The sequence below is a fragment of the Thamnophis elegans genome, chromosome 5, assembly GCF_009769535.1.
Source record: "Thamnophis elegans isolate rThaEle1 chromosome 5, rThaEle1.pri, whole genome shotgun sequence".
Classification (NCBI taxonomy): Eukaryota; Metazoa; Chordata; class Lepidosauria; order Squamata; family Colubridae; genus Thamnophis; species Thamnophis elegans.
Window position 1 is genome coordinate 53,188,250 of NC_045545.1, and position 288,358 is coordinate 53,476,607.

A 288,358-nucleotide genomic window follows, 5' to 3' on the forward strand; every position below is an offset into this window, starting at 1 on the left:
TTTCCTTGCAGATAGTTCTGAAGATTGTAAAATGAGTGAAACTTGATGAAATTATGTAAATTAAAGCCAAATGGTTTAACTGGGAATGATTAGGCTTACTCAATGAATAGTTAAAGGGTTCCTGCCTGTATCCTTCTTGCCTTGGGGTGAGACTGATATTTGTTGAAGACATGTCCATACCACAAAACTTCCACATCCAGTACAGCCATCAATGCTAACTGAAGCTAGATAATGGATCAACCTTCCATATAATTGAGGATTCAATCCTTCAGGGAGCAAAAGCCCAAGGGAATAAGTGATTGAATGGTTTGCAATTGGCCTGCTGCAACTTGGCACTGCTGCAGTACACCTCCTGCCTCTCCCCCCAATTTTCTGACTGAGACCCTATGCCTCTCTGACCTGAGAGACTAGAACCTCATTAGCAACACAACATATTTTAAATTACCCTGCTCACTTCAATTTTATATTTGTCCTTTGAGAAAATCAGAGTACACTGTTATATTTATGACATTTTTTCTTAAAAAGTTTTATCAAGGGGGAAAATAAATCAATAGGCTATGATATCTTACCTGTAAAAAAATTCCAGGTGGACATTCGATAGCAGAAAATAATTCATATTTTATTTTAGTAGATAGCTGAGTTTTAGATTAACAATATGACCTTTTGAGAATGTTGTTTCTTGGTTTCCTGTTCTAACTAGACATGCAAAATAAAATGTGATGAATAAAAAAACTGATGAACAGGTAGCTGTTAAATAATAAATTTTGGCTGATCATCAGTGAATGTTGCTGTTGGTGGGGAAACAATCATATTTCAGTGTCAGCAATGAATAAAGCAGTTGTCTTAAAACTTTCAAGCAAAGTATCAGACTAAAAGAAAATTGAATAGACACCTCTGAAGTTAAATTACAAAATAATACCAACACCATGTTGTACAATGATAAGAAAGCAGGAACAATGAGCTGGAAATAGTTTCCCCATTGTAAATAGTCTTGAAAAATATTTTCATTATCTTTGCAATTTTGTTGCAGGAAATAAATTAGGATACCCATATTTTCTGGGGGCATTCATAAAACTGTTGTGTGGTTTCTGTAAATCCGGCTTTTATTATGAAAATAGTTGGATTTATTGGGGAAAAAAAAGCCTTCAATCACCGAAAATGAACCTCAAAGAAATGAAATAGTTAACTACATTTCTGCTAGCAATAATCAGAGCTCTAAACTTCTTTCAGTTCCATGGAGGAAAATCCTTCCATTCTGTCACATATAACTTCAGCTGAGGTATGATTCAGCTCCCTCCTTAAATGTTATTCCAGTGTAAAATTTGCAACTGGAAAGACACATAAGAACAATATAAGCCCCAACTAAACAATCTTTTTTTAAAAAAATATTTAGGCCCCTTGGTATTCTTTTTGACATATCTATATTGGTGGTGCAGTAGATGCCACCCAAAATATCTGGAAGGTAGGAACAGATGACCTATTCATTTTCAGTCCACTATGAATGCAATTGAGTTCATTCAGTCCTTACAAATCTTACAGGATCTTTGTGTCACCCCTGGCATTTTTTAAAACTAATAATACAATACTAAGTACAGTTTGAATACTTGATATCTATATTGTTCTTTTCCATTTTTAAAATGCAGAAAAAGCAATGCTAACTATTCTCTATCTCTATTTTTTTACCCATCAATCATTTTCTATACTTACTTTGTCCATTAACCAAATATTTGTTCAATATAGTAGCTGCAGTAATGGGAGAAGACCAAGCCAGAAAAATGCTATATGTTCATATAAATGCAAAATAATCTGCCTTGTTAGGCTAACTTTGCTTGTAGTCAGTTTGTGGTTATATACTGTGTAAATTCCTCCCAAATAACCAAGTGTGCACTATAGATCAATATATAATGCAAATATAGTCACCGTGATATACTAATTTGCTGATTTGTATTAATTCTTAATGAAATAGGTTCCAACATAACATTATAATTGCTAGGCTTGCACCCAGGGGTGGACTGCTGGGGGGTTCGCGGGGATTCTGGAGAACCTCTAGCTAAGATTCTGTGCAGTTCGGAGAATCCCCAAATACCTCTCCTGGCTGGCTCTACCCACCATGCCCCTCCCTCCCAGGAGTCCCCATGTGGCCTGTTGTGGATGTAGGTAAGTGCAGGGCATGCACAAAGGGTAAAAAAATGGGCCTACCGGAAGTTCAGGAGGGCCTCCAGAGCCTGGGGAGGCCATTTCCGTCTGCCTGGAGGCTCAAGGAAAGCCTCCAAAGCCCAGGGAGGGCAAAAACGCCCTCCTGCCATGGTGCATGAGGCTGACTAGGCCATGCCCACCCAGCAACTGGGCAGAGGATCCCTTGCTAAAAATGTTGAAGCCCATCCCTGCTTGCGCCACATGCTTAATCATAGCCAAATAAGCCACATTGTGGCTTTATGCAATGTGTGAACCTATCCAGAGGTGACCTGCACTTACCTTAACAACTGGTTTGCTGGTTGTGAGCGCGAGCGTGCATGCTTTGTTCACACGGGCCTCTTTGGGGAAGAAACAGAGCTTCAAACATGCAGTTAATCAACTCAGGCAGCTCCGGTGAGTACAGCACTCAGCTGGGCAGCGTGGGCAGGGGGACGAGCCAGAAAGTTACTTATAAATGGATAGGATAGCCGATGGGAGGGGGGCAGCCCAGTCAGTGATCACAACTACCGGTTCACCCAAACCAGTTTGACCAGGCAGCAGCCCACCACTGAACCTATCATAGGTTCCTTCCTTCTCTCAAAACATACAGATATGTACATACACTTTAGGGAGCAGATGTGATTCCTCTCCTTTCACATTATAATTTTTAGAAAGGTTGTCTCAACTTGAAAGCTTCAAGCTGAGAGATGGTGGTCAGCCCAAGAACATCCAGTGAACTTTATGGCTGAGAGAAGAATTAGGTTAAGTCAGGTTAAATTCCAGGTACTGCAGCAAATGGTTTCCTCATTAGATGCTCATATGGACAATCGATTAAGTGTAGGAGCAGAACTAATAAAGCCTGTCAGCCATTAGCCACTCAGCCACCATATTTGTGTTCAGGTGAAATGGCACTTGGGTCTGTTTATCTGACAACAAGAATCAAAACAAATTTGTGATTTATCCTAACTTCTATTAACTGGAACAAAGCTTTGGGGTATTTAAGCTGAGAGTTACAATGGCATAAACTCCTCTTCCCCAGAAGGCTTTGTTTTATAGGGTAAACTTCATAAAATAGGAACTCATAGGGGCAGAGACCATTCTCTCTTACAGAAATAGAAACTCTCTTAGTTCTCTTCTCAGCTGGCATGTCTGACTTTACTTAAACATGAACTAATTTGAATTAATTGGCAATCAATTAACCCCCTTTTAAAAATAAAATAAAATAAAACTATGAGAAATATTTGGCTACTGCACTTGGGACTTGCAGAGTCTGAAATCTAATAACTTGAACTAAAGAGATAACTTTCTCATTTGGCTGGAATAGAGACGGCATATTTCAATGGACACAAGGGAAAGAAATAACATCCAATTAACACGAAACATTTGCAATCACAGTGCAACTGGCACAGTGACTAAAATAAGCCCAACTATAGTACCATTGTGATGATGTACTATTGGTAGCTGGGGTCTACTATGGACTCATCCTATTCATATTCCATCTGATGCTATATTTAAGATTGGCTCTCCTCTTAATGCGATACTATTATGCAGCAAAGAAATTGACTTGTCCTATCTTCTAAGAAAAATGTTCAGACTTTAGTATCTGCTCTGGTACACTGTGGTGCTCACTATTTTTTTTAAGGTGGGGAAGACATGCATTTTATAGCACTATTGTACTACTAAGTTTACATGATCACTATTTGTTGAAGATTTGGAAAGAGGATGGGGATTAATTTCACTTCTATTTATAAAATAGCAGAGTTGACAGAAAGAATGCCTCCCAATCTAATCTGATATTATGTCACTAGTTAGGTTCGCCAAACATGGCAAGCTATGGTTTAATAGTGTATTGAATAAATTACTGCAGCTAAGTTCAATCACATGAGATACACTAAGAACCAGTACAATGTTTGAATCCTATTTATTTATTTGTCAAATTTATTACCATTGACACAATATCAATATTGCCAAACAGATTTATTTTAAGAGATGCCTGCAAATATATCATGGTTATTATATAGATAAAGCAATCAGACTTGAAAGCTGATCCTAATTATTAACAACCTGCTGAATCTAACAGTATCCAACCAGCACAGGCTAGGATACAGAATGACCAGGGATAGTTTAGGAGGAAGTATTTTAAATGATGTATTTAGCTGTTTTTTTTTTTCTGGAAATATTTCAAAATATAAAAAGCATTTTCAAATAAATATAATAAATATATAATATAATATAAATGAAACAAGCTAGTAGCTTGTCAAGATAGTAGTGCAATGGTATATAGGTTCCCTGCAGAGGGGAAAAAAGCACTTATTGAGCAAAAAGATTGTTTTAGAAAGAGTTAATTGTAACTCTCACCACTTCTTTGCTTTATATTCCCATTTTTCTTAAAGTGTTGACTTTTGGACACTGTTGCATGTATGAATATCATTAGCCCCACACTCTCTTTACTTGAATTAGATAAATTGTCTTCCTTTCTAAAAATATGTGTCTAGGATTACAGCTGCAGAACATAATCTTAAACATAAACACAAAGAAGTGAGCCATACTGAATTACATTAAATTCTTTTTCTGGTGAGTATGCTGAATGCTTCATCTTATCCTATGTAGAAATTACATTCTGGTCAGAATTCATTGGCCTGATTCAATACCATGAGTTAAATATAAGTGAAATATTAAATACAAATAAAATATATGTAAATTCCCCAGAATCACCTCGGTGAGATGGGTGATATAGAAATCCCACTGTGCCATTGTTGTTACTTTGTTATGCCATTGTTTGGTATTCAGTCTGCAGTCTTCTTGCAGCAGGTAACTAAGTGGTCCACCAATTCTTCAGCTTCCGTTATTATTATGCTTGGTTGTACAGTTAGCCAGATGCTTAGATTGGATTAGCATTTTATCCAGCTATCAAGTCCTTCCCAAGGACATGAGATAGACAGATGTTGTTGTTTGATGGTGTTAAAGGTATCATTCCGTGATGTAAGCTATTGCAAGTAACATTGTCTTTTGCAATTGATTGGTGATGGTTTTGTCAATGCTGATGGTTTTTCAATGGTGCTCCAGATGTTTTAGAATTGCACCCAAGATGCCTTTTATTAGTAGAACTATCTTTGCTTTCTTTTCAGAGGGGAGGGACAATCCTGTTTTACATTGTATATAATGTAAAATGTCCTGGGAGATTTTCATACTGAAAAGTGGATATACTGAATTTTAAAATCCACTTTCTTGGGCTTTTGTTGCTAATATAGCTTGATTTGGTATGTTTTATTTTATTTTCATGGGTAACACTTTGCATCCTTCATGAAACTATATAATATATATAATATATATATATATACACATACTCACATACATACATACATCATATATACACATACATATATACACACACATACACACACACAACACACCACATACACATGTATGTATATATGTGTGTGTATGTATGTGTGTGTATGGTGTGTGTATGTATGTATGTATTATGTATGTATGTATGTATGTATATATGTTGAATTTGTGCTGATAAATAAATAAAGGGAGACTAGTATAGATCTATTACCAGCTATTTAGCTCTCATCAGCTAGCCCATCTAGCCATACTCTTACTGGGATTTGAACCTGTGCTGTATTACACAGGTTTGGGAGACTTTGGACATTATTCTTCTCCGCCTCCTGGATTATGCAATTGCTCGGACTGCGCAGACCCATAATTTTTATACACCCTGTAATTTTATTAATAATTTTTTATATACAAAAATTGTATATTTAAACGTGTGGGGAGAGTATGGTGTGACTGGGATTGATTGAATGTTCCCACTTTTATTGTAATATTGTTGTTCTATTTTAACTTGTATTGTGGGGATTGATTGGTTGTATGCATGGGTATGTTAGGTGGGCTGGAAGTTTAGCCAGATCCTCCTACACTGAGTGCTTTGGCAGAAGTGTAGGGGGACCCGGGCTTGGTCCCAGCCCTTGGATGTGTGGGTCGAAGGGCCCTGCCGATAAATTCCGGTGGCTTGGGGAGAGGGTGGTGGGACCACAGATGCAGGATGGGCTGGAACATTGGGGTCATAATGGGGAGGGGCAGATATGGCGGGAACTTCAGGGCTAGCCATTACCGGGGAAGGAGGGTTCCCTATATCAGAGGTATCCCTCCTTCCGGCCCTGTGAGTTCCACTCCAAGGCCAGATGGCGTGAGTAGTCAGGACCCTGGTCTCAGGTTGCTGAGGCTAAATGCCAGGTCTGTGGTTCACAAGGCTCCCCTCATCCAGGACTTAATTATAGACGAGGGGGCAGACCTGGCATGTATTACTGAAACCTGGCTGGGCCCGGAGGGAGGCGTCCCCCTCACAGAGATGTGCCCAGAGGGTTTTCAGTGCTTCATCAACCGTGACCCCAGATAAGGGGCGGGGGAGTGGCCATTGTTATCCGACAGTCCTTAGCTCCTCGTAGGATCCCTGCTCCGGAGCTTGTCGGGTGTGAGTCCTTGCGGGTGAAGATGGACCTTGCGGGTCAAGTGGGCTTGTTAACGTACCTGCCTACCAACAGCATGGCAACAGCCCTCCCCTTGCTCCTCGAGTCAATAGCCGAGCTGGGCGGTTGAGTTCCCCAGACCTATGGTACTGGGGACTTCAATTTGCCTTCGCTCGGCGAACGCTCTGATGGAGCACAGGAGTTCATGGCTTCCATGACAGCCATGGGCTTGACCCAAGTAATCCAGGGGTCCGACTCACTCAGCGGGCCACACACTCGACCTCAGTATTTCTCTCGGAGCAGTGGAGTTGTGATCTTGGTCTGAGGGTAGTGAGATCTTGCCCCTGTCATGGTCGGACCACTTCCTATTGAGGCTTGACTTTTGGAGACCAATCCCCCGCTGTAGGGAGGAGGAACCGATTAGGTGGTTCCACCCCAGGCATCTTATGGATCCCCCAGGGTTTCCAGACGGCGCTTGGCGTTATGCCTGATACTCCTCGCCCACAGTTCGGTGGAGACCTTAGTCACTACTTGGAACTCGTAGCATCTGAGGCTCTCCACCGAATTGCGCCTTTACGGCCGATCCGCAGCAGTGGATCCAGGAGGGCTCCTTGGTTTACCGAGGACCTCCGGGAGATGAAGCGCCAAAAGAGACGCCTAGAGCGCCGCTGGAGGACCAGTAAATCCGAGTCAGACTGAGCACTCTTAAAAGCCTGCATCGGAGCATATCTATTGGCATTACGGACAGCAAAGAACAACCACATTGCTGCTCTGATTGCGTCCGCTGAGTCCCGCCCTGCCGCCTTGTTTAGGGTGACCCGCTCCTCTTAAACATGAGGGTTGCGGGGAACCCTTTACAAGGTAGAGCAGAGGAATATGGTCCAGTTCCTCGCGGACAAAGGTTGCTCAGCTTCGGATGGACCTGGACCCCAATTGCACAGAGCCACCCGAGGTACCGGGGGAAGGTCTTGAACGACACCTCTGGACTGATTTTCAACCTGTTGCTCCTGATGAAGTGAAAGGCCATGTGAGCGGTGAGTGCCTCCACATTGTACTGGACCTGTGCCCCTCCTGGCTGGTCGCGAACAAGCAGGAGGTGACGCAGGGCTGGATCCAGGCTTCACAGGGCAGCCCAATGTGCCTACATGGGCTGCCATTGAGAGTAGTCTCGGCGACTTCAGCTAGTCCAGAATGCGGTCCGCCCGAGCGATTGTGGGTGCACCTCGTTTCACCCACATAACACCTATCCTCCGCGAGCTGCACTGGCTACATGTTGATCTCCGATACGCTTCAAGGTGCCAGTTGTCACCTATAAAGCCCTTCATGGTATAGATCTGGGTACTTGAGATACTCGCCTACTGCCAATACCTCCACTCGACCAATTAATCCCACAGGTTAGGCCTCCTCCGAGTTCCATCCAGCCAGTCAATGTCGACTGGCAACTACGCGGAGGAGAGCCTTCTCTGTGGCAGCTCCGACCCTATGGAACGAACTCCCCGTGGAGTTCGTACCCTCACCACCCTCCAGACCTTCCGCATAGCCCTTAAAACCTGCTGTCCCCGACAGCCTGGGGCTAAAGACCTTCCTGTACCCGAATTGTATGACTGTTTGTGCTTTTAATGATGTATTGTCCTATATGTAACTCGGTTGTCTCCCCCTCCCCTTGAATTGTGAGCCACCCTGAGTCCCCTGTGGGAAAGGGGTGGCATACAAATATTAATAAATACAAAAATACAAATAAATAGAATACAGGCGATGGTGAATGCCTCTCTTCGGAGGGCTTCTTTCCACCGCATTGAAGGCAGCGGTGGTGAGACCCCTCCGAAGAAGCCATCACTGGACCCAGCCAGTTGAACAACTATCGTCCAGTCTCCACCTCCCCTTCATTGGGAAGGTTGTTGAGAAAGTGGTGGCCTCACAATTCCGGCGGTCCTTGGATGAAGCGATTATCTAGACTCCTTTCAGTCTGGTTTCAGGCCTGGCTACAGCACGGAAACCGCTTTGGTCACACTGACCGATGATCTCTGGAGAGCCAGGGATGGAGGTCATTCCTCCATCCTAGTGCTCCTTGACCTCTCAGCGGCCTTCGATACCATCGACCATGGTATCCTTCTGCGACGACTGCGAGAGGGTGGGGGTGGGAGGCACCGTTTTTCGGTGGTTCTCCTCCTACCTCTCGGACAGGTCGCAGTCGGTGTTAGTTGGGGAGGAGAGGTCGACCCCTAGGCCCCTGAAATACGGGGTTCCTCAGGGTTCGGGTCCTGTCTTCCCTGCTATTTAATATCTACATGAAGCCACTGGGTGAGATCATTCGACGGCACGGGATAAAACACCATCAATATGCGGACGATACACAGTTGTATCTGTCCGCCCCGTGCCAACTCAGTGAAGCGGTTGACAGATGTGCCAGTGCCTGAGGCTGTTAGGGTCTGGATGGGGTTAACAAGCTTGTACTCAATCCAGACAAGACCGAGTGGCTGTTGTGTTTTCCTCCCAAAAACTTGGTCAATATTCCATCACTCAGGCTGGGGGGTGAAAATCTACGCCCCTCAGACAGGGCTCGCAACCAGGGCTCCTGGATCCACAGCTGACTTTAGAACCCCATTGTCGGCTGTGACCAGGGGAGCATTTGCCCAGGTTCGCCTGGTGCACCAGTTGCTCCCTACTGGACCGGGAGGCACTCGCAACAGTCACTCATGCCCTCGTGACCTCAAGACTGGACTACTGCAATGCGCTCTACATGGGGCAGCCCTTGAAGAGTATTCGGAGACTTCACTCGTCCAGAACGCAGCTGCGCGAGCAATTGTGGGTGCACCTCGGTACGCCCACGTAACACCTATCCTCCGCGAGCTGCACTGGTTACCGATCAGTCTCCGGATACGCTTCAAGGTGCTAGTCGTAACTTATAAAGCCCTTCATGGTATTGATCTGGGTACTTGAGAGACCGCCTGCTGCCAATACCTCCCACAGACCCATAGATCTCACAGGGTTGGCCTCCTCCGGGTGCCATCTACCAGCCAATGCCACCTGGCTATTACCTGGGGGAGGGCCTTCTCTGTGGCAGCCTCCGGCCCTCTGGAATGAACTCCCCGCAGGGATTCGGACCCTCACCTCTCTCCAGGCCTTCCGAAAAGCCGTAAAAACCTGGCTTTGCCGGCAGGCCTGGGGGTGATGAGTTCTCTCCCCTCTCGACATGTATGGTTGTGCGGACTGTTTCTACTTTTATTGTTGTATTTTGTCTTTTATGTTCCCCCTTTTTTCCCCTTTGAATTGTTCGCCGCCCTGAGTCTTCCCGGAGAAGGGCAGCATACAATAATAAAATACCAATACCAATATCAATTACATATTAGGCAGTTGTGTCAAATCCCAGTAAGGGTATGGTTAGCTGATTGAGAGCTAAATACCTTGAAATAGATCTATACTAGTCTCCCTTTATTAATTTATCAGCAGAAATGCAACACAAATGAACAAAGAGAACAGTAAAATAATGGCTTTCGTCTGGATTGTCTCTTGGGATGAGGCGATAGACAGAGAAAGGAAGCAGTATCCTTCCTCCCATAGTTGGGCATACCAGTGGATGTATATATCCCTCCCTCCCTCCCCCCTCTGCTCTCTTTTCCCCCTCGCTCCCTCCCTCTCTTATTTATCAGGCAGATTGTATTATAAAATATAATGTATAAGCATGACAGTGAATATTGCAGTATTGCCAAATTTGCAGAATCTTTTTGGCTGAATGGCACAAGAATGATGGGCCATGAAGTGCTTTGGTGAGCAATTAATTAGCTACAGATGCATTTGAATGAAATATATCATCCTCTACTTTAGCACAGAATATAGAGGTCATACATCCCATAATGCAGGATTCTTATTAAAATCAAGCCTACAAACCATTTGCATATTCATGTAGAACAAGATTCTGTCATATATTCCAATTCTTGGCTGGTTTTCAGAAGTCCCAATGTATCTGGCTGTATTTAGCCCAAATTGCTATGCCGTAGCTGGATGTCCAATAGATATTACACTGACAAGTTAGTTGGCATTCAGTGTCTAACAAATGCCTTTTTCAATCTAAATAAATTCTACACTGAAATGCAATTTAGCGTGATACCATGAGTTCATTAGGAACCCTAGCTGAATCCAAAAGGTACTGCAGAGAGTGATAGGTACACCAGCAAGCAGATAGTAAGGCAAAGTTAAAAAGGGGGAAAATCATCATATTATGGAGATGAAGATTAAGTGACAATATTTCCTCCCGCCAACTGAAAGAATGAGCAGGCAAGCTTAACAAACTGTGACAAAATGGAGTGCACCGACACCAGCAGTCAATTTCCTTAAATAAAACTTTTATTGGAAATGATATTTGAAAACAAGCAAGGTACAATAGGAATTAATGGCAATTCTCCCCAGCCAGGCTTTGCCCAGAGTTTTCTGGTGAAAGGAGATCTTACCAGGTAGGTTTCTAAAAGCAAAATCTTGTTATGTAAAACAGATAAACCTAGGAGAGGGGAGTAAAAGGAGTGAGAAGGAAGTATTAGTGTTCATTAATCCAAATTAAAATCAGAAGTGAGATGACAATTACAATTTTTGACTGGCTAATTGTTTCCCTCAGAAGCTGACTGTTCTGTGGATTTGGAAAATTAATTGTTCACAATCCTAGATAGATTGGTTTTGAATCCTGCTGAGAAAATTAAACTTCTTTGAGGTAAGAGTCTGCGACTGTGATCCATACATTATAAGCTGGCACAACATAAAATGAAAATTCATAACAAGAATCTGCAAGGAAATAAATATATCTTTTTTTTTAAATTACACTGGAAGCAAACTCCTGAAGTTCCATAAATATTAACACAGATCAGTAGCCTCTTCGCACACAAAATCATGCAGTGCAAAAACAAACCACAATTCTATCTCTTCTGCTAAGACTACAATATTGTTAATCATTTCAAATTAATGTGTCCATCTTTTCTATCTCACTAAAAAGCATCATGTGAAAATTTTGCTAGATCTGTGGAGGTTAATACTAATGGATCCATCTGGTGATAACCAGGTCATATGGAAGATTATGATTTATAATATAAAAGGTATCAATAATAAAAAGTATGAATAGATAAATCATGTGAAAGAACAAAAATAATTTGTGTCCCTCTAAAGCTAAGACGGGAAAAGAATATTAAATAAATGAGGATGGCCTGATATTAGGACATTGAATTGATGAATACATGCAAGAAAAATGAAGTTCTAGGTTTAATTGTGAATAAAAAACTAAAATTAAAATCAGAGTGTATGCATTGATGTAATGTGTACATTTTAAATTAGCAATCCTTATGTTGCTGATAGTTGTGAACATTAACAATGTAAAAAATAGATATGGATGTAGGAAACAAAAGGACAATAACATGAATGAATCCAATCCAGTGAAGAAAAAAAGAAACAGTTAATTGATATTAATTGTTGTGTGGAACAAGACAATAGAGTACATAGAAAGTGCTGAGCCTTTCAGAGACTAAAAGTGAATATGAATTGTGACTAATGAGAGTTCACTGAGGGGAAAAAACTCTTTCAAAGATATGGTTTAAACCTCAATCTAGTCATACATAGACATGGAAAAGACATTAATATAATCTTAAAAGGATGACCAGGGAGTAAGAGAAAGATATGTGATGTCTCTTTGGTTGTTTAAAGTATTTATGGCTATGTAAATAATGCTTTCAATGATGTCAGAGATATATTGCTGAGGGCATAAAGGTACATATACTTTTGTATTCAGTAAATGCCATAAAGATTGTCTAAGAGGATAAAGTATATGCATCAAGCATTCAGTTGATTACATGATTTAACAGATCAAGGTAGTACAATTTGGCAGGGAAAGTGGAATGAAGAATTGCAACTTATTCATAAACAACAAAATGACTGGAACAAAATTTATTCAACTTAAAATGTTTACTAAGATAGAGAAATGGGTGGAGAAATTAAGATGCACAAATGTTGCTGGAGAAATAATGGATAATATGTGGTCTGCTGTGAGGAATGGTTGTTTGCCAAAAGAAGAGGAAATGGTTTATGTTTATTGCTTCTGCCCAATTTATTATGTGGAACTGAAAGATGGCTATGTCAGGTGAAACATAAAAGTAAATTGAATGCAGTGGGAATGAGGTAAAAATGTGTGTGGTAATAAAAGAAGAGATAAGGTCAGGAATGAATGGGTGTTGAATGAATGAGGATTGAATACAAAAATGACTAGCACAGAAATTATGTTGAGTTAGCTTGGTCCTATAGAGAGAATGAATCAAATCAAATTACCATATGAAAGAAAAATGAATGCAGAGAGGAAGGTGAAGATCAAGAAATTCATGATTGATAGGATTAAGGATATCCTCAAAAAGAAAGAATGAGAAGATTAAAGAACAAAGGATAGCCTAGGAATCAAGATATGTATATGGTAGAAGCAAGAATGGATTGCAAATATAGAAAGATATGGTGAATTATAGTGAACAATATCAATGTAAACTACTTTTAGCTATGCTTTTTATTCGTTTTCTTATCTCAGATCTTTTCATTTCTTTGATATATGCTTTTAAAAAATTCTTTATTGTACTCTGCATTATTACTTATTATAAAAGGAATAGCATGATGGGTAAGTTTACATATATGTCCTGCATTTTCATCTGTGCATTTAGGACTATAAGAAATAAATTTATTTGGCGATATAGAATGCTAATTAAATCCACTTATTTTTAGTTAGGTATTTCTATTTTACTTTTATTAGGTTGGTTTCATTCCATCCCTCCCCTCATTTTTTTTACACTGAATGAAATGAATGATATTCATTTAGTTATTTTATGATAAATGTGCTTTTAAATTGTGCATATAACTTTTAAATAAATAGATACAAGTTAATTTTATCAGATTATTAATTTCAAAAACAATTATCTGCAATAGTGTTGATTTTGCTAATTGAAGCAATGATAAAATACTATAATTTAATTGCTTTATAAACAATTTGCTATTTCATATGCTTGCTGTCCCAAAGAATCTAGAACAGATACACCAAATGGCTTATTTATAGAATGATTTCTAAATTCAGAACTTAACTTTACTATTAAAGATACTTGGTCAACCTCATATATATTAATTAGGTCAGTATTTTCAGGCTAAATTATGTGGCAGAAAAGTTTTCGGAATTTACCATTGGTCCTTTCTATGGACTTCCCACCTCATATTTAAATTTCATCTATGAAAATAGGATAATGCGCAACAAAAATAGGTCTGTTTCCATAATTAGTCAAAGACCCCCCCCTCCCCTTCCAAAAAACCCTAGAACTACAAAAATAAATTTTCACATGGAAAGTTGGAGGCTGCATGAAAATTGCTCTGGGTCAGGCATGTTAAGAAGTAGTCAGGTTATAGCTTCAGAGATCCATAGAAGAAATGGATTATCTGGTCCCTTTTAGTTGGATTTTAAATTCAGAATAAAATGGAGTCATTAAAAGTATTGATAAGCTCTAGAAGCGCTGGGATGGGAGCACTGCAACATTTTGGCCCTTCTTGATCTCTCACCAGCTTTTTATATTCTCATATTATTCTAGACAGATGGGATGGAACCTACTAGGAAAATGTACAATCTGACTTTTTTTGGGCTTGCAGCTAATGGCACTGCAACTCTTCAAAGCAACCACATCTTTTTCTGGGATGACAACTATATGACTTCCACTACAGATGTTGCTGCATTATGAATCAGTGTTATATTCCTGTAAGCTCCAAAGTATCTTCTCCATTCCCCCCCCCCCCTTAAATATTACACTTCTTTGCAATTTTTCAGTAAACCTTCCCTGTGTTTCTTCTCTTTAGGAATAATTACTCATTCAAGACTGGATTAATTGTCTCACTAAGAATGCTATGAAGAAGAGTACAACCAATTCAAGTCATTTGCTGTGGTATAATTGTCTGCAGTTTCTGTGCAAAACACATGCACTTTTCCTTTCCCTCTTTCCTGAAATTTTACCAAAATTTTATCAAAAGTTAGAATGGGCAACCTTACAATGCTACCTTACAATGCTGTTACTTTTACAAACAAGTGGAAGAGAGTTATAATAATATTGCAAAGGATTAAAGAGAACAGAAAGAGAAAATATTGCATGGCATATGCATATATTTGTTTTTCTTGCAATAAAAATAGCAGTTTTTCCTGAGAGATGTAGTCTTCTAATTTATGATTTACAGGCTTTTAGAATTTGATTCATTATAATATCTCCTGATTCCTGAAAGTAGGAGAATTTAAGAAACTCCCTTTTAATCTTGGATTATATTTCAAAAACATTCAGGACTCTAAAACTATTTTGTCACCACTAGTCTTAGAAACAGAGTAGCTATGTTGAAGAGTCTTTTAAACATTTGAATACAAGCATCTGGAAACAAAATTATACATATAGCATATCTCTCAAATATGGATCCTCACATACAGTAATTTTGTTATTTGGCTTCAAGAGATCAGTAAATATTGATCACATGAAATACAGAATACTTGGTGGAGAAAAGGTTTGCACAGGCATCAGAAACTAATAACAAAATTGTTGGCTTGCTGTTTGAATGTAGCAATTAACTCTGACTGATTTTGAATCTTAATAGCTGCTAGCATCAATGCAGCAGGAAGAAATGGGAATGTTATTTTTTCCTCATCATGCCAATGAAATGAACAATTCAGAAGATCCATTGGTACTATAGGTAAAGTAGCCATTGTGTTGTTTTAAATCTAGTATCAAACATTGAACTTTCAAAAACCTCTTTGGTTTAGTACGAAATCTAACAGGTAAGAACATCAATGTACTGTATTTATGATGTGATTTGCTAATACAGTAGAAATCAGTAAAGTTCAGGTATTGCATGAATCATTTTGCACACATACTGAGAGCAGGGGGAGGGGGAGAGAGGGAGGGAGGGAGGGAGAGAGAGAGAGGAGAGAGGAGAGAGAGAGAGAGACAGAATTTTTTTTATAACATTAAAGTATTAAACATTTCACATACTTTATCTTTACAATCCTGTCTGTATTATCACCAGTGGTGAGATTCAAATAATTTAACAACTGGTTCTGTGCCCTAATGATTTCTGCCAACAACCAGTTAACCAAATTGCTCAGAAAGTTAACAACTGGTTCTCCCAAAGTGGTGCGAACTGGTGGAATCCCAACACTGATTATCTCTGTGTTTTATGTATCTCTTCACAGATTGGGTGGTAGTCAAACAATAAATATTTATTAGCTGCTCACTCAATTATGAGTGTAATATCCCCCAAAACTAGTAAATTAAGAGGTTTAGGCTCATACCAAGTAAAAACAAACAGAAAAAGGGCAAATGAATTTGAGGAAAAATGGCAAAATTGGACCAAATAACATTCAAACTGTAATTCTAAAAAAAACATTTGTCCATTTACCTACCAATGTCTCATTGGATGGTGGTGACCTAACTTTAAAATATTTGTCTCCAGATTTCAAATTCCATGAACGAGAGTAAGATATCCTAATGGGAAATCTTTGGGTAAATATAGGTGATAACAAATAAAGGAAAATTAAAGAAGGAAAAAATAAACATTTTTCTATCATATTTTATGAAAATACTTGGTTGATATTAACAATTTCATGTTTGTCTCTTTATCAGCAGCCACACAGTTCCATAATGTAATCTATCAATTTTTCAATTCCATTTCATTAAACATTTTGGAAGTAACATACAGGATGTCGAGCCAATTATGTGATTCTTGCCATCAAAAAGTCTTAAGCATCGAAAACAAGAGATGAGGAAAACAAAAATATAATCTGATGCTTGAAGCCACAATTAATATATGTGATTTTTTTTGCCAAATATTTTAAATATTTCCTGCTGCTCTAATGTTAAAAAAAACCACAATCTAAATATGGTGGTTTTATTTAATATAGACAGGGCTAACTCAGCTATGCAATGTAGTGATTAAGCATGCTTAAATAAAGAAAACATAGAAACATTTGCCTTAAATACAATTTAAAAATAAACTTTTAAACCCTATACCCTCAAGTTATGCTTTATCTAGCACTTATTTACAATTACAATAATGAGTTTTCCCATGAGTGACGTGGAAATGTTATCTGAAAATTGATTAAGCATCTTTGAAGAAAACGAATTAAAAAGGCATCCACAGTTTTCTGGGCTAAAACCAGAAAAGCAAGCAGAATTGAGTTTGTTTCTATAACAACACTTATTGTGCTATCTTCCTGTTAGATATCTAACACAGAATATGAATCTGTGAACCTCATTTCTTGTTCTCAGCCTGAATAAGTGTATGTGTCTATGTGTGTCTATATATAAAATAAACTATATCAGGGGAATGCTGCAGTCTTCAATGAATTCCTTCTAATAAATCTGAATCCTGAGAAAATGTAAGCACCTTGAATTCTTACCATTTAGCAATGAGATTAAGATATTTGTTAATAACATATGGATATTACTTCTGTTTTCTTTTAACTTAATATGTCTGCTGTAAGGAATCCAATTGTATCTTCCAAGCAATATATTGTTTGAGGAATGAGGAAGGACATATCTGAAGTATCCCCATTATTGGCAAATATATTTTTATTTGATTAATCATCCTTCATTTTAAAAGTTGCTTGTTTGCCATTGACTTACTACATATAATCTATAATTCCTGAAAAATGTATGAGTTCAGCTTTATATCAGCATTCAGGTTATAAAGAGAAAAGTAGAATGGATTTTTAATAGGAAACAGATTGTGACATATGGGAGAACAGATAGTACATTAAGAACCATGTTGCCTAATCCAACATTTTGAATACAATGCCAGCTTAAATTTTAGAATTGTGAATTTACTGTCCAGATCAGACCCATATTTTAAAATGCTGCACAGGTGGCCATAATAAATAAGGAAAGGGTGACCAGTCTTTGAAATGTAATAGTAGAAGAAAGAAAGTGAGGTGTTACACCTATATTTTTTTCAGAAATATGAACTGATTTTTTTTAGTTAAACAAAAGCTGCTTTGTGTCCCATTAAGGTTTCTGTGAATGCAATAAAGGAATTTAGGAGAGAAAACAAATTTACCGCTGCCACCATTACAACCAAGAAGGCAAGATACTATATAAAAACAGAAGGCAAACTCCATTCTCTTCTAACATTGAAGTTGTTGCCTAGTTTGATAAATGAAACCTCTGCACGCAAACACAAGCTCAGAGAAACCTAGGATTCCAAAGGAATTTCATAGATTTAAGCAAGCCCTAGATTTCTTATTTGTTTGCCCTGGTGCAGTATTTCAGGCATCTGAAGGCAAGCTTGACAGTAAAAGCAGATCCTTGTCACTTAATAGATTCTGATGTCGCAGGCAATATCATAAAGCCTTTCAATTGTATGCAAATATGCCTTGCCCACTCAGTTTGTAGATTCCCCAGTGAAGGTAGAAACTACAGGTGGTAGGATTTTAAAATCTGGGCCGATCTGCAAATGTGCATGCCCTACTCATCACTGTAAGCATCAAGAATCCCTACAACTGTATTTGGCTTGGATCTTTTGATTTCCCTATATTTTAATGAAAGTATTAGTTGCAAACTCACAATCCATATATTTAGTGATAACGCATTACACTTTATTTTCAGGAATATGAAATTCACTGCCTACAGATTCTGGAGTCCCCTTTCTCCCACCTCTAAACTCAGCAGGGCACTTCCCCTGTCTCGTGGAGAACACACAGAATCTGAGAAACAGCAGATGGTGTCCCTATGCCTTCTAGCAATTTTATCTGCACCATCTCTAAAAGCCTGATCCCAAAGACTGCCTTTATGTTCCACTTTCACTTCCAGCAGGAAAAATTTGGGAGGAATGAAACTGCTGAAATTTGTAAGAGAAGAAGAAAGGCTAGGAAATGAGAAGTAACATGAAAATATCATGCTGATTACAGATAACATATATAACAGATATCATATATGTCTGAGAATAAGGCATTTACAAATCCTTTATGAAGTAAGGACTGTAGAAAGATATCCAAGATTTAACTCTTTGTTGTGTTCATTCAACTCTTCTTTGGACTGGGGAAATGACTAGGCTCTTTATTGAGTAAACTGTTCTCTTTATCTCATTTAATCAAGTTCCAGATTTCCTGTTTGTTCAGCTAAGTTCCTAATAGAATTATTGCAGACATCTGAAGGCAAACTTGACAGCTTCATGCTGCAGGAAATAAATCAACTATAATTCCTTGTACCTTTTTCTTTTTGATTTTGTTGCCCAAACTGTGATGCAATGTATCTCACTTTGTCCGTACAAGAAAGGAGGTAAAAAACATAGAGAGGTGTTTCTGAAAATGCCTATCTCCCTTTACATCTAGAAAAATGTATATTTGAGAGTATGTAGAGTATAGATAGATAAGTGAAGGTATGCAGCTTGAAACATTTTAGGGAAATTAATGTAAAACATGGTACTGTGACTTTTTATTCTCTAATTTATCTTCAACACCTTTGGGATCCTTATTTTATTTGAATAAACATATATTTGTGCTCAAGAGATAAACTAGTGTAAAAAAATTGTTCAAGGTCTACTGAACCCCTAGTTCAAAAAATAACAAACTGCCTTATGCAGCAGCATAAGCAATGGATCATTCTGACTCAATCCTAATTCTTGAGCATTGTGCAGAAAAATTTGGGCTCTTCCATTATGTAATATGCAAAAAACAAATACCCCCCAATCTTTATAACCTTTTTCCTCATCAGAAATTGATCATTAGATCATTATGGGAGTATATGTTTCACTTTGGCTGATATAGAATGCTAGGCAGAATCAGACATGATTCATGCTTGGAAGGGGGATCAACCTGGGAAGTCTATTTGTTGTAGATTAGACAGGGTTTTTTTCCCCCAAAAAAATTCTGGAAGGCAATTTCACTTCAGAATACTGCATAGATCTGTCCATGTCAAAAGTATGGAATTGAATCAGTTTAAAGACATATTTTATTTGAAGTTACATTATATATAGTCTCATTTATAAACATGCTAGAACTTTTTTTCTTTTTAAGAAAAGATGGACCATCAAAATAGAAAGGAATTTATGGAAAAGCCAGATAATGAATAATGAATTATAATGAATAATGAATAAATGGAATGTGCCAACTTCCATAAAAATAAATCCAGAGGTTTTCAAGTTAAATGGTCTTTTGATTTTAGCAATTACATGCCCAGATCACTTCGGCAATGTTCCCAGTAATACTTCTTTGCACAACTTCACCCATCCACTTGACTTCAACTCCCTTGGGCCATTGTCTAATATACTAAATGTAAGTAGTGTGTATCAAAAGGGCCAAAATAGCAAAAAGAATGGGACTCAACACTGCTTGCAACAACAGGATGGATTCACACAATGATTCATTGCTTATAATGTGTGGCTTTAAGTTATGAATGATTGGCAGGATTGAAAAATACACAAGACTAAAAAAAATTTGTAGCACAACTGAAATGTATTGTCTTCAACAAAATAAAATGTTGGATGTATTGTGCAAGGAAGGAGGTAAGGGGAGTAATGAGAGAAGGGGAAAAAAGGAATTTTAAAATGTATACTGCAGCACTTAGCATACCAAGCTCATAGTTATATGTTAGAGGTGGAGTTCTATGCAGGATTTTGAATTAGGTATGTCCATCCTACCTCTCATGAGTTAAAGCCATTTCAACTCACTTTTTGGACTGCAAATTCATAGTACTAATTCATAGTACTAATATTTATTAGTAATTAAATTATAAACCCTAATAAAACATTTTCAAATATCTCTTCTGAGAGGACTGATAACTGAAAATGACATTTCCAGATCTGAAAAACAGCTGTCTCAATGAGAAAGTGTCTCTAAGAGTAAATTCAGCAACAAATCAAGAACAAGAGTGAAAATCTTCCCTCAGCCCCTTGTTTTTACAGCGGATGTATGTCCAACCAAAACAAATGTGTTTAAAAAATTACACATAGTTGTCAACTTATAACGACTATTGAGATTGGAACTCATGTCACTAGATAAGGCAGTTGTTAAGTGAGTCATATTCAATTTTATGAGCTTTTTTTCCTGCAGTCATTAAATGAATCATTTGCTTAAAGGTAACATCAAACTATTTCTGAAAATGTTGCCTGGAAAATTGCATGGACTCGTCTGTGTAATCACCAAGAGCCAAGACTTACTTGAAATTTCTATAAATAAGTAAATCAATAAATACAAATATAAGAATGCCTGCCACATTTTTTAAATAATAAGCACATTTTTATATAAAGCTGTAAATAATAGGCATTTTTATGATGGATTCATTCTTTTAAAATTTCTGGAATTTTGTCACTTCAGACATAAGGAAACAAAATTCAGCAGGAAAAGATTCTGCAGAATAAATTTTGAGAAGTGTAATTTCTTGTGATGCACAGAAAAGATTTGCCTTCATACTGTTTTGAGTAGACCCAAAGCCTGAGCAAGGGAACAGAGTTTAGTGTGGCGCTATCCATGGTGCCAATCCAAATGCTGAGCAAAAAAAAAAAAAAAAAAAGAATTAGAAACTATTCTAGATCATGCTTCAATATATTTATGTTATGGTAATTAATTGACCAGTATAATGGATTCCAGTCCAGTTTAGGAATTCAGCAAATAAGGAGCAGCAGGAAACATATAACATTTATTCCCAACATCCACATTTTCATAGTCTCATCTACAGAATTTGAAAGTTTAGCAAAAATTAAGCTTCTAAGGTAGCAAAACATTCTTGTAAAGTTGCTTTTTTTTTAACGTTCCATCCCAGGGGTGTCAAACTGGTGGCCCACGAGCTGGATGCATCATGCCCAGATCACATCCACCCCAGCTCCATGAAGGGGAAAAGCACCGCAAAATGTCACATGATGGCGATGTGATGCGTGAGTTTGACACCCATGTTCTATCTATATGTACAACCATTATTTCACAAGAACATAAGAATCTAACATGTGCAATGATGTGCCCATAATAATTTGGTAATGAATGAATATAAATTCATTCATATATATACACACACACTTTTGAACACATTACTTTAAATATACTTAGAGGCTAGGGTGATGACAGCGGCATCAACAAGCACAATACACTATTCAGTCAAAATGATTGAATAAAGTTCAACATTCTCCTTTTAAGAGCCAACCTGCTGAATTCCAATAATCTTAGAGGAATTCATGGCTCATTCTGAGAAAGGCTGGAATCAGTAAATTTATGACAGGTACAGGAATGGGAACAATAAGTTTGGCCATTGCAATTGTCTTCCTACATATTTTAACATGAGGCCCAAATATGTTTTACCTCATAACAATTCCCATTGTTTTGTGGAGAAGTTCCCAAAGCAATTCTCAATGGAAAGAATGCTAAAGACTCCAAAATTAAACATTTCTGTGGTTGCTCACTGGAGAGAGATTGGTAAGTGTTCATACGGAAGAGCTACAAAGATAAAGCCTGGTATTAGTGTTATGTTTCCCAGAACTCAACATGTTATAGATGGCCATAGAAAAAAGATAATAGCAAGAAAATATCCCTCAGTAATTAAAAAAAAATCATCCTAAAATGGTAATACTCATCTGTGCCTATGTGTCAATTTCGTCACCTCTATTTTATGCCAAAGCATAGTATCTCTTTACTGGTGTGATGAAAAGATCAAACAATATTATTCTGGAAGACCAAATCCAATATTTGGTAAAACTGGAAGTATTATATATATATTATACATATTTGTGAGAGGGTATGTTTCTTTTCTTCTTTTCTCTCTCTCTTTTTTGCTTTATTTTTGATTATATGGATGTGCACACATGAACATGTGTGAGTATATTGTGATTTTTTTCTTTTATACTCATATATTATACCAATGATATTAAATAAAAGGGTTATTGAGCACAGCAGGACTTCCAAGAAAACATATGTGGGATATAATATGATTTATATCCCATTTTTGTGCTCACATGATATAAAGCATCACAATCTAGAGCAGGGGTGTCAAACTCAAGGCCCAGGGCTAGATCCAGCTTGCAGGGTACTTAGATCTGGCTCATGGGACCACCTGGAAACAGCAGAGGAACAGCTCACAGTGCCTCTGCCAGTGAAAATGGAGCTTGGAAGAGCCACAGGCAGCATTTGGGAGCCCGTATTTGCTGTGTGCTTCGGCCACCACAGGCACCCCCAATCCAAGTGATATCAAGCTGGCCATGCCCATCCTGGCCATCTCCTCCACTCCCTCCCCACAAGGTCAAACACAACTCTGATGCGGCCCTCAATGAAATTGAGTTTGACACACGTGATCTAAATGTTTACTGGTTTAGATTTTTTTCATGAAATTTAGTAAATTTACTAAATTTAATAAAATTTAATAAAAAAAACTTAAAAGAATAATACATAAACTAACTCCCAAATCAGGTTACAAAATGAGATACCCTTGAATTAATTATTCACATGGATTATTTCAGGATGAGTTACCATACTTCTGGTCAAGAATTCTAGGGCAACATTGGAAGTAAAATTAAAATAGCAGTTGTTGAAGCTTTGCTCTTAGCAACACATATTTATTTCGTGAAGTCTACCAAGTATACAAAATCAAAATCCATATACTCTGTACCTTTTCAGTAGTGAACTCAAGCCTAGCTTGATTATTTATCTTGATAGAACATATAGTAGCATATATGAATAATCAATACATTCTCATCTGCTAGAATGAATATGGATGAGAAATCCCAACATATTGGTTTTCTCCAATGATGTTTTTACACAGATTGATCATTTCTTCTTTTAACCAGCAAAGGTTATCATTTGGATGATGAAGAAAAAGACTGCTCTCATTTAACCTTATAATTTATTCTCCTCTCTGCAGTCCACTTCCAGGTTTCTAAAAGTTCAGCAGTCCCCTAGAGTGATATTTAAGGGTAGGTAATTGGAACTAATAAAAATCATGTAATTTCACTGATACCCTTTATTGGATCAGAGTCCTTCTTTACTGAAAATAAAGTATTTTATTAAATATAAATTAAAGACGCTTCATTGATTGTAACTAATATTTTTTGCTAAGCAGGGAATACATTCCATTTTACTAAAAAAAATCACATGCAAAGATATTTACCATGTTAGAATGCTGATCTATGGAATTTCATAGATCTAACCATGTTACATCTAAAAAATACATTCAAAGGGGATTTACATTTACAATAGTGCCAAAAAGAAAAAAACAAGTCCCACTCCTCAGAAAGGCTGATTACTCTGGGGTAGATTTTTTTAATTAAAAAAAGGTTTTACAGGAGAAAGGAAAAAGAAGCTAAGCTTTAAAAAAAACACTGAACAGTTTGAATAAGGAACTTGGCCTGTATAATTTGTATTATCTAAAAATCTCCATTTGCTATCAAATAATGAATCCCATTACAAGAGTTATAATACCATAAATATTAACTTTATTAACTCTAACATAAACATAATAATAGAGTAACAGAGTTGGAAGTGACCTTAAAAAGATAAAGATAAAGGGCTAGTCACATAAGGGCTAGTCATTCCTGACTCTAGGGGGTGGTGGTCATCCCCCTTTCAAAGCCAAAGAGCCAGCACTGTCCGAAGACGTCACTGTAATCATGTGGCTGGCATGACTAAACACCTTAGTTATAGGAACACCAAGCAGTGACGTGCTGTGAGGTTTATGGCTGGTGAGGCAGTCCTCTCCCCCGACACCCCACTGTCTAAAGCACTTTCTTTCTTTTGCCTGCCTGAGCTCTGACAGGCAGGCGAAAAAAAGTGGCAGCCCGCCAGCTCACTTTCTTTTGCTCACCTCTGTGTCCGCAGTTGCCGTGGCAGGCAAAAGAAAGCGGCAGCCTGCCAGCCTGCCTGAGCTGCCTGCCTCTGTGTCTGCGGCAGCCATGGACACAGAGGTGGGCAAAAGAAAGCAGCAGCCCATCAGCAGAGGTGGGTAAAAGACCTGCCTCTGCTGGCGGGCTGCCGCAGACACAGAGAAAGAAAGCTGGCGGGCTGCCCTCCCTGCCTCTCTTACCTCCTTCCCTCTCTTCACTCAAACTAACTCTCTCCCAAATCTCAAACACACACACACACACACACACACACACACACACACACAGTTGCACCAGGAGGATTAATTTTGAATTCCTCCCCCTCCCTCTGACCCACATACCTTTTCCAGCTATTTCACAGAGGATTTCAACTCTGCTCTTGCCTGCCATCATGAAAATGTAAAAATGTAAAAGGAAAAAGGCAAGAGCTGCTGAGGTCAGGCTGGGTTAGTTGCTGCCAGAGTCCCCATGGATGACTCTGCTTAACTGTTTAAAAAAGCTTCTAAAAACACCCTCTACAGGAGGAGGCAAGAGAACCACGTGCCTCATCTACATAAGGAATTTTTCGGCTTTTAACCCTTGCTTAACTCTGCTCAAGTGATCATAAAGTCAGAGTAGATGAGGCACGTGGTTGTCCTGCCTCCTCCTGTAGAGGGCACATTTTTAGAGGCTTTTTTAAACAGTTAAGCACTAAGCAGAGTCATCCACTGTGACTCTGGCAGCAACTAGCTCAGCCTTTTTCCTTTACATTTTTTTCTTTTCATGATGACAGTGGTGAGGCTCTGCCTTCCCTGCCTCCCCTGACTGCACGTCACTGACACCAAGGGTTGTTCCTATTTTATTATTTGAATTTTTACATACTTTCAAACTGCTAGGTTAGCAGAAGCAACGGGAGCTCACTCCATTATATAGCGCTAGGGATTTGAACCATCAAACTGCCAAACTTTCTGTTTGACAAGCTCAGCATCTTAGCCACTGAGCCACTGCCTCCCACATCACCTTGGAGATCTTATATTCCAATTTCTTGCTCAGGAAATCCTATACCATTTCAGAAAATTGTTGTCCAAATAATTTCTCCAGTGATGGAACGCCTGCAACTTCTGGAGGCAAGTTCTTCCACTGATTAATTGTTCTAACTGTCATGAAATTTCACCTTGGTTCTAGGTTACTTCTATCCTTGATTAGTTTTCATCCATTGCTTCTTGTCCTGCCTTCAAGTGCTTTGGAGAATAGATTGATTCCCTCTTCTTTGTGGCCGCCCCTGAAATATTGGAACACTGCTATCAAGGAGGAAGAAAGAACTCCTGGAGGTTTCAGAGTGGATTAAAGTGGGGAGGAATGTGCTGACATATTGTTTACTTAAAAAAAAACATTTTAATTTTTAAAAGTCATGAAATGCAATCAGATTGCAAAGTTTCAACCTTCAGGATAATTCCTTATTGAAAGAATATTTGCAATGCAAGCTGAGAATCAAAATGCTCAATTATCCCTTCCTCCACCCTACAAAAGATAAATATAGACTGGATGAAAGAAAATGTCCTTGGGATAGTGAGAAGCATCCTCACAATTTTATCTTCTAGCTAATAAGCCACCTTTCCGCATTAAGTGAGTGGGAACCACTTCCTTCCCCCCACAAAAGACATTTGGCAAGAGTAGCTGTGATACACTATCAACATCCCAAATAGTTCCTATATTTTATTCATTAGATTTATGTGCCATCCATCTCATCCATATCTCAAAAATATGCTATAGGGATCTGTAACACTGCTGTCTAGAAAAGCTCTTTGTGTGTTTCTGTTTTAACCTCTGTTGCGTGTGGCTAATCTATTCAGATATGCCCCCCCCCCCCTATTTTTAAGGTTGCTACCAAATTTCCCTGCTACAGGTTTGTAACACAACTCAGCTGTTGGGCTCTGTAGATTCACTATGTACTGTATATTTGTTTCCAGAAATTCATCCTGCATTTATTATGGCAATGCTGGGGCCAATAACACGACAGACAGGGCAGCATTTATGTGAACTACAACATTCTAACACAAATCAGAAGCAAGGTGTCTGCTGTCAGTGATTCCTCTTGTGAACTCTTTCAGGTGTTACTGGTTTACAACTTCAAGCATTCTTCATGATTGGCCATACTAGCGGTGTGCTTTAGCAACATCTGGAGTGCTGCATGTTGTAATAGCTGCTTCCTTTCCCCCTCTGCCTTGACAGAAGTTACAAATTGATATGTACTTCATAAGAGTTCGTTTGCATCTGCAAACTGTACTATATGGAATTTATAAAGCTGTGCCTATTTAACTTTGATGAAGAATCAGTCTTCTTTCCACTTTTTTTAAAAAAGTGTTTCTATCTTCAGCTCACTCTTTTTGGCCTTTTTTGTTTCTAGAATAGGACAATTTTGCCATGGACTGTTCACAGCAAGAGCAGATTCAGTGATAAGTACCATAGCACAAAAATATTGTTTTTTGCTAAGTAGGAGCAAAACGTCTAAGAACTTTAAGCAAAAGCAATTAGATTTCCTCCAATCTTTCAAACTCTGCTGTTTTGTAACAGGAGCAACTTTGAGATTCACACACTCGTTCTTTTTCCACCGAAAAACTTCATGGTCTCTTCTGTTATTTAATATAGCAAATTAGTCACTCAAATAAACCAAAGACTTGAATCAAGTTTAACTCATGATGACTACTAGGACAAATCCTGATAGTTTTCTTGACAAGAGTATAGAAGGGCCTTTGCCTTCTTCCTGGATGATCTTTGAATTTCCCAGAGTTAAACAGGCTTGAATCATTTTAAGTTGAGGCCATTTTATTTGTAAGATCAACCAAATTTTAATAGATGTGATCATCTGCTACAATTATTCAAACCCTGAAACAGCAAACAAATGTTGTACTTGGAGTCATGTTGAATATGAATTCTAGAAGTTGTAATCCCAACATATCTATATGGCAGCTATCTGGGGGTAATAGAGATAATGCTCTGAATCCTTTTTTTTTTCCAGATTTGTAGTTCACAATTAAATATTTCTTTGAGTCTAATCAGGGGCTGTCAGCATTTTTACACTTCCCTTTGGGACATACTGCTATATATGGTGTCTTATTATTCCTATGGGACTTGTAAAAGAGAGAAAAGCTAGTGGTTTGTCACTTTCTACAAGAAAATATTCTCTTCTAATGTTCAGTAAATATATGTAAATCCACAAGGAAAATTTCTGCTGTGACTACATTATAACCTTACACTTGTTCCAATATTGCGATAGTTAAAAAGTCTGAAAAACTCTGTGATACAGATGTGATGGAATCTGTAGCCCGATTTCTATCTTACCAGGACCTTGCCCCAGACTTATTTGGCTTTCTTCTAGGAAAAAAAAGTTCATTTAAAAGTTCAAAAAATTAATTTATCTTTTTGTTTTTGCTCTCTTTGTCCCAAAGAGGACTTAAGTAGGGTTCTTTTTTGAGCGGGAACCATTTTTCACAGAATAAAATCTGCAAGTGGCTCTTGCTTAATTTACTTTCAGTTTTAAAATGTATCTCCAAACTTTTATCCAGAAAGAAAACAGTTGTTGTTGCAAAGTCATGACTGAACCATCGCGACCCCATGGACAATGTTCCTCCAGGCCTTCCTGTCCTCTACTATCCCCCGGAATCCATTTAAGCTCACGCCTACTGCTTCGGTGACCCCATCCACCCACCTTATTGTCAGGCCAGCAATTATATTCCTTTTAGAATTTTGGCCTGCCACACTTTCTCTTATTTCATTGTTCTGTTTCTTTAGTATAGTTGATGGAGGGGGGAATAGACAGGAGTGAGATTGTGGAATGTATTGTTTTCATTCTTTACTAGAAGCCAAGGTCATCCTTTGTCTCTGCACCAGTACACCTGAACGGAAGCAGCTGGGTGTGGATGCCAGCATAGAAGAAGAAGATTGGACCATGTGATGGATTATGGGTGTGGGGACAAGATCATGAACTTTTAACTAGGTGGAATTCTGATGTCATTTCCAATATTCGGATTAACACAGATGTGCTAAGATGTCTCCTTTATTAAATTGGAATGTTAAGGATCGTTTTGCCTTTGATTCTGATTTAATTCTACATGAAACTTGGAACGCTGACATTATCCCAATACTCTCTTCAAAATAAATCACCAGCACCCCTCCCTCACGGAGGGGGGAGGGCTGGTGAGGTTTGCTGTTTTCCCAACACAAGCCACTAGGTCAGCGTAAAATATCAGCGAACAATTAGGAGCCAGCCTTTTGAGATAAGAAGCTGAGATGAGATGCAACTCTTCAAATCTTCAAAGACAAAGGAGTTTTCTCTTTTAAAATTTATTGCCGCTGGCAAGAAGTCCAGCCTAGGGGGGATGGAAAGAAGAGGAATGAAAGAGCTTATTCTCAACACGGAGAAAGGATGGCCAGATGATCTGATGGAGATCCCAGCCACCCTCCAACCTCTGGAAGAGGATCCCCAATTTAAGGTGACAAAGAGTCCTACAAAGGGGGAGGCCTCGGAGGAGGAAAAAAGCAAACACCCTCTGGAAGAGGATCCCCAACTTAAGGTGACGAAGAGTCCTACCAAGGGGGAGGCCTCGGAGGAGGAAAATGCTGAAGATGACCCAATGGTGAATGCACCCATCCACCCCTTCTCCCTCCAAGTCAACCTCCAAGTGCCTAAGATAGGGTTGGAGGGGGAAGTTGAAGCAGTTGTGAGCACCAGTTGCGCTCGATGCTTAATCAGCACGTTGATTGTCAAGCAACTAGACATAAGCAGAAGACCTCTAGCCTGTCCCATTCGGGTTGAGTAGGTAGATGGAACGCTAATTGGAGGAGTCCAAACCACGCTAGTAACTGACCTGGTGAAGTTACAAGTGGGCCGCCACTGCTAGCTTCTCAGATTCATTGTTGCTCCAGAGATGCCGGAAAAAATAATCTTGGGGCTTGCATGGCTTGACAAGTGGAAGCCTACGATAAAGTGGGAAGACGGTGGTAGGAAATTGATGATAGCAATAGCAATAGCAGTTAGACTTATATACCGCTTCATAGGGCTTTCAGCCTTCTCTAAGCGGTTTACAGAGTCAGCATATCGCCCCCACAGTCTGGGTCCTCATTTCACCCACCTCGGAAGGATGGAAGGCTGAGTCAACCTTGAGCTGGTGAGATTAGAACCGCTGAACTGCAGTTACAGTCAGCCTGAGTACTGTACCCTAACCACTGCACCACCTCGGCTCTTGTGGATTGTGGATGAGCCAATATCACCAGTGGAGGAAAAGGGCCAGCCAGGGATGATTGAACCCAAGAGCCCAGAACCTGCAGCAGAGACAAAAACCCTAGATGTCCAACAAGAACCCAAAAACTTGTTGGGGGATGTTTTGTCAAGAAAACCGCAGCATGACAGTAATGGAAGCCAGGATAAGCAGATGACAGCTATGAAATTAGCACTCCCAACAGACCAGTCTGGACTGCTACAATGAGTGGCCAGCCCTAACAGACCATGGGAAGAGGTCACAATGGACTTCATCGTGCAACTCCCAGACAGCAGTGGAAACAGAGTAATCTGGACAGTTATGGACTTGGTTTCCAAGCAGGCACACTTCATCGCTTGCTCAGAGTTGCCGTCCACAAAGGAACTAGCGAAAATGTTTGTGAAACACATTTATCGCCTGAACGGATTGCTCATTTCAGACCACAGAGTCCAGTTCACAGCCAAGTTCTGGAGCCAGGTCCTGAGATCCATTGGGTTCACACAAGAACTGAGCTCAGAGGTTCATCCCAGCATGAACTGCGAAGCAGAGAGAGCCACTGCGATAGTGGAACAATACATCCGGTGTTTTGTGGACTATCAGCAAGACAGCTGGTCAGACTTGCTACCCTTCGCTGAAGTGGCGTACAACAATGCGGTTCACAGCAGCACTGGATTTACTCCTTTCCAGATTACCAGTGGCATGGAATTTGTTCCTATGTCTGAGCTGCCTAGAGAACCTCCCTCCTCCATGTCTTTGAATGAATGGATGGACATGCTAAAGAAAGGATGGGAGAATACGAATAAGGCTCTAGCAGATGCAGCAGAAGCCTATCAGAAGCAAGCTGAGAAACACCGCTCACTCCAGAACCCCTTTCATGTGGGGGACAAAGTTTTTATGTCTACCAATTACTTAAGATTAGGAATGCCTAGCAAGGAATTTGGTCCAAAATTTCTAGGTCCATTCCCAATAGTGAAGATAGTTAGCCCAGTTACAGTTCAGCTCAGTCTACCCAGAATTTCATTGTAGCTTGTTGAAACCAGTAAATGGGTCTAGTATAAGAGCATCCAACCAAGTTTTCTCTCCTCCTATAATGATAGAAGAGAAAGCACCATCTAACCAGATAGAAGGGGAAACACAATCTGAGGTGGAAAATATTGTAGACTCTAGGTTGAATAGGGGTCGCAGTGGTTAAATGCAGCACTGCAGGCTACTGCTAGATCAGCAGGTCAGCGGTTCAAATCTCACTGGCTCAGGGTTGACTCAGCCTTCCATCCTTCCGAGGTGGGTAAAATGAGGACCCTGATTGTTGGGGGCAATATGCTGACTCTCTGTAAACCGCTTAGAGAGGCCTGAAAGGCCTATGAAGCGGTATATAAGTCTACTGCTATTGCTATTGCTTACAGTATTTAGTGCAATGGAAGGGTTACCCTTTGTCTGAAGCCACTTGGGTGAAAAGTTGGAACTTAAAAGTGGAAAAGTTAGTAGAACAATTCCACGAGAAGTTTCCTGATAAGCCAAAGGGTCTCCTGGGGGGGAGGAAGTAGGTGGTTAATTTTTATATGTTAACTTTTATGTTATTCTCTTTTCAGGAAATGCTTTTCTTCTGAGGAGAGGCCTGTCAGGCCTGCAATTATATTCCTTTTAGAATTTTGGCTTGCCACACTTTCTCTTATTTCATTGTTCTGTTTCTTTAGTATAGTTGATGGGATGGGGGAATAGACAGGAGTGAGATTGTGGAAAGTATTGTTTTCATTTTTTACTAGAAGCCAAGGTCATCCTTTGTCTTCGCACCAGTACACCTGAACGGAAGCAGCTGGGTGTGGATGACAGCGTGGAAGAAGAAGATTGGACCATGTGATGGATTGTGGGTGTGGGGACAAGATCATGAACTTTTAACTAGGTGGAATTCTGATGTCATTTCCAGTATTGGGATTAACACAGATGTGCTAAGATGTCTGCTTTATTAAATTGGAACTTTAAGGATCGTTTTGCCTTTGATTCTGATTTAATTCTACATGATACTTGGAACGCTGACACTTATTCTCTGTCGTCCCCTTCTTCTTTTGCCCTCAATCTTTTCCAGCATTAGGCTCTTCTCCAGTGACTCCTTCCTTTTCATTAGGTGGCCAAAGTATTTAAGTTTCATCTTCAGGATTTGGCCTTCTAAAGAGCAGTCAGGATTGGTCTCCTCTAGGACTGACAGGTTTGATTGTCTTTCAGTCCAAGGGACTGCAGGAGTCTTCTCCAGCATCATAATTCAAAGGCCTCAATTCTTTGGCACTCAGCCTTTCTACTAATCCCCTTCATGGATTACTGCCTTGTCATGGTGAAGGGGCTTGTGTATCTCAATGAAAGCTATGAGCTATGCCATGCAGGGCCACCCAAGACAGACAGGTCATAGCAGAGAGATCTGACAAAACATGATCCACTGGATAAGGAAATGGCAACCCACTCCAGTATCTTTGCCATGAAAACCCCAAAGACAGTACCAAAAGAAAACAGTACATAATTCAAAAAGCTTGTCTGCATAAAAATCAATAGTGATTCTGCATATTGATCTGAAACATCTATGCCCTTGTTTGCCTTGGCCTAAGCTCTGTCTTAGGGATGTGACTTCTTATGGTCTTGCTTGTTACTGTTGTCTTTCACAAACTGCGGCTGTCCTGTAAAATTGGCTCAAGATCAAAGAGATATATCTCGTGACGTCATCCTGTCTATCTTGGCCTACTGCTTCAGAAAGATAAGCAACAATTTAACACCAGATGCTTTGAATAGTAAATTCTGGTCTATTTACAATGGAAAAGGGGTGAGAGAAGAGGTGTCTTCCCAGAAAAGGAAAATTTTAGCACTCACAAAGGGAGGGCAAATTCCCTAGCAATGCAACTGGGGTGAGATACTTTGTTCCTTTCATAGTCTTGCTTAATTAGTGCATCTAACATTAAAGGGATTGGGGGGGGGGTGATGGAGGGGGAGAAGCAAATCTCCAGCTGCCAAAAAGCTGTAAATTACAACAAATGCCAATAAGTCATTAGGAAGCACAAGAAAAATGTGGAGTTGCCATAGCAACTGACATTTACAGCTTTCAGGCAATATTCCGGGGGCTGAGTTCTCTCATTCCTCAGGTGTGTGCAGGAGATAGAAAGAGAAGACAGCTCCCAATTATATGCCATGTGTACTCTGGGATGGAAGAAAAGAGCAGGGAGCATTAATGGTGCACGCTAGAATATATCAGACAGGAAAGAGAACTCATAGCCTTAATGGAGGAACAAAAATAAGCAGATGGCAATTTGTTTTTCCTGGAAAGGCACAAATGAAGGGAAAAAACTTTTCTGTATTCAAATAATTTACAGAAGGATGTCCAACCTTGGCAACTTTAATACTTGTGGACTTTAACTCCCAGAATTCCCCAGCCAGACATGCATATACATACAGATTTGTAGATATTTAACGTGTCTACTTTAAGCATAGGATAATATTTCTCTCAGCTTCAAAGTTGTTTCACTGAAAATGAAACAAACAAACAAAAACCCAAAGGAAGGGTAAAAGAAAATACTTGTTTTTGGACAAGTTGAATTGCATAGTTTATTGCCTTTCCCTCTCATTCATAAGAAAGATTTTGGTCTTTGTTTAACTTTAATAACTGCTGTAGATAGGTTGGAATTGCAAGTGGTTAACTAAGACATCAATTTCATTTGAAATTTATAACATCACAGAAACGGCACTGTAACACATGCTTGGCCAACCTAACAGCATTCAGATAGATTGGATCACAACTCAACTTACAACCATTTGAGCATCCAACAGCGCTGAAAAACTGACAACTGGTACTCGCACTTACAACCATCACAGTATCCCCATGGCACATGACAAAATTTAGGTGTTTGGCTATTGGCAAGTATTTATGGTTGCAGTGTCCCTATAATGTGATTGGACATTACGACCGGCTTGAGATATGAAAAGTTAATGTGGGAAATTGGATTCATTTAACAAACTATGGTTCACTTAATATAATTGGTTTGGCAACTGTGGCTGTAAAATCGGAGGCGGACTCACTTGACAACTGCCTTGCTTAACAACAGAAATTCTGGTCCCAATCATGGGTGTAAATCTAGAACTACCAGTATCAAAATTACCAGCCATGCTAGCTAAAACCTCTAGGAATTCCAGACCCCACCCATTGGGAAAACACCAAGCAGCAAAGGCAAATAAAGAACATTGCCTTATACAGTATGTTACATTAAATAATGCACTGATGATGCTTAATTAATCACTCTTCGATTAGCAATAACTTTCCAGTATCTTAGAAATAAAGCAGAAAATATATTCCTTTTCTGCTTTATTTCATCCATAGTTCTGTGCTGAAAAAGTGTTTTTTTACTGTTAAAGCCAAATGAATCAAGGATTATGCCTTCCCAAGAATTCAAATCTTTGGTGTATATCTGATTTTTATGATATTTGGCTGTTTTATGATCATATTTCTGTTCATGTCACTAAGGATGTTGCTATAAAATTAGAAGCAACTCCAATATACAACATTCTGGGGAGTCCTTGGAGTTCTCTGAGTTTCCTTGCAAATGTTTCATTACCCAACTATACAACATTCTGCCACAAGGTAACGAAAAAGAACATTCTGAAATTACATCTAATATTAAAGCAAAATAGACTGAGACTAGCCAGCAGAAGTTTCTAATGACACTCTAAAGGGGGTAAATGGTTTGGACAAAACCTACTTTTTCTACCGAAAAGAAGAATGTGTTCTTGCTCTCCACATTTTTATTTTCTATATTGGCACAGTTATTTCTATCTGATACTCTATACAAAGTGAAATTCTCTGCTGCAAAGCAATGTGTAATACAGATCCCACTCAATGCATGATAACATACCCCAAGCTTTTGAAGAGTTCTAGTCAGAATTGGCTTTATTATTACCAATAATTAGAAAAGAGACTCTTTCCACTTTTATAAGGCTCTTTAGAAAGCTCATTCATACCTTATATTGAGACCTGTGTGACTGGAGTCTGCTGAAATTAGTGGCTGAATTGTAAATTCAGCATTACAATTTAAATGGTAAAGTTTGATATATTTTAAGCAGCATTTGCCAGAGTTTGGGCCAGCTGGGTGACTTTGGGACAGTCACTCATTCTCAGCCCAACTCACCTCACAGGACTGTTATTGAGGGGGAAATAGGTGGAGAAAGGAATATTAGGCATGTTCACTGCAAATAATCTGTAACAGAAGTCTGGGGCCATTTTTGCTTATTGTATCTGGAAGCAATTTCAAAATGCTGAAGATTTATATACCTATTGCAGGAAATGGAATCTGGATCAGAAAACTAAAGATTTAGACAGATAAGCTTTATTCTTGTCTGAATTGGGAAACAAATAAGGCAAGGATCAATGGAGATATTGGGCTTTTAACTATAAGAAATTGGAAGAATTTGGACCATGTATTTTAGATTTGGACTTGTTAAAATGGCTCATAATGTTGTACAAAGATGCATATAGTGCTCTAGATCTGAATTACATTGTCTCACCTAAGTCAGATTGTCACACTATAAGATTCCATACAACGCCATGCAAGGACTGACAACAAGAAGCCACCCCGTCCCAAATTTCTCTCTCTCTCTCTCTCTCTCTGTCTCTCTCTCTCTGTCTGCCTCTCTCTCTCTCACACTCACTCTCTCTCTCTCTCTCTGTATCACACACACACACACACACAACACACAACACACACTACTAGCAGCCAGAGTGAATTATGAAGTTCCTTCCTTCAACTGAAAGAGATGGAATTGCCCTTCATGGGTGAGGAGTTCTATTTATTCTCAGCATTCACTTCCACTTTATTTTAAATTAAACTGTCTTGACTCTCACTAGTTGGAATCTGATGATGAAGGAGGAGCCAGGGGAATGAGCACAAGACCTACCTAGATGGCCCCCTCCCTTGGCCAAGTCAACTTAAAAATTAGCACTCAGGCTGATTTCTATTCAAGCAAACATAAAAATTGGAAAACAGTAAAATAAAGTTTGCAAGTTGAGGCTCAGATTTCTTAATGAAAAATATTTCTATATTTTTAAATAAATCACACATCTCTGTAAATTCTTTATTTATGAACAAATGGCATTTCCTAGAAGAACTTTTTAAGAACTTAAATAACGCTGACCTGGGTTAGAAAGTGAAAAAGATCAATCTTTGTTAATTCCAGCTAATTATAGGGTTTGAATAAATTATTTAAGAAACCACATGAAAAATAAATCTTATGTAGTAGGCAAATTTTATCAGAAATTCAGTGTGTGTATTCAACCTCGTTCAGAATAGTATTTTATTCATTCTTTAAGTATAATGTATGCATGAATGTGAGTACTGAGATCAAGTTCTCAGTGAAAGTAACAAGTATGCCTGGGGCGTTGGTAAGAAATATCAGTTTTTATAAACCTTCCTTATCCCAACTTGCCCATCATTATGAGTAATTCATTTTGGATATAATTGCCCAAGTACTTACTTACATTTTTTAGTTTCAGCTTTGGACTAAACTCATTACTGGTTTGTTCATTTGATTCTGATCCTTCAAATTCATGCTTGCTCTTTTGAGCTTTGGGCCTTGCTATTTTCAGCTCCTGCTTCTGGCCTACTTGAATCGACAGTTTGTTCTCCCTCTACCTAATCATCCCTTCATTATCATAATCACCTTTGCCCAGAATTGAAGAATAGATATTATACTATTTCAAGATACTAGTATTATGATAGAACTGTAAGCCTTCCTTCATTATCACAGAATATATGAATATGCATGACGATAAGAAGACATTGTAGGGGACACAGGAATCTAAAATACCTTGTATTTCTGAAATTCAACAATCCTAGTATAAACCATTTTAAAGAGGTATATGACTAGATGGATAAAATAAGTACACATACAGTATGTTCACAATTATTGCTTTATATGAGAAAGTATGGGAAAGCATTGACAGATTGAAAAAAAAGTGTCATATTTGGGCCCAGTCTTTTTTTTAAAGAGTCAGTTAGTACCTGGACCAGGAAAACATCAGGGGAGATATGATCCCTGGGTCCTAAAAGATGACACTGATGAAGGAAACCATAGGTCATTTAAGTTTAGGTTAGGTTAGGTTTATTGGTTTTGTATGCCGCCCACTCCTGAAGGACTCCGGGCGGCTCACAATAAACAGGGGAGGGAATAAATAAGACAATACAAACAATTTTAAAATCCACAACAGTCACAATTAAGACGGGGCTGGGTGCTTTAACAGCCCCCAGCCTGCCGGAACAGCCAGGACTTAGTAGCTTTACGGAAGGCTGGGAGGGTAGTAAGGGTCCGGATCTCCACGGGGAGCTCGTTCCAGAGGGCCGGAGCAGCAACAGAGAAGGCTCTCCCCCGGGGGGTGCCAGCCGGCATTGGCTGGCAAATGGAACCCAGAGAAGGCCAAGCCTGTGCGATCGAATTGGTCTTTGGGAGGTAATTGGCAGGAGGCGGTCTCTCAGGTACCCAGGTCCGATGCCATGTAGGGCTTTATAAGTAATAACTAGCACCTTGAAGTGAGTCCGGAGACCAATGGGCAGCCAGTGCAGCTTGCGGAGGATAGGTGTAATGTGGGTGTACCTAGGTGCACCCACAATCGCTCGCGCGGCTGCATTCTGGACTAGCTGAAGTCTTCGAACACTTTTCAAGGGCAGCCCCATGTAAAGCGCATTACAGTAGTCCAGTCTTGAGGTCATGAGGGGGTGAGTGACTATCTGAAGTGCCTCCCGGTCCAGTTAGGGTCGCAATTGGTGCACCAGGCGAACCTGGGCAAAGACCACCCTGGTCACAGCCATAACTGGTGATCTAAAGTCAGCTGTGGATCCAGGAGGACTCCCAAATTGCGAACCCTCTCTGAGGGGCGTATAATTTCACCCCCCCAGACTGAGAGATGGAATCATTAGCCAATCTTTGGGAGGGAACATCAATAGCCATTCGGTCTTGTCGGGATTGAGTGCAAGCTTGTTCGTTCCCATCCAGACCCTGACAGCCTGACAGCTTCCAGGCACTGGCCCATCACTTCTACTGCTTCATAGAACTTCATAGGTGATAATCAACACCTTGAATCATATCTGGAGATAGACTGACAGCCACTGCAGTTCACAAAACTGGACAGTCACCCATAGCCCTTGACTGATATGTCTACCACATAGGTTGAGATAGAGATAGGTGATGTAGATTCTCTCTCTCTCTCTCTCTCTCTCTCTCACACACACACACACACACGCACACACACACACACACACAAACACACAAACACACCAATTTAGAAGAGAACAACTAACACAGAATAAAGAAAACAAAGAAAAAAGAAGGAAAGAAGGGAAACAAAATCTCTGCAATTTCATCACCTTCATCAACCATTCCACCACTAAAGGTAATAGAAAACCTTTTGACTTCTGAGCATTTAAAAGTCTTGCTGTAGTTGCCATATATTGAAAACAACATTTCATGACTATTTTCTAGTTGCCTGCCCATTACTCCCAAAAGAAAAGTCTTTGGTTTTATTAACTTTAATCTTTATAATCTTTTCAATTAATGTATGTATTTTTCCATTTTTAAAGCTGTTTAATACATCTACCAAATATGATAGAATGTCTATTCATGTTGCTGTCATTCATTGATTTTTCAATCCTCTTTGACAGCCATTCAAGCAAACGATTATCACTATGCTTTTTATTAATGACTTCCACAGTTGAATTCTGAACAGCTTATGACCAATTTAAAAAAATATTATTTCATTGCACTAATGAGATAACGTGGCTTTCACCCTACAGTGTCTCTACAGGTAGTCCTTGAGTTCTGAATGTAATGGAACCTGCCCATTACATGCATTACCCAAGGATTGTGGTAGTGAATCTCACAGCTTGAATGGGAATCACTCCCTCCTTTTGCCCACACATTCGCTAATTGAATATGTAGTTTGTTAAGTGCACATGAGGTATTTCAGGGTGGGGAAGGCTATGGGGGGAGCTGGTGATGGAACAATCCACCTGCTTAAAATCACCCAAGGCCTCCCCAACTCACTGAAATACTTCATGCTCCCCACAATTGCTTTCCCCTCCACCCAACCTGCCATGCCAGATCATATACCATGTGAAGATCTAGCAAGCTGCCTCCTCTCTAGCCTTTCAGCTGCGCCCCCCTCTCTGCAGCTCCCTTTTGCTGTGCTCAGGCCTTGCTTGGCAGTTTTCCAGCCAAAATGGAGCATCAGAGGAGTAGGCCCATCCATTTTGGCCTGCAAAATGCTGAGAGAGACCCATGCAGGATGAATGTTGCAGAGCCTCTGCAGTTGTTCATAAGGGCGAACAACTGCTGTGGTGCTGCAAGATTTGTAGTTTTGGGAATAGTTCATAAACACTAAGTGGCACTGATCACATAACTTCGAAAATTCGTTAAGGGAATGCTCATAACCCAGGGATTACCTAGAGTTTCATGTTATACCACATTTTCTTCTTTTATAAAAAATATTTTCCTACCAAAATTTAGAACAATTATTAAAAATACAAATGAAATCTTTGATTGTGATACACATGGATATACACATTTGGGTATGCATATATATATAGAGTCACAGGGCTTTCTATTGCTTTCAGCCCCATTTATGAGTTATTTCTATTGCCCCTGTTCTAAACACTGAACACTTCCATCATTCATTTTTGAGAAACACTTCAAAAAAGCTGTTTATTACTCTAAATTCTTTTGTTTAGAGAGTCTGATTCTCTAAAAGTGTAAGTCCTTATAATATATATCTTTAGAGCCCTCCTCACATCCAAGGGTGCCACTTCTTCTCCAGGGGGTGAGAAGGACCCGGGCAGAAGTTCGGAAGGATTAGTTCCTGGGCTCGGTGGAACCAGGTGCACACCTTGGGGATAAAGGAGGGGTCAAGATGGAGCACCACCCTGTTGTGGTAGAAAATACAGAGGTCCTCCCTTACAGAGAGGGCCTGAAGTTCTGAGATTCTCCTGGCAGAGGTGATTGCCACGAGAAATGCCACCTTTAGGGTCAAGAATCGTAAGGTGGCCATCCATAAAGGCTCGAAGGGAGAACCAGTTAGTGAGTCTAAAACCTTGAACAGGTCTCAGGTTAAAGTCTCCCCTCAAGAAGTGGCACACCATGGAGTGTTGAGTTAAGGGCTTCAGCGTCAGAATCGACGCTATCGCTGCTACCTGCCTCCTGATGGTGTTTGTAGACATCCCCCCTATCCAGTCTATCCTGGAGGAAATCCAGGATCTGAAGTATTGAAGCCCTTGTTGGGGAGATGAGCTGCCTGTACACCAGGTACAAAATGTCCGCCAGGTTGAGCTATATATGCAGTCTGTGGAGGGCCTCCTGGAGGTCTGGATGATCTTAATGATCCTGGACAAAAAAATTTCCTCTCAGAGAGTTCTGCTCAAGCGCCAGGTGGTCAGCTGGAGCCACTGTGGTTCAGGATGCTCCAGTGACCCCCGGCTGAGGGAGATCCTGTCCCGAGGGATTCTCTGGGGTCAGTCGAGCAATAAGGCCATTAGATTGGCGAACCATGGCCTCCTGGGCCAATGGGGGGCAAGAAGAATGACCTGTGCCTGTTCTGCTAGAACCTTCCGAATGACCCTTGGGATGAGGGGAAGAGGGAGGAAGGCATACAGCAGTCCAGGCCAGGGACATCATAGGGCATTGACCCCTTCTGCCCCTGGGGCCAGAAACCTCACGTAAAACCTTGGAAGTTGTATGTTGTCTGGGGTGGCAAATAGGTCCACAACCAGGAGACCCAAATATCCCAAGAGCTCCTGGAAGAGTGAAGGGTGCAGGCACCATTTGGCATGGCCCACCCAGGCCCGACTGAGCCAGTCTGCCTGTATGTTTGCCACCCCTGATACATGTTCTGCCATAACTGATAATAAGTGTCTCTCCACCCAGAGGCACAGTCTTTTGGCTTCCTGCAGAAGGGTTCTGGACCTGGTCCTGCCCCTGACAGTTTACGTGGTCTTTGGTGGCCACGTTGTCCATCAGTATGGGAACATGCTTGCCAGCGACTCTGTTGGAAACGCCAAAGAGCCAGATGCACTGCTCTGAGTTCCAACCAATTGATGCTGTGAGCACACCCAGCATTCAGCAAAGTTGAACTGTCAGACTCGATGTTTCATCTGCCCACTCCAGCTGTAAAGGCTTGCTTGTGCTTCCTATGGTAAAGTCTGTTAATAAGTCTTATCACTGGAACTGAAGACCAGCCTCTATCTAGGGTGGGATTAGGTACTATCTCCACCCTATGAGAAGAGGCATCTCAGGTAAGAACCAACACCCTTTCTCTACTTAGGCATAAATTAGAGTATCTTCTTTCTTAGGGAAGAGGAAAAATTGTTTAGAAGAATTACTTTATTTTTCTATTTTTTCTATATATTTTCCCCTTGTGCATGATCTGTTCAAAACAACAAACAAGTGGTAGATATGATTGAAATTAGAAATCTCTGACTATAGGCTGTTCATCTCAACCACTACTGCAGAGTATGTCATACAGTACATACAGTAAGAAAACTGAGACTTATTGTGATACAGCATGCAATCCAAGTGCTTGCCCTGAATAAGACTTTCAAATATTAGCAACAATTTATACCTGGAGCATAGAAAATATATTTACTGAATATATAAATGTATATTTAATTGTATCTAAGCCTGGAAAATGTACATAAACTTATGCCAGGGCACTGATATGTATTAGTTTTATTTTGTGGAACAAAAACATCAGACAATAAAATCAAATATTTTTTAAGAATATTTGAATTTGAACATCATGATAGATACTGAAGGCTGTCTTAATTCTTTCACAAAAATATTTTATGCTTAATTTTTATATATTTGTTTCAATATTGGCAAATCTGTCTTCATATATTTTTCTCCCGTGGCCTAACTTCTACAAGGAAAAAAAGAAAGAAATGCTGGCTTCAGTTAGCACTGAAATCAATAGAGCCTTTATACTGATTTAGTAGATGAGGATCTGGATCACTGTGCTGCCAAATGGTTTGTTTCTCTCACTCCCTTTCTCTTATTTAACAGGAGGTGACATTGCCCTTTCATCCATCTCCTGTGAGAAATTACAGGCATTACCCTCTGTGTATGCTTTTTGCAGTCATGCAAGTCAATTTAAGTTTCTTCTCACCAACTGGTAGGTTACCTACAGCTGGTTGCAGCTCTAGCCTGTCATTTATTCCTATTTGTTCTCCAGAACAAATTCTCATTTGTTCTCTAGAAATTGATTTACGTTTATATAATTAGCTCTTTTGTAAGCATTTCCTAGAAACGTTGAGAATCACTTGCATTTAGGACTCAACTTAAGTCTATAGCACTCAAAATCTCATACCAAAGTACTGTAGGTTATTTGCTTCCTAATTTGAAGTTCTGTCTCCAAGTTTTGGCTGTAGAGAATTTATACTGTGTTTTGTTGAAGGTACCTATGTATTTTATGTCTTATGGTACATTTCTTCACCATTCTTGTATCAAAGATCATAAGTTGATGATTATCAAATAGCAATGGGCTAACAAGATAGATTGTGGCTACAGTTCAGTTTTCCAATTCCATATTAGGTCCCAGAAGGTTTTGGTGATGCAACATTACTGGGAGGGTTGGAAGTTTACTTTTTTAGCCCTTTTTATTTGGAAGGTTTATGACTTGCAACAGGATGCCTCTGAGCAAGTTGAGGGATTTCAGACTAATTGGGTTCTTTGGTGAAATTTTAAAGCAGGTTGACTCTCAAGGGTCTTATATTCACATTCTCTGGCTCTCTCTCTCATTCCCTCCTTCCACATGTACACATTCTGAAATTTTCAGCTACCCATGAATATCTTGAACATTGATAGATTGAAGACTCAAGTTTCTTGAAGGAAAGTGAGCAGTTTTAATACTGAGGCCAGGTTCTTCAACAGTGGAAGTATTTAAATAAAGCCCAAGTAGTGAATAACACTATTGCGTTATTATACTTCTATGCTCATAGAATTTGTCCATAACTGATTATCAGCCAATTATGCATGCAGTTTCAAGGTACATTAAGAAGGCATCAAGAATGCTATTCATTTGATTAGACATTCCCAAGTGTTTCTATTTGGAAGCCATTCTTCACAATTTCCCAATTCTGATTTCAATGTAAATGAAAACATTATTTCATTCATTACTCATACCATGATTAGAAGAAAAAGTACTTCTGAAGATGTTATTGATGAGACCCTATTTGCATTTCTTGTCCTGAGTGAGACATTGACTACTACTCTGGTGATTGTCTCCATGTTTTTCTTAAAGTGTTTAAGAATACTTCTTCTGATAAAGGTTGGAATCTTCCTTCCTTCCTTCCTTCCTTCCTTCCTTCCTTCCTTCCTTCCTTCCTTCCTTCCATGCATACATACATACATACATACATACATACATACATACATACATTTTACTCTTCATTTTACTTTGTTCTACTTTTGTTTCTTTCAGTTTTGTATTAGTTTCTTAGTTTTTACTTATAATTTTGATTAGTATTTTAATTATAATTTTGACAGAATTCATTTCTTTCTGCAGTTTATATGCTGTTCAGTGCAAAAAAGTTCTGAATAGCTTAACAGTAATGCAACAAAAATAAAATAGAGAAAATTAGAAGAAAATCCAAATCCCTCCCCCAATCCATTTCCTAACTACCCATGGGAAACAGTATTTGCAAAAATAGTTGCATATTTCAGAGAGCAGATCTACCATATCATCAATTCCCCAAGGCTTTTCAGAATAGACAGGACTTGGTAGCCTTCCAGAATGTCAACAAGGTTAGTGTTGCCCTGATCTTGGATGGGCATTATTCCAAAGAAGAGAGACAACTACATAAAAGCATATGCTCATGGTAGTTGATAACAGCAGGCCCTCAGGCATAGGACTCAAAAGGTGCCTCCCTTACTATATCATACTGGACAGGTAAGAACACTGAGTCCAGTATAAATCTGTAGAAATTGCAATGAATCAAAGTAACCTCTCTGCTATCTTGTCTCTTATATTGTGTTTAGTTCTACATCAGTATAATTCTGCACAACTTACTTCCCCTGAACTGAACTGAACTATGCTTAAAAATAAAATAAAATTATTTGCATGCAATTTTTTTTACCTAATACCAATACTATATTATAATACTGATACCCTTAATGCAAAAAAAAAGAGAGACCAATATCAGTAACTTATCTGCAATGAGAAAAGGGAAAAATATGAAATATGTGACATGCTTAAAGTATGAGTTGTAAGGTAAAGTCTGAGGGTCACAGTGAGTGGAGCAATGATATACATATATACATGTATTTTCATTTACCCCCAGGTATGAAAAAGTGTTTTGAGAGATTTTCTTCATTTTTTAAAAAATACATAAAGCATAATTGTATTTACAGTTAGGTAGTCCTCAACTTATGATCACAACTGGGATGAGAAGTTCCATCACTGAATGATGTGGTCATCACATGATCACCCTCAATTTTACTACCTTTTTTATCATGGTAATTAAGCAACTCATCAAGTTGTTGTTAAGCAAATTACACATCCATTAAGTGAATCTGGTTTCTCCCACAGAGGTTGCTTGACAGAAATTGACTGGGAAGATCACAAAGGGTGAACACATAATCCTGGGATGCTGCAACCATCATAAACGCATGTCAGTTGCCAGAAGCCTGAATTGCAATCATGTAACCACAGGTTGCAACTAATCGTAATTATGGGGACTAGTCATAAGTCAATTTTTTTAGCACCAACATAAGTTTGAATGGTTGCTAAATGAATGGCTGTAACTTAAGGACTACCTTGTCATGCAGTACCTCCCAGAGGCTGATAGTATTAATGCCAGTTTTCAACAATAGTGATTGGAAGGAGTTCTGACACTGCAAAACACAAACAGTGGTTTTTCACTTTTAATGTATTAAATATGAAGACCCTTTAGGTAAAGGTTTCCCTCACACACATGTGCTAATTGTTTCTGATTCTAGGGGGCGGTGCTCATCTCCATTTTAAAGCCAAAGAGCTAGTGCTGTCTGAAGATGTCTCTGTGGTCATGTGGCTGGCATAACTAAACGCCAAAGGCGCATGGAACGCTGTTACCTTTCTACCAAAGGTGGCTCATATTTTCCTATTTGCATTCTTACATGCTTTTGAACTGCTAAGTTGGCAGAAGCTGGGACAAGTAACTAGAGCTCACTCTGTTATGCGGTGCTAGGGATTTGAACCGCTGATTGACAAGCTCAATGTCTTAGCCACTGAGCCACCTTTATAATTATCCTTTATAATTATCCTTTATAATGCCACTTATAGGATCCTGGCAGTTCTTTCTCAGGGATGTTCCTCCATTTCCCCCACACTTGTCTCTTTCCAAACTGGCTCAAATTAAAATAGTCCAATGTTTTCCCCATCTAGTCATTCAATCTCTATCTTTAAACAAGAAAGCATATTATTAAGTTTCTCGTGAAAGCTTCAGTGAGGAGAAGGGGCTTGAGAATTTAAAAAAATCACTGTGGCTATTGTTAGGCGGCTAATGGGCAGGGATGAGCAAACAAGGAAAAGGAATGTAGAATGATATGAAGGGAATGTTCAGTGCTGTTCATTTACCTAAAATATAACCACCAGAAAGGAAGAATTCAGTCCAACCAGGCTGGGATATGGGGGGGAAAAAGCTCTTAAATTCCTTTTTTCCAAGTTGCTGTTTGATGGATCTCCAGTATCTTTGCTTTCTTCTCCTCTGTATGATAGAGGGTGGCAACCAGAGAGAGGAAGACAGAACAAGGTTTTTGGCCAAAGCCAGACCTAATTATCATGTATCTTCCAACAGCTAAAGACACGATTTCCTCAGAGATTTACTCCCTGCTCTCATCCATTCTCATTTTCAAGTATTGTAGAGAGTCCAAGGCTAGTCTCGGGGGATTCAACCCACATTCTGAGAGTCTGAATTGAGTTGGAAAGTTATGATACAGAGATACGTATGGGAGAGAAAGTCATATCATTATTAAGAAGGTAAAGGTAACTAGTCATATGTGCTAGTCGTTTCCGACTCTAGTGGGTGTTGCTCATCTCTGTTTCAAAGACAAAGAGCCAACACTGTCCGAAGATGTCTCCATCGTCGTGTGGCCAGCATGACTAAATGCCAAAGGTGCATGAATCGCTGTTAACTTCCCACCAAAGGTGGTACCTATTTTTTCCAGTTGCATTTTTATGTGCTTTCAAACTGCTAGGTTGCCAGAAGCTGGGACAAGTAACGGGAGCTCATTCCATTATGTGGCGCTAGGGATTTGAACTGCTGAGCTGCTGACCTTTCTGATCAACAAGCTCAGCGTCTTAGCCATTGAGCTATCGTGTCCCTTCGTTACTAAGAAATATATCTGCAAATAAATCTAAAGTATATGGAAGAATGGAGTTCTACAGGAATGGAAGGAACATACTATTATTTAGAGTGACTTATTCTTCATTGAGATGTTTTCTAAATGTACCACTCTACAGTATTTCCTTTATAAAAAAAAGCCAAATTGATTTCTAAGGACCTCCCCGCAAACACAATTCTCTGCCCTCCTGCTGTTTTGAATCAGAAGCAAAATAATGGGCACCATTTTTCAAATAGCAGAGGAGGTGTTTTTGCTGGTGCTTCTGCATAATCAGAGACGGAGAGTTTGAGTATGTTAAGATATTGTCTTTAAATATAAACAGGACGTATTAAACTTCCTTTTAGAGAAACACTTTGGGAGAAGAAAATGTAGCACTTTTAATACAGAAAAAGACAAATTGAATCAAATTAGCAATAAGGAAGGGATGCACGCATGTGTGCATGTGTTAAGTAAGACAGGAGTCAATAAAAAAATTAAAATGTCATAAAGATTTCTGGCAAACATTTCTGAAATCTGTTTGTCTTGTTTAAATAGCTTAATGAATAACACAAAATTCTACACATGGGAATATTAAATTGGGTAATCTAGATATAGTTTGCAGTAAAAGTATTTGGGCCAGTTTAGGATTAGGATAGCATCAGAGGGAGAATCTGTTGATCTTGGTAAAACTGTAAGGGAACTACCGTATATACTCGAGTATAAGCCGAGTTTTTCAGCCCACTTTTTGGGCTGAAAAAAGCCGGCTCGGCTTATACTCGAGTCTACAACTGGATCCGGCAGTGCTGTTGCCTGTTGGAGGAGGAGGGGATTCCTTCCTGCGAGACCCCGTCCAGAAAAATGCGGGGAGCGGCATTTGTGGGAACTCCGGCCGCTGCCCACCCGTGGGGAGAGAGGGAAGAGCCCCGAGCGAGCCGCCTCGGTTTGGCAACCAAACCCATCCAGCCTTTTACCTCCCGTCCCCCCGCCCGCCCGCTCGCAGCCCCCTCCCCGGGCTGGCGCCAACTCCTCCCCGTGCCCGGCCTCCAGCCGAGGCAAGTCGGTGTCTCTTTAAGCTAGAGAGAGGAGGGGAGGGAAGGCAGGGACCAGCCGGCTGACAATGGGCCGGAGCGGCTGAGTTGGAGCAAATTCCGCGGCGGAGGCGGCGTCCCAGCTCCAGCGGCTCCGAGGCGAGCGGCTTGGCCCTTCCGCTGGGTGCTCGGAGATGAAGGCGCGCTGGCGCTGAGTTGAGCGGCGAGCTTGCCGAGCGCGCGGCTCCGGGAAGCCCCCCTTCTCCTCCCTGCTGGAAGCCGAGCGAGCCCCGCCGCCCACGGACTCCCGCGGCCGCCCCAGGGCTCCGGGAGGCAGGACCCGGAGGCAGCCCAGCCCTGCCGCTGCCCCGCGCCCTCCACCCGCTGCGTGAGAGGGGACCCCGCTTTCCCCTTGCCGGATGCGTCCCTGGCGGAGCTGAGCCATGCGGCGGAGGCTCCCGCTCTGGTTCCGGAGCTTGCTGTGCCTCTGGCCGGTCCTGGTGGGACCCGCGGCAGGTAAGAGGCGCCGTCGAGCGCCTCGTACAATGATTTATGTATGAGGTTTAAGTGACTGAGACACACTCCTGGCTACGCAGCAATGTTATTTCTGACTTAGTATACTATGAAATCCCCCAAATCCTCCCCACTCCAGGGGTAGGATACTATGAAATCCCCCAAATCCTCCCCACTCCAGGGGTAGGATACTATGAAATCCCCCAAATCCTCCCCACTCCAGGGGTAGGATACTATGAAATCCCCCAAATCCTCCCCACTCCAGCGGTAGGATACTATGAAATCCCCCAAATCCTCCCCACTCCAGGGGAAGGATACTATGAAATCCACATTTCCTCCCCACTCCAGGGGAAGGATACTATGAAATCCCCCAAATCCTCCCCACTCCAGGGGTAGGATACTATGAAATCCCCCAAATCCTCCCCACTCCAGGGGAAGGATACTATGAAATCCCCCAAATCCTCCCCACTCCAGGGGAAGGATACTATGAAATCCCCCAAATCCTCCCCACTCCAGGGGTAGGATACTATGAAATCCCCCAAATCCTCCCCACTCCAGGGGTAGGATACTATGAAATCCCCCAAATCCTCCCCACTCCAGGGGTAGGATACTATGAAATCCCCCAAATCCTCCCCACTCCAGGGGTAGGATACTATGAAATCCACATTCCCTCCCCACTACAGGAGTAGGATACTATGAAATCCACATTTCCTCCCCACTCCAGGGGAAGGATACTATGAAATCCCCCAAATCCTCCCCACTCCAGGGGAAGGATACTATGAAATCCCCCAAATCCTCCCCACTCTAGGGGAAGGATACTATGAAATCCACATTTCCTCCCCACTCCAGGGGAAGGATACTATGAAATCCCCCAAATCCTCCCCACTCCAGGGATAGGATACTATGAAAGCCACATTCCCTCCCCACTACAGGGGTAGGATACTGCAAAATCCCCAATTCCTCCCCACTCCAGGGGAAGGATACTATGAAAGCCACATTCCCTCCCCACTCCAAGGGAGGAAATAAATATTCAAAAACATTATTGGTATCTATTTTTATTTTTGAAATTTACCGGTAGCTGCTGCATTTCCCACCCTAGGCTTATACTCGAGTCAATAACTTTTCCAGCTTTTTGGGGTAAAATTAGGTGCCTCGGCTTATATTCGGGTCGGCTTATACTCGAGTATATACGGTAAATCCAGATTCACTTGCTATTCCTCAGGAGAGCTGAACTCATAGGATCTACATTTCTCCTAAGCAAGCTGATGAGTAATAATGCATTATTTAGCTTTACTTTCACACTGGTTGTTATCAACCCTAGTGTCCTTGACACATGTCAGCTACAAATCCCAGAATTCCCAGTCAATACGTCTATTTTAGTCCATTTCCACATGGAGGACATCAGGCCTGGGGAAAGCTGGTTCTTATGAGATGTTTCCCTAATGTTTTCAGTCCTGTGTGGTTTATTTTCTTACATCTACAAACACAGTTAATACATTTTAAATTAACAAGGCATGCACAAATGCATACTCATGCTTTTTGAAGGAATTAAAGCTTAAATAATCCTTTGTTTTCAGAGCTCTGTTTAAGCAAAAAGGATTTTCTTTAGGAATACAATAGTGAAAAAAGAGTTAAATCTTTCATCCATGATTGCTCTGATCCCATTAATTATGAATCCCCATAATTTGCATTTTTGAGAAACAGATAATGTAAAGTGATTGGACAATTCATAGTTTGGCCTTGAATGAAGTTGCTGAAGCAAAATCAATTTTAAGTTGAAAATACGTGTATTAGGCTAGCTGCATTTACTACCAGTGCAATCCTATGCATTCTTATTCAAAAAAAAGTCCCAATAAGTTCAGTAGAGCTAACTCTCAAATAAATGGCCATAGAACTATAATCAATGCCTAAGCAATAAGTAGCTCTCTTGTTCTTCTCATTTATCACTAGTACCATGTTGATATCTATATACAACAAAAAGTCTATATATGACTTTTGAGCTCCATGCTGCTTTTCCATCTTGCTGTCTTACCCACCAATTCAAGTAATACATTAGACTATTTCCCATTTTAAAGTGTGGCTGAAGATGCCATAAATGAATGCTTATGCAAATTTAAACAAAGTTTTAGTTGAGCAATACTGCTATACAACCTTTTATTGTAACACTATTGATTATGTTGATGGGTGTTTATTTAGATATATATCACAATTATTCTCATTGCTTCAGGTTCATTTCAGACTGCAATATTTTATGTAGAGAATTTCAGTGGAAACTGAAACTTCATTATGGGGGTACTAGCACGATCTTTATAACACATGCCAAATTTCATTGGAGTTGTTATTAAATGACTGGTTGATTTAATTATTAATTCAATGTATAAGTGTTGAATGAAAAGTAAGGTCACCACCTTCATAACTTAAAATAGGGATATTTTAATAAATGAAATAGGAAAGTAATTCTTAAAATTAATTATTTTGTTACCTGTACTTATGGCCATAAAATCATCATTACTTGTGACAAACTTCTACTAATGATGGATAACAGTGGTGGGTTCCAGATCCTGTTCCAACCGGTACATTTGGAACAGGCCCAGCATCACTCACATGAATGCACATGATGCGCATGCACATGCACACACCGCAGTCGTACAGCACACCTGCCTGCGACGCCTTTGCAAGCCTCTGTGATTCTCCAGCTGCTTGGTGGAGCGTCATACAGGTGCATGTGTGGAAGCTCCAAAGTCTTAAAGGACAGATAAGGTGCTCGGGCGAGCAGGTGGGCCCTCCGGAGCGCTGTACCGGAATGGTACCCAGTGCTCCAGGCAGGCTCTGGTACATCCATACCGGGGCATATCGCCTGCAACCCACCACTGATGGATACGCTTCTTAAATCCTTCATGAAAGAACGCTGCACTTTGTTCAGTTAAGTCCTAACAGTCCTCCCCACCTTTTCATTTAGTCAAACAAACACAAAGATATGCACAAAGATATTCCTTCAATTTGGGGATATGGGGAAATCACATGGCACCAAACCTGGAATATATGGTAGATGGAGTAAGATGGTGAAATCCATCTTCACAACTGCCTCTTGGATGGCTAATGAGCTGTGAAACCTAGCATTGTCATATGGCAGCAAAATCTTCTTCTTGTGTTTCCAAACTCTATTTTAAGTATTATTTTGAACCTTTGAGTAATGCAGTGTAGTGCTGTATGTGAACAGTGGCAGTAGGTTCAAGGAAATCTATGTGAATAACATCATCTGCCTCCTTCCCCCTAAAAAAGCTTTAACCATGATTTTTCTGCCAAATCCTGGGTTTTGATTTTCTACAAGTGAACTTTTGTGAAGATATTTCATGGATTGGTGCTTCACTTCTGGATCATAATGATAAGCCTATGTAAAAGAAAAATCTTCATCTTTATTCCTGTAATACACCAATTGCTGGCAAATCTCAATTCTTACATTTTTCATTTTTGCCATCAATATGCAAGGAACTCATCTTGCACAAATTTTCAATATTGAAAAACACCAATAATGTCGCCCAAGCTGTGGAGTGCCGAGTTTGACAACAATTTATTTTTGACTGATTTGTGGATGGTTCTTAATCAGTTCATGAACCTTTCTTATGCAAAAGTCATTCACACAAATCAGTCTTTTGCACTTTACCATCTTTACATAGGTTTTTTTTTTTGGGGGGGGGGTCCAGTGACACATCATGTCAACACAGTCCTCACCATAAACAAAGTACATTCAATGGTGAATTTCAATTGGAAGGACTGCTTTGGCAGTAAAAAAAACTAACCAGAGTGCATTGCTCAAAGCATACTTACAGGCTTCAATTTCATAGTAACTTAACTATTTCTCATAGCTATACTATATGAAACAACAGGTACTACTGAATACGGTGGAGCTTCTAACATATCAGAACTGCCATCTGTTGATGACTTATAACACTGGAGGCATGACTTTTCATTCAGTCCTTGCACACAAAGGGATATTTTGCTAGTAAAATAGTCATCTGCAACTTTAGATAATCCACCCTGGAGTTCTTAGAAATATTGAAAGCATTTATGACTTCCATTACCTTTTATGTTCTACCCTGCTAACTCAATAGTAGCTCTGTAGTGCATTTTTCCCAGGTGTCTTCATTTTTTGCTTGCTAGTTTTTTATCACTACAAGCTGATATACCAACTGCAACCTATTTTGACAGATACAGCTTTGCTGTTGTTATTTATGGCTCTGGTAACCTCTAACATGAATTATTGCAACACACATTATGCACGGGGGGTACCTTCAAAGATAGTTCAGAAACTTCAGCTGATTCAAAATAGAGTAGTCAAGCTGTTCAGTGAGATTGTCCAGAATTGTCCTATCATACTGCTCTGCAATACTTTATCTGTATTATGCTAGCAGTACTTTATCATCTACTTTGGCTTCCAGCTATTATTTATGTATTTTCTAAGTTCCAGATAAAAAGTCCTCCAGAGTAGCTTAAAAGGCAATATAAAACAATCATAAATAAAATGCAATCAGTATTAATATATCTATACTTCTATCTACTTTTATCAAAATGAAGAAAAGGGTTTTGTTCTCGCACTATGAACACCACCTTTTTTGGACATGCACGTAAGATCATAATAAACATACAAAATGGACAAGAGTCCAATCTGGGTCTATCACTGGGACCAGTGGTTTTGTCTTCCGAGCTTTCTGGAACCCATATCTTTAGGGCACTTTTCTCTACAGAATGTGTGGACAGAGCTTGCTTCCCACTGACGTTATGCTGCTTTTATCAGACTGACTGCTCTGATCACCCTTCTTCCACAGACATCTTTAAAGAACTGGAGGGTGGGATTTTAAATAACATTAGCTTCTATTCAGGGCAACTGGGCAATTATCTCATATTTAGGACCAGAAAAAAGTATTCTTTCTACGTAAGACCATGACAAGGCATACACTCATTTCAGCCCAAGAATTGGCACTAGGCTTGTTGCTGCCTTCATCATCTGCCACTGCCAGGATTGTAGCTTCTAGACTTCAGTTCTTGAATTCAGCTTTAGTTTTAGCATTGACTGCCAATTGGTTTGCTTTCAGTTTGCATCCCTCCTCATACTCCCCTCTGCCCTGAAAGCAATTTATCAGCTGAGTGAAAATAGTATGAAAGATAAGGATCTTGGCCAGAAACCAGTTGGAATATTTCATTTGTTTGTTAGAACAGGACATGGGAAGGCCTGAGGCCCATTAGACTGTGGATCAGGAGTGCCCCCTTTCATTTAAAAATCATTTGTCAGCAATTAAGGTTGTTGAAACTTTGTCACTGTTGAATTTTACAAAAGCATAAAGAGTTCTCTGGAGCTAGGAACTATTTCTTTTCTTGCTTTTGAATATTTAGTACTGATTTAACTCAGGTTTGCAGAAAATGAAGAAGGAGGAACAAAACCAATGTGATATAGCCACACATTCTTAATAAAATATAATTTAGGATTTGCCTAGCAACGTTCTTTATCATACCTAATTTTATTATACAACAGAAAAAGTTGATTAATTCTAATACGACTCACTAGAGCATGGTTGGGCCTCATACAGTGAAGAGGAATTATCTTGGGACGCATATAGAATACACAATACAGTTAATATATATAAACAACAAACTTCCTTTATTTTTAATTTTTTTTATCCTGTAAGGACACATTACTAGCTGTCTAAGGCAGCTATGAGTTGGATGCACCTGCACTAAAATTTCTATGAAGTCAGATGATATTCAAATATTTTAATTTCAGAAAGAAATGTTGGCAGAAATACTAAGCAGGGGCCATTAATAATTTAATAATTCACGACAAATACATTTTATGGGTATCTGCCACACTTCTTGTGGCATTTATCTGTGTTTAGAAATCAGCACATCACTAACAAAAAATAAAGAGCACAAGTGAGGATATAATGTTCTCTGGTTTAGGCTAAACATGATAGTAAATTAGTAAAATGATTGATAGTAAATAGATTTAAGAAAAGATAATTTCTTCAAATATTTAGATTCTTCTGTCTAAAATAAGATTTTTATGCATCTCTATTTCATTTTGCATACAGGAATTCCTTGACTTACAACCATTGTTTAATGATCACTTGAAATTACAGTGGCGCTGGTTCTTACTCTTGTAGTGATTGCAGCATCGCTGTAGTCATGTGATCCAAATTCGGATACTTAGCAGCCAGCATATATTTATAATGGTTGCTGCTCTCTATGTGAACACAATTTGTAACCCTTCTAGCCAGCTTTGGACAACGGGGAAAGCTATATTCACAATGACTATATGATTCTGAAGTGATTTGCCATGGCAAAAAATGGTCATGAAATCAACCACATCTCTCTTGACAACCTCCTTGCTTAGCAATGAAAATTCTAGTCCCAATTGTGGTAATAGGTCAAGCACTACCTGTATATACATTAGAAACATGATGAACAAGATTTAGGTTAACTTATTGTAAACCGGAGGAGGAGAAATACATGGTTATCAGAAAGGCTGTAAAGGTCTTGTTTTTAGCTCTCAAAACCTTTCTTTTTGTTTTAGTGGATCCTATTGCTAATGAAATAAGACTGTGCCCATTCTACTTCCTTTCATGAATGTATGTACTGGAAAGGTCACCTCATTCAAATCATTATCAAATTGATATATACCATCAAAAAGCGGTACCATCATGTTTCGTGTAAATATTTTCCAGAAGATATACAGTATCTTTCTATATTAGGCATAAAACAATCCAATTCGTGTCAGGTTTTTGTCACTAATTACTGGAATACACTGGCAACCACAGTTTTATATTCCATCCTCATGATAATGACCTTCAATCATTTCAAGGTAAGATTTATGTATGCTTGTTGCTGTTATTGAAGTACTAAAACCCTCAATAACCTCAGTATATAATGAATCAGTAGGGAATCTGGCATTGTCATTCACAGCAAATTGCAGTGATGCCAAACTGACCTCGTTTGTATCTGACAGAAGTACAAATATCTTGACATTTTCATGAATATGTCATGAGAATGTTGTCAGCAATCATCCACCACCCCAGTGCCCATAGAGTCAGGACAAGGCACCATGACTCTGAAAGCTATATCTGTTGTTATGATTCAACTTAAGAATCTCTACTGATGACATGCTTTTCATATTTCTTGGCTCTGGTACAGCATCAGAAATGTATCTGTTTTCTTCCCATTCATTTGGCTTGATCAAAGTGGACCCACATAAGCCTAACCTTATGCACAGTTCCGGCTTAGATGTCCATTAGCAAGCTTTTATTCTTGATATTGATAGCTGAAACGCTCTTTTATTTATATATTTATTATCCACTCAGTTGATTTTTATCTACATTTTTTCTATGTTTCCTCTATACAGAGTGGCTCATTGAAGCACTGAAATATATCTCAAAGCAGAACATCCACTAATTAACTTTCTTCATGTAATAAGCTTCTATTTCTATCTCAAAGCACAAAAAACCCTAATAGATCAGTCCAGTGGCCTAACTGGCTCAATATCTTGTTTCCTGCAGCAGCTACCCAGGTGGAAAGCCAATAAGTTAGACATCAATACAATAGCACCCTCCTGTTCAAATTCTCCAGAAACAGCTGTTCAAAGAGACATAGTGGCTCTGATACTGGAGGTGATAGATAGCTATCATGATTAGTATCCATTGATCACCTTATCCTCCTCTTTGTCTGCACTAGATCACTGAATGTGAGAACGAGACATTTGGTGCAGGACCTTGAACACACTTCAATCCCTTTGATTATCATTGATATTCTAATTTTATGTTTAAGGACAAACCTCATTATATATGAATATTTGCTTCATATACTTATCTCATAGTATCCAGTTATATTACTAGCTGGATTTAAAAGATGCAATACATTTTTTTTTAAAAAAATCCCGAACATCTGCCATGCATGAACAGAAGTGGCTTTTGCTGCAAATGAGAAGGTCTTACTTGTCCACTGTCATTCCTTTCTGATAATGCAAGGGGATAGAAAAGAACCCCATTAACTCCAATGCCTGAAATGCACTGCAGTGCAATTGGAGCAATTTTCTTGACCATTTATTGCCTTACTAAAAACCACTCATTGGAACAACCTTTCACACAACCTGCAATAAATATATTTATCACAAAATACTCTACCCTATCAACAACCTCCAGACCTGCACATATATTTCATTGCCTATAAACTGATTGATGCCCTGGAACTATATCGGGCTTTTAAACAGTTTCCCCTCTCTTGCTTCTTTGGCCTAGAAGATAAAACAAAAAGAAGATTTAGGAAAAGGTAGAAACCATAATGGCCTGCATCATAGAAAAGTAAAGTGGACAAGATGGGAATGAAAAGGAATATTTTCTGTAGATATCAAAAAATATATCCATTCATTTAAGTGATGGCAATAATGTAATCAGTGATGAAAATATTTATTATTTTATTCTGAACAGATTAAATGAAATGCTTCTCTGGAAATCTAAGTGTCTACTTAGAAGTAGGTTTTATTGAGTTGAATAAAATTTATTCTTAAATAAATCTAGATAGGATTTCATGTTTAAAAATTATCAGTCTGTATGAAATTGTTTTTAATTAGAATGAATAGTCTTCTTATTTTTAAGTAGAGTCAATGGTCTGTAATTGAATTTCTGGTACAGAAGAATGAAACTCTGGATTTCATTTTATTTTTAAAAGGAGAACTGAGTGAAACTTCCATGCAAGAATCAAATCTTGGCTACCCCAATTTCAGCAATACATTTTAATTGGATAATGGATTTTTGGTATTTTTCATTAAACAATTACTGGTTTATAAAATATACAAAAGTATACAAAGTCTTCACATTTCTCTCTTTTTTAGAACAAGGTGCTTTTTAGGAGCACTAAACTATTTTGTACAAATCAAATCTTTATTACAGTCAAGACCAGCGTAGGCTATTTAGTTACACTGGTTCAGGGGTGGGTTCCTGTACCAGTTGGTACCGGTTCCTCGCTCGTGAGCCCGCTGCTCATTCCTCACGCATGTGCAGTTGACTGTAATTTGTTCTGTACATGCATAGAAAAATGCCGGCAATGGCAGAACAGACTGGGGAACCAGTTCGGGGGCGTGGCCAGCTTGGGTAGCTGCCAGTTCTGTGACGCAGGTCGAATCACCACTACCAATCTGGCCGAACCAGGTCGAATCGGGCCGAACCAGGAGCAACCCTCATCTGCATTGGTTGCTTCTGTTCCGAGTGTCAATATTACCCAGCTTCTCATTACCTGTTATAGAAAGGTAATGTGTGGGGTAAGATCCCTTTCATTCTCCAATGTTGGTAAAAACATGTGGGACAAATCCAGGGTAAAAGAAATTATCCCCACATCAGTGTTCTGGCACTTGCCTTAATGAAACTAATCATCTCTCAGTATAGTTATTGCTTGAATGGAATATTGACAGAGACTGTCACACATTTTGCCATGAATGCCACAGAAGATTAGATGAACTGTATAAATATAATGGCTTAATAAGACTGCCACCTCTATTTAGTGCTTTTCCAGAAGAAATAAATTTTTAGCATTTTTCCAATCTTTATTAGTAAACAGTTTGGGGATGCGGGGGCTCAGTGGCTAAGATGCTGAGCTTGTCAATCAGAAGGTTGGCAGTTCAGCTGTTCGAATCCTTAGTGCCACGTAACGGAGTGAGCTCCCATTACTTGTCCCAGCTTCTGCCAATCTAGCAGTTCAAAAGCATGTAAAAATGCAAGTAGAAAAATAGGGACCACCTTTGGTGGGAAGGTAACAGCATTCCATGCACCTTCGGCATTTAGTCATGCTGGCCACATGACCACAGAGATGTCCTCCGGAGGTTTCAGGAAGCTTCCCTAAAGACTCCAGAGGATGAAAAACAGCCCTACAGGCAAACCGGAAGTCAGTTCCTGAACATCCGGTTTGTGTGATGGGTGTTTATTTGCCCTTCCAGAGGGCGAAAAACAGCCAAAAAAGGAGGCTGAAGTCAGCTGGCCAGTGGGCGCATGCATGCTGGAGCTGACAGGGCAATGCCTCGCATGCCCTAACAAAGGGATATTACAGCAGAATAAGAGAAAGTGAATATCAAATTCTGCTTGTCAAACAAACAAGGATATAAGATACTATCAATCATGGCACAAGTGGCTCACTCTTCTTCTAAGAGTCCAAGCGTAACATAGGCACAAGGATTGGATTGCAAAAGCAATTGACTACAGCAAGCTCTTACATGTAGGGAATTAATTAATAAGTTCTAGTGGAAAGGCCTCAGGTATCTGCAAACCAAAAAGTAAACAATTGGCTAGGAACAGACTTGAGCCAACAGAAAATCCTGTATAAGTTTGGTTAAATGTTACAAAATCACAAAGTTCCATTTTACCCAAAAAAGCAACCTTCTAGTGAGAGGATTATTTTTCACTAAACAATATACCCAAGGAATGTTTTACATTATATCAAAGTGTAGAACTGAATTTCAGAATTTCATGAACATTTAACATTTAGTCATCAGTTAAATGAGTTGAAACAGGTGAACCACATAAGGAAAGCTAAAGAAGAGGACTGTGATTTATGCTCAAATAGAATTTGCTAATTTTTAAATATAAATGTAGAAATAATAATGATTATTTATATATTTATTTTACAAGTCTGTAATCCCATTCAATAACTGAAGATTCTGCATATTAAATAATAAAGCAAAAATGTAACAGAACACACAATAAGAAAATATAACTGTAAACACCATATACACACACACACACACACACACACACACACTGTGTTTGTGTGTGTGTGTGTGTGTGTGTGTGTGTTGCATTTGTGCTGATAAGGCAAAATAAAAGATGGCTTTCTGCCTGGATGGCTCCTAGGGTGAGCCGAAAGACAGAAAAGGGAAGCAGTATGCTCCCTCCCATATTTGGGCATACCAGGGGTTGTGACACCACACACACACACACACACACACACATTTGTGAAAGATGAGGGAGGAGACCAAATATAGTCGCAAAAGAAGCTTGTCCCAGAGCACTGAGACTACCATGGGAAAAGTAGAAATAAGAAATAGAACATCTTACCACAGCGACTACGACTATGGCAAGGTACCCTAGGCACCTGCTTATTCAGTCTTCCATCCAATGTCCCAAGGATACTATGGAGGAATATATCATCTCTTAGCCAACATCTCAAATTTCCGGCAGACAGACATATCTCTTGGGTAAAGTAAAAAATTAGGTTAAATTATTGGATTAATGTCATTTATTTTAGTTTCTATATCTGGATTCCAAATTATTTCCAGAGGAAGAGAGAGGCAAACAATTGCATCTTCACAAAAAAAAAAATATTCCAACAGAATAAGAGAAAGTGGTTATCACACATTCTGCTCATAAAATAGGATACAAGAAGATACTATCAATCAGGGCACCAGTGGCTCCCTCTTCTTCACTTAAAAGAGTCCAAGAGAAGCATAGACCTTCACTGTGTTTCCAGACACAAGGTCTAGGTTGCAAAAGGAAGAAACCACCACCAACATCAAAATGGTTGTTTCTCTCTATGGTTGCCTTAGAAAATTATGTTCCCAAATTTGCAATTCAGAAAGATTTTTCAAATCTGAAGTCTATTAATGTTTATGGATGTCTTTCAGGCAATATATAAATAATCATAATACTAGATATGATAGCAGATTTCAGTTGCAATATTACCACATATTTTTGCTGTACTAACCAGTATTTTCTCAGCTGCTGTGTATTTATTTTGTACTGTTTTTTTTAATTATTTTAACCATTTAACAGTTAAATACATGCCCAGAGTCATGCGATTGAGATGAACGGCTATAAAAATTAAATAAATAGATATGACAATTGTTACCTGATCTCCTTAAATGATAGCAGCTGTATTTAGCTAGGAATTTCCTGTCTTCTATTTCCATTAAGTTATATGGGCTGGCACAAAACAACTCTTGGCTGTGATAATTATTCCCACTGAACTCAAAAATATTTATTCAAGATTAAATTCAGTTAAATAAAGTCCATGGAATTTAGGGGCCTTAGTTCAGTGACATTATAGAGGCATCGTTTAATGTCACTCCATTTGCATCCACCTCTGCTCCAGCTACATCACATTTATGGCTTAAAAATAAGATATACGTCTTATAGTAGTACAACTTTGTGGCATATACAGTCAGTTTTGATTAGCCTGGCTTAACCTTCATTAAGTGTTATTGGTGGTACTAAAAATATGAAAGCTAGCTCCTACTGCACAATGAGAATCCTGAGAAAATGATTGTGACAGTTGGGTCCCTTAGTTAATTGAGTTCCAATCATAGATAGCCATATTCCTTTACTTTTACTTCTTAAGTATAATAATTACAGAATATTCCCTAGTTATTCAAGGTTATTGGCTTAGAAGTATAGCTATCTAAAAAAAGAAACACATTGTAACAAATTGCTCTATGTGAAATACTTTTTAAAAAAAAACTCATCAAAGTGTAGAAAAGAACATTTTATCCAAAAGAGAATTATCTTTTAAAGAATAGAATAAAGAACAAAACTTGTTTTAACATAGGATCTACCTATACATGAAACAACAAACTAAAGTATTTTACTTTAGTAATATATATCTCATAATATAAAAATACTTGCATACATAACACACACACACACACACACACACACACACACAAAACAGTGAGCCTAGGTACAGAACATTAAAAATGTGAGGGAGGGAGGGAGGAAGGGAGGGAGGGAGGAAGGAAGGAAGGAAGGAAATCTGAGTTAACAAGAATGTTTCAGCTGGATACAAAACATTAATGGCAATATTTTCACCATCTTACCTCCATGGGTGTGTAGACAGGGCATTACATGAAACTGTAATACTCGCAATCCTTTAATGTTAACAACAACAACAACAACAACAACAACAACAACAACAACAACAAAAGCCAGACCACCACAGGAATTCCAGGAACATTATCTTATTGCCATTTGAAAGGACAGTCTAAGCCCTTTTTTCATGCTTTCTGTTTTCACAGGACTGAGGAGCTGTTTCAACTTTTATCCCTCCTCCTCAAGGCCAGCTAAATTCCTCTACAAAAAGATACATTGCACGTATTATAGAATAGGTCCTACACTATGTCGGCACTGTGACTAGGAAGCCTTAATCCTACCTCTGTTGTACTTGGGCTCAATATAACTGTGTGTATACAATTATAACTTAACACTGTATGCAAAGCATATTCATATAATTACAAAAATAATCATCATTTGCATTAATAGTGTCTTTCTCACATCAAAGTTCAGAGAGATTCCAAGACATTAGAGCTATTTTACATGCGCACACAGATACCCACATGCACACCATACCCATAAGTAAAAATCTTTCTTTAAAATGTATTCTTATAAAAATTAATTCTTATATTATTTCCAACATATTCATCATACCATAGTTTACATGAGCATATGTAAAAAAGGCAAGTGTCATATTTATTGAACTAAGTAGAAGTGAATCTTTCAGAGAAACACAGAGCTCTTCTTGAGGCAAAAAATCAGTTATAATTACACTCATTAAGATGAATCCATCTAATAAAAGTCATCATCCTCTTATTCACAACAGAGTAACATCACAAGCTATATATCCGATAGAGTAGCACAGCACTTGATTCTTGATGAATGTATTTTTTCCCTTTTTCTTTTATGTACACTGACAGCATATGCACCCAAGACAAATTTCTTGTGTGTCCAATCACACTTGGTCAATAAATAATTCTATTCTATTCTATTCTATTCTATGCTATGCTATGCTATATTATCACAGCACAAAAAAGAAAGTATTATTGACACTATTCATGAAATTTCATTCAAGCTTAGATTTATTTTCATTTTCCTGCATTCCCTAAACACCTGGAATGAAACTAAAATCTTACATACTGGACTCTGACATTTACATATCCATCACTACTGTCCAATGTGGACTTTGCTTACATATGTACACATACACATATAGCAGCTGGATATGTTATTTTGAACTATGGCATAATCAAAATACCTAACCATGCGATCAGAAGAACTTTATGTAAATGTATATGAGTAAAAACCATTTTCCTTTTTGGCTGAACTTGTGATTAGAAACAGAGCCAATGTGTACAACCTTCCCTCCCTTCTATATGATTGACTATAAGGTGAGAAGATGGTTAATTAATAGCTGGTGCAATAACAACTGTGTTTCCCTCAGGCTCAATTTTGGAAAGGGTTCACAACACAAATGAGTTAATTTGGGCTCTGTTTCACATCAACCAAATTAAGTTCAGTTAAGTTTGGCTTCCTTCCAGCTGAAGGTTCCATTCTCCTCCTTATAACAGAAGTAGTAAGAATTTATTACAGAGAGGTTTTGCTTTTAAACTTCCACTTGACTGTACCTAAATGCAAGTATTCATGGAAAAGATCATTTCCATGTCTATGGATGATATTATTCTCAGGGATCCTGTCATCTCAACAGGAGTATCAACATCTGTGCAAAAGACTTGTCCTATGGATTCTGACATCAACTGCCAATTATCTGACAGATGACTAGCAGCAATATTTTTCAGAGTCATTTTTAAGGTGGAGTGGACAAACTAAGGTATTTCTATCTTATAAAAGGCAGATGCCCAACCAGTTTTTAAAAGGACTCAATCTCCAAAAGGAAGTTATCCTCAAATTGCAGTGGATTCATGATTTCCAAATTAGAAAAACACATTTCTTACAAAACCAATTTCTAATTTTTACAATATACTTGTCAGTCGTGAATCAAGACATTTTTGGTTCACATTTCACCTTAACTATACATGTTTGTATAGTTAAGTAAGGGTAAGCCGTTCATTCTCTGTCCCTTATAATATATAATATGGAAATTGATCTATCCAAGAAGGCTAAAGCAAGTATTGCTCAAATAATATATGTAAAGTGCTTGTACACTTGGATCCATGTTCAATAAATGCAGGATATTAAAGGCCTGTGGAACAACTTTGTTTATATACATTGTCTAGGGCTGGGAAATCTATCAAAATCACAACATGAATACAATAGATGTCACAGCTACTCTGTAACTATAAGTCTTTGCATTTAATAAAGCATTTGGTTTACTTTTTTCCCTGAAGCTAAATTCCATAAAGTTCAAAAGCTTGTACAATGCTAATAGTAGGAGGCATTGATCAGTAGTCCTTTCTGTATTGTGTCATTCTCCTGGAACTGCACTATGACATGTACTGAAAATATAATAGCATTTTTTTATTTTGCTGCTTTGGATACCCACTCCAATGTATTAATGAATATTTAATGTTCCTATAGCCTCTCTTGCCATAAAACCATCACACCTGCACATCAACCTTTAGCTGAGTTCACATATAGATTTTAAAATGTAAGCTGGTACTACACCCACCTACCTTCATGTGCATTCATTTTGCAACAGGGCAAAAGCACTACTGTTTATGACTTGCTTTTAATAGTCGTAGCAATGTAAGTATGAATGTAAAATATATAAATCTATGCCTCCAGAAGTTGTGGTACTCCAACACTAGAAGTTTTTTTAAAAAAGAGATTGGATAATCATTTGTCTGAAATGGTGTAGGATTTCTTGCCTAAGCAGCGGTTTGGACTAGAAGACCTCCAAGGTCCCTTTCAACTCTGTTATTCTGTTAGGACTATAGTACAGTTCAGAAATAGATCAGCGGACAGGATATAGTTTCCCCAAGGTGAACAGAGAAATGAAGTTAAAAAGAGCACTGCAATATATCACTATAAAGTGGAGCAAGGATTTGTTAAGCATTAGGGTTAGGATGCTTTGGTGACTAGATCACTTTCCAACTGTCAAGCAAAGATAACATTCAGAAAACAGGGGCAGTTAGAGAAAAGAAATTATTTTCTGAAACTAAGTGAATCTAGTCACTGGTTTTTTCTGGTGGTAGAATCCTTGGCCATGATGTCCTTGCTTTTTTCTTCAGAAAAAAAAATAATGGAATTCTCTTCCTTCAGGAGACTAACTGAAGAAATGTATGCTACTTGATGGAGTAAAAACTCAAAGTTTCAGATTGAAGTATTATACCTATTTGCATAGCACAGTGTTATGTATTTGCCATTTTAATGCACAGTCTTCAGTGCCAGATACCAACTAATTAAATGTGGAATGGAAGAGAGTGTTAATGGTTTTAAAGGGAACTCCTTTTATACAACCTTTGTGTTACTGCACACTAAATATAATGTGAATTGAAATATAAATATCTGTAACCCCATACATGCCTATTTTTTCTCTCTCTCTTCCAGTATTGGAACCAATTTCGTTGTATTTAAGTACAATGACAATAAAGATTATATTTAACTATTGCAAGAAACAATCCTATAAAAGGAATATTAATAAACAATGTATTACATTTTGTATTCCTCCCAACGCTCAACTCAGTGGTCAGGTTCTATTTTTTAAATAAATGGTTCGCTCGTGTGCTTGCGTGATGCTTCTGCGCATGTGCAGAAACATCCGGGCGGGTGGGTGGAGCCTCCCCTCACTGCCACTACCGGTTCGCCCAATCCTGGCTGAACAGGGAACAACCCACCTCTTTCTCAACTCATTCCATTGAGTTTTGAATATCCATGTCAACCCCCATAGTGACAGTCTGTCTTGTTTGCTGATACTCGGATCATTTACCATGCTCTGCATGATGTTTGGGGGCTTTCATGCCATTAAAGCCCTAGACCTCTGTCCCATTGCATTTCTAATTGCACATATACTTTGAGAACACTCATTAAAAATGAAATGAAAGTGCAGGTTTCAAGTACACTGTACCGAAGCTTCCGTCTAAGTAGCAATTTCCATTTAAATGCCTGTTCTTGGTCTAGGACCAAGCCCCTCCTTTTTCAAAATATGTAGATATTTTACCTGTGAGTCACAGGCATTTCTTCTGCCAGAACAAGAGTAGATGACATCAAGTCCGAGCTGAGGACAGAGGACAGAAGGTCCTTCAGAGACCTGATGAGCATTTGACAAAACCTGAATAGTGTCTCCCCCCCCCATACTTATATAGGATACGATGTAAGGTTCTGAAAGTCATCATGCCGACAAGTGGATTGAATTATAAAGATTAGGTCCTTATAGGAAACATTTCACAGAAAGGGAAGGAGGAGAAGTCTAATATATACTCTCTCCTCATATTCACTTCTTTCTTTACTAAGGATCTGGGAGTTTCAATATTTCATTGAATTAACCAATTCCGTTGTATTTAAGTACAATGACAATAAAGATTATACTTATACCTATCCTTTAAAGGTACATATTTCCGAAGTGCACACCCACCCAGGGACATGACAAAACAAGTACAAATTGGTTAAGCGTTTATTCATCCCAATAATGCCCACAAATAATGCCCAGACCACACTAGTATTCATACGTGCATATATAAAAATCTGACTTACAGAAGCAATAGAAAGCTAATGTAGAATTTAGGTCAGTTTCCTTCTGTTCTGAACATTATATTGGGAAGCATCCGCTACATACATATTCTCTTTGGTTAAAAAAAAGAGAAGAGGATCATGCCATCCCTTGTGTCACATGGGAGAAAAAACAAAAGAAATTTCCCAGAACGTATAACAGTTGTCTTTAATACTCACATTTCATAGCAAGGCTAACTAAAGGATGAAATAAAGAAAAACAAATCTCTGGAAAGAAAAAGGAGGACAACTGATCTGACTATCATAGCCAGAATACAGATATATTTATGGTTACTAAGGAGGTTTGTTTCATAGCTACCGGGAGAGGTTCGCAAGATCAAACAGTGAAATGAAGGGAAAATCTACAGATTCTGACAGATTTATTATATGTGAAAGCTCCTGTAGGTAAACTCCCTCTCTGTTATGCTGTGTACATGATTACACAGCTTTGCTATGATAGGGTGTAAAGTAGGGCTGATAGAAGCAGGAGAAATGAATGGCAACAGAGCTGTTGGGGATTGCGAGGGGGGGGGATAAGGGGACTTTGTAGGAAGACTAATGAGCTTTTTTCAACATTCTGTACTTGTTCTCACTAGTTCTGCCAACTCTTCAGTCGATTGGACCCACTGCCCACCCTGCTTTCTGCTTTCTGTTGGGCACCTCCACCTTCATGTTCACAACGTGGCTCTCTATGGGGCTGGGATGGTGATAGGCAGCCATCACCAGTGTTTGTTAGCTTCAGAGATTGCTGGTGTGGAAGCTAAATCAAAAGGCAGGTCTTTGGCTTGTTGTCTGCATCAGCTGATGGCCCCTCATTACCAGTACTTTTGTTTCACAATTTACTCCTCTGCCAACATTTCTCAGATTTTTGTTTTCTGCTTCTATTCTTTTATGTTGCCTCTGGATGCCTTGACTTCTAGCACCACTACTCTCCCCCCCCCCCCGTTTTTTAAATGGGGGCTCTCCTGGGTCAAGGATGGAAGTAACAGGCTAGACTACATTGTTCAATGCAATCCTCCCCCCTGCCTTGGATCCAAAAATCTCCTCCAATGTTTAGAGACAAGGGGTTGATCCAAAAAATTGGATGGTACTAAGCAAGCCACAGCCGATGTGCACGAAATTCAAAGGCTGTCCTTGATTTGCCAGGATCTGCCAAAACCCCAGAGGGGCTGCTGGCTCCAAGAGCTATTCCAGGATAAACACCAGCACCCTCTAAGCCAGATCGCCGTCTGAGGAAGCGATTTTGCACCCCGACCTCCCTCCTCGTCACCAGGCTCAGGAGTTTGGCCTTATTGCTGGATGCGAGTGACACACCTGGTTTTACATAGCAGCACAAGAACCGCCGCGAATGTCAGTCTTCCACCTGCATTGATCCCGGAGGTTCACTTGGGAATCTCTGCTGCCAAGCCCGAAACCGCATCCCAACTTTCCCCCAATCTCTCCAATCTCGTGAACGTCGCTGCCGCCAAGACCACCCCAATCAGACCAGCCCTGACGGCTCTCCCCAGTCAGCCGCGCACCATCCCTTCTCTTCCCTTTCGGCCTGACTCGAAGCGAGAGGAAGGCGGCATCCGACACAGCTACCCCCACCCCCATCCCCACCTGAGGGACACAAGCCCGGCTCGTCGCCCCGCATCGGGGATACACCTCGCAAGAGCTCAACTTACCCTTGGACTCTCCTCTCGCCGTCTCAGCACCGCAGCTCTTAGATAGCGACCTGCTGCCGAGCCCTGGAAGCACGCACAGCTGTCTCCGACTGAGCCCCGGAGTTGGCAGCCCGAGCGGAGAGGGCGTCGTTTCGCCAGAACCCGAGGAGGTTTCCGACGACTACCCTGCCGCTGAGGAGACCAGAGCTGAAGAGCGCCCGCCGCCGTCCAGCCCTTCTTTCCGCGCTTCCCTTTCCTGCCAGTTGGAGGCAGCGGCAGGGAGTCGCGTCCCTTTCCCCGCGCGCACAGCTCAGTTTGTGACCACACACACAAACACGAGCGCGCGCCCTCGCGCGCGCAAACGCTTAGGCGGCAGGCGTTCGCTCGCCTCCCTTTTCCCTCTCCGCGGCTGCTCCCCACCGCCACAGCCAAGAGCGCGCTCCCCCTCCCCTCGAGAAGCTCCCCACCCTCCCAATGGAGGCCCGGCTCTGCAATGGGCCACCCACCTGAATCCGCTTCTGCTATCTCGGGCGCTTTAACTCATGAGGCACCGCGGAGCTCAGTGGTAAACAACGGGGTGGCGGAGGGAAGGGGCGGCGGCGTTGAGCGGTGCCTGGCCGAAAGCGATGAAGGAAGCGACGGGGAGCAGCTTGCCTGCCTGTAGAGAGGCTGACACTTCGGGGCATGCAGTCACTGTACCTCGAAGTTGCTAGTCCCGGGATCGGTGATGCTTAGGCAGAAAAGCATCTGGGGACGAAGCATTCAGACCAGCCACGATCTGACTACCACAAGAACCTGGTCTGACCTTAAGTCATTTAGTTGTATTCAATTTGACAAAACGAAACATAGACTCTCCCCGCCCCCCCCCCAGCCGTTTAAAAACAATTTTCTACTGCAGCCAATGCTTTTGTACAAATCTTGGGAAGTGGGAATAAGTTTAGTTGATATTGAATGGAAATACTATCTGCACATCTTTCACACACATACACCCACATCCGTAATAACACTTAGACATATGTACTGTTTCACATCCCTCCTTAAGCAGTTTATAGAGTCAGCATATTGCCCGCAACAATCTGGGTCCTCCTTTTATCGATATTGGAAGGATGGAAGAACCTTCGTTGAGTCAACCATGAGCAGGTGAGAACTGAACTTCTGGCAGTCAGTAGAATTAGTCTGCAATACTGCATTTTAACCACTGCACCACCACGGCTCAACCACAATGGTCAAAAACAGGGCTTTATGGCCCACAGCCCAGATGCATCACAGGCTGGCGACACCCAGGCCCAATTTACCGAAGGGGAAAAAAGTCACAATATGTCATATGACGCTGCCCTGATGATGCAAGTTTGACACCCCTTGTCTAAGACATGGTTGCTCACTCTTTTGGCTTGCCTGAGCCATATTGAGTAAAGAGGAATAGTCTTGGCCCACACATAAAATATATAATATACTTAATGTATATAAATAACAAACTTCTTTTATTTAATTTTTTATATTCTCTTACTAGCTATCCAAGGCTAAGCTGGTCCCGCTTGATCTAAAAAACTTTCTCAATCCAGGTTTGGCAGGATAGTTGGGATTCCAAACAAAATCAACTTTGGCAGAATGATTTATGATCGGGTGAAATAATTTGGAGGTGCTCAGGTTAGGAAAAATTGAAAATACATAGAACATTGAAGGACAGATAGGAGTTACACAGACTCATGTAAAAGGCAAAGCAATCAAACCTTGACCTCATGGGCATGCCTATGTGGGTTTTTCAAGGTCAATAAAATGAGGACCCAGATTGTTGGAGGCAATATGCTGACTCTGTAAATCACTTAGAGAGGACTGTAAAGCACATTGAAGTGATATATAAACCTGATATTGCTATTCTTGCCCACAATAGGGGATAGTTTCCCCCTCAATTCCCATCCTAGTCCAGTTTACATTTTGTAATGTTTTGTTAAGTATTTTCTGGTTCAATCCTATATAACTTTTTAAAATCAACTAAAGGTCAGATAAATGCTGTTAAAAGTTGCATCTGTTTATGTCTGCATGATCTCTACTATTTGAGCTGCCCAGTTTGGCAGAATTCTACTCAGATCTTACCTAAGCTGGCCTGAAAACACTGTCTGGATTTGTAAAAGGATATGATGAGCAAGAAAAGCCTCAGTGTAGAAATATCGTGTGCCAATTATGCAGGCAATTCAGCAATGGGTATCAGACTATGGAGGTGGGTGAGAGAAGAAACTGATGCCAAGGCATTGGTGCATTTTTTTTTATGAAATAAGAGGAATGTGAAATATTTTCATTCATGTAGACTCAGATAGGAGAATCCTCAAAAGCAAGAGAATGTATGTTATCACAACACAGAACTAGTAACACCAGAAAATATGGGTAATTAAATTCCTTAGTTGTATAGAATGTGATATGAGGGATTGTGACTTTACAGTTAGAAAAGTGATACATGTAGGAAATGTAGCAATGCTGGTTGTTAAGTCTCATGTGGAAGGAAGAAATGTGTCTTCTGTTAGTTGAGCATCTAACTTAGCAGTATGTTATCCAGTGTGGGAATAAGCAAAAAAGTGATAGTGAGAGCCAGGGTGGTGTAATGGCTAAAGGAATTTGATGAAGAGTTAGAAGATTCATTTTCTAGTTCAAGGAGCCAAGCTTTGGAGCCTGTTATTCTTTTTTAGTCCAAACTACAACATAGGATTGTTGCTATTAAAAAAAATAATAGGAAAAGAGATGTACACTATCTACAGTACGTAATTAAAAGACAGGATATAAAATAAATAAATACCAGTTTAAAAAAGTCTTGGTCACATAATAGTTCCTATTCTGTTTTGGCAACAAAGCATAATAGGAGTTCTGGTCATATAAGTGTGGGAAGAAGTGTGGGAACTAGTCCTAATCTTATTTTAACATGTTATATTCAAATGGGCTAGATAGCATGGCTTGTGCTGGAAAATGCTATTAAATGCTAGTTTCAAAAGGCAATTGGACTTCCTTTATTTTTCCTTGAAGATGTTTCCCTTGTCATCCATGGCCAGAACCAATTAAGCTTCTGAGATGACAAGGGAAATGTCTTCAAGGGGGGGGGGGGGAAGTCTTGTTGCCTTTTGAAAAACCATCTTTGAGACAGTCATGATCTAGATGACTGAGAATCTCCATAGATATCTAGAAAATGCTACTTTAGAAGTAGAGCAAGAAAGGGAGCAAAGCTGCCTTAATTGTGAACTGGTGGTGGGTAGAAGACCAAATCATTTTTAATTAAGCTTGCCTATGGCTCAGTGTGTTGTTCTCCCTCCATCTAGCCTCACTATATCTGTAAAGAAGATCTGAAACATAATAACAGTACAACAGGTTGATTGGGTAGGATTATGATTACCATGTTTCCCCGAAAATAAGACAGGGTCTTATTTTCTTTCCCCCCCAAAAAATAAGCACTTGGCCTTATTTTGGGGGAGGTCTTATTATTTTTGAGGTACAGGAGGCAGCGAGAATGGTCACCTCATGGCTGCTGCTGTGTTGCAATATTTTTGGGGAGGACTTATTTTGGGGGGGCGGGTTCTTTTAGCACATGCGCTCCAAAGCCCGATTGGGCTTATTATCCAGGAGGCTTTATTTTCAGGGAAACAGAGTACATAAAATGAATACAGCTCAGACATTTGTAACATTGAGGAATTTTGATGGAGGAAATGGAGAATCTCACAGTTACACATTCCTAAACCTTCATAAACAGAATAAATCAAAATACAGTATATTCTATTTATATAGAATATATATTTACTATTTGGCGTAAGCTGTGTTATTTGTAGGTTTCACAAAAATAGAATGTTCTCTGGGTTAACTTATAAAAGAAAACAATAATAATAATAAGCCTTAACTGATAAAACAAAATCCCCAAGCAGTAAAATACAATATTACTTTATCCCTATAGATGACATTGCTGATTCAGAATATCTGCTGCCAGATAACACCCCTGTATATCAGTGTTATATTCTTACTGATTTCATTCAAACTGTATTACTATAATAGCAAGACTTTAGCTATTACTAGGATTGGTTTGGCTGACCCTTCAAGGTCTATAATGAACAAAATATGAAATTGAACAGATCCTAGTATTCTGTGTTTATAGTGAGGATTGTAGGATATAAAGTAGAAAGATATTTGGGATGATTTCCAATAAGTCCACCATTATTAGATGAAGATGTACTGAAGATTTGAGACTCCTCTCCTCCTCTCCTCTCCTCTCCTCCTCTCCTCTCCATTAGTTTATCTAGATAGATAAAACTATCTGCCACCGTCAGGGATGACACAATAAGGATTCAAGTACCATGAATCTGATATTCAACATCACACAGAATCAAACCTCCTGAATCTTAGTTGCACACCATCCCCATCCCTATTTTTACTCCTTAAGCTCTCAAAAGCAGCATGATCATCTTTCTGCTGGGCTAAAAATTCTGAGAACAAGCAGAAAATATCACTAGCCAATCAGTTTCCCTTCTAACTACTTATTAAGACAATGCAAGGATTGAATTTGCTTACTTGAAACATTCCAAACTATCATGGATTTGAAAGTAACAAAAATTTCATCTCTCCTCTCCATAAAAAGAAAAGATTAATCATTACTGCTACTACTATTCTCTTTCTGCATTTTTATTAATATATATGTTTCTGATGGGACACAAATACATTGGCTTAACTCCTGAAAAAAGCTAAAATAAGAAAGGATAGAAACTCATTTCTGACCTGTTGAAGGACTTTATGTGGAATTTAGAATTAGAAGGAAACATTGAGGCTTGCCAGACCTCTGATCCATGCAGAAATCTATGGCAGATGGCTATCTGGCTTCTGCTTTAGCACATCTAGTGAAGGAGAACTTAACTTCTCTCTGGATAATTTGTTCCTCTGTCAATCTGCCTAAACTGTTAGGAAAAGTTTTCTTGATCTTCAACCAGAGTCTTCTTTCCTGTAACTTAAAAGTTTGTTCTGTCCTGCCCTTCAAGATGACAGACAACTGACCACCTGATGAATGATATTTTTTCAAATTGTTAAAGAGTCTTTTTATATTGTTGCTTGGTTTTTTTCCTTCATAGCTAAATATTCCCCAACATTTCCAGTCTTCTTTCTAGAACTTAGTCCACTGATTATTCCCTTGCATTTCTTTCAGCCTGACCCAATTAATATGAAATGGAATCTAACAAAAAGAGAAAATAAAAATATTTCTTTCTATATTATAGATACTATACTTCTGCTGATTCAGCCTAAAATTGTATTCGTCATTTTTAAAGTTATATCATTTGCTGACATATTCCATTTGTAATCAACCATTACCCAACAATGTTTTTCACAAGTGTTACTGCCAAGCTATTTCCCCATTCAATATCCTCAGCTGATTTCTATTTCCTATCTGCATAGCTATGCATCTGTCTTTGTTAAATTTCATTCTGTTTCTCTTACCTATCAAGATGGTTTTGAATGTTATTTTTGTCTCTGGATATTAGTCATCCTCTCTCCTGTTTTGTTATCTGCATATTGAGCCATTCCTCAAATTCTTGGTTTAAATCACTAGTAAAAATATTGAAGAGTATAGAGTCCAGTACTGAATTTGGTAACATCATATTCACACCTTCCTTCAATCTCATGAACATCCATTGTGCACCCACTTAATTGCCATTCCATCCAGTTTAACTGGCTTGTTCTCCATGAGATACTTGACAAACATTTTACTGAATTAAAAATATGTTACAACTAAACATCCATTTATGAACCAAATGGTAGCATTTAACTGGCCAGTCTTGAAAAGTTAATTAAGGTCAGAACTAATTGAGAGGCGACTACCAGGATCTGTAACATAAAGATTACTTTGCAAGTGAACATATGTTGTCTGCATCCCACCAACTAGGAGATGCACACAGTGTACTGATACCCTTGGGATAGTAGCATACACAGGTAAATTAAATTGATTTAAAATTGAATTAAATTAATTTTAATTACATTAAATTTTAATTAGATTAATTTAAAAAAGACATATGATTTGTCTAACAAAATTTATTTTAGCAAATCCATGGTGACTTCCGATGGCTGCAATATATTTTTTCACAATGCTTACAGACTGACTTCACTTTAGGAACTTTTCTAAAATTCTCCCACATAATGATTGGTCTATAATTTTCAGTATCTTCTTTTTTTTCCTCCCCTTTATGCAAGGGACAGCATTCACCTTTCTCCAGTCATTTCACTCTTCATTCTTTCTCCAAAATTTCTGGGAGATAAAACATTATAAAGGCTTGGTAAGACCATCAATAAGATCCTTCATTTCCCCTAAAGGTACAGTTCAACTATTCACTTATTCAGTTTATATTCATCACTTACTTTTGTGGTGAAGTTCTCCCAAAAGAATGAAATGTTTTGGGGAATATTAAAAAGACAGGATAGAATATTTCCCCTAAAGGAGAAATTAAAAAAAAAACCTTAAGGGAAGAAGAAACCAGGCCCAGTTTCCCTGCCCCAAGCAGAAACTGAGGAGGCCAGCTTTTAGTAATGCAGATATGGAAATCCATTCAGAAAGATTGGGTTGGGCAGAAACTCAGATAAGCAACAAGCCAAAGGTTGACAAATTAGCTCAGATAAACACCATGGATTTGCATTTCTCCCTTTGCCTATAGAGCCAGCCATGACCCCTACATGACCACATAGGAATCCAGAAGGTATAAAACCCACCCCTCTAAACTACATTTTGTCAGTTGTCCCAGAATAACATTTGGTGGTGGTTCTGCTTCATCAATAAAGGGAAACTTTCATTCCAATTAGCCTTTAGCCTCCATTTTGTTTCCAGTGCCTTTCTCCTGGCTTGGAACTGGACATGGATTTTTCTTATAATACTTTCTTGAAGATATGGATATATGCTTTTTCCAGCATCAGCTTGGAATTGTTTTTAGCTGTCTTACTAAACTTTTCCACAAATTAGCTTTATAAAGTTAAAAGAAGCTCTTTTATTCACTCATCCACATGATGCATATTGTAATTTATGAACAATTGGAAAGGTGAATATTATTAACCTCAAGATTGTCTGACTCATTTAAAGGATGAAAGTTTAAAGCAACCTGGGTGCTTAGATTGACAATATTCTTGGAGACTTCTTATATTTATATTCTTCTCTGTCATTGTCCCTGCCCTCTGGAACATTCTCCCTTCAGGATTCAGGATGTCCTGAACCCTGTAGGCCTTAGATCATGAAGACCTGGTTATGTGCCCAGGCTGGAGCCTTTAGTATGTAAAGGGCCCTGTTTCTTGGCTATATTGGCATCTATGGCAATAGCGAATAGTTTTACTTGTCAACAATATTTATTTTCTATTATTTTAATTGTTTTATGTTTTATGATGTACGCTACCAAGAGTCATATGGGCAGCTATAGAAATCAAATAAAAAGTAAATAAAAATAAATAAATAAATTCTAGATCTTGTTTTTGACAATGGTAACAGAACCCTTGTGAACCAGTTTTGAAATGACTTTGAGGTTGCATTCTCCCTCTGATTTGGCTGGTTCTGATGCCTTTTTTTGGAGAATTGAGACCTATAGAGCACATCTTATAGATTATTATTCTGCTATCCACCACTGCTGGAGCCATAACATGGTTTGGATTTTTAGTGCATCAGCCATGTCCACTGACTCCTTATTTTGTAATTTCCATGCCACATTTTAAAAAGTAGATGGGAATACATGACTTGATCTTTTAGGCCAATGTTTCTCAACCTTGGTCACCTGAAGATGTGTGGACTTCAACTCCCAGAATTCCCCAGCCAGTTCTGCTGGCTGGAAAATTCTGGGAGTTGAAGTCCACGCATCTTCAGGTGGGCCAAAGTTGAGAAGCACTGTTTTAGGCAATATTGCAAAAAGACCATATGGTATGCCAATGTAAATGGTTGCTTCCAATAAAGTTAGTGATGAAATCTAATAAGGGCTATACAAATTAACTTTAGTTTTAAACATTCATTTTCTCAAATGCTATTATAAATGGAAATGGTACCAATAAAGGAGAATATCTGTAGCTCAGGGTTGAAATGAGGGGTCTTTAGTGTTCTCTCAGCTTGGTTGTTTTCTGCAAATATTTCCTAACCCAGACAAGGTAATATCATCAGTGTTAGTAAGGAGTGGGTTTTGCTCTCAATTGATATTCTTAGTTGCTTGCTCTGTCAGTGTTGGTGGGGGTAGTTCCCCAATCAAGGAACACCCAAACAAGTCAACAGTAAGTAGTCCAGCCAAAGAACTCTAAGACCACACCCACCAAAGCCCTTAGAATATAACTTGAGAGCAAACCCCACTTCTAAATATTTATTTATTATTTTATTTTATTTATCAACAAGTACAAGAAAACAGGTATCAGTATAGACATGGGCACATGAAAAAATGGCACAAATAAATGGATATAAATAAGCAAAACATAGCCATAAACAAATAAGATGAGTACTTATAAATAGGGACAGTAAGACAGGGATGATAGGCACGCTGGTGCACTTATGCACTCCCCCTTAGGGACCTCTTAAGAAATGTGTAAGGTCCATGCTGGATAGTTTAAGGTAAAAGGTATGGGGGTTAGAGGAACTAACAACAGGATCAGGTAGAGTGTTCCAAACATTTACTACTCTATTGCTGAAGTCGTTTTTCCTGCAATCAAGATTAGAGCAGATTACATTTAGTTTGTATCTATTGATAGCCCTGGTGTTATTGCGATTGAAGTAAAAGTAGTCATTAACAGGTAGGACGTTAATCAACTGGCACTGATGATGTTACTTAGTTTGGATAATGAGAGTCTGCAAGAAAATAACCAAGCTCAGAAGCCCTCTCAAACAGAAATAGGTTTTCAAAGCAACAGGACATACAGATAAAATATTATGATCTCTGCCTGGAGATTCACACAAAAGTTTATGCATAGTTGTGGCCCTGTGAAAATACTTTCCTTCATCAAGTACAAGAGAATTTGCAAGAACACTCATAATGATCTCTTTTTTATGTTTTGGAACAATAAACCAATATTATTGTGACATGGTTTATTGATAATTGTAAAAAGATTTGTTATTATGGCTTTGCCTTAAAAACCATGGCTAATCAGAGGCTGAAAATGTTCCTTAATGGTCATTTGATTGTGAGCATTAATTATGTGAAGGTGAGAACTTGATATAAAAATGCTTTAGAAAGAGAAATGAGCTTGGGGAAAACATTATATTCTATTTTTCCCAGCTGGATTAGAGACTTGATTGGGAAAGCAAGATTTTCTTTATTCTTAAATAGTTATTGAAGCAGTGGGGAATCACTGTTTATATTCCTTGCACACATTCATAGAAGCCATACCATTCATGAATGTGCTAGAGCTCGTCCACATGGACTACTTGCTCCAGCATGAGAACAGACATTTTCCAATTCTGGAGACAGGAACATATATTGACATTTTGCTACATTCCTACATTGCTGAGAAGTGTCCACTTGTCTTTTCTTGATCCTATATTAAAAATAATGTTTCCCAATCTCTGCTGCCAAAATCAGTGCTTTATGATTAGTCAGAGTACTTCATTCAATTGTAGACTTCTGCTCCTATTGCCTAGAGTGGACTGTAGTGGGCTTTCCATCTCCTACCTAGTTGCTGACCAATGTCCTCCATAGTCATCATCTTTGGCTGCTGGCCTAAGGTAAAAGTGCAATTATGCTTTCTTTCTTTCTTTCTTTCTTTCTTTCTTTCTTTCTTTCTTTCTTTCTTTCTATCCATCCATCCATCCATCCATCCATCCATCATCCATTCATCCATTCATCCATGTGACCTGGTGCCTGTCAAAAAGCCACTGGAGCACATCAATATGATGTCACCTAAGGATGAGCTGCTGAAAGAATGCCTGATGTAGCAGCAGACATGGGAAGACAATTAAGGAAAGGAATTGCCATTGGAAGACAAGATCTGCATGGAATGTTCCATCAACAGATAGCTGAGGTGGCAAACATAAGGAAAGGGCTGACTGAAAGAACATACAACTCAAGAACAGGAACAAAAACAGATTCTAGAAGCAGGGGTCTAATATACTAGGCAGAACCTGAGGTATAGATCATTTTATTTATTTATTTATTTATTACTTATATCCTGACTTTATTATTTTTACAAATAACTCAATGTGGTGAGCAGAGCCGACACACTTCTCCCTCCTATTTTCTCCACTACATCAATCCTGTGAGGTGAGTAGGGCTGAGAGAGATAGAGTGACTCGCCCAAGGTCATCCAGTTGGCTTTCATGGTTAAGATGGGATTTGAATTCACGGCTTTTGCTTTCTGGACCAAACTGGCTCTTATGCAGAGAGATCTCAGAGACAGTACAACACATAGTAGCAAAGTAATAGATGCAGACAAGAACAGCATACATTGAATGGCACAACCAGATAGCTATCACTTTCAGATGCGTCTCCCAGAAATAAAATCCAGCATTTTTCTACTTTGAAGTTCTCTAATGGGGCTTGCCAAGCTAAGTGGTGGAAGAAGTCATCTCTTGGACTGAGTATAAAGGCTGGGGAAAAGTGACAAGAGTTCGACGCTTTCTCCTTTTAGCTGAACTGACAGTAAGAATAGTGAAATGTCACATATGTTTGTTTGTTTTTTCATTGGTTCACTGGTGGCCTGATAAATGCTCCTTGTGAGCATCTCTCTGCTGCATGAACAGGAATAGATGACCTTTAAGATCCAACTATATGATTTGCTGACTGCTGCTCACTCAGATGGAAACCATATGTCCTCGAAGCCTGGTCCACAGAAAGGAAAACAATTGGGATTTGCTTTGACACAGTAAAGAAAAAGCAGAATTCACCATTTGGGGTCCAGAGTAACTGTTGCCCAGGCAAAATATCAGCTGGCATAATTTCCAGCCAGTATTAGCATAGGAGACAAGCAGCTGAAGACTGCTGTGTGAAATTACCCATACTCTCATAGTGCTGTTGGTTATCCCAGCAGCCAAAGATAAGATATGTGATTTAACCAGGGGCCACATTAGAAAGAAAAGATATTGGAATAAAAACAGAAAAGCTTGGTAACATTTTTTTGTCAAGCTGCTGCAATAGAAAATAATTTAGGGCAGGGCTGCATTGCAAGAGTAAAGTTATGATGGCTTATTCAATAGGTTCATGCAATTTGATACCTCTCGGGCTGAGTAGTTTTGCAACAATGGCACAAGTAATTCTTAGGTCCTTCTACCCATTAGCTAAATAGAATATATCAGCAGACACATTTATCAGAGGAAGAACATCTCAAAACTGAAATCATCTTATGTAGCAGGAAATAGAGCTGAGTCAGGGGTTCTGATGCCAAGAAGTTTTTGTAGATTCTGTTTGAGCAGGGTTGTTTCAGAATGTGGCCATATGTCATAACTGGCTTTTTCAATTAGAAAAATATCTAAATGTCATACCAATATACTGATGGTTATAAGTGGTAGTTATGGTAATATTTGGATCCACTACATTACAACAACAATAACAACAACAATATTTGTAAATTATGGACCTTGGTGCAAGTAATAGAAGTAATAAAATTTAGGATTTTTCAACAGGAGCATAAACATTCAGGAAAAATGGAATTGATCTCACTGAAGGAAGTACATCTTTGGTGGAGTGTCTAACATGGCTAGGAGAGCTTTAAACTAGGACACAGATATGAATTGTAAGAACATTGGAGGGTAATGAATGAGATGAAGTATTTTGGAAATTTCTGGTTAACAAAGAAGCAAAGGAAATATAAATATAAAGGAGAGGGAAGAGTGAACACAGGAAGTCTAACCCTTATTTTAAGTGTCTCTAATGAAAATAAGCAGAGGATTTGAATTTTGTAAAGCATAAAGGCAAATATGATATAATAGATTTATGGAAATGTGATGGGATGAATCCTACCACTGGGACATTGGGCTGGATGGATTCACCTTTGTAAGTACAACAGTCAATAGAAGAGAAATGAGGTTGCAGTGCTGTAATATCAGGAATGAAATTTTGTGCATAGAGGTCACTGCACTGATAATGGCTGTTAAGGAATCTAGGTTAAGATAAAAAGGCTCAGCCAACGGAAGGAAAGTAATAATAAGACCAAGTGATAAATGCCTAGAAATAACAGAAACAGTATAAACATCAGAAGTTTTGTGCAAATATCAATGGCACAATGGAAGACACAGTTGCTAGTCAATTTGAAATTGGGAAAGGTTAATATAAGAACGGGTTTTTTTCCCCACACTACTGTTTGCCATTGCATTGCTTCCGCTATCAACGATATTGACTATCTGAAATAGGTTAGCTGTTCAATGTTGCATATATATATAGTGTCACAACCCCTGGTAAGCCCCAATTATGGGAGGAAGCTAACTGCTTCCATCATCTGTCAATCGGCTCGTCACAAGAGTCCATCACGACAGAAACCCAATATTTTTACTGTTGCCTTTGTTATATTTGTGTTTTTTTATTTGTGCTGATAAATAAATAAAGGAAGACTAGTATAGATCTATTTCAAGCTATTTAGCTCTCATCAGCTAGCCATATCCTTACTGGGATTCTAACCTGTGATGTATTGCATCTTAGGCAAACGACTTAGCCATTATGCCACAGGTCTCCTCCTTATCAGCTGAAGCCAGGGAAGAAGGTATATATTTAGTGTCACAACCCCTGGTAAGCCCCAATTATGGGAGGAAGCTAACTGCTTCCATCATCTGTCAATCGGCTCGTCACAAGAGTCCATCACGACAGAAACCCAATATTTTTTTACTGTTGCCTTTTTGTTACATTTGTTATATTTATGCTGATATATCTTGGGTTATATATATATATATATAACCCAAGATAGTGCAATGGAAATTGGACTGCACATATGTGCCACCCTTACAAAAGACAGGAGGAAAATAGTGAAAACTGAAGAAATTAAGATATCTTATGAAAATAACTTCAAGAGTCTGGATGAGGAAGATCACTAAAAATATCATAGCTTCCTTCAAGCTGGCAAACATCAATCACATTCAAGTCAAGAAGAAAGTTAGTGTGCACATCATGAGAGTGAAAAAGAACTTAAAGTTCAAACTCAATGGAGAAAGTACCATCAAGTCATTAGATACGCAGTTGGAACAGTGGAATGGACTCAAGCAGAACTAGAACACCTGGAAAGGAAGACCATAAAAATAATCTCAATGAATCATGCCCTCTACTTACCAGGGAGCATAGGTGGGTGTGAAATGTTGCAAGAACACCAGACAGATTAAGAAGAAAAAAAGGCATTAGAAGAATATTTAAAGGACAGAGAAGAAGATGCCCTGAAACTATTATGCTACAAAAACTTACTGAATATCAGTAAGAGAAAAAAGCTGGCCTACAAAAGAGACCAAATGACGATTAGAAAAGTGACATAGCAAGGCAAAGTCTCACATAGCCAGTACATAGAAATACTAGCAGACAAGCTAGCAACTAACAAGAACTGCTGCCAATGGCGAAGAGCAAGAAAGATGAAGAGACACAGGCTAATTCTGGCTGCGTACGACCAAGCTTACAAATAAATGCATACAAAATGAGAATTAAGAAGACAGCACCAGAAAGCAACTGCCATCTTTGCAAAGAAACTGAAGAAACAATGGCCCACCTAGTTAGCTGCTGAAAGAAGATTGCACAGATTTACTACAAACAATGGCATGGCAAGATGGCAACAATGGTGCATTGGAATATCTGTAAAAAATACCATAGTAATATTAAAAAATTAAGAAGCTAAAATGGTCTGAGATTCAAGCAGACAAGCACCTGCCGCATAACATTCCAGATTTAACAACTGTTGATAAGCAAGACAAAAAAACCTCTGCATAATAAGAAAGCAATACCTAGAAACAGCAGAAGATGAGAAGGAACACCATTGGCGTTGACAAGATCACCATCAGTCAATTGCAAAAGGCAGTTTTACTTGGAACAACTTATGTCAATGATATTTTTAATACCATCAAACATCTGCCTAGGCCAGGTCCTTGGGAAGTACTTGATAAATGGATAAAAATGCCAAATCAACCTGAACATCTGACTGACTGTGTGATCAGCCATAATAATAATAATAATGTAATCCATCTCTAAGGCCAACTAATTGAAAATTACTCTGGGCAGCATTCAATGGGTTTAAAACAAAGCAATAAATAAAGCAATACAAAACAAAGCAGCACAAAAAAACTAATAACAGCATATTGGAGTATACATAAAATTCAAATAACAATTTGTCAATAATTTTTGAGGACTCCTAGAGATACCAGAGGGTCGGAAAGAGCAAATGTGGTTCCTATTTTGAAATAGGAAAAAATAAATTAAAGAGGTTCCTAGCAACTATTGACCAGTGAGCCTAGCATCAATACTTTGAAAGATGTTGTAGTAGATAATAAAACAGGCCACTTGTAAGGATCTTGAAGAGAATGCAATGATTGCTAAAAGTTATCAGGTTTTGTCAAAAATAGGTCACATGAGACAGATCGTGTCTCCTTTTTTGACAGGATAACTACTCTAGCGAACAAAGGCGAATACTGTGGATATAATTTACACTGATTTCACAGCAAAGTTTTTGACAGGGCTTTACATGACATTCTCACTGACAAGCAGTTAAAGTGTAGTTTGAATAGTACTACTCTACAGTAAGATGGGTCCACACAGGCTAAGCATACTCAGGGCCAGTTGTAATAGCTCTAATATCAAGCCAGAGAGCAGAAATCAGGGGAGTCAAACAGAGACCTGTCTTGGAGTGAATATTATTCAACAGTTTTATTTATGACCTGCATAGCAGGATTTCTGACTTTCTAATCAAACCTACAAAATAACATTGGGAGGATTCATAAATAGCTGTCCAGAGTCACTTTATCAGTGAGATGGGCAGCATATAAATTTAATAAATGAACAAATAAGCAAACAAACAAATGCCCAGAATGGCAGAACAAGATTGTAATCTAACTGGACAGGTTAGAAGACTAGTCTGAAAGGAACAAGATTCTTTCAATAGGGAGAAATGTAAGGTATTACGTATATATAATAAGGAAAGATATAAAGCACACATACAAGATAATGGATTCATGGCTTGGAAGCACTACATCAGAGCTTGACTTGAAGTGATCATTGAAAAAAAAACAGAATTTAAGCAACAGCAGTGTGAGTCAGCTGTTAGAAAGGTTAATGTAGTTTGGGGGTTTATTGTATCAAAACATGAAATCCTATTCTCTTCTACTGTATAGTGGTGTGTACAATTTTGGGTACCATATTTCCAGAAGAATCTGGACAAATTGGAACAGGTTCAAAAGAAGGTGACCAAGACGACACAGGCATTTGAGGACAGCTGAAGGAATTTGAAATGTTCAGAAGGCATTCCAAACTTTCTGGACTAGACTGAGAAGAAACATGGCATTCAAGTACATAAAAGGGTGTCATGGAAGAAATGGTCAGAAGGGTATAATAGAAAAGACTGCTTCAAAAATTAGAACCAGAAACAGTAAATTCAAATTGCAGTCACCTAGAAGTCTAAAGAATTTTTTTATAACAGTAAGAACTATATAACAGAGGAATAGCTCTACCTATGGAGACAGTGGGTTCAACTCTGAAAGTTTTAAGAAGAGAATGGACAGCCACCATTCAAGAATAATTTAAGGGGTCCTCTTGCACATTGTAGAGCACTGGACTATAATGATGCTTGTGCTACTTTCCAATTCCATAATTTTATGATAAATTGATTTTGTTAAGCAAATATTATTTTGGTACTGACCAGACAAAATTTTGACCAGACAAAATTGTGATTTTTATCTGCAGCATTGTTGCAGTTTTGTTGAATTATGTAATGCTGCAGTTTGGTTGTTCCATAAGTTTGTTTTATGGTACATTTTAATAGATTTGCATGCCAATCAGAGAAAAGGGTTTAACTGGTGGTTCAGAAATGTAACAAACAAAATAAACAAGCAAATATAGATCCCTGCCATCAATCCCAAATCAATATATCTGAAATTACTGGCAAATTAATTCAAGTCAGTTTCATCATATGAAATATGATTGGGTAAATTAATCCTCAGAAATAGTGCTTGAAGTAAGCATTAGTAAAATAAGCAATACATTAAAAAATTCTCCTCTGATGGAAATTCTGCTATTTTTACCCTGGTATCACACTGCCAGTGCATCAATTGTTTACATAGTTACATTTTAAATCTTCACTGCTTTTACTCCTATGCAAGTCCCAGTTATTTGTTTGTGTGCAACTAACTGTGTTGAATTTACAATCAATCATTGCTACATGAATATTTAGTCATTACATTTTGTTTTACAATGCAATGCATGATTAAGATTGAATTAACATTATGATACCATCTGGACATTTTAATGCATTTGGGGATATATGCCTATAGTTTTTAACAGGTCTTAAAACTAAAGATATATATATCTATCCCTATATGGGTTGTCATGAGACAGAGTGGTAACATGTAGATATTAATATTGTAAGAATAAATATATCAAAATCAGTTGGAATATTTGTTGCCATGGTGCTAGGAAAAAATATTAGCAAATTCACTAGATAAATGTGTAGCACATTCAAATAAAGTGATGCGAATTCTGACAAGTCTTCTCTATATTTTCAGAATTTTCTTTCACTTTGGAGGAGATGAAAAAATTGTACCTAATTTTGCTTCTGGTGGATTTATCACTAACTCTTGCAACAACAACAACAGCTTCAATTTTTCACATTTTGCTCCGAGTTGTGCTGTTAGCACTTATGTATGTTCCTGAGAAATGTTTTATTAGCTTTTTTAAAAATTTGGCTTCATGCTTTCCTACGATTGCCTTCATTCCTATGTCCTTTTTGTCAGAGGTGGTAAGCTGGCCCTTCCTCTGCTACCTCTCAGCTGATCTTCTTTTGTTTCCCTGAACAGGAGAAAGGAGCTGGAAAGCAGATTAGTGGGTGGGGAGGAAATGGGGATTTTGCAGTATCCTTCCCCTGCCATACCCATAAACCCATATCCAGAAAGCCACACCACATCCACAGAACCAGTAGTAAAAATGTTTGAATCCCACCATGGCTTTCGTCTGTCTATTCTCTCTTATACATTGTATTCTTCAATTGAATGCTTGTTTTCTATGATTCAAGCTGATTCTGTGATACAGAGCTTCTATTTTCCTTTCTGTTGTTCATAGCTGAATTGCTTTGGACTCTTTTCAGGCCAGGATCAAATGTGCTCATAAGTTGCTCATCATACCGAAGCAAACAAGTACTGCAATTCTGTTCTGCTCAACAGTTGTCCAATGTGCTGATGTTAGACCATTTTTTGGGCAGCTGCCTTATTATTCACATCTAGTACTACTTCTCAGTCCCCCCCCCCCAACAAAGCAAAGAGGGATGTAACTCAAATTGTATATAGAAAGAACATAGGTGTAGGTATAAAATGATTGATCGTGATATTAAGTGTTCATGCAGGGGGGAAATATATTTTGTTGTTAGATGGGGAGGCCTACTTCTTTCTTAGCAAAACACTTTCTAAGAGAAGTTGAAGGCTTATATTGGGCATTGTACTGCAAACTGCCTTATATAAAATGACTGTTGCAGATGCTTAAAAGAAAACAATATACTGCAAAATATGGATTGCTATTTTTCAGTCTTTTGAAGTGGTCACTTGAAATCAGCAAACACTTTTGTTCTGGCTTGATTGCTTCCTCTTTCAAACAAGGCCAATAAGAAAAGCCCCCCTTTTTTGTAAGAGGTCTATTTTGCAAGTCCTCTGCCCCACATTTTAACTGAAATCCCAATTGCATTTTTAAAAAATCTGCCCAAAAGATATCATAGCACAGTCACCTTTGCGGATTGATTGATGCCTTCTCTAAAATCAGCTTCTATTGAATTTATTTAGGGCAGAAGGTTATCTTCACCTTGTGGTTATGCTGAACTGTAGTAGATTGTGGCCATTCACTTCATAGTGCCCTAAGCATCAAAAACAGCTTGGCTGCTTGCTGGGTTTCAGGTGACAGACTATTTTAAGCACAGCAAGCTTGGTCATTTTTCAAGCACCCAAAGAAATGGAAGAATAAATAGGGGGAACTATCAGGAACACATCAAGAGTTCTCCTAAATGTAGATCTAATTATTTTAGAAGTTCAAACAATAATGTTTTTCAGCTATTATAAGTCAATTATCAGGCAATTATGGGTTGATTTAAAATAAGGAGCTTTAAAAAAAAGTTTTTCCAATTATTATTTATCAGGAAAGCTTCCAACCCTTTCTCCAAAGATTAGGAGAAAGAATCCATTTGTGCAGTGTGCACTAGAGTTTCCTAATATTCAGCATAAGAACATGTAGTAACTGAGTAAGAACAAACAAGTGTCCATCCTTTTAAAGATATATATGTGAATATATGTATAATATACTGTATAAAGCTATATCTAGCCATAGAACAGTTAGGGTAGTTATAGGAGATAGTACTAAGAGAAAGGAAGGAACAGAGTGAGAACAGCTGGTGGGTGTGGCGGGAGAGGGGTAAAAAGTAATAAGTAAGAAAAACAGTATCAAGGAGAAGCCTGAGTACATGTAGCCCTTAGTGAGTTAGCTCATTTAGTTACAAAGTTGCAATGACACTGGAAAAGTGACTTATGACCATTTTTCACACTTACAACCATTGCAGCATTCCTATGATCGTGTGAACAAAATTCAGACACTTGGCAATTGGCTCATGTTTATGACTGTTGCAGTGTCCTGGGGTCATGTGACCCAGAGGTGATATTCAGCAAGTTCTGAACAGTTTTGGAAAACCGGTAGTGGAAATTTTGAGTGGTTTGGAGAACTGGTAAATTCAACCTCTGTCTGGCCACGCCCGCATTTGTTCTCTGCCTCTCGAGTCCCAGCTGATTGGGAGGGAATGGCGATTTTGCAGTAACCTTCCCCTGCTATGCCTGCCATGCCATGCCCACCAAGCCACGCCCACAGAATCGGTAGTAAAAAAAAATTAATCCCACCACCGATGTGATCCCCTTTTGCAATCTTCTGACAAGCAAAGTCAATGGGGAAGCCAGATTCACTTAACAACCATGTTACTAACTGCAATGATTCACTTAACAGCTATGGCAAGAAAGATTATAAAATGGAGCAAAACTCACTTAACAAATGTCTCGCTTAGCAACAGAAATTTTGGGCTTAATTGTGGTCATAGGTCAAGGACTACCTGAACCTATGTTTTTAAGGGAAAGTCACCAAAACTGTATGTTAAAGAATCAGAATAGTTTATTCATTTGAAATGAAGAAGTTTTTAAGATGAGAAGCAAAAGGTCTTCAAGGAAAAAGCAAGAAAGTTCAGTTGCCTTTTGAAAAAGCACCTTGGGACAGGTAATTCGTTTATTTACTCAAGTGGCCTAGTAGAGAGATAGTTTGGTCTAGTGGCTACGGCACAAAGTTAGAAATCAGAAGGCAGAAAATTTTAGTCCCACCTTGAAAGTCAGCTGGGTGACCTTGGGCCAAGCACTTTTTCTCAGCCAACTTACGTCATAGATTGTTGTTGTGAAAAAATAGGAGGAAGGAGTATTAGGTATGTTCACCACCTTGAATTATTTATTAAAAATAACAAATACATGAAATAACCAAATAAATAAATAATCTGTGCAATCAGTTGATTTCTACTTTTCCCCAAGTCAATAAAGTAAACATTTAAATCGATGTCTGTAGAGTTATCATCACTACCGTATAGGTATTATATACATGGTTGTCTCTATGTACGGTTTCTTTCTGGCATGTATTGCTATGTACTTATTTGAAGGTATGAATGGACATGTATGAAAAATGGAGTGCACAAGATTTAATCAAAACAGGTCATTTAGGCCAAAGTTTGTTCTGATAGATGTCACCTTCTGCAGCATGTGAAAAAAAATTCCAGAATAAAGACTTGTGAGACATAGCAGATTTCATGTGAATTAGGTGGTGTGATATCACTCAGGTGGAAAAATACCAAAAAGCATGAGAAAGGTATCAAGTGGAGAAGGCAAAAACCAAATCACAGGACATAAAAGTCCATGAGAACTATAGAACATCAGAGCCACGACACAGAATTAGATATTGTACTTGGTGATTTTTCTGAAACTCAAACCTAGATTGGCCAGCTAGATTTTGAGTTAGGGAGTTACATGACAGATTCTTCCCTTTTCCAATAATTGCTTCTCCAAATAATAAAAATGGTTGAATGTGTTTATTCTGCAAATGTACTATTTATAAAATGCAATACCAGAATCACTGGAACCCTAAATGTACAACTACACATTCCTAAATTTAAAAAAAGCTGTCAGGATATAATCAGGGTAAAGCTGTTGCACTGGTAGCAAATTCAGGTCTTCTGGAAACCAAAAGGAAGGGATCTAGTCCAGAGGTTGTATTCACTTACCTTCGCTACCGGTGCACAAATGTGAGCACATGAGCGTGCAGCTCACTTTGCTCTCACATGCAACCTCCATGCATGCGCAGGACCTTCCATGCATGCGCAGATCATCAAAAATGGGACGTGATGATAGTGGCCGCCGCTGCTATCAGTTCGCCAGAACCGGATAGAGCTGGCTGAACAGCACCACTGATCTAGTTTCTGAAGGACAAGAGATCTCTGTTCTCATTTATCACTTCTCAATGGACTGGTTCTCATCTACTTTTCTCATTTCTGATATGAAATGAGCTCATTTAAATCATAATTTCAAAAACCCACAGTAGACCTTTTTAAAACTATTATCAGCCAGCATCAAGCATCAGTGAACTACAGATGTATGTATACCACAGAGGAAAGAGCCCTGCTTTTCCTATAGCAAAACACTCCCTCTAGTGGGAATCTTCTGTGGCTAGTAGAGCAGAAACCCTTCTCTTCCCTGCAGAAATGGAATGAGTAAAAATTCCAATCTAAATCCAATCTAAATTCATATGCAGTCTTAACCGCTTGAAGCTCTCATGATTTATTCTATAACAAAGCCCATCATGCCCAGTTGGCAACTCAATATAACCACAGGGCAATATGTCAAGGAAGGATACTTCATAGGAGCTTGCTCTTTATTACAAGTTTTATACTTTTTTGAATCTAAATGTTTGGCAGATCTCTTGAGGAGAAGCCTAGGAAAGCAGGTGACACAACCACAGAAGTCTCATCAGGTGATTCTGCTCCTATTATCATTAATTGCTCTGCGGGGAGGATCTCAGAAACGGTTGGTTGGTTTGATGGATTGTTATGACTGCCCATCTCATATATGTGACTCTGAATGGCTCATGATATTAAAATAATAAAATAGCGCCGGTATATACAAAAATATAAAACCTACAACAGCTAGGACAAAAAGTTACAAAGCTAAACTCAAACGCAATCTAAACAAGTAATGGGCTTGGTCCCACACCTGAAGCCCCATAAGGTAAAGGTAAAGGTTTCCCTGCACATGAGTGCTAATCGTTTCTGGCTCTAGGGGTGGTGCTCATCTCTGTTTCAAAGCCGAAGAGCCAACACTGTCCCGAGATATCTCCGTGGTCATGTGGCCAGCATGACTAAATGCCGAAAGTGCACAGAACGCTGTTACCTTCCCACCAAAGTGGTTCCTATTTTTCTACTTGCATTTTTATGTGCTTTCAAACTGCTAGGTTGGCAGAAGCTGGGAGAAGCAAAGGGAGCTCACTCTGTTACAAGGCAGAGGTGGGTTACCAATTTTTTCACTACTGGTTTGGGCGCCCTCCCTGTGCACTCGTGTGTGCAACACTTTTGGCACATGCACAGAAGCATCTGGGTGGGTGAGCGGAGCCTCCTGCCACCACTACTACCAGTTCGGCTGATCTGGGCCAAACTGGCAGCAACCCACTTCTGCCGCTAGGGATTTGAACCGCAAAACTGTGGACCTTCTGATCAACAAGCTCAGTGTCTTAGCCACTGAGCCACCGAGGCCCCATGCTCAACCACAAAACCATATTTTGGGGCCTTATGGAAGGATGTTCTGATCTCTGGGGGGAAGGCATTCCAGAGGCTCTATTCTGCAGCTGAAAATGCTCTCCTTCTGGGCCTCACCAGCTGACAAACCTTAGCTGATGCTAAACCTTAATCTTAAGGCTAAAATGGTCTTAGTCCAGAGCATGGCCCCCCTGCTGGATTGGATATGATGAGTAGAAACAATTGGGAGAGATGGTCCTGTTAACCCAGTCAAATGTGACAACTAGCATCATGAATTGCACCCAGAAGCGCAATAATATTTATTGCTTAATTGTTCATATTGCTCATAAATTGTCTGCAAAAATGCACTCTTGGTCCAGAAATTCTGTTTAACTGGGCAATAATTTCAATTCCACACCACCTTCAGAAATCTATTAGATCATACACAAGAATCTGGTTCAGTTTTTTTAAAAAAGCATAAAGTTCTCCAACTCTATTTTCTGTACAAATGTTTTAAAAACTAACTGTAAGAGTAAGATTTGTTCACGAAGTTACCTAAAACAAAGCTGCACAAGTTGTGATCCATAACCATATACTGTGGACTCTCTAAAGTTACAGATAGACAAGAAAATCCAGGTGGCTTACTGAATAAACCTGTGGGCTATGATACAAATCTGACATGGCTTAGGTTTGGCACAGTGGATTACAAGATATATTTTTCTGTCTTTATCATTTCCCACTTTTGATATTTTTCTGTTATAAATAAGCAGTAAAGAGGAATCAAGTGTACTCTTCCAGACATAAAGAAGAATTAAGTTTAATATTTGTTCCAATGGTGCACAAAAGATTACCACCTTGCATGGAGGAAAACAAAGACATACTGGCAAAACTCTTGTCTCATTTGATCTTGGGGGAAAGATATTTGTTGGCAAGAAATGTGACCAGCATAAAGAGGTGAGATAAAATGTCCCATGCCATTATGGGTTGTGCTGTGGACATGGCAAATAGTGGAACTAATCACCTTTGCTAATGCAGATATGATTGCATCCTGCATTTAAGTTTACTTTGCCACATCAGTCAAAATAGTCCTTTCAACCTCTTAAATATCAGGGAAGGTCAGTATTTAGAAGGTTAGTTTCTCTGAATCTAATAAACTCTGTTGTTCTATACCAGTAATGCCTAACCATTTTTGGCTCTCGTGCCAAAAGTGGGGGGAGTGCAGGGGGGTCATGCATGGGCATGCCACTCCCATAATGCTATACGCATGACCCCAGAACGCATGCATGCGTGACCAGTGCTCCCCCCACTTTTGGTGCACTTTTTTCACCCTTTCCAGGCTCCAGAGGCTTTCTAGGCACCTGGGGAGGATTAGGTTTAAGGTTAGGGTTAATCCTAACAGCTCCCCATCCTTCGGAGGCCCTATGGAGGCTCCAGGAGCTTCCCTGAAGCCTTCAAAGCATGAAAAACTGGCCCTATGGGCAAACCAGAAGTTCGGGAATGAACTTCTGATTTGCTCATAGGGCTGTTTTTTGCCCTCCAGAGGGCGGAAAATGGCCCTTTGAGCAAACTGGAAGTCCATATCCGAACTTCTGGTTTGCCCATAGGATCGTATTTTCACACTCCAGAGTCTTCAAGGAAGCCTCCAGAGGGTGAAAAACAGACTCAAAAGAAGGCCAAAGTCAGCTGGCCAGCGCGCGCATGTGCACTGGAGCTGATAGGACAACGCCTCGTGTGCCCTAACAAATGGCTCCATGTGCCACCTGTGGCACGCGTGCCATAAGTTTGCCATCACGGTTCTATGCAATACTTCATAGAGGAAAAAGATATGGCTCCTCTTCTTGACAGTGTAGAATAAGAATATATTCCAAAATTGGCCTTACCATTCAGAAAATGCTTAGGTGGAAGTACTGCAATGATGATGAGTAACAGCAGATCTAGAGTGGTAGGACTATAGAAGCAGTGTGGTTTGCATTCAGTTCCTTAAATTAGCCTAATCTCATATCAGAAGTGTGTTTAGCCAGTTCTGACAGGTTCTGGAGAACTGGTAGCGGAAATTTTGAGTAGTTCAGAGAACCGACAAATAGGCTGGCCTTGCCCCTGCTGCCTCACCAGCTGATCTTCCTTTGTTACCCTGAACAGGAGAACGTAGCTGGAAAGCAGGTTAGCAGGGTGGAGAGGGAATGTGGGGAGGGAATGGGGATTTTGCAGTATCCTTCCCCTGCCATACCCACCAAACCATGCCCACAGAACAGGTAGTAAATTTTTTTGAATCCCACCAGTGTCTCAGATGTAGTGGAGGACTCTGTACATGTCACCAGTATTGTAGAAAGATCCAACATTTAAAGTATCTGGCTTATGTAGGTAAAATGAGAAGATGCCATCTCTCTACAAAAGAAGATAGTGTTGCATCAAATTTGAGCAATATCATTTTCAATTTTAGTCCTGAGCCAGAAACAAGTTCCTTCCCCCAATTTGCCTTAAATTTTTATTCAATATAATTCCTGCATCCTGTGATTAATATTAGCTTATCTAGAGGCAAATCTCACTGAAATGAGTGGTGCTTATTACTGAGTATTGTTCCCAAAATTAAATCAATCAAATCTACAAATGAAACTGGACTTGTCTAACTGCAGCCATTAACTTTCTGTGTTCTTGAAGCAGACTCTCAGAGTTACCAGACAATTCAATAAAATATCTATAGTGAAAACAGCATTAAAAAAGTATAACATTAAACAACAAATTTACAACAAAAAATCAGTCTCCTGAACTCTCATAGTCACCCTACCCCCCCAAACAGTTTTACCTTTAAATGTTTCTTGCAGTAACTTTTAAATGGGGTCAATACTAAATTCCACAGGAAGTTTTTTTCACAGTGTAGGTACAACACCTGACAGCCTCAATCCAACTCATACTACAATAGTATGGCACAATCAGTAATGCCTTTTAAGACTCCAGGATTGGGCATGTATATTCTTGCTTCAGAAGGTGGTCCTGGAAGTACCTTGGCACCATTCCATGTAGAACTTAACATATTAAATAAAACCAGCACTTTGAACTGTAGCCAGAAGCATTATGCCAAAGTTTGGCATAATGGTTAAGGTGCTACATTAGAAACCAAGGGATCTTGAATTCTAGTACAGTCTTAGGCATAAAAACCAGCCAAGTGACTTTGACCCTGTCTTTCTCATTCATTTTTCTCAGCCCAATTCACTACTTGGGGCTTATGGGGAAAATAGAACACTATGTACACTGCCTTGAGTGTGCAAAAGCAAACGCAGGAAATCATCATCAATACCGTTACTATCAACAGACTGCCTGCATTCTGGATAATTGAAGCTCCTAAGAGTTCTTTAGTAGAAATCTATCTAAAGAATAGTTGGATATGAGTTACTGGCACACCATCCTCAGAGAAATGAAATAGTAGCAAAAGAATCATTTATTTGAAACAAAAGTTTCTTGGTTCAGATCTATCAATCTGTAGCATCCCTAAAATTCCCAATATTGACATCATCTTTGCAGACAATTCTATGATGTATGATAAGAAACACCAAAACTCAATGCAGATATTTATGTGGTATTACAAGAGTTTAAACTTTTGCTGTCATAGTTAATCTCACAGCATATATAGTCTGGGAGCTATATACACCTTTCAGTCTCAAAAAGAAAACTGTGGCCACTTTTCCAACTGAATAGGTGAATAGTGTGGCTTATTTAGGGCTCCAAACATTGCTCAATCAAGCATGATCTAAACCTCTGAATGATCTAATCCATTACATCAGATTTCAAAGAGCCACTGCCAGCTCAAGTAGCATTGTCCTGTAGTCAACTACATTACCTTGAGGTCATTTAAGGAATGAATTAGTAATTTTCCTATTCTAAAACAGCTTTCTTTCTTGCATCTATTTTCTAGGATAAGATAAATCTGTCATTTCATCTTTTTTTATATTATGAATGCTTTAGGGTTTGCTTTTTTACTTTGCCTGTGGTATGAGATGGGCTCAGCCATAATTCTTGGACACAACTATCATAGCTAGGTATGCAACCTTTCAAATAAAACATCAAAGAGAATCTGGTTTCTTAATCTATAGTGCACTGTTCTTGTATGCAGATTCTGCAACAAGAAGAGGTTATCTTGCACTTACCATATTTTTCTTCCTTGACAGAAAGAGAGAAAAAGAGACAGAGACAGAAAGTGTATCACTGAGATTTTTAAAAGTCTTTAATAACATGTCTGCTAGCTTCTCATTTATAACACAAGAAGCTTATTTTCAATTTGCCTATCAGCTAACTATTAGCCGTTTGGCATCACTTGTGATCCAAGGAAGCACTGCAGGTAGCCACAGTGCAAATAAAAATGATTTTGGTAATATGACTTTGTTGTTGTCAAAAAATCTATTCTTGTTTGAAATCCCTCAAGATTCCCATGTTCTTGCCTCAACCCTTGGGAGATTGCAGATAGTAATACCAATATCTCATAAGATTCAGCACCTGATAAGACATTTTATTTTTTAAAAAAATTATTGACTCTTTTGCCATTGTGCTGATAGGCACTATGTTGTTGACTTGTAGTTAATGGAATGGTTCTCAAAAGTTTTCAATGAAGATATGAAGATTCATATAAAGGAAAGGATAGGAAATCCCATCTCTAGTTCAATGTCTAGCCTGACATTGGTTCTTTTTCAACCTGTCCCTGATATTAAACTATCTTTTTAATACTTTTAATGCGTTTTATACTTTTATATTTATATATTTTACTTCTGTATATGAAAGTAAATATCAAGAGATGGATTAAAATATCATCAAAAGAAATATGCCTGGAAATTTTGTGATTTGAGATTTGGCTAGCCCTCCCTCTACATGTTTTGACCTAAGATTCCCATTATTCCCATATTGAAATGAAGCAAGTTGTACCCAAACAATTTAGAACAGGGGTCACCAAACTTGGCAATTTTAAGACTTGCGGACTTCAACTCCCATAGCTGGCTAGAGTCGAAGACCACAAGCCTTAAAGTTGCCAAGTTTGGGCACCTCTGGTTTAAAAGTATTTAGAGAAGGAAAAGTTGTCAAAGCTGTTCAAAAGTTCAATTATGTTGTTCTGCATTTGTGATCAGTTGTTTCTTTGAATTTGCATCTGTAAAAGAGTCCTATCACTTCATTCTGTATACTTTTTTCCTACATTCTTTTACTTAATTCCTATCTTTCCTTCTTTTTTTCCTGTTCTGATTCCTTCTGCTGGAGGCATTTTTTTCTGAAGATTTTCAATTTCTGCCTATCAGTAGTGATATAATGTATAGCTGCAAGGCCAGTAGACTTATGCCTTTGCCTCAAGCAGCAGCCCCAGGATTGGCCCAACTCCAGGACATTTCAAAATCCTTTGGAAAGAACCAGTGAGTGAGCTTCCCCTTCATCTTGACACAAGACTTGTGTTATTTAACTTACCAAAGCTGTTGGTTCTGTGTCTTTTTCTGGTTTGCCTTCTCCTTTAGGCAAACCTACCACCTACCCCTTCATCTGTTGCTTCTTTAGTTCGTCTAGGATTCTCAAGTTCCTGAAATTTCAAAGGCAGAATCCATCTTGGGCAGATACATTATATTCAGCTTGTTTCCCTGCATCAACAACTGCCTCTTTCCCAGATCACACAAGTAAGCTTGAGGTGGTGACAGCCATCTTCATAGCATCTGGCAGCCTTACTCTCTGTCTCACTGAGCTACAATATCAATTAAACCAGATCTCTTGGTCCGTGGTCAGATTCAGATCCATCTTCAAGTGTTTCCCATGCCGGTTGTGTCATGCCATTGAGCCATCACCATTTCTGTCTCTAGCATTTCTTTAGTAATTAAGAGGAAATTAGGACAAGATAGAAGCATCCGAGTAGCTGGAATAGCTTCTTTTACAAGGCTACATTTGAGATTAAATCTATTCAGCTATGACTGTGGCCAAACAATTTCCAACTCAATTTGAAATTTCAGATCAGATTCTTTTTCTGAAGACAGTAAGACTAATTTCTTGGCCACAGCTAGCATGGGCAAATTATTGATCAATCTAAAGTGCAGTTAAGAAATGAAATATGGGGGGGGGGGGAGGGAAACATCATCCATTCAGGGAGGAAAACAATCTAAAATGATTTTAGATACACATTAGTAAGTTTAGCACTACTTTATCCTTGGAAAGTTCAACTTGTCCATTGTCATAACAGTATGAATATGATTGCAACTGCTGGAGGTTGTTTCTGGAGAAAATACAAAATGCTGGTGATTTCAGTAAAGCTCTAAATTGTTCAGGTCTGTTATGAGAATGGCTGTTCTTACTTCATCTTTACTACATATTACTTTGAGCACAAGAGATTCTCTTTTAATTGTCATTCATTCATCTAGTAATTAGTTGAGATAAGACCTTTTAAGACATACTCCTAATGTCTAGAATGTGTTATTTTCTGAGAGGGAAAATAGTTTTGCTATTCTTTAAGAAGGTCTTAGAGACCACTTTTATTAATTTTTTTCCAGGGTATTTTTAGAGTTTTTAATTGCATGTTTTATATATTTGGTAGCTGTGAACTCTAAATTTTCAATAAGTTAACTAAATCATGTTAAGTTTGTTTTATGATATGATATGAAATCTGCACTGCATTTCAGAATTTATCTTGATGCTTTCTTTTAGTTATTTGTTCTGAGGTATGTCAAAATATCCTGAAGAATAATCATTTCTGTCATTTCTAAAACTAGAATGGCTTTCTGGAATCTAAGCACTATATTTTAATTCAAACTTAGTGAAAGGATAGTTGTCTGATTCAATGTGAAGCAGCTTAAAAATAATGTACCAGTATATAAATCAGATAGAAAAAGATGGACGACTGAATGGTAAAGATGATAGAGTTAGTAGAGGTGGTGAAACCGACTCTTTTAATTAAAGATAATTTATTTAGTTTTATTTCTACTTGGTAACTGCTTCTGGATTTCTGTTCAAAACTGGAAAAAAATATGAAACTTTGATCCTTAGGTTTTGATGATTAGAATGATTTTGTTATTATGGGAATGTCTTGAAATGTGAAATGTAAAGCAAAAGATTGAGGTAGGGTTTTTTATATATTTTGCTGCACTGAAAAAAAAGTCATTTTTTTTTCTCTATGTCTTTGCACTTTTTTCTTTCTTCGTTTTAGTTGTCTATTTTTTTCCTGTATTTTTTAGTTTATTCATTATAATAATATATAAATATTATAAAATAATGTATATTATAAAACAATTATAAAAATAGTAAGTCAGAAAATGTTGCATATATTGATAAACAGATACACAATGCATAATAAACAGATACATATTATGTAATTCATAACTCTGAAGCTTTTCCCCACTACATTTCTGCTTAGTCTATCTGAAAACATGCACTGCTTTTAATTATATCTGCTTAAGTCTCGGGCCAAGGCTTGGATTTAGTTCTTAATATTGACCTGGGAGGATCTAGGCCAGTGGTTCCCAATGTGGGGCCTATGCCCCACAGGGGGGCAATTTGATTTTCAATAGGGGCAATTTGAACTTTGTTTAAACCAAGTTAATTGCCTTTTAGGCTTCCTCCGCGTGAGTAGAGTTCATTTTTTGAGTAAAGTAAGAATTATATGTCATGGGGGGGGGGGCATAAAGATTTTAAAAATGCTTAGGTGGGACATGGCCAAAAAAAGGTTGGGAACCACTCAGGGGTGGGTTTCTTGCCCTGTTCCAACCAGTTCGGTTGGAACGGGGCTGGCGGTGTCCTCGTGCATGCGCGCAGTGCACGCATGCGTACTAGCGCCTGTGCGATGCTCCAGCTGCTCCTGGAGGATCGCGCAGGCGCTGTATGCGTTCTGCGCATGCGTGGAAGCGCAGAACTTGTCAAAACCGGGTAAGAAACGTGGGCGGGTAGGTGGATCCTTCGGCGTTCCCGGAAGTTACTTACTTCCGGGTTTGCCGACCAACCGGTTCACGGGGACCGCCGTGAACCGTCTGAAACCCACCCCTGGAACCACTGCTCTAGAGGTTCTGCTTCACAATGGCCCAGCAAATGAATTTTGCTTGACTTGATCAAATAAACCTACTTAACAGTAATACTCTGGTTAACATGCTATATGAACATGAAATCCAGCCAGCATTGGAACAGGAGATGGTTTTAACCCAAATGGTACTAATGTAATTTTGAATCTATTCTCTTTTGCTAATATTGTCTAGGTCTTTAGTAATTCATGGACTGTCATTTACTGAAGTGTAAAAATCTGTTTTATTGCCTGAAAAATAAGTGGAAAGCTCACATATAAAAAAATCCACAAAAATTAATTTATTCTGTACCTTCTCAATGTCAATGCATTGTTATGGGTGGCAGGTGTATTTCAAAGGGAATATTCTGGTATTCCTTTACAAAAGACGTTCAGCCAGCTGTAATAGCTGCTCACTTGTAGGTTGCTAAAAATTCAAATGGGGGAGATGGGGAGGTGCGAGAGATCCCTTGGAAAACATCTGCTCATGTTATGTCCACTTGAATTAGTACTTATCAGATTTATGCTTTTCTGAGCAATAAACCTCCTGAAGTTATAAAAAGACTTCTGCAGAAGCTACCATTCTACCATGGAGGAGATTTGAAATATTGCTTGGGAAGAAAATAATCTAAAAGTTTGGAAGGTCAGTTTGGAAGATTTGGGAACATTTTCTTTCTATGCTAAAAAACAAGTTTTCCTAAGGAACATATTTATCATGCTTATCATGCAAAGGTGAACTTACAGCACCATGGGAAGAGATAACAGATACTACAAAAACTGAAGTAGAAAAACATATTCTTAAAATGTCACGAGGAAAAGTTCCAAGTGGCTTTGAGAACAAACTTAAATAATCAGGGAAACTTGGTTAACTTGCTTAAAACAAGAATAATATATAATGACCGAACAGAAACTTGCAATTTTGGGAAGGAAAATGTAAAGAAAAACATTTCAGTAAAGAAAGTCAACAAATGGAGAAAAATAATCAGAAATTAAAAATGCAGAATATTATAAAAGGCACGTGGATCTTCATCGATTAAAGAAACAAGAGTTGCCCCCGAAAGAAAAGGCATGGTGGTGGACAAACAGAGGAAGTTATGTGCAGAATGACATTGTGGAAAGTGTATGATCTTACTGGTACCCAGAAATAGAATGTGACAGCTTGACTATTCAGATCAAGGGATAACTATTCTTTCCTGTTGATCCATGTGGAAATGAGTAACAAGTCCAGAAGAACCTTGAAAGAATCCCTGGAGGTTAGAAGGCTTTGACAGGGAGGTGAAGGAATGGAGAACACAAGTACTTTTTTTTCATAAGTTCTTTCTGTTGAGATCATAACATGACAAGAGAAAATGGAAATCAGGAACTGACTCTGCAGATGGGATTGGCAAGAAATGTTCTGATTCTATAATAACAGGCTGTACTACTCTAGTAAACGATTCCTGGGAAGATGCAAGATGAAGAAATATTTGGCAAGAACCTCACAATCTCATAAGATGGTTATTAAATTCAAACAATAGGGGGAAGACAGCCAGACCTGGAGTCAAGAAAATAGAACCCAAAGAGAGAAGCAGGAGGCCAGGATGAGGACTCAGATTTTTACAGAACATTACAAATCAGATGCCAAGAAGTAGTGCATACAAACCTCATTTTTTTTTAATATTTGTGCACTGACTATGGGAAATAAACAGCGAGAACTAGAACTTCTGAATTCAGGAAAACAAATATATGATAGGCATCACTGAAACTCAGTAGAATGCTACCCATGACAGGCCCACAACATAGGAAGGCTTCAATTTATTCAAAACAAAGAGATATCTGAAAAGGAGATATTTTGTTAAATTGATTTGCCACCTATGTCGCCATGGGCTACCCTAGGTAGTTTATAACAATAAAAATAGAGAACTGAAAAGAAATGTAAACATAATAGTAGTAAAGTAATGGAACAATGAACAATGAAAAAGAAAATAATATTGCATTGTATGTGAAGAAAAAAAGATACTTTCCCAGAAACGCGGGAATCAGAGCACAGAAATCCTATTGAAAATAGTTGGATAAAAATAAAAGAAGAGCAAAACAAAACCAATTCTCCTTCTAGAAGTTTATTATAGACAGCTTGGCAAGTATAGGTTATTAATTAGGTCTGTTTGTCACAGAGGACCAATCTTCTAAAGAGGCATTTCATAGTGAGAATGGTGGGACTGGAAGACAATTAAAATCAAAACTGAAGGTCAAAACACTGGCAAATTGAAATTCATCTAAACATTACATTGACATCTAAAAAAAAATTCAAAGATCTCTTTATTTACTTTGTAAAATAAAAAAGGAAAATGAACAATCTGGAGCAATATTAATATTAAGAAGTCAAACATAATGCCAACCTACATTTATTATTTTACATCTCGTGGCAAATAATTAAAAATCTTCAATTTTATATACGTTCAAGAATTGTAATAGATCAATAGCATCCTGGAGATATAAAAAGAACCTTGGAGGAAGACAATAAGAAGGAGATAAGATTATGAAATCGAGCAATATTTGTATGACCGGAATAGTTAAAAAAATAGCTTTCCAAGTTATAACATATGACTAAAAATACCCTGGATATTGAGAAAGGACAAGATAAAAAAGATGAATACCTCTGAATTATTGATTTGGATGTACTTACCAAGAGTTCCAATTGCAAGATTGCAAGAAGAGCTAATCCATTTGTCCTAAATCAAATAGACTGTTCCCTTATAATAATCAGCATGTTTTGGGCATGTAATGTGAGCAGATGATGGACAAGAAAAACATTATGTTTGGATGCTTAGTGAGGTTGAGGGAAGATGAACAAGGGGAAAACAATGGATAATTGATGGATGGAATGAAAGATATTGCTGAAATGTCTTTGAAAGAGCCACAAGTTATTTCTAAGGACTGATCAAGATATTGAGCATTTATCTCTTTTATTACTAGTCGTACTTGATTGCTGAGGCCTATCATTTGGGGAAGATCACAACCAGTACAACAGCCACATATTTTTTTATACTATGTTTCAATTTCCCACAAAAAGAGAAGGGCTGCAGCAGAAGTCAAACCATGGACAGCACTAATCTTTCAGGATGCATCGGAGCAATACATTTTATCACTTACTTTGAAAACAAAGATGTAGTGTCTAGTATCTGATGAAACTAGTTTGGCCATTATTACCATTTTTTTTCATTTCAATTTTTTTTATTTCTACAATTTTCTCATCAATGCTAGGACCAGGGTTTTCTCCCTCCCTCCCTCCCTCCCTCTCCCCCTCTCCCCCACCTTCGTCTCTCTCTTGGGATCAAGCAAGTGCTGATCCATTGGTTGTGACAGGAATTTACCAGCCAGCTTGTAATTTGAGTCTGATATCCTTGGCTATTCTCACCCCTCCCCCACCCCATTATTACATCCTATGCTAAGTACACTGGAGTACAAGCAAATTCCACAGTTCTTGGTCCACAACTACAATCTTTTGCTTGTACATCTGGGGAAAAAACTTTTATTGAAGCAAGATGCTTAATATTTTCTGAAACTGCTAGAAATGAATAGGCAGTTCAAATTAATTGTACTTTGAAAAGATGTTCTTATTTTAGTTTCTAGAATTTCAATGAGCATTATCCCAGAAAATATATATGAATCAGAAACACTAGCTGTAATTCATAATGTTAATATATAGATACCTCCTGGTCCATGTTGGTTTATAGAAATGTCTTATTCCTAAGTTGTATCAGCTGTCTATTAACTGATTTATTTCCATACTCTGGGGAGGTTTTATTGGTACCATTATTGAAATATTCTTTCTCAGTACGCTCCATTGTCATTAATTTGACAGGAGCCATTGAGAAAGGATAAATGCATTTAGTCTCCAGGGAGCTAAGATCCATGGAACTAATCCTTTGTATAACATAGTCCCAAGTCATTGCTCATTTTAAAAACAAATAGAATCAAACTTCTTTGTTGGATCTAAAAATAGACTGGGATAACAGCACAAGTGAAATAAGTTCATATCACTTTCTCTCCATTCAGTATCCTGTTGTCTTGTAGTTGAAGCTTTTTAACAGTCTCCTTTGCTGGATATAGAAATGGTTTTGCCTTTTGAAAAATTGGGGGTAAAATTACTAGGGAGAACCTGAATAAAAAAAAAATAGAAGATCTATGGTCTGCAGGTTCTAATTTATGTTGGACATCTCTAAGAAGCTGGAGGAATTAGAAAAAGTATAGCAAATTATTTTTGGATTTAATAAGTATAACTAGGAATTTGTGCTAGATTCTTGGATTTGGTTGTGTATCAAGGTAAGTTTCATTTTCTTTATGCCACTGTGTAAGCTTATAACTGAGCATTCAAATTCAGCTTTTATGTATGTCTCAGATTATATTTCTGAAGATATATTTTAAAATCTTTTTGGAATTTGTAATATTTCAGGCAGAGGAAAGCAGTGTTTTTCTTGTGATTTCTCTGAAGAATTGTATTTTCTTTTACATTTTCTTTTTTTAATGAATATGCAAATTACTTTATATCCATGATCAGTTTTTTCCCCCTTTTACAGGAATATATGTATGTTAATATTTAAAGCTGAAGAAGATAGTGTGTTTATTTATAATAAAGTTATATTTTGTTTATCTCCTGTGAGATTAATTTATCTCCCAGACAGAAGACACTTTCCTGCATAGTAGGTGATGCTCTCAGCATTATTTCTTTTTTAAAAAAATAATTTCTTTTGAACTTTAATTATTAGAGAGGTAACAAAGAGTTTGAAAACCATATCTCTCTTGAACATCCTGCTTTATTTATATATTTACATTCTTGGCAAACTTCCCCAAGTATCCATATTCTGATGAGGTCACTTCTATAAAACAGGTGACAACAATAGGAACTACCAAACTATACCAAAACAGAAGATGGGTCCAGGGTATAAAGGCAAAGAGGAGTTCTTTAAGATGATGTTTGTGATATCAGTTAGCCTTAACTTTTCTATCATGATGTTTTTGTTTTATTTTGGGGGTTTTTTATTTGCATTTTTACTCAAATTAGGAGTTTTAAAGGCTAAAATGATATGGCTAACATCTGTTCAATCAAACAATAAAAGTAATTATGACCTAATGGAATTGCTTTTTCAGTCTGGTCTACCTTGGAGGACTCATATTCAAATTATTGAGTATAACCCCTCCATATTGTTGAATTGTAATACTCCAATTTACAGTTGTGTCATATGATACTGGATGTCAGGCAATGCGTCTACATCATGCTTGAAAGATGCAGTCTGACTGGAAAAAAAAATACCGCTAAAATACATTAAAGAAAATAGCTTTGAAATTCAAAGAATTGTGTAACTGGTATTTATATTTCTGCAAAATGTAGTTGAAATATATGATTTAATTAATTTGAAATGTATGTCAGTACTGCTGCAAATATCACTGGAAGCAGCAGACTATGTGTTTCCCATACAATTTCCTACCTGTTCCCAGATGGAACAAGCAGTCTCTGCATTAAACATGGGGAAGATAAAAGCCAAACTGGAAGCCACATGGAAGACATTCAAAATAACAAATGTGCTGTATGTATTAAAACTGTTCACAACATCAAATATTGTGACATAATTCATATGGATTTTCTGTTTTTGAGATGCTATATATATATATATCTATATGGATAAATATATACTAATATATTTATACTATATATACTATATCTAGAGTTAAACTGGTTGTAATTTTAGATGAAGTGGTACTGATTTAAAATGTTTTTCTCCTGACACTTGTTCTGATTTTTATGCTTTTATCAGAGTGAAATTATCCAGAACCTATTCTCTAAGAATAGTAGGGTTAAAAATTTATCCTGCCTCAGTAACAGCTTTTCCAAGCAATTAAGGCCTTTGGTAGCACTGTGTATATATTCTATTTCTTATTCCTACTACCACTGTCATTTCCTCCTGGAAAGCATGACAGATTATACACGATGTCCTTTGTATATTGATGAGATCATTGAGGTTGCAAAGGTAACGTAGCTCAAGGAACCATAACTTTTTTATGTGAATGGAATAGATTTCTTAAATGCTTCTTAGATGCTATTAAACTTTGGCATAAAAGAAGATTCATTTAGATATATAGGTCATTAGGAACAGGTGTGATTGAGAATTAAAACAAATAATTTAAAATAAACGGCTCAAAGACTTCCAAAAATATTCATCTGCAGTAGTTAATGAAACAAACTATTTTGCTTGATCAATAATCTGGGCCAGCTATATTTTGAGCATTATAAGCATGCTTAGAAAAATTAGAAGGACAAACATTGAAGCAGCATTCAGATGGCTGTGGTTGATTTGTACTTTCACATTTGCAGATCCAATGATCCAGATTCAGCATCACTTTTGGATCATGGTTACCAGAACTGGATGCAGTATTCCAAGTGCCACCTCATGCAATACTAGCACAATATAGAGAGTTACTATCACTTCTCATGTTCTCGATGCTATCCCCCTTGTTGATGCAGTATAGGACTGTATTGGCTTTTTTGTCAGCTGCAACATACTGCTAGCTCATAGTTAAGCAGGGATCCACCAAAACACCTAGATCTCTCTCACAGGTACTATTGTTGAGAAGAGATACTATTGTTGAGGGGAACTCACCCTGTCCCACGGTGCTAGGTATTGCCTAGTCTGTATCTTTGCATTTAGTTTCTCCCATGTGGGACTTTACTTTTTCACCATTGAGTTGCATCAGTATTCAAATCTGTCAAGATTCTTCTGAATCTTGTGTCTATCTTCCAAAGTGTTAGCAAATCCCCCCAGTTTAGTGTCTTCTGAAAATTTAATGAACACCCCTTCAATCCCCACTTTTTGTTCATTTATGAAGATGTTGAACATATTGAAGAATCTGAAGAACAACTATTACCGATCTATGTAATCAATAGTCTGGGAAAAGCAAGCCATTGTTTATTTTAAGGGAAGAGTTTTAACATATCAACACAGCATAATTAGACAAACCCAATAACAGATTTGTATTATTTGTGGCCCTGGCCCTGTTTCTCAAGTCATTCATTCAGTGAGCTCGTAACAAAAAGCCCTTGAACCCAGATTGCTGAAATATTACATTGGAACTGTGGTTTTTTTTAAAGTTTCATTTTTTAATAATGGAAGCAGCAACATGTACCATTTATACCATTTTCATCAGAACTGGCAGTGAAGCTTGCTGTGATAATGAAGAGAAAGCCAGAATTGAATAGCTGCCTTTTTGTGCAGCCTGTTCCTCAATTCATAATAGATGAAAACTGTCTGTAGAAAGGATATATGGATTGGTGTGTGTCATTTCACAACTGTGCATTTATAAATCTTTTGTTGTCCCTTTCTACATTACTTAGCACAAAGCCCATAGTTAAAATGATATATATGTTTTCACAAAATACATATGACTTTCAAAGTATGCATTGATAACACATTTTATGGTAAAATATACATTTTAGAAACTTCCTTCAATGTATATAAGAGCAAAGATTATATTGAACATTTAAAGGCAGAAATCCAAAGATAACTGTGTTCTTATCTGCCCATTGATCTGGGTAATTGCTTCAACATATGCATTAAATGAAATCCTAAATAACAAGTGTAGACATTTACCTTACATTACATCAATCTGACATTTTTCCTTCAAAAAACTCAAGATAATACACATGATCCCTTTCCTATTTTGTTCCACAACAGCAGTATAAGGTACATTAGGCTGAAGAAAAGTTGTCAGTCACCAAGTAGCCCAAAATGATTCAATCAGGTTTATAGATAGTTTTACCTCATCCCATTATTCTGGTAAAATATCTGTTTTCTGCTGTATGAATGACAGGAGAAATTTAGACTTAAAAAAAAAATCCAGTGAAAGAAGTTAAATGTCGAACCCTACTGCTTTATCCACCATTCACCCTGTTTCTGTTTTCAAATAAAAATTACAAGTGCTAGGAAATCTAATCACCAGTCACTCATGCTTTATTTTGTTTGCCACAGTGCCCCCTTTCAGCTAACTTTTCCACTCTCGGTCAGTGGGGGGTTTCTTATTTAATGGCATCAAAGCATGAAAATACCAGGTGTGTACAAAGAGAATGTGAAAATATAGAACAGCAGGAAAGTCTGGTTTACACCCTGTTGTGAATTAATTAAATTGTACAATGAATTAAGAATATATTTGACTTACTGCAGTTGTATCTAGGGCTTAAATCTGATTGCAGATGGATCATTCCATCACATCATTTAAAGAGTGAGGGTAATCTAAAATACCCAAATTAAAAATAATTGATGATGTATTCAAGAGCCCGAGTTCTATGTTATCAAAGGGTTCAGCTTAAAAAGCAACCTACCTTCTGGGAAAGATTCTGAAATACTGTACCAGAAATTCTTAATTCAGCTTGGTGGTTTCCACATGTATCTGTCATCTGTCAGTATACTGATCAGCCCAGTAATTAGACCTTCAGTGAGTTAGATTTTTGGATGCCAGGGTTTTAGTTCTGGTAATAAAAAGCCTTGTTCAGTTTGTTATCTGCTTTAATTTTCAATCAGTATTTCTTTTTCTTCTATCTAATATTATAGATACTACAGAATCCTATTTTTAGATTTACTGAGAAGACTCCTAATTATGTAGGTTTGTCAAAACAGAGGCTATCTGACATGATTTTTGTATGGGGCAACAAATGTTATATACAGTAACTCATTTCTGAGAAATAAAAACAAGTAGTGTATATGTATACAATATGTATACATGTTCATGTATATAGAATAGAATAGAATAGGATAGGATAGGATAGGATAGGATAGGATAGCAGAGTTGGAAGGGAGCTTGGAGGTCTTCTAGTCCAACCCCCTGCCTAGGCAGGAAACCCTACACCACTTCAGATAAATGGCTATCCAACATCTTTTTTTAAAAAAAATAATATTAGTTTTATTACAGAAAAAAAAAACAAAAAAAATCAACTTACATTACATCTTGTAGAAAGCGTATCCATTGGTCACAAGTACCTTTCGTGCATTCCTTCCACAATCACATATATTCCATTCAGTTTAAATTGTATATGCTAACATTTATATATTTTACTATCACCATACCACCATTTTCATTTAATTAAGATTTCAAGAACACAGCCACCTCCTGGCATTTTTTTCCTTCCCCCAGTCTCAATCAATTTGCCATATCTTATATCTTTATAACATATTCTAAGAAAAAAGTCAATTAATAGGACATCTAACATTTCCTCCCCCTAACATATCTTTATTATTATTATAGTTAACTAAAGGTTATTTACTATTTTTATCACCTCTCCTTTCCACAGGCGCAAAAAGAAAACAACAATCTCTACACCAAATCTCAATTACAATTTGCGGCCCGGTTGTTTATCCTAATTAAGGTTATCATTTCATTATTAATATCATGGTAAATTATATATTAACAAATAAACATTCACTGATAATCTATAAGAGTTTACAAAATACTAAAATCCCTACTTATTAATCATCAAAGATTAGGTAATTTTTATCATCAACTGGCATTATCAACCAGTGTCTTTCCAGTAACAAAAAAGTTCTTTCTCTCTCGCCAGCAGTTGTGTCGATTCCCTTATTGGCATCTTTTCAGATTCTAAAACTTTTCTCTGCACCCTGTAGCTTAAAGGATCTCTCATGTAGCTTCATTGCTCTTTAATTGTTATTGACGTAGGCTTAGCTTTGGTTATCAAACTTATTTCTGGATATATTTGTCTTCTTAATTCCATCCTTTTTACTCTTTTTTCCTTCCTGCATCTTGAAGTTGGAGAAAGGCTCCAAGTTGTCAAAAACACTTTTCCAGCTTCCCTTCTTTCTGCTTACACTCGTATTTAGTCCATTAATAGATTCATCTGACGTCTTATCTTTGTTTTCTATATTTCCATTCTCTTCTTTGGTCTCTGGGGCTCCAACCCCCTCTTCTTTTACTGTAGCACCCCTAGACTGTTCCATTTCTTGTCAAATCTCTCAAGTCCTTCTGAAATGTTTTGAAGTCCAGCCAGGATGTTTTGAATTATTAGCTTTTCTTCCTCTGAATATTGATCCATTTTTCAAAATGTAAAGGAATATAAAGAAAAAGAAAATAGGAAAAGAAATCTGCCACTCTAGCCTATCAAAATTTTAAGGGATGTGTCTGTATTTATTTTAAATCTTAAAGTTCTTTCAAAGTTTTTAAAGTAGAAGAGTTCTTATCTCTTGCTTGTCTTTTCCTTCTCTTGCCAAGATGTTTTCCAGTAGCACTAACAAAACAGGTTTCATGCTTTTAAGTCTTTATCAGGTTTTATAAGCAAATTCCAAACCCTTCCATTGCAAGGTCAGTAAAACCAAATAAAGCAGAACAAAGGTTACATTGTGTCCAAAGAAAAACAAAGTTCAGGCTTTGGCTTCCAAGTGGCAGATTCAATAATCATTCAATTATTATTTTTTATACTTTTTCCTTAGATATCTTTAATATAATTTTAACCAATAGAAGGAAAAATTTGTTGAAATAAGAGAAGAAGTTTAATTTAAGCCAACAGAAAAAAATTAGGGTAGTAAAAAAAAATAGAGAAAAAAAGATCAGTCCATAGACTTCAAGCGGGGAAACAGGAAACGTTGCAATTACTTCAATCCACAAAACATTGTTACAAACCAGAGCAGGAAATTTTCTAGTAGCAGTCCAATAAATATCAAATTCGCAGCTTTATTCTTACTTTGAGGACTAGTTATTATTATTTTTTAAAAAAGTTTCTGAAACATAGATCTTCTGAAAGTAAAAAAAGAAAAAAAAACCTCACCAGATGGAATGCTTTTGCTTCGTCTTTTCCTTCGGGAGCTGTCTCCGACTATGCCAGCCTGGGGGCTGCCTGTTTGTCTTCAGTTGGAAGCGCTACCCTTGGGTCAATCAGGGACTTTGCGGTGTCTCTGTGACCAGCAAGGTTTTGGCTTCCTGTCACCATCTCTTCAGGACAGTTTAGGTCCTACCGGACCGTCCAAGTAAAAAGTTTCATTGGCGGACTCGGACTGTCAAGCCCGCGCAATGTGTCATCGCAACGTTGGCTCCTCCTGCTATCCAACATCTTCTTAAAGACTTCCAGTATTGGAGCATTCACAACTTCTGGAGGCAAGCTGTTCCACTGATTAATTGTTCTAACTGTCAGGACATTTCTCCTCAGTTTTAAGTTGCTTCTCTCCTTGATTAATTTCCACCCATTGCTTCTTGTTCTACTCTCAGGTACTTTGGAGAATAGTTTGACTCCCTCTTTGTGGCAACCCCTGAGATATTGGAAGACTGCTATCATGTCTTCCCTAGTCCTTCTTTTCATTAAACTAGACATACCCAGTTCCTGCAAACATTCTTCATATTTTTTAGCCTCCAGTCCCCTAATCATCTTTGTTGCTCTTCTCTGCACTCTTTCTAGAGTCTCCACATCTTTTTTACATTGTGGCGACTAAAACTGAATGCAGTATTTCAAGTGTGGACTAACCGAGGCATTATAAAGTGGTATTAACACTTCACATGATCTTGATTCTGTCTCTCTGTTTATGCAGCCTAGAACTGTGTTGGCAGCTGCTGCACACTGCTGGCTCATAATTAAATGGTTTTCCACTAGGATTCCAAGATCCCTCCCATATATCAATATATCCCTTGAGTAATCATCAATTACACCAAAGAAGAGGGAATAATTTACATCAAGCAGGCTTATGACAAATCTCCAGTTTTTCAATGTCAGAATAATGTCCCTTAAAGCATCTGATAAACTGATCCTATGCAAGAGGGCTTGAATTTAGCTTTTGTTCCACAAAGTGAGTTTCTCCCATGTAGCCTGATAAAAAGAAAGGCAGAACCTGTAGAAAAAAAACAGACCATATTGGGAAGATTGACAGTTGACTTAGGATTAGTAGGAAAGGAAGGCATTTTTTTTATTTCCTGACTGGATCCAGGGTAATACAGAGGTAGTATTGTCTTTGTGTATGGAAAGTAACAGTCAGTTTCCTCAAAGAAGCTGGCTCCCATTTATTCCCCCACTTTCTATCAAATCAAGGATAAATACTCAAGAGATAACAAGACAAAGGCATCAATGTAAGGAAAAAAAGGACAAGAAGGAACATCCAAGCACAAGATCAAAAAGGATCTCTCTCCATCTATTCACCCTCTCCGCAGTCAGCATGTGCTAAAATTCAGCTGTGTATTCAAGGAGGTTATAAGTATCTATTTTAACTCAGCCAACTGTATTGATTTTATTCATAATTCTCTCTGTGTGACTTTTGTCTTCTCTTGTTTTCTTTATATTTGTCTTTCACAATAAACTCCATTTTTTACATCTAAAACTTTGACTTCGTTGGTTTTAGAAAGGAACCTCTTTAAAAGATTGCATGGCTTCATCTTTCAGAACTGGGACAAGATTTTTAAAATTCTGTAACTCTTTTCATTTTCCTAGAACTGTCCTGGAGGGAGAAATCCTGGGCAGAAGACCCAAGAACTTCAAGTTTGGTCAGATTGTCAGGAAATGCATCCAAATTGTTGGCAGCCTATCAAAATTTTCTTCTGCTGGGAACCCTTGGGAAAAGAGGGACTGATAGGGAGGTTTTATGTTTTGATCCTCCTTGTCTTCTAACAGTGATTGAAAAACCTATTTTTCTCCTTTAACTTTCCTTTTGTAGGCTTTTTCCAGGGAAAAAGGCACACTCAGAGAAGCTAAATTGAATGTGGAAGCTTTTAGCCATCTGAAAGGCTTTCTGATTGCCACTGTATTCACATGCAAACATCTTTTTATTAAAAAAAAACATTTTAATGAAATAAGTAACCAAGAATTAAATAGAAATGTCTTCAAAAATTATTTTTCAGTTCCAACAAGTCCCAATCTCCCCTACCATACATATATACATGCACACCAGTTTTCCCTTGTGAAGAATAAACCAAAATCATTTACCAGCAGGACCAAGTAAATGATTGTGGGCTTGTCACTTGTATAGGACAGAGTCATAACTCACATTCACCCTGCACTTTCCTGAATTATAGTCACCTTCATGCCCCAGGCAGAGCTGCCATACTTTACCCTTGGCATTGAGAGCTCCCAGTGTGGTTGGTTTTAAGCAAGGTTGATAAACCTCCTCCCTTGGTAATGACATGGAGAAAAAATGGCTCTCTAAAATACTGGCAGACTTGGTTTGCCGAAGCTTAGGAACTTCAATCAATCTTACTAAGGAGATATTCTAAAGGACCTTTTTGGCCCACTTCTTTCCTTCCACTGCACTTCAGATATACAATATTTTCTGGTTTTGAAGAACCTTCAGAGCTATTTTATTCAGAGCTATTTTATTCCATCGTCTATTTGCAAATACCTCCTTATTATAGCAATAGCAATAGCAATAGCAATAGCAGTTAGACTTATATACCGCTTCATAGGGCTTTCAGCCCTCTCTAAGCAGTTTACAGAGTCAGCATATTGCCCCCAACAACAATTCGGGTCCTCATTTTACCCACCTCGGAAGGATGGAAGGCTGAGTCAACCCTGAGCCGGTGAGATTTGAACAGCCGAACTGCAGAACTGCAGTCAGCTGAAGTAGCCTTCAGTACTGCATTTAACCACTGTGCTACCTCGGCTCTCTTAATCCTGCACAACATTATATCTAAGAGAGAGAAAAGAGCCTACTGCTATATCACGTGAAGCATGAATCTCATCTTGCCAGAGATGTTATCTTTTTGAGTTCAGTTTGTGTGAACCAATTATAAGATTCTTCCTACTTTTTCTAGCCCCAGTAGACTGAAGTTGATCTCCACCAGGGAGCCACGACTGCTCATCTCCATACTCTTATTGACCTCTGCCAACTCTAGATCCAGGGTCCCCATTGGTACACATCATGGTGTATGACTCAGGGACAGCTCTAGGCAAGCTCTAAGCAAAACTCAGAATTGGAATCTACCAAGCCAGCCAAGCTAGAGATGAAACAAGATCTATCTGAAGTTATATTGGAAGAAATATGAAAGAATAAGTCAGGAAGAGGACTGAACAATGCAGATGCCTAATAAAGGGATACAACCAAGCTGTGGAGAGTTTCTAACCCTGGATCCCATGCACTATTCTCCAGATAACCACTTCCTCTACATAACTAAAGGAGGAACAGATGACTTACCCAAACCCAAACTGCCCTTCCCCAATTATGTCTCTGCAAAATCCAATCCTGGGGACTAGATTCTTCTTTCCACATTCAACAGCTGTGATCATCCATATCCCAAGGTGAAATTGTGCCAAACCAGCCAAAAACAAAAACAAAGGGTCCCTCCAAAGTGGGAATTGTCTTCCTACTCCCACCCCCACATTTCCTCAATTTTGAGAAGCAGAGAGGATGGAACATATTAGGAAAGCAATTCTTGACTAATTAGATAACTATCCTGAATTTTTGTAGTTAGATCTAACAGATGTGGATTGCAAAAATCTTGTCAGCCACTAGTTGATAGAAAAGAAAACTCTATACCTTTGTTGTCACTTTAGGAGTAATTCACATCCTTGCAGGTCAGAACAGAGGGTTGTTAACCAATGAGTATCTCTTGCCGTTTCAGAACACACTAAAAAGGCAAATATGGGGATCTTACTCATTCACATAATGGCTGAAATAATGAGTATGATCAGTTACTAAGCACCAAATAATCAGAAAGCAATCCAGTGAAGTTATTTTCTTCCATCCTCTCTAACTTCCTCAGATGCTTACTATCAATCCCCAGGGTATCCTTAAACTCATTCTGTACATAGGGAGTTGTGTTCTGTAATGGAACTGAACTCATGGGTCAGTAATGGAATTCAAATCCATCCATAGTTAACTCAAGCTTTCCTCAATTTAAGTGAAAAAAAAACATGGCATCATTATTGCCATAATTAAACAGCTGAGAGCCAGTCAGAATTACTAATAAATGCACATGGCTTAGAATTCCTCTATTAGGATCCAATCTATTTGCCATCTGTTTTTTTCTTTACATCCAAACTATTTACAAATTTTGAAAGCCGCAAATCCAATCCACTCTCAGTGGAAAATAAGCTCACCGCACAAAGTTTGTCACCTCTAGCTATGCAGGCATAGGGCTTGAGAACTGTCTGCCTTTTAGTATCAGGAACAGAATTACGTTGGATTGTTATAGGAAACAGAAGTGGAACTAGTATACCCATTGACCTTCAGAAGACTGTTCTCTGGAGAAAAGTACTTGTTAAGACGGAAATATATTTCAAATGGTCTCCTTGTATCTTTCCTAGAATCAATCTCTGGCTTTGTTGTACAAAAGGCTTTGCTGAATGAAACTTTTCATCTATATTGTGTATCTTTCTTCCTCCCCCACCCCCTTCACTCCTTTATAGGATGACTTGATTGGTTGCTGAGTGTTGCTGTATGAAGTTGTCTCAACAGTGTTGTCTGGGTCATTTTGAAGGTTGCTTAAATAAGGCTGTACATTCAAGAAATGCTGCTACGATTATAATATGCAATTAAAAAGTAAGATTAAAAAAAGAGCCTGCCTGATCCAGGGGGAGATAAATCTTCCAAGAAATGTATCTGTTGTAGAGAAAGAGTATTGTTGCTTGGACTTATATAATGTTCATAACTCTAGCTTGCCTTATCCTTAAAGCTGCTTTCTCCAACTGTTGCCCTCCAGATAATTTGGATTCAGCTTCTGTAAATATCAACCAACTGGGGATTATAGGAATTAGTTGAATATTTCTGCAGGGCGCCAGCTTGAAGAAGACATTCCTAAACTATCTGCAGGCAGGTATCATTGAGACAATTCAGGATGGCAATTTGATAAACAATTTTAAAGGCTGTATTTCTGCATCTGCTCCTGTTCTAGGAGTTGCAGGTAGCAATGTTCCTTAATGAGCTTCTGCCTGTTGTGAGCTTTTACTGATACTAAAAAATATTCTAATTCACTAAAATATTCTGTTTCACTAAATTCTAAACTAGACTACTATAATACGCTCCTGAAGGCAGCCGACACAATTTGGGATATTACTATTCAATAGTTAGAAATATATGTTGCATGTGTGGCTTTAATTTCAGATTCAGCTCCAAATACTATTCTAAGGTATAAAGCTGTATCTAAGGAAATATTCCTCTCTTTAAAATCTTGGATCAAAGCCACATTTAGTAAACAGACTATTTTTGGTTAGTTATTTATCCAATGTAATAGGAATTTTCATAGATACTAAATCATCAGCAAAACAAGAAGTTGCTTTATAGGGCTGTGCCAAGCATTCAAAGCAGGCACTTTGCAAAGAGCATTGCATGATTTTTTTCCCCCAGCACATACCTCCCTCCCCCCCCTGCTTAAATTCAAATGCAACATAGCCAGATTTTGGGGGGGGGTTATCTGCCCCTCCCCTAATTTTGCTTTCCCTTAGCTACTGCCCACTCCCAATTCAGTTACAGCACATTCAACCAGCCTGCTTTACCCAACCCTTCCCCAAACCAAGTCTTTGCCCTTGGGTCTCCTTTAGTCATTGCCATTTACTTGAGTTGTACGTTTGTTGCAGATGGGCAAAACATTTAAGGATTGCCCCAATTCCTTTATTCAAACAAATTGCTTTGTGAAAATTGCCTATTTTAAATGCTTTGAACAACCCTACAAACCTATTCAGCAACATCTTTGCTCTATCATCAAAAACTAACTACAGCTCCCCAAGTTTCAGGAAGGATTTTGTCCAACTCTATCTTGAGAAGCCAGGGATTGAACTTGGCATCTTGCCTGATGTGCTTAGCTAATATAAGAGTTGCACAAAGGACACACTGTGCTAAGTTGCAATCATGCCTTATCTTTCTTTCATTGGCATAGATTTAGAAGGCATGGAATTTCTGGAATACCTTACTACTTGCTAGGTTCCAATGTAGTGACACTTCCTTGTATATCCTTGATGGTGGTCTACTCAGCACCCTAAGGAAAAAGTTCTTCTTCTTCTGAGTCTAGATCAAACTTTAAACGGTCAGAATGACATCACCTTCTTGGATTTGTCATTAGCCAAAAATAAGTACATGTTTCTGGTAGCAGTCGACATACCAGTGGATGGGCCACATTCTCCACATTCACATAGTGTGTTGTTAACCACTAAGAGCCTCAGTTTGAACATATTGGTTTTACATTTAGGGACTCCAACTCTCAACCTATTCAGGGTCCTCCAAGTAGTATATAGGAGGTCAAATTTTTTAGCCATATCTTCCTTTCATGTGATTCCTTGCTTGATGGTCTCTTTCTTCATCTTTTACTTTAGTTTTGCTCTTGTGTACCCTAAATAATGTTTGTTCTTGCCATAAAGCTATTCATAGATCTGAGTTGGCGGGGGGGGGGGAGCTTGGGGTGTATGTCCATTCAGAGGATGTTGAGGATCATTCTCTTACTTAGTTCACTCAGCCTCTGCTGCTACTTCTTTCCTGAACTTAGGTAGGGCAAAGCCACCAAGAGGATATATTTTCTCAATTGGTCTTTATTTGAGGCAACCAGTCACTAAGCATAAACTCCTTCATTGACAGTGATATTAACTTGTATTGTGTGTGCAGATGCACCACACACTGGAGCAGCATACTCTGCTGCAGAAACTTTCAAGGCCAAAGTTGATATGCATAGTGTAGATGGTTGAGTGTGAAGCCTGAATTTTAAGCGGGTGTGGGATTGTTTAAATCCTGGAGTGTTCTAACATTAATTCATTTTGACACAGCTTGGAGGCTTCAGTAACCATAGCATAACTAGCTGATGAATCATGCACATTCCAATGGCTCCCTGACTGGAGGAAGAGGAGGAGAGAAGTCACCAAGCAATCAGTTCCCATTTTGGTTGCACAATGTGACCGATGGTTTTGGAAACTTGAGAAAACTAAAACTTATATTGATGTGAAAAGCCCGGGAACTTTACTACTGGCTCTTCACTAGTTAGTGCCAATATGGTGTATCTAAATAAATTTGTACTATGAGTAAAAGAAAGACTCAGAGTTCAATTTATGATGGATACATTACTTGGAACCTGACATTGAGCTCCCCATGGGTAATTTATACATTTCATGATGGTATTGTTCCTCAAGCTGGCTTTAGCCTTAGTGTTCAAGCAATGCTGTTTAAATGAGAGCATCCTGCCAAGTCTCACATTGATATACTTCAGTTTTGGGACAGTGTCTGTAGTCAATTCCAGTATAAAAAACATTATAGTGGAAGAGTACTACACATGATTTCCTCATTCTGCTTATATTCTAAGAATGTGCATAATCTTTTTGCTTCTTACATCTTTTCTGCACATGTAGGCTAGAGAGGTATGATAAAGGATGACATATAATTTCATTTCTTCCTTAGTTATTTTTTTTTTAGTCAGGCATTATTCTATGATTTGTCCCAACGCAGGAAGACTTTTAGAGAAAAAAAACATGGATAGTAAAAGATTGAATTTCTCCTATGTATTGTAGATATTCTTCTTTTCCCTGGCTTTGCTCATTGGCATCAAATATATCCCTGGGAATCCTGGACTTACTATCAAACATCAATCTTTCCAGTGAATTTCATAGTAGAGCAAGGGATTGAATTAAGTCTCTCTTTTTAAAGTCCAGTAGTGTACTGTGTACACTATACAAGCCAATATGAATGTCAGGAATAAAACTAGAAAATCTGAAATGCACCATAAATGGGGGAAACCCTGCTTTATAGATATATACTTTAGTGATAATCACTTATCCATAAAATTCATTTTCCTTGCCAAATGTATAAGCCAATATTATACACCAAATTTCCCCTCCATTGACAACTTCAACTCATCCATTGAGCACACAGGATTGGCAATTAAATTAAGACTACCAGATCTAACCTGCTGAAATATAACTACCAAATGGAAGCAAAGCACTAAAGAAAACTACCCCACTTGCTGTTATCTTGTAGATATTCAGCAGACTTGACAAATGTAGCAAAATGTTTTGTGGAAAACCAATCTAGAAGGAGGGGCCAATTTCACAAATACATTTCTCGATGACTACCCTATCAGTTTTGCTACCATCTCATCCTTTCCCCCCCATAGCAATACTTTTTGATGGTATACCAGAAAGGATCTATGGTAGGATAGATGAACTATAGATATTATAGAGAGGGAGAGAGGGAAGAGGAGGCAGGCAAAAACTGCATGCAATAATATTTATTCTCTTCACTTCTTAGGTTAGCTGGTGAAGCCTGGCTGTTTGGAAGATATTGTAACTCTAATAGAGTTGATCTGGCCTGATATTTGATCTGGCCTGATATGCCCATCAAGCCATGCCTACCAAGCTGCACCATGCCCACCAAGCCACGCTCACATAACCGGTAGTAAAAAAAAATTGAATTTCACCACTGATCTAAAGTCCAAGATATATAAAATTAAATGTTTTAACTGTAACTCACAGCAGTTACATACTTATTAAATGAACTTAATATTGCAAACCAGCACATTTAAAAAAGAATTAGAAGATGAAAACCTGGCTCAAATTGGTCAACATTTGGAATGTCACAATCTGCTTCCAATTGAGAATATTAATTTCCAGAAAACCACCAGATATCCCCTAGATCAAAGTAGCCTTAAGGAGAAACAAAATGGTTCAGAATTCCCTTGAAGGGTAGGATGTGCATATAAAGAATGAAGAGAGGAGGGGCAGGGAAGGGGTAGGAGAGGAGAGTTTGCTCAAGTTGATCACCATGGTGTCAGTTTACTTGATGCTTTAGGTGTCATATAAAGCACAAGATTCTCATAAAGATAAGAACAAGTAATGGGAAAAAGAAACTAGTATCACTAAGTAATAACTTTAAGGATGAACATCTTGCCAAAGGTCTCCCAAATGCTTATAATTGGTGTTCTTAACAAGAAACCAATATTGGTTAGGTAAGACAGTGGCCAAAAAGAACAGTTCAGGGATTCCATTCAGAGTTTTGGCACATTTCCCCTAACACTGGAATGTTTCATATAGTGGAATTATTTCTATGACTGATATCTACAGCAAATTGTACATGCAGATACAGACCCTCAGTCCAGCCCGATCTTGCCATTAAACTTCAGTTCAGGAGAAAGCTAATGACTGCTTTCATCCCACTGAGTTCAGTAAAACTGGAATGTCTTTAATGCATGTTCTGGATTGTAGCCTTAGTGAACTAAATCCAATAAAATTATTCTCTTTCCCCCAAACTTGCAAGAGATTTCATTTTCACTGAAGCCCTTTAACTCAATTTGGGTTTGACAGTAAAAGATATATATTTTAAAAAAGCCTGACCCTTAAAAGAAATAATATAAGCTATGAATGTATCAAGCAGCATTAAAACGCAAATATAATACTCACATGGTGCACTTATTAAAAATTATTCCTCCTCTCCACAGACACACACACAGGTTGCTTGCTCATAAATTCAAGGAGGGGAAGGGGAGTGATGTAAAATGTCTGCAATACAAAGTGTCTTTTCTAAAATAATCAGCTGTGGCACTGAGCCGTTCCCAACTCTATATGTTCATATCAAGTTGCTCCATCAACTTCTTTTCACTCTATTACTTCACAGTGGCAATAAACAAATGGAGAGGGGAGAGAAGGCTTATGTTCACTATCATAGGGAGAACCAGAAGACTTGAGCTCTGCAGAATTGATTTCTGGTCCAGCATTTTTTAGGACAGGCAGAGAGATTTATCATCAGCTTTTATAATTTTTATAATTGTCAAAGGAACCAGAATTAAATAGCAATATGGTAATGTTCACACCTTCCCTTCCTCTCTAATCTGCCTCTGTTGTAACAGCTGAGATGTCAGTCAATAATACTACACAAAGCTCACAACTCAGCAATGTTTTTGTAACCCCTTAACTGTCATGAGCAAAGCAAAATGAATAACAACACGCTAAAGTTTTTTTAAAAATTCGGCTTGGGTTGTAACTCTCACAAATATGAGACTTTAACAAACCTCTGCCAAGGTTGAAACCCCTCAGTTATTAGAACCAATGGGTATAATTTGGAATAATCTCAATGATGGATGGAATGAAAGGCATGGCCAATGATAAAATATCCATTTACCAGAAGGCAAACTTAGAAGGCTCTAACTGCCAAGAGATGTTCAAATACACCAAATAATTTTTGTATTATTTTCCTGACCTGGTATGCACAACACAAAGTAAGTATTAGGGTGAAATAACTGCCTGTCTTCATATCTCTTCAGAATGCTTCTGCAGCCAGTCTGGATCCCAGATATATATTTGCCAAGAAACCTATGCTTGTGGCCGATGCATTGCTTTGTATGTTAGCATCACATTCATCTATTTAAATTAAAATAATTTCAAAAAGAAAGAAATTATGATGCATCAGGAAGCCTATGGAACACATTTGTACATACAGTTTCCATATTAAAGCCCCAGATAGTAGCACATGTGGTGGGCATGGCAGGGGAAGGATACTGCAAAATCTCCATTCCTACCCCACTCTGGGGCCGGCCAGAGGTGGTATTTTCCAATTCTCTGAACTACTCAAAATTTACGCTATGGGTTCTCCAGAACCTGTCAGAACCTGCTGGATTTAAAGAAGATAAAAATAAATATCTAAAGGTTTATTTTTATCTTCTTTTTGCTACAACAATAAATAATTTGCTTTTTTTAACCTACTTATATACACACTGGTTATTTCATGATATTAATGTAAAATCTTCTTTCTTTTTTCCTCCTCAAATTTAGCCAGTATTCACTGAGATATACATTATATGGATAAGTGATGCAGCAGTTATTAAACAAAATTATTTTAATTGGCATGTAGATTTAGAAAATTATGTAAAATATTGCATAGCTTCAAGTTGTCAGACATCGTTTATTCAGGCACTCAACCTAAGTTCTTATTTTTAGTAAATATATTGACATCATCCTATACATGTGTATTAAGAAGTAAATTCCCCCAATTCAATGGGATATACTTTATGTTTTTACTTAAGACTGAACCCAGAAAGTAGCTAGGTCTTGCCCTCAGTACTTCAAAGGAGTTTAGTAAAGAGCTTAATGGTATCGTTGAGTCTATGCTTTGCATATAGAAGATTCTAGGTCCAGCTTCAATAATGAGAGGCTTCCATCTCTTTTCACTGCTGCTATTACCAGCTGACTTCAAGCTGTTCATAACCACATTGCAACCATATATTCTATGAAAAAGAAAAACTGCTCTCTTGTCTGATGTCTGGGTATCTGTATTTCTCTGTGTGTACAATCTAGGCTGCTCTGACCAGCCCATTCCTTCATAGTTAGACATTTTGAGACAATTAAGCAAGAAGTACTGGTTTTCTTATTTTCCTTTTTCGTCTTCATTTCTTTTCTTTTCCATCATCATTATTATGGTTTGACATACAGCCTACCAGTTGTTTAGACTGAACTTGAGATTTTTGTCCACTTATCAAATCTTTCCCAGAATCTAGGGTAGGAAGATAATATTGTTTGGGGGGCATTAAAAGTATTATTGCAGGATGTGAGCCTTTCCAAGTAAGCTGCTTTTGGCAATTGACTGATGGTGATTTTCTCATCTTCATCTTCGTTATTATCTGTACACAAAAATGTAAAGTCACAACTGCCAGTTCTTTAACTGATGTTGGCCTCCATATGTATTGAATTCTTCCAATACCCTAGGATATCATAATGCATCGGCATAATATATGAGTAGATCCAAGCATTTTTGCTTTTGCACCTGACAGATGGAAAAGTTGTCAATATTCTAAGTGTCATTCAACAACAATTCCCCCCCAAAAAAAGAAACAAAAAAGGATTGTCTTAAATGAAATGAAAAGCTAAGTTGGTTTGGTTTTAAGATTGTTTTAAATGAAAACCTAAGTAAGGCTCAAATGAAATGGGGCAACAAACAAACAAACAAACAAACACACACACACACACAAACACACACACACACACACACACACACAAGACAGATGTTTGATGGCTAAATATAAGAATAAAATTAGGTAGCATTATATATTGGCTCCCAGACAAGAGACAAGAAGCTCATCACAGCGATGCTATTCTCTGTACCTTTGTTCAGTACCTGTTGTTTGATGAAGTTAGAGAACAATATGCCACAATACTTGAGGAGATATAAGTGAACTGTAATATAATTATTGCCTCTTATTTGTATATATTGCCAATAGACTTGCTTGGCTCAAGAACTGGTATATCTGTATAATATTGTACAATATTATTTGACTTGCAGCTGCACAATTAATATGGGGCATTTTCTAACATAAAGTTGTTAGACAAGTTTTATCTGTTCGGTACAATGGTTCAAGCTAGTGACAATATTAAAATTTGAAGACAATAAAGGGAATTCGTGGCCACAAGGAAATCTTGCCTTCAGATTTAAATTACATAGATTTTTCTCTGTGTTGGGTACCTACTGAGAAAAGTTGATGCTTTGATTCGGAGAAGCAGGAGAAACATTTTGAATCCTGAAACTGCTTGAGAATCATTTGGAACTGTATTTGCTGCTGTGTATAAACCTCTACAATTTGTTTAATAATGACTAATTTCTCTCGTAAAAGAAATTGACTTGAAAAGCTGCAGTAAATTTTCAGCACTGCTTGAGCAAAGAACATGAAATACTATTCTAATAGCATTGCCTTAGAAATTTCTTTTTAAAATATAGTCTTCACAACCATTTTACAAAATGCTTCCACCCCAGGGAGAAAGGTATTGCATGGTTAAAATGTGGCAAAAATGAACACTGTAGCATTCCAGAATTCCAAAATTAATGTCTCTATCCTAGTATATCTTTCAAAACTTTAGGAATAAGTCAGTTAAAAATCCTATTTACACTAATCAAACTACAATTATAACTAATAATCTCTTTCTTCTATTAGATGATATCACATACGATGTAACATCATTTGATGTGTGAACTGAATGACAACTTGCTGTTAAGGATTCATAGAATGAGAATAGAATATAAATACATGTCAGGTACTCAAGTTACACTGAATTCAGAGTTATGAAATGATGGGATATTCCTGAACTGGAACAAGGGTTGGCAAATCTGCAAGTAAGAAATTCTGATCAGAAATAAAACAATAAAGGTGTGGAGAGGTTATTCTTTGCTGCCAGTTTTTCAGTGCAACTGAAAAAGTATGCAGAACAGAAAGACCTGCATTCATTATTCATAAGTGAGAGGCCTGACAGGAATCTGAATTTACTTTTTACTTATTTATGTATTTATTAATTCAGTTTATATAGCAGCCCATCTTATGAATGGATCTATGGCACTAACAACACATTAAAACAATTAAAAAATATTAACAATGAGTAAGAAGCTACAATGATCACCAAGAGAAAACCTAGATAAAATTATTAGAAAAACAAAACAAAACAAAAAACTTTTCTCAATGGGCAATCTAAATTTCTGGACCAATTTAATCGTAGGGTTATGGCATTCCAGAGGACAGGCACTGTGACAGAAAAGACATGTTTCCTAGATACCATTACATGACTTTCTTTAAGTGGGAAGACTTGAAACATGCCCGCCTTGTTGGACCGTGTGGAATGTGTGGAAACAGCTGAGAAGAGAGTCCTGCAAATAACCTTGTTTCATTCCACAAAGTGCTTCATAGGTGAATAGAAGCCTTTTAACCAACTTGTTGTCAAATACTTTTCTCAGCCTGGTAGTCTTAACTAGATATATTCCTAGCCAGCAGTACATTTGAAGGAAACCATGTCAGGTGAGGATGTTTCAGAATATAGGAAGATAATATATATTTGATATGGGTGAGGATGTTAATATTTTTTTCTGCCTAACATACCATTGTCTGTTCTGCCCACCATTGGTTTCCACCCAGAAGCAATGGATGGAAACTAATCAAGGAGAGAGAAGCAACTTAGAACTAAGGAGGAATTTTCTGTCAGTTTGAACAATTAATCAGTGGAACAACTTGCCTCCAGAGGTTGTAAATGCTCCAACACTGGAAGTTTTAAAGAAGAGATTGGACAACCATTTGTCTGAAATGTTATAGGGTTTCCTGCCTAAGCAGGGGGTTGGACTAGAAGACCTCCAAGGTCCCTTCCAACTCTGTTATTCTGTCTTCCCAGCAATGGACGATTCTATGATTGAATTTAAAATTCTTGGAATATGAATCTTGTTCTTAATTACTTAACTATTAATTTGGGTTGAAGGCTAGTATACTTTACTGATTTTTCCAGTCTAACCTGCAGCTTTGGAATTTCCATGTCTACCTTGTTTACATTTTTTGAGGTCCTCCAAGGTCAATTAGTTGCTGAAGGAAGAAATAAAGGAAGGATTAGATGTAAGACTTGTGCCATCATTTGAAAATTGCATTTTTATTGCTTATCTAAAAACAAATGCTTCATTTCTTGATTTTGCTTAGAGTTATATTCCATTTTATTTCTAGAGATCATGGTGACATCCCATGAAAGTACATGGCTGAGTGCTAGTGATTATCCCCAAACTTGTGTAAATTTAGCCAATTTCCTAAGCCTGTTATTTATATTTCTGTGAAGTCTGCTGAATCAGCAAACCAGCTATAAAATACATTTTTTCAAAACACACAGATGAAAATGTTGGAAACAAATGAAAATTTAAATCGTTGTATACAATCTGTGCAGAGGTGGTATTCAGAGATTCTGACCAGTTCTGGAGAACAAGTAGTGGAAATTTTGAGTAGTTGGGAGAACCAGTAAATACCACCTCTGACTGGCCCCACCTATTCTCTGCCTCCCAAGTCCCAGCTGATCGGGAGGAATTATGGCTTTTGCAGTAACTTTCCCCTGGAGTGGGGTGGGAATGGAGATTTTACAGTATCCTTCCCCTGCCATGCTCACCAAGTCATGCCCACCAAACCATGTCATGCTCACCAAGCCACGGCCACAGAACCAGTAGTAATTTTTTTTGAATCCCACCACTGCATCTGCATTATGAGGCAGGTTGACACAATGATTATAATGCAGTACTGCAGGCTACTTTTATTGCCTGCCAGCTGCCTGCAGTTTAGCAGTTTGATTCTCACTGGATCAAGATTGACTCAGGCTTGCATCTTTCCGAGGTCGGTAAAATGAGGACCCAGATTGTTGGGGCAATATGCTTGTTAGGAATATAATGGTTGGGTTGGCAATATATAAATCATGTAACAATGTTGTACCTGTTTCTTTAAATCATACTGTAAAATGTGATTGGTTGCTGTTTTCCTCAATCGGCCATAAGAGGGAGCCAGAATGACCGTTAGCTCTCTGTTTTGATAGATGCTGGGCTGATCTGATCTGAGTGTTTTGGAAGCTGGCTGTTAGAAAGTGCCATGAGCTATTGTAAATTTTGCAACTGCTAGCAAACTTTGAGTACCAGATTGTTTGTATGATTATGGACTATGTTATTTGGATTATCCCTTAACTGAAAGACATTGATGACTGACTGTCTTATCCGTGTATGACTTGGACTGTTTGATGGACTCTGATACCTCTATTTCCACGAAAGTAAAAGCCTATTTAAACTGCAGTGTCTCTGTATGCTGGTTTGTGTGTTCTCCAACAATACTCTCACAACGCTTCTCTGAACGTACTCGCTCTCCCAATGGGGAGCTTACCTAATAATGCTGACTCTGAAAACCGCTTAGAGAGGGCTGTAAAGCACTGTGAAGTGGTATATAAGTCTAGGTGCTATTTCAAAAATCTTTTTTTCTTGTCAGCAAATTCCCTCCAGTTCTTATCTTTGATGTTTTATATGTTTCTACCAGCCTTACTACATTTTTCTAGTTAATGATGGACTTTATTCAGAATTCTCCCTTCTGGTTTCTCTAGGGCTCATTCCGCTGGAATAGAGAGAGAGAGAATGCATTCTACATTCTGAATATGCTAGCGGGAGTATGAGCACTGAAAGCAAAATACTGGTTCATGAGGCTCAGCCAGGGAGGGGAAATGTATGTGAAAAGCAGAGAGTCAGCAAATGAGATTGTTTTTCTCTGTCCAGCATTGTTCTTTGATTGATTCATTTGTTTCATTTGTTTCATGTATTGCAATTCCAGGAAACATTTTGAATAAGTGAGAAGGGGGTGGGGGTGGAGGAATAAATGATATGTTGGTTTCCATGGCAGTATATTCCATCTTCCTTTCCCATATACACTTTCACTGGTGTATACCTTACAGCCCTGGTTTAATTTTATACACTGGCTTTGTCTTTTCATTTCCATATGAATGGGAATTTTCAGGCATTGCTTGTTCCTAAAAAGTACGGTAATGAGCTTGCTGCTTTTAGCAGTTGGCCCCTGCTGCTGATGTAATTGGTGGAACTATGATGGGGAAGTCAGTTTTTAAGAGATACAGCTTTTCTTTCTTTTTCTGGATTCTTTCCAACTTCTGATTAGGATAAGTACAATGGCTGCTAAGGAGTGCAGAACAAGGGGTCGTAGCTACTCAGTATCAAGAGATATGCCTTTTTTTCCTTACAAAGATTGGAAGAGTGAGAGATATTGCTCATTGTTATACTTTGCATGACCTACTAAAATGGTATCACAGACTAAAATTGATGCAGGCAGGAACAATTTTGAAACTGTGCAAATGCAGAGTAAAAGGTAGCAAAGCTATAATGGGTAAAATCTATCTGGTGCAGTTCCTATACCGTTCCAACATCCTGAAGCATCAATTCATTCCCTCTTGTTTCTACACCATTAGTTTGTGAATTCTGAGGTAAAAACAAGATCTGAACATTCATACATTTCTCCCAATGCACACATTAGAAAATTCATACATATATATTTCTCCCTATGCACACTATTTTGCAGGCATTTTTCTAACAGGTGCATTTTGAATGGATGTGCATTAGTGTAGTTTTGTACATTTGACAGAAATGCAAATATACCTGCCCAGATAAATATACTCAAAAAAGCATAGAGCTGCTTTAGTGTCCAGTTCTATGAATTGATGAGTTCATAGAAAAAGCTATTTAATTTTCTTGGCATACATGGAAGTGGTTTGCCTTTCTCTATTTCTGGTTTCCTTCTCCCCCCCCCCCCCCCATGTCTATAACATGGATATTCTTAGAAAATTTTTCATCTAAGTCCTGATCAGCCCTAACTCTGTTTAAATTCCAGGCCCTTAGGAATTTGAAATATGTTTTCTCTTGTAATAATGCATAGATTGGATAAATGTTTAAAACATTTATACTTTATGTGCTATTAATGTACATTTTTTGTATTTTTTTAAAATTAGAACACCATTCAGCAATTCAGAAGCCATTTCTTCCCTTACAAAAAGGCATTTGCATAATTTCTGTGCATCCTCTTTATCTAATAAGATTTTAGTAAGTTAAATTACTTTCTACTTTACTTTATTGGTATATTATTCTTAATCATGGTGCTGCTTTATGGAATAGTCTCCTCCTAGAGGTGTGGATGGGCCTAACCCTGTTGGCCTTCCAAAAAGTTATGATGACCTGATTTATCTCCCCACTCCCAAATCCCCAACCCTGGGGCCAAGCTATTAGTAGAGTTCTTATGTAGTTGGTTGTGATGTTGGCAATGAGATTTTTTATCAGGCCATCTTGATTTTTATTTTAGCTGAGTTGAATAATATAATATATTATGTTTTTATTTGCCAATCAGCGTTCCATTGCTTAGATGGGAAGCCATATCAACCTGCCTAACAAGCAAATACCAACAATTGTTTGCCAGCAATATTTAGCAAATTTTTGGATTTAAAGCAAACCTGTGCTTACATTAAAGCAAACCTGTGCTTAACTATATTTTAATTAACTAGCTTATTATGCTTAGGTCCTCTGGAACGATATCATCATATTTACAAACAGTAATTATATGACTTTTGTCTCTCTAAAAAGAAAGGGTTTGCATGTGTTCTCTAAAGAAATATTTTCAGTAATAGACTATTGAAAGTAGAGAGTAAATCAGAGAGCAGATTAGTTCATTATTGCCTTCTATCTTTCCTGTAAAGCATCTGGGAAACGATTCAACTGGAAATGCCAAATCAGATGGACTCTTGGATTACCAAATTTCCTTTGAAGTGAATGCTTATGGACAATCTGAGACAGTGAACCTGGTAATTACTTGGTTAAGTACATGAATTGGTCCAGTTCATGGTGCTTCATTATGCACTGAGCTATTTCTCCAGCTCATAAAGTTAAAGATTCTGCCTATGCATAGTCAGCAGTCAGCAGCAGGCCAGCCTTCCAAAGCCAGCTGCTATCTTGCCATTTAACAGGAGTCATCTCATGTTAACTCCTTAACCTCAATTATACTCTTCTTGATTGCAGTGAAATTATATGAACTATAAAAGCAGCTGCTTCACAAGCATGTAGGAGGATACTCTGAAATGTTAACGTTTTGGTGTCAGTTGAATTCTCATTGCCTATTATGAACTGTGGGTGATATGGTGACTCAGAGGTTAAGATGCTGGGTTTTTCAGCTGGAAAGCCAGGAGCCCAGGTTCAAGACCTAAATGCCACGTGATGGGTGAGCTCCTGTCTTGCCTCCAGCTCCTGCCAATCTAGCAGTTCGACAGCAAATGGGAGTAGATAAATAGGTACCAATTTGGAGGGAAGGTAACAGCACTCCATGACGTCATGCTGCCCACATAACCATGGAAATGTCTGGACAACTTTGGCTCAATAGCCTTGAAAAAGAAATGGGCACAGCCCTCTATAGTCGCCAGTGACTAGCAGAATTGCAAACTGTATACCTAATATCCCAGACATATATTTTTATGTGTGGTGACTATTTTCTCTGTTTGATTTAATCATTTTTCCAATCCTTTGACAATGTCCCTGTTGTGTCCTATCCAGATCTAAATTCTTGTAAAGATGAAAGAGATTAATTCTGTTGATTTTTAAAGGACATTCTGAATGTGTCTATCCTAGTTAAGTCTAAATAATCTCTGAGGAAAGGATGGAAGTATAGGGCTAACTCCAGGGTGACCGTTACTAGCTTGCAATGGTAATAATGCCAAAGCTAGATTTAGATTTAGATTTATTTATTTATAGGCCGCCCTTTTCCCTGAGGGGACTCAGGGCGGCTTACAATCAAAAAGGAAGGGGGGTGTAGGACAATAACAAAAAGAACTGTGCACAAAGTAAATTAGACAGTAAAACTCAACATTCACTCAACATTCGGGAGGGGCAAAAATAAGATTATCCCCAGGCCTGACGGGCTAGCCAGTTCTTGAGGGCTGTGCGGAAGGCCTGGACGGTGGTGAGGGTACGAATCTCCACGGGGAGATTGTTCCATAGTGTCGGAGCCGCAACAGAGAAGGCTCTCCTCCGAGTAGTCGCCAGTCGGCACTGACTGGCGGATGGAATACGGAGGAGGCCAACTCTATGCGATCTGATGGGACGCAGGGAGGTGATTGGCAGAAGGCGGTCTCTCAAATAGCCAGATCCACTACCATGGAGCGCTTTATAGGTGGTGAGTAGGACCTTGAAGTGCACCCGGAGATCAACAGGTAGCCAGTGCAGCTCATGGAGGATGTAATTATTTTGCTCATAATGCAAGAATTCATACCCTTGAAATTTTCCATCACAGACTTATCATATGTTCATCTTACAGTCATGCTGACTGCCAGAGCTCCTGTTTCCTTTCCTTCAAAACTTTACCTGCAACAATATTAAACATGAACTCTGCATGTTTCAAAACACCTTCTATCTAGGATATTACTGAGTCACTTCCATCACTCTTGACAACCATATTAAATTCTTAGGCATTCTAAATTTTTCATTAACCATGGCACCAGAGACATTGCCACTGCCATCCCTCATTTTGGCTGCCAGATTACTACTGGAGGCAGCAGATGGTATGATAGGGCAGGACTCAGGTTATTACAAATAGATTGGGGAGATGCCGAGATGTTGCTGCCTGCCACTCCCACCGCTGTCTTGAGGAGTCCAATTTTGAAATGGGATTGCTGTGTGGGGAGAATTCAATATGCCTCATAAAATTTCTCATGGCCTTTTGCACATCTCTAAATTGCTCTGATGCAATCCGACAGTAAAAGCAATCATACATACAGAGATGCCACCAGCAAATGTTCTGCTTTCCTGGGGGCATGTAGAAATTGCCTCTAGGCAGTTAGATAAATCCTCATAGTCACCCTTCCTTTCTTACCGCTGCCTCTTTGGGTCCTCTTGGGTGTTTCTCTTGGATGTTTAAAAGCTGAGCTAGCTATAATTATCCAACAGCTTTTGCAGATGCAATTATTCCTGTTCCCTTTATGAAATTAACATGCTCCTAGGGTTTGAACAGTATGACTAAGACCTGTTCCAGTCTGTTTAAAACTTCAAATAACAGTGCTTCTAAAGCTCCTTTTTATTGTAACTCCCACTTGTAAACAAATAGGTCTTTATAACATTATCATAATGTATCAGATATTGGATTATTGGGATAGTTCTTCATTCAAAACATTAGCATGGTTGTAGGATTCCTTGACCTTGCAGAGAGACAAATGAAGAACAGAAAGGCGAATGCTTAGCTTAACGGAATAGGGTGTGAGTAAGGAAGGAAGGAATAGAAAATTACATAGTTTATTGAACATTAATTATGTTTACCACATTTTGTGGAAGGATAGTCCTCAAGCATCAAAAATTTCATTCCAAAGTAGGCTTATGACAATAAGGCTTTGTATGTGTATACACAGATACACACAAACATACCCACACATACATTCGTGCGTGCATGCACACACACACACACACACACACACACACACACACACACACACACACACTATTCCTTCTCACCTCTACAAAATTCTCAATATCACTCTCAGGTCCTCTACCAGAGATTGCAAGTGGCTAGATAGCATAGCTGTTTGAGCACCATCTTTGATGTGGGAAATCAGGGTTCAAATCCCAGCTGCTATTTACCTTACAAATCAGGCCTTAGGCAAGGACCCTCTAATTTAGCGGTTCTCAACCTGTGGGTCGCAACCCCTTTGGGGGTCGAATGACCCTTTCACAGGGGTTATCTAAGAACATTGGAAAATTGCAAAATTACAGTTATGAAGTAGCAACGAAAATAATTTTATGGTTGGGGGTCACCACAACATGCGGAACTGTATTAAAGGGTCACGGCATTGAGAAGGTTGAGAACCACTGCTCTAATGCGTTATCTGCCTACCTCAAATATGAGAATAGGAGAGTGGTTGATGGTAGTTCTGCTCCTGAAGTTATATCCCTACTCTGTCTTTGTGATTATCTGGCTGAGTTTACAAATAGCTCAATGTGGCAAACATATCCAACACACCTTCCTCTTCATTTTCCTCACAACAGTCCAGTGAAATGGATTGATCTGAGAAAACGTGACTGTCCCAAAGTCATCTAGCCAGTTTCATGCCTAAGGCAAGACTAAAGCTCACAGTCTCTCAATTTCCAGCCTGATGCCTTAATCACTAGACCAAAGTGGCTTTCAAATATCTGCTGTTACTGTATTGTTGCATTGTGGTTGGGAATATACCTTGGGTGACCTCTGCTTCTCTACTGTACACTATCTCCTTAGTGTTCCAGCCAGTGCTGTAAGCTTTTATACCTAGTAGTCTCTTATGTCCCGAATGGAGTCAGGCCCTTGTATTTTATCAGATAGTATATTAGAAGATGCCAATACAGCCTTCATAACAATCCCTATTACTACCGTAACTCAAACTCGAATAATTTGGGATACCCTATAAACTGCTTAATCCTGGAGATGCTTGGTTACACATTCCACTCTATCTCTCTCTATGTACATACACACACACACACACACACACACACACACACACACACACAAGCTTCTACATCCTGTTTGTTCAGTCTTGCTCTTCTCCAGTCTGTTTTATTTATTTGTTTGTTTATTTATTTATGAAATGTATTTGCTGCCCATCTTACCATAAGGTAACTCTGTGTGGCTTACAGACATAAAAAATACATACAATTAAAATCTGAATAAATTAAAACCAAAGATTAAAATCAAGGACATGTGGGGGGGGGAGGAGGCGTGGAATGGAGGGAGGTGGGATCTGTTGTTACTTGATCAACCACCTCCATTGTGCTGTTCCCCCATTGGGACCCCAGGCCAACTGGCAGAACCAGGTCTTTACGTCCTTAGAAAAGCATATAATGTGCCAACCTCACATTAGGGGGTAGAGCAATGAAGGCCCTCCTCTTAGACGCCACCAGCCAGAATAATCAGGCCAAAGCAGTGGTGGGTTTCAAATTTTTTTAGAATCTCTTCTGTAGGTGTGGCCTACTTTGTGGGAGTGGCTTGCTGGCCATGTTACTGGGTGGGAGTGGCTTGCCATCCATGTGACCAAGTGGGAGTGGCTTGGCAGTCATGTGACTGGTGAGCGTGGCCAAATTGTAAAATGTGGTGAAATTCACTTAACAATGCTCTTGCTTAGCAACCAAAATGTTGGCTCAGGAACTCTGGCATTTGAAGCACGCAAGTCTTAAAGCTGTCAAGTTACAAGACCCTTGCACCCCTAACCTTTTAGAAAAATAAACCCCAGGGGTGTTCAAATTTGACAGCTTTAAGACTTGTGGACTTCAACTCCCAGAATTCCTCCTCTTGCTCTTCATCTTGATGATGTGCAGACAGGCGGGGGGAGGGAGCTGGAACAAGTTCTAAACAGCACTGTAGATTTGTGGAACCTCTTCTATAGAAGAGCTTAGAAGTGTCAGGAACCCACCCCTGGGCCAAAGGTACGTGCAACATACTTCTCTCCCAGCCCGAGTAGGACAAGTCAATCCCAGGGGGTGAGACAGTCATTCAAGTAACCTGGACTCATGCCTATTAACTGCTGCCTTCCTTCCTTCCTAAGCAAATATATTCTTCATTAAACCTCATCCCTGGCTGGGACTATAGCTAGTATTAGCCTCACTAATCCCATTAGCTTTTCTTTTCTGGCTCTTATCAAAGTGCTTTCAGAGCTGAGATCAGGCCTGTTGTCCCTGCTCTGTGTCACTGGAGCAAAACCACAAAGCAAACACACACTACTTCTGCTGCTATTTTATTTAATCAGAATCTCTGTTGAATCTACTAATTAAGTTATTTCCCTGCAACTAATATTCAGCTGTTGATTCCTTCCAGGAACACTCACTGCAGCAGTCACAGAGGTTTTGTTCACTGGCGTTCTGCCATAGTATCTGCATGAAACATAAAACATTACCTGTTCTTTCCCATCTAAGGAAATATGGCACAGGGATGCATAAAGTAATTACTGGTGCCTAACTTATAATGACTCAAACACAATTACTATAATCTTTCTTTCCCCTTTTCTTTCTATGAATCATCATCTCCTCCTCCTCCTCCTCCTCCTCCTCCTCCTCCTCCTCCTCCTCCTCCTTCCAGATGTTTTGACTCCATTTTGTATTTTTATCCACCTGTTGAGTCCTTCTGAAGGACCTGGATAGCCAGATGCTGTTATTTAATAATATTAAGATATTTACAAATTGTACCCAAGATCCCCATTACTATTGGTACTATCTTTGCTTTCTTTTGCAACAGTTTACAGGTTTTGTATTTTGTGTATTTTGTGGTTTTCTCCAGTTCTGTTTCTGCTCTTCTGCTCTCTTCAGGCATTGCAAGGTCCACTAGCCATACTTTTTTTTGTCTTTCTTATTGATCATTGTTAAGTCTGTGGCAACTGTTTGTTTGAATTTCAAAATCACAAAGCACTTTAGCTTCTTAATTTTCTATTACTTTGTCTCTTTTGTGTCCCGCCAGTTCTTTCTTGGAGACAAATGATATTTCTTGCAGATATTCCAATGCACAATTGTTGCTATTTTGTCATTGACTTTGAGCAATCTTACTGCAGCAGCTAACTAGGTGGCCCATTGTTTCTTCAGCTTCTTTGCAGAATCATTTGCAGTTTGTTGCTGTCTCCTCAACTCTGGTTTTATTTGCATGTATTCTTAAGGCTGCGTTTTGTGTAGTCAGAATTACTCACGCTGTCTCTTTCTTCAAGTTTCCTGCTCTTAGTTATTGCCAGATCTTGTTGTTATCAGCTTTCCTGCTAGGTTTTTATGTATTGGTAACGTAATACTTGATTGAGGGGTCCTTGGTGCTCTCTGAACTTGGTTGTTTACTTGCAGACATTTCATTACCCAAACTGGATAACACCATCATTGCTAGCAATCAGAAAACAACCAAGCTCAGAGGGCACCGAGGATCCACTACTCTTGCTAGCACAGAAGCCCCATCAGCCTAGGGCCAAATGGCTATACAGAACAGTAACCAGTGGTTGAGAGGAGGAGTGTGCCAGATACTGCTGCCAAATCACAGTTGGGGATGCTACTAAGACAAAAGGAAGCATTAGAGACCATCCACATTCAAGGTCATAAGACAACTCCAGTGAGAACAGTAGTAGCAGCACTTTTGAATTAAAGCTGGAGAACATGGGTGAGGGATATTGCTGCAACAGGCTGGGAGTGGAGGAGAACAATGCCATCTGTTGCTGCACTAAGTGGGCCAGGAAGAAAGTGTTTATCTGCCCTAGTTGAAGGCATTTGGCTCAGAGTTGAATTACATGCCTTACAGCACAATTCTAACACTGTCCCTACTGAGAAATGTCTCCAATTAAAAAGTAAGTGATGTTGTTTGGGGATTGTGCTATTGAAGGGGAAAAGGACATATTATTTTTGCTCTTTTCATTCCATCCTGCCCAGGAAGCAGCAGGCCCACTTTCCCATTTCTCTCAGGAAAACATAAAAATGAGGTTGTTCCTAGAGTGGCCTGGAGAAGTTGGCACAGCAGCTGAGTCCCCTTGCCAGCTTTTGGGGAGATTTAAATGGCATTTAATTATTGCCTTCAGATGTTTTGCACAGCAGCAGCACAGTAAGTCAGGATTGCACTTCTTGGTGTTTGTTAATTAATGCAGCCTTTGACAAAGACTAATGACTAATGACTTCTTAATGAGTCAGTTGTATGATATCTTATTATGTTCAGTCTTTCTTTCCTTCTCTGGCCACCATATTCCTGGGAACCATGGGCCTTGAATGATTTTGTTTCTATCACTTTTTTTCTTCCCCAACCCTTTTACTTGACGGTACCTCTTTGAATATGTGGGCTATTTTTTATAAAGAAGACTTGGCCATTTAAGAATCACATGTTGGGTGGGGTGGGGACAAAACCAGGTGGGTTTTTTTTAAATATAAAGACAGTAATGAGACTTGCTCATTTGATTTGAAAACAGAAGTGAAGCTAAAATGATTTCAAGAAAATGTATTTCAAATTCTGTCCACTATGCTTTCCTTTACCAAAATGACTAATGTTCTGTTCATTGGGATAGTGATGTAGCTAAAAAGGTTAATTCATGGAAACTGAACCAAAGTTTATTAAGACAGAGACATCTTGTTATTCATCCATGTAACTTCTTCAGTCAAAATGAAAATTTTGGATAGATAGAGAGTCATTGGATTCATTCATTTTGACTAAAGAAGTTACTTGGATGAGTAATGAAACATTTCAGTTTTAATAAACTTTGGATTTTTTTAGATACTTTTGGCCTGGATGATTGAGTCTTCATTTGTGTATATATGCAGTGATGGTTTTAAAAAGCCCTAATGGAATGACCTCCAGATGCTTGATGACTTAGTCTTCCAGAATTCTCAGAAAATACAAGAAATAGTCATGTTATTTGGAAATCTGGGAATGTCCAGTCCCTACACATCTGGAGGATGCCCAATTGAGAAAAATGATTACCAAAGTGTACAATTATTTCTTAAGAATTAAAATGGAGGAAGAAACAGTAACAAAGACAATGATAAGTTGGGCCCAAAATTTTGGTTATAGTATTGATTTGGAACATTGGGAAAAATTATGGGAGAAAATCTATAAATTAACAAAGTCAGCGGCCTACAAAGAAAACATGTACAAGATGTTTTATTGTTGGCATTTACCTCCGGCCAAAATGTTTCCAAACCATTTGCCTGAATGTTGGCAATGCAGTTATAAACAAGGAACTATATATCATATGTGGTGGTCATGTCTTAAAGTGAGGGAATACTGGCTCAACGTAAATAAATAGCTAGAAGAGATTATAGGACAAAAGATAGAGCTGAAACAGGAAGTATTCTTATTGGGCATATTAAGGGGAAACATGTAAAAAATTTCAATATATAATACTGCATATACTAACCACAGATAGAATTGTCTTTGCTCAAAACTGGAAACAGAACAACACCCCCTCTGAGCAAATGATAATAAGAAATGTACTTGAATGTGCAGAGATGGAAAGGTTAACCATTGAGTTAAAGAAGAGAGAAGAATCAGAATTCTAAAAAATCTGGAATATATGGTACATTTGGTTGGAAGATAGACGTAAAGCGAATACATAAAGAATATGTAAGATATATATCAAAAAGAAAGAGAAATGTATAAGTCTGTAAATATTGTTATGATTTAAAGGTATATATAATTTATAGTATAGTTATCTATATAGTTAGTAATGTGATATGATAATGTGAGTGACATCGATATGGAAATGCTGCAATGATTGTAAATATATGTTGTATTTTAATGTTGAAATATATTTAATAAAGTTTTAAAAATTAAAAAAATAAGAGAAAGTTGATTTAGAATCATTCTGCCATACACCACTTCCACTGTAATCAAAAAAGCCACATGGCAATAAAAGTACCAAGTTAGGATGGCAATGGGAATGTTCTATCTTCTCTCCTTTGATGCTTCTATATTCCTCTTTGTACCTGATTAATACAATACAATAGCAGAGTTGGAAGGGACCTTGGAGGTCTTCTAGTCCAACCCCCTGCCTCGGCAGGAAACCCTATATCATACCTGTCATTGGACTGACTGCTATTTTTATATATATTAATATTTACTCCAAAATCATTCCATTCCTTGGCAATATTTTGGTTGGCTATCATAAGAAATTGCAATCTGCATTCTCCATGAACACTTTTATATTTCAAATAACTTACAGCTAAGTAAAATGACCAAACCAGAGATGCTGGAAAATTATCAAAGCAAAGCAGTCTTGCCAGGGCCATTCTAAACTTTTTTCTCAGTTAACATTCAACAATGGTTAGCAAAGAAATTTCTCATTATCTTGTCTCTGCATTAAGAACAATTCATGATTTAGAAAGTTAGACAAAGTACAGATTGCAGTCATTGAGGGTTAATTAAACATAACATTGCCATCAAATTGTTACATAGAACACAATTCAAGGAAAATGTGAATTGATAGCCAAAACCATTTGAGGAATATCGAGCAAAACTAATACAGTTTTAATAAAACTAATGAAAATATTTGAGAGAGCAAGAGAGAGAAATTGTCCAAATAAACTTAGGTTTTCAGTGACCCAAGTGTTATTACAAATGGCATCTTTATGATCCCAGTGTTAAATGTCACGCTAGTTGAACATTATGGGAGTCACAGGATGATACTTGCATTCTTTTCTTACAAATAATTACATATTAAAAGAAACATGCAGACAATACATGTTGAAGTGAATTCTCCAGGACCACTAGAGTTGAAACCTGATTGAATCTCAAAGGGTTATACATTGAGCAACAGCCTAGAATAGTCTGTGCAAAACAATAACCCCATGCAGACCCATCGAACAGATACTGATAAGGGCATATTTGTGTTAAAGTACATGGACTTTTGTTTAAAATAATCATGCAGTGACAATGTGTGTGATCAGGTGTGTGATCGGGTCAGATGAACAATAGATGTCATTAATCTGGTACAAACACAGAATAAATCAGTTCTTTCTTCCACATTAACTGGACATGTTGAACTAAAGAAGCCATCAAAAAGTTTCAGCTCCTATCTAGATTATTGACATTGCGTTAAAAGAAAACGAGAACACAAAAGCAGAGGTAAAGTGAAAAGAAATGTGAAATAAATATAACAATTACTTTTAATCTCGAAAGAGTATAACCTAGTGTGCCTATTCAATAAGATCCATATAACTTAGAAACCTAACAAGCTACAAGAGGAGTCTTTAAATAATGACAATATACTTAATTATTATTAGTCTTGTGCGCTATCAACTTTTAAGAAAATGGAAGAACAGAACTGCCGGTCTCTGTTTCACTATTCGCTTTCAGCTGCCATTGAAACAGGGAAGGGGGGCTGGTATTTGGGAGGAGAAGGTTTGGTACAGGAGAGATTGTTAAGAGGGAGTTTTGTTCTCACCATCTACTGCACATGCTTATGGCTGGTGTTTAGAGTTGGTCAAGGCCAACCATCCTGCATACCAATCTGATGATGCTTCTTGGAGATGCAACCCACATGACACCTGAGGGATTTGCAGATTGGACAATGGGATGGGGGTTACCGGGGGAGAGAGTTGGACAAATATTGATATGTATGATTTCACACGCTTTTGCCTCAGACCTTGCTTTACTTAGCTGTTATCTTTTCATAACCAGTAAAAGTACGCTAAATTCTGCCAAATGGAGTTAAATGGTTTCTTTCTTGGTTGCTGAAGGAGGCCGGCTTGAAAAGAACTTTTACAAATCCTTAAATCTAAATGAGAATAGCAGAAACAGGAAATGCTCCTATATTAGGTCCCCCAAAATAGAACGTTTTATATGGGTACAGCCCAGGTGTCAAACTTGACACGTCATGTTGCCATAATGTGACATTTCGTGATGTTTTTCCCATTTGCGGAGTTTGGGTAGGCATTGCCTGTCCATGATGCATCCAGCCTGTGGGCTGCTAGTTTGACATCCCTGTAGGTAGTCCTCCACTTACAACAGTTTGCTTAGTGACTGTTCAAAGTTAAAATGGCACTGAAAAAAGTGACTTATGACCGTTTTTCACATTTATCATCACTGAAGCATCCCCATGGTCACATGATTTATATTTGGATGCTTGATAACTGACTCATATTTATGGCGGTTTCAGTATCCCAGGGTCACCTGATCATTTTTTGGCAACTTCTGACAAGCAAAGTCAATATGGAAAGCAGATTCACTTAACAACCATGTTACTAATTTAACAACTGCAGTGAATTCACTTAACAATTGTGGCAAGAAAAGTCATGAAATGGGGCAAAACTCACTTTAATACATTTTTCACTTAACAGCATAAACTTTGGGTTTAATTGTGGTCATGTTGAGAACTACCTGGGAATAAGGGATAAGTAACCGATTGCACTGAGCAAGAAAAGAAACCAAGGCAAAAATTATTGGCATCGAATGCAAACTTAAAAGTCATAGCAGGGGAAGATTTACATGAAAACGATGAAGGTACCATTTCATAAGGAGATATTAGATCAGAGGTATACAAAAGAATATGCCAAGCCAGAATTTTTAATACTTCTCTTCCCAAGAGAGCAGTAATTTATTTAATATATGTATACGTTCATATTCCTTTTTTGTTACTAGAAATTTGGCATCAACAGAACTTGGAAGGCAAGGGTGGGTTCCTGCCAGTACTAACCTCTTCTATAGAAGAGGTTCCACAAATCTACAGTGCTATTTAGCACCGTTTCCAGCTCCCTCCCCCTGCCCATCAGCACATCATCAAGATGAAGAGCGAGAGGAGGAATTCTGGGAGTTGAAGTCCACAAGTCTTAAAGCTGTCACCCCTGGGTTTTTTTTCTAAAGGGTTAGGGGTGCAAGGATTTTGTAACTTGACAGCTTTAAGACTTGCGTGCTTCAATGCCAGAGTTCCTGAGCCAACATGACTGGAGGAGAAATTCTGGGAGTTGAAGTCCAAAAGTCTTAAAGCTGTCAAGTTTGAGAACCCTGGGGTTCTTTTTTCTAAAGAGTTCAGGGTGCAAGGGTTTTGTAACTTGATAGCTTTAAGATGTGCGTGCTTCAAATGCCAGTTTCTGAGTTGCTAAGCAAGAGTGTTGTTAAGTGAGTTTCACCACATTTTACAAGTTGGTCACGCCCACCCAGTCACATGGCTGGCAAGCCACTCCCACCTGGTCACATGGCCAGCAAGCCTTTCCCACAAAGCAGGCCAAACCTACAGAAGAAGTTCTAAAATATTTTGAAACCCACCACTGATGGAAGGTTACAAAAACAGTAATAAGAGCAAATCAAACAAAGAAAATGAGCTAAAAAGCTTAACCATTCCCATTTGGTATTTCTTTCATAAATATTTTTCATCAAGCATTTTTATGATGAACCTCAATGTTACTTTTAGTGCTTTTTTTCTGCCATTGTGAGAGGTACAGCGACTGCGCATATATAGAACTATGTATGCATGTCCATATATACAACCTTTGCAGTGGATGAGATGATGGCCAGACATCAAAATTTCTTTCTCTGAGTGAGATGTCATCACCTCAGGATTACAGCATTTTCTCTCTCAACCTAATTTCAAGGCTGCATGTAGTAATACTATATGGACAATGCCAATTGTACAAACATATCACAAAGTGAGTCTTATTTCATTTTGTAGTCAGTATATTGGAAGAAATGCAATTTCATAGGTATTAAAATTCTGTCAAACTGGAAAACATCTAATACTGTTTTCTGTTTCAAAATAAAGGCTTAAGCAATGAAGAAACATGTAAGCTTTTTATATTTCTGCTGAGATGAAAAGACAATACTTTGCTAGTTTCTCCTCTAACTTGGCAAAAGCTGATATGGTACAATTGATTCCTGCTCCTGGTTTCTTGCAACCATGGACTACACAATTTTTAAAAAGATTGATCCAACAAATTGTGTGATCTGAAAAGATCCTAATGCATTTAAATGTACGATAGAAAACAGGGAACCATGGAATCTAGGAACAGACCAAAAATGGGACCAAGAATCCAAAATGCAGGCTGGAGAACAGTTTTAACTGGAAATTTGGTGACTCCAGCTGAAGCTCAGATAAATAGTTAAATAAATAAAAGCAACCAACCCTGGTGGGAAGTCAATCATAATCTGACCTGGAGACAGCATCACACCGGATAGTAAAGATGGCAAAAGGAGATCTTTCGATTTTGAGAAAACTACTTTAAATTTGGTGAAAATCTGCTTTGGGAGAAAAAGATTTGGGCAGGAGGAGAGGATGTTTCTGAATATTTAGAAGAAATGTTCTGTTAAAAAATACCTGTAGGCATAACCAATATACAGATAATCCTCAACATAAAACAGTTCATTCTAGTGTCCGTTCAAAGTTACAATGGCACTGAAAGAAGTGATTTAGGACTGCTTTTCATACTTATGACCATTGCGGCATCCCCATGGTCCTGTGATCAAAATTCAAACAACTTGGCAAGTGACTCATATTTATAACGTTGTGGTCCCCTGGGATCATCGTTTGACAAGCAAAATCAATGGGGAAGGCAGATTGATTTAACAACCAGGTTATTCCAGTGATTCACTTAACAACTGTGTCAAGTAAGGTCATAAAATGGGGCAAAACTCACTTGACAAATATCTCACTTAGCAACAGAAATTTTGAGCTCAATTGTGATTGTAAGTTGAGCACTACCTGTACTTGATAATTTTAATTTTATATTTCTTCTCAGTGATATGGTTCTTCTTAAGTAATATATTTTGTTTTATTTTGATTATGTTCAGTCATGTCATAGGATAGAATATAGGGTATAAAGTGTGGGTCGGATTGAACAGTAGATATCATTCACCCATCAGGCTTGCTGCGGGCTTTCTCACTCTCTTCCCCAGTCTTATTTACAGGAAAAATTTGAAAATAAAATGGGAAAATCCTATGTATACTTCCTTCAGTTTCAGAGAAAAAGTGAGATATAAATACTATAATAAATACACACATAATCCCACTACTCTGTTTTCTTTCACAACAGAACAGCCTTCCGGCCTCAGGCACCTTGAAGATTTTTCTGCTTCTTCCCTCAGAGCATGTAAATTGCAATTAGTCAAGCTAAAAATCCAGCTTAAGAATTTTACTGGTATGAATTTTTGCTGTTTGTGGCTGTTAAGACTGATAACACATTAGACTTTTTATAGGCTTTGTGTACTGACAATTTATGGTCCTGACCTAGATTAGGCTAATAGAACCACACATTTATGGGCATTATTCAATATAATCATTTCTTGATACCGTATGCTTCTTGATCAAATACATTCTCTTGTTGGGAGCCTGAAGATGCTTTGTTGGTGAAATAATTGCTGGCTGTAACCTTCTTGTTGTAACATCGACCACCAAGTCACTGGTTGTGAACAGAATCTGCAGTTCTAAGTAATTCCACCAATGACTTCCATAGCCCCCATTCTTAGCTAAGAAAAAGCAACAGAAGGAGAAGGGGAAAAAAGCAAGACAGAACTAGAACTATTCACTGGCAAGCATAACATCTTCTATTACTAGAACAATTTTGGGGAGGTTAGGAGTTGAAATATGGATGGACCCACATGGTCATCATTTATTGAAACTGTTGTATAAAATATATATGTACAATCTCTCTCTATCTCTCTCTCTCTTTCTTTCTCTCTCTCTCTCTCTCTTCTTCTTCTTCTTCTTCTTCTTCTTCATCATCATCATCATCATCATCATCATCTACAAAAAGGGGGAAAAGGGAGATCCAGGAAATGAAAGATGTTCATGATGATAGGCCAGGATACATCTGAAAACATGAAAGATCTTTGAGGACCTCCAGTGTTTTATGAAGCATAGTTAAGAAATGAGAGGGGAGGACACTCTCGTAATAGTATTTCTTTGGCAACAAGACTTTGGCAAATTTTGTTCTCTCCAGTCTAAGTAGCAATAGCAGTTAGCAATAGCAGTTAGACTTATATACCGCTTCATAGGGCTTTCCGCCCTCTCTAAGTGGTTTACAGAGTCAGCATATTGCCCCCAACAACAATCCGGGTCCTCATTTTACCCACCTCGGAAGGATGGAAGGCTGAGTCAACCCTGAGCCGGTGAGATTTGAACAGCTGACCTGCAGAACTACAGTCAGCTGAAGTAGCCTGCAGTGCTGCATTTAACCACTGTGCCACCTCGGCTCTGTGAGAGTTGCAAGGTAAATTTCTTTCAGTTTCCATTTATTTATTTATTTATTTCTAAAGTCACAAACTTAAACTAAACATGGTATAAATTATTAAGTATTAAAGAATTCTGGGAATAGTTATCCAATAGGATATGGAAGCCTGAGATCTTTTGTGGTTGAATCTTTATTCTTGAGGAATATAGAAACTTGGTAAAAGAACTGGGTAAGTTGAATCAGTAATGCCGCCTGGTTATATTTTTTCTTGAAATTCAACAGAGTGATGATTAACAGGTAACAGAAGATGAAGAAAATTTTAACTTCCAGGAACATTTTCCCAGCCCAAAAAAGCCCTTACAGCTCTACCTCTGCTTTAAAAATCTAGTTCACTTCTTTTTATATTCTATAAGAACAACCGAAGACAATAACCAAATATAGTAATAATAGGTAGTCCTCATTAGCAGTAATTGGGACTATAGTTTCTAATGTTAAGCAATGTGGTTGCAAAGTATGACAGTACATGATCATGCCACTTAGTGACAGCAATTCTATCAGTCCTTGGATAATGTTATTGTTTGAATCGCCACAGATCACTAAAGAAGGACTTCAATTAATTGCAACTTCCAGCCTCCTGTCAGATTCTCCATTGACTTTGCTTGTGGGAGGCAAGCAGGGAATGTAATAAACCACAATCACATGATCATGGTATGCTGCAACAATTAGAAATCAAGGTTAGTTGCTGAATGCTCAAATTGAAATCATATGACCATGGGAGCACTGCCACAGCTGGAACTTCAATGACCATTCATAAGTACCACCTGTTCAGTGTCATTGCAAGTTTGAAAGGTTTCTGAAGAAGCAGTTGTTAAACTAGGACCACCTCTACAAAAATCCAAGCAGAACATGAAGTATGGAAAAACAAAACAAAAACCAAAAGGAAGAAAAAATAAATACTTGTAGTTATTGAATAATTAAATACACAATGGCTTTAAAACTTCAATATCATATTGAACCTTGGCCATATAGAGCATATCAAATAATTCTGGTCAAATTTTCCACAACTTTAATAGAAAAATAGTTCCTACAAAGAAAATATAAGCATGTCTTCCTTCAGGATTTCAGGTAGGTGTCATTGGAATCTTTCTAATAAGAAAGAAAATGGAGATTTTGCAGTATCCTTCCCCTGCCACACCCTCAGAGCCACTCCCAGAGAACCGGTAGTAAAAAAAATTGAATCCCATCATTGACTTTGACCCTTACATTTTTCCAAGTAAACTATTTACAACTCTGTCAATAATGAGGAAAAACTGTGACAATATAGAATAGGTTGAAAACAAGAGTCGAGGTCCCTCTGATATGCTGCATTATCAGCATACAGGAGTTAAACTTCCAATTCTCCAATCCTATTGTACAACCTATGAGCTATCCCATCTACCTTTAAAAATGCTGAATTAATATTATTTTAGGGTTGTGAAATGTCTAGGAATCTCTTCCGGGGATGTTAATACTTTAGGATTTTCAGACTCATTTAATGCATTAAACCCACATTGTTATCAAGGGATATTGTAATGTCATATATTGCCATTAAGCAGTCAAAATTGCACTTTGGGGGGGGGGGAGTTTTCATGCATTGTTTTGTCTGTGAACTCCAAAAAAAAAATGCTTATTCAACAATCTGAAGGACTGAATTATCCAATATTTTCAACTTCTTAGAGGAAGTCCACTCAATTGTATATTATATGTACATTTCCCAAATATATCTTACAGCTTTTAATGAAGTAAATGCATCTGAATTATGACTAAAACTAGACCCTAGCAATATATTAAAGGGACAAGATAATAGCATTGTAACTGAACCGATAATGAGTTTTGAAATAAACCTCTTGAATTCCAGGAAGCAATAGAATTGCTATAATAAAAAAGCAGGATAATCAAATTCTCCATCTTCACATAAAAGCTGTAATTTTGATTAGGAAAATCAAGGAGTCTGATAATCTCATAAAAACTTTCCCAATATCCTGTCAATATTTATCAAAATATTAAAATAGAAATTCCTCTAAGAATACATACAAACCTTAATGTTCTTTATTCTTCCTATTTTTCAATGGAGACTTTTTCAAGTATTTATATCTTTTTTAATCTGACATAAACAGCTGAAAATATTAACTTCCAACAACAAAGACATATTTCAAGGAATAATAAAAAAATATGTTTAAATGAATTCATCCAATGGTTTATCAATGTCCATAAAAACCTTAGAACCAATAAGAAAGTGATGAGTTTTATTCCAGATAATGGAATCATGTGAAAGTTTGTCAAAATATTATATAACTATACTTTGTGTTAAAAGATTGTAATTATCAAAAGACATAAAAATATCATTAGTATATAACCATAATTCATGTTTCATTCCAGTAGTCCTGACACCTAAAATATCCTTACATGGCCTAATAAAACAAACTAATGATTACAATATCACTAACTTTAACAAGGAGAAATCGGACATCCTTGACAAGTTCTATATTGCAGGTAAGGAAATAATTTCATTTATGGAAACCTTTGCTAATGGCTTTGAGTACCACATTTTAATCCAATTTAAAAAATCAAAAGAAAAACTAGGTTTAACTAGTATATATTTCAAAAATGTAATCTGTACCATGTCTAAAGCTTTCTCACTTCCTGACAACCATCACCAAATCCAATTTATCAGCTATTGCCTGATGCTTGGCATCTTTTATTTTTTTAAAAAAACACTGTGCAGGATACATTATTGAAAAAAATATATTACTGTCTTGGAGCCAAAGTTGCTTTCAAAATTTTGCATGCATATTCAAGAAATAAATTGGAAGGAAACTAGCACAATCCATAATATCTTTCCCAGCGTTCAGAATTATAGATATAAAAGCTTCTTGAATAAAGCAGGCATCTTTGTAGGCCTTCAGCAACATGAGGCCAAAATTAGAAAAATATACTGGTCAAAACAAAATCCATCAGGGGCCAGAGCCTTATTTAAATGATTTAATTGTATTCATGACATCTTGTAGATATAAAACTGCAGCTAACTGAATTTCTTGATTTTAATATATAGTTTGTATAATGTATATATCTTTTATATATACAAGCCATATTGCCTTGTAAATCTGGCTCTTGAATCAATAATATAAAGTAAGCGATAAACTTGAAAAAAAATTACTGCCTTTGTGATTCAGATTCATTATGTATATCATCCCTGAAAAACTTAATAGCGGGAATAATATTAGTTCTCTGGTATTGTTTTGTTCAAGCAACCTGTAGTTACCAGATTTTTCCCTTCATTTCTAATAATCTTTAACACATTTCAAACAACATTCCATGTCACAGTCATTTGCCAATTTGTTTGTGATGCAGCCCAAGATTAAGAGAAAGCTTTCAAAATTGGAGGAAGGCCTGAGATTGTAGATCAGACATCTGGCATCTCGCCTCCCTACTTTTGCTTGAAAGCATTTGCAAATAGATTTAGACCTCTAATATTACCCATATAAAATCTTCAACAAAAGAATCTCATTTACTCATTGATTTATTGTGACTGCAATTTCTTTTTTAATTAACTTGAGTTGTTTTGTTTTCAGATTTTAATTTCTTGTTAGCCACCCAGAAATTAAAGTAGCAAGAAGGGCGGCCGTACAAATTGTTTAAATAAATAAACAAACTCAAAAACTAATTTACTCAGGGTTTTATTTCACTTCAGTATCATATTATGAGACCTATGCCAGTGGTCAGGTGTAGAATAGGCACTTAATAACTATATATACACACAAAGATACTTTTCTATATGAACAAACTGCCGTTAGGTGGTCTTTATTTTATATATCTAGTATGTAAAAAGAGTAATTCATATTCCACATGACTGTCCTAAAGAATCCCAAGAACCTTTCCTACTCTTTTATACTACTGAGCTAATCAGCCATTTGTTGGACTGTAGAGACGCAACAGTTGCTTCTGTGTTGTTAGCAGTGAAGAAATATCCATCAGAATCATTGAGAAGGGGACAATGAAACCACTCTCTTTAGGCCGAGAATTGGCACTCTTGTTTGGATATTTAAATCTTTGGAAAAATTCCACTTTGAAAATAGATGGTGATCTTAATAGATCTTAATGGAAAGTAGGGTTGCAAGCTGTGGTTGCAGCATAAGATCAATTATTATGACCATTTTAAAGATTCCTCCTGACATTGGCATTCCTAAGCTCATAACAACACTGACAGTAAAACTGAAACATAATGACTCAATATGGGCCAGACACTTTGTTTTTCACTTGAAATGTTGATATCTAAATGACCTGATCTCCCCAAAACAAAGAATAGCTTTCTTCAGAGCCAGATTTAACATTCTTCTTTCAGCACTCCTCCAGGGCAGGTATAAGAGAACACCTATAGCAGAACAGGTTTGTATATGTGGTAAAGGAGAAGTGGAAGATAATTTACATGTTCTATTACACTGTGAGCTATACAGAGCTTGTAGATCTGCACATATTCTCCCCTTATTAGAGAGATTGCCAGGGAGGGCAGACAATTTTTATCTAGGCTTTCTCCTCCAGGATACTAACCGGGTTACCACGTATGCAGTGGCAAAGTTCTGTGCTGCTGCAATGTCCATAAGAAAAAAAATGGCTACAGAAGTATAGTACCATCTTGTACCAATTATCTGGACATACCTTTAACAATCTTTGGACCATTATGTTATTATCCACTTTTAATGTCAAAACTTTTTAATTATATTTTAATGTTAGTATTTTTTAATAAAGTGTAAAAACTAATGTGTATTGCTGGTCTTTGACTGTAATAAAGATTTTACTTAATTACTTACTTACTTACTTTACTTATTTACACTTGGAATGTTTTCCTATTTGATCAAACCCATGACACAAGTGAAACCTGCACTTATATTTATCAAAAGTTCAAGAAGATTTTTTAAAGTGAATACTTTGGGAATATATCAAACATGGACCAAAGAGTTAAAATCTCTGACAATGATCCATCAATGGCTTCATGTTCCTACAAATGTGAAAATAATATTGATAGATTTGAAATTAAAGCTGATTCATTACAACATTACATTTAGAGTACTCCCCAAAGGATGTACTTAAATGGATGGCCATCAGATTTTCCCTACTGAAGATGTAGAAAAATCTATCACCTGGCTGCCATGCTCTTCAGACTCTCCTCTCCAGCTTGGGTGTAGCCTCCAAGGGAAGAAGATATGATTGCCTGGTCAGCAGCTCACAGAGGTGAGGATAATTGGTTCCCAGAGCTATTTATCACCATCTGTCAGCGTTCCTACAAATGGCTGAAACCCTGCAGAAATGTCGGGTGGGCCTATCATTGCCAAACAGGCTGCTCAAGATCCTGATTTATTGCTTTGCCTTTCAGGGCTGCTGGGATTCAAGATTTCTCTACAGATGGAAATGCAGAATGAATGTCCAAGGAGAAAGAATCTTTGCTGAAAAGTGGGAGAAAGAATAACCTACTAGGTTCAAGCCAATGATGTAGTTCCATTTGCAAGGAGCTTGCAGAGATCTCAATGTTCTCCTCAGTAGCACACATTTCTTTGGGTAGGCTTGAATTCTGCCACTTCTCTTAACAAATCATTAAATATGATTCATTTATAATAAGTTGTGAATTGTACTGAAATTAAAACTGTGCCTTCTCACCTCCAGTACAGCTGAGTAAATTTTTGGCCCTGAATATAGAGATATAAAGGGTTCTTTAACTGCAATCATCTATTCAATGCAGAATGTGTTAGAGGTCATCTACCTGAATAGGATACTGGACCCTTGATCTCTGGACCAAAGTTCTATACTGATGGCATCACTTTTTACAAACTGCAGTGCAGAAAAAAATGAACCTAGGAGCTCTGCCATTTGAGGACATTGTACATCTGAACCTACATTAACCCACTGCATGGCACTGTTAGCATCGCTGCTTTATACACAACAAAATAGTATGGATTCTGGCCATCTCACAGTAACAAGTTTTTTTTTCTTGTTCTCTCATTTCTGGCTTTTCTGGGTAACATATGACAGCATATTTAAGCCAGAGGTTGTGGCATTCTATTTCAGGTGCACATCAGGTATGCCACATCCCTGACATCAAGCTCATGATGGGTTTCCTTAAGTAAAAAAAAAACCCTTTTATTTACCTCAGAAGGAAGGACATGAAGGTTTTCTGCCAAACTGATTAAAAATATAACTTCATTTTTTCTTATTTATGCAAAAATTACTTCACCTATCCTTGCTATGCTTACATGTACAGTTTTCTTTCTCTCGCAAACCCAAGTATCAAATCTAGTTCCAAATTCCAGATCCTGCATCCAACAGCAAATGCCTAATACATTTGGGAACCACAAAAGTTGAAAACAAACTGAGAAGAATGTACACTAGGTTTGAAGAGCTACCGAGATATTTCAAATGAAAGAATTGGGTGGTGGTTATAATAAATCTCCATATATGTCTACACTACAATCATTTTGTGTGCTTTAGTCTTGACAACTGGATTATCATTTTAACGTTATCCTGCTACAAGGAAAATAAACATATGCTGATGCCTGCAATTTGCAGGCACACAAAATATCATCTATACACATCATCTATAAACATATATACCACTACAAATACAAATCATTGCCTTTGACCCACAAATGCAGACTTTATAAATTCCATTTTATGAACTCAAATACAAGACTCTTGAACATTCTGAAGTCATTCAAAAAAAGCTGGCCTCTGATTCTTTTGTTCCTGATCTGCTCTCCTGGTTCTGGTAAAATATCTGCCCAGAGCAAGTTACTGGAAGAATATTTTTGCTATCATTTGGAAGCACAATTTAAGGATAGTGGTTGAAGACATTCATAGCTCAAGAGGGAACACAGCCCAAAAGCAATAACAAGGTTATCACACGCAGTCACCTTATCTAGGTTGCATAGCTGAAAGCACTTTGAGAGATTTAGCTACGGAGAAATAGCATCTTTTATCTTCAGCTCCTCTGACTCCCTGGAAATGTGGAAAAACAAGGAGCCCCACCCTACACAGTGTCTAACAAACTGGGCTGAATCTGGCAGAAGAAGGTGGTGCTATAACTTCCATGAAGGCTTTTTAGTTTAAAACCAGTATTTTGAATTATATACAGAAGTGAAACCAGTAACCAGCATTAGTTCCACAGTCTAAGCATTATATACCCACTCTCAAGAACCAGTTAAGAGACAAGCCTTTGTATTCTGGACTAACTGTAATTTCTGGGTACCTTTGAAAGGCAGCCCCTTCTAAAGTGCATTGCCTTAGTATATGAATTTCATTTGCCAGGTTCTCCTGAACTGTTGTTCAAGCAGGAATCACAAGTCCATGAATCTGCAAATCATGAACCTGTTCCTGAATGGATGGTGCCTGCCCATCCAAAAATAACAGTGGCCCCAAAGGAGAACCCAGACGTAAGAACATTGACTCTATTTTGTTTAGATTTAGTATGAGGTTTCCTGTTTAGACTTTCATGGCCTCCAGACATGGGATGGAACATCAGCAGCATAACTAAGGGTAGCAGTATAGTTGGATATCAGCAGCTGATACTTTACCCTGAATTGTCAGATGATCTTCCTCACTAGTTCCGTATAGATGTTAAACAGTAAGAGGGTGAAAATCAATCCAATGGTATCCCATTAGTGAAGTGCTACTGAACGAAACTCTCCTCCTTTATAACTTCCTGAAACTATCTATAGGAGGAAAAAACCATTGCAAATAGGCTGGCCCCAGCCCTGCTGCCCCACAGCCTCCCAGCTCATCTTCTTTTGTTGTCCTGAACAGTAGAACAGAACTGGAAAGCAGGTTACTGGGATGGGGAGGGAATGGGGATTTTTCAGAATCCTTCCTCTGCTACACCCACCAAGCCATGCCCACCAAGCCATGCCCACAGAACAGGTAGTAAAAACTTTTGACTCCCACCACTGAAAAAATGGCTCTGGCCTCCACAGGCATGCCAGTAAGACCATAGTCAATGGCATCAAAAGATGCTGAGAGGTTTAAAAAAAATAAGGAGCAGTGTGCTACCCATAGACAGTCTCAAAATAAATCATTTAGGTCATCTGAACAAAGATATGTCAGCCCCATACCCCAGCTTCAATCCAATTTGAAAAAGTCTCAGATAACCTACTTCCTGTAGCTGATCTACCAATGCCTCAATAACCTTTCTCAAAAAGAAAATGTGGAAGTTCATATGATAATTATCCGAGAGATAGATGCTGTAAAAATGAAATAGAATAATGCTATACAAAACGTACATTAAAAAAGGACATTTGCAATAATGTAGTAAAGAAAAGAAAGAATACATAGTGAGGGGGAAAGAGAAAGAGGAAAATGCAGACCAATTTTTATAGAAAGAAATAATGGATTTGGAAATAGGCGAAGGGGCTAAAAGGTCCTTTTAGGAGTCTTTGGGAGACTGAATGGAATTCAAAATAAAAATGATGAAACTATTTGAGATGAAAATGAGGGAATACTGGAACAAATATTTTAGAGATTTGCACAGAAATTCTAGCAATATATTGAAGGTTAAAATTTAAACAAATTCTAAAAAAGTTAGTGTTGATGAAAAAGAATGAATGCTCCCAGGATGTTGAAAAAAATGGTAGTGCTGTAAGAATGCACCGTAACTGAACAACAGTTAAAACATGGGTATGATTAAAGAGAGGTTATATCACTTATTTAGTGTATATATCAAGATTCAATCTTTGCTTGACTGGGAAAAATGTTATTGTTCCCCTAGGAAAAAGAAAATATGGCAAGAGTGAGTGTGAAAACATGATGGAGGTTAACTTAAGAATTCCTGGAAAAATGCTTGGCAAAATTGTGATTGAAAGGGTGCAAGAAATGACAATGAGCCAAATCTGAGAAGTGTATTGCAGGGTGTGTGTTTTTTTTTTCCAGGCAGGGAGTATCAATGAAGAGTTTTGTGCTTCAGTAGGTTTAGGTTTCACATGCATCCATGTGAAAAAGTGTATTATATGTTTGCTGAAATAGACAATATCTCAAAATAGACCTCAAAAAGAAGTTTAAAGGAAAAAAAGGCAATGGACAAAATGGTGTATTAATACATGGAAACGAAGATGGTTTGCAAAAAAAGGGGGGGAGGCAAGGAGAGAGATATTGAAAGGTATTCATTGATATAAATTAGGTTTAGCTGTTTTCTTATCTTACTTTATTTTTAATTTCTTTTGCTTATTATTTCTTACACACACACACACACACACACACACACACCATATTTTGTATAATGTTACTAGGGCCATTGGTTTTGTGTTACTTGGATGAGGAGAGTTTTAAAGTTCCTTTCTACCCAGCATTCTTCTCAACTTGGCATATTACTACTGAGCTATTCAATATTTTTGAATAACTCTGACCAAAGCACTCTGTTTGAAGGAATTTGAAATCAAAGCACTGACTTTATTTTTTGGTACTTCTGAATTTGTTTGCTCTACCTACCATAAATACACAGTTGACAGAAATATGCACAAAATGGCAAATACATTTTGCAGAACAGCCTCCCTGAAATGTTCCATCAGACCAAAATGTGAAATGTTTTGACTGTTCCAGCCATAGGAAACAACAGGAAATAATAAAAGCCTCTCTCTCCCCCTCATTTTTCAACTGAAGGCCGAAAGTCGAGGTAGTAGCACAAACTGTGCTGAGTGCTAACAACTAGCCAGCGTTCAGACCAAATGGCACAAGAGACTATTTTAAAATGCTTATGAGAAACAATTGAAAAAGCAGCTGTGACAGAGGAACAGAGGACTATCTCTTCTTATCCTGGGGGAGGGGTTTGTCTAATGCAGGTATGTGCCAAACAGCAGTGCTAAAATACACAAAACACCTAATTGGAAGAATAAATTTTACTAAATAAGTAAGCAGATGGAGATTTTGAGGGCAAAGATATATTCCCTCAAGACAAATACTGAACTCCTGGGAACTTCATTTTCTTGGTATATTATAGGCTCCACTAAATAAATAAATAGCAACCCAACAGCGAGGTCAAAGTCAATGCCCCAAACCAGTTGCCATAAAAATTTAGAATGCTAAGTCCAATTACAGAACAAAATGCCCATTTTCTTCCATTTGAACAAAAGGAAGAGAAAACATGGAGGGTTTGCTTCAAGATTAAAATGGTCAGCTCGAACATAAGACTGTTCCCACTCAAACCATTTTGCACATCGTCAGTAGACTGAATCTGTAAAAGAATGAAATTGCTGCTAAGTAGAGTTAACTGCTTCTAAAGTTCAGATAAATAGAGTTTGGCTCTTTCATTTAAAAGTCAGCAATTTTGTCACTGAATGAATTTGCCTGAAGATGCAATTGTCAAAACAGGGCATCATCAATGAAAAGCTGTCTCTAATAACCAACTGCTTTCAAAGTTTGGATATAAAGCAAAGTTCTAATTAATGACGATAATGGTTATTGCTTTTACTTTTGCTGTCATCTCAACATTTCTATTGCTTTCAGCAGTTTGAAATACTTCACACACACAATTTTAGTTTAGTTTAACACCTCTTGGATGAGTTGGAGTATGTCTTCTATAACTCCTTATAAATACTAGTCTTGTGTACATTGATCTCCTCCTTTGTGTACATTCTGAGAAACTGGACATTTGATAAAGGGTATCTGTCTTGTAAGTAGTGCTTTCTTTCCAGTATTTTATTTTAAAATTTAAGAAGCCAATTATTCTTTGATTTTTACCCTTTCCTTTTATCAACCAGTAGTACATATGGCAGAATGGACAGTATGAATAGGTCATTTATTCCAGTTCTTGCTCAGGACTGGAATTTGCTAAAGCATCACCTGCAGGTGGCCACTCCTTGTCCTTCTGAAGATATCCATGATAGGGAGTCCACTACAGGTAGTCCTTGACTTACAACAGTTCATTTAGTGACAAAAGTTACAATGGCAATGAAAAAAGTAGCTTTTGACTGTTTTTCACACGTATGATCATTGTAACATTCCCCATGTGATTAAAATTCAGATGCTTAGCAACTGGTTCATATGTATGATGGTTGCAATGTTCTGGGGGGGGTCTTATGATTCTTTTTTGTGATCTTCTAACAAGCAAAGTCAATGGGGAAGATTCAGTTGACAACTGCATTACTAACTTAACTGCGGTGATTCACTTAATAACTGTGGCAAGAAAAGTTATAAAATGGGGCAAAACTCATTTCACAACTGTCTTAGTTAGCAAGAAAATTTTGGGACTCAATTGTGATCGTAAGTCGAGGATTATATCTATTATTCTAGACAGACTATTCCACTCCTTAGCAATTCTTTCTATCAGAAAATTCTTCTAGCATTTAGCACAAAGCTCCTTTCTTTAAATACTAACACTGATACTTTAAGATATTTGTAGATTTTTATTTTATCTTCTTTTGGTCTTCTCCTTTGGAAGCTATACTAGCCTATCACCTTTAACTATCTCTCATATAACTTTATTTTCAGACCACTTATCATCTTGGCAGTTCTCTCTTGTGCTGTTCTAGTTTCTTCATGTCCTTTTGTAGCATGATGCCCAGAACATGACACAATATTCCAAGTGTGGCCTAACCAGCAGAGAGTATAGAGAAAATATTACTGTACATCTTGTGCTATGGGTGCAAGGTTTCTGTCAACTCAGTACAAATTGGCATTGACATTTTTAGCTCCTGTATGATAGTAGTTTTTGTTGATCCATTGGTACATCTAGATCTTATGTGCAATAATCCCCAATCCTGTACCTATGCATTTGATTTTTTTTAACCTAGATGCAGGACCTTATATTTATTGAAATTGTCAGCCTCTTGATTTGACCCAAAGTACAAGACTACTGAAGTAATTTTGAATTGTGACTTTTATCCTCAGATGTATTAGCTACACTCCCTAACTTGATATCATCGGTAATTTTGATAAGTAAAGTTTCCATTATATTTCCTAGGCTACTCATAAAGAAGTTGAATACCAATGGCTAAGGCAGAATTTTAGGGGCTTACTTGATAGTTTTTCCAAATACAAAGAAGAAAGATTTATGAATATCTTCAAATAGTTATTTGAAAATAAACTCCAGAACCACTTGACCAAAGTACCATCTAGCTTAGTGGTCACCAATTGGTGGTCTGTGGACCACTGGTGGTCCATGAGAATATTTTGGTAGCCTGCAGAAAAAGTATTTGTATTTTTTATATTGCATATTAAATAAATAAAAATAAATACTATTTATTTAAAAAAATCATATTAGTGTTCCGCAGGACTTAAAATTATGAATTTAGTGGCCCCTGAGGTCTGAAAGGTTGGTGACCCCTGATCTGGCTCATATTTATCTATCTTGTCTACAGATCAAGATACTTGCATTTACAATATTCCCTGCATTTACCAAATTCATCATTTGGCCATAACAAGAGAGATGATTAATTTGACGTGACTTATTCTTGACAATCTCATGATGGCTCCTGGTAATTGTAGCATTTTTCTCCAAAGTCCTGCAACTATTATACTTGACAATCTGCTATAATATATTGCTTAGTATAAAATTTATATCAGAAGTTTCATAATTTTGCATATTGTCTTTTTCTCCTTTTTTTTAAAATACCAAGACTATGTATGTTTTTCTTCAGCTTTCTCAAAGAAATCACCAGTTTGTGACCATTTTTCAAAGATTACAATCTCAAGTTTCTAGATCACTTTCCCAGATCCTTCAACATTCTGAATATTATTCATTTGGCTCCTGGAGAATAGTATTAATTTAATATAGCAAGAGGGTCTTTATTATACATTTATCATTTGCATTTCCCTCTTCCTTCAGTCAAGCTAGAAAGAAGACTCAAAAAGCTTTTAAACAGTTCTACCTTTTTTTTAACCTATTGTTACTTTTCTGTCTTCTTCACTCAATACATTAACCACTTCCTTGTCTCTCCTTTTATTTCAGACATATCCTATGTCATGAAATAACAAGTAAGGAGCACAACACCAAGAAGAAATTGCCAGACATTTATTGAGTGATCCAAGAAAGAGAGACCATAATCAATAGAAGTTGAGAACTACAAGGTGGAAAAGACTAGGGATCTGATTTGCTGGCCACTTGTCTTTGCACCTGGAGATTATTCATTTGTTAAACAAAATGGAAAGCACAGCTGAGGAATCCCATCAATAAAGGAAATGGAATGTTTAGGGTTCCTGTATGTTGCAATTTCCTTAACAAGCTACTCTTGTACTGACTGTAGTGACCTGGATGAGGAGACCTCTATTCTTTGATTTAGATAAGATTGTAGGATGTGTATGTCGCTGGGGGAAAGGAGAGGAAATATGGATCTGATTGTTTTAGGCAAAGAGAAAGCTATGTTTGACCTTGGTAATATCTAAAAGATGGGTGGAGGGGTGCAGTTTCCATTTTGTTTATTTGATTCATTTTTTTCCACTACACCCAAAATCCATGCTATATTTTGCATTCCTTGCCATCATTCTCTCATTCTGAAGTTTAGCCTTTCTGACTCCATCCTGACAGGCTCAGTCTAACAGTCCCTGCTCCTCCCTAGTGATCAGATGTTTTTCTATTCCCTGTATATCTTTTGTTTGCTCCTTAGGCTTGTCAGTGACTTACCACTCATCCACAAAGATTGTTAAAGCTTTTTCTTCCCCTTTCTTATGAGGAACTTTTGTATCTGTATTTTCAATATCTCCTTTTTCAGCATCTCCATCTTTTTGAATTCTTTAGAAGGTTACCAGAATTCATTTAAATATGCCTTTCTGAAGTCCAATGTACTAACATTTCTCAGCTTTTCCTCTTTTAATTTTGTTAAACTCTAACATAATGTTCACTTTCCTTCAAGAAAACTGTTCTTTTCACCCATCAACAAATTCCTCTCTGTTTGTCAAAAATAAATCCAGGATACAAATGCTTTTAGTTCCTAGTCCATTTTCTGAAAAATAAAATGTCACACTCCTTAGTTAGTGTTCCATCAAATATCAGAATAGATAAAAACTCCTATTACCATTTTAACCTCTCTTCTTAAGAGTCTGATTAATTGGTTTTAAAAGGGGGGCTTTCTACATTTGCTTGATTAGATGATCTGTAGTAAGCTCCTACAGCAATATGACTTTTGTTCCTTGTTCCTTTTATCTTACCCAGATGCTTTCAATAGGACTTGAATATTTCAGGAATCAAATTCTCCATTTCTTCATTTATGACTTTTTTTTATACAAACAAATCCATTTTGCTGGTTCTTTCCCCCGCTTTTTTTTGACAAGTAATACTTTCAGTGATGTCTCTCATTTCACCAGTAGCTATCTTTTCATCAGGATCTGAAGTTGACTTCATACTCACTCTAAAATGTTTCTGCTCCTGTTTGATCTTCTAGTTGTGAATTCTTATCTGTCTTTTTCAAATTACTCTTTTTTGAGACTCAGTTGCTAGTTGAGGAAAGCGCCTCCCCTTACTGGTTGGTCACTTGATCAAAAATTCAATGAACTGTAAGTCCCACAAAAAACCATGTACTCAAGTAAATAAGCAAATATATTCATTTATTTTATTTATTTAGTTTGTCAAACATGTACAAGATAACAGGTATAAGTATAAACATGGACAAAGGAAATGAGTACAAATAAAATGGGGACAGTAGGACAGGGATGTTAGGCACGCTGATGCGCTTAGGCATGCCCCCTTTATGGACCTCTCAGAAATGGGGTGAGGTCCATGATAGACAGTTTAAAGTTGAAACTGTGGGGGTTTGAGGATGTAACAACAGAGTCAGGTTAGGCATTCCGGGTGTTGATCACTGTATTTTCTGCAATCGAGTCTGAAGCAGTTTACCTTGAGTTTGTTTCCCCATGCATTATTGTGGTTGAAGCTGAAGTAGTCATTGACAGGTAGGATGTTGTAGCAGACAATTCTGTAACCCTTCAGCAAGAAAATCTCATGACCCTATGCAAGAAATCAAGCAACCTGCTCCAGAATTCAGCAGATTGGTTTGATAGTAATTAGCTCAGTATTATCAGATGGTTAACAATAAAAAACAAAACAAAATGCAAAATGTACAAATAAATTAAAATCATACTTAAAATATAATGCTTACCAATCATCTAAACCAAATTTTGCAAAAGTTAATAATATCTTACTAGGACTAATTGCAATTGAGGAAAACAGGAAAGAGAGATAATAATATCCTAACCAGAAATTCAAGCACTATTTTTAAGACATGTACAATGAGTCTCTTGGGATAGGTGTGTACCTAACTTTTATTCCCTGTGTTGTTTGGGGAGGAATCCCTAGAAAAAACTGAATTCATAAAAAGAGTGAATTCATAATAGAGCCTTCAGGATTGAGTAACTCCTTCTGAAACTCCCCATAAATATTCATTGATTTCTTTCTTCATTCCCAAACCCCAGTCTGCATTTCTTTAAAAGATATTACAAGGAACTGATGCTTGTTGGGAGAACAGAAGCTGCCAAATTAACCATGCATTTCCCTGCATTATTCAACTGGGAAAATATTTCAAATACAAATTAAAAAGATATCAAATATCTTATTCATCAAAACCATTCTGAAAGTAATGCTGAAATGAGGCAAGGAGGGGTACAAATTCAGTATATTCTGGGACTGACAATTTACTCTGACAAAGGAACTGATATGTCTATAGCCAGCAATAAGCAGAGCTGGCTCCTTGAAGTTACAAGATGTCACTAAACAGGGGCTTCTTGTTAAGCCTGTAGGTAGAATGGCTATAATTCAGTGCTTCATTACAATCCCTTCTAAGTTGGTGCCATGTTTTTCTAGCTTTAACTCCTATATTCCTAGACCCTTTGGGGAATATAGCCTCTTCACAGTGCTCGTATTCTTTAAATGAGACAATACGGAAAATAAAGAGAGTGATTCCTAAATCATTAACAAAAAAAGAATATAATTTGAAAGCAAATTAATAGGCAGGAGACGAATATTTGGGGGTTGTGAAAATCACCACAACAAAATTTACAGTCGCTAAAAGTTGTTCCCTGGGGTCTCGACATCTGCTGCCTGTTGAGGCACACAAAGAGGCTGGGTGGCTTTTTTCCTTCCCATCATAACCAAAGTGGCTTTAATAGCCCAGAAATAAGCATTAATCTGACTGAGAGTGAATCGTACACACAGCATGAAAACAAATGCAGCTAAAATAATTACAGGTTGCAGGGAATCAATCAGAGGTATGTAAATAGCTTGCAGGAAGGCATCTGACACACTCTTCTTGATTTCATGTGGTTACAACCCAGATTCCCCCGCCCATCCTTCCAGAGTTTTAGAGTTTATGCAAATGACAGCTTTCTTCCCCAGGTTTGAAAGTGGCACCATAGAGTTTCTTGTATCACTGGGGTACATAGAATTCTATTTGTCCTCTTTTATTCAGCTGGTTTTATGATAGTTCTGTGATCCTTCAAATTATGTCCTTGAAAAACCATATATAAAGATGTTAGAGATCATGTATAAACAGTCAGTTTGTTAGCTGTACGGTTCTACTACAAAGAGGTCAAGAAACATCTACAGAAGGTTTATCACTATTTGGATAGAGTAGAGTAGAGTAGAGTAGAGTAGAGGAGAGTAGAGTAGAGTAGAGTAGAGTAGAGTAGAGTAGAGTAAAAGAGAAGAGTTGGAAGGGACATTGGACATCTTCTAGTCCAACCTCCTGCTCAGGCAGGAAACCCTATACCATTTCAGACCTATGGTTGTCCCATCTCTTAAAACCTTCCAGTGTTGGAGCATTCAGAACGTCTGAAGGAAAGATATTTGGAAATTTGGAATAATTTGGAAAGTTATTCCTTACCTAAGACTTGTTGAAGGCTAAGATGATACAGTAATTGTCTTGATGAGCTATGCTCATTGCCATCTTGCTGAACTAAACCTGTTTTTCCTTTTTCTAGGCAAATGTATCCTTCAAAATCAGCACAATCCACCCCAACCCCCAGAGAAAAAAACCTCTTGTTAATTTCATTTAAAATATATTTTTAAAATGAGACAAGTTATTTTCTATTTAGAAAAGAAACACATGTTTGTACACATATATAATAGTGCCTCTTTTATATGTGATTATGACAAGAAAGTATCAGGAGTGAAGAGTTGCCATGATTTATTATATGTCATTGTTAAAACAGTGAATGAATCAATATATTAAGAGTTATGGATATTTTCTGCATGCTGTGGATTATAAAAAAAATATTCTTTTACACTAGAAAGACAAATCTACAAGCACTGGCAGCATTGAACTGTCACTCTATACTCTTTGTCAACATTAGAATTAGTTTCCTTTCAACATAAGAACAAGCAGGAACTTCAAATAATTCTTGGCAAATTTCCTTGACTTGTTTGGTCTGCAGTCATACGTCTTCATTCAGTTTCTTCATTTCCCTTCCTTTTAAAATAAAAAAATGCATCATATATTTTGTTTGTAGTTATTATCTTGTCAGTTTTGAATATGCTGGAATAAGTGAAATAAATAAAAAACAAAACAAAAGCATTGAATCATATTTTGCAGACTCTATGTGGTGGTGAAAAAGCTATGTGTCATAAAATGTTAATCCTAGTACACAAACAAATAAGGGACAGAAATGAAGGGTGTAGCTCCACCTTCCCTTACTTTAGATGTGAATATCACATCCAAAACATCTAGAACATGGGTGTCAAACTTGATTGCGTCACAGGCCGGATCATGAGGTATCAGGAAACTTTTTGCCTTTGCAAAGTCAGGGTGGACATGGCCTGCATGTGACATATCCAGCTTGTGGGCCACCAGTTTGACAGACCTGTTCTAGAAAGTGTGTCTTACCACATTAACCTTCCTTAAGTTGTTTAAAAGAAACATCGGACAATCCATGATTTTAGGTCAGATACTCCCTCCTCCATGGGTTTCTTTTAGCTTTGATTGCTGTTATGTATGCACTGTGCAGGCAGCTAATCCATACAGACATACTGTGTAGGAGGGCCAAATCATTATACTATTGGAAAATTCATGGCTTCCAAGACTCATTACAAAACATTCTGAGGAAACAAGACAGAAATAATTTTCCAAGATGTTCCTTTTCATTGTGACCTGAATAAATATTAGTTGTGCATAACTTTTTTCCAGCTGGGGCACCATTCCAATCATTTTTTTTTCCTTTTCCAACTCACCAACAATTTAATTGAGGTGGTGATGCTGATGCTGATGATGTAGTTAGTTAAAAATTATTACTATTCATGCTTACTGCCTCATCCAAGATTTCTGTGTTTTAGGTTTTCATTCTGTGGCTTGGTTCTTCTCATACAATATTTCAAGAAAGAATGTACTTATTGTTGTCCCTCCAATTAAACTTGAAGCCCTTGAGTATAGGAACTGGCTTCCCCAGGAATTCTACTAAATTCTCCCCAGTTCCTATATACTCTTTTGCTTTAATTAATTTTGGCAGCAAGTAATGCCTCTGTCCAGTTTAGTGCTCTAAGGAAATCAATTTCCAAAGTCTTCTTGGGAAATCCTACAATAATAAAAGTGATCACCATAATGGTTTTACACAGAGGTGGGCTGCACATACATTAACAACCAGTTCGCCAGAATTGTGAGTGCATGTGTGACCTTCCCCGCTTTTGTGTAACTTCAAACACACAACAAATCTTCTCAGGCAGCCGCAGTGAGTAGATCTGGTGAGGAGCGGCAATCAGTGTGCAGGGAACAAAGCCGGAGTATGAGATAAATAGGAGACGTTAGCGTCAGGGTTGGTGGGTGGGCCCAGCCAGTAATTGGAACTACCAGTTCACCTAAACTGGGGCCAAACCAGCAGCAGCCCACCTCTGGTTTTACAGAAACCAGTCAGTTAAAAGATGAAAAACTTGGTACAGCACCTTTCTCTTCACTGGAGTAGCTATAACATGAACCCCTACTGGGAATCAAAGTGCAAACAGAGGCAGAAGCATCAGAGTTAGCATCTTTTCTGGAGATACTTCTGAAACAGGCTTCTCCTCGGAGGCTTGCAGTCTTAATGCTACAGTGCATGTTAAATAAGCCCATCCTCTCTCTCAGCTGAGCAATCCACGATGTCTTTTCACTCTGTGGCACCAACCATGTTTTACTGCTAGGCCAGTACAACACTTGAATTTTACTCACCTCTTTCCCATTCATTGTGCCCACTGTCCATTTTGGTTCCTCTGGCCACAATCCCTAGCTGTTTTCTTAGGTGCCCTTCCACCATCTGACTCTGCCAGCCACTCTGACTCTGTGGGATGCTCTTTGCCACCCAAATTCTTATTTCCCTTTTTGGCACCAAGCAGACTGTTGTAGAGAGAAAGATCTTTATCGTAAAGAGAAAGTCAATCTACTTTTTAAAAATGTTCCCCCCCCCCGACTCCTCTCTCCCTTTCAGACTGCTACTTCCACTACTATTTCCTGCCAAATTAGTTTTGCCCCCTGCTTCTTCCTTCCCATTGCAGCCGCTATCTACCTTTGCTCTGTGCCCCACTCCTGCATATTTCTCTCTGCAAAACATGCCACTTGCTCTTGTTTATTCCCTCTTCTGTTTCTCCTCTACTTCAATTTATCTCATTTCTACTTGCTTACTTCTTTGGGAAAACTCCTTTTAAACTTTATTGCCCATCCTACTTTTATGTTTTGATCCTGCCCACCATTCTGGCCAAAATTGGGACCCTAATCTTTAATCTATCCTGCCACCTCTATCACTGTAGCAATTGTTCATTTCTTCCTTTATGCTCTCAGCTGTTCGATCATGGTCTCTCATCTCTGGGGTTCTATTCTGGCTTAGTTCAACAAATTAACCCTGCTGCTGCAAACTCCTAACCCAGGGGTACATTACACCACGAAATGTTTTGGAACAACCATAAAATGGTCCTACAAGGGTATATAGATGAATGTGTCACTCTAATAGATTCTCAAGACATTTTTTCTTCTTCCGTGGAAAGACTTTGGGGATAGCACAGCGATACACATGCTCATATGGCAGTTTTAGTTCAGCCAGATGCAGTTTATTCATGCAGAAGTTCCCAATTGGCCCTAAATTGGCTTAGGGGTTACGCCACTTTAGAGGTAACATTTTTGGATCTGCTACTGATTTCTCTTATACAGCAACCATGCTTAAGAATTAAACCACAGAAATAGGCTGTGGTGACAAAAGATTCTTTGTATAGAAAAGTCCACTTTACTTATTACCTATAGATATAGCGCACATCTAGATTTTCTTTAATTCTGTTCACAATGTTGGTTATTTGCTTGTTAGACCTTTATGCATATTTCCATTGGAAATGCATTGCATGCAACAAAGTCATCCTTGCACAAAACAGACATCCAAGGATAATTTTAATGCAAAAACTCATAATGAATTATAGATATAAGTATCATTGCATGGAATATGCTTCCAGCTACATCTGCATTTCCATGACAACTCATTTGTTTTATCTTACATTAACTGTAATCTGAGCCTGCCTGCCTGCCTGCCTGCCTGCCTGCCTGCCTGCCTGCCTGCCTTCCTTCCTTCCTTTCCATGACATTTTAGGAGAACTTCTAAATTGTTACTTTCCAAGAAACCTGCAGGTATTTGTCTGACTCAGAAGTCAGAATCAGAAGAAAAGAATTGTCAGCAGGTACTATATATTATCCACTTGGACTGACTGGCAAATTCAAATGCTAAAAGAGTGGTGTTCCAAGACAGGATGAATTGTGTTTCAACAAAATATGAACTACTAAAGTAGGAGTTTGTGCTACATAATAGGATAGTGCAGAAATCTAGATTCAAAGGGCAATCTATGATCAGAAAGCCCAACGGCACATACTTAGAAGCTGTGGGTTACACTTTAAATGAAACACATGTATATCCTGACACTATACAGCTTTTGGAGTTATAGTCACTTTAAGGTGTTCTATATTGATGTTGAATGGACACCTACACATACTTCTAATTACATTTTGTCTTTCAAACCAGAAATTTTAAACTGTCTTATTGCATAACAGATTCCCAAGGCAAATGCCTGGAATACAGCCTTTCAAAATAAGCTTACGGTAGGTCTAGATAATTGTGGATAAGAGCAAGATAATTATCTTCTTCCATATTCCTGATTCCCATTTCATTTATTTATTGATATATATATATTGATATAGATCCTTTTAGGACAATGTTACATTATAATTAGGTGGCTAAAATGAGGAAGATTTGAACTCAAAGTCCTGCTTTGCTTTAAAACTCACTAAATAACAATGGTTTGGTCACCAACTTTTAGCCTAAACTATCTCAAACATTTATTTGCTGGGTACAAAAGGGAAGGGGACCACATATATCACCTTGAAAGCTCTGATAGGAAAGCAACAAATGAGCAAACAGTGCAATGCAGCAAGAGAATGCTATGGATAGAATTTATTTGGATTTCAGTAAGACATTTGATAAAGTAGACCACATGGAGGTACATGGAGGGAAGCATGCAGTGGAGGAGTTGACCCTTTGAGAGCTGTATGAAATGGAATGAAAGACTAAAACATATGAAGAACGGTTACAGGAACTGAGCATGGCTAATCTAGTGAAGAGAAGAACCAGAGGAGACATGATAGCAGAGTTCCAATATTTGAGGGGCTGCTAGCGAGAGGAGGGGATCAAGTTATTTTCCAAAGCACCTGAAAGCCAGACAAGGCATAATGGATAGAAACTGACCAAAGAGAGATTCAACCTAGCAATAAAGAGGAACCTTCTGACAGTGAGAACAATCAACCAATGGAACAGCTTGCCTTCGAAAGTTGTGGGAGCTTTATCACTTGAGACTTTCAAGAAGAGATTAGACTTCTGTTTGTCAGAAATGATGTAGAGTCTCCTGCTTGAGCTGGGGGTTGCACTAGATGACCTATAAGGTCCCTTCCAACTCTGTTAATATGGTAAATCTATTAAATTTCATTTTAATGTATACTGATTAGTGTACATTCAAAGTGACAATAAAGTTATTATATCTATCTATCTATCTATCTATCTATCATCTATCTATCTATCTATCTATCTATCTATCTATCTATCTATCTATCTATCCATCCATCCATCCATCCATCTATAGTGTTGTGAAGGAATCTTGGAGTCCAAGTGGACAAATATGAGCCAGCAGTGTGCTGCAGCTGCCAAAAATCCAACACAGTTCTAGGCTTGATTAACAGAGGGATAGAATCAAGATCACGTGAAATATTACTACCACTCTATAATGCCTTGGTAAGACCACACTTGGAATACTATATCCAGTTTTGGTTGCAATGATGTAAAAAGATGTTGAGATTCTAGAAAGAGTGCAGAGAAGAGCATCAAGGATGGTTAGGGGAATGGAGGCTAAAACATATAAAGAACACTTGCTGGAATTGGTTATGTCTAGTTTAATGAAAGGGAGAACTAGGGGTGACCTCATAGCAGTATTCCAATATCTAAGGGGTTGCCAAAAAGAAGAGGAAAGTCAATTTATTCTCCAAAAGCATCTGGAGGCAGGGCAAGAAGCAATGGATGAAAATTATTCAAGGAGAGAAGCAACCTAGAACTAAGGAGAAATTTCCTGACATTTAGAACAATTAATTAGTGGAATGATTTGCCTCCAGAAGTTGTGGATGTATCAACACTGAAAGTTTGTAAGAAGAGATTGGACAACTTTTTATCTAAAATGGAATACGGTTTCTGCTTGAGCAGGGGTTGGTCTAGAAGATCCCCAAGGTCCTTTCCAACTCTGTTATTCTGTTAAGATATCCAGTATGAACTTGGCCACATTAATAGAAGCATCTTGTCGAAATTTAGGTAATGATACTTCCTCTGGATTGATTTCAACAATATTTGGAGCATTGTGTCCAGTTCTGGGAATCGTAATTTCAGAGGACATGGAAAAGCCAGAACAAGTTGAGAGGAGACTATGGGGATAATAAAAGCCCTCTAAGGAGCTGTGCATGCAAAACAGATTATTGTGGAAAGAAATGACAGAAGATTGTTGTATGCAAGAGGAAAGTCATAATATGTGGTGAAAATGAGGGCAGGAGAAGAACAAGAATAGATAGGTTGAAAACAGGGGGATTCAGACTGAATTTTAGGGAGAAACGCCTAAAAGAGTAGCTAAATTAGAACAGTCTTCCTGGAAGAGTATTGAACTCCCTTATTCTTAGAAATGGATGAAATAATTTGTGCAATGAGCAAGAATTAAGCTAGATATCCCATAAGGTCTCTTCCAGTTTATGCATTTTATGATTCTGTATGAGAAATTGTGAGGAGATTTGAGGAAAAGAATGAAGAGCAATAAGCAATCAAGAGAGAGTGGGTACATTAGCAATTTATCTCTTCAATGGCAGCTTAGCCCAGGAGGAAAGAATCTGAGAAGAAAAGTTTCTAATCATTCTGACTTAATAAAGTTACTATATATGAGGATAGGATATTTCTTCTACAGTTTCCAAGTTCATATTTGCCACAGACTTGCTGAAATAAGTTGCTTCCTTGCTCTACTCAGCTACATGAGTCTTGACAGTATGAAATAAAATCTAGTTAAACCTAATTTTTATTGATTTCCTTCAAGTTTTGGTTTGACTCTTTTCTTTCAGATAATTTGGAAAGAGGATAAGTTCGGGTATGTAGCTAGAAGTGAGATTGTATTTCAATAGCAATAATATAAGCAACTTCACACTATATATTAGGACTTCATTAAGGTCTTGGAGAGAACCTGGCACACTTCTAATAATGGGTTATACCTAAAACCACCATCTGTGTTTCCTTTGTTCTGAAAAAAAAAACACATCTTAAATGAGCTTCAAAAATTAGAACGAAAGAGAGTTGATTGGCCATTCTAATAACATACAAAATTCTATACTTTCCAGGATTTCTTTTCTATTAGGAAAAGGCAATTTATTGCAGGGTAAAACAGTGCTGAATCAACACATACTGGTTTCAAGGGCACCATTTCAGGATAGATTCCTGACCTAACTGATCTCATGGTACTGATGATTAATCGATTGAATAATTGATCAATCAATTGATGTGATGGATCACAGCACTGATGTTACCTGTGGTAGTTGGGTAATGAAACATCTGCAAACAAACACTCAAGTTTGGGGAACACCAAGGACCTCCACAGTTAACCCTGAGCTACATATATTCTCTATTAATTTCAGTGTTTGGTTTGGGAAGGTGAAATAATTTATTTCTGACTTGGATATAATTTATTTGAAACTGCAGCAAAAATGCTGTTTTCTCAATGGTGAAAATACTTACCCCAGTCAGTTTATATTGTCAGGATCTTTGTTTGTATAATTTCTCTCTTCTTGTATGCATGATTTACAATCGATTTCACTCTTCCCCAATCTACTCACTATAACACATGCAGCAATGGCCACAAACAAAACCAAATGCCTGTTTTTAAAATTTGCAGACGTGTCATTATTTCCATTTTACAAGCCATGGGGACTTCTTTGTGCAACAGGAAATGGCAATAAAGCAGCTAGAAAGATTTTAGAAGATTTCTATGGTTTTCTTTACAATTTTATAGTTAATATTTCCTCACATCACTTCAAAGCAATATCTCCAAATCTCTCTCCTTGTCTCTCTCTCTTTTTTTCTTCTCTTTTTCTTGTTGCAAACTAGACACAATTCATATATGTTCTAAAGCTATGGATGTGTGTGTGAGAGAGGGGGAGGGAGGGAGGGAGGGAGGGAGGGAGAGAGAGAGAAATAAATAGCAATTTATTTTACTTTCCATGTTGGAGGAGGTGAAATATCAGCTGATGACAATTTCAGACAACAGGTCACTGATGGATTTATGTTCTTTGCTCTCTTTACATGACCAGAGAGAAATAAGGTGAGCGTTGAATGGCTCATGATATTTTCGGGATATTCTCTCCTTTTGAGGACAGAATGAGACAACTCACCACAGCCAATTTGCTGCAGGACAACTCACCGCAGGACAATTTAAAAATTCAATTAAGTTATCTAAATTATCTAAATTAAAAACATTTTATTTTTTGTCATTCACATTTTATTTTGTACCTCCTTTGCATCCTTTCTTAATGATTCTATTCCACCATTTATTTGATGTTAGTGTAACTCTTGCCCCACAGCCAGTTTTCCTGTGGGAAGTTGGTTGCGGCGAGTTGTCCCATGGTGAGTTTATCATGGCAAGACAATTGAAAGAATACAGTAGGTAAATCAGTAGAAGTCAAAAACTAAGATCTGTCCATCAGGAATATCAGAATAATCAGGACCACACCCCTAATGAGGGAAAAATGCCTGCAATGTTGGATTTTTGCTTGGAATACAGGTGAGTGAAGATAGGCATGACTGAGGTATATAAAATCATATGTATGACATGGAGGAAGTGCAAAGCAAGCTTCCTCCTCTCTTAAAACAGTAGGGCCAAGGGTCATTTAATAAAGCTGATTGGAAGGAAATTTAGAATACACAAGGGAATTTTCTTTTTCCAGATCAATTATCCACCTGAGGAATTAATTACTGCAATGTGTGATAATAACCACAGAATTGGGTGGCTTTACAAGGAGAATAGATAAATTCTGAGAATTCTGGGAGCATGGGTCTACCAGCTTTTAATCCTAACACTCAATTTATCTTCAGATTCAGGTCAATGTTCCCTCTGTAGCTGATTGTATATGCACACATGCACAGGTCATGAACCCAGGGTAAAATATAGTGCATACATGAAACAATTCTAAGAAACGTAATAATTTTACCTTGACTAAAAAAAAAAACCAATTAAGAAAAGATAAAATGACCTCCAAGGGGCAATACAATCTGCCTATATCAAATTCTTACCATGTATAACTCTCGCTTGTGTAGCACAGCAAGATCGGGTCATTCATTTGTTCCCTTCCTGTGATTATCTTCTTATGTTCCTTCTATAATGACTCTGTTTTCATTGGCTGAATTCTTCCTGTCCGGATTACCTGTTACTCTAGGCTCTTCATGCGGTGACTGGGTTGTGGGACAAAAGGAAGCTGAGTGGCTGACTATGATGCTAGTCAGTGACAACAGGCAGGCAAAATAGACTTATTTAGGGTACTGTAGGGCTGGAGAACTGCCTTTCAGCTGAGAGAAAGCCATGGCATTAATGTTATCTTAATCCAGTAAAATAACTATTTTAAAGTGGTTTTAAAGAAAGTTTTTTAAAGAAAACACCTTTGAAAATATTATTTTCTAGAAAACAATGATCCATTAAATCTAAATGGCTGGATCAGTCTAAGGAAATGAGTGTATGTAAATCCCATCTCATGATCATGCATGATGCATAGTTTAAATATATGGCAAGAACGCTGGAGCTATTTGTATGTATTGTTGGGATCAAACTCTTTTTTCATGGGAAATGTGGGAACCGGATTATTTAAAATATGATGAACCTTTAAATCTTATATAAATGGGATAGACTCGGGAACCTTCTTCGTGAGAAGGACTGCTTGGTATGCTGCTTGCAAATTCTGCGAAAAGACAAATTAATCTTGAGTACACGCATCCAACCTTGAAGAAATCAAGATTTTTACTGACATTGTTTGTCAGCTATTAAAATGAATAGTTGTGTGCTCTCCATTCAGGATATTAATGAGCACAGGAAAAACAGAGAGAGATGGAAAGTAAAAAAATTATGCCTCCTGAATTCCTCAAAATTACTCACAGAGATGTATGGATAACTAATATTGGAACATTTCATACTTTGGCTGTTGCTAAAAGCACAGAAGTATCCACCAGCAATTCTTGATACGCTTGTATTTTAGATGTCTATTTAAAAAAAATATTTGGTAGATATTACAATGGGCAAGTTAGCAATGGTCTTGCAGTAGTTCCTGCAATCCAAAAAGCATGAGGGTCTCATAAAATGCTGATACATATATCTGACTTAAACAGACTCAGTGGTGTATAGCAACACAGCTGAATGATACTCTTTATTTACCCTTTATTGCTTTGTGTACCATAAGAAATTCAAGATTTTTTGATGTAAAGAAAAGGATCAGGCTGATAAGAGGCAGTGAGGCAGTGACACTTTAATGAGTATTACTGTATCTACACAGTGTGCTGTCAATCCTCCTAAAATTGACATTTCAAGAACTAGTATGTTTCTGAATATGAATCAATGCTTTCTGATGTCTCAGTGAGGACAATCTTCAATGTCTTGGAAATTATTCGCAACAACAATTCTCCTTTGGAATACTTGCATAAGATAAAGATAATGATCCAGTTTCTAAATACCACTGCAACAAAAAGATAAAAACTCCTGAATTTGAAGTCTCTTTACAAGTTTTGAATCTTTTTTTTTTCCCCAGAGCTGGCTTTATTATCTATGCTGTTTCAAAAATGTAGCCTGACACTTTTAGAAGCATTTCATCTTGCACGTAGCAAATTGAACAAGATCAGGGTACAATACATCTGTGATACAGTCTCATGGAATGATAAAGTGAAGGCTTTTCTAGATAAGAACTGTCAAGAAAATAATAACTGGATATTACTTCATAATTAGTTCCATAACCTTCTGTGTGCTACTGTAGCAGACAGGTTCCAGAGAAAGAAGTCAAGGAAAGGTCTGTTTAGCATAGCGTGACTTCAGTTTTTGGAATTGGATAGGTCAATTTCCTCTGCTCAAACTTCAAGACTTATAATCAATCAATAAACACAACTTCAATTTTTCAGAAGGAAAAAAAATCAGAAGCAAATTGGTCTCATGTTATCCAGATATGGTAATATTTGCACAGCTAATTTATAGAATATGTATAGAAACAGCTTCTGTCTAATGAAAGCCCAGGGGCATGGGGGTTACTGTTTTTTTAATTGTTACTTTCTTAGGTTTTTATCTTTGCATGCTGCTGGAGTCATGGACAGCAGCCCTATAATTTTTTTAAATAAATAAAAAGAATCATTTACAACTAGAATATTGGACAGGATGAGGCATGTTTAGAGTTTTCAGCTTGATGGAGGGTTAATAGATACATAGCATTTTTCTCTGTGCAAATATCAAAGATCCCATTAAAAACTAGGGTGTTTTTTGTTTTTTGTTTTTTTAAAAGCAGATTGATTCATTAGGATCAAGCCTGCTAAATGGGCTACATTGAAGAAACACTGTGACATCTTCTGACATGGCACATACTGGATATATTTAAACTCTGATTCAAAGCAATGACACTAAATGTGTTGCATATTGTTGTTGTTACAGAAGTTGCAAAGTCATGTCTGACACATTGCAACCACATCGACTATATTCCTCCAGGCCATTTAAATTCACGCCTACTACTTCGGTGATTCCCTCCAGCCACCTCATTCTCTGTCATCCCTTTCTTCTTTTGCCCTCAATCTTTCTCAGCATTAAGCTCTTCTCCAGTGAGTCCTTCCTTCTCATTAGGTGGCCAAAGTATTTGAGTTTCATCTCAGGATCTGGCCTTCTAAGAGCAGACAGGGTTGATCTCCTCTAGGATTGATCAGTTTGACTGCCTTGCAGTCCAAGAGACTCACAGGAGTCTTCTTCAGCACCATAATTCAAAGGCCCCAATCTTTGGTGCTCAGTCTTTCTTATGGTCCAACCTTCACAGTCATACATTGCAACTAGAAAAACCATAGCCTTGACTGTATGCATTTTGTTGGCAGGGTGATGTCTCTGCTTTTTAGTATCATGTCTAGATTTGCCATAGCTTTCTCCCCAGGAGCAAGAGTCTTTAAATTTCTTGGCTGCAGTCCCCATCTGTGGTGATCTTGGAGCCCAGGAAACTAAATATGTCACCACATTTTCTCCCCATTTATTTGCCAGGCATGAGAGGGACGGATGCCATGATCTTAGTTTTTTTAAAATGTTGAGTTCAAGCCAACTTTTGCACTCTCCATCTTCTTCACTTTCTGCAATTAGAATAGTATCATCTGCATATCTGAGGTTCTTGATAGTTCTCCCACCAATCTTAACTCCAATTTTTGATTCATCTAGCCCCACTTTTTCATGGTGTGCTTTGCATATAAGTTAAATAGACAGGGCGACAGTATAGAGCCTTGCCGGACTCCTTCCCCAATTTTGAACCAATCAGTGGTTCCTTGTTCAGTTCTCACTGTTGCTTCTTGACCCGCACTAAAGGTTTCTCAAGAGACAAATAAGATGGTCTGGTACTCCCATCTCTTTTATGAACTTGCACAATTTGTTGTGATCACAAAAATCAAAGGCTTTAGCATAGTCAATGAAGCAGAAGTAGATGTTTTTCTGGAACTCCCTAGCTTTTTTCATGATCCAGCGTATGTTGGCCAATTTGATCTCTAGTTCCTCTGCCTCTTCGAAGTCCTGTCTGTTACATCTGATAGTTCTCAATTCCACATACTGCTGGAGCCTATCTTGTAGGATTGTTTCATATACAACCTATCAAAAATTAGAGAGAAGAGTGGTTAAGTAGCATTCCTCCAAATAAAAGGTGCAAGGGCATGTCCCAGAGAAATACGACTGGCCACTTTGCAAAACAACTAGTTTAAATGGGCTTCAGTCATCTGTTCTTATAGTCTGAAACAATTATTGCTCAGTTTTCAACTGCTTTTTGAGAAACTGGAAGGAAGAGATGCTGGGGTAGTAAAGACATGGCCTTGATAATGAATTTATATATCCCTAATCCCAGTGCATAATTTAATGTATAGATTTTTTTTTTAATGATAAATATCTTTTTCCTTAATTAGCCACAGGGAACTTCCACATGAGACTTCCTCATCAGTGTGAAATCAAATCCCATCATGCCGTCAATGTTGGTAATTTAAGATAATTTATTTCTGGCTATTATAGTGTAGTTGAGACCACAGCCAAGCTTAAAAATATTTTACAGTGCTTTTAAAAGAGGGATGTACATTGAAAAATGTCCTATTTTCTGTTCCTGGCCTCACTCTTTTGCTGGAAAATGGTGAATGAAACCAGACAAACAATAAGGACATTGATTATAGAGAGCTGTTGAAAATGCATGTTTATTTTCCTCTTCTGTCGACTGAAGGTGAGGGTGTCCTTTCTTTTTTTAAATCTAAACATTGGTCCTTGTTCTCAGCCTTTTGAGGTTGGCAAGGTGAATGACAACAGGTCAACTTGATATGTTTCTACGCATTTGGGAAGTGAAAATGGTAATAGTGTTGAATGGATCTTAGTTTTCTTCTTGATGGATGGATCACTAAATGTCCCAAAGGACTAAACGTGTCTCTTCCTTTCTATTGGGATGGAAGCTGCTCTGTACTTATCCAGCCATATACAGTATAATAATTACCATGTTCTGTATGAGGAGCACTTAAATAGTTACTATGTCAAAGAAAGAATGCATTGGCAGAAAATCCTTCCTATGTTCATTAATACAATGTGAATTATGACCTTTCTATACAAACCATTTGTGTTGGAATGTGGGGGGAAAAAGGGAACGACTGTCAAAATAGGCCCATCCATTTCAGGCACTGCAATTTGGCGAGTGAAGGTAGAGAAGAGGGCTTTATGCCTGATCTTTTAAAAAATTTTTTATTCTTTCTTTTAAAGTGAGATGCTGGCAAGGCAAAGCACCAACTTTCAGTATCATCTTTATTTATAAAAAAGGCCCTAAGCTCCTGTAGGCCTCCAGTCAAAATGCTGGATAATTTATTAAAATGTACCTTCTTGTGCAGAAAAAAATGGGAGATTATACAAAAGACATGGGAAACTAAGGAACTGATGTAAAAGATTACTGTAATTTGTCTTCTGATAAAGGGACATTATCATCAGGAGGTCAAAAAAGTCACAATGGCACACACTTCCAATGAATAAAGCCCCATATCTTTTGGTGCCACCATGTTAAAAGATGGCAGGACTTTGAACAAATACTCATGACTTCATCTTGACCACTTGAAAACACACACAACACACACACACATTAGGACATTCCTGATTATCATAATACTGTTGATGACTGGACAAGTCCTCAAAATTCCTTATGCACCCCCTAGTCTCAAAACACTGCAGTCTTTTGTTTTATATCAAGAAATATTCTCAGATTATACATTGGTAATATCCCTCAGAATAATTTAAAGATTTAAGCAACTATAAATCTGCAGCAATTTCCTTACAAGCTTTAAACGAGCAGAATGGTAACCATCTCTTGCTTATTTTATGAAAGATAGCATGCTGTTTAATCCAAACTAATATGTCCTAAATTTTAAAATCTCTTTTTATAATTTATAATCTATTTACCGGAATATTTATACATTTCCAAATTTCTGCTGAAACATGGAGCATCTTTTATTTGAAAGACAGATGTAGCTACATTTGGAGCAAAATTTTATTCAATAGAAGCCATATTTTTGTTTATGTAAGTGTCCTCAGAGTCCACCAAATCAATGCTTGAAGTGTGCCCATCCCCATAAAAATGTGGCTACCTGTTACCAATTATATGTGTATTTTTAATTCTTAATGAAATGTATTCAACTGCATGGTGTATATTTTGTTTCTCTTTTGTTTCTCAGATAATTTAGATATAATAAGTGCTACATTTTTGTTTCACACTGTGTTTTAATGCACATTTCTTGAGTTCTCTGTTACAGAAAGGCAGTTAAGAAATTTCAGGCAAAAATAAATGCATACTTGAAAAATTGTTCTGAAAGTGTAAACTCTTGTACCTAAGCAGAAACAGTGTCATGCATTTGTAAGTTGCTAATTACAAATTACTTAAGTCTATAAAAGGTAGATTGTATAATAGGTCAAATCATATGTGAGCAAATAATTATTTTATTTATTTCTTTCATCAAGCATGTATTAGATAACATATAAGTATAAAACATGATTTTGAATACATAAATGGATATGAATAAAAGGGAACATTAGGCCGGGATGGTAGGCACGTGGTGCGCTATGCATGCCCCTTATAAATATCCTTTGTGTATACTGGGGATGCTGTCTCTTCTTTTAAACTTCTAAGCTGACAGGAAGTGCTGTTTGAGTTTGCTACATGGATGAGCAAACCTCTTCACATAGCCAAGTAGGTCTGGTGGCAATTGTGAAAACAGCAATGAATTTCATACGGATATTTGCTGCCTAGGTTCAGGCAGATGCTTAGAGGTGACAGATGTTGCCCTGATAACGTATTCCATAATGATAGGCTTTTGGTTAAGGGAGCAATCAGAGGAATGCCGCAGGACCTTGATGATTCAAAGATTCGAACTGCAAAACAAAAACCAAAATCATCTTGTTGTGGCACACATAGATACTAAGCTTATTAAGTGCAGCAGCTTTCAGCGAGGAACGATAGTATCTTACAAAATTGGTCAAAGGATTAAAGTGTCAATCCCAGTTAGATGCTCTCCAGATATTCATGAAACATGTGAATAATCTTGATGAGAACTGTAGTCCAATACATCTGGAGGACATCAGGTCTGGGAAGGTTGGATTAAAGTAATTAATTAAACAAAGGCCATTGGGTTCAATATCTTAGTGTAATGATTGCTGACACTGTTAATTATGAGGATAATTTTTTCCCCAGATAAGATATTGAAACTGAGTGTTCCAATCAGTGAAAAGCCTTATTAAGAAACTGCTGCTTCCACATTTCATCAGTGTCAGTATTTAAAACACCTCTATCATAGTACATTTGAATTTGAATTTCCCCAGTCTATGTATGTAAGATATTTGCTAATTCTTTTAGTCTACATATATACTATGCTTATTTCTAATGAAATTTAAACAACAACATTGATATTAGCATCTGGACAGGATAAATTACTCTAAACTTTCTGTTTAGATTGAGCATCCTTCTCTGCCTCTACCTATTTCCAAGGGTTTGCCTCAAATCACGGTAGCAGATGGACTTCATTTTTCCATTAGGCTAGGCTGTGAATTACAAAAACTATTTTCAAACTTTGGTTCACTTCTAACAACCATTTATACATGAGATGGCAAAGAATGTAGCAATAGTTTTGATTACTCTTTCTAGGTTGATTTAACAAATCACTCAAAAATCGGAGCAAATGCTCTTATATTTTCCTTAATGGAGAATTCCAGCAGATGCCTTTTACTCAAAGGCAGCATGGTCCTCCTCTGAAGGCACAAATGCTTTGATAGATTCTGGATATGGCATTATTCAGTGGAGATGAGTGCAAAATGTTGGCATGTGCATTATACTTTTTGGAGCATCCTGCTATCTTTGGAAAAACTGTTTATATCTGACTAACAATAGCAAGTGATAGAAGCTTCTTTGAAAGACACGGTGCCAAAAATTACTTTTTAAACAAGCCCAATAGCAGAAACTATGAGGAGGCAGGAAAAAGACGCTTTCCTGAGCCATGGTGGTGCAGTGGTTAGAGTGCAGTACTGCAGGCTACTTCTGCTGATCATCGGCTGCCAGCAGTTTGGCAGATCGAATCTCACCAGGCTCAAGGTAGATTCAGCCTTCCATCCTTCCAAAGTCAGTAAAATGAGAACCTAGATTGTTGGGGGCAATATGCTGACTCTGTAAACCACTTAGAGAAGGCTGTAAAGCACTGTGAAGCGGTATATAAGTCTAAGTGCTATTGCTACCCAATATTTGGAGAAGATAATGGTTTGGGACAAATTCTCAAAAATCAGATGTTGGAAAGGTAGATCATACTACATTGACTGTCGATATGCAAGGACATTAGAAATATGAATTTAACCTGAGGAGCAAAAAAAAGAAAACCTGACCTCTATGCATTTCCATTCCACTTTACATTTTGACATTCTTCAGCTGATCTATTGCCTGCACAATGCTCCTTTCCAATGATGATCTTTCTTCTGCCCTGGGGGGTGTTTAACTAGATGCTAATTTAGTGCCATGGTCAGCTCTGAAGCATATCAAAATGAACAAGAGCTCATTGGCGGCATTTAAACATTGATTATTTCAAAATATGTAAGTGGGTAAATGCTGCCTCAGGTTTGGGTGATCTGCAACTCCAACATAGTTGGAAAAAAAACTGCTTTTTTTTTTTTTTGAATGCATGAAGAATGGCTCCCACTAATGTTCACAATTCCCAAGACAATTATTCTCTCCCAAAAGGAAAGCCCGAACAACATTTTTCATAAGATTACTGGGCTGTTTGTTTATGTGGGATACTGTTCTTACTCTGGAAATGATGGAAGATTAAGGAAACACTTTTTAAAAACAACACAAACGATTTCATTTGAATATTTGACCAGTTTTTTGCTATTAGAATTGATATGTAGCATTGCTGTCTTAGATATATCTGCCCAATGTATTAACAGCAGTTTCATCTGCAGAAATATTAATCTTGTTTGTAATCTCCTTCCCTTACCTCACAATGATCAGAATATGAAAGTGGCTACAATAATTAAAATTACAAATATACAGATATAATTTAGCACCAGCATTAACTTGCTACCTTGTTGAAACAACATTCTCTCCCCCCCTCCCCCCATCCATATGGCCTGATCCTTTTGTTTGTTCATAAGGCATTAAAAATTGGGTTTTTTAGCATAATAGCAAACACATCCTCAAGCACAATAGCAATAGCACTTAGATTATATACTGATCCATTAGTGCTTTTCCGCACTCTCTGAGAAGTTTACAACATCAGGCTCCTCATTTTACTGACCTTGGAAGGATGGAAGGCTGAGTCAACCTGGAGCAGGGCCACGATGTGAACTTGTGGCTATGGGCAGAGTTAGCTGCAATACTGCATTCTAACAACTGCAATATTCATGGCACCACAGCTCCACAAGGGGTGGGTTGTTATAGCCTTTATTGCAGGGGTGAAATGCTACCGGTTCACCCAAACAGGTAGTAAAAAAATGCTACTGGTTCAGGTGAACTGGTATTTCCGCTTGACATGTGATTTATATTATCTAGAAAGCAGGATTTTGTGCTTTCTAGCGAATCTAAATCGCATTGCACAATGGATTCCCCTCCTCGCTGTTCTACTTACCTTTGCAGGCACACTCAGTAGCAGGCTCCGCCCGCCAACCAGAGGTCACCACATCCGTTTTTGACGCTCTACACATGCACGGAGGGTAGCGTGTGCACTCACATAAGCGAACCAGTAGCGAAGGTAAGTAGATTTCACCCCTGCTTTATTGGTTAACTGTTTGTTGTCTCTTTTTATTACTGATCTGTAAGATCGGGGGCATTATTTTGGTGTCAGATTCACTGTATACTGTATTGACCATTCCTGTACTCCTTTTACATTATTTTGTACTACTGTATGTACATTCTTTAAATAAATACAAATAAGTAAACACAAATACAAGATTGAAATAATAGTAAATACAGGAGACAGAAGTATGTTGCAAGACTAACCTAGCATGATAATTGTATTTTTAAAATTCACCTGACTGGGTAAAAGTCTGCTGGAAAACACTCTTCTGTGAAGTTCAAAAAAGATCCCAAAGGAGGGAACTCTACAGGCTGGCTATAGTGAAAATATATTTTTCCACAGGATAAGATTTAATACTGTATATGCCCTGTGTAAATGTGAGAGTGCTTGCCTTTGAATCAATGTTGATTCCTGCCGACTGCCTGGATTATGCCTTGCAATTTTCATGACAAGATTTCAGTAGTTTTGATATTGTCTTCTTATGAAGCAAGGAGCTTGGGGTTGAGAGAGATTTATTGGCCAAAGGTCACCTAGCTGGCTTTGTGCCTAACACATGACTAGAACTCACAGTCTCCTAGTTCCAGCCTAATGCCTTAAATTGGCTCTACTACATGTTTTATGGATCTGAGGATATCAGCTTCAAGCCCATTCTCCCAATTCAACTACTCCACAATGCTATTATTATGTGGATGATGAAGAGACTTCCCCATGTAAGTGCCTTAAGCCCTTGTGCAATGTGTAGAACTTCAACCCAAAAGCCAGAAGGCTGTTATGAAGGGAGTGGACTCTTGGGAATCTATAGAGAAATAAGGTCACATTGACTGGAGATGACAAAATACATGGCATATGAAGCATTAGGATAGGAAAAACTATTTAAGGACCAGTTCAAGCATTCCAAAAGACCTGGGATCTGAACCTTTCCGATCTTTTGGAACTAATCCTGGGAGATTCTATTATGTTTTTGGGAGAATCTAAATGTATAAAAACCGTAGGTCAGTTGCATGCAGAAGACTTATGCAGTACTTTTACCAAACTTTAGAACAAAGAGGTCATTCAAGACCCACTTGGAATCAAGTAAAAACATTGCTGAGAATAAATCTCTAGAAACAATAAATCGCTTCTGCCCCAAAAATTGCAAGCAGTTGTTATGTTTTTGTCAATAAGTCTGGCATTTAAAATCATTCACAGGAAAAGCTTTCTGATAGCTTTTTTTTTCTACCCATGGACCTATTATTCAACAACAAATCATATATTCTATTTTTTAAAAAAGCAGGCAACATTCTTGGTTGGTTTGTTTCAAACTCATAAGTCATACGAGTTTTTCCTAACCTTGGACTCAGATATTTACAGCAAATAGTCATATAAACAAACTGAAGAAATGAGGGAATTAGCATCTGTGAACAACTATTCTGATGCCTCGTTCTATTTGCAAATATTTCAGCAGAAAAAAATAATAGATTATGAATGAGAAATGAAAATAAGATTTGTGAATTCCCATCAAGATTTGCAAATTGCAAGTAGGTCTCTAAAAACTGCAATGAATTCCCTTCAAGGGAATTTCCTTTAGAAAAATAAAAAAATAAGCCCTCATATACACTAGAGACTAAGAACTTTCTCCCGCAGGCTACATTGCCTTGGGCTGAAATGTTTGGAAAACCCATAGAAGCACACCTCAATGAAATAAAAAGCAGATGCCATCAAGTCCTATACAAAGATAGAGTAAAAGATATACAGTACAGTATATTTCTGTCCCTTGTGCATTCCTTACAGAAGATTTTTGTCTATCTACTAGCTTAGTTTATGAGCTGCACAGTGAGAAACGAGTTCCTTCTTCATCATGCAGCACAGAAATGGTTGCAATCTGCATTTGGAAAAGAGACAGCAATCTTTCCCATGCATGTTTATTCAATGTTCCCTCTTGCCTGTTAGAAGGAGAGGAAGGGCTTTTGAATCCTTAACTCAAAGTGTTCTGAGCTGAAACCTAAGGACAATCTTCAAGAAGTGCTAGCTGAAGATATAGCTCTTGATAGAGCATTTATTCAGTCCCTTTACTTTCCATGAGGCTGGATTATGGTGAATGACCTTCACGAGCATCTTCAAACTGCATGGAAGGCCTAATAGACTTGCATTCATACAAAGGCTGCTGTATCCCTGCAGGTCAACCCCTCTTAACTGCAGAAATGAACAGATGATTTTACTCATTATTCCTTGCTACTTTTATATCTGATGCTGTCCCCACAATAGGTCTATTACCAACCTTCTTTGTATCTTTTCCTCAAATCTCAGCTTGACTCTGAAATATTTCATGAAATCCCCTAGCTCACATCTGTGACTGAAACTAAACCCCAACTAAACTTTTTTCACCATCTTCTATTTTTTCATTTCCCCTTTCCATTTTTTCGTTCTGTTATTTCCCCATTGTGTTGAAGTTCACTTTGTAAGCTCTTTAGATGTACAGATCATTTTGTTTGCTTTTCTGTATAGCGTCATGCCAATTGAGGATACTATCCAATATAAAAGCATGAAAGATAGCCGTAGATTATTATTAGGGATGACAGCTCTGCACTCCCTCCAATATTGTACTGATTACTGAAGAATATGAATGGGAAGGAACGATAGCATTCATTCCATAATTTGTGAGTTGCCAATAGAAATATAGTTGACCATTTTAGAAAAAAAGTAGACTACTTAAAATTCTGACCTAAGCAGAGCTTCTTATTATTTAAAGCAAACCATATATAATAACTTCTTAGTTGTTTTCTGTTTCTATAAAATTATTTGATAAAAAATAGTGTAGTATTGTAGAACTGTCTGCATAAGAGAATTCCTGAAACAAAACTCCTCCAAAATATGAAGGGCCATCATGTTTATTAGTTGAGCCTTTTTAATGCAGAATTTCTTTCATAAACATCAGCCATTCCAAGGGTGTATATAAGGTATAATCAAAAATGTATTGTGCATTTCATAAATGCACAATATACAATATAAAAAAAACAGGCAGAACTTTTACCACCATTATTGTGACTGATATCTTGACTTTTTTATTATACTCTGTGGAGTCCCCCAAAACATTCAGTTTCCAGCTGTTCTTAGGCGCAATTAAGAATAGCATAAAGCCTCGAATTTGTTTTGGATAAGAGACATATGCCTGGAAGTTTTAGGTTAACCCTGTCTGCATTGAGTCTCTAAGAGATATGAAGCAATTAGTGGATTACCATCTCAGTGGCTGAAAAATGCCAGTTAATCAATGTCCCATTGGCAGTCCATTTATACTATTGGCTCCTTAGCTTTCTTTACAAAACTCAGTATTCTATCACCAGTTTACATACTGTAACTCACCTCATGATATTGAAAAAAAATGTTTATATAATACTTCAGATTGTAACTGATTATTTGAAGCTTCAAGAAACAATTTTGTGGGTTAAAATAAATGATCTAGTAAAAGACACTTTAAAATGCTGATAATTCTAAGCATAAATTCTGATACATCATTGATACATGCATTTCAATTATTTGTTGATATTCACAATCTGTATTTATACTCTGAAGAATTATGAAATTTTACATTCACTTTTATGCTGATTCAACTTGCTCTGAGGACACAAAACTGAATTCAGTTGTTACTAGCGGTAAATATTGAATGGGATAAGTTTCTTTCATCTCAAGGAGTCATATGTTCTTAGACAATGCAGAGGCAAATAGTATGGGCTGGTGGGCTGGAAGAAGCATATATTAGGCTGCTGTTGAAACTTTGCTTTGCATATGGATGAAGTTATTCAAATTCATTTTAATTTGGATGTCAATTGGGAAAGACTAGTAGAGGCAACACAGCCTCATTTTGTGAAGTTATCTGGGATAAATTTGAGCTTATTAGTTGTAGGGAAGTAAATTGTGTTCTTCATTAAGTTAGCTGTCTTACTTCTGGATTAGATCCTGGTCCTTCCTGATTAATGGGAGATGACAGGAAGCTCAATCCAAGCAGTGGTAAATGCATCCTAGAGGAAGGGGGTAACACCTCCAGTTTTGAAAGAAGTAATGGTGTGCCCCCTCCTCAAGAAATAAACTTAATTGTTGGGGGCAGGAGACAGTGCTATTTTGCAATGGTTTTCCTTTAGGAGATAATCTAAAAGAAGTTATCCAGAGGGCGTTAGGATAACAAGTGCTGAATATGTGTTATACCCTTTCTCTTCCCTCTGACTCTCTGGGATATAACAGAGAGAGGAAAATACAGGCAGAGGTGCAAGATCTGCTATGATAGTATATCCCAATAAAGTCTAGTTCTAGTCATTGTATAAAGTCACTTTTTTGATTTGGTTTACCTCTCAGGGCTGTCAAATCTTCCTCTGAAGATGGTTCCAGGTGGCAGAAGTTAAAACCCTTCCTGGATCGGGATGTTCTGTGCACAGTCACTCATGCCCTCGTCCTTTCTTACCTGGACTACTGTAAAGCTCTCTACATGGGGCTGCCCTTGAAGAGCACCCGGAGGCTTCAACTGGTCCAGAATGAGGCTGCGTGGGTTATCATGGGGGCACCTAGGTGCTCCCATGTTGCACCCCTTTTAGGCGGCCTGCACTGGTTGCCAGTTGTCTTCCGGGTGCGATTCAGGGTACTAATTATGACCTTTAAAGCACTCCATGGCTTAGGGCCAGGATACCTGCGAGACCACCTACTGCCACCGGTAGCTTCCCACCATCCAGTGCGATCCCACAGAGTTGGCCTCCTCAGGGTGCCATCGGCCAGACAGTGTCGGCTAGCGACCCCCAGGGGGAGAGCCTTTTCTGTGGAAGCGCCTTCCCTCTGGAATGAGCTGCCCCCGCAGCTTCGTATAATCCCCGACCTCCAGTCTTTCGACGTGCCATAAAAAATTGGCTTTTCTAGCAAGCCAGCCTGGCCTGAACAAAACAAAATAAATTATTGATCATTGTTAATTTTAATTGGTTTTTTAAAAAATGTTATTGTTAATCTTAATTGGGTTTGTTTTTTGGATATTCTATCTAATTTTTTAAAACTTTTGTAATATGTGTGTTTTTTAATGTTGTACGCCACCCTGAGTCCTTGGGAGAAGGGTGGCATATAAATCCAATAACACAAATCAAACCAAACCAAACCTAAGACATAAGACCCTTTCTGCTGTGGTGTTTCAGGCTCAACTCTTTCCTCTTATTCAACATCTATATCAAGCCATCTGCTGGAATGGTATCTTGTTGTATATCTTTACTCTGGACAAACAGGAGATATAATGCTTCAAATTTTACTGTGGGTCAGTTTTACCGAAGACCAGAAGTAAATGGCAGTTTTTAGCAAAAAAGTTGTAAAACCTGGTCATGTGACCACAGGATGCTGCAAATGGACATACAAATGGGTTGGATGCCAAAGTGTCAAACATGCAGTCACATGATTGGGAGGGTGGACAGGACTTCAGAACTGGGTCATTCTAGTCTCAGCTTAGCCATAAAAGTTAACTGGGTGACCTTGAACCAATCATTCTCTTTCAGCCCAACTCATATTACAGGGTTGTTGAACGAAAATAGGAGGAGGAAGTATTTCTGCCTTGAGTTATGCAGGAAAATAATAAAGATGGGAAATAAATGGCTAAATAAGTACCCCCAGGGAGGCCCTTCATAAGTTTGAATAGTTTCTAAATGAAGTGGAGGACTGTGTGCTCATCTTTATCCTATGAGTAGATTGTTGTCATGTTGTGTAATACCTGAAAAGACTCATATGCTAAAATGGGAAATATTCTATTTCTGAGGTGAGATACTGCAAACCTGCACTTTGTCTTTTGATAATGCTCATTGTTCCCACTGGAACATGCCATCTGAGAGGAATTATTGGCATTTTAGTCAACAATTTAGGAAATAAGGATCTTGGAAAAGTAGGTATACTTGTCTTGCCTGCTTGGTAGAGATATTTTTCAGTAGTTCTGCTGGAAGCTGCTTGAAATGTCAAGAAAAAATTTCTTCACCAGGCCAAGTACAAAGAAGTTCTTGCTTCTGAGCACATCTAAAGCAAACAAACAAAAAGTATTTTCTTAAGGCAATGTTAAAGTATAATCTTGAAACTTTCTATCCTAAAGATACATCTTGCGTGCTTTGTATAGAGGAAGAATAAGCCGGCAGCCCATATATTTTTAGTTAGTGGCCTATAAATGTGTGACAAACAAACTCTGACAAGGGCACCAAGGCTGAAATATGGCCTTCTGAGTTAACAACAGACAGAAATCTGTGCCTTGAACTAACAGGTCAGTATGGTAGTTAGGATGAGTTATGATCACTTGGACACTTTGTCACAAATAAATAATATATTTGTGGCTGAATGACTGGTTGATCTTAAGCCAGCCCAACTTTATGTGGTAATGTCTCATGTTTTCAATGTTTTCCTGGATTATTCCCCCCCACCCAAAGATGTGGGACCTTTTATTTGCAACTTTTTTATTTGCAACTACTTACATTACCCATTATCTAATTATGTGGTTAGAACAAAAATGTTTTATAAGATTCTAATTTATTCCAAAGCAAGCTACAGGATAAATAATGAATAGCACCAATAACAATTATTGAAGCAGGACCTTCTTAAGGAGTTCTTCATATCCTACAACTGCTAGGAGTTGCTCCAATTCTCACCTGGTTTTTGAAGTCTGATTTACACCGTGAGAAACTTTTTTTTCCAACTTTGCTATTGTCCATTTATGTTTCCCACAGTGCTATAAATAGGGCTATGGCAGCCTATTGTTGGGCACTGAGAATAGTGAGAGCTATTATTGAGATTAAAATTTAGAGAGGTTTATTGAAACTGGTGCCAATGGTGACTCCTGCAGCTGCTGAATGTAGAGTAGCTCAAAGTATCAACCCCACATCTGAGGACTTGTTTGTTGGCATCTTGTTGAGAAGGGAAGCAAACAAATTAAATAATTAAATGGATCCTTTCAAAAGTGACTCAATGCCCGTCTGCCATCAAGTCCTACAACTTTGTCTATAAATTATATGGAATGAAGCATTCTGATTCTATCAACAAATGTATGTAAGGACTGATTAATCGCATGTGTTTCACCATTAAACTTATTTCCAAGGGATGAGATGGGTAGTGAGAGGAACTGAATTTCCTGATTTTTTTAAAATTAGATTTTTCAAAACTTTTAAAAATAAAATGTTTAAAAATGGGAATAAAAATTGAATAAAAAATAGATTGCTCTTTGAAAGGATACTAGAAAACAACTTCCAAAATTCAAAAAGAAAGTAGAACATGGGTATAATTTATAACAAGTCAAAACTGCATGGTCTATACTTCCCCAAGTGTAACCAAAGGCATTTTCAGACATACTTAATTGAAAGGTTATAGATATACATACTCAGCATGAATGTGGTTAGCAATTCTTTAAAAATTATTCAGACAGAGTGAGTCTGATGTAAATATAAAAGAATCTTCAGTATTAAACTGAATATTTTCATGATTCCCTTTTCTTGGCATGGTAAGTTTCTCATTTAGATTCAAGATGATCTCCTAATTGATATGTACAGCTCTAACTGGAAGATTGTATCCCCACTTTAGGCTTATTTCCTATACAAAGGGATTATTTATTTTTCTCTGTTGTTTTCTTTGACCTGCTTGCTTCTACTTTGGAGTTGCTATAATGCTTATGAGAGGACCTTCTCTCCCATCTCAATCCCACATCTCAACTAGTTTAAGGGCCTTTTTTTTCATCTTTATCAAACTGTGCTCCCATAACCACTTTTCCTGTTGTAACCTTACAACATTACCTTCTCAACTCATAACTAGCAGCTTAAAACTGTGTTGGCTGGTCCACCTTTAAAATTAATTTCTGCCATGCTTCATTGATACAGTAATGTGATTATTAACATAGTCTGGGATCTGCATTTGTCTAGTTCCTATTAGCCCTTTAGGCTGATGAAAGAATACCTTCTCCTCTCTGGTCCCGGGGAACTGCCCCCCCCCCCCGCCATTTTAGGGTCATAGGAAAGATTGGATCCTTGGCTTTCACAGTGTCATCTGCCTATGATTAGTGTTTTGCACAAACACAGATTAGACTATGTTGACTAGTAGTTTTCAGAGACTTGTGAGTTCCCTATAGCTATGGGTTTAATGCTCTTTTAAAAACCTATTTTTTAATCATGGACTTAATGCTGTAGCACTCTTAACAACGTGAGTGTTGTGCTACTGTTAATTTTATCTAGGGAGACAAGGGTATTCTAGTAGTTGCGTCTTAATAGTTCTTTTGGCTTTGAGTTCTTTACTCAAGCCTTTAAACCTGACTTCCACTGGTTTTGTCAAAAAGAGAGGAAAAAAAAGAACTTTTGCAATGGTTACACTTGATCATTCATTGCCAGTGCTGCCATATTGGAAACACTAGTCAAAGATGTCTATGGAGATTCTCCAAAGAGGCCATGGATTTCAAAACTGAACAGCCCTCTCTCAAAAGATGGGGAGGGATACATTATCATCTACTTCCAGTCTACAACTCAGTTTTTTCAACAGTTCCAAGAGGGCTCCACACCCATTTGTACCACTCAACTGACCCTGATGACACAGAGAAACCTCTAGGTGGCCTCAACAACATGCTAAAAGAATGCAAATGACCAGCTGTCTGCAAGAGGTATAAATCCTTCCATTATCCACCATCCAGAGCTGAAGAAGCTTCTTGGATGAGAAGTGGAATGTCTTCAAAGAAAAACCAGAAAGTACAGTTGCCTCTTGAAAAAGCACCTTTGGGACTAGTCATAGATAGAGCTCCTCATTATATTTGCCTCCCACTTCACTACATTCATTATGCCTGTTGTTGTCCATTGGGATGCCAAACTCACACTCAGAAATAGTTTAATGAACCAAACACAGAGACGAGAAGGAGTGGTCATGCCCATTATTCCTGCAACTTGGTTGGCAACTTGAGAGGAGGCTTAACCTACTGTTGTAAGCGCTTGTCCACTCTAGGAGAATGATTGATGATAGTTTTCCTGCTTATTGGTGGGAGGGGAAATGGAGCCAGGAATATATACCAATCTTAACTTGGCCATAATCGCTGTATAAGAACAACACTCCTCACCAGACAATTTAACTACAGTAGATAAGGGACCAGCAATGGCAGCAACACAATTTATGTTGGCATCCTTTTTTGGTGCCTCAAGGACTCATAGAAGGCATTTTAATGTAGCTATCTAAGAGAGATATTTTCTCCAGGTTTGAGTGAAGCACATCTGTAAAACAGTATATTTGAAATATAGCACAACTTTAGGGCCTTAAAAAAACAGCCTGCAAAAAAATAATAACAACAAAATCTCTTAAAAGAAGTTGAATACTACTCCAAGTTTTTCTAATTGTAATATAACTAAAAAATAGAAGCATACTAGTTTCACCTAATTATTAGTACCTATTTATGAACCCTTAGTAAAGCCCCACTTGGAATACTGCATCCATTTTTGGTCACCACAAAAAAGAGCAACTAAGATGATTAAAGGCCTGGAGTCTAAAACATATGAAGAATCATTGCAGGATCTGGGTTTGGCTAGTCTAGAGAAAAGAAGGACTAGGGGTGACATGATAGCAGTATTCCAGTATTTGAGGGGCTGCCAGAAAGAGGAGGGGTCAATTTATTCTCCAAAGTGCCTGAGGGCAGGACAAGAAACAATAGATGGAAACTAATCAAGGGGAGAAGCAATTTGGAATTAAGGAGAAACTTTCTAATAGTGGGGACAATTAACCAGTGGAACAGCTTGCCACCAGAAGTTGTGGGTGCTTCATCAATTGAGGTTTTTAAGAAGAGACTAGACAGTCACTTAACTGAAATGGTATAGGGCAGTGGTCTCCAACCTTGGCAACTTTAAGACCTGTGGACTTTACCTCCCAGAGTTCCTCAGCCAGCTTTGCTGGTAAAGTCCACAGGTCTTAAAGTTGCCAAGGTTGGAGACTACTGGTATAGGGCATCCTGCTGGAGAAGGAGGTTGGACTAGAAGACCTCCAAGGTCTCTTCCAGCTCTATTCTGGATTCTCAATCTATTCTGATTGAGTTCATGGTCCTATGGAGATATCTGTCACACATAGATGACTCCAACTTTCATAGATTCCCCTACTGCACTTTTAAAAGTTTTTATAGATATCTGATATGCAACTTTTTTACATACAAAAGTAAAGCAATGTTGTCTCGGGTGACATTGTAGCCTGTGGTAGCACAAGGAGAACTGCCTAGCAGTGATAAAGTCCTTTGCTAAAGCTTTTACACTGGAGTTCTGATTAGTTCAAGCCAAGTTTTATACTGTTCTTTTTATTTTTTTGAAGCACATATAGTGCAAAACTGATATCTACCATTCACAACATTGTGTTGTGTGTTGACAATGAAAGGAACGTGGATTTTTCTTTCATATATTTTTTCTTTCATATATTTCTTCTTTGAACATGTCATTTTTTATTTTCTGCATTTGTAAAATTGACCTTTACTCAATCTTGCCATTGATTTGTACAAATGATATTTTCAGTACCAATGGGCAACATGTGGGATTATGAGATTGTAAAGATGAGAGTATTTGAGGATATCTATGTTTGCTTCATTGATCAAATACTTGCTCATGTGACAGAGATTACCTGTTAACTAAAATCTGCCTTGGCCATCTAGGAACAACAAATTGAATCATGTCCTGAAAGTAGGACAAACCTAGGACAGTTTAAATTTAAGCTTCAGCCCTCTACTTTGACATAAAAGAAGATTAAAATAATTCATTTGCCAATCCTACTTGTATGGCTTAGCTGTGAAGCTAGGAAAGCTGTAAATTTTTATTTATTTTATAAGCATAATCTGCCTGCTAAAGGGCAAATAATAACAAATTTTGGAATACTATAAATTGGAGATAACATAATCTACACTGCCCATAAAATTTAGTGAACAAAGAGCAATTTTACTGCTAAGGATTCTGAATAAATTCACACTAATGTAGAATATTAACCCAATCACAACAAAGTTTTGTATGGCTTACCTGTGAGGCTTCCATTCTATTAGGGTACAATCATGTTTAGAATTTTTGGTTTTTCTGTTTTTCTATCTTCTCAGAATACTTGAAAATGAGGTTGAATTTCTTTGGCTGGTATCTTTAAGCTTACATTATAGTTGAAGACTGTATTGCTGTTGCATTTTTCCTATCATGCCTAAACTCTTCTGGACTTTACATTTAATGTGAAAAATTTCCCTCATGGTAGTTTTTCCTTTGGATATAATTGAAGGTTGCAAAATGAGAGGGATACTAACAGCTGGAGAGATGATTATGCAATCAAAGTCAGGACAGGACAGTCATAATTATTCCATACCTACCACTCACACAGAGTTGGCTGAAAGATAGCCAGCCATATAAATGTTTTAAATAAATAGCTCATAACTGGCGCAAGAATACCACACTTCATCCATGAAAATTTCTCTTATCCCTTGAAAGAAATCTCAGCAGCAAATCCTCTTTATGAAATTGAAATAGGACCAATCCTTTAAAAAATGGAGAAAACGTTTTCAAATTTGCATTCAGTGATGATTGAATGTCCACTGAAATGATCAGCAGAACCCTGAGATGGGAGAGAGAAGGGATTCAAAGGAGTAAAGAAGAAAGGCAGGGCTAATTGACTAGCTGCTGAATAGGAATCCTTGCTGATTCTACTTGCATTGATCGGAATTTAAATCTCTTGGGAGCCAGGATAATTACAGTAAGCTGGGGTTGCCCCAAGTTCAATTCCTACCTCAGTACAATAAACTCATTAGTTAAGTGTTATATTTCTCCCCTTGTAATATCAACCTGCAGCACTGTGAAATTGCTAAGATTATGCTAAATACTCCAAGCACCAAATATTATTACATTTTTACCAGTGAAAAATGTCTTGAGTTCTGAGGGCATTTGAAAGCACACTGGCAATCCTTGGAATGCAACACAGTCGGTCTACCTGAACAGTTATTTTCCCCAGCATCCAAAGAAAGAGGACTAGCAATTCAAATAGCTAATCCTTCTCCAGCAGGAACATTGCATGCTAGCAGCAATCTTCTCCATTTTCTCCAGAACCTTCCAAGAAGGATCTCTCTACAACAACCGAATGAAACATCATTAATGCAACAGGGTTGTCACACTCTATGCATGCAAAGAAAGCTGGCCTTGTAACTACAACTCACTCTCACCCATGCCTGTAAGCACCAACTCTGGATTTCCAGGGGAAAAAAACCACATGGGCATTTGCACAGCCCTGGAATGGCAGTGTTGTTTTGGGCTATGTCAGTTAAACCCAGGGGGATGGCCTCGGGATCAGCACATGTGAAACTGTTACTGTGAGAGTGTTATGACTTCTAACTAGTTCAAGAGCACTGAAACCTTGGCGATTCCCCCAGGCTTTGGGTAAAGTGGCTGGTGAGCTTCTATAAGTTTTGCATCTGTCTTCCTCTCCCCTGTCTAAAAAAAACTTATTGGGGACCCTATACTTCAGGGCAGGGATGCAGTGGCTCAGTGGTTAAGACACTGAGCTTGTTGATCAGAAAAGTTGGCAGTTTGGTGGTTCGAATCCCTAGCGTAATGGAGTGAGCTCCCATTACTTGTGCCAACCTAGCAGTTCAAAAGCATGTAAAAATGCCAGTAGAAAAATAGGAACCCGCTATTACTGGGAAGGTAACAGCGTTCCATGCACCTTTGGTATTTAGTCATACCAGCCACTTAACTACAGAGATATGTTTGGACAGTGCTGCCTCTTTGGCTTTGAAATGGAGATGAGCACTGCCCCCTAGAATCAGGAATGACTAGCATATATGTGCGAGGTGAACCTTTATACTTCAGGGCAAGATGGTGCCTTGCCAGATGTACAAAAATTCTCATATGCATCTGGGAAGGATGGCTGAAAGATGGGCTCAGATACTTCACATACTTGAGATCTTTTATATGCAAATACAAAACTACAGGGAACTGCAAACTAAGAACACAGTATTCAAACAAAATAGAATGAGAGAGATTAGAGATGGATTGGAGAAAGGAGAAGGTATTTTTCCCCTCTATTATGCAATTGCTGGGTGGGTTTTGCTATGCAGTTACAGTAAACACACACGCACGCACACACACACACACCAGTAATGCAAAGCTAACAACTGCAGCACTGAACAGAAGACCCCTTCAGAATGTCCTCCTAAATTTCAGGTGGAAGGTTTCCAGTAGTGGGGAAGGTGACAAAAATAGAAGTTTAACAAAAGAAATGGGGGGGGGGGGAGACTACATCTAATAGAATAATGGTGATGAGCAGTTCTCAGTTTAATATTTGCTTTTAAATTATTAGATTTTAGATATGAAGAATGGTTTCAGGAATTGGTTATATCTAGTTTAAGGAAAAGTAATAGGGGTGACATGATAGCAATTTTACAATATCTGAGGAACTGCCATAAGGAAGAAGGACTCAATCTATTCTCCAAAGCACTACAGGGCAGGGCAGGAAGTAATGGGTGGAAACTAATCAAGGAGAGAAGTAACCTAGAACTAAGGAGAAATTTCCTAACAGAACAATTAATCAGTGGAACAACTTGCCTCTAGAAATTGTGAATGCTCTAAATTGGAAGCTTTTAAGAAGAGATTGGCAACCATTTGTCTGAAATAGTATAGGGCTTCCTGTCTGAGCAGGGGATTGGGACTAGAAGACCTCCAGGGTCCCTTCCAACTCTGTCATTTTGAGAGAAAATGTTTGGTTGCTATAGCACTTCCTTCAGATGCAAAAATCACACTGCTTCCCCAATATGTTTGAGAAGAATTTTGATAAAAGCTCCAGCTAACTGCTGAAACTACACTATCTACTGGCCTAAGGGGATAATGTTATACAACTTCTCCCAGTCTTCTTCTGGAGGAAGATGGAAGAGTGAAAGTTGGAGAGACTTGGAAAGCTGCATGTAGCCTATTATCTAGACATGTCCAAACCTCCATCAAGTAAAGTGGCTTAAAATAATGTTGTGATTATTACACCTTCTTATGCTACCAATGTGATGCAGTCCAAAACATGACTTTAAATGCGAGCATAAGGATTCTAAACAGAACTGGCAACTTTGTTGTGCAAATAATGAGACAAACCTCTAAACATAGGAAATGCAGTGCAATTTTAAATATTTCAAAATTATTAAGAATATGACTTAACACATTCCGTTTCCAAAGACCTCCCCATTTGCTATTGGCTTATACATTGAATTAAGCTATCATTTAACAAGAGTCTAATAATCCACAACTGTGAATAGTCTAAGGCAGGAGCATCAAACATGCGACTTGCAGGCCAGATGTATCACATGCTGACCACGCCCAGTTTAATGAAGGAGGGGAAAGTAACCATACATCACATGACGATGCTGTGATGACACGAGTTTGACACCCCTCATCTAAACCATAAATCATTGTTTATAAACCAGTGGTTAGATTAACACAACTTGCTAAGCAAAAACAAAATTGTTTACGATAGTAGAATAGTAAATAGAGGTAATGTGTTATTTTGAAAGATTATCATCAATATATAGAGTGCATGTGTGTGTGTGTTTGTGTGTGTGTGTATACACACTACATATATATATATATATATATATATATATATATATATATATATATATACATATACATACATATACATACATATACATACATATACATACATATATATACATATATATACATATATATGTATATATATATATATATATATATATATATATATATATATATATATATATATATATATATATATATTGATGATACTATTTATACACACATATTTTGAAACAATGATAAAACTAACAAATAAATGACCAGGGAGAGAAATAGATAAAATAGAAAGAAAAAGAGATAGGAGATAAAACTGTAGAAAGGAACAAAAATATACAAAAAGGTGACTTCTGACTTCTTTTTACAAAGAATATAGTTCTATATGCTATATCAGATGTTATAACTTATTACAGCAAATTCTGATTTGAAAAGTGTAAGCCAATCTGTAAGCTCATTCTTTCCACACAATCTACATCTATTGTACACCCCTACAAGAGGAAGGGCAATTGATAAGTATGCAAGTATATAGGAATCTTGCTGCTCTCCACTGTAGGAAAAACTTTTGCAAGAATTCTGCTAAATTATCTGGTCACTCATCTGGAACTGGGCCAAAGTTACAATGTGGCTTCTGCAAGTGTATTGGGACTATTAACATGATTTTTGCCATGCACCAACTTCAGAAGTGTCTGCAGCAGAATCATGTTGATCTCATGAAAATCTTTGACACTGTTAATCAACAAGACCTGTGGAAGATCATGCCAAAATTTGGCTGAAATACATTCACATGGTACTTCAGTTTCATGCTGGCTTGTTGGTCAGCATGCTAGACAGGGAGGAATCCTCTAAGGCAGGGATGTTAAACTTGCGGCCTGATGTGTCACATACTGGCCATGCCCACACCTGGTTTAGCAAAGTGGGGGGAAGTTGCAATATATCCCATGACGACCAGTGGTGGGATTCAAAAATTTTACTACCAGTTCTCTGGGTGTGGCTTTGTGGGCATGGTATGAGTTTGTGGGCGTGGCAGGGGAAGGATACTGCAAAATTGCTATTCCCTCCCCACCCCACTTACTTGCTTTCGAGCTCTGTTCCCCTGTTCAGCTGGGAGACTGGGAGGTAGAGGGGGAAGAGCCAACCTATTTGCCGGTTCTCCGAACTACTCAAAATTTCTGCTACCGGTTCTCCAGAACCTGTCAGAACTGGCTGAATACCACCTCTGATGATGATTCTGTGATGACACCACTGCTCTAAGGCATTTTCAGGCACAACAGAATTGTATGTTCTCACGCATACTGTTCAGCATGATGTTTACTGCTATGTTGAATGATGCCTTTCAGGATAGTGATGCTGGAGTCAGCCTCAAGTACAGAGTAAATGGACAGTGTGCTTCAATGTGTAGGAGCAATCAGCTCAGTAATAAAAGGGATAGACTACAAAGCTGTGATGCTTACTGTTCTTCTGTAGGTATGCTAGACATAGACATGCTAGACAGCTCAAACTATTTGCACATGATGTCTCTTTGCAGGATACAATGTATCAGATGGCTATACAAAGTACCAGGCTGAATGTGGTAGTTAGAGCATGTCTAGCATCAGAATAACAGAACAGAATAATGGAGTTGTAAGTGACCTTGGAGGTCTTCTACCCCAAACCCCTTACTAGGACAGGAAGCCCTATACCATCTCAGACAAATGGTTGTTCAATCCTTTCTTTCAAACTTTCAATGTTGGACCATTTGCAACTTCTGGAGGCAAGTTGTTCCACTGATTAATTGTTCTGCAAGGAAATTTCTCCTAAGTTCTAGGTTGGTTCTCTCCTTGATTAGTTTCCATCCATTTCTTCTTGTCCTGTTTTCAGGTACTTTGGAGAAGAGGTTGACCTGAGACCACAGACCAGGTCATGTCATTCATATACCAGAGAAGTGCATACCCAAGCAATTTCTTTTTGGGGAACTCTCTGCTAGAAAATGTTCATATGGAGGCAGAAGAAATATTACAGTCATAAAGACCTTGCTGAATTTTCTTAATATACCCATGACCCAGGGGTGGGCTCCTGCCAGTTCTAACCTCTTCTATAGAAGAGGTTCCACAAATCTACAATGCCGTTTAGAACAAGTTCCAGCTTCTTCTCACTGCCTGTCCGCACATCATCAAGATGAAGAGCGACAGGAGGAATTCTGGGAGTTGAAGTCCACAAGTCTTAAAGCTGCCAAGTTTGAACACCCCTGGATTTTTTTTTCTAAAGGGTTAGGGGTGCGAAGGTCTTGTAACTTGACAGCTTTAAGACTTGCGTGCTTCAAATGCCAGAGTTTCTGAGCAAACATTTTGGTTGCTAAGCAAGACTGTTGTTAAGTGAGTTTCACCACATTTTACAAGTTGGCCACACCTACCCAGTCACATGGCTGGCAAACCACTCCCACCCAGTGACATGGCCAGCAAGCCACTCCCACTTGGTTACATGGCCAGCAAGCCACTCCCACAAAGCAGGCCACACCTACAGAAGAGGTTCTAAAAAAATTTGAAACCCACCACTGCCATGACCCCTTGGGAAATGGTGGGACAAAACCACCTTACCTGGTGTGCCCTCATCCACAAGGGCTACCAAGCAAGACACACTGCTAAAGCAGAACATAATCATGAGCTACATAAGATCAGAGCTACTAGCAAAATATAGACAATATATTGTGGGCAGGAATTGGCCTGATCTAGCATCATTGGACTCACCACATCTAGTTTTAATATATTTTTTTAAAAAGCCACATGTATTCATCAACAATGATAGACAAAAAACAACTGGTTACACAGGTGAGAATGTCACTTCTGAGCATGACTCACTTCCTGGGATTCCATTTATCTTCCATAAATGTTAATCTCAATCTGGATACACTAGAACCACCTACACTTGGAACTATGCTTACAAAGAATCCACCATTTTGCTGTAACCTTCCCCTTAATAGACCTGCCTAGCAGCTACGTGTTCCTTAAAGTGGTGCTGCCATGTAACTTCAATTTATGATTTTGTATCTCCTCTCATGTACAGCCATTTATAGCTAGGTAATAAATCTATGTAAGAGCATGGCCTTTGATCCCCTTTTGTGCTATACTCTTCAACTATCAGAAGCTTTTAAATTGAATATCCAGACTTTCAAATGATCTTGCCATTGTTCTGTTCACCTGCCATCATGTGCTGAGTCATACTGTTATCTGACAACCCAGGAAGGAAGAACTCGGATGCAATCCAGCCAGTCTCAGACTGCTTGTAAACTTGCATCTCTGCTCTGCCTTCGATGGGTAGCAACAAGAGGGGGGAGGTGGAAAACTAATGAGATTAATCCTTGGAATTCATTATGCAAAATCTTGGCACCTGTCCAAGCTCTCTTCTAGGAGCGGTCAATGCTTTTCTTTAATAGCATTAAGCAAAATTACAAATCACAACGTTAGCTAATCAATCTCAATAGGTTCCCCTGCATCCATTAAAACAAAACAGAAAACTCCCCCATCTATGAGTGCTTGTTGTTACTGAATGGGTTTAAAAAAAAAAGGAAAAAAAAACCTTAGCATCTTCAGCAGTAATTGCTGGAGAAGATGCTAATGACTTTAATCTGTCCTAACATTCTAATATGGGCAGGCATAAAGGTAGATTGGGACGGGGAGGGGGAAGGTTGTTGGGGAAAGCAGAATAAAAAGAATTAGGCAAGGAATAAGGCATTACAAATCAAAAGCAAGGAGAAATAGGGGACTGAAAAATCAAATGCGTTCCTTTCCATGATTAATTTGACCTATTAAAATGGATGTTTGAGCACCGATTCAGTAGCTTGTTATCAATTTCATCTGGACCTTCCACCTGATGCTTGACATGCTTTATTATTTGTCGAATGACTGACACAGAAATATAGGCTAAGAAAAAGCCGTTCAGAAAAATCTAGATCAGCTTTATCTAGCACTCTCCAAACAAGCACTTGAGTAGGTAGTCCTTGACTTATGACCACAGTTGAGTGCAAACATTTCTGTTAAGTGAAACATTTGTTAAGTGAGTTTTGCCCTGTTTTTACAACCTTTCTTGCCACAATTGTTAAGTGAATCACTGGCAGTTGATAAATTTGTAACATGGTTGTTAAGTAACTCTGGCTTCCCCATTGACTTTGCTTATGAGAAGATTGCAAAAGGTGATCACGTGATTTTGAGACCCAGCAACAGTCATAAGTGTGAACCAGCTGCCAAGCATCTGAATTCTGATCACGTGATCATGGGGGTGCTGCAAAGGTCATAACTGTGAAAAATGGTCGTGCCACTTTTTTTCAGTGGCATTGTAGCTTTGAACAATCACTTAATGAACTGTTCTACGTGGAGGACTACTTGTATAACACCATCTGCAATTCCTTCGTGCAGCTGCATTGTTTCCCAGGATCACACAGTTGGGAATGAAGCAGGCAATAATACTGCTATGCATAATAAGATATGGTGGAAGGCATGGCAGGTTGACACTGATTCCTCATTACATCTTTCAGCATTCTGCCACAATTATTGGGCTGTCAGTTGCCTGGTCTTCAGCTGTTGGGCTAAGTGCCAGACAGCTTGCAAGAACCGGTTCTGGACCAGTGAACCAACTTGGATTATATAGCCAACACTTGGCTGGGCATGGGGAAAAGACATCTCTCTCAGAAATGCGCCTACCTAGATTTTGATTTTGGCATAGCTACAACCCAGTGGTGGGTTTCAAATTTTTTTAGAACCTCTTCTGTAGGTGTGGCCTGCTTTGTGGGAATGGCTTGCTGTCCATGTGACTGGGTGGGCGTGGCCAACTTGTAAAATGTGGTGAAACTCACTTAACAACGCTCTTGCTTAGCAACCAAAATGTTGGCTCAGAAACTCTGGCATTTGAAGCACGCAAGTCTTAAAGCTGTCAAGTTACAAGACCCTTGCACCCCTAACCCTTTAGAAAAAACCCAGGGGTGTTCAACTTTGACAGCTTTAAGACTTGTGGACTTCAACTCCCAGAATTCCTCCTCTTGGTCTTCATCTTGATGATGTCTGGACGGGCGGGGAGAGGAAGCTGGAACTGGTTCTAAATGGCACTGTAGATTTATGGAACCTCTTCTATAGAAGAGGTTAGAACTGGCAGGAACCCACCCCTGCTACAACCCCAGAGCAGTGATGTGGAATGGTTATGGACAATGAAGAGATTGTGGTGGCTCTCAAAGGAACTGTTCCACAAGTAAACAGATGTAAGATTCTGTTTTATGTACTTCAGCTCTGGGCATCACATTAAGCCAAAGTCTTTTCTGCTTGGCAGCTTCCCTGTCAGGGCTCCTTTACTCTGTGGTAAACTGGGCCCTGAAATTCACACACTTTTAGTACTGAGCGACTTCAAGCTGTTTTCTTTGAATAAAGAGTCGAAGGTAGAACTTGACATCATGAACATGACCCAGATAATTGAGAGTCCAAAACACAACAGAGGTCATTTTTTTCTCAGAACAGTGGCAAAGTGATCTGAGTGTGAGAGATGTCAATATCAATTCCTGGGCATGATTAAATCACTTTTTGTTAATGTTGATGTTCTCTGCAATTGCTCGCCATCACAGGAAGGCATGATATATGTTTAATCAGTCTGCCTCAGATACACCCCATATGAGTTTCAAAGGGAACTTGAGACTGTGATGCACAGCTCAAATGAGACCTTAGTTGCCATGGCAGTCTTGAATTACCTCATGACTGAGTGGCTTCTTCCACTTCCATTTTGAGAACCTTGGTCTAAGGAACTGCAAGAGAAGTTCAAAAGCATCTTTGTGCCCCGAAATCTAAAGTCCTGCACAGCACAGTTGCTGTATGCAAGAGTATAAGCTACTACAGTCTTGTGAGTAGAAGACACATACACACACAGTTTTGTAAAATCAATGACTAAAAGGGAAAGAGGGTTGTAATATAAGTGCCTTCCCATGCCAAATGAATAAGGTTTATGGGTAGAGTAAAAGATTGGTTAAAACTTTCTTATAGTCCATGTTGGGATTCCAATATGATTATTCATGCTAAAAAAAATTTCTGTAATAGAGGTCAAGCAATGTGATTGTTTCATCTGCATCTTTAATTTTAATAGACAACCCTTGACCCATTGGGTCATCTTTTCACAGATATTTCCTTATGTAAACAGAGAAACAGAATCACTGTGAGCAGAGAAAAAAAGCAGTGGGAACAGGATCAACTTCCTGACGCCTTCCCCAAGGATGTTGCTTATGGTTATCTGTCAGAGAGCACTGAAACTCACTCCTTGGCTGGCCTGCAGAACTGCTTGCCACTTTGCTGGGGGAAGGGGGAACAAAGTGAGCCATAGACCATGAAATAAAATGCATCATCACTTCCCACACAGATATACCCCCAAGGACCCCCTCACTCAAGGGAGGAAAAGGGCTTACCCATTGACTTATGGTGCTCCTCCCCAGTCAGCCCAATCTCACCACAGGCATCCAGGTTTACCAGTGTCTTTCCTTCACCATCTATCAACATTACAAAATTTCAAATGATGTTGTCAATTCCAAAGCAGGCAGTTGGTGCTTACCCTTTGGGCCTTTCTACTCAGTCAATTGGGACCACAGGGAGATAGAAAAGATGGTTGGGATATTCCCTTTCCCATTCCTTTGTGTTATGCTGTCTATGGGTTCCTGGAAAATGCAACTGGAAGATGTGGTGGTGCTGCCACGGCCACAACTTTACCAAATTTCAATCCATAGGAGTCATGGTTCCAGAGTTTGGAAGCATTCTTTAAGTTATCCCATTTGAGGGTTATTGATTCAGGCATTGTTGCCCTAGGTTGCACCATTTCACCCAATTGAAGGTTACAAACAGAAAAACACAGAATTTTAGTAGTATATAGATTTGTAACTTCCATGTAGGCAATGATTTAGAATTACCACACAAAACCTAGCCTACAGCATGGATAAAAATCTAGCTTTAGAATCTCTGCTTTATATTTTAATCCCAAGGGAGTCGTGGGCCTATAGTTTGGAATGGGGGAGGGCTATCCATCAAATTCTCTTCAGTACAAAGAGAGTTCCACAAGCAACAAATGGATTACTAAGTAATTTCTGAAGCCAGGCTGCTCCAGTGATTACCTGACCCATGAGAATGGATCAGTATCCACTAAATCCTGAAACAAAGAAAAATGAGAACACATTCTATTTGTGAGAGGGGATACAATTAAATTAATTCTTCCTGGCCAATGCATTTCTTTCTGCAATGCATCTTGCAGACTGACAAAACCTCCAACATTTCTTGCTTTCCCTGATTTTTTTGAATAAGAATCTTTAGAAATTATCAGTTAGATTGGAAAGTATAAAAACAAAAGCCTTGGCATTCTTATTTAAAATGATTTATTGCATTTTCCTTCCAAGGAAAACACTTTGGTGTGCAGAATTCTCTCCCCACTCTGCATCTTTATTCATATTCATTGTTACTTCTATATGCTGCCTTTGGTTATGATATGCCACCATGGCACCCACTTTTTGCAACTGCTGCAACCAATTCTTATAATTCCAAATGATTTCAATCATTTGAAACAAGAAAGGAACCTTGTCTTCAAGAAAGGCTTAAGAGAAAGATGAAAAATACAGTGAAATGTGCAGAACAGAAGCACAGCAGGGACTCCCTCTTATACTTCTGATTTTAACATTGCAGAATTGCTAGAAAGGGTAAAGGTACCTGTGACTCTAGCCCTGGAATTTTTAAACGAGATACACCAGCGAAGCTGCTTCCAGAAGCCTCAATACATTGTTAGGCTGTTCTGATAGCAGCTCTCCATACATGAATACTGAATTTTTCCATCCCTCCTTCCCCCCTTTCCTGTCCCCTCAACTATCCTAGCAATGTTATAGGAGCAGAACAAAAGTAGAGGGAGCCGATGGCTATCTCTGGCTAGGAGGCGTCCTTGAAAGAAAATCCATGATAAGTAGGGCAGTGCCTGCTTAATAAAAGCGTTCTATTAAGAAGTGAGGATATCAGCTCCTCAGACAGTGGTCCCTGTATAATCTGTCTCTCATAAAATAAGTTAAAATACATTTCAGGCCTTTCAAATGCACAGTTTATCTCAGCCCCAGTTCCATAATAATCAGTTGTTTGATTTTCCTATCTCCTCCCTTACCTAAAATCCATTCAAACACCATTGTAGTATGTTGAACAATTTAATAAAACAGAACATAAAAGAGAACTATTTCCTCTGCATGGGGAGGTCATCAATTAAGTGAAGACAGCAGTCCTGAGCATGCAATCAAAGACCCTCCTCTTTTTACATGTGTGAGAGTATGGGTTCATGCAGCACATTAAGGCAAAGTACAGTCTGGTTGGTTGGTTGGTTGGTTTTGGCTTAGCAACCACTAACCACTGTTGTCTGTATGAATTGTTTTGCAGATTTTAAAAAATGGATCCTGGCTTAATATATTATGAGACAATGTACCTGGTTTCAAAGTTATTTGAATACTATTCCTGAAACTACAAACCTTTCCACTCACCAATCAGCCTTGGCAAAATATTTCATTTGTAGCAAAAGATGCAAGTTCCCTAATGCTTTAGAATATTCCAGACTACGCATTACTAGATATAACACCATTGCTGCGGCTAACCAGTGCTAAAGTAATTTTATTGTATAAGCTCTTGTGCTTTTGGATTCTTGATCTTCAGTTTCACATATTATGTTCCAGACTACTGTTTCTATCTTTTCTCTGTGCACCAAACTGTGAAACCTGTTTCTTACCTACTGCCTGTTATCTTAGCTCATCCAACCATTTACCTGATGTCTTTCTCTGCAACAGCAATCTGACTCAACTTTTGGGCTTCTCAACCTTAGCTTTGGGGGATTCCAATCTTCATTTATGGCCCAAGGAAAACAAGGGACATGTTTGTGTGTGTGTGTGTGTGTGTGTGTGTGTGTGTGTGTGTGTGTGTGATGTGCTGAATTAGGAATAGGCAGGCTTTATTGTTGTTCCTATTTTTTTAATCAGTGTGAGCTGTATCCTTGAGGGTTTGTTAAAATGTAGTGGGACAAGATACTCAACCTCCCCAAATTTGATGCTATTACTTACCCCTGAGTGAGGATCTCTGCTCCGGGGTGAGTAAGACTCAGTGATGTTACAATGCCATCCTATGGTCACCAAAGTTAGAGTTGAGAATCTTCATTTCAGTTGGGACAATATGAATAACCACTTAGGGCTTTATATTCATCTTCCTTTAAGAAGGCATCTTTTAAGCAGTTTTAGTAAATGAAACTATAGTCACATGGAATTAGCATTAGCATAGGAATCTTATTTGGATAAATATATGATGTAATTAGGACAACAAACATGAACTTTTGGATGCTGTAAATGACTATATCTAAAGGTACTGGGGGAAAATGACTCTGGAATTAATTTTAAATAGAGTTCATGAACTGATGACAAATGTGATGTTGCTGAGCCAACTGAAAACAGGGCCCACAGCGCTATGAAATTCAACATATTGTATATAGGCGCATATGAGAAAAATTGCTAAGATGCAATGCAATCATATTAAACATCAAAGGGTTGGGAGGAAATTTCTCCAAACAAGCAGACTAATAAAAAGGATGTTGGAAGAGACGATAAAAAAAATAATCTCCTAATGCTTAGAGGTTTTTGCAGCGAGAATGTACACCATAAATCACAGCATGAACCATCAAGTCACAAACTGCTAGTCGTTTCTGTTCTTCAGACTTCATTCTTAAGATAAAGATCAGATTTCTATCCATCCCCTGATGAGAAGAGCTAAAATTCTAGACTTTGTCAGTAAATGAAACCGTGGGGAATCATTGGATGTGACATTCTTAAAATATTTTACAGGGAAATTTTAGATCTAATCATTTTTTCATATTATTATTAACATCAGCTTTTGCAAAACAAACCTTAAAAGTGCCCAGGGTATATGAGCCTGATTGGGTGGACAGTTGCAGGAATTATATATAAATGGAAATAGAAAGAGTACAGAAAAGTGTGCATGTTCCAAACTAAACACTTGCCATGCCCTTTTCCTTTCTGGGTGCTGAGAAAGTTTTTGCTTGATGGTTGTCCAATCTCCAGCTCTTCCTCTTGTCTTTACACTTCAGTTGCAATGAATCATTTAGTAGTACATATGCATTTCATCACATCTTTCTTTTACAAGTGTTCATCTGAAAATAAAATGGCAAAGAATCTACCCTTTCAAACAGGGAAAGCCACTGCTCTAGTTTCCCAGTCTCCTCCTCCTCTAATCTCAAATTAATTCCACTGTTCGGTGGCATTTAAGCAAAACCTGTTGCCATGGCCACGCCAGGGGCTTCTAGATACAGCGAATGAGGCAATCAGTTAAAACGAATATCCAGTGAACTCATGCTTGCGGTAGGTTGCATCTGAGGTTCATTCACTTGTTATACCTAATGGACTGGATTGCCTATGAATTGGAAATGTAAATTTTGTTTCTTTCAGTAGCTGGAGTGGGAAGCAGGCAAGAAAGTCAGGGGAAATGTCATATTAAATTATTAACTTCTGCAACCAGTGTAAAGAACTAAGGAAGCTGCAAAACATGACAGCTGGCTATGCCTTGGGCAAGCAAGTGGCTGAAATCATAAGCCTGACCACCTAGAGTAATTCTTCAAAAGGTGCCTATAATATTCAGTGCTGGCATATGGTCCATTAACATTAATTCTTAGGTTTAATTCCAGTAAACCAACCTCCAGTAGCCAGAATTAGCATATTTTCAAAGTTTTAGTAGTTTTTACCTACAACACTCTATGGCAGTGGTTCCCAAACTTGGCAACTTTAAGACTTGTGGACTTCAACTCTCAGAATTCTCCAGCCAGCTCTGCTGGGAGTTGAAGTCCACAAGTCTTAAAGTTGCCATGTTTGGGAACCACTGCTCTATGGCTTCATTCAAATATTATCATTATAATTATTTAATTCAATTTATTGACCGCCCAACTCCAAAATATACCATTTTTGAAAGTAGTCAACAGATACAGGTAGTCTTCGACCTATGGCCACAATTAAGCCCAAAATTTCTGTTGTTAAGTGAGACATTCGTTAAGTGAGTTTTGCACCATTTTATTTGTTTTATGATGTCATTAGGAGTCAAGCCCAATTTAAGACTATCTTGATCTTTGGGCAGTATCTGGTCAAACTTGTCTGGGCTCAAGGTAATGATGTGGTGATATTTAGATGGGAAATTTCCATGCTATTTTGGTATTATAGACTAGATATCCTGCAATGCTCTCACAGATGCATGTATTTGAAGTTATTGTGAGTTGGGCTTGACTTAAAGGAAATGTGATCATTTTATTCATGTATACAAAACAAAATAAAAATAATAGTAATGTATGCATATGCATGTATGCATGTATATATGTGTATATATGTGTGTGTGTGTCTGTGTGTGTGTGCGCGCGCACACACACACACTATATTGGCAAAAGTATTCGCTCACTCATCCATATAATCAGAATCAGTTGTGAGTGAATACTTTTGGCAACATAGTGCTGGCTGTGTGTCTATTGTTGTTTCGTGTTGTAACAGCCTGGGTGGTGGGTGGGGCTCGTTTGTTGACTAGGGCTGGTTTCCAGATGTCTGGTAGGTGGGAGGTAGCATCACGTTTATTCATGTTGTGGGGGTGTTTCTCTATTTCGATAGCTTCCATAATTATTCTCTTATTATTCAAGAATTATTCACTTCTTGTTGAAGTGTTCAGTTTTAGAGATTAATTTGGTTCCTTCAAAACTAATTTCATTTCCTGTAGCTTTAAGGTGCCAGAAAAGGGGGGAAGTTGTTTCTTTTTTACTTACTGCATTCTTGTGTTCTGTGATGCATGCATTTATTCTCCTGTTCGTTTGTCCTATGTATGTTGCAGGGCAGAATTTGCATGGTATTTCATAGACTCCTTGGTTTTCTAGCTGGATTTTGGCTTTGGGCTTTCTTAAGATGTTGGAAACTATCAAAATAGAGAAACATCCCCACAACATGAATAAACATGATGATACCTTCTGTCTTCCAGACATCTGGAAACCAACCCTACTCAACAAATGAGTCCCACCCACCACCCAGACTGTTACAACACAAAACAACAACGGACACACAGCCAGCACCAATCAGCACCAATCTATCAATCATGATACAACCACACAACCAATCAATCCACGTACTGAAACAAAGCCAGCACTCCACACAAACCCCCACCAAGATTTATAGAAAGATGGCAGCTCCAACCACGCTTTAAGTCGAAAACACCAGCCTGAAGATGGCGAGTGAGACCTCGCCGAAACGTTGCCAAGACAATCTCAATCTTACATGGGAAAAGACCCAAATACAACAAGACCAGCACCACACTCTGACCCTCACACAAAGCAAACTGACACATGCCATGAAGACATGGCTAGACCACAAACCTGGAGCCAAAACAAAGCCTGGGATGTTACACCACAGCCATCTGCTCAGACATTACATCACAGAACTCAGGAGGTTATAATGCAAAGGCTCAGGATGTTTCAATGCAGCCAACCCCCCTCCCCCCAGGAGGTTGCAGCACAGAACTCAGGATATCACTACAATACAGCTCAGGATGTCATCACACAGCCCATTACCCAGGTTGTTACCACACAAAAGAACAATAGGCACACAGCCAGTACCTCAGCCACACAGGATGTTACGAAACAGCTGACTAATCTGCAAACATGAACTTCATCAACTAATCAAGATGTTACAACACAGCCAACCAATCTGCTTACAGCAACAAAGCCAGCACTCCACACACACCCCACCTATATTTATAGAAAGACGGCAGCTCCAATCACGCTTTGCTCGCACAAGCATGAAGCCAAAGGCACCAGCCTGAAGATGGCGAGTAGGACCTCGTTGAAACGTTGCCAACATACTCTCAATCTTACATGGGAAAAGACCCGAATACACCAAGACTCTCTCTGTGTGTATATACACACACACATACATACACACACAGAGAGAGAGAGAGACAGAGACAGACAGAGAGACAGAGGGAGAGAGATATTTAATGTTGTTGATTATATATTATGGATATTTACTGTTGATTGTCATTGTAAACCATGAGTTTATAGCTAATGAGGCAGCTTATAGATGGAATTAATGAACAAATACATTACATATGTGCACAGTATTTGTATTAATGAGTATTTAATGTTTAAAGAATGAGACTAGTGATGAAGCTCAAGCAGGGCTCTTGCTATTTCTCCTTCTCTTCCAGCAGAGCTGTGGGAATTGAGAAAATTTCACTTTTGTACTGAACCCCCCTCAAAGGTCTATAGATGTGGACCACTGGAAGCAAAGAAAGTGGAACTCAAGTACAATACTTTTCTTCTGAGCTATTTTCAGATTTTTTTAATGTAGGGTTTTTGCATGTTTCTGTCTGTATTTTCCTTCTAGTCACAAGTGAAAGTATTTTATATATCCTCTCCAAATTTTATATATAATGGCAGCAGCTTATTGCTTCTGTGTTTTAAGCTATTTATATTGTCAGTTTATTTGATTGTTTTAGTCTTGCTCTGTGAGCTTTGGTTGAACCACAGCTATCAAACTGAGACAGGAGATGTATTTATTTCAATATATACACCACAGTAGCCTAGAATATAGAGTATGCTTCATGTTGGAGGAACAGCTACTTTCTTGGGGAGCAACCTCTAGTGCCTCTTACCTGCTGATTTCTTACAAACAAACAGTAAGTGGGTTGTGTTTTATTCCATGTAGCACTTATAGTTTAATTATCTATTCATCTTACACAAGTTTAAATAATAATGTTAGAAAATCTGAAGTGCATATTCTTTGTAAGTTATACTATAATATATTGAAAGATTTAGGGCCTCTGATTCGTTTGTATGTTTGTTAAAGCAAAATCCATATTAGCTTACCCCTCTAGTACATAGTTGTATACTACTGTTTACATCACTTGGCCTTTAGTTGTTGTGTAAACAAGATATTAGATGACCATCCGCTGAACCACTGCCTGACTCACCAAAATAATATGCAGTAGAAATATTAATTCTCATATTTATATCCTGGAATGATGATGATGATGATACATTGTATCAATTACCAAAGTTCCTTGGTGGTTCACAGTTTAAAAAAACATGCACACTTGGAAATCTCAAACACATGCTATTGTGATATTATGCACTAGAGACTGACATCCTTTTCTACTGGCATCCACTTGTCCTTCTACCCTTACTGGAGACAGCAGGGGATGGACCAGTGTTGCTGGTGGGGCTGGACTTTTCAGATCTGCTTTTTGAGTTTCAGAGATCATTAAGGGGCTAAGCCTGGTGCCTTAAGCTTAAAAATGTTCAAAATGTAAGTTCCACCCATTGGGGAAGGGAGCTCTAGGGGCAGAAATGGATTGATAGGAACCTCATGTAGTAGACAGGCTTTCTATCATTATATACCATTGTATTTGTTAGTCAAGGGTGGCTCAGTGGCTAAACTGCTGAGCTTGTCAATCAAAAGGTCAGCAGTTTGGCGGTTCGAATCCCTAGTTTATAATGGGGTGAGCTCCTGTTACTTGTCCCAGCTTCTGCCAACATAGCAGTTCGAAAGCACATACAAACTGCAAGTAGAAAAAAGGGACCACTTTTGGTGGGAAGGTAACAGTGTTCTGTGTACCTTCAGTATTTAGTCATGCCAGCCACATGACCACAGAGATGTCTTTGGACAGCACTGGCTCTTCAGCTTTGAAACAGACATGAGCACTGCCCCCGAGAGTCGGAAACAACTAGCACATATGTGCGAGGGGAACCTTTACCTTTACCTATTTGTTAGTCATAGAGTTTACTTTCTTGAACAGTTCCATTGTTGGTGATGTTGTTATCCAAACTGATAATCAATATAAAACTTTATGGACATGAGTTTCGTACCCTAATTATGCATTGCTTCATTTTGCTTGGTATACTCTAGGAACATTCACTGGGTGATACAAATCCAATATTTTGAGGAAAAAAATATTTACATTCATCTTCTCTACCAGATTCCTGGATACATTATATGTATTTTATCCCCCTTTTAAGCATTGTTCATTAATCTACTGCTTCTATTTGCCTTCTCCCCCAACTCTTCTGTTGTGAATTATGTGCCAATAATCCAATGCCTCTCTTTTTCCTTCTGATACTTCCTTTTCTCTTTCCAAAACCTTCCTCCCTATCTGTTCTTCCTCCTTATATGCTATAACATTGATGATTGCTCTTAGCAAAGGTCTGACTTGTTGTAGATGGCATTTTAAATTAAAGAGTGTATTTACAATTTAAATATGGGACCTCTGGTTGCCCACCCCTACTTAAAAGCAATAAGAACTAAACATAGATTTTTTTTCTTCCTTAATCAAAACAAGAGGTCTCCACAGCATTCTTAACCCTGATACAAAGAATGACCTGACAGGCTTTTTTTCCCTGTGAAAATCAAAGCAACAACACAAAGAGATATACCCACTGTCTCTGTTATACACAAAACATCTGTGTCTAGTTGTTGCCATACCATCTTCCCTATGTGCTGTTCTATAGCCTCAGGTTCAGAAAATATTGTGTTAAAGATGTTCACTGCAAAAGTGACTTGACAGCTTGCCTAGGCTAAATAATTTATGGATATTCCTGCAAAGAATGTATTTTCTTAAACAAATAAAAATGCCATGCAACCAAAGGAAAGGAAGCCATCAGAGCTTATGTTGTCTGCATTTCCAATATCAATACTGATCCTTGTGTTTGTGACTATAAATAACCTTGAGAGCTTGCTTTAAGCCAAAAAGCTGAAGTTAAACTTTTCTTTCTCTGCTGTTCTCTTACAAGACTGGCATACTATTGTCTAATTTTTCCAGTCTACATGTGTGCTTGAGATAGGCAAAGCCTAGGTGTTAGATCGGGTAAAGGAGGCACACAAAGGCTTCATAACAACAGCTCTTTATTGCAAGTCAAGTAAACATCCGGCTGAGGAATGGTTGGGCAGCATCCCCCTTTAAAGGGATCTGTCAGACCTCTTGACCAATGAGATTCAACCTCTGTTCCTGCCGGAACATTGGTGGAAACCTCTGTCAGTCTGTCAGCAGCCGGGGGTGGGTGGGTGGGTGGGATATCTAACACTAGGATTGCATCTGCTGTTTGGACCCAACAGCTCACTGAATCTGATGCTTGTGGTTTTAAAGTTCCAGCTATTCAAGAATCTCTGTGTGCATATTTCTAATGCATGTTGTGGTTGTTGTTGTTAGTTGCGAAGTTGTGTCCAACCCATCACAACCTCATGGACAACATTCCTCCAGACCTTCCTGTTCTCTACCATCTTCTGGAGTCTATTTAAGCTCTCACTACTGCTTCAGTGACTTCATCCAACCACCTCATTCTCTGTTGTCCCGTTCTTCTTTGCCCTTAATTTTTCCCAGCATTAGGCTCTTCCCCAGTGAGTATTTAAGTTTCATCTTCAGGATCTGGCCTTCTAAAGAGCAGTCAGGGTTGATCTCCTCTAGGACTGACCTGTTTGATCACCTTGCAGTCTAAGGGAGTCGCAGGTGTCTTCTCTAGCACCATAGTTCAAAGGCCTCGATTCTTTTGGCGCCCAGCCTTTCTAATGCATATGGACCTCAACTAGGCAAGTAGTCCCCTATTTTTCTGAATTCTGTAATTAGAGTCTACACTCTTGGGGGGTATCATGTGTTTAGTCTTTTGTGCAGCTAGGCTCCCTTTTTACACCCAACTAAGGGTTGGGTGCAAAAAGGGAACAAAGCCAGTATTGATTCCTATCACATACATTCACATGTACATTTATGTTTGGGTATGTATGTGCTTATGAAGTCCATCTACACAGAGATGCATTCTACACTAGCAACTAAAACAGAAGATATAGAAGAACGTAACCAACTCAAATGGCAGGACTTTAGTACTAAGGTAAAAAAGAGGACTCCTAGATGAAGAGGGCAAAGTATATTTCAGTGTTTATAGGCAAGATTGTGAAATCATTTTTTTTCTTTCAGATCATTCACTAATAAAGCTAATCCTTGAATTAATTTAGCATTCACATTTGTTTACTCCACTGAGATTGATGGAAGACTATAAAGCAGAATTCTACAAAATAAATATAATGAAAAGACCATCCATTTATCACCACTAATGTTATCTGAGAAGTGGCTTCTTTTAAAATAAAGGTGAATGATTTTGTGTAATGTCATGGATCTGGTGTTAAGGCTTGACTAAAATATGATAACAATGTAAAATATATTTTATTTGTGTGATTTACTACACATAGAATTTATTACATGTTTCTTTCCTTACCACCAAGCAGCGAATGCTGTTGCTGGGATCCTTGTGCAACTGCCTGGCTGAGAGATGCTACCAGCATTCCAACAGCTGATTGATGGCATGTCAATCCAATGCTATGTGCCACTGAACAACTGACCAGCAGCTATTCTACCACCAGGTCTCTAATCAGCCCAATCGGGCTTACTACCAATTCTGGTTCCTGGCTTTCCACTGCCTATTGAGCATACCTTCTTTTTAAATCACATTGGAAACCACCCTGGGCACTATAGATATTGTGGTCTTCCACCACAATTATGAAGCCCTACAACACCAGTAAGTGGCATCTGCTTGATCACTTTGTGATCCAGAGTTGGATAAATCTGTTCTGATCCATCTCAACTTAAATCAGTAGATGGTGTTTTTAATTTAAGGGTTGAATATAGTGGGAGGTCAAGGTTGATTGCCTAATGCAAAGTTTGAGGATCTACTCATCACGGATTCTTGATAATCCAGATCCATATATATATATATATATGTGTATGTGTATGTGTATGTGTATGTGTATGTGTATGTGTATGTGTATGTGTATGTGTATGTGTATGTGTATGTGTATGTGTATGTGTATGTGTATGTGTATGTGTATGTGTATGTGTATGTGTATGTGTATGTGTATGTGTATATGTATATGTATATGTGTGTTATATTTATGCTGATAATGAGAGCTAGCTGATGAGAGCTAAATAGCTTGAAATAGATCTATACTAGTCTCCCTTTATTTATTTATCAAGTCGTTCTGTGACTTTAAGTATATATATAGGCAACATATATATATATGTTGCCTACAAAGAAACATGGTCTATCCATGCAAGGAGAACACACATGATATAGAAGAATTCTTAGTGTTCCTCTTCATGGTAAAAGTGGTAGCTGGGAATTATTTTAGCCTTGAAACTATTAATAAATTAATAATTTGATAGATATCCAAATGTCAGAGTTTGAAACCTATGTTAAGTGCAAAATTCAAAGTGTATCTCCCTAAAAAGAATATCTTATTCTCTCTCTCCCTCCACCCCCTCTCCAGTTTTAGCTAATCTTTTGGGGGGGGGGGGTGAGGAACTCTGAACACATTCGCTTGATTCATCTCCACTATTTGATTTTCCTACTTTGTCCATGCAAATGTTAGAGGAGACAAAATAAATATATAAATAACATCCTGTCATTATGACCTTGGGAAAAAGAGAGACTTGACATGGATTTGCTAAACCATTTTACTTGTCTTTCTCCACACTAAAGAAACTGAGTGCAAACAGAAGTAGAGTTTCACATTTTAATGTCATTAGTACCATAGCTTCTTAACCTCAATATGCGACTTAATGATACTATTAATGACTGACATTTTTAAGAAAGTTTTACTAATTGTGTTCAATGTTAATTGGATTCTAGAATAACTATCAAATAAATTAGATGGGTTTGGATCCCCCTCCCCTATTCATTATATAAAACATTTGCAAAATGGAACTGTTTTACTTGCCTCAATTTTATGTTGGTCAAGTAATTGATTGCTAATTGTTGTTGTTTTTAATCATCTACCACTGTTACTATAAAGGGCAAAATGCATATATGTGTCCAAATCTAGTGACATGGTCAAAGTCAGGTTTGCAAAGAAATGATCAAAGCTGAATCTTCAATTATGTGCTAATGTGAGTGCATCTACCATAGATTTCAGCCCCATCATGCTGATTTATATTGGCTGAGGATCTAACCCAGAATAAAACTGATGATCTGTCTTGTTCTTAATGGCCTTATTTAATAATCTGGGGAAAATGAACTTTCCTTGTGACAGGCAGCACAATTGTCATCTCTGCATAAAGAGGCTCCCTGCATATAACAGTCCACAAATTATAGCTATGCTGAGTGTTTTTATCAGTAACAGTTCTACTCTGGCAATTTATGTTTGGCCAGGCAAAACTTATTTGGAATAGTGAAGCACTTTGACTCTCTGATAAGTTGCATTTGGATCTTCAGATGCTTCACATTATAAACAAAGAGAATGAATTATGTATAGTAAATAGGAACTCTGTTGGGCTTTGGATTGAAAATACATTCTTCAAAGTGCCTGTGTCTTTGAAAACTTTGCATACCATATATCTCCAGTGTCTACTTTTTTCTTCCACATCAGGATGCAAAAAATGTGTCTTTTTTCTTTTCAGATGGGTGGAGTTGTAAAGTCTGATTTCTTGCATTTGGGGAGGTTTGGGGATTTAAGGGCAAAAATGGTTGTCTTAAACTTTGCAGACTCTTAAGTTCCAATTTCAACCTTTATGGTTGCTGAATGCTCTCCCAAATGGACCTTGGCCATACCATTTTTTGGAAAGCCACAGAAAGCCTTGTGCAGACAGTTTTCCAAGTAATGCAAGTTATGTACTCCTGCTCTACGTAGGGAGAAAGAAGCAGTGCTGGCAATAAGATATGTTGACTTAGATACAGGTATCTTTCTTATTGGTTCTTCTCTTGGTAATGAGTCAAATGCAATGTTTTCCCTGTGCAAAATCACTGATTTGTGAATATACAAAACATAATTCACTTAATTTTGCTAATTATAATATTGTACAAGATACAGGGAACTGTGGGCATAAAGTATCAACTCCTTCCAATAAGGAGGAACGCAAGCTGGCAAATTTTAGGGTGGTCATGCAGTTAAAGATAGCAATAGCACTTGTACTTGTATACTGCTTCACAGTCCTTTTTACAGCCCTCTCTAAGCAGTTTACAGAATCAGAATATTATTCCCAATGATCTAGGTCCTCATTTTGTCCACCTTGGAAGGATGGAAGGTTGTGTCAACCTTGAGCCTGGTGAAATTTGATCTGGCAAATTACAGGCAGCTGGCAGTCAGCAGAAGTAGCCTTTGGTACTGCATTCTATCCACTGCACCACCGGACTGAGCTTTCCAGCTGACAGCCTGGGTTCAAGACCTGAGTGCCAAGTAATGAGGTGAGCTTCCAATTCCTTGCCGCAGATCCTGCCAATCTAGCAGTGCAAAAACATGTAATGCAAGTAGATAAATAGGTATCATTTGGTGGGAAGGAAACAGTATTCCATGCATCTTGGTGTATAGTTATGCTGGCCACATAACAATAGCAGTTAGACTTATATACTGCTTCATAGGGCTTTCAGCCCTCTCTAAGTGGTTTACAGAGTCAGCATATTGCCCCCAACAACAATCCGGGTCCTCGTTTTACCCACCTCAGAAGGATGGAATGCTGAGTTAACCCTACATGACTACAGAAATATTTTTGGACAACACTGGCTCCCTCAGCTAAGAAATGGAGATGAGCACCGCTCCCTAGAGTCGGATATGGCTGACAGGGGAAATCTTTACCTTTTTATTTGTATGTTTACAAAACAAACAAAAAAAGAAAGCTACCCTAACATAGGGTAAACGAAGAAATATGTTTACATTAATTTAGAACCCAAATTAAAAGTATAGTGCACACCTTATTCATTATACATGGAATATTAGAAAGATTCAATGTCTACATTCATTATTCATTAGAAAAATGGAGATCTTTATGTTAAATCCTCTGCTATGATCATTGGAAGAGACCAGAATATTTAGTATTGGTTAAGAATCTGGGACAGTGGTGGCTAACCTTTTTGGCACAGAGTACATGTATGCATGCGCGCATTAGCATGTGTGTGCACGCCAGAACACTGAAACCCAGAAAAAAAGCAGCTGACCAGTACACATGTGCACAGCAGCCAGCTGTACTTTCAGGTTCCATCATGCACATGCGCACCAACCAGCTGGTCCAGCACGCATGCACTCATGACCAGCCACTCTCTTCTGAGTTCCATCACATGCACCAGCCAGCTGTGTGCTCTGTCACTAGCTGCACTTCGTGTTCTGTCACGCGCATGCGCAAAGACTATCTGGGCAGCATGCATGCACATGATGGAATCTGGAAGTGCAGCTGGCGATAGTGCATATATCCACAGAGAGAGATCTGCGTCCCGCCATCACAGGACTAGGACATCAAGCACCATTCTGCAGAAAAGCTCTGGGCCATTTAATGTTAACTTGTAGTTATTCATACATTCAAGAAAAACTTTGAGGAAATTACCTGAAGAACCCAGCTACAATGTCACTCCAGCAGCATGACCCAAGATGGTGGCCATGGCAGGCAGTGCTTAATGACCAGAGGGGAGAGGATGAGCAGCTGCATCCAAAAGTGGCTAATAAGATTGGGAAGATTCCAGCCTCTCACAATGGCCATTACCATAATACCAATAATCATGCTTGCAGCAAGATTTCTAGTGGGAGAAAATGAAAAACATCAGTTCGATATCCTAGCAGTTAACTATGAACATCACATCAATATCCTGGGGATGAGGTGAAGCCAGATAATGGATCCTTTGAGAGAAGGCAAGAGTAAGAAATGATGCCAGCACACAGGGAGCCAAATGATTAAGTAAAGATTACTTATTTCTATTTAAATCTGTTTACAGTAACAAAATGAAGTAGTTTAAGTCTCTGTACAAGTGACTGCAGAGGTGATAAGCAAGAAACGTTATGTTTGCTGCACTGTATACCTAAAAGCAAAAGTGAAGTCCTAAAGAAAACCTTAACAGTTCTTTCCTTGCAAACTGCTAGGTTTCCCTCCTCCCTTCTCCCCCCAGCTGCTTATCTGAAGTGTCAGCTTTGGAATGTTAATCACTTTTCTGCCACTCACTGAAAAACCTTTACTCTAACAAAAGGGAGAAAAGATGAGAACATCCTTTCTACTCTCTCTAGCTCTCAAGCTCCACCGCCTGGTTTTGCACTACAATGGTACTCAATCCAAAGCTGCCTTTTCCAGCACAATTTTGGCTCTTTTTGACTCTGATGCTTCTTCTAAGTTTTCTCCTCATCTGCAGCAGGGATTCTGTTTCCTTCCTTTTCCCCTCAACCTTGGATTGCCTAGGCTTCCTGCTAAGGCCACTGTTTTCCTTCTCAATCTTGTCTGGTTGTCCCTCTCACAGGTATCACCTCCTGAAGAACCTGAAAGAACTCCCTCTTTCACTACCACTTCCTCCTCCTTCTCCTTCACCCTCCTCCCTTTTCTTAAATGTTTTGACATTCTGATATGCTAGCTTGCACGTACTTCCAAACCCTTAGAGTCGTCCCCCCCGCCCGCCCTTAACCCTGACTGCATGCTTAAATCCTTGGATTTGGCCATGAGATTTCCCACACACACAACGAAACAAAAAAGTTCCCCAGAAGCGCATTTGGCCACAGATATCTTTAGACCCCTTTTAGAAGGACATGTAGATGAGCACTGAGAGAAATTGAGTGTCTGCTAAGGGCAGACCTGAGACTGACATGTGGAATCTTATTAACTTTAAACTTGCTCAGCTGCCCAATTCACAACCCTCCAAAGAATGAAATTATCATTTCCTATTTCTTGGTTTAAATTTAATAGCAGGAGGATTCAGTTACAGCTGATGGGCCACCATCTAATTGCTATAGAACATGAAGCTCATCTTATCTTCCTTCTCTACCACTGCTCAGGGGAAGTAATACAAACTGGTTGCCGTGGAGACAAGGAAAGCACTGTTTGGGTCCAAGAGGTGCTCTAACCCAAGACTTGCTTAAGGCCATCTTACACATTATCTTCCGAAATAGACCTGAGTTTGTCACTAACAATCAGCAAAAAGCTCCAGAAAATATTGACATTTTGTCAAGTTCACATTTTTTTCATAAACAATTTGATGCAGTCACTCTTTACATTTTTAAGAGCATGCTTAAAATATGGCTGAAAGATGTGAAAAAGAGAGATGAATCTCTACAGACGGAGTTGTTGGAACTCAACTGCATTTGAAAATCAAAGTACTTCCTTTAGATGTCTGGGCATCCTATCTTTTCAGATATACTGTATAGACCAAGTTTACAATTATGTGGTGGGAAGAGAGATACATTTTGAAAAGCACAAAAAGTACTTTTCACATTTCCCAAATGGCACCCCCATGCACACTGATTATCCACTGAGATGTGGTAATGTATGGCTGTGGACGTTGCACACTGTGAAACTGTGAAGATAAGTGCCTTTGAATTGTGGATTTGCAGGCAGTGGTTAACTATCATGGACTGAAAGAAGAACTGTTTTGTCAGCTCTGAACAAAATAAAAACTGACTGCTCACTTGAGACAATAATCAGCAAACAGAAACCTGAATGTTTTGGCATATAATGCAAGCAGATGTTGAACTAGAAGAAGCTACCATGTTTGGCAAGGTCGAGAGAAATCAAAAGAAGGCACAGAATGGATAAGACGGATGGATGGGATTAAGATCAATGGAATATCTTTGGAAGAGCTATGGATTGCCATTGTAGACAAGGAGGAGATGATAAGCATTTAACCATAATTTAGTCAGGCAGCGTCAAGCCCAATTCCATGACATCTAGTTAAACCATGTGGGGTATATCTGAGTGAGAAACCACTCTGCTTTGATATGAGACTTTTATATTTTATGAATTCAAACTTGTAGAAACCAGGAAGACTGCCTGGTGACTGAAAGATAGTATTGAAAAAGCTGGGATCATGGAATGAATTTTAATGAGACCAAAGCATATTAAATCCTTAGATGCAGAATTTCCCTCTGCTAGCCTGAGTTGAACAGCTTGAAAGGGAGGATGCATTTCTAATGCCAAGAAATGCACAGGAGGGGGTATTCTAGTAACTTCATAGCTAGACTATTATTTGCATTAATCAGAGTTGCACTTCTATGGGAGGAAGTTATATACTTCTTTTTAATCGGGTCTTGTATGCAGGCCGAAAGGAAGAAAAAAGCATCATCCCAGAGCATGGAGCACTTTAGACCTCATCTTTGCCATTGGTTGAAATTTCTCTAAGGAAGTTTTCCGTTCACTGCTTACTCTTATGCAAGCCAGTCCTTTCCAGTTGCAAAGGTGTATTAATTGGATACAATAGCTTGATAAGCAGAATAGAAAAGAGGTCCTGAGTAAGTATAATGAAACATTATCTCCCTTAGTTACTCCAAGTATCAGCCTGAATAATAGTTTATATGATGATGTTCATGTTCGAAGAGGACCTTGACATCTAACAGGTTGTGGGCTGTCCACGATGTGTCCACAGGTGGATGGTAAGGCTTATACAGGCACAAAATGTTCTGCCACATGTCGGGCAGACATGTATGGGCACCATTGTTGCAGCATTTGCAGTTCTGGCTTTGTGGAGTGTTTGCTTCACTTGTGCTGTGGTTAACAAATTTAATAGTTTAGTTCAGTAGTAGTTAACAAACAAGTTATTTTCCCCAAAATAAGCCCTCCCTGAAAATATTGCAACACAGCAGCCATGAGGTGACCATGCTCACTGCCTCCTGCATCTCAAAAATAATAAGATCTACCCAAAAATAAGGCCAAGTGCTTATTTCGGGGGGTCTAAAGAAAATAAGGCCCTGTCTTATTTTTGTGGAAACATGGTAGTTTATATTCAAAAGCAAGGACTTAAGGAGGAATATCGCATATAGGAGTCCAAATGAGATCCTGTTAGTTCTCTCCTAGAATGAATAGTCCAAAACAGTGATTCCCAGCTTTGGATTTCAAGATTTACTGGAATATAACTTCCACCACTCCAAATATGCAAGGTCAGTGGTCAATGATAAGCCAAAAACATCTGTATCCAAGAATGCAAAGGGGTGGAAGCTCTTGATATTTTATGTATCTTGATTTTTGTTCTTGTTTAGTTTATTCAACAATATGTTATACTCTGACTTTCTATAAAAAAGGCCCAAGGCTAACAATAAAATCCACAATAAAAAAAAACCCTCTGATCTACAAACAAGGAATCAATATCACAATAAAATCACATAAAAACAATAAAAATGGCTGTTAAAACATAATTATATTAGAAACACAGATTTTTTTTAAAAAAATCAAAGAAAGAGAACCAAGCTCTACTTTATATTTAAAAAGTTTGGGCTGTCAGCAGAAAATTGTTTGCACGCAAACTGAACAAAAATTGCTTGGGATGGAGTCCAAATTCAGAAGGAGTAGAAAGAAAATCTGTGCAAAAGGAAAAAGGGTCCTTCCAGAGTCCTCATATCAAGGCAAGAGAGTCATCAAAACATATTTCTAAACTTGTATATTGCGTGTTTTCCCATAAAGTTTGAAAGTCATTGTTTCAATGATTTTCAATGACCTGTTCCTGAATTGATAACCACATGCACAAAACATATTTTTCCCCATAGTTTTTTTTTCTTGTAATTTCATCTATACGTCCTTCTAGCCATCTTCCAGACAGTTCCCTTCTTAGTGAATCTAGAATATTTACACATATGAATCATGCCACTTAAATCAATTGATAGCAACAATTTTCAGGAAATATTTAGAATTATGCAGAGATGTATTTCCCTTCCCTGTATTCCCATCTCAAGGGAAGATTGCCCCCACCGGCTCTCCACCCAGTTGTTTCTTACAATGTGAATTTGCAACACCAACTCATAATACAAAGCAATAGGAAAACCAGCATATGAATGTGTTCCATTCAGATTATAGATCCCCAAAGGGCACATAATGAAGTCTTATTGGCACAAAAAGCATGTAAAAGAGATCAGAAAAGCTTTTTTTTAATAAATGTATTCAGGAATACAGCCATAGTATGGTACAAACTGTAATCACTAAAATAAGAATGCATGGCAAGATTTAATGTGTAGAGATTATTCTTCTTTTTGATACAATTTCAGCTTAATCGCCACCTAAAACAATCTGAATCACTAACTTTCAGATCTCTGCTGTCTTTTGTACATTGACAAATATTTCTTCAAATTAAGAGTCAACCCTGCTTCAACAAAAAACTAGCAAGTATTAGAGAGAATGTTATCAAGTTATCCTTATATTCACAACATATCTCCTCTCAAACTCGAGATGTGCCAGCAGAACTCTGTGATATATATAGTCTTAATAGTTAATTCAAAGGCAATATTACTGAGCACGAATTCTTAGCACAACCATGAGAGATATAGAAAAATGTTGCACTCTGCAGCAGCAAAGGTATCATAACTATTTCAATATAAACTTTAGCAAGCACATAGCAGGAGAGAAAAAACCTTCAGCTGCTTTTGCTGCTCCAAATCAATGGGAACTACTTACCTGAATCTAAGCTGCACAGTACAGCACAATATCTACTATACTCATAGTGGTATCCACCAATTGAAATTACACCATTGGAGCTTCATGGCAAACACTTTGTAGCATTTTAAACCTTGAGCATGATAATTCCCTATCAAATGGTCACAAAGTCACATCAGTTCTTGAAGTACAACTTTTGTATGGGTATAAAACAACACCTAGTTTTTAATCAACCTTAGCAAATATCCTAAGCATTATGTGTTTCAATTGTTATACAGGTAGACGTTGACTTAAAATCATCCATTTAGCGATGGTTTGAAATTACAATGGCACCAGAGGTGGAATTCAGCAGGCTCTGACCAGTTCTGGAGAACCAGTAGCGGAAATTTTGAGTACTTTGGAGAATCGGTAAATGCCACCTCTGACTGGCCCCGCCCCAGAGATGGCTTGTTACCGGTTCACACCAGTTCGGACGAATTGGTAGTAGAATGTTTGCCTGGATCGCAAAACCAGCAGCAACCCAGACTGGCCACACCTCTGAACTGGTTCCCTGGTCGCTGCTGCATGATTTTTTCTCCTTTTTTATGTTCTGCACATGCGCAGAACTATTTATAGGCAACTGGGCAAGCGTGCGCAAGGAATCAGCAGTAATGCCAGCAGCAACCTACCCCTTCCCTGCCCCCATCTATTCTCTATCTCCTGAGTCCCAGCTGATTGGGAAGAAATGAGGATATTGCAGCAACCTTCCCCTGAAGTGGGGTTGGAATGGAAATTGTGCAGTATCCTTCCCCTGCCATACCCACCAAGCCACACCCACCAAGCCAGGTCACGGCCACCAAGCTACAGCCACAGAACTGGTAGTAAAATTGAATCCCACCACTGAATGGCACTGAAAAAAAACTGGCTTATGATCAGTCCTCACACTTATGACTGTCGCAACAATGCTAAAAAATTCAGGTAATTGGCTTGCATTTCTAATGCTTGCAGCATCACAGAGTCATGTGATTACCATTTGTAACCTTCTCAGTCTGCTTCCAAAAAATAGAGTCATTGGGGGAAGCTGGATTCCCTTAATGACTATGTGATTCATTTAACATACGTGGCAAAAAAAATGTAAAATTGAAAATTCTGGTACCAATTGTGATCGCAGCTTGAGGACTACCTGTAGCAATATTAATGAACTACTCAGCAATCCCCAAAGTACAACTAAACAGTAAAGTGACGTACACAGGTAGTCCTCGACTTATGACTACAACAGAGCCCAGAATGTATATTGCTAAATGAGAAATTTGTTAAGTGAGTTTTGCCCCATTTTACGACTTTTCCTGCCACATTTGTTAAGTGAATCACTGCAGTTGTTAAATTAGCAACACAGTTGTTAAGCGAATCTGGCTTCCCCATTGACTTTGCTTGTCAGAAGTTTGTGAAAAGTGATCGTGTGACTCCAGGACCCCAGGATGGAAGTCTGAGTTTATCTTGAGCTACAGAAACTTGAACTGTCATACTGCTGGCAGCTGGCAGTCAGCAGACATAGCCTGCAGTACTATATCCTAACCACTGCACCACCATCGCTCACAATAATACTGTAGAACAGAGCTGTCAAACTCCTGGCCCACCGGCCAGATGTGTCAAGTACTGGCCATACCCACACCAATTCAGTGAAGGGGGGAAGTCCCAATATGTCACATGATGCTGCCATGATGACGCGAGTTTGACATCCCTGCTGTAGAACAATAAATGCCTTTTTTTAACAGAATCCTGGAAATGGGGTGAATTCATTGAATTACATACATAAACATTATATAACTTAAGGCCAAAAGGAAATACTTTCTGTTAGAGGAAACATAATTTTAATTCCAAAATAATTCCAGCAATCAGAAAGACCAGAATTTCAGACTCCTACATTGCATAGTTAGAATTGTGATTTTCTTTTGCATAATAAAATATTTAATGGGTCCCCACTGGTCATAGCTTCTTTGTATCTATATAATAAAATGCAACACCTATATTGTCACTCTGCACAAGTTACTGCTGTGCACTAAAATAGTACTTCATGCTGGAACTCATTTGTTGGGCATATCTGTTTGATAAAATATGGCCTGCCTTGTTTAGGAATTGAATCTCATAACTTGGCTAGTTATAATTAATTTGAAATATGTGCAAATGTGCTTTATAGATTGCAGAAAAGCTTAAGCTGAAGTAAATAGTATTACCATTTATGTTCTTGCAGCATGAAACAGTTTAAGAATTCTCTTTCATGACACTTTCAGGTAGAATTTGGAAATATATAATGGCAGCGATGCTAAGAGATAACTGTTGTCTATTTTTAATTCCTTCATAACTCTGTGGTAAAACTTGAATACTATAGGTTCAAAAGTTTGTAATTCAATCTCTGACATTTTTATGGGGCAGGGCAAGACTTGCTATGAAATCTGGCAAGTGCCTGTTGTCAATGGAACTAAGTTAGGTAGACCAATGATCTTCCTTGATATAAGATTGCTTTCTTCCTTCCTAGCAAACAGGTGCCATGGTACTGTAAGCTCCACATGTTTCAACACTGGCTATGCTATCTTAGTCTATTAGCATTTGTTTGATAAAATAGAGGCTGATGGATTCTGGAATCATGGGTAGATTCTGGAACCAGATTTAACTCCTGATTGGGTTTTCCCATCTAATTAGAAATCTGCCCAGTAACATGATGTAAAATATATAAAAATATCATCTACACCCTGTCTGAATTATTAATAAGGTTCTAATTATACCTTTTATTCCAAGAACACTTATATTTATACAACTGGCTATTAATGTTCTCATATTGTCCTTTGTGTAATTCCTAAAGTCATCATGAGAAACTGTCATGATCAGTCAGATACTATATTATAACTAAAATGAATTAAGGAATTTTCATACATTTCCTTCAGCCTCTTTCATAGAACTAAGATACCCTAAAGATCATTTATTATAAAGCCCTTCAGTGAAAGACCACACTTTAAATAGCAGCCCATTCATATTTCATAATTCATACAGTAAGTTGCCAGTTCTAACCTCTTCTATAGAAGAGGTTCCACAAATCTACCATGCCGTTTAGAACCAGTTCCAGCTCCCTTCCCCCGCCCATCCGTATCATGCTTGCCGTGTCCACCACTCACTGATTGGCTGGCTCACTAATCGCTCCACCCGCCTCTAAGAGTCCTATCTAAACCTTAAAGTCTTAAACTGTCAAGTTTGAACATCCCTGGGGTTTTTTTCTAAAGGGTTAGGGGTGCAAGGGTCTTGTAACTTGACAGCTTTAAGACTTGCACACTTCAATGCCAGAGTTCCTGAGCCAACATGACTGGAGGAGGAATTCTGGGAGTTGAAGTCCACAAGACTTAAAGTTGTCAAGTTTGAACATCCCTGGGTTTCTTTTTTCTAAAAGGTTAGGGGTGCCAGGGTCTGGTAACTTGACAGCTTTAAGACTTGCGTGCTTCAAATGCCAGAGTTTCTGAGCCAACATTTTGGTTGCTAAGCAAGAATGTTGTTAAGTGAATTCCACCACATTTTACAAGTTGGCCATGCCCACCCAGTCACATGGCTGCCAAGCCACTCTCACCTGGTCACATGGCTGGCAAGCCACTCTCACCCAGTCACATGGCTGCCAAGCCACTCCCACCTGGTCATATGGATGGCAAACCACTCCCACAAAGCAGGCCACACCTACAGAAGAGGTTCTAAAATTTTTTGAAACCCACCACTGGTTCCCCCCCTTAAATTTGTAAATTAAAACCATTGGTTCTGTTCCTGTGTTCCTGAGTAGTACAGGATAAGTCCATTACCATAACCATTCAGATATCTGAAGGCTAATAGCTTTGTTCCAAGTTGTCACTGTCCTTTCTGAACAATCAGACCCAAAACTGGACATAGTACTCCAAAGGTTTCCTGGCTAGAGCAGAATAGAATGCCTTTATGTAAATTAAAGTCTATGTTTTTGCCAATGCACCCCAAGATAGTATTTGCTTCTCTCTCTTTTTTGCTTAATTTTTGGTTTAAGAAGCAGGCCTAGGCCCTTTTCATATGTGCTGCTCTCAAATCATGTCTCCCCTATCCTATGCTACTGCCTTTCAAAAATGAACTGGTTAAATTATTGAATTAAATGATATAAATTATATATATATAACCCACTGCTCAGATCCATCTAGCTGTTTATATCTTCTTTCGGTTCTCTAAAGTATTATCCATGCTCCCAACTTTGTATCAAAGTTATAAATCATCCCTTTAACTTCTTTGAAAAGCATGAGATCCAGATTAGAGCCCCATGGCATGCCACCCAATACTTCTAATCTGTGGTGAAGTGATAACAAGCATGCTTTGGGAAGGGTTACTGGTAACTGGTAATGAGCATATGTAAAACTACGGTAGCATCATCTGGGACAGACAAATTTATTAAAGAGAATTCCATTTGAGATTTCATCAAGGCTTTGCTTGTCCATGTAATTCTTCAGACCTACTAAGTTACTATAATTTTCAGCTCCTCCACCTGTGGATATCACAAACTGAAGAATAATGTACGGTACTTACTTTCTTCCAAGGATCCAGTCATCTTTCCTTCTTTAACCAATTTCTCACTGTTGGTGAGGATAACAGACTCTCTTGTTCTTTTTTCCCACCTGCTGACAAATGAAGTGGTTAGCAAAAGAGGACAACCATATGTTAGAACTCTGGCTCTCAATACAATACAATTCACAGCAAAAGTCAGATAATGGCAATCTCCCATAATAGCAATAGCAATAGCAGTTAGACTTATATACCGCTTCATAGGGCTTTCAGCCCTCTCTAAGCGGTTTACAGAGTCAGCATATTGTCCCCACAGTCTGGGTCCTCATTTCACCCACCTCAGAAGGATGGAAGGATGAGTCAACCTTGAGCCAGTGAGATTTGAACCGCTGAACTGCAGATAGCAGTCAGCTGAAGTGGCCTGCAGTACTGCACTCTAACCACTGCGCCACCTTGGCTCTAGTAGGAAGTAGGAAGCACTTAGACTTATATAGAGCTTCATACGGCTTTACAGCCCTCTCTAAGTGGTTTACAGAGTCAGCCTATTGGCCCCAACAATCTGCTTCTTCATTTTACCCACCTTGGAAGGATGGAAGGCTGAATCAACCTTGAGCCACTCAGAATTGAACTCCTGGAATGAGCAGTTAGCCTGAGTTAGCCTGCAGTATTACATACTGACTACTGAGCCACCATGTCTCATAATCACCATCACATTCTTATTTGAAAAACACTAGAGATCTAAAGAGAAAGCCCTCTTCTTTACATTCTACTGACTAGGCAGTCTGTAGAAAAGGCTCAAAATATTATCACATTTGTTGCTCTCTCTTTTACTCATACCCAGACATTTTCAACAAGATTTCCATGTTCCTATTGCTGAATTTCTGGACAAGTGCTGTGTCTAAATGTATTTTTTCTGTTCTTCATATATAATGCTGTGTTCCCACCTTTTTAAACAAATATTTTCCTTCCATGTTATGTTCCATTCATGGGTATCATCCTGTTGTGGCCCGCCAGCAGATGAGGAGGTTGGGGAAGAACATGGACAGAGTCCTGGAGGCTGAGGAAGACCAGGGCTCTGCATCAGAGGCAGAGATAGGGCCAAGGCCATCTGGCAGTTCTCAGCTGTCTTTGGAGCTAGACAGCAGTGAGGCAGAGGAACAGCTGGAGCCTGTTCCCAGTGTGTACATGCGCAGAAATGACGAAAAGAAAAGATCAAAAATCAGGGTCGACTTGGGAGTAAAGCATTGGTGGGTTTCAAATTTTTTTAGAATCTCTCCTGTAGGTGTGGCCTAGGTCAGAACACTTCCATCATACCACCAATTTCAAGCATTGCCTATCTCATCCGATTTATTTTCCTGAATTAGAATCTATAGCTCTTCCTTCTACTTATTTTCCCTACTTTGTGCATCGGCATAGACACATTTGAGTTTTTGAGTGACAACTGTCTATAGCCTCTCTGTTTTAGCTTCTTGTTCCATCTGGCCTCTTGCTTATCCCTTTGTGTTCTTCTTTCCTGGTCCTGATCTATATTCAGTTGAAAAAGAAAAATTATACCCACCACCAAACTCCTTTTTGCTTTCCCTGATCACTCATTCATATGAACATACTCTCTGAAAACCATGCTCCTTGTATATCCTCTTAAGCTGCCTCAGGTAGGTCAGAAGGATCCATGCTCTACTCATATACAATAGGCAATCAAACAGCACTCAGGAAAATAAGAACTTGGGAAAGCCAGCAGTTTGCAGTTAATCAGCAGTCTCTCTTCCTCCTTGACTCTCCCAATTCCCTTGCCACTTTTGTAAGGTGAACTAAAAACCTGCATTAATTAGAATGCTTGTGTTATAATCCTTCTTTGTTCTGAACATGCCTGTCATCTTTTTTCATGAAGTATTATAATAGGTATACAAAAATAAAATATAAAAGGTTTACAATTATCATTTATGAAAATAATATTGCAAACCCCAAAGGTCCTTCACTGAGTTCAAGGAACTTTCTTCCTAGCAAGGGATAGAGAATTATAATCAGTCAAAGTATTGTATTCTTCATCTCGGAAGCCCGGATGTCACAGCCTATGCTGCTACCAAGCAAACGCTTGAATTGCAGTAGACTAGCACAGGAAAAATAAGAAACTGTTGCTGCTCATAACACACGGACAGACTCAGCTACAGTCTCTATTGGGAAACAGTGAATATCTTAAACGAAGCCAAATCCTAAAATGCAAGAGAATTCCTGGAAGCTTGGCATTCAGACAAATTAGCCATCAATAGAAATAAAAAATAAATCATATTTACACACCATTCAAAAGAGACAACAAAAAGCTAAGAAAGAAATAAGAAAACAAAAAAGTCCAAAATATGTCCTCTCCAATAGCCAACACCCCAATAAGCAGAGATTAACATTAGGAAAGCAATTAAGCAGAAAACAATGTTCTAATCAAGGAACTACCAAGACGAAAACCTTACCCTATCAAAACCAGCAGGGCAAGCTTCCATATATAAGCAGGGGGAAAAGATCCATACTCACTAGTACTGATGAGGTTACCTAACCAGTTAATGAAACATCTGCAGGCAAACAAACAAGTTCAGAGAATACTAAGGACTCCACAAAAAAGAATGCTCTTTCTGGCTGATGTTGTGGATATGATCACCTTTCAAATGTTTCAGAAAAGAATATGTTCTTTGATTGTTGATTACTATATTTTTCAGGCATAACTGCAGATTTATTCTGTAGCCAAAAAAGAGGAAAATGCCCTATCATAGTTAAAGAGACAAGATATATACATAATGTACCACAGTTCTTGCAGCATGACCATAGGGAATGTTTTTAGAAAGTGCAAGCCTTTAGATTCATCAGAAGTCAGATTCTAGAAATACAATGGAAGAATATTTAGGAATAAAGTCCACCCTTCATGTGCAGAAGCAGGCCGACTGCTTTGGACCTACAATGACTCTGGGGTCCAGCTTTTATTAGCTTTAGCATCTTTTGTTCTTTGTCTGTAGTTAATAAGGCTCAAAATTTTCTCCCATCATTTTGCTGTTTAAGGCTCTTGTGCTGAGAACTAATCAGCACAATCAGCAGCCTGAATTGGTTTGGAGGATAATTAAAATGTGTAAGCATTTAATATTAGTATTTAGTACTCTTTAATATTAGCATTTAGAACTCTCTAAATTGAATTTCTCATCAGTGAGCCTTATATCATTCTTTAAATATTCCTTTCCTTGTCAATGCGCTCCTTTTTCCTTAAGGTAAAGGTTCCCCTCGCACATATGTGCTAGTCGTTCCCTACTCTAGGGGGTGGTGCTCATCTCTGTTTCAAAGTTGAAGAGCCACTGTTGTCTGAAGACATATTCATGGTCATGTGGCTGGCATGACTAAATGCCAAAGGCACACAGAACGCTGTTACCTTCCCACCAAAGGTGGTTCCTATTTTTCTACTTGCATTTTTACTTGCTTTTGAACTGCTAGGTTGGCAGAAGCTGGGACAAGTAATGGGAGCTCACTCCATTAAACAGTGCTAGGGATTCGAACTGCTGAACTGACTACCTTTCTGATCAACAAGCTCAGCATGCTTTTGAACTGCTAGGTTGGCAGAAGCTGGAACAAGTAATGGGAGCTCACTCTGTTAAACAGCGCTAGGGATTCAAATTGCCAAACTGGCGACCTTTCTGATCAACAAACTCAGCATCTTAGTCACTGAGCCACTGTGTCCCTTTTTCCTTATGCCTACCTAGAAAGATGATCATTTGAGGAAAAACAATGAGCACACAGAAAAAAACAATCAGACACCAGAACAGAGCAGTTCAAAGCTTTGTTCAAATGATTTGTGTATTTCAGGGCCTGATTCAATGAGAGCAAAAACAGCATACGTCTTCAGAGGTGTTTTAAAATGTGTCCTTTAAAGAAGACATGAAAAAGTTTCACCTGGCATGAATCTTGCTGGGTAGAAGAATCCAAAAAGATCACATAGTTGCACCAAAGACAGAAAGTTTATTAAGCAGACCAGAAATTAATTATTGTCATACTTCATCAACCTTGGGGCAGTAGGCTGTGAATACCTACAACACCCACCCATGGATCAAACAGCAAAGAAAGAAAAGGAAAAGATGAATCTGGATTTCAAAGGAAATTGGTTTTAGAGTGAGATCGAGAATCAGAGATGATAAAGATAACAAAGAAGTTTGTAGCTTAGGCTTGAACTATAGAGTCCTTGTTGCTATCTGAGCTCAGTTGTTTTCCTGTAGATATTTCATTACCAACCCAGAAACATAATCAGCATTGATGATGTTTCCTAGTTTGCTAATGAAACATCTGCAAAAAAACCCACATACAATCAACCTCCCATAGTACCAAGGACCCCATACTGACAAATCCAAAAACTGGTCCCTGAAGAATACTATCTGACCCTTCCAAAATCAAGAGTACAGAATTAATAGTGGTAGCAAAGAGTTTTGTCAATATTCTGATTTGGATAAATGAGGTATAAGCCTTCCAGATGAGAGGAGCCTCCCTTCATTCATATGGTATTGTAATTGTGGGATTGCAGATTATGGATATCTGCTTCTGCAAGAGATGCTGCATTCAGTTTCAATGCAGTTTCAAAACAGAAAATATTGCAGCAGGAAGAACAACATATTTGTGCCTTGTCCTAAAAAGAACAACCTGTGATACTATCATTTTCTGGGGTACTGTCATAGCAACATATTCTCTTTTATTTTTGCAAAGAAGGACTGCATTTTCAGGAACAGATGTGAAGAACCAGGATATTCCTCGTCAGCAAATGCACATTGATTGGTTGGACAAATTTTTTGCTCATTCTTTTGCTCGTTTATGCCTGCACAACATTCCATCTTCCAACTTCCCATAAGAATCCCATAAGACAGGCTGGGCAAGGATAGTAGCTGGAGCACTAGTAAGCTTCCTTGATTGATACATCAAGCCAAAATCAGATACTTGGTCTCTTCTCAAATTAGCAGTGAACCACATAGCATGTCACATTGTTCAAACGAAATGAATCTATCATTTTATTTAGAGGCTACTAAACTTAGGTGAAGTTAGGCTATATTTTCTATATAGGTAAAAAAAATAGAAACAATGCTTGCAAATGCTAATTTAAAGAGACAAATTTTGGGGAATCTTTGCCTTCATTTAAATTGACATTCATCTCACCATAGTGAGAGAAGATTGTGAGCAGGTGACATCTGCGCACACTTAACAGTTGATGGGCAGCCGCTACTTTCCCAATTTGTAGGTCTTATCTTTAGCTGTTGGACTGCCCAGTCTTTCAAACAGATGTCTTTACAAAGCAGAATCCTTAACCATTCTAAGGGCAATTACAGGACAGTATCTCAGATAGATACAATATTTTGTGTTCTTTGTCTCCTTACTTCACTCTACACATATGGTTTCTCCATACTTCACTCTTCCCCAGAACATAGCTGAAAAGTTCCCAAAGCCCAGCAGTATATCAGATACTTCAGAAAGAAGCTGGAGCTCCATCAAAAGAACTCACTGGCAGCAAACAAATCAGTGCATTTTTGGCAGTGATCAGCACAGCAGATGTGAGGATTGCATTGTGCTGGGCTCTTCTAATTCCATCAGAAGCCCTTTGGCTAGCCAATATGGTTGGCACTAAGAAGTATGTTAATTATTCTAGAAGGGATTTGTGGAAGTTATTCTCTGCTTTTCTGCACGGGCAAGATAGCAGTAAAAATAAAAACAAAACAAGAAATGGGAATGGGACAGATAAAATACTGAATCAAATGGAATGCCCATGCTAATGATGCACCACCTCAGATGATCCTAGCAATCTGGGATACACAAGATATCAAATAAGTATAATACGTAAAAAAACTGAAATAGAATTCTTATTACTGAATTGGCAACTTTGGAACTAGGCCTGAAACTCAATAGTCATTCATTTGCTAATTATCCAATTGAATGAGATGATTCAGTGGCATCATAAAATATATTTTATACTCTAGTCTGTTGAGTGTATGTATATTTCAGTCTCAATGCATAAATTAATAAGAATTCCCATTTTCCTCTGGTATAAATCTCATGGTGCAGAATAACAAGTTGTTTATTACCAGGGCACTTCATAGACATGGTTTTTCACTGTATTCTAATTCAATAAACTGAATCTTTGTATTTGTTTAAGAGAACCAAGCAAGCAATGTATAAACTGCATAATGCTATAGTTCTTAAAGCTAGAAAGTAAGTGTCTCATAATGTAGTAAGAACCAAGAACTATTCTTTCAGATCCTTCTCCTCTTATATTGACTTATTCCAAGGAGCTACGTAAATGTAAATATCATACAAGCCACCCCCTCTAAGATGTGTGGACTTTTCTGCTTATCTTTCCTTCGCAGCTTTGTTCCCCTTCATTTGTTGAAGAAGTGTTTGAGCAGGAACAGATGTTCTTTAAATACCAGAAAGATGCCAAAACTAAGAACAGAAACCAAGCAACTGTCCTGCCTCTTTATCAAAAAGTTACAAGGTAAATCTGCCAAACTTTTATACCATATTGATGAAACAATCCAGGATTGGCAAGCCAATGGGAAGTAAATGGCTGGAATTATCACTGCATTTATTATAAAAGAACAATTGAAAAAACCTTCACAAAGAAAAATGCAAGAATGCAGCTGAATGCTTAAAAGTCCTGATTTGAGAGATTCGCCCTCCAATGTAATATATTGGAATTGCAGTTCCTTCCTTGTTTTTCAAGACTTGTCAAACTCTTACAAAGAGCATTTCAGAAAGCCTTTAAGTTACTACAGCCTTGGGGGGGGGGGGGGAGAGAAAAAGAAAAGTTTGCTTTTACTGCACAGGCGAGGAAAAGCCTGAGGCAAAGGTATGTTTGATCTCTTGAAATATGAGAGAATTAAAAGTCTTTTTAAGTAAGCTATATGGCACCTCAGTGAAAGGTAAATGACTTTTTTAGAGAAAGAAGGAAAGTCTCTCTCTCTCTCTCTCTCTCTCTCTCTCTCTCTCTCCCTCCCCCCCCTCTCTCCCTGTGATGGTGAACCTATGGCATGCATGCCAGAGGTGGCACGCAGCACTCTCTCTGATGGCACATGACGCATCACCCCAGTTCAGCTCTGCCGTACATGCACATGTTCCTACCGCCAAACAGCTGGTCTTTGGTTCTCTGCCATGCATGCACAGGGGGCATACAGGGTGTGTGCATGCATGCATGGGAGAAAGGGGGCATGTAGGAGACCACATGTGCATGCATGGGGGGCAAGGCGAATGCACAGGAGTGTGCATGCGTGGGGGTGCACGCATTTCATTTTGAAGGTTCGGGCGTGTGCTTTGGGCACTCAGTCCAGAAAAGGTTAGCCATCATTGTTCTAGACTGTACTTCAAAAAACAAGAAAACACCCAACTAAGATACATTCATATTCATCCCAATAATGAATATTACTCATGCTATTATTCATATTTATCACACTAATTTTGAGAGTTTTAATTCTTTTAAAAAAACATTTCTGTAGCTGACATTGTTCCATTCCTCTATGTAATGTAAATAAGCTCTGCTAATTCTACACTATTTCACAGAGTTTATTCATTTTGGAGATTTGCCAAGTCTCATAATTTTTGGCTCACAATATAAACTGTGGCAACTCATGATCCAGAAAACACACCCTGACCTATCCTAATTGAACCTTGAGAATTGGGAGAGGAAGAACAGTTTATTACAAAAGGAAAAAAAATGACTGTAACAGCAAAGGGATGCTGTCAGCTAGAAAACAGGACAACTCTACTACAACATGAAATAATATCATCACAGAACCATCATTTCTCACTAGGATTCAGAAGAGTTTTCTGTCTCCATACTCAAAGAAAACTATGTTTGATCCTAGCAAGAAAAGAAAAGGAAGATGTAAAGAAAACAGAAATATTTCTGCTTAAACTACTTGCTAACACCAACCCTCCATGGGAAAAGGGGATGGGCTTACACACTGAACAATAATTAAATGTAGACATAAGGGGATACAGGCAGGGTGGGGGGAGTTTGTCCTAATTATTTTCCGTTGTTTGCTTTAATTGTCAATTTAGAATTGGTTAAAAAAAGAAGCTAACTGATTGGCATCCCTGACACTCTTCTGATATGAGAATGGATTATATCTCATCCTGGCAAGTTCATTGTTCATTTGACATTAAAATAGGCAGACATGTGGCAGGCCTCTGAATTCTTTACCAAACGGTGGACATTGTCAATGTTTTATTATCATGGACTTTATTTTAGGGAAATATTTTCTATAACTAAGTGTGTTAGGTTTCTTTTCTCTTCCATTCAGTTGTATTCGATTCATGGAGACTGCCTAGATAATTTCCTACATGTTTTTCAGAAGTGTTTTTGACATTTCCTCCTTCCTAAAGCGAAAGAGAGTGACTGGTCCAAAATCACCCAGTTGACTTGTGCCTAGAGCTCAAGGTCCCCCAATTTCTAGGCTGATGCCTCAACTGCTACATCATACTGGCCCTCCTGTCATATATATCCTATGGCAATTGATTTCTTGTTATGGCATGGTATTGAATATGCTCTTCCTAATTGGATATTGTATTTTATTTTTTTCCCTTGCCATGGAATTTGTTTATACACACATAAACATATGCCACAAGAATGCTTGTTTGGGTGATCTGTTCCCTAGAGTCTTGTGATTTTAGTACCTTAGTACAATGAAATAGATGCTATGAATGATACATTAATGCAAAACCCAAATATTTTCCCACAGTGAAGTGATATACCCATGCAATTCTTTTTTTTGGAAAAAAAAAGCCTGCTATATTAATGTACTCATCAAACTGGCAGCTTCAGCCCTCACATGAACTGTTCTCCATCATAACTGAAGAGCTATTTTTCATTATAATGAATTCACTACAGTAATCTTCTTATATATTCTATGTTCACTACTAGTAGGTGACCAATAATCTATGTGGTTGATGCAAAAGTTACTACTATATAATAGCATTGTCAAACTATTTACTTCTTAATGGCCTAGAACTACAGTTCCAAGTGGATACAAGTGGATAATATGCATTCGTCTGGTTTTAGTTGCTCAGCACTTGTGGCTATTGTGGGAAGGATTTTTTTAAACCTATTTTGTTCATTTTGGATGGTTGAGTTTAAAAGAAAATATATTCTTTAAACTTATTTTCCCTGTTTAAATGTCCAAAACTGTATCATACTGCTTCTTATATTGTCAGTAAAGATAGAGGAAACTGTCATTCTTATTTTGTTATGGAAAGCAACAAAGAAATGAAGGAATGTTTTGCTAAGGGGAAAAATTCCTAGTAGTTGGTTCAGTACCTTAGCATGGTTCTGAAATGTGTAAAAAAGTAATATAGTTATATACAGTAAATATTTTCTTTAAATGTCTTCAGTTTAACAGATTTTGAATTAAAGTTTAAAGATTTCCTTTGTCCAGTCCTGCCTAACTCAAGCAGGTGGAGTTCATCTCCAATTCTCAGCCAAGGGAGCCTGCATTGTTCCAGAGATGCTTCTGTCATCATGTAGCCAACACGAAAGTATGGAATGCAATAACCTTCCTACCAAAGTAGTATCTATTTATCTACTTGCATTTCCACATTTTTGAACTTCTACATTGGCAAGAGCTAAGGCGAGTAAGGGGAGCCCATCCTATCACAGGACACTTAGGTCTCAAACTCAGGCTGTTGGCTTTCAAGCTCAGTGTCTTTAATCACTAAGCCATCATGCCACTCTAGACTCTGGATCCAGCAGCCAAAATTTTCATGCGGACAACACCTGTTATTTAAGGAAGTAGATTGAACATGGTCCTAAAACATGGAAATAATTCTGTGTCCTTCATGTTTGAATTCCACTTAAGTGAGGGAAGGCATTTAGAAGACCAGGCAGGTGGATGGATGTTACACTGGGATGGCAGTTGCTGTTAGTGGTGGGATGGTGAGGGGAAAATTGATCAGATAGGTAGATATATGTAGCGGTGGGGTGGATTCCTTTCTAATACCCTGGGGCTCCTGCTCCAACAATGTTTCTTGCTGACAGAAAACAGGAGAGGGGAAAAAAGTCCCTAAAACTTTCTTTAAGAATGGCACCCTATAGAGTCTGTCTTCATAAGAGCTATCATTGATTTCTGGGAAAGGAGAGAAAATAATTCAGGTTTAATAAATATTTGTGTTTATTGGACCTCAGTTCCTCAAATGGTGTGCTAAACTGAAATTATCATGCCTTCAAATATATGCCAGGTTTCTTTACTTGCTATGCAGAAGGCCTCTTTCATATAGACAGGAATAGGGAACGAGAAAGACATTTCCAAGGAAACTTCCAATCCATTTTAAGCTCTGGCACTTATACATACAGCAGCTAGCCCTGGATTTTGATAGTTTGTACCTTTGTTAGTATAGAAGGGAGGAAGAATTCTTCTAGGCTTTCAACAGGAATGTTGTCTCCTTTGATAGAAAAGGGGAAATGGGAGAATGTGCCTCAGATCTCTGGGTACAGAGCTTGTCGCTGCCTGCCAACATTTGCTCCTCTGTCACACATAAATAAGAGAGGACAACCAGTTCACATTTTATAGGCTTTCCATCTCTCACTCTCTCCATCTATCCCTCCCCCTCTCGGATGCATGTCGTTTCCTTCATAGTCTGTGCTTTGCAGTACAGCACTAATTAACTTAGCAAATTAGCTCAAGCTTTTACTCCTTGACAATAAATATCTTGGGCAACATGAACACAGGGTATTATTAATGAAATGGACATTGATTGCTTCCCTTAGCAAAAGGAAGCCTTAAGGGCTATCACAAGGACCATAGGAATTAGGTTTTATCCATGATTTATGCAGCTTAATATAAGACAAGAGATTATGGTCTCTATTGGTAGATGCTTGCATCTATCATTAAGGATTTCAATCTCCCAATTGATTAGCAGCAACACCAACACAATCTTTCTCCCATTCTCACTTGTGCAACTGAAATAAAATTCACTATTGGTAGAAGGAAAGGATCGTTGTCTTACCTGAATGGTAGCTCTCTATGCCCTGCAGGAGAATCCAAGCATGGGTTCAACTTCAGTTTGTCTGCCAAGTGACTAAATGAATTTTAGAGTCTTTAGCCATGCCTCCTGGCTTGATTGCCTCAGTTTTCTCAACAAAGACGTGGACCATAAGAATACTATGATGACCTGCTGCATGTTCTGATTCGGTCATCTCCATGTAATCTGGATATGGTCTCAGACCTTCGGGTTGGGTTGGATTCTCCCACAGCGCACAGAGAACTACTGTTCATGTCAGACAACGGTCCTTCTCCTGTGCACTGCTTGGAGAACCCAAGCATGGGATATACCCAAGATTAATGTCCTATGGGTGGGATGACAAATTGTCTGAGGCCCTGTCAGCTTCATGGACCACCTGCAGGACCCTGCACCCAAACGAAGCCTCAGCAGAGGCAAATGAATCAAGTTTATAATTTTTGATGAATGGCAATGGAGTGGGCCATGACATGACCTGGTGGTTCATAGGACAGTGCAATGCAGGCCCTCAACCATCTGCCGATAACAGTCGATTGCATCTTCTTGCTCATGGAGGCAGGCTGAAAGGATACAAATAATGATTTGGTTCAATGAAAGGAAGCCATTCTCTTGAGGTAACATTGAATCTCTCTCCTGGCGTCCAATTTATGCCACCGTTTTTCGGTGGGGTGGATGGCATTGTGGCAAAAGTCAGGTAATATTACCCCCTGAGACCTGTGAAACCGAGAGTTTATTTTAATTATGAATGATAGGCCCAGTCTGAGGATGACCCTGTCAGGACGAATGATGCACAGGTTCTCTCAGACAGATACAGCTGCCAGCTCTGAAATTTGCCTTGCAGAGATGGCTGCCACAAGGAAGGTGACTTTCAATGTGAGATGACGGAGGCTGGAAATCTTTAATGGCTCGAAAGGTGCATTAATGAGAGCTTGTAAGACCAGGGATAGATCCCATGTGAGATATTGGTGGATCGTAGGTGATTTTAGATTCTTTGCACCCCAGAGGAAGGTGGACACCTGCGGATGTCTAGAAAGGGTGCAATTGGAACCTGATCATATGACTGTTGATAAGGGGGCGACTTGTCTTTGAAGGATGTTCAGGGCAAGCCCCTTGTCAAGTCCATGTTGGAGGAATTTGAGCACCTGGGGAATAGAGGCCGAAACTGGCTTGATGGTGGAATAGGTGGAACACCACCTGCAGAAAGCAGCCCAGCTTGCATTTTACATATGGTTTGTGGAGTCACGTATGATCTGGATGACCCGCCCAAAGAATTTCCATTTTCTTAGGAGGTCATTCTCAAGTGCCAGATGGTTAGCTGAAGCTACTGAGGATCTGGGTGGTCAAGCACCCCTTGGCTGAAAAGACCCTGTCCTGCGGTATCCTCCATGGGTGGGAGACCGACAGGCTGACCAAGTCTGCGAACCACAGATGGTGAGGCCAGTATGGAGTAACCAACAGCACCTGTGCCCTCTCAGAGGATCTTCCTGACCACTCATGGGATGAGAGTGAGCAGGGGAAAGGCATACAGGAGACCCGGTAGCCAAGGGCTACTCTATTGCATCTTTCATTAAGGATTTCAATCTCCCAATTGATTAGCAGCAACACCAACATAATCTTCTTCCCATTCTCACTTGTGCAGCTGAAATGAAATTCACTGTTGGTAGAAGGAATGCAAGCTGATCACATTTCTAGTTTTCCGGTCCAATTCCTATGTTCAGAATTATTTATTTCTAAACATGAGCCATTTGCCTCTGAGCCTAGTGAGTAGTCAAGTGATAAAGTTGTCCCTGAAAGCCAGAAATTGGTCCACCTCAACCTGGTGTATTGCCATCTCTAGCTCTTAGAGAAACAAGCCTCAAGAAAGCAATTACAGACAGGAAAGGCATCAAGGTTCACAGTAGCCAGGGCCTCTCACACACACACCCCTTAAGAATTATGTAAAAAGGGACATTTGGGTAGACAATGTTTTTCTCAATTCACCATGATATATCAGTAAAGAAAAAAATCCAGAATATTGTGCAAAGTATCAGCCAAGTCATCTTACAAGGGAGGACATAAAATTAAGAAATATGCTTAACTTGTTTATAATCTTACAAAAAAGGGAATTCTATAGATCAGTAGGAGAAGATTAGTTTTGCATGGAAAAGCTTTTATAATCTTCCCTAACATCTCTACTCAGAATTGGGAGGGAAATCTCAATCTTGGAGAGCTGGAGGCATATGCAACTGTGATAATAACTGTATGCAATTAATGTAATTTTACTAACATTTAAATATAAACGATAGTAAATTTGTTTCAGCACTTCCCACTTTCTGATCTAGCTGTGCTTGCTTTATCGTGTACATGATAATCAAAGTGATCCATGGCCCAATAAAAATTATGCATTTCCTCTTGGAAGATGAGTGTCCATGGAGGGAGAAATGATAGCACAGCACACAAATGCTGTGTCTACAATAGATAATCATAATGCATGATGTTATTATGACATGTACTTGATAATGTCATTATATACCTGTTGCGTTTTTCTTTTTGCTTTTGAATGAAATCAACAAGAACATATAATAAAGAGGCTGCAATTTTGATATCATCACTGTTCATTGTAGTCACTGCTCTTTTCTTTTGGAACTGAAGATTGTATAAGGAGGAGGAGAAAATTAACAGTAGAACAGAAAGGAGGAGAAATGTTCCTTTTTAACTGAATAATGAATGATATTCTATTTCATTTATTTTTTCCTGTTTCTGTACACTCAGTTTCATCACTCCTAACTTATCTAGTATCTAACTAGAGCTTATTCCTAGATCCTAATTTTATTGCAGATCCTAGGCACAGATCCTTTGCTATTTAACTTGATTTTGTTCTACTACATTCTGTGATAATAATTCTGAGTTCTCCACTTTATATGCCAATTCTGTTCTTTGTCTTTATATTCTCTTTTTTTTTTCTACGACACTAGTTATTTAATTGCTTGAACTGGATACTGTAGTCAAAACAAATTTCAACAGCCATCAATACCTTTTTCCTTAGTGAGAGGTACTGCGAAATTAGGGTGGCAAACCAGTGCCAAAAGCTATTAGGCCTAATTTTACACTTGGTGTGTGCTCTCGGCTGCTCTTCGAATTTAACCGTCTTATTCTGACCAACTCTTCCCTCTGCATTTTCAAATGTCTTTATAAATGTCTTTATATCGTCTTTATATTCTCAGCCGATCTTAATAACTTCATTTTACACTTCTATGTTTGATGCTGTATTCTTATTTTCTCTTTACTGAAACTAATTTTATTTAATTCTGGTTATCATCTCTACTGTATCCAAAGCTTAGGTTACCTCTTATTCTACCATTCATTCAGCTTTGCTTGATCCTTATCCACTTATAGCTATTCTATTATGGATAGTATCAAGGTCAGACTGGTAACATGATTGGTAACATAGAGACCTCACTCTCTATGTCACTGGCACGATTTCTCTTTTCTGGCACTGGCCTCTGATGCTGCTCTCTGATGCTCTGGCACCCAGTTGGCTGTTGCCCACTAACCTTTTCTATAGTATCTGTTTGGCACTCATGGAATGGGGAAAGAAAAAATAAGCCCTTTTTTCCCTACCCTTTCATCTTCCATCCTTGCCATTCTTCCAATCCAGTCCAACAATACCAAGCTTCTTTCTCTCCATGACTTTCTATCTTCCACAGTTCCAGATACTCCTGTTGATCTCTTCTTGGAGCCATCACCTAGTCTTTAGCAACCCCTCAGTCTCCTTATTGACAAGTGGTCACCAATAAAGTATCTTCCCTTCAACTTCCTCAAGCGATATTCTTGCTAGTACTTGTGAGCACATTTCTAGGAACAGAATTTGGGCTACTTACTTGGTTACTTGGGCTGCTTATGAGGTTTCCATATATCCCACCACACTCACACCAAAATTGGCAAGGCAAGCTAACTCCACGCTCATTCCAACTGAAGTTACTTACTTAATGAAATTGTCAGGGATCCAAAAAACAACCCCACTGAAATAAAACTCCAAGACTTGGGTTTCCTTAAAGTTCCACTTTATTAAAGATGTCATGTTGGCACATCTGGGAAAACCCGAATCTGAAAGCTTCCAGGTTTTCCCACCCAGTTGAAAGTTCAAGATCCTGCCCCAACACCCACAAGTCCATCACATGGTCCAATCTTTCACTGGCATGGAGACAGATCCTCCCATTCACATCTGTCCAGGTGCAGAGACAAAAGCAACCTTGATTTTCTAAGAAGAATGTTATTATGGCTACACATCGCCCAACTCCATATAATTCCCCCTCCCATTTTCCCACAGTAGAAAGTGTGGCAGGCCTGAAACCTAAAAAGAAAAGATGGCTTGCAGGTCTGGCAGGAAAGTTTGCAAGCAAACAACCAAGCTCAGAGACCATCAAGAACTTTTCAGTTCAACCCTGAGCTTTATATATTGTCTTTTATTGGAATTATTGTTGTTGTTACTATTGACTTAGATAACTTTAATTATTGTACACAAAGAACAGGGAAATTTTAGCAGGCAGTGATGTTTCATTTTGCATCTTTCAGTCAAGAGATTTTCACTTGTATCAGCAAGTTTCTGAATATGTAGTAGACCAGGTGGGTATTGAGACATCTCATCCAATCTTCTGTAAAGATAAATATTTTTAAAAATATTTATGTTCATTTTCTTAAGACAATGAGGAAAATCAACATTAAAGCAACATTAAAAAGTCAACAATTTAACTCTTATTAATTAATGACTAAGAATAAAAGCTTAAATAAATTCAGGAGCTGATAACAGTACATGGAACTCTCCTTTCAGTTGTGCTTGATTACTCCTGCGAACTATACAGAGACAGATAGACAAAAATGTTATTGATAATAATACAAAAGTGTTTTGCCATTTCTTTTCTCTAGATTTTTTTACATCCCTGCATGGAGCCATAACCTGAGCAATTTTTGGTTGCCTTCTATTAAAGTAATAACCAGATCTGGCCTTGCCTAAATTTACCAGATCAGTGAAAGATCAAGTAGGGTTGACTTGATAGCAGTGTTCCAAAATCTAACAGGTTGCCACAAAGAAGAGGTCAACCTATTATCCAAAGCATCTGGAATCAGAACAAAAATGAATGGATGGAAACTAATCAAGCAGACAACCAACCTAGAACTAAGGAGAAATTTCCTGACCATTAAAACAATCAGTGGAATGACTTATCTCCAGAAGTTGTGCATCCTTCAAGGTTTTAAGAACGGATTGGACACTCTGAGCAGGAGGTTGGATTAGAAGACGGTCCCTTCCAACTCTGCTATTCTGTTATTCTGATTACTTTAAGATGCTATCCCCCTGTTGGGTCAATGACTTGAATCAAATGCTTGTTTTAAGAATGCTCCCAGCCAAGACCAACTGGTTGCTGTGCCTCACCAGTTGCATAAAACAAAATTCAGTCAGAATTATGTCCATTTTGAATTGCACATGAAATCTCCATAGCGATCACTACCACTTATGTATGGAATTTGCAATACTGTATACCAACATGAGTTTACCATACCAATAAATATACAAAAAAGGCAATAGGAATACGGGGCAAGTTAAATATTTGGTGTGGTATAAAATAGTTTTGTCATAAAATCCCTCAGAGAAAAACTGAAATTTACACTTAGCGTCTTTATTCCTGATAATAGCCTTTTTACCAGCATTTCTTGAGACAGAAAACTGCTCTTAAAGTTCTCTTATATTTCCAAAAACAGAATAAATGGAATTATTAGAAGCAATAATCAGTTGCCACATACATGATGCAAAATCAGCCGATCAACTTTCTATGTGGCTTTTATGAGCACCATTTATTAGTAAATATGTTACTACTTCAATATTTTAAAAGAAATGGTTTTCCTTTTATCTTTTTCCTAGCCTGTAGATCATATTGAAGTTTATTTCTTCAGGTAAATATAGATTCTAATCCAGATGCTTGTTATACATAAACTTTATGGCCTGAAAGAGATGGTCATTTCTTTGCCATTTAGAGGTGGGATTGGATACAGTACACTAAATTCAAAAGCCAGAATCTATCTTTTTGCAGAACCAAAACAGTGTGGGGTTGACCTTTTCTCTGAGTTTTCCCCTAGAGTATAAAAGAATGATTAAATTATATTTGATTTATGGATGATCTGGTGCTTTGTCCAATTGAAGACTGAAAGATGTGCATAATAAAAAGACCCCTAGTGATGTGCATAATAGAAAAATGGAATTCATTGAAGCAAATTAATGGGACCAGCTTTCCCTGGCCTTTTACCCCTGAAATGAGTTCAGGCACTAGTCATACAATTTGGGGATTATGACCCAGAGCACAATTTTGGAAATGTTTATTGTGATTTAAACTGATACACCTTCTTTCCTACAGACGTTACCTCCCATAATATAAAACTGGGCTATATTATGAAATGTAGCATCCCTTCCCTTAGCATCAGTTCTGTCAGGTTTTAACACTGTAGATTAGTCGAGAGGCTTAGGTATGTTCAGAAGTCCAAAATTGAAGTTGTAACAAATAACCAATCAACGTAATGTATTAAATCAGTGGTTGTTAAACTGAGGGTAATTACCTCCAAGGTGGTAATTTGGGCATATCCTGGGGGTAATGAAGCAATTTGTAATTACTTGTTTGTGAGTCAAGGATCTAGTTTGAGACTGCTGCTAAGACATTTGTGTTAAACAACAGAGTTTGGTTTTTTTTGTCGGGGTAATGACATTATTCAAGACCAGTAAAGGGGTAATTGGGTCAATCAGTTTAAGAACCACTGTGTTAAATAATAGAGATTAGTGGTATATACAACAATGCAGTTCGGGGGAGGCATTTGGCACATTTATTAATTGCATTTGTACCACAATCAGGACCTACTGTTGGCTATTTGACGCTAGCATTCAAGGCTATGAGAAACACTTAATAGTCTATGAGATCTTAGAAGATTGTTCCATTCCATTAGAGAAAAACAATAAACTCCAGAGAATATTGAAATTCAATGAAAGGTGAAGTAGCAGTTCAGAGAGTGGCAGGGAGAGGAACACTGCGGGTGGATGGGTCAAGAAATTGTTCACTTCAATTGAGCACTTAATGTTCAGCCCCAGAAAGAGAAGGCAGAAAGAGAAAAATAGTGACAGCTGCCACAGTAAAGAAAGCTGCTGGGGCTACTTGCCATAGCCATGTAGGAAAGGCACAAGCAGGATTCATACATACACATATTGATGGGGGCGGGATCTTCTGCACACATATTTTCCTTGGAAATGGAGAATAAAATACAAGGGGTTTTTTTAGAGAAGGAAAGACAGGGATAGGTATTAGAATACTCTCACATCCTGGACATAAATTGTTTCAACTCCTACCCTCAAAACGACGCTATAGAGCATTGCACACCAGAACAACTAGTCACAAGAACAGTTTTTTTCCTGAACACCATTACTTTGCTAAATAAATAATTCCCTCAACACTGTCAAACTATTTACTAAGTCTGCATTACTATTACTATTAATCTTCTCATCATTCCTATCACCCATCTCCTCCCACTTATGACTGTATGATTGTAACTTTGTTGCTTGTGTCCTTATAATTTATATTGATTGTTTCCTAGTATGATTTGATTACTTATTTGCAATGACTATGACTATCAATAAGTATTGTACCTTATGATTCACAACAAATGTATCTTTTTTTATGTACATGAGAGCATATGCACCAAAGACAAATTCCTTGTGTGTCCAATCACACTTGGCTAATAAAGAATTCTATTCTATTCTATTCTATTCTATTCTATTCTATTTTTTTAATCTTATTCTGGACCCAGCTGATCAGATGAAATCAGCAGGCTGATCCATTCTGTGAAACTATAACTGCCTCATAGACCAAGGGCAACTACACTGCCTTTAAAGTTCATCAAGGAGTATAATGCAGGGGCTCTATAACTCCAGTCCAATTCCATGGAAGATCCTGATAGGCTTTTGCCTACTTGACTATCATACTGTCTAGACTCAAGTCCAGTCCATGGAAGGGAAAGATCTGGCTTCAGAAGAGGTTCTGAGATGCTCAAAAGGCTGGCAAGTGAAATCACGTCTGTTTGCCTTTCTCTGCAGTTCCCCAGAGTGGCTTCAACTATTGAAGGCTTAGAAGGAAGATCTCAAAGTGAATTTTCCTTCTTTTACGGGAGATTTTTGCCCTGAGGCAAAATACTGCTAATTCAAGTAGGTCCGCTTGGGAAAATGGGGAACAAAAGAGATGGTCGAAACTAACAAAAGAGTCAGAAAAAGACAAAAAGCAGAGAAATGTCAGGCCATGCAACTGAGTTGCATTAATGGCTTTCTTTTCCCATCCTGAACACAAGCCTTATGAAAAGGTTGATGGCCTTTTTGATTAATGAAAGAGGTTCCAAGCAAGAGCCAAGCAGTCACTGAAAAATGCATGCTTTTTGTTCTAGGTGCTAAAGTTCACGGCCCTGGCAATGTTACCAATCCAGAAATCCTTTATTACATCTGCCATTATTTTATCAAGACCCAGTAATGGATAAGAAACATTTGCCCAATGTTAGTTTGGAAATGTTATCTCTGCATCATTCTAATATAGTTGGTATTTCCTGCTGCTACCAGACTTGCTATACACAGGAAGTAATAGAGTGATTGATGCACCATGTTTTTCTTCAAACTGTGGTCATTTTCACAACTAGATATACTTGCCAGACTCTTTCCAGTGCATGAGGGTAGTAGTTTTACTACAGAAGGGATCTGTTTCCGGCAATTAGCATTTTTGCCAGTTTGCTTCACCAACAGTGAATGTATCAACAGTGCAAATATTGTAAATTAAAATGTAAATATTAATACAAATTATGGGTGCATTTTGGGGGGGGGGTTATTTTCAGTAGTGGTCATCCTGATTTTTACAGCTGATCAGATAGCCCTAATTCACTACTTTTCTCATTAAGGGGGAATGAGAATTGGTGGAAGTCCCAATTCTCAGAAATAAGTCACCAGTCATGTGGTTCTCTGTACATAAATGTCATATTTTGGTCACAAAGCCCATAATTACAGGATATTACAAGTTTAAACAACTCATTTTAAAATAACTCATTTGTAAATAGGGGCAATCCAAATAAAGAAGTGATAATGAAAAAATGACAATAAAGGTTATCTTATCTTATAAAGGCTTAAGAAATATCACTAATTCATTTAGATCAGAAATGCACACACTACAAGGCTCCAGTCAATCCAGCTTTTTGTGGCCCTAAAGAGGTTGCTTCTCCTGGTTTTGCTATATTTTGGAATTTTTTCATATTGGGTCCCACAATTTAAATTTCACTAAGAATTTTCTATATTTCTTTGCTGATATCTAGTGATTGTTCTGATTTCTTGCAGCCCAGATCAAGGAAAATAGCTACCATATTTTTAGGAGTATAATATGTATTGGAGTATAAGACACATCCTAATTTTGGGGAAGGAAAACAGGAAAAAGTTTCTGTCTCTGCCTCAGTATTAATCAGTATTAAACTGAATAGCATCCTTGCAGCAAACAGCAAATGGCCTGGTCAGCTTCAGCAGCCAGATCAGGAGCAGCTGATTGGCGGGTGGAATATCCCCAATTAGCTGTTCCAGGATGCAGAGATTGCCACAGACCATCGCCACCTGTGTGCCTCACATATTCGAGCAGTTCCAGATAGCGGTGATCCTCACTTCCACTTGGATTTTGATAATGGGCAGCACAGATCTTTTTATCCATTTAAAACAAACCCTGGCCAGATCCGTTGCCTGAAACGCAATGCACATTTTTGGCTTTACATGCCCCATTTTTGGAATTGCAGTGGATCTGGCCAGGAGGAAAGAGAAGGTGAATCTGAGGAGGAGGAGCAGGAGGAGGAGGAGGAGGAGGAGGAGGAGGAGGAGGAGGAGGAGGAGGAGGCACGGGATAAAATACCACCAATATGCGGACGATACGCAACTGTATCTGTCCGCCCCGTGCCAACTCAATGAAGCGGTGGACGTGATGAACCAGGGTCTTGAGGCCGTTAAGAACTGGATGAGCGCTAACAAACTGGTACTCAACCCGGACAAGACCGAGTGGCTGTTGTGTTTCCCTCCCAACAATTTGGCTAATGTTCCAACACTTAGGCTGGGGGGTCAAATTTTATACCCCTCAGATAGGGTCCGCAACTTAGGAGTCCTCCTGGATCCACAGCTGACTTTTGACCACCAGTTGTCATCTGTGACCAGGGGGGCATTTGCCCAGGTTCGCCTGGTCCATCAGTTGCAGCCCTACCTAAACCGGGAGGCTCTCGCAACAGTCACTCGAGCCCTTGTGATCTCTAGGCTGGAATACTGCAATGGGCTCTACATGGGGTTGCCCTTGAAGTGCATCCGGCGACTGCAGTTAGTCCAGAATGCAGCCACGCGAGTGATAGTGGGCGCACCGCGGTTCGCCCACGTTACACCCATCCTCCACGAGCTGCACTGGCTACCTGTTGGTCTCCGGGTGCGTTTCAGGGTACTGATGACCACCTTTAAAGCACTCCATGGTAGTGGATCTGGGTACTTGAGAGACCGCCTTCTGCCGATTACCTCCCTCCGACCGATTAGATTGGGCCTCCTCCGAATCCCATCCGCCAGTCAATGTCGACTGGCGACTACACGGAGGAGGGCCTTTTCTGTTGCTGCTCCGACCCTGTGGAATGACCTCCCCATCGAGATCCGCACCCTCACCACCATCCAGACCTTCCGCGCAGCCCTCAAGACCTGGCTCTCCCATCAGGCCTGGGGATAGGTTCCCAATTTACCCGCCCGAGTGTTGACTGTTGAATGAAAGTTGTGTTTTATTATTTTTCTTTTGTTCACACTTTGTTTGTCTTTTGATATTGCACCCCCTTCCCTGTGATTGTAAGCCGCCCTGAGTCCCCTCAGGGAAAAGGGCGGCCTATAAATCTTAATAAAATGAAATGAAAAAGGAGGAGGAGGGGACATGCCACTCCTCTGCAATGTGCATCGGGGAACGGGGAGGAAAGCATTTTCAGGTGACAGCACCTGCTGCATGCCCCGTTTTTGGAATGGGAAGGAAAGCGTTTTTGGAATGGCAGTGCTGTGATCCCTTCCCTGATTCCAAAAATGGGGTGTGTGGCCAAAAATGCTTTTCACCCCATTCCCTGATGCACATCGCAGAGCTGTGAAGCATGCTTCCTTCTCTTCCTTATCCGAGCATTGTTTTGATTGTGTGATCTTCTATGAGCTGCCTTCTTTCTTGAGGCAGAATAATGCTCTGCTACCTTTGCAGAGAGCTTCTCTTTTTTCATTTTAAGGGGAAGAAGAAACAGCTGTGGGAGGCGATGTTAATCAATGCATTGTTAAATTCCCTTGTACAGGAGGGTGGAACTGCTTTTGCAAAGCGAGGTTGAGAGAGAGTGTGCAGGGGCAACAATGCTATGGAGCCCCGCCCCAGCTATGGGGCGAGAAGTGGTCCTCTGTGCCACCTTTGATGCTGACCTTCGCGGATGTCTAGTGGGGAGAGCAAATGCCATGTTAGAGCCCCACAAAGTGTCTCAGCTCCCGCAGCAGGTGCCCCTTTTTATCCATTTAAAACAAACCCTATCACCCTATGTGCATTTAACTGGAGTGCGTGGGATGGGATGGGTGATTTTCATGGGGGCAGAAGAGGACTTGGCTGCTCGAAGAGGCTGGCCTAGTACTGGTGCCACTCGGGATCATGGAAGCCACTTCGAGCAGCCAAGTCTCTTTTCTGCCCCCATGAAAATCATCCTCAACCCCATCCCATCACACACACTCCAGTTAAATGTGCATAGGGTGATAGGGTTTGTTTTAAATGGATAAAAAGGTCTGTACTGCTCATTATCAAAATCTGAGTGGAAGTGAGAATCCCCACCGCCTGGAACCGCCCTAAAAACGTGACGCAACGCGCGGAGCAGGTGGGTGGGGCTACATTCAGAGTATAAGACGCACCCAAATTTTCACCCTCTTTTGGGGTGGAAAGTGCTTCTTATATTCCAAAAATACAGTAAATGAAAAAGTATTCCTTTTGGTCTTTTTGTATCAGAGTTTCTTCAAGCTCTGGCAATTTGAAGATGTTTGGACTTTGATTCCCAGAGAATTCTGGGAATGGAGGTCCACACATCTTTAAGTTGGCAAGTTTGAAAAACACCTGTTCTCTATTGTAGTTCCTCCCCAGATTTTGGTCTGATCTTTAAGAAGAAAAGCAGCTGGAGGGGAAGGAGTTTCAAGAGAAAGCAGTGAGCATAAGAAGGAAATTACTTCCCCACTTTCCATCTGTTCAACAGTTTCCCTTACTAGTAACAACATTTAGCCAATCTGTAATCCTATCCAAGAATCATTATTACACATTACAGGGTTTTCTTTATAGAGTTCGCCTTCTCTGCTGCCTCTCTTATCAAAGCCACAAGCATGAGTCCATATTCTACAGCAAAATATTGGTCTCCTTTAAGTCTTTCAAAATTCCTCCCTCCTTGTTTGATATTAATAAATTATTCCTCATCCCCTTAATTTTTTACACCCTTAACTACAAATTAACAAATCTGAATTTTGTTTTGCTATCTATCTGTGTACATTGTCACTTTATACAAATTAGTACAGGATGGGGCTTTGTCCTTTGAGCAAATAGTACTTTTTAATTTTGTAAAAAAAAAATGTTTGTAATAGCAAAGTGAAAGCCCAAGCATTTGCCATAGCAACATTAATTTACTGAACTGAGAAATATAATCCATGAATTTGAACAAACACCATAACTGATAATATAAAGTTTGCATTTTATTTTAATATTATACTTTTATTTTAAAACTTTATATTATATAGTCTTGGGTGCACTAAATGCGTGAAGTTTACTATAGATTCTCCAAGTTGCCAGTCTCACATTGGACATGACTATTAAATATGGTAAATTTAATATACTAGTAACAGATTCTATTTTAATATATGCTTGTGAATTTGTTTCTGTTTTTCTTCTTCTGTGGTTTAGAGTTAATATTTTGTTCTAATGTTTGCATCAAGCAGGGATGTTTGGAATAAACTGAAGAGCAAATGAGTGTCATTGAATACCAAAAAAGGTTAAAACACAGCAATTCAGCTGCTTAAATGCTGCTGTATTTATATCTGGCAAATTCCCTATTAAGAAGTTATAATTATACTTTTATGAGGTATTTTTAATCCAATTTTTTAATATATGGAGTGTTGTATATTTAGAATTAGTTTAACTTCCTATACATGTAAATGTATATATACTTACTTAAGATAAAATATATTTAAAATTTTTAATTATATGGTATAAATTAATTCATGTTTTCATGCATCTTTGTTCCAATTCAGGATACTGTGATTTAATAACAAATTGCTTATTTTCTCTACTATTTAATCTCATGCATTTTTCATTTAGCACAAAGTGTTTGTTACCATTTGTTTTTAATAGAAAGTAGGAAACAGCCTCTAAGAACACTAAATAGGGCTGGATGTCCTTAATACTTGCATGGAAGATTGCCAGGGAACTCCAATGTGTGAGGTTAGATTGGAAAATTGAAAATGCATTATAGAAGGTACTGTAGCAGTGGCAACCAATTTTGTTTTTGTTGGTCTCGCTACTGCACATTCTCTTTAAAGAAGCTCTACCAACTTGGCTTGAGTTTTCATGGGCTACCTTGAATCTTGGATCCAAAACCCACAGGCACAGAATGTGCATTTTGTAATAATGTGGAAATACATATTACTAGGCAGAAACTGGTCCCCCCACCCAAAACACTGATCTATCCTTTGAGACAGTGGAACAATAAAAACAGCAATCCAATAAGCTTAGCCTCGTGGACAGACATATTTGATTTCTATTCATCTATATTGGTTATATTTGCACTTAAGACAATACATATTCATCTTCACTTCCTGTGTCTGCAAAGGCTTCATTCACTTTCACAGAGACTGCCTGTTTGTTATGAAAATCTGTGTACTCTATGCCAGGGGTCTCCAACCTTGGCAACTTTAAGACTTGTGGACTTCAATTCCTACAATTCTGGCTGGGAAATTCTGGGAGTTAAAATTCATAAGTCTTAAAGTAAAGCTCTGTGCTACATTTCTCCAAACCTGGCTTCCTTTATGTAGAGATGGAAACAGAATTGCAGAGGACAAAGCGAGCAGCAGATTCTCTTTGGGGCCTGACTGAACATAAACGTGAAGCACTTAATGAGTATCAGCTGGCTGTATTGGAAAACACTATGCTTGAAGAGTTGGGAGGAGATATTGATTGTTTTCTCCAATGATACATCTTCTACAATGGTCCATTGCGCACAGTACTTTTAGGATGTAAGTAAATTTGAAACTGTCCTCAGTGCAACCTAACAGCATTTTTGTACCTGGTAAGCACAACCAATTTTGCAGCCGTACAAATTACTCTATCCTGATGTAGACAAGGTTTAAATGCCAGTGATATGGTTTTCATTCAATTTTGTTGCATGGATTTTAAAACATATTCAGAAGTGTTATTAGAAATCTAAAGGTTTGCAAACGATATTGCTCTCTTTCCATTGGCTTAATAATTGTATTGTACAATATGGATGTCATATATGTCTGTTCACTCAAACATGGTCAATACAGTTGCTGAAAAATTTCTGCCACTCAAACACCCATGTTTCTATTTCAATCAACACAGGGTGTTCATGGCTAAGCATGGCCAATACCAAGGAACTGGAATTTCAGCAATCAAATGTAATGTTTGGGTTCATTATTCCTCTTACTAAACACAATAGCTCAGCATTTTTAGGTGAATGGCATTAGAAGAGTGAAGTATAACAGCAAATTGGGTCAGACATGTAGTTGGTTTCTGACTTTTTAGCAGATGGAGGCATTTTCTGATGCCCCCTTGTTGTAAACAGCTGTCCTAGACCCTTTCTACTTTTTAAAAGCTCATCTTTCCTGCAGACATAACTACCAGTCCTGATTTATGTGCTGTGTTGCAAGAAAACTGCCATCTAGATATGCCTTTAGCCTATACAAATATCCTGGTAATCTCTGTTTTTCATTTTAACAGTTCTAGCTATTAGAGATTATTTTTCAAAGCTGCAGTGCTAGGAACCGCAAGTGAAGCCAGTAAATATTTTCTTGTTCTATCATTACTGTGTATTCCAGGCATCACAGTGATTTATGCACACTGCCATTGGTTTAAGAGCTTATTACATAAAGATGCGGCTGGCAGCAATGTTACATTGCCAACCTACTCGTGGTTAAGACAGATGTTTCCATCTCAGTGGTTTTCTTTGAATGTTCAGAGCAACTCCAAAAGTAGTGCTATTTGGTAACTGTTCATTTATTGAATGAAAGGGGGGCATATCAAGGTGCTTAATTATTCAGATAGGCCAGGCAGTTCTGCTTTAAAACCCAAAACGTTGCAGAAACTTTCTCTTTTATTTAGAACACCACTCATATCCCAAGAGTTTGGGGCACTCAATAGTTCCAATCTATTAAAAGGACAAAGGGAAAATACAGGCAATTACCACCCAGTCTTTTGAATATAATTACCAAAATCTATGCTGACACCTATTTGAGAAGTTTTATTATTGGATTGAAAACAATATCCTAATTGAATAACAGGCTGGCTTGAGACCAAGAAAAACTACCATAGACCAAGCAATAATCCTACAGCACTGAGTGGAGAAATATACCTCTGGATCCAAAGGCTCTCTTTATGCAGGTTTTTTTTAAGATCTGAAATCTGCATTTGACTCCATATCAAGAGAATTATTGTGGAAGAAGCTGCTATCTACCAATAATGATAAACAATTACTAATATATAAACTTTATAGCACTACCAACCAATGAGGGTAAGATGTGGTCCCCAAGGACAACTAACCAACACAATTGCAATAGCACCAGGAGTAAAGCAAGGTTGTATTCTTGCTCCATTACTTTTTAATGTTTACATAAACTCAGTCACACAACACCTCTATAATGGCAATTTTCACCCACCAAAATTAGCTGATACATACTTTTCAGTTCTTCTGTATGCTGGTGGTTTGGTGATTCTGTCATTATGTGTAATAAGAATTTGAAGAGCCCTTAGATCCTTTGCAAATATTGTGAAAAAGAAAAAATGATGATAAATTACAACCATTCCAAAAAATTCTGATCTGAAAGTCATAACTGGCATATCAACAGCAGTAATACTGAGCAAGTGAAATGCCTGGCACTCTGATAAATTAGCCACCAATAGACACATAGATATAAAAATACCTTCATACAATGTAAAAGAGACAATCAACAAGCTAAAAAAGGAACGATAACAGCAAAATACCTGCCCTGTCAAAATGTTGATACCTTGAATCAACATTCAAATGAGCATAGATTAACCCAGTGGAGGGTTTCAAAAAATTTTGGAACCTCTTCTGTAGGTGTGGCCTGCTTTCTGGGTCCACTGGTGGAACCTCTTCTAACTGGTTTGGTAGATTTGACGAACCGGTTCTACTGAATAGGTGTGAACTGGTAGGAACCCACCTCTGGATTAACCCCAAGTTTAACATCAATCAAAGAATTGCCAAACAAGCTAACAGTAAATCTCTAAGACCACTCACACCAACACTGACAGGGCAATCCACTAGAACAGGGGTGTCAAACTCAAGTCATCACAGCAGTGTCACGTGACATATCGGGACTTTTTTTTTCCTTTGCTAAATTAGACATGGTCAGTGCATGATGCATCCAGCCCAAGAGCTGGGAGTTTGATAGTCTGCACTAGAAGATAAATTGAAAGCAAACCACATCTTATTAGCAATGATGATGTTATCTAATGTAGGTAATGAAATGTCTTCAAGAAAAGAGAGCATCATGGACCTATCAGCAGTAACTTCCAATCCACCTGGTAAATAGCCTTTAGAGAAAAAACTAGCAGCCTATAACTTCTGTAATGGGTCAATAAAACCAATATATAAGTATATGCAAAAAGATCACTGAAGGAGAGGATCCTTGATTCAGGATGGCAATATAACATTCATATAGCAGCAAGTCTTGGAAATTGTATTTTACCACCAGACCAGCTGATCATTTTCAATCTTTAATAAACAGTAGACACAGCAGAAGATTTGCTCTGGACAGATTCAAAGCTCTGCAGTTATTCAACTCCAGTTACTCAGCTATCAACTTCTGCAGTTATTGATGTTAAATACCAAATTCCTTCTGCAAACAATTTTGCCTTGCCCCTTGACTCCCACGCCATAGAAGATGTTCAGCACGTTCTGTTGTACTGTAATTTCTATCTGAAGTAAGTTATTAATCTAACCGCTCATAAAGGAATTCCCAGACAGACAACCAATGGTACATCTCCCATCTTTTAACAGATCATAAAAACACTGTGACCCATAATGTTGCCAAAATTGCCTTGCTCCAATAAGAGTGAAGTAATAAAATACTGTCCAACAAAACTGCATTTCTTTGATATCTTTAAAACTCGTTCTTCTCTTCTTTTTCTTCCTCTGTTGGTCATATAATTTATTTTAATAGCCATCTTTATATTTCATGTACTTTATGCACGCTCACACATGTTGGTCAAATATAATATTTATCTATCAATCTTTCTATTATCCAAGTCATCATCACTGTCCAACTCTGGAAGCATCCATAAAGTGACAGTGTGAAGCAAAGACTTTACAACAAATTCTTCTTGGATATAATCTTCTCTCCCTTTTGCTTTATGAACATATCTTTTCTTAGTGTTATAGAAAGAAAAAGGATTCATCAAATAAATAAATAGTCTCAAAAATCTCTGCCAACAATGCAAATCTACAAAAGAAAACATCTCATTTACCACAGAAATTGTGTTACTCCCACTTTGTTGGTGGTAAAAAACCCTGCATACATTTCAATCACTTACCCAACTACAATGTGAACAAAATTCTTGGGAGGGTGTGAGATTGTAGCAAGACTTCATGGACTAATCTAGAGTGAATATAGCATTGTAAAGTATAATATGAAGAAAGTGATTCAGGTTTTCTTTTAATTTAGCATATGATAATGTGCTAAACATGCAAACACAATCCATGTAATTATATCCAAAACCTCTACAGGTTCATAATTGCATGTCTAGTTCAGCTATCCAGGCAATCGCCTCTGCCATTGTTTTGCACTGATTTTCTAAGACTGCACATGGAGGGCAGTCTTGCACAATATGTTTAATGGTTTGCATATTAGCACCACAGTCACAACAAGGAGAATCTTTCTAGCCCCATTGATAGAGGGCACTGGCACGTCTTTCAGTGTCACATCCAATTCTGTTCAGTTTCATCCAAATAAAGGGAGACAGATTAAAAGTAGGTGGTTTGGTAGAAGGATCACTAACAAAAAGGTAACTTGGACCATCTCTCTCTCTCTCCAGTCTCAAGTTGGGGAAGGCTATGGATAGATTATATTGGTTTAGCCACTCACATTAAAAAATAGCCTTGTAGGGATAATGGAACAATATGTACCAGCACACCATTCATTCTCCAAAAAAAAAAAAAAAACTTGAGCTCAGGAGGTAGTTGCTCCTTTTATAACTATCCTTTTGTGCAACAAGAGAGACAGCAAATAAACAAGCAGAGTTAGCTGCTTGCATTTTGCTGATAAACAGTTTCGTGGTCTTTCCCAACCACTGTACACAGCAAGGAAAAGATGAGAAACATGCTATTATTATTGCTACATTATGATGTGCAATTTATAGCCTGCCTTTTTACTCAGTAGTAGTAGCTGCTATTTTTCCTACTTACATGCCTCCTTACTCTGACTTAGAAGTACAGGACTAAGAAGAGGATATACTGGATAGAAAATTTAGGTATTTCTTGGCGGTGAAAATTCCCTTTTGTTTTCCTTTCAGTCTCGGCTAACATTGGTTTATTCTTTGATTACTTCTAAGCAAACTCTCTTATAAGGATTGTAGTTTTCAGCATCCATTTCAAATACTTATTTCAACTGACATATGCCTTGATCCTTATCTTTTCTGTTGAAACTAAGAATCATTACTATCAAAACACAATTTAATTTCTGAATTAAATAAATCATCCAAAAGGAAATGTAAAATTATTATTTTATCTGTTCCTCCTTTTATTGTTTGGACTACATTCTTTTCCTATACACAAATACTTCCAACTGTCCTAAAAAGAATGGCAGAAGGAACATCTGGGGGTGGCAGAGGTTTCACCTGGGATCTTTTAACCTTATCTATAATTGAACTTTTTAAAAGGACATTTTGAAGAAGTATTTTCTTGATCTAATGTTATCTGTTATCTTCCCACTACCTTACCATATATTCTACCCCTCAAATCATAAAGACATCTAAAAGTATAAACCGGTAGTGGGTATAAAATCATGATTTCCATTGTGAGTTTTCCAATATCAAGCAAACAAATCATCATTAGAAATAAGACATTGAAAAGACATGATACGTGTTACTATTGATAAATAGAGGGTGGCTCTTGCATATAATAACTTATTTTCCAAATATGGTAAATTTCTACCCACCCCACCCTCTGTCAGTTGCTGGCAGAAAAACAAATATATATATATATATTTTTGCAGTCAACACCTATCCATCCCTTCTTCTTGCCAGGATCCTGGAATGGGGAAGAATCAGCCATGAGATTGGTGTAGGAAAGGGAGAAGAAAACAAAATCCTGAGCTGGATTCTCAGCTGAGAAGGGATGAGTTAAATCTGGCTATGCCAGTTGTGGCAGATAGGAAAGCTCCCTTGCTTTACTCCAATGCTGCATTTGCATGATTGTGATTCAGCTGTGGCTCATCAACCACACAGCTGATTTATATAATCAATCAAGCGGTTAACTGCTGATTATATACATATGGTAAGTAGGGAAATCTAGATTTTTTTAGTCTTATGAATCCCATGTCAAAGATAGCGAAGTCTAGGGGGAAAATTGTTATTTATCATGGACATGCAGTCAGGGGAGGCAGGGGAGGCAGAGCCTCACCACTGTCATCATGAAAAGAAAAAATGTAAAAGGAAAAAGGCAAGACCTGAGGTCAGGCTGAACTAGTTGCTGCCAGAGTCACCGTGGATGACTTTGCTTAGTGCTTAACTGTTTAAAAAAGCCTCTAAAAAAGCGCCCTCTACAGGAGGAGGCAGGAGGACGACATACCTCATCTAGTCTGACTTTAGGCTTTTTATGATCACTCGAACAGAGTTAAGCAAGGGTTAAAAGCCTAAAGGTATTTCTGACATAGGTGAGGCACGTCATTTTCCTGCCCCCTCCTGTAGAGGATGCTTTTTAGAGGCTTTTTTAAACAGTTAAGCAGAGTCATCCACGGTGACTCTGGCAGCAACTAGCTCAGCCTGACCTCAGCTCTTGCCTTTTTCCTTTTACATTTTTTTTCTTTTCATGATGACAGGCAAGAGTAGAGTTGACATCCTCTCTGAAACAGCTGGAAAAGGTCCGTGTCGGTCAGAGGGAGGGGGAGGAATTCAAACTTCATCCTCAAGTGTAGATCCCTCCCCAAGTGTAGTTTGATTGCAGCCAAAGCCATGTTGCCTTTTCAAACACACACACACACACACACACACACACAGCTGGATAAAACTATATAAGCCCAGATTCACTGATTACAAGTTTGAAAAAGCAACGTGGCTCCACTTGCAATCAAAGGCTCGGAGCAGCTCCAATCCAACTTCTGTATTTGTGTTTGTTTGAGAGAGAGAGAGAGAGAGAGAGAGAGAGAGAGAGGGAAGGAGATAGTCCAATCCAACTTCTCTGTGTGCATGTGTGTGTTTGAGAGAGGGAGGAGGGAGGGAGAGAGGGAGGAAGGAGGGGGAGGGAGAAGAAAAAGAATGAAGGAAACTTTTTCGCAAAGGAGAAAAACAAATGCTGTTACTTTAAATTGGAACTGAGCATGCCTGGCTGTGGAATTCTGGGAGTTGAAGTCCACAAGTCTAAAAAAATTTGAAACCCACCACTATGTCAGTGCCTCACCAGCCATAAACACTGGTATGTATAGTAACCCTACTTAGCCTGAAATGGCAGAAATGACATATAGGAGGTAGATTCAATGGTAGGATTCAACCAGTGTAACAACCAGTTCACTGAACACATGCACAGTGCATTTGAAAACAGCTCTAAAACTTACCTTCTACTCCAGCCCTGCTGAGTAAAACAGCTGTGGTGCCTATCAGCTGGGCTCCAAACAAAGGAAATATAGGACAGACTAGTGCAGGGATGGGTGGGAAGGGCCAACTAATTGCCAGAACTACCAGTTCAACTAAACTGGTTCAAACTGGCTGAATCCCACCCCTGGGTAGACTCCAATTAGACTCCAGAAATACTAGATCCCATCTTGTAACACCAATAGCTTTTAGCTACCATATATTGGATGATTCTGAGGAAGAATGAGTTATTTCTGACAGATCTGTTGGGACCTGTTTTCTATCTGTTTGGACCAGCTATTTTCAACACAGATCGCTGAGACTGGCTGCTGAAGTCTATTTGTTTTTTCCTTTCTCACTTTTTTTTCTTATGCGATATGTCTTTGTAGATTGTATGCCTGAGGGTGACAAGTACATTGTCTTTATTAATCTCTAAGCTTTTCTGGGAATTTTTGTGACAGAAGGAGTGGGACACAAGTTTTCAAATAAATATAAATGTGATAAAGGAAGCCATTTACATTTCAAGACTGGAAATGTTGATAAAAGCAAGTCACCTTCAATCTTCTGATTTAAACTTGTGTTTTTGGGGAAGCAAATCTATTTGTAGTTTGTTGTCAACTGAAGAACACCCAAAATAGATGGGTGCTATTTTGCCTACATGTATTAATTTCTCCCTGGCTATATAGTATTTTCAGGTAAGACTTCTGCCAAGACCTAAATAGCATTATAATAGAGACAAAACTTAATTCTATGACTCTCAAAAATTGCCACACATCTTAAAATTGCCAAAATTTAGAAACACTGATTTGAGACATGATTAAAGAAATATAAACTTTACATGGAAGGCCTTTCTACATGGAGTGCTGAGTACTCCATGGAATTCATTAATATGATACTGTTGAGATAAGTATTCCATAACCCTAAATTATTTTGGTGTATAGGAATAGATTAACTAAATTTCTTTATTTGTAATTATTATCTAACATGAAAAAGGATGTAATGGCTCAGTGGCTAAGACACTGAGCTTGTCGATCAAAAATGTTGGCAGTTCAGCTGTTCGAATCCCTAGCACCGTGTAATGGAGTGAGTTCCTGTTACTTGTGCCAGCTTCTGCCAACCTAGCAGTTCAAAAGGATATATAAATTCAAGTAGAAAAATAGGAACCACCTTTGGTGGGAAGGTAACAGCGTTCTGTGCACTTTCAGCATTTAGTCATGCCGGCCACATGACCACAGAGATATCTCTGGACAGCGCTGGCTCTTCAGCTTTGAAAAAAAGATGAGCACCGCCCCCTAGAGTTGGGAACAACCAGCACTTATGTGCGAGGGGAACCTTTACCTTTATCTAACATGATTTGGAATACTGAGAAGTGTAACACATTTGTAAAGCTCTGCCATTGAAAAGAATATTCCTATGGTGCATTCTCCAACCTCCAGCTGTAACATTTAGAGTAGTTTACACAAAGACATCTGTTTATAACATTATAAGCCTCCAGGCTCCCTTTCACAGCTGCCAGGATACTACTATGCATTTTGCAATTCCACATATTACAGCCAAAACAATGACTATATGGAGAAATCATCATATGTATGTACTTTAAAGATACTTTGCCAGACTGATTCCAGTTGGAAGCTGATTATATGTTCCTACTTTAAGATAGTATTCAACCAACTGTATTTTCTGTCTTTTGTTCAACTTGTTTTCTCCTTCCAGAGATAACTCATTAACACCTCTCCGCACACAAATTCTTCTGAGTATTAAGAATAATTGGAAGCTTTTTGCCAAATTCACTATCCCATTTCACTTGAAATGACTAGAAGGATTGCCACACTATCAATTTATAGCATCATTCAGCCATTGCTGTGATAATATATCATTTATGTAGACAGGCTTTCTAGCTTTATAGCTATAAATTTCTGGTAGTGGAAGAACTTGAGGAATGGGGTTTTAGTTGCATAGGTTTTTCCCAATTACTTGATTATTTTTTCAGATTTTGAGGTGGGTTTTGTTTCCTGTTTATGCTATCGATGATGCTGATTTAATAAATCTTTCAGTCTCTTATTATATATGTGTTTTTATTGTCAGTTGTTTTGCAAGTGACTTTGGCTACAAAGCTAGGTATTGCAGGTAGTCCTCATTCAGAGACCGTTCAGGTATGAATGATGGCATTCCTCATAATTGCAGCTGTTGCAGCCTCTCCGCAGTCATGTGATCACTATTTGCAACCTTGAGTCCCAGCTTCCAATGAGCCAAGTCAATGGTTATACATGGCAATTGGATGACTGCAGTTTGCTGTGACTGACATGGGATTTGCCCAAGAGCAGCAACTGGAACTGCTGCCACTGCTGTTGGAAGTTGCTGTGGTCATGTGATGTTCCACTTTATGACCACATAGCTTAGCAAAGGAGTTGCTGGTCCCAATATTATGCATATTACATAAATTATAATTATGTTGTGCATGCTTATTTTTTTAATGGAGCAAGTAGAATTATTTATTTAGATTACCCTGTTTTTCTTTTTATTTTTCTTAACTATGTAAAATTGCCAGTTTTCCATTCTACCCCACAAGACAGATACAATTATGAAACATCTTCTTCTTTCTATTTTTTGTTAGTCCACAGGTTAGACTTTCATGTGCTGGAGAGATTTCAAGTATAGTGGGAAGTCAGTGGGAAGCTCATGCCAAGAGACCATCAGTGAAAGCCACATATCATCAAAGACTGTCCATAAAAAAAAAGTTAATTGGTACTTGTCTTCCCAGATGAGCAGTAGGATTAAAGAAATGAAAATCTACCAATAAGAGGCCATGGTAACCACCATCTGGATAGAACATCTGGATTGAAAGCCAGGCAGCAATTTCATCAACTTCACTTTGAGCCAGTTTTTCAGACCCAGGTTTCAAGGAGGTCTGATCACTGACAGTGCCAATATTAAAAAGAAAACAACTGGAACATGAAAATTGGGAGGCAAGATATTTTTATCAAAGCAAAAATCAAGTGAACTACATTATAGAGAAATAAATAGCATAGATGGATCAGAATAGACCATTTTAAATCAAATGTTTTCAAGATAATTCAGTACATGGCACCATATAAATGAATGGAGTGACAATATGCTTAAAAGAAAGACATTGCCAAGAAATATGTTTGGCTATACCCAATAAATGACATATTTTATATCTTTTAAAATAAGTAACTCTCTAGTGAACATCAATGTTAGACAAGTATATCCACTATAGATGCAACATTGGAAAACACTGAGAAATTCTATGACACATTGCAAGAAGTGTTAAATGCAACATGAAAGCATATAATACAAATGGCTGATTCTCATCCACTAATGGACAAATGAAAGGTTCTAAAGTAATAGGAAGAAATGGCCAATATAGGAAATGTGAGAGATTTAATACTGTAGAAATGGCAAAATATTTTTTTTTCATTTCCAACATCTGTTTAAATTAACATGAACACAAACATCAGACAAGGATATAAAACCAGGAGACCATGAATTCTAGTAATTCCTTAGACATAAAAGTCATATGGATGATTTTGAGCCAGCCACTCATTCTCATCCCAACCCATCTCACAGGTTGTTGCTATGAGGTGAAAAGGAAGAAGGAGTATTAGATATGTTTGCTGCCTTGAATTATTTATAAAAATAACACAGGCAGGATAAAATAATCTTTAAAATATCAACCATTTTTAGTGGAAACAGAAGACGGAGAAGTTCAATCCAGTCAGGCTATTTTCAGGTTCAGAAGAGACCATGGCTTATTGGTGTCAAATATAGAGTTGAACTGTGAATATTAAAGAGAGTAGATGTGCCAGCAACATTTGACCTCAAGATGCTACAGTCAGAATATAAGATCTAGGTAAGGAAAAGTTGCAGTAAAATTAACTTTTGTGAAAGAGAATATGAGGAGCAATGGGGAGAAAAAAAGAGAAGCAAAGAAATAAATGATGTACATACTCCAGTTGGATAACCGAAAGGAAGTGAACATGGCAGTAGAGTAATGTTAATTGTTAAGAACACAAAAGCCCATATCAATCTGTATACTTAGGAGGCTTGCAATTGATGGTGAAGAAGTACAGGCAATAATTTTGTTTACTATTGCTCAAGAATATATAAAGAGAAAGGTTGTGCTGGAAAATTAAAAAACAAAAAGAATCCTGGAAAAGGAAGCAACAATAGTCAAATTCATGAGGAGTGAAGATATTTCTACAACAATAAACATAATAATGCTTACAATAATTGTCTTTCCAATTTAATATATGCTGTGAAAGGGGGAAAAACACAATGAAAATAGAAACCTTTGAATTATGAATGTAGAGAAGTTACTAAAAGGAGAATGGACTATAAGAAGAACCAATTAGTTGATTCCAAATCAATAAAAGTTAATTGCTCTCTTGAGATCATGACTACCAGTGAAGAAGAGATGTACTACAAAAAAATGACTATTCGCCAAGATTGAAGGAAGTAAAAAAAAAGCAATGGATTAATTGTGTATATGGGGAGTCAAATAAATTATCATATTTTCCTTGTAAAAGCTTATATTATTACTAGAAACAGATCAAGATGGTGAGCATTTGTCCATTCAATCACTAGGAGTTGAACCTGCCTTGATGACATGTAAGCCAAAATAATTTAGAATTATTATTTTTTAATGTTCAGGAACTCAATATGATGATGATACTGTCATATGTCTCAGCCCTTGGTGAGTTAAGCAATGCTATGTCCTCCCTCTCACAATGCCTGGAGGCTGTTGGGGCTGGATGGGGAGCAATGGGTTGAAACTGAACCCTGGCAAGACTGAGTAGCTCTGGGTTTGGGGTTATTTGGCTCACGCAGAACTGCTACCTTTGGTTTTCGATGGTGTGGCACTACCCCAAACAGATCCTGTACGTAATCTGGAGGTTCTCCTGGACTCATGACTCTTGCTCAAAGATTAGGTGGAGGTCATGCCTAGGAGGGCCTTTGTGTGCAACTGCAGGTTGTGCGCCAGTTATGCCCTTTCCTGGACTGAAAATCTCTACTCACAGTCAGCCATGTCCTAGTCACTTCCTGCCTTGACTATTTTAATCTGTTCTACATGGGGCTGCCCTTGAAGAGCATCCAGAAGCTCCAGTTGCTGCAAAATGCAGCGGGCTGTGTGGTTTTGTGCAGACCTTAGTGTACACATGCATCTCCTCTCCTGCGGGAGCTGCATTGGTGCCAATTTGCTTCTGGGTGAAATTCAAGGTACTGGTCGTCACCTTTAAAGCCCTTCATGGATTGGGACCAAGTTATCCAAGGGATTGTGTCTTGCCAGTCACATATATCCGACCCACTGGAGCATGGAAGCAAGGAATGTTGTGGGTCCCATCCCCTGAGGAGATACTCCTGGTATGATCCAAAAGAAAGGCCTTCTCTGTGGTAGCTCCCTCTCTCTGGAACATCATCCCCCCAGAGATTAGAATAGCCCCCACTCTAACACTCTTCTAGAAGATGCTAAAGATCTGGTTCTGACAGCGGCCCTGGGGAACCCAGAGCTGGATGAAGCCCATTAAATGGCTTATGTGATATGTTGTTGCCAGGGAGGGGAGCTATTCAGTGGTGGGATTCAGCCAGTTTGCACCACCAGTTGTTAACTTTCTCAGCAGTTTGGTAAACTGGTTGTTGGAAGAAATCATTAGGGCAGAGAACCAATTGTTAAATTATTAGAATTCCACCACTGGGGCTATTATATTATTTGATTATTTTCTTTTATTAGTTTTATTTTTTTATATATGATGTTTTTATATTCCTGTAAGCTGCCTTGAGTCGCCATGTGCAAATAGGCAGCAATATAAATTTTCTAAATAAAATAAACTTCATAGAGGTGTTTTTTACATTGCTGCACAGATACATCTAAGCAGCCCATAAGAAAAATCAACTAGAAATTGTTACCTATAAGAATATTAAAGGCTTTCTTAAAAGTCACAAAAATACATCTTCTGGTTTCATAGGCACCAGGTGCAGCTGCAGAAAAGCCCTGATTCTAAGAGGGCACCAGATGGATTAGCAATTGCTTGAGTAATTTCCAGCTTAGAGATCTCAGAGGGAGGAGATAATATTTCCATTTAAAATACATGATTTAGCAAGGAGTAAGATAAATTAAGGGAGGAGAGCTGTAGCTATTGTTACATGAAACTACCGATTAAGAAACAAAATGCTTCTGAATACCAAATCAAAATCAGAGCAGTAATAGGAGAAGACGCTACCTTCATGTCCTCTATGTGGGGCTCATAGAAATTCAGTTTAGACACAGTGGGAAAACGAAGACACAGTAGGTCTTTGAGCTAAACCAGTGAACTCCTTCCCAGTAGCAATGGGTCTGTCTATGGTCCAGATTAGGCCTCCTCCAAATACCATCAGCTAGCCAATGTCGACTGTCGACCCCTCGGGGGAGGGCCTTCTCTGTGCCTGCTCTGGCCCTTTGGAATGATCTCCCCGTGGAGATTCGGACCCTCACCACCCTTCTGGCTTTCCGCAAAGCCGTCAAGACCTGGCTATTCCGGCAGGCCTGGGGCTGATGAGTTCCCAGCCCCACTTGAATTGCTGTGACTGTTGTGTTGTTTTTAATCTGTTTTGTGTATCTTGTTTCTGTCTTGTTTGTTTTTGTATTTCCCCCTTCCCCACTTGTTTGTTAGCCACCCTGAGTCCCTCGGGAATAGGGCGGCATACAAGTATAATAAACATCAACATCAAACATCAGTCTTTCATTTTTATCCTGGATGGCTTTGAATGTTGATGCTAAAAATTGTTGTATAGTAAAAGTTAGTCCTCGCTGTTACGAATGACAGCTCGGCAGCAGCCAGGCGCGTCTTAGCCAATCAGACGCACCTGTCAGTTGCCGGGCTGTCAGGCGCGCGAGTCTGCGGAACTATAAAAGGCAGACTCGTTCAAACTGTCAGTTGTTCAGCACCAGAGCAAACGAACACTCCAGTCCAGCTGGAGCTGCTTCTCTGCCTCTCTCTACACAGATCATCCTTCTGTTGCTACATTGTTAAACCAGCACCCTGCCTGGTTGTTTTCTGTTACTGTTACAAGTTGTGTTAAAATAAATTGGTTACAGAGTTACCGGACACGAGCCTCTGTCTCATTCCTGAAGATATAATACTGGCGACAAGGACTGGGGACCTGTAACCAGAAGAAAAAGGAACCAACTGCCACTTCTAGTCACATCGTCTACACTCCAACCAACTGCTATGGCCGGAATGCCAATGTTTGCCCCTTTTGGGGTTGGAGGTGAAACCTGGGAGGCATTTCTTGAACGGTTTGAATGCTTTTTAATCGCTAACAACTGTCAAGGTCAGTCTCAAGCGAGGAAATGTGGGTTCTTCCTTACGGCTTGTGGCCCAGAAATGTTTGCCACCGCAAGGTCCTTTGCCGCCCCTAGAGCGGTGTACGACCTCACCTGGCAAGAACTAACAGACGGATTGCAGGCATACTACGCACCTACTCCATCTCAAATAGCCAGACGCTTCGCTTACCGCAGGCGAGTCCAAAAGCCTGCAGAAACGGTAAATCAATTTTTGCAAGCCTTGAGAGTTGCTGCAGCGCAGTGTGAGTTCCCAGATCTTGAGGCAAATCTCGCAGAGCAATTCGTCTGTGGCCTAAAGGATATTTTTCTCAGGCGTAGACTTTTGGGCAAGCCTAAGGTCACATTAGCTTATGCCATAGACGAGGCTCGCGCTGCGGAGTTGGCAGATTCATCCTCCAATGAAATAGAACGCTACCTCACGCAGATGACGGTTGCTGGAGGGTTACCTGCCACTCAAGCCTCAACCGTTCCAACTCCTCCTCCGCTCCAGCAGCCAACGTACATTACAAATCTAATTGATGAGCTAGCCCCCCTGCCTGACTATCTACAACAACTTCAGGTAGATAGACTTGGAGCACAACCCCGCCGTCAGCAGCCTCGACAGAGTCAAGCCATCAGCCATTTCCCTTCAAACTCCTCTGCTTGCATTGGCTGTGGCGGAGCGCACGCCCAGGCTAATTGCCCCTTCAAGGCAGCGGTTTGCCGCCGCTGCGGGAAGAAAGGACATTTAGCCCATGTCTGCAGGGCTTCACTTCCTACTCCTTCTGCAGCAATCGAGCCACCTCCTCCATATGGTCCTCCTCCACCCCCGCCGAAGAGCTCGCAGCAGCGGAAACCTGCTCAGCGTCAAGACGAATGCTTTAACATCAATCAAGCTTCTTCGTCCCTGCATGACACCTCCATCAACTCATCCTCACAGGGTACGGACAAAATCAGTATTAAAATACTGATTGAAGGGAAGCCGTGTCAGATGGAAGTGGACTCCGGCTCATCAAAATCCCTTCTTTCTTGGGACACTTTTTCTATGCTGTGCCCCCACGTGAAACGTTGTCACTTGTCACCCCTTAACGCAATTTTAACAGACTATCAAGGCTCCCATATCTCTATCCTTGGTTCATATGCCTTGAGGGTTTCTTATGGCAAGTTTTGCGCTGTTTTACCTGCTTTAATTGTTCAGAAACCCTTACCAGCAATTCTGGGGTTAGAATGGTTTTCTCCCTTGGGTATCTCCCTTCAGGGGATTCATTCTACTGCGGACACGCCCCCAGACATAGCAGCAGTCTTGTCAGACTATGCTGATATCTTTGATGGCCAGCTAGGCCATTACAAAGGCAGCCCTATATCCCTTAGCTTGGACCCCCAGGTTGCACCAATCAGACTGAAGGCCCGCAGGGTGCCCTTTGCATTAAGGCCAAAGGTTGAAGCTGAGCTCGATAAGCTCGTGGCGCAGGGCATACTGGAGCCCGTCGACCACTCACCTTGGGAGACCCCCATTGTGATTGCGGTGAAGGCCGACGGCTCCATTAGGATCTGCGCCGACTATAAGTCGACCATCAACCTTGGCCTTCAGGCAAACCCCTATCCAGTCCCTGTTGTACAGCACCTGCTCCATTTCTTGGGGCAGGGCTGTATTTTCGCTAAACTGGATATGGCGCAGGCCTACCAGCAACTCCCTGTGGATGACGATGCGGCGGCTGCCCAAACCATCGTCACCCACCGGGGGGCTTTCCGTTGTCGCCGCCTTCAATTCGGCGTTTCCGTTGCCCCGGGGATTTTCCAGAGCCTCATGGAACGTCTGCTCCATGGGCTCCCTGGAGTGGTACCTTACTTTGATGACGTCCTGATCGCTGCTGACAGCCGCTCAGACCTCATCAAAGTACTGAGGAAAGTCCTCGACCGTTTCAGGGGCGCGGGTCTTAAATTTAAACGCAGCAAATGTTTCTTTGCTGTGCCCCAAGTGGATTTCCTGGGCTTCACAATTGATGCCCAGGGAATTCATCCTACCCCTTCTAAATTGGCAGCTATCAGGAACGCTCCCACTCCTACTACAAAGGCGCAGCTCCAATCGTTCCTGGGGCTTCTAAATTTCTATGCGCCTTTCATCCCTCACAAGGCATCACTAGCCGAGCCGCTACATCGGTTGCTCGACCGATCCGCGCCTTGGCAATGGGGCAGCCGCGAAGCGCATGCGTTCGCGGCTGTCAAATCCCTGCTGACGTCAGAGGCAGTCTTAGTGCAATATAGCGACAAGATGCCCCTGACTCTAGCATGTGATGCCTCCCCCGTCGGTTTGGGGGCTGTTCTGAGTCACGTCCTGCCCAACGGCTCAGAAGCCCCCATAGCTTTTTATTCCAGAACACTGTCCTCGGCTGAGAGGAACTACAGCCAGATTGACAAGGAGGCTCTGGCTGCAGTGTCTGGAATCAAAAAGTTTCACGACTACCTATACGGGCGGCACTTCACCCTATTCACAGACCATAAGCCACTCCTTGGGCTACTGGCTGGTGATAGACCGACCCCTCCTATCCTGTCCCCAAGGATGACCCACTGGACGGAGTTCTTAGCGGCGTATTCTTACGCCCTGTGCTACCGTCCGGGCAAGCAAATAGGGCATGCAGATGCCCTTAGTCGCTGCCCTCTTCCGGACACGGAAGATCAAGCGGTTCCTTGCCGTTCTGTTCTGGCAATTGCTCAGTTAGAATTGCCATTGACTTCTACCGATGTGGCCGCCTACTCTCGGTCTGACCCCACACTGTCACAGCTGTTGAACTGGGTCCTGAGAGGCTGGCCTGCGGGTGAGTTACCACCTCAGTTCAAGCACTTCAAGAACAGACAGTGGGAGCTTTCTATACATTCAGGCTGCCTACTGTGGGGCGACCGTGTGGTCATCCCAACGGTCCTCCGACAACAGATTCTGCAACGCCTCCATGAAAGTCACCCCGGAGTAAGCAGAATGAAGGCCCTTGCTCGCAGTTTCGTTTGGTGGCCAGGGTTAGATGCAGAGATCGAAGCCTGGGTCGCCAAATGCGAAACCTGCCAGCAGTCCCGACCATCTCCTCCTTCCTCTCCCTCCCGGGAATGGGAGATGCCTCGGGGTCCCTGGTCTAGAATACATATAGATTTCGCTGGCCCCTTTCACGGCCAGACTTTCCTTATAGTTGTGGACGCGTACTCTCGATGGGTGGAAGTATTGCTCATGCACTCCACCACATCTGACAGTACTGTGCGAGCCTTGCGACGATTGTTCGCAACCCACGGGTTGCCGGACACAGTAGTGTCCGACAACGGCCCGCAATTCACGTCTACAACGTTCCAGACATACCTGGCCAAGCAAGGGGTCCGCCACGCGCTGGTTGCCCTTTACCAGCCGGCCAGCAATGGCCGAGCGGAAAGGGCGGTTAGATCTGCCAAGGAGGCTTTGGGCCGTCTAAACCGTGGAGACTGGCAGGCAAGGGTGGATGCTTACTTATTGGCACAGCACCTTGCCCCCTGACACAGAAAAGCCCCACGGAGATGTTGATGGGCAGGCGCCTGCGGACCACCCTGGATAGATTGCATCCTGTCTATTCAGGAATTCAGTCTGGCAACCTGGGGCTTCCTACCCCCTCCCGCACTTTTAAGCCTGGGGACCTGGTTTGGGCTAGAAACTATGGAGGAGAGACGAGATGGGTGCCCGCAATTATAACCGAAATAACAGGGCCCGTTTCCTACAGGATTCGAGTTTCAGATGGATCAACCTGGAGAAGACACCTGGATCAATTGAGACAACGACGGTCATCAGAAAATGATTCTCAAGCCGACATGCAAGGTCCTGGCTTAACCGTTTCTCAGCCAGACCTGAATCCGCAACTGCAGTTAAATAACCACAACTCTCCAGCCTTCTCCAATCCAGGCCAGCCTAGCTCAGTATCACAGCCCAGCAGTGCTTCTCAATCCGGAGTCGAAAACCCCAACCCATTACGTTTAGGCCAACATAGACCTAGCCTTTCCCTTCCAGAGGCCGCCTACCGGCCTAGTCACAAGCCGTCAACATCCTCGGCCGCGCCCCCTTCGCCCAGCTTACCATTCAGTGGGAGTCATCCATTCAGGGTTCCTCTGCCTTCAGACGTCACCTGGAGCTTCACTCCCCGAGGGGAGGAGCTCAGGCAGGGACATCACTGCGATGATCCGCCTGCAATGCAATTGCGGCGTTCGGGGCGTATCCGCCATTCTCCTGTATACTTACAAGACTACGCATGCGCAAACATCACGCATGCGCACAGCTGGGGGGGAAGAAGTGTTGTATAGTAAAAGTTAGTCCTCGCTGTTACGAATGACAGCTCGGCAGCAGCCAGGCGCATCTTAGCCAATCAGACGCGCCTGTCAGTTGCCGGGCTGTCAGGCGCGCAAGTCTGCGGAACTATAAAAGGCAGACTCGTTCAAACTGTCAGTTGTTCAGCACCAGAGCAAACGAACACTCCAGTCCAGCTGGAGCTGCTTCTCTGCCTCTCTCTACACAGATCATCCTTCTGTTGCTACATTGTTAAACCAGCACCCTGCCTGGTTGTTTTCTGTTACTGTTACAAGTTGTGTTAAAATAAATTGGTTACAGAGTTACCGGACACGAGCCTCTGTCTCATTCCTGAAGATATAATAAAAATATTGTTACAGTTCCCAAAATCTAGGAATATGTGGAAGGATGGCTGTCCTTGAAAATTTGCCCTCTGGGTTTCTCTTAGCTGCAACTATGGACTCTATTACCCATGAATTTGGAGGTTTTGTTAGTTTGTTTGTATGCTTGCCTGCATACCCTTTAAGTGCATTATCACATTTCAGTGTTAAAATTGTCCCAAATCAGCATTTTTTCTGCCTTTCTCAGGATCAGGATTGCACATATCCTAAAATACCTTAGCACACTTTTTAAAAGAAAATTGTTTACGGTCATAAAATCTTAACCCTGCCCACGTGTGTTATGTGCACCTATTTATCACCCTGCTCATTGCTGTTCTTCCCTGTCCTCCAAAACTGAATGTTGTCCCTGTCTAATCCCTATAGTATCTCCTCTCATTATCCTGCTGAGAATCTTTGGCATATATTAGTTGTTTACATGTTTGCATGTTTACTGGCATGCTCCACCTGAAGTGTTTTATGGTCCCTTGCTTTGGTAAGGAACACAAATCAGTTTTCCACACTGCAAGTCCCAACTGTATAAATCTGGCATCAGAAATACAAATACGTGATGCAGAACAGACTTTCAAGAATCAGGCATCTGATTTGGTGAAGACTACACTGAGATTAAAGCAATAGTTCCATTTTGTCCCGACAAACCTCTGGTCTAGTTAAATAGTAGGTTAACATTTTGCACCACACGTTTGAGACATCGCTTGAGCAGGTAGCAGAAGGATAACAATTATTAAAGTAATACTTCATCCAAAGATTGACTCCACATGTTCTCTGCTTCTGGAAAGGTGACAGTAACTTCAGTTGCAGCCTAATGTAGATTTAATTTGCTTCATCACCCTAACTTTTACTTTCAGTGACGAAGTCTGGCCTGCTTAACATGAGAGATCTGCTCTACATTTATATATATAGTTTCCACTACTCCTGGAAACACCAAACCTGAAGTAGTCAGCAGCAGCCTGAAGATGACGAATGTGACTTCGTCGAAACGTCGCCAAGACATCTCCAATTCTATGCGGGAGAAAACCCGAACAACTAGAGACCTACATATATATATATATATACACACACATACACACACACACACACACACATATATACATATATACACATATACATACATACATACATACATACATACATACATACATACATACATACATACATACATACATAGTTAAAGCAATATACCTTTAAGCTAACTCTTATATTGACACTGGAGATGTGCTTATGAACTAACCAAGCTCCATTACTAACTGTGCTGGATCACTAATTTTCATTTTTATGACAGCTTCTTTAGCTTGGATTTGGCACCCTGCTTTCCTTAGCAAAGAAGCAATGGAATAGTAAATGTAAATGCCAGTGGATGGCATTGGCTGCTGAAGGCTCCATCTTATCTTATACAACCAATTTCTTTGTATTTAAGTACAATGACAATAAAGATTATATTTATACTTATACATTTGATTGCTTTAAATCTTAGAACACTGTTTGATCCTTTTGTCACTGAGAGAAAAATCTTTCTCTCTTTAATCCACCGTAGTGCAAATTTTTTGGGACTCAAACTGATTGAGCTCCTAATTTTATTTTCTTTGGAAGCTGAGACCAATGGAACTACTGTAACAGGTTGTATTGAGACAAATTTAGCTACACGTTTCCTAGATTTGCCAAACGTATTGTCTAGGCTGATTATGTTGTTAATATAAATTATTTTAATTTTTAAAAACCAGGCTAATGAAATTTGAAAAAGAATGATTTGAACAAATATGACTTGAATTAGAGCACAAAGCATCTGAGGTGTTCCAAATTTCCAGGGTTAAAATACTTACCTCTGTAAAATCCTCAGCATTAAAGTTAATTGCTCATTTGGCAAAGAAAAAAAAAGATGAAGTAGCATCAAGATTCACTGAAGCCTCCAATTTATCAAAATGTTGTCTTTCTTATTTCGTATGGAAGACCAAATACTGTTGTCTGAAGCAATGTCAAAACGTGCATTTTTTATAATGCATGTTGCTTCTGGATTAAGATAAACCGCCAATGGTAGCTAACTGAAGTGCTCCCATAAGCTTGGCTCTTTCACATCTGACAGGTCCAGGCTGAAGAGGAAACTAAGGTTTGATGTGAGTGAAAGCTTACTTGGCTTTACTGCAAGAAATCTTTAAGGCCTGGGATCAGAGATTAATACTAATATGCGTAGGGAATATTCCCTTGTCACTGATTACATACAGGTAGTTATTAAACCACTAGAAACAGCAGAAGCAATTTTGCTGGAATAAGTAGTCCCAACAGATCATAAATCCCAAGTATTTATGTTGCAAACTGTTTTCACTATGGGAATTTTCACACATAATACTTGAAGATTTTTTTTCTTCTTCTATAATTAAAAAAGGCCTATATAAACTAGAATGGTTTCCCCCAGCTTTCTACAGGGATCAAATTTCAGCTTAAATAATACCTAACTAATTTGGGTCAGTAGAATTGGACAACACTCACATCAGGAAGAATAGGCTAAAATGGAAATATAAATTTAAGATAAGTTGCTTCTGCTTGTTTTCCCTCCTTTCCCTGGACAATATTCTTGCCAATATGCTCTATACACAGATATCAAGGACGATGTTCAGAAGTGCTCAAGTTACCATGCCTGGTGTTCAAACATGTGTCCTCAAAATCTAAAAATAATTGTCCACATGGAGGGGATCTTCCTTTAATGAAAACCTACTGCACCATCCAGATGTAACCTCTATGATGGTATCAAAATTCTCTTTCTAGCTCTTTCTAATTTTCTAGCTCTTTCTTAACTCCTAACTGTTCCCAACACATTTATTTTGGAAGTAAATTAATATTCTATTTGTTTCAAACTGTATTCTATAGATAATTCCTAATAACCATATATGTTTGCTATCAGTCCTTGTAGCATTAGAAATACAAAATTTCTTTCTGAAGATGATGAGCTGATTAAAAATTTGAAGAGAAATTTATAGTGTACCTCATTTGGCCAGATGATTTTCCAGCTGAGTTCTGTGGAATTTTGGCGAGCCTCAGCAACAGAACCAGCAGTAGTGCAGATGTGACCATTTCTCCACCATCCCTCTAATAACATACAGCAACAAAAAAAGTATGTGTGTAAGCATTTTCAGTGTACACTATTGATTAATTGTCCACACCTTACATTGTGCCCCCAGAAGCTTCTATGATTCATTAAATCAATAAGGTGATTGTTCTTGCTTCTTGATACTTGTCTATGGAGATTCTTAAATATCCAGGTCATTGTTGTCCTAAATGTGCTTTTTTAAGAGGTAACTTGACTTTCTGGTTTTTCTTTGAAGACATTTCACTTCTTATCCAAGAAGCTTTCTCAGTTCTTCTTCAGAGCTGAAGGAGCTCCTTGGAAGAGAAGCAAAATGTCTTCAAAGAAAAAACAGAAAGTCAAGTTGCCTCTTTGAAAAGCACCTTTGGGACTTCTTGACACTTGTTTTAACAGGTTTTACTCTGAACAACTACAGCTGTGCAGTGACAGTGCTTTGAGAAAAGTCTTGTCTTAAAAAGCAAAACAACTTAGAAAAAAGATATTTGACAGAAGAAAGATAAAGACAGTTTTGTAGTGCCTTAAAGACTAATTTGTTGACAACATAAACTTTCATAGATCACCATCCATTTCATCAGATATTTTGTATCAAGTACTGCTCTGAGAAAAGAACATAAAAGAACAATAGGTATTGTTGGAAAAGAAAGGAAATGGCATGAGCTATGGGAGATTGTGAGAATAATTATAGTGTCCATTAACAAAGTAGTAGATAAATATAAAATAGGGATCTTGCACTGGATAGCAGATAAACATGTTTGTTGTAATAAAATCTTTTTAGTATGTGAGATGCTGTTAAATCTTCTAATGAATTTTAGCCCAAGATATCTCAGGATGAAATGGTCTCAGTATTTCCTGTTCTGAAGGATTAATACATAGAGGTCAGTGACAGTGTTTTCTAAAAACTGAAATGTTCCTTCTGTGGTTTAAGGAATTAGTCATGTCTAGTGTCAGATTTGTGTCCCTTTATTCCTTTTCACGGGGCTTTCCACTGTGTCCAATGAAAGATACACTGGATCGCTGCTGACAGATTATTAGCATATAACATATAGAAGAATTAAGAAAAATATGTTCCCCTTGGGCTGTGGGTTTTTGTAATAATATTGTCAACATTTAAATGAGAGGAGAGAAGGGGAACTCATCAAATTTGCAGGACATCAAACTTGGTGTCATCTTAAGTTATGCTTAAGATACAGAAGGATATTGATAGACATGAACACTGGGCCCTATCTAACAAAAAGAAAGTTAATGGTGACAAAAGTAAGGTATCACATTTAGGCAAGAAAAACCAAATGGCCAGGTATAGAATAGATAGTAACTAGCTAAGTAACAATGAGAGGGATCTTGGAGTCCTAGTGGACGATCACTTAAATATGAGTCAGCAGTATGCTGCAGTTACCAAAATAGCCAATGCATCTTCTAATGAGACCTAGGCTGCATTGACAGAGGGATACAATCAAGATCACATGAAGTGTTAATACCACTTTATAATGCCTTGCTAAGATCACATATTGCATCCAATTTTGGTTGCATTGACATAAAAAAGATGTTGAGACTAGAAAGAGTTCAGAGATGAAGACAACAAAGATAATTGTCAGAGACAACAAAGATGATTAGGGGAGTGGAGGCTAAAACGTGCAAGTTTTAAAAATTTCAGAGATTCTTACTATAAACAGCAAAAGAATGATTAGAATGTTGATTTTGGAAAGTTATAAATGGACTAACCACAAGGCAGGACAAGAAGCAATGGATGAAAACTAATCAAGGATAGAAAAGAACTAAGAAAAAATTTTATTGACAGTTAAAACAATTAATCAGTGGAATGACTTTTCTCCAGAAGTTGTGAAGTGCTCCAATACTGGAAGTTTTAAAGAAGAGATTAGACAACCATTTGTCTAAAATTTTACAGGTTTTCCTGCTTGAGCAGGAGGTTGGGCTAGAAGATGTCCAGGGTCCATTCCAACTCTGTTATTTTGTTATTCTGTTATATACATAGTTAAGGCAGCAGACTGGATCTCCTGCACAATTTGATTCTTGTGTCATGATTTGTTCTTCTTAATTAGTTGTTGCCTTAGTCTGGATAGCTCTATAAGCAACCATTCAAGGCCTATGAAATGAAACTCTCACTGTCCAGAATAGTTCCAGCTAGGAATAGGTGACAACAAATAGTATTCTGTTGTATTCTACCCCAATAATTAATTAAAAAGAGAGAGAGAATAGTGTTGAAAAATAAGGTAACCTTCTGGGCTTCACAGCTAACTATGGATCTGAATGTGTTCCATTATCACATAAAATCTATCAACTGTAACAGTTATCCAATAATATCATTCATATAGACCATAGTCTAATAATCTGGCACAGTGTGAGTTGGTAGATAAATGTTTTTAATATCCCAGGCTACGGAATGAGAGATAGTGACTGGGCCAAAAACACCTGGTCAGCTTCCATGCCTTAATCAAGGACCAGAAGCTGGGATCCCCACTCACAGCATTATATCATACAAGCACCTAAAACAATAATCTAAACCCATCAACATGATTTGTAATAATACTGTAAAAATTACAGTATCCACCTTATACCATATTTATCCTTACTGTAACATGTTTGTAATTCCAATCAATATATATTTTCAGGAGCAGTAAATGAGGTAAGTTCTTGTAAATATTCAATCTTCACAAATTTCTTCTCCAGTCTTGCAAGTAAAGAAATGTCAGAAGAAAACTGAAATCTATTTTATACAGTTGAGTGAGAGTGTTTTGGAATAGCAAAAACAAATATTAACAATTTTCCAAATTATCTTAGAAGCAGACTTCCAGGGAAGCAATGGTGAACTGAAGATGGCTCCATGGGGAGCGGAGCAAATGTCTATCGCAAAAAAAAGGAGCTGGTGAAGGTATCAGTTTCTCAGAATTCCTCTCTGGATAAGGAAGAAGACTCAGGATCACCAACATGCATTCCCATAAGGAGACTGTAAACCTTGGCCCCCAGAGGATTTAGAGTTATAGGAGCTGTGGGATTGCCATGTTGCTCAAGTCATAGTTCAGAGCCTTCAAACCAACACTTAATTTGCATACTTCCTCTCTTAATCACTTCCGGAAATTGCTTGTTAATAGTTTTGGGGACATTAGGAACCTTTAGAAAAGCAAGTTTCATCGCATAGGTTGAATCTCCTTTGATCCTGCCTAAGAAAGGTTTTATGCAGGTTTTAAAGACTTCAGAGATTCTTACTATAAAAAGCAAAAGGGTGATTAGAATGTTGATTTTGGAAAGTTATAAATGGACTAACGGGGCAGATAGAGTTAAAATAAGACTTTGAAATTAATTACATGAACCCTTCGTATTGTTTTTAATTTTATTCTAAAAAATGAAAAAAAAATAATTATAAGAAATATGCCCAAGGGAAAATGATTAGAGAAAAGCTTGGTAAGTGGGGATTTTGAAGGTTGGGCTCTAGAGGGGTGCTAGAGAGAGCTAGGGAAAAAAAATGAAGATTATAATTAAAGGAGAAGAGTGCTATTAATACAGAATGGAACAAAATACTCTAATTGTGGAAGACTTTAAAGATATTTGTAAGTTTCTTTCAAGTTACACTATAAAATGTAACTTATAGATGAGGAAGAGATATCATTGGACAAACCTAAGAATGGGGCTGATTCAAACGTAGATACAAAATGGGCTTAGAAGAATGATATGGAACAAGATGTTACATGAATGAATGAAACCAGCTGATGTCTTAATAATTACAAGACATATACAAATAGCAAACCTGAAGGATGATTTGGTTATCCTGCTTGTTTTAGATTTACACAAGAGATCTCTTAAAGTTTGAGGTCACATTTGAGAAGAGACAGAAAGGTAATGGAAAGAAATCAAGTATTAGGACATTACTTAAAGGAACTAAAAGCAAAGGGAAAAATATACACTTGAATTATTCAATCAAAGTTAAAATATATAGTATATACTATATATATACTGTGTGTGTTTGTGTGTGTGTAATTTTTCTTTCTAATTTTTCTTTTTACTTAATCATTCTACTTTCCTCTACTATTAAACAAGTACAACCTATACAATTGCCTCGTTTTTCTTAATGTTCATAAGGATTCTGTGAAATAGGCTGAAAGGCAGGAAATACAGGTAGTCCTCAATTTATGACCACAATTGAGCCCAAAATTTCAGTTGTTAAGTGAGACATTTGTTAAGTGGGGTTTGCCCCATTTTATAACTTTTCTTCCCATAGTTGTTAAGTGAATCACTGCATTTGATAAGCTAGTAACCCAATTGTTAAGTGAATCTAGTTTCTCCATTTTGCTTCTCAGAAGGTTGCAAAAGGGGATTACCTGATCTTGGGGCATAGCAATGGTCATAAATATGAACCAATTGCCAAGCATCTGAATTGTAATTACATGATCATGGGGATGCTACAAAGGTTGTAACTGTGAAAAAGGGTCATAAGTCAGTTTTTTCAGTGCCATAATAACTTTGAATGGTCACTAAATGAACTGTTGTAATTTGAGGATTACTTGTACTATCTTATCAGCTTTGTAGTTGATTGGAGAGATGAATCAAAGTTTCTCAATTCTGCTCAGTTCTCTCCAAACTATTTATTCTTCTTAATCTTCAGAACATTTTGTTTACAATCCTTAACTGTTCAATTCCTTATATAAGAAATAAGAATCACATAGTATTGACCTCAGCTAGGAAATGGAAACTTGGCAAAATGTAATTGAGTGATTTTTTGTTAGTTTTTATAGAAGCTAGAATAAACTATCTGCAAATTGTATATAATGAAGACAATATTTGACAGCAAATGAACAAAAAATGAGGCTTGGAAGATTCAGCCCCTATAGGGGATGTTGAAAAATCTATTGATTATTGTATCTTTGTTTTAATTTAAGACCATAGGCCAAAATAAATACAATGCAGATTTCAACTCATATATACAAAGCAGGAAATAATTTTAAATTCAGAGGAAGACATTTCTTGAAAGACATTTAAAGAACTAAAAAAAAGACTGAAGCAAATAATAGCAATCCAGGAACATCAGCACATCAGCGACTCTTACTTTATTCCTTCTGCTGATGACACAAGCTTGTCAGGTACTGTCAATGTAATTACAGAAAATTGCTACAGGATAAACATCAGTGTATTTTGAAAAGTAATTGTGCTGCAGCCTCAGGTTCCTTTCTGCTTGTCGGATAAGCACCAGTTTTATTCCTTGCTTTTTTGGCAAGCTCAAGTAGTTGTAAAACCACTTCATCCATTTTCCTTTTTCCTCAGACACTCATTCTTTGGAAAATAAGTTCACAAAGTCCTACTTCCCATGAGTAAGCTGGTCTGGATGGTATTATGATAAGAAACAGATCTGAATAAAAATATCTAGTTTGAAGATCAGTCAGTCCTAGAGGAGATCAACCCTGACTGCTCTTTAGAAGGCCAGATCCTGAAGATGAAACTCAAATACTTTGGCCACCTAATGAGAAGGAAGGGCTCACTGGAGAAGAGCCTAATGCTGGGAAAGATTAAGGGCAAAAGAAGAAGGGGACGGCAGAGAATGAGATGGTTGGATGGAGTCACTGAAGCAGTAGGCATGAGTTTAAATGGACTCCAGAGGATGGTAGAGGACAGGAAGGCCTGGAGAAATGTTGTCCATGGGGTCGTGGTGGGTCGGATACGATTTCAAACAGGTTTGAAGATCTAAATCACTAAAATATGTTCATATGAATATGAATATGGATATTATTTTATTTCCATACATCTCTAATACTTCTTATTACTGTTAAGTCATATGCTTCATTTCTGTATAAAAATTAACCCTTTTTCTTTAATGGGGGTTCTTAATATCATTATTTGGTTGCAATGATAGAATGTTACTGTACTTAAACACATTTTAGAAAAGAAGTAGTTCAAGTTAGTGTCAGCACATAAAGTGACCTCTATATAATTCATCCTGATACACCTGAGATCTGAGTCACTGTGTTGTATATAGCAAGCAATTAAATTCTTTCTGTCCAACTACACTAGCTTAATGCCCCATATGGTTTAGAAGGGAATTCAGGCTAGCTATACACATTAGTGATACAGCACATTTTTAATGCTTCAGGTTCAAGCCATTATATCTCTAGTCAAATGGTTCTTGTATATCAGAATTTGAAAGAGACCTAAGAGAGACATTGTCCTTCAAAATGTGTTAATCTGGCCATCTGGATCAAAACTCTAATCTGATAGAAGCTTTATCCATTTATATTGCTTAATGCTATGGAGGGAATAGTCTATGCTGCCCTGAACTACTTTATGACCATAAAGTCAGATCTTAATGGGCATTTGCCATCCATCTATAAAGCCACACCTTATAGATGACAAGTAGCCAATTTGTATCTCAAGAGAGGAAGACATGAAAACTTTGGCTGCACAAATCCCACATTCCATTAAGGAATTATTGAATAAGCCATAGTTGGCTGAATTCACATATCATACTACCCCAAAACCAAAAGAAAAAAAACGCTAGTGTCAGTGTCAGTTTGAAAGGCTAAAGAGATCTTTAATATGATAAAGAACCTGAATGTCTGCCTATCTATCATTTTCATATTCCTGATGCTTCCTTTTCTCATATTTAGTTAATGAATAATACATCTCATTCCTAGCTCTATATTATTTATTCTTGTACATAGGAGTTGAAATTTTGGCGTTCACTTTCCAGTCCTCAGCAATGCAGACTGTTTGCTTCTCAATATTTCTGGTTTTGATGGTTGGAACGTATCAGTTTGATTACAATGAGAAGCTTCTTTTTCTTCCACACTCAAAGAACTATATGCATATTGTAAACACCTTTTAAAAGATGATTGAGATTCTATTGTTGGCACAGAATAAAGTAGACAGGTTGCTAGAGGTACAGTCAATCTCCGTAGGATTATATCTACTATTCTCTAATATGTATTGATTGCAATTAACCTCTGATCCAATTCAAAGTCCTGGGCATTACCTATGAAGTCTTCTATAGAGTGACTATGGATTACTGAGGAACTGCTTTTTACCAAGTGAATCTATCTGTCTTGTTTAGATGATTGGGAGAAGATCATGAAGTTAGGAGGGTATGGGCTAGTGGGCCTGCTTAAGAAGGAATAATAATTTCACATAATCTCTTGTCATCTTCTCCCGTGGAATTCAAGAATTCAAGACAGAAATGTGGCTATCTTTTGTTACTATTTTGTTACTATTGTTTTACTACATGCTGTATATAGTATAGCAACTCTGCCAATGAGACAACTCCATTTTCAGGTGGCAGCCATAGATAGGAGACCCTTTGCACAACTTCAGGATGTGTACCAGTTGTGGCCTTTCCTGAATCAGAAGTCTCTGTGCTCAGTCATTCAAGGCCCAGTCATCTCACAGCTGGACTAATGCAGTGTGCTCTACATAGGTCTACCTTTGAAGAGCATTTGGAAGCTATAGCTCGGAGATGTCAAACTGGTGTCCCAAGGGCCGGATGTGTTACACGCAGGCCATGGCCAATCCAGCTCTGCGAAGTGGGAAAATGTCATGAAACATCACATGACGGCAATGTGATGCTGCGAGTTTGTCACCTGTGCTATTGCTGGTGCAGAGTGCAGCTGTGTGGGCAGTTCTTGGCGGCCCAAAAATGGTTCATGTAGCATTACTTCTCTGTGAGCTGCTTTGGATTCTGGTTGCTTCCAGGTACAATTCAAGGTGTTTGGTAATCATCTTTAAAGCCCTTCATGCAGGGGTGAAATGTGTGAAGTGGTACAAACCGGTAGAGATGATTGTCATTGATTCTGCGAACCGGTAGTGAAAAAAAAACTTCCAAGGATCGCACGGCTCACAGCTGATCCGTGTGATCATAAGCTTCCCCATCCCCTGCTTTTTAAAGCATTTTTTCCTGCCTATTCACTTAAACCGGTAATTTAAAAAATGCTTTAAAAAGTGAAAAAAAAGTTCCCACAATTGCAAGGCAGAGCTGAACATTTTCCCCCACTTCTTAAAGCATTTTTTACTACCGGTTTGGGCGAATAGGTAGTAAAAATGCTTTAAAGAAATTTAAAAAATACTGGCCATGCCCACTCAGTCACATGACCCTACCATCACCAAGCCATGCCCACCAACAGGTGGCAAAAGATTTACATTTCACCATTACCTTCATGACATGGGTTGAGGCTAGCTACCACCCTGGCCAGCAGAGCTACCCACCTAGGCCAGCAGAGTAGGCATGCTGTAGGCCCCATTACCTCTATTATTCTGGCTGGTGGGACACAGGAGAAGGACCTTATCTTCCATTGCACCTGTCCTCTGGAACATCTTGCCCATTGGAGTGAGGTCAGCTCCAACCTTCCCAACCTTAAGTCTAAAGACCTGGCTGTGCCTAGTTAGTTTGGGGCTCCAATGAGAGAGCATCACTGTGGCAATGGTTGATCAATTAACAGATTCCACCTCCCTCCCATCCTGTGCCTGCCCTCTCCATCATTTAATTGGGCCATATTGTTTGGCTTTTGTATTAATTTATTTTTTTATGGTTTTAGTTTATATAGCTTTATCTTTTAGGATTGCAAGTTGCCTCAGAGTTGCCCTGAGATAAAATGAGTGGCCTATAAATTTTATAAATAAATAAATATTCAAGCATTTAGTCACTGGAAGCTTGCTGCTTTAGCAGTAATGACCTCTATGACCAATGAGAATGATACTGAGCGAAACATTCTTACATAGAGAAAACATCTAACATACAGCTAGGTCAGAAGAAGCCAATATTCTCCGTGTGCAGTCCCATGTAATTACAGATAACAACAACAATCAAAGCAATGTAAAAACGCATTATCAAAGTTAAATATCTGGTAATGCTGGGAAACTACAACTAGTGCAGAATGCAGTGGAGAGGGTAGCTAAGTGTGCTCCTTGATCAATACATGGTATACCTCAGCTACATTGGTTAACAGTATGCTTCTGAGTTCAGTTCAAGATGTTGTTAATATAAGGTGACCAGATTTTCAGATTGGTAAAGAGGGACACCATTGACCGGGGGGGGGGGGGGCTTGATTAAAAATTTTATATTTTGTCAAACATGACTCCAGGACACTGAAACCATGATAAATACGAATCTGTTGCCAAATATCAAAATTTTGATCACGTGACCATGAGGATGCTGCAACGGTCGCTAAGTGTGAAAATGGTCGCTAAGTGTGAAAATGGTCATCAGTCACTTTTTTCAATGCCATTGTAACTTTGGTCACTAAATGAACTGTTTGAAAGCTAAGGCTAGCTTGCATTATAATGCCTTATACTAGCTTACATTTTCAAGAGAGAGAAGCTAAACTCCTTGTTAGAATTGAAATAGAAATGAATAGAGTAGAGTAGAGTAGAATAGAATAGTTTATTAGCCAAGTGTGATTGGACACACAAGGAATTTGTCTTTGGTGAATATGCTCTCAGTGTACATAAAGAAAAATAAAATAGTAGGATAGTGGGATCCTTGTTGCACCAAGCTCAGAAAGCAGTGATCCCACTATCTCCCCCACCTCTCCTCTTTCTGAAAGAGGAGGTGGGGTAGGGGAAACTTTGCTGCACCAAGCTCAGAAAGCAGCGATCCCACTATCTCCCCCACCTCTCCTCTTTCTGAAAGAGGAGGTGGGGTAGGGGAAACTTTGCTGCACCAAGCTCAGAAAGCAGCGATCCCACTATCTCCCCCACCTCTCCTCTTTCTGAAAGAGGGGGGTGGGGTGGGGTAAACTTTGCTGCACCAAGCTCAAAAAGCAGCAATCCACTATCTCCCCCACCTCCTCTTTCTCCCTCTCATTCTCTTTTTGGGGGGGAGGAGGAGAAAGGACAAAAAGGAGAAAGAGGGACAAATGGCTGCAGGGAGAGCGGTGCCTGAGAGAAGCGGGCAAAAAAAAACACCTTCCCGACGGCTGAGCCGCTTGGCCCGGGACCGAGCCTCCTCCTTGCCACGCTGCTGCCACCAGAAAGCCGTCGCTCTCCCTGCAGAAAAATGGTGCGCGTTGGGGTGCGCACACACAGTAGGGGAGTGAGCTTTGTCCCTCGCCAGGCGCTGCGAGCGAGTCGAGCGGAGAGAGGGAAACCACTCCCCTCTAAAGGCCACATCGGGAATGACACTTCAGAGAAATAAAAACTTTTTTTTTAATGGCGTCCTTTTTTAAATTGTTTTCTTTCTTTTGGAAAATCGGGACTTTTTGAACACGCTGCAGGACACGGGACAAATTATTAAAAATCATGACTGTCCCGCCAAAAGCGGGACGTCTGGTCACCTTATGTTAATAGCAGCTAGCCCATATACTCTTTGTGGTATGGGCCTGGTTATTTGAGTGACTGCCTCTCCCCAATTACATCTATTTGCCCCATCCAATTTGGAAGGAGAGGCCTGCTCTGGATAGTGTCTAGCTATGAATATCATCTAAGGAAAACTTCATATGTGTCTGCAGACCCCTCACATCCTGTACATAAACTGTTTCAACTCCTCCCCTCAGTATGGTGGTATAAAGCATTGCGTGCCAAAACAAGTAGACACAGGGACCATTCTTCCCCCATGCCATCACTCTGCTGAACACCTAATTCTTAGAGTGCTGTCTAATATCTATGTATAGTTACCCATTATTTATGTTTTTAGCTTATATAATTTTTATAGTTTATAGTGTGGTTGTAGTACTTATTATTATCTTCTTTACACCCCCTTTTATTGGGATGATGATGATGATGATGATGATGATGATGATGATGATACTTGCGTGTACACTGAGTGTTTCTGTACCAGAGACAAATTCCTTGTGTGTGTCAAATCACACTTGGCCAAATAAAGTTCAATTGAATTGAATTGAATTCAGTAAGGAATATTTTGTACTTTTTTTCTGGATATTCACGCTACCACTTCTTTACATTTTTTCCTCTGGTAGATCTTTGCTTTCTTTTCCTTTTATGATGCCAATCCTTGTATAAAAATGCCCTTTATTTTCAAAAATTTCTTAAATATCTATTTTTCCCTTGTTTTTTTCCATCCTCAGTTGCCTTTTGCTTTTTAACTTTATATATAGATAAGCATGCTTGTGCACTGCAAGATTCTTTTATTTATCTCCTTTCATTTGAGACCCAAGTTCTTCTAGCAGTCTGTTCATTGTAATCTAGTCAATTAAATCTATTATTTACATTTTCTCCATAATACGTAATATTTCTGTGATTATATATTGCTGGTCTGATTAGTGTGTTAATTTTCCTTAAGGTATAATTTTACAAGAAGCCCATGATTTGAGCCATAATCATCACATTTTATTTTTGCTGACTTAACAGAGCTTCTTCATTTTGAATAAATAGTAAGTGGTTAATTTGATTTCAGTGTTATCTGTCCAGTGCTGCTCATGTGTAGAATTATCTTTTAGGTTGTTGGAATAAGGTATCTGTTATAAAAATTGGATTTTCTTGGCAGAATTCTATTGCTCTACCCAGTGTTTTGTTTCATACCCCAAAGCCCCAATTTTAGTATTCCAGTCTCCTATAATCAGTGTAATTCTCTCTCTCTCCCCCCTCCCTCCCTCCCTCTCCCTCTCTCTTTCTCTGTGTGTGTGTGTGTGTTTAGTGCTTAGTCAACAAAATATTGCAAGTTGCCATTGTACTGTGGTTGGAACACATATTATTACCATAATATTGACTGGGGTGCCTTGTGTAAAATCATTGTGGAAGACCATTATATTTCAAGGAATTTAATGACCTATTTTAATTTCTCTTTTCATTACTGGGAAAAGTGTAGAAGTTTATAGCTCATTCTTAACCTGTTTTTTCTTTCACTTTTTGCTAAAATAAAAAGAGGTGGGGAGGAAATCTTCACACAGCTGCAGAAAGCCTTGCTGTGTCAGATTTTCCCAGAGCTTATCTAGTGAAGGTAAGTCTATGCAATCTTGTGACCAGGGAAGCAAGGCCATGAAATCTGGGTGCTCAATTTTAATAAAAGCCCTGAAAATTGCTAATTATAATGGAGCTTGAGCACTCAGTGTTGTGTACCAAGGGCCTTGGAGTATCTCTTCTGCTTGAAATGAGGTTCCCAATACCTGAAGGGATAACATCTTGCCAGTACATTGCATCTTTGAGTTTCTGCTTAATTTATTTGCTATAATTAAATATTAAAGCTTAACATTCTCCTTACCTATTTGTGTGTTCATTGTCTCTGTACCCTCAAAAGAGCCATTTGTCTGGCATTTGACTACTGCCTCAATCTTGACAAAACACCCTGCACTCATACTTGGGTCACTCCATATTTGAGGTTGTACCTTAGCCAGTGGTGGGTTCTGGATCCCGTTCCAAACAGTACAGTTGGAACAGGCCCGGTGGCGTCCACATGGACGCGCACAGCACATGTGCATCTTAGCACCTCCGCAAGCCTCCACAATGCTCCAGCTGCTCCGCAGAGCGTCGCGCAGGTGCTGTATGCGCCATGTGTGTGTGTGGAAGCATGGAAGCCTTAAGAGACAGGAAGGCGGGTGGACCTTCCAGAGCACTGTACCAGAATGGTGTCCAGTGCTTTGGGCAGGCTCCAGTACACCCGTACCAGGGCGTACCACTTGCAACCCACCTTAGCACACTTTTTACTAATAATGGTAGCTACTTCATTGCTTCAATGACTTCCTTATGCATAGTAAAATAGCTGATGCTTCTCTAATGTGAAAGTAGTCATTCTAATCCATTTGATTTTGCTGATTCCCACATTGTCAATGTTTGGTCTTGACACTTCTGTTCTGAAAACATCAAGTTTGCCTGGATTTATGGGTCTAATATTCCATGTATGAACTGAATCTTTGCAGCATCAATATTTACTTTTACCTCTGGCTACCTGAAAATCTGAATAACCTTTAACTTTAATCCAGTGGCATCAGTGCTATTTGTACTTGCTCCTTGCTCTTCCCCAGTAGCATATTAGATCCTTTCCCAACCCAAGAAACTCATTTTCCAGTATGATACAGTCATTGCTCCCATGGTGAATGACAGATTGATTTTCGCGGCATAGTACTGGAATGTATTGCCATTCTTTTTCTTCCATGGATTATATTTAGTTTGACTTGTCTCCTTTGACTTAGCCATCATTGGTGGCCCTGTTATGAATGTAAACTCCTGATAGTAGATCTCATCATATTAATGGGTAAGCAAGATCTTTATCTCTACAAGGTAATAGACCATGAAGAACTTAACAGCAAATGTTATGCAGAAGGGATGTCTACTGACAAATATAAAAGATGAGTAATTGCTTATTCTATGATGGCTGCTTTGAAATGCAAAATACTACTGGGTAGAATTACCAAATTCAGGCAGTGAACTTGTAATGTGCAATTTGGTGCCAATGTTATTAAAATATCTTCCAAAAGGAAAATAAGACAACAAATATTCAGGTGATTGTCCAGGTGGAACAACTGGAGGCTCTGCTTGTGGAAATCATTCAAAAAATGTATCTTAGAATTGCTACTGGGTAAAATCAATCAGTCTGAATGCAGTGGGATGTTCTGTGGCATATTGCCAAAGGCATGATAACACATGAGAAAATATGTTTATTGGTCTTGATGTTTGATGTTTATTGGTCTTGTATGCCGTCCACTCCCGAAGGACTCCGGGCGGCTTACAATAAACAAGGGAAGGGGATAAATAAACAAAACAACACTTTAAAATACACAACATTCACAGTTACCATGGGGCTGAGTATTTCAAAAGCCCCCCGGCCTGCTGGAGCAGCCAGGACTTAGTGGCTTTGTGGAAGGCCGGGAGGGTAGTAAGGGTCGGGATCTCCACGGGGAGGTCGTTCCAAAGGGCTGGAGCTGCAACAGAGAAGGCTCTCCCCTGGGGAGTCGCCAGCTGACATTGGCTGGCAGATGGAATCCGGAGAAGACCTAACCTGTGAGATCTGATTGGTCTATGGGAGGTAATCGGCAGGAGGTGGTCTCTCAAATATAGTGATCTAAACCAGCAGCTCCCAACCATTTGGGCTCCAGGAACTGGTTCTGTGGAGGGTAGGTTTTTTTTTTTTCCTGTGGACTAGAGGGCCATGGTTTCACACACTGCCTGAATTCCAGCATATATAGATGGGGCTTCACTCACTTTTTCAGTGATGCCATGGACCTGGTGAGCCATGGACCAGTGCCAGTCCATGTTCTAGGAGTTGGGGACCCCGATCTAAACTACAAGAGGTCAGTATCACATACAGGTGAAACTCTCAAAATTAGAATATCGTGCAAAAGTTCATTTATTTCAGTAATGCAACTTAAAAGGTGAAACTAATATATGAGATAGACTCATTACATGCAAAGCAAGATAGTTTGTGATTTGTCATAATTGTGATGATTATGGCATACAGCTCATGAAAACCCCAAATCCACCATCCCAGAAAATTAGAATATTACATGCAATCAATAAAACAAGGATTGTACATAGAACAACATCGGACCTCTGAAAAGTATAAGCATGCATATGTACTCAGTACTTGGTTTGGGCCCATTTTGCAGCAATTACTGCCTCAAGGCAGCGTGGCATGGAACTATCAGCCTGTGGCACTGCTGAGGTGTTATGGAAGACCAGGATGCTTCAATAGCAGCCTTCAGCTCTTCTTCATTGTTCGGTCTCAAATCTCTCTTCTTTCTCTTGGCAATGCCCCATAGATTCTCTATGGGGTTCAGGTCAGGTGGGTTTGCTGGCCAATCAAGCACAGTAATCCCACAGTCATTGAACCAGGTTTTGGTGCTTTTGGCAGTGTGGGTAGGTGCCTAGTCCTGCTGGAAAATGAACTCAGCATCCCTATAAAGCTCGTCTGCGGAAGGAAGCATGAAGTGCTCCATAATCTCCTGGTAGATGGCTGCATTGACCTGGTCTTAATGAAGCACAATGGTACAAAGTCTTGTTGCTCAGTGGTCCAAAGTCCTCTTTTCTGATGAGAGCAACTTTTGCCAAAAGCATCAAAATCTGGTTCAATGACCGTGGGATTACTGTGCTTGATTGGCCTCTCCATTCTTCCTCCATACTCTGGGTCCTTGGTTTCCAAATGAGATGAAAAATTTGCTCTCATCAGAAAAGAGGACTTTGGACCACTGAACAACAGGACTTTGGACCACTGTGCTTCATTAAGACCAAGGTCAATGCAGCCGTCTACCAGGAGATTTTGGAGCACTTCATGCTTCCTTCTGCAGACAAGCTTTATGGGGATGCTGAGTTCATTTTCCAGCTGCCCACACTGCCAAAAGCACCAAAACCTGGTTCCATGATCATGGGATTACTGTGCTTGATTGGCCAGCAAACTCACCTAACCTGAACCTCATAGAGAATCTACGGGGCATTGCCAAGAGAAAGATGAGAGACTTGAGATCGAACAATGCAGAAGAGCTGAATGCCGCTATTGAAGCATCCTGGTCTTCCATAACACCTCAGCAGTGCCACAGGCTGATAGCTCCATGCCACGCTGCCTTGAGACAGTAATTGCTGCAAAATGGGCCCAAACCAAGTACTGAGTACATATGCATGCTTATACTTTTCAGAGGTCCGATATTGTTCTATGTACAATCCTTGTTTTATTGATTGCATGTAATATTCTAATTTTCTGAGATGGTTGATTTGGGGTTTTCATGAGCTGTATGCCATAATCATCACAATTATGACAAATCACAAACTATCTTGCTTTGCATGTAATGAGTCTTATCTCATATATTAGTTTCACCTTTTAAGTTGCATTACTGAAATAAATGAACTTTTGCACAATATTCTATTTTTTAGAGTTTCACTTGTAAAAGCAAAGAAGTCAGTTGCCATTTCCTGCCTTATATTATGTATAAATATAAAAGCATTTAAAAATGTCTAGGTCAGTCTTAGATAGATCCACTGCATTTTACTTCACCCCTCATATGTCCAATTGTCATATTCCCCAATCCCAAAATAATCTATTTAGCCATCAGCACTGTTTACAGGGGAGTTGTACCTTGGCATTCCTGGAAAAGAAGGGACTGTTTTCTGAAAAGCCAGTCTAAGTTAAAAACAAAAATTTCAGCTAAAACATGCATTTATTGACATAAAGCTCCCCTTGCTCACAATTTGTGATTTATCTCTGGAACAGGATCATCTTTTAATTAAATAGTTTTATTGCACTTTAAAAGTAACATTATTAGCCATACTTTATAATCCATTCTCATTATGTTGGGTTTCCAGAATGTTAACTGTTTATTAAGAGAAAATTCTGAATAATTGATGAATTAATATTAATGCAAGGATCAATGTTTCAATGGCAAACCTGTTCTGAAATCTTTCCAGGAAAACTGCTGGACATACCTAGGCTGACACCAAGAGTCAACACCAGAGGTGGGTTTCTACCAACCGAACCAGTAGTGGTTTGCAGGCCTGGGTGGCTGGAACCAGCAGCGACCCAGGCCTGCCACGCCTCTGAACTGGTTCCTGGTTGGTGCGGCATGTTTTTTTTCCCCATTCTTTAATGTTTTGGACATGCACAGACCTATTTATCAGCAACTGTGCGTGCACAAGCAAAGCAAGAGTTTGCACACAAAATTGTGCGTGCACTGAATCGGTCAACACTGCCTTGAAGGCACACATGCACACACACACACACACAAATAATCAATCAATGTTTACTTATTCCTCCTAATAATAAGTCATAAGCCTCCACTCTTTATGTCTGATCATTTCTATTGAACTGAATTGTATACACCTGCAAGATAAGCATACGACTTCTAAAAAAAAAGTAAAAGATGTTGTATAGGCAGCCTGTTTTCTTTTTTTCTTCCAATACAAAAGAAACCCACACAATTTTATCAGAAGGTCCCGAACCACTCAACCTTAATCTCAGAGAGAACCAAGAGCATTTTGCTGACTGCTTCTTTTGCTACTTAGCTAGTTTCTAAACTGAAGAAATTAAAATGTTTCTGAGTGCAGCTGTATACACTTTCCATTTAGTTGTTTCCTCACCACATAATATCATCACTATTCACATGATTAAAAAGTAGATGAGTACATTTTTTTGCAGTTTTTCCTAGCCTGTCCTTGATTATATTTTACTAGAACTCTCAATAAAGAAAATATATGAGTGTGGTATATACCTGTTATATGTTTTTTTTATTTTAATTGAACAAAAACACACAAAAAAGCATCATCCTTCATTACAGCGTGTCGATTGGTTACAGATAACTTTCGTGCATTTCTTCCACAGTCATTACTTATAGTTCATATTAGATTATACACTTTAAGTCAAAAATCTTTGTATATTTTACTATCAATGTACCACAATTCTCATTTGAGTACAATTATTTGAACATGCTTTTACCTCAAATCATTCATACTTAAAGACACAACCACATAATGGCATTCATTAGCTATTTCAAAAAATCCTCCAATAACATTACATCTTTATAGCATCTTTTAAGTAAAAGTCAATAAATAAAATTTTTAAGCCTTTCCCCCTTTTTTCCCAACTCACTGACTAACATTTATATCTAAGTTACTTTAGCCAATACCATAGCATGTATGTATTGTTAAACAATGACCATTAACATTTCCTTGTTGTTATTATAATTGGCTAAAAATCATTTACTATTTATGCCCCATCTCCTCTCATCAGGGGCCCCAACCCACCCCCCAAAAAACCTTACGCATTTATAACAAGATCTAAATGAAAATTTGTTAATAAAATTTATAGGTCTTTTTCCCAAGTCACAATTTACAATTTATATCCAAATTTCTTTTACTAAATTGTCAATATATGTATATATCATTACGCTGTATCCATCATCATTTCATTATTATTATTTATGGTTAATTAATTGTTAGCAATCTAGGAGTTACAAAGTTCCTACTTATTAATCACCAATAATAATAAAAAAACTATTTTTTTATTACCAACTTTCATTGTCAACCTGTATCTTTCCAGTAGCAAAACAGTCTTATCTCTCTTGCCAATTATGGAGTCAGTCTTCTTTTTGTCTCCTTTATAAGGTTTTTATAGGCTTCTCTGACTGGCAATTAATTTTCACCTTCTGTAGGAAACAAAGTTCTTTAGATTGCTTTTAGTGTGATTTAATAACAAGTAGTAAGATGAATTGTTAAAATAAAAAGGAAGGTTTTAATCCAGAAGTCAAAAAATAAAGCAACAAGAAGCAGAAGAAAAAAAATCAATCCGTTCACTTTAAGAGGAGAAATGGAGAACGTGAGGAGCATTTCAATCCACAAAAAATAGTTAAAATGACAAAGGAAAAAAAATTTCCACAGCAATCCCATTAGGATTATTTTCGCCACTCAGTTCTTTTGCTTAAGGATCAATTTGGCTTTAAAGAAACATTTCTTTGGGCAGTCTTTAGCAAAATAGAAAAAATACCTCACCAGATGGACTCACTTTCTCTTTTCACTTCCTTCTTTCCGGAGCGTCCTGACTTCATCAGCCTAGGGCCTGCCTGTTCACCGCGGGCTTGAAGCACTTCCCTTGGGTCAATCAGGGATTTTGCAATATCCCTGAGACCAGCAAGGCTTTGTCTTCCTGATCACCATCTCTACGGGACGGTTTAGGTCTCAATGGACTCCCCCCCCCAGTGGCAAAAGTGTCAACGGCGGTCTCAGAGTATCAAGAGTGCATGTTGTAATGTCGCGATGTGGCTCCTCCTTGATACCTGTTATATGTTGATATAATTAACTTCCTGATGCCTATTAGCTTTTTGGTGCCGGGCATCCAGGAACAACTCACTGCTGGCATCCAGATCACTCTCCCTTGTCTCCTCTCCACTGGTCCAAGGCTCAGGCACCTCCTGGTGGCCAACCAGCCTCTCTGTGCCCTGCTCAGAGTCAGAACCCTGTCCAGGTTCTCCACATCCTCCAGAGCCAACTCATAGGGCCCCTTGCTGTCAGAGTCTGGTGGCAGCTCCAACGGCTCCTGCTGGGCCATAACACTAAAAGTACTGTTCTAATGTAAGGCAGTGAAAGGGGAGAGAATGATAGAATTCAAGGCTCTGTTTCTTGGCAAGAGGACAAAAAACCACCAAATGTTGTCCTTTAATATGTTGAAACTGGCAGGGCAATTGTGGACACTGTGATGGAAGCCTTAGCCATTTCACAAGTTGCCTCAGGAAAAGTTCTGTGAAACTTTCATTGTGAAAGTTCTCCACATCACTGACCTGTCACTCAGGCATTTATGAACCTGGACTAACACTCTTCTGAAAGAATGATATCTTTGTTTGTTTAAAAAAAAACAAATAGTATACTTCTACATACAGTTCTCATGCATGGTGGAGAAAAGGGATAAAATATGAGGCACTTCTCCTACTTCATTCTGTTCCCCACATCAAATGTGCAACCTGTCATCTTGGCTATAATACTTTGGGGACATGGGTTTATCACTCCTCCAAAAGAGTTTGAGATACCTCTTCAGTAATAGCCGTATTGACAGGTCACAGGGATGCATAGAGGACCATTAGGAGAGATTATTCTCATTTCAGTCTATGCCTGGTGAGATAGAAAAGTGTGTGTGAGAGAGAGGGGGGGGAGGGAGGGAGGGGGAGGAGAGAGAGAGAGAGAGAGAGAGAGAGAGAGAGAGAGAGAGAGAGATACTGGGAACCTCTAACGTGGGCACAGGGTGAAATAGAAGAGAGCAACTGAATAAGGAAAATCGGTGTTAGTAGCAATTGGCTGTTACTGCAACATTCAATTAAAACTGTGCCTTCAGCACCTCAAGTCAAACAGCCATAAAGAGCCAGCAACCGGAAGGGAGAAGGCGTACTTGATGTCTTAAAATGGCCAATAGGTGATGGATAGATCGTGGTCCCTGGCCATAACATCACCAACATTGTCAGTGAGGCAGACAGCTCTTTCACTCAGCAAAGATTGTGTTAGAAGAAGGAAAACTCTATTTTGACATGAAGTAAACTAAAGATAAATCCAAGTGCTTCTATGGTGGGCTGAGGATGAGAAGACAATAAAGCTCTAAGAATAGGTCCCCTGAAATGAATAACGAGGCATCTTCAGGCCATAATTAGTAAGTTGCCTGGTAGGAGGATACAAATGGTGAGAATAACTTGAAAAGAGTTTTATGCATTATTTCTTTCTTTATTATCTTCATTTTTTATCAGGAACTCAAGTTAATTTATATGGAAAGTCTCCCTTCAATTTTCAATTCAGACAAGAGTGATCTTGGCTGTTTTGGTTGGCCTGAAGCACTGTG